General features: G+C 44.9%; 4 protein-coding genes across 8 annotated transcripts; 1 reads left to right on the top strand and 3 right to left on the bottom strand.

Moving 5' to 3' along the window:
• Nucleotides 1–1810: 1810 nt before the first annotated feature.
• Nucleotides 1811–51073, bottom strand: Abhd6 (abhydrolase domain containing 6, acylglycerol lipase). Of its 2 annotated transcripts, none has more exons than XM_021647329.2 (9): nt 50845–51073; nt 32578–32721; nt 20369–20525; nt 18863–18976; nt 17290–17422; nt 12760–12917; nt 8891–8945; nt 8606–8706; nt 1811–3143 (listed from the first exon to the last, which is right to left on the bottom strand). In XM_021647329.2, exons 2-9 carry the CDS (start codon nt 32694–32696, stop codon nt 2967–2969), a joined length of 1014 nt encoding a protein of 337 aa, XP_021503004.1. In that variant the 5' UTR covers nt 32697–32721; nt 50845–51073; the 3' UTR covers nt 1811–2966. The 2 variants fall into 2 exon arrangements, with proteins under 2 accessions (XP_021503004.1, XP_021503003.1); XM_021647328.2 differs by having other exon boundaries at nt 50836–51072.
• A 17349-nt stretch (nt 51074–68422) lies between these two features.
• Dnase1l3 (deoxyribonuclease 1 like 3) lies at nt 68423–87644 on the top strand. The gene is made up of 8 exons (XM_021647341.2): nt 68423–68791; nt 73580–73668; nt 76278–76367; nt 77115–77227; nt 80029–80141; nt 83751–83908; nt 87082–87178; nt 87439–87644. The coding sequence occupies exons 1-8, from the start codon at nt 68636–68638 to the stop codon at nt 87550–87552; spliced, it is 930 nt and encodes a 309-aa protein (XP_021503016.1). The 5' UTR covers nt 68423–68635; the 3' UTR covers nt 87553–87644.
• Nucleotides 87645–95839: 8195 nt separating this feature from the next.
• Nucleotides 95840–99098, bottom strand: LOC132656421 (protein SPMIP1). The gene is made up of 2 exons (XM_060390925.1): nt 98597–99098; nt 95840–95958 (listed from the first exon to the last, which is right to left on the bottom strand). The coding sequence occupies exons 1-2, from the start codon at nt 99096–99098 to the stop codon at nt 95840–95842; spliced, it is 621 nt and encodes a 206-aa protein (XP_060246908.1).
• Nucleotides 99099–105162: 6064 nt separating this feature from the next.
• Flnb (filamin B) lies at nt 105163–235927 on the bottom strand. 4 transcript variants are annotated; one of them, XM_021647301.2, is made up of 46 exons: nt 235476–235927; nt 189154–189402; nt 187242–187339; nt 185240–185387; nt 174172–174290; nt 173427–173504; nt 171766–171928; nt 170953–171150; nt 167386–167523; nt 165721–165847; nt 164459–164595; nt 162992–163185; nt 162258–162371; nt 161447–161590; nt 161081–161204; nt 160618–160778; nt 159412–159502; nt 159013–159182; nt 152984–153101; nt 149917–150179; nt 148514–149111; nt 147689–147862; nt 146805–146967; nt 145865–146025; nt 142333–142500; nt 140242–140365; nt 139662–139818; nt 138566–138755; nt 136631–136878; nt 134279–134350; nt 133495–133597; nt 132732–132872; nt 130320–130448; nt 129358–129531; nt 127071–127229; nt 126133–126336; nt 125154–125306; nt 124925–125047; nt 121695–121961; nt 120983–121120; nt 119798–119913; nt 117148–117280; nt 113826–114002; nt 109772–109990; nt 108082–108285; nt 105163–106442 (listed from the first exon to the last, which is right to left on the bottom strand). In XM_021647301.2, the coding sequence occupies exons 1-46, from the start codon at nt 235765–235767 to the stop codon at nt 106255–106257; spliced, it is 7809 nt and encodes a 2602-aa protein (XP_021502976.1). In that variant the 5' UTR covers nt 235768–235927; the 3' UTR covers nt 105163–106254. The 4 variants fall into 4 exon arrangements, with proteins under 4 accessions (XP_021502976.1, XP_021502977.1, XP_021502980.1 ...); XM_021647302.2 differs by having other exon boundaries at nt 134312–134350; XM_021647305.2 differs by lacking the exon at nt 120983–121120.
• Nucleotides 235928–278776: the final 42849 nt, after the last annotated feature.

Here is a 278776-nt window from a genome sequence, read left to right as displayed (position 1 = left end):
GCCTCATGATCTTGCCTTCTCCTCCCAGGTTCTAGTTATGAATATAAACCATTACATCTGCCTCACAGAGGCTTCTAATCCTTGCCAGGAGGAAAATCTGTGTCGAGGCAGCTGTTCTGAAACTGGTCTCCAGGCCCATGGCCCCTTTAGTGATTCATAGGAACCCATTCTCACCACCCAGACGCAGACTCACCCTCCTCTCAAGAGGCTCAGATTAAGATAAGTAACGTCTACTATCTATCTTTGAGAAATAGTCTGTTGATTTTATTTTTAGTTAAATTACTCCCTTGTTTCACTGTTTGATTTCCTATTTTTTTTTTCTAGCTCCTGGAGGTAGAAGCTTAATTTTACTGATTTCCACACTTTCTTTTCTAATGTATGAATTTTCACATGTATGTTTTCCTGATCACTGCATTGGCTGCATCTCACATGCCTGATGCCATTTTTATATATTTTCTAAGAACTATACTCCATGCTTCTCTGATCAATTACAATATTCAAACCACCCATGGATTTCCATTTAAACTATAAACAACAGAAAGAAATGGAAAGGAACAAATTGGTGATTTCTGCTCTTGAGACATAATTTCAATTACTTTAAGAAACACACTGGGGAGTTCAATCAGGATGTAAAGTGAATAAACAAATAAATGAAGAAAAATAAAATACTGCAGCACACACATCCATTTATAGAAGCCCATAAAGTTTTCCAATGTGTAAAAACTGCCTAGTGACAATATCCCCTAGTGACATCTTGTGTGTCTTTCAAACTGCTAGTCGCAGAAAGTAATTGCTCAGTACATTTTTTTATTTTATACATTCAAAAAACAAGACACACACACACTCAGGAGGCTGGAGAGATGGCTCCACAGTTAGGAGCACTGGCTGCTCTTCCAAAGGACCTGGGTTCAATTTCTGGCATCCACATGACAGGTCACGGCCATTTGTAACTCCAGTTCTAAGGGATCTGACACCTTCACACAGACACACATGCCAGCAAAACACCAATGCGTGTGAAATAAATAAGTTAAAGAAACACACAGGAGGATGGAGTATGTAACAGCTCAGTAGTTACCAGCATATAGCACTCTTGCAGAATAGCGAAGTTCAGATCCCAGTACCCATGGTCAGGTCCCTGGGCACAATCTCCTGTAACTGCAGCTTCAGGGGACTGAAGCTACTGGCCTCCACAAGCACCTGCACTCAGGCATCGACCCCCCGTAGACACAAACACATGACTACAGTAAATATAAAATGGTAAAAATACATTTTAAGACCCAGGTAAATGGCTATCAGCAAAGGGCTGGCTGTGTAAGTATGAGAACAAAAGACCCCAGCAATCTTGTAAAAAACAAAACAAAAAAAATTGGACACATCAACAGGTGCCTGCAACCCCAGTGCTGGGTAGGTGGTGAGAGAAGGATTCTCAGGGCTGTGCTAGATCCATGTTCACTGAGAGATCCTTTTTTTTTTTAAAGACTTATTTATTTATTATGTATACAGTGTTCTGTCGGCAGTATGCCTGCAGGACACCAGATCTCATTACAGATGGCTGTGAGCCAGCATGTGGTTGCTGGGAATTGAACTCAGAACCTCTGGAAGAGCAGCCAGTGCTGTTAACCACTGAGCCATTTCTCTAGCCCGAGATCCTATCTTTTAAAAAAAAGTGGGAAGTGACTGAGAAAGACACGAATGTCAACTGTCAACCTCCGGCCTCCTCACATGTCCCCACTGATAAACACATTTTTAAGGGAACAGAAAATCTACCAATATTGCTCCCCATTAGGAACTCAGAAATGGAAAGCACCTGTGTGTTGCCAGCCTAGACTTAGTAAATTTATTTCACATTATTGTGTTCACTTTTACAGCTGTTTGGATTTAGTTTTTTTGATCACATTATTGTTCACAGAATTCACAGAATTCATTAACAAGCGAGTATTTTACATCCAAGGGTTTTCAGTAGAATAGCAGACTAGAAAAGATGCCCATGAGCTAGCTGCTTGGTGTGGAACTCCACTCTGATTAGATAGAAGTCTGGAACATTATTGCTTTATTAGTCCTATTTTTAAAAATTATAAATTTTTTTTTTTCCTAGGAAACACACCCTGTCAGGTGTTCTTTGTTCTGGTCACTCATGGCATATCTGATTTGTAGGTACCCAAACCCACCAGTCTGCGAGTTCTGAGGCAGAAAAATGGCCCCTAGTGTATGTTTCTACATGGAAAACAAAACAAAACAAAACAAAACAAAACAAAAAAAAAAAAACAGGTAGAAACATTTCTCTCTTTTCTATTTTTGGAAATTGTCTCAGTCAGTAGCTCAGGCTGGCCTTGAACTTACTCTGTACCCCAGGCAGGCCTTGAACTTGGTGCCTCAAGCCTCCCAAGTGGCTGAGATTCCAGGTCTGTGCATCAGGCCTAGGGCAGAAACCTCTTCCTCAGCTTGCTGTCTCTTCTCTTGTCTTATGGCCAATGGGCTACACTCACACATGGGCCTTTATGCAAAACTTGAATTAGATCTAAACAAGAGAGTTCACTAAATGACTAAGGCTCCTGTAGAAGAAGCCACTGACCATGCAGAGGGTACATCTGAAGCAACAAAAAACAGCTCAGGTTTAATGTGTGTGGAATGTCTTAAAGAAAATGTCCTTGATGAGCATGATCCAAGGTAGCTGCTTAGCACTGGCTTCTCAGTGACATGAACTTGAAGACATCTAGTAGGCTTTGTGGGTGGGTATATTTTTATTTTGTTCCATTTAGGTTTCTATTCTGAAAAAAGATGTTGGAGGTTTCCTTGTAGCCCCTGATGCTCTGTGGAACCAAGAATACTGGGATAGGAGACTGACTTCCTCAGGGACATTGATGCTCCATTGGCATTTGGGGCAGGATCCCTGAGAGAGGCGACTGTGTCAGGTTTTGGGGATGGGAGCAGATGCTGTGTGCACAATGCAGGCTGTGGCAGCGGCCTCAGTTCAGCTTCTTGTGGTTGTCTGTGTTATGCACAGAAGCTAAAAAGTCAACAATGAGCTTGGCTGTTTTCCTGGGTCTTTCCATCACCACTGAATGGCCACAATTTTCCAGAAGCTCTACCTGGCAGTTAGTGATTGACTTGGCTAATATGTCTGCCCCAGACACATCAAGCACCTGCAGAGGAAGAGAAGGGAAGAAATGGTACACAAAGATTTAGATGCTCTACTGCATTGCTGTGGACAGTTTCTACCACTAAGGCCTAGAAGGGTTCAGGGAGATGGGGTAAACGGAAGCGACCAGAACGCCTTTTGTTTGACTCTGAAACGAGGTACTAGAAGTACAACGCTGCCAATGATAATGAGGGGAAAGACAGTTCTTGTCTCCAAGGAGGTTAAGCTAGAGGGGGAGTCAGATGCATCAAGAGATGAAGGTAACATGATGGGAACGGGCTGAGGTAAATAGGAACAGAGAAGGGGAAGGCATCACTCCTGAGTCTTTTGACAGCTGAGGGAACACAGGAAACTTTACAGGAAGGAGGAGAGCATGAGGGTTAAGGGCTCATAGCAAGTTCAGGGGTCAGGCAGAGCATGCTAGAGTAGAAGAAAGGCCTTTCCTCTGGCCTCACCACCACATCCAGTTTTATACCACTGTCTCAGGGATTGAATCTAGGGCCTTGTGCATGCTAGGCAGCACATACCACCAATTGCACTATATCCTGAGTCCTACTCCAACCTTGGGACAGTGGGAGGTCCTTAGATTTGTTTAGGGGCATGCAGCCTTTAATCCCAGCACTTGGGAAGCAGAGGCAGATGGATCTGTGAGTTCAAGGCCAGCCTGGTCTACAAAGTGAGTGTAGGACAACCAGAGCTTGTTACACAGAGAAACCCTGTGTTGAAAGACCAAGAAACAAAAACAAAACAAAACAAAACCAAAAAGAAGAAAATAAAATAAAATTCAAGAGGTGAAGGTTATAGGGGGGGTTCCAAGAACTCTGGGGACCCGAGACTAATACTTTTTTAAACAACTCATTTTCACCTCGGTTATCCTGTTAGCATGCCTAGTGGGTACCTTTCCCTCCACATTCTCCTTTGGAGTTAGGTTTGTAGTCACATCCCTAGTGTTAATCAAAGTCACCAGCAAGTCTTCCTCGCCACAGCCTTCTCTGTCCTTAAAGGCAAAAGCAAAGACCTCAAGTACATACTGAAGCTCTTTATGAGCTTTAGTCTCATCAACCTGAGGTTTTCAGCACCCTGAAGTGGGGCAGGCAGAAGAGACTGTGGTGGAGTACCCTAGATCCCCAACTATGGGTAGAAACCTCTGCTGAGGCCACTGTCTTAAGAGGAATGAAGCCCACATACTAGGAAGAAAAGTGCTCAGAGAGGGTGCAGGTTAAGTCAAAATGACAGGGAGATGAGAAAAAGAAGAAATTCCCAAATAAGGATCCATCCTGAAGGGAGATCAGAAGCCACAACTCACAGGCAAAATAGCCCTGAGGTCTTAGTTTCATGCTGGTCAGCTCTGCAGATCTAGCATTCCTTGTGGTCACCCATGTGAGCCTGACATATGGTCCCTCGTGAGATACACATGCCAGTGGGAACCATAGCAGTTATTTTATTAGACAGATTATTTTTATAAATAGTCTAAAAAATTCTCCATTACATTTGAGACCAAGGCCAGGTGAGTATGAGGCAAGCCAGTGCCTCACCTAGCATATGAAAGTTAAACGGTTGCTCAGCATTGGAAATGAAAAATTTCTGAATGCAGTGTTTTGAAACATAAACATTAATCCAAAGGGGATGGAATCCCAAGTTCTTGTATGCCATGCCCTGTGCACATAGAGACAAAAGGCCAAAAACAGAAGCAAAATTATTTAACAGCCAGACAATAGCCATTTGGAACCAGAAGCCTCATCTCTCTCCCTTTGTTTTTCAAGACAAGGTTTTGTTGTGTAGTCCTGACTGTTCTGGAACTAGTTCTGCAGACCAAGCTGGCCTTGAACTCACAGAGATCCACCTGTCTCTGCCTCCCAAGTACTGTGATTAAAAGCATGCACCACTGTCCGGCACATAAACGTTCTTAACCTATTGGTGCCCTAGAGACATGGCCAGTTTCATGAAAAACAATTTGTCCTGTAGAATCGATTACTTAACAGGATAGTAACATGCCCACCTATCTGCCTTATACATGTGGCCCATGAGATAAACTCAAGTAGCTTCCCTTCAACTGCCATAAGGCTTTCATTTTTCATTCCCTTTCAACCGCACAGTTGCCTCTGTGGGACTCACTTGCAACTCTTGGAGCGCATCTTAATAAATTCTCTGTCTACTCGTGTTCTAGTAAGTTCTTTCCCCACGGCCTATGTACACTGTCCTTCCGTATACAGTGCTGGCAAGAAGAGATACGAAGAATGCTATCGGCAGGCTTTCTCTTGAAGGCCTTTCTATTCTGCTGGACTGAAAACTGAAGAGATGCTCTTGACCTGACTGATGTACAGGAGCCCGCTCAGGAAGGGCTTCCAGGTTCAGCCATGCAAGTTTTACTGCTTAAATCCAGGAACATCATCCATACAACTGACAATCCATACAAATCCCTGTATCTGAGCATAGCAGCTGCTGGCCTGCTGAGGTTCAAAGAAGAGGAAGGCTGAATTCAGCCCGACAGGTACAGGTGCTGTGACACCAAATGCTGATGGCAGGGCAGGCAAAGAGCCAAGAAATAAAGGCCCCCCTGGAAGCTTCTGTTATTTGGCCTCTGTTGTCAGGATGTGACTTTGTCATATCTGTAGCACCCTTCAAGATGTTAGGCTCTGCCCTTCCATGTAGCAAAATGGTCTTCAGAATCTGGGAAGAAATTATTGTTTTTCTTTTTTGTCCTGGTGTTTTTGAGACAGGGTTTCTCTGTATAGAGTTGGCTCTCCTAGACTCACTTTGTAGACCAGGTAGCCTCAAACTCATAGCAGTCCAACTGCCTCTGCCTCCCTGAGTGCTGGGAGCAAAGGTGTTCACCATGCCCAGGCCAGAAATTTGTGACCATAGGCTGAGGCCAGCAGTCAGAAGTGAAGGACACACAGGATAAATCACTTGTTTTTTGATAACTGGAAAAAAATATCATTTTCATGCAAGCTGCTGCACTTTAATTAATGTCATAGTCACCCAACAGCAGCAGAAAAGACATCCTGACTTGGAAAGGCTGGGGTACCTGCTTGGGGTCACAGGCTGAGGAAGGGCAAAGGTGGAGCTAGAGCATACTTCAGAGGCCTGCATAGAGAAACCCTGTCTCAAAAAAACAATAACAACAATAACAACAACAAAACATACCCCAAACTAGGTGTATGTAACAATGTGGATGACTCTTAGAAACATGCTGTAATAAAAGAAGGCAAGTGCAAAGCCAAGTACATTATATGACACCATTTATATGGAATTTCTACAAAATCAAAGATTGCGTGGAAGTACATGGGAGTAGAGACGAGCTGTAGAGGGGCGGGGGAGTATCCTATTGTGCCATTTTACTCTGCAACTAGGCTGTGGGACGGTGTGCCCAGGTGAGCTCCATCATATACAAGCTAAACAACAATAGGGCAGGCATGGTAGCTTAGTAAGTACAGGAGCTGGCCACTCATACCCACCCACACCTACACTCTACCCTCCCACACATACACAAATACAATGCAATTACATCTTTTCAACCAATTAAGCAGCTAAAAGCTGATAAATTATGGCAAAGGTGTGTAAGAGCATTCTGTACTCTTTTCTTTTTGCTCTTGTCTGTTTATTTGTAAAATTTCAACTGTATAGGTGTTTTGCCTGCATATATGTCTGTGCACCACACACATGCCTAATACCTGAGGAGGCTAGAAGAGGGTTTCACTGGAACTGAATTTTCAGATGGTTTGTGAGCAGCCATGTGGATGCTAGGATTTGAACCTGGGTCCTCTGGAAGAGCAGTCAGTGGTAACTGTTGAGCCATCTCTCCAGACCCTTACTCCTTTAATAGTTTTTAAAATTAGACTAACTAACATTTGTGTGTGTGTGCACGCACTTATAGACTTCCATGCATGCACACATGTGCATGTACACATATACATGTATGGAGGGCAGGGGACAACTTTCAAGACCTGGTTCTCTTTTTATACCATAAGAGTTCTTATAATTAAACTCAAATTGCCAGGCTTAGCAGCAAGTGCCTTTGCCTGCTGAGCCATCTCACCAGCCCTTTCTGGTGTTGAACTCACACTCATCCTGCCTCAAGTCATCCACATGTAAATCTTTCTAATAGTTTGAAATTATTTTGACATAAAACTTTTTTTTATCGAGACAGGGTTTCTCTGTGTAGCCTTGGCTGCCCTGGATTCTTGTAGACAAGGCTAGATTCACAGGGATCAGCCTGCCTCTGACTCCCTGAATGCTGGGATTAAAGGTGTGTGCCAACATGCCTGGCTTGAAATAAAACTATTTTTAAAAGAGTGCATAGATCTATATAAGCAGATATAAAATGATTACAAGATATCTATCTATCTATCTATCTATCTATATATATATCTTTACATATATAAGGCATAGATCTTGGAGCAAAACACTAATACACACACACACACATACCAATCCTAGCCCTCTGGAGGTAGAGGAAGAATTCCAAGACCATCTTTGGCTACATAGTGAGTTAAAGGCTGGGCCAGCCTGGGCTACATAAGAGCCTGTCTCAAAGCAAAACAAACTCCACAAACTTATCTATCTGTACTGTACATACGTATACTTGTGAGCTGAGTAAGGGCAGATAAACAGTAGCTGCTTTTGCTTTGTTTTATAGTGCTAAGAATTGAACCCATAGCCTCCTCACATGATACTGAAGTGATCTGCCATTGAGGGATGGTCCCTGCTGTTGCTCTTTTTATAAACAACAGTTCCTGTGACACAGCCATGTCATATCTTTGTATATCATCTATGATATCTTGACACACAGAGAAGAACTGAGTGAATGTAACAGAGACTATGGAGAGCAAAGCTACAAGTGTTTACTATTTGGCTCTTTTCAGGCAGTTTGCCAATTTCTAGCTCAAGAAAATTCAAGAAATCTTACGAAGCAGTAAAGGAAAAAGGAACTAGGATTTGGATGCAAAGGGCACAAAATTTACATGATTAATTTTTCTTTTGGTATTTTTTTATACCATACGTCAAAATGGCTTTGGTAATTTGGATTTAAATAGGGTCTGTATTGCTAAGCTAGCTGCCATTTCCTGGACACAAGATACACCCTGCTTCCCTTTCTCATATAACAGAATATAGGTTCTACACCTAAGATGTAAATTAGGACTGGCAGTATGGCTTAGAGGGAGAGTGATGTATGTGTGAGGCCCCGTACTCCCCACTGGTAGCCTGTAATTCTAGGACTTGGGATGTGAAGCCAGGAAAATCTCATGTAGAAGCCAGCTTGGACTACTTGGACTACATGGCAAAAGAAAGCCTATCTCAATAAACAGACAGACATAAGTTCCCTTTCATGTTAAAAATCAAACATTACTGCTCCCAGCTCACAGAACTGTGGCAGACATTGGCACCCGACACAAGAAACCCACCAAGGGGTGCTCACTTTAAAGATTACCACTTGCTTTTCTTCTACAGGTCCCTGTGACATACCTGGTCTTGTTTTCCCCAAATGATCTGAGTTGGGACCTTGATCTTGTCCATGTTCTGATGCAAAGAGTATCTGGATTTCTCACTGACGATTTCCAAAAACACTTGTCAGAGAAGAAAATGACAGTAAGTGTATGCAGGTTCTACACATAGACAGTAGTCAGGGCTTTGTCAAGTCCAGGCTACTACTTCCTCTACTGAGGGGCCCAGAAAACATTCTGAGTACAGAGGTTTACAAATTACAAGGCAGCTAGCCACTAAGCTGCAAGCTGGAGCAGTGCTACTTACGTTTCCGGTAGAAGCTGTTATGAGGGATGCGAACATCAACAAGACCCTGAAGGATCTGAGGATGAATAATCCAGAGTTAGAAAAGGAGTGAAATCTCACTTCCTCTAACCAGTTAGAGCTCTGGGGCAGCACAAGGGAGAAAGCTCAGGATGCTCCTGCACCGCCCAGGGCTGGGCTTTGAATGCCCAGAATGTAGACTATAATTGGGAGGCTTTACAAAAGCAAACTAGGGGCCCCCGGGAGATAGCTCAGTAGTTAACAGCACTTGCTGCTCTTGCAGAGGACCATTTCCCAGAACTACAAGAATGCTTACAGCCATCTGGAACTCCAATTCCAAGGGCTCTGCTGCCCTCTTCTAACCTGTGTAGGTACTTCATGCATGTGGTACACAGTTATACAGGCAAAACACCTTTCACATTAAAATGTAATAATTAAAAAAAATTTAGGGAGGAACTTGGGAAGTGCTGCAAAGCCAAAGGTCTGCAGATTATGTTAAAGACACCTGCAATAATAGCATGGCATCTTGAGAAATTCTTGGTTTAGTTCAAGACAGAAATCTCAATAAATAAAATATCAGGTCATTATTCAATTATATCCAAATGCAGAACAAGATTGAACCATGAGGACTGATGATCTTATAAACAATGAAGTCGTTGGAAACATAGCTCAGTTGGCAGAATGCTGTCCTAGCAGGCATCAGGCCTTGGTCATCTCTAACACTACATAAACTTGATGCGGTACAGCATGCCTGTAATCCTAACACTCTGGAGGTAGAGGCAGAAGGGCTAGGGGCTTAAATTCAACTTCAGCTAAACAGTGAGTGCCAGGCTAGCCTGTGAGACATGAGAAGACCCTCTTTTTCTTTCTTCCCTTTTTTTTCCTTCTAATTTATTTTTATTTATACAGTATTCTGCCTGTATGTATTCCATACCAGAAGCGGGCACCAGAACTCATAGATGGTTTTGAGCCCCTATGTGGTTGCTAGGAATTGGACACAGAACATTTCAGAGAACAGCCAGTGCTCTTAACCTCTGAGCCATCTCTCCCACCCAAGAAGACCTTGAAAGAGGAAGAGGAGAAGAAAGAAATAAACTATTAAGAAAACTCTGGAGAGCCTACCATTGTGCTGTGGAGCATAGATTATTCTTTGACATTGCCTTTGCTTTCCTTGCTGAGGGCTGTTGCAAATATATGACAGCCAAGATCTCCAAGCCCTGAGCTACTAACCCAAACAGGTGGCTGTGGCTATTTGTAAAGCAGTCCCTTCCTTGCTTCAGGATTCTAAGGCAGAGCACAGGGTTCACAAAGGTTGCTGACACTTATCTCATCCACCAGGGACCAGGGCTAGACCCCTTCAGCACACTTTCTCAGAAGTCCTATGCAGACCAAAGTTGGGAAGACTAGTGTTGTGCTTCTCAAAAGACCATGTACTAAATGCTATGGTAGCACGGGAAGGTGAACTTTACAGGGTGGGGCCTCCTAAGAGGAAGCAGGTCACTGCTGATACATTTGTGAGCTATGATATATTGGGACCCTGGCTCTGTCCCTGTCTGCTTTCTGTTCTCCATGAGATAAGCAGCTCTGACCTATCACATGCTTCCTGTCAGGATGTTCTGAATCACTCTAGACTTGAAGTGAAGGGGCCAAGAAACAATGGCCTGAAGCCTCTTCCCATGATGATCTTGGGTATTTTCCCACAGTGGTAGAAAGCTCACTAGTATATGGAACCATGGATGTTTTGGACTAAATCAGCTGACGAGAATCCGAGATGTTCTGAAAGGGGAAGCACAGAGGTAAGGGGTTGTTTATTTACCAAAACTGTGCTCCCTGACAGATGTATCCTTGTATCCACCAGTATCTATGCATCCACACATCTGTCTCCAACTTTGCTTAATTGATTGATCAATTCCTTTATTCATCTTCTTTCCCTGAATCATACGTTTACTTATTTACTTTTGCTAATCCACCTACTCTCCATCCCTGTATAATCCAGCCTTCATGCCACCCACCTCCCACCCACCCACTGTGCCACCTTAAATCATATAAGCATACATATGGCATTAGTTCATATGCATCTATCCTGTACTTACCCACCCACCCACTCTATGATTCTGACACTACGGCATCCTATAATATCCACCATTCATCCAATCTGTGCAAGTAGGACCTTTGTGAAAGTGTACTGCTGAAGGCTGGAGACAGGCCCCGATCTTACAGAGCACAGAGCAAAAGACACATGTGAACAAACACAACCACAAGATGGCCTAATGGGCTCAGCAGTACATCATCCTGACCTCCTGGGAAAGAAAGGATTCTGAAGCCAACATGTATTTGCTCTCAGTGTTTTCTTATCCCCAGCAACCAAAAGCATGGAGTCTCCTTTGGTCACAATATTATAAAGATATCATAAGTGAAAGAGGGCAGTGTCACTTTATGACTAAAACGGTAGAGGACAGAGTACACCACAGGAACAGATTTAGATGCTTCCCCAGAAATATGCTGAACTTACAGAGTCATGGTCACAAAGTCTAAATAGCATCCATTCTCACAACCTAGGAGGACACCACCCCACCCTGAGTCAGGGTTCACTGCCTACAACACAGGAGATAATCTGGGTTCATAAGTCCTCAGCTGTGAACTTTCCTCTCCACATCTTGTGCTCAAATGATCTCATTCAGACCCATGACTTCCCTATGTATCACTTAAATGTCCAACTGACAACTTGACACATTCCTTGAAGGCCTCAAATGCAATCTGAACTTAATATATCCAAAATGGAACTCTCAGTACAAGTTTCAAACCTGAAGGTCCTCCTCTCTTTTCTTTACTCAGAAAATGCTACTTTTACCCACAGAGTCTCAAGAAATGGAAGTCACCTATGACCCCTCACTTTTCCTGATCTCTACTTTCACCCTGCCAATGAGTCTTGTCCATTCTTCCTTACAACTCATATCAGCTCTCAGCTCTAGTGCTCCTACCCAAGTCTGTATGCATCACCTCTAAGCTAACTCTGTTTCTATTTGTGTTCCCCTACAGTTTTCCAGTGGCTCACCCACTATGCTTAAGAAAAACAGACTCATTCCCATAACCTACATGGGCCTACAAGATCTTCTGAGAGCAGGTCTTAGGAGACCATGAGGTCATATTGTGTTCTTACTCAGTGACACCCACTGTCATTGCCCTTCACCCACATTCTCTTAAGCATACTGTCATTTGGTACCTATATAACATAAGATAATATCATCTCTGATGCCAAATGTACATGTTTGTGTTTTAAAATTTTCTGAGTTTCAATATCAACAAATATAACTCTCATAGATGGAAAGCCTTTTCAGTTCATCCAAAACAATTTTTTAATGTACAAGTCTACAAGTGTTGTAATTTTTTTTAAGCTGAAAATGTGATTTAGCCCCTGCCTGCCTTTCCAACTCCTTTCTCCTTCACCCTCTAGGCTCCAGTCACTTTTTCTTTCCTTCCTTCCTTCCTTCCTTCCTTCCTTCCTTCCTTCCTTCCTTCCTTCCTTCCTTCCTTCCTTCCTCCTATTTATTGCCACAAATCTATGTACCTTTATTCCCACTCTACACATGATCCTTCAAAGTACCTTAAATATCTACACCCTCTTCATTTTACCTCTAAAACTCATTTCAATGTGTAAATTTTTGTCGACTAGTTGTCCACCTCCTGCACTGTCTTGTATGTGCCCAGGGAAGTTCCCTGTATTATGTATTTACCACAGTGTGCAGCACAGTGTCTGACATATTACCGTTAAGCTACATGTTGAATAAATGGAGCAGACAGAAAGGAGTCAGAGAGCAGATCCAACTGGATCTGCAGGGGGAGGGCAAGGGCACAGCACTGAAACACAGCACCTGCTGGGGCACCTTGAAGCGGACATAAGAGCAGAGCTGCAGCATCTCACTCATCTCTTCCGGGGTGGATGGGATCAAGGGAATTTTCTGAACAGCAGCTGTTTCCTGCAGCTCTTTGAGCCGTTGTACAAACTGATTGTCAGTTGAATACTGCAGGCCTGGGATGAAAAACAGAAGAGCCTGGTGATACACACCCAACTTCTTACCATGCCCGAGAAAACGTCCAATGACAAACCTGCATTAACATGCTGAGCTTCATTCATTAGGAGATCCCTTTTAAACTGGTACTAGCACCCTTGCTCAAAGTAAAAATCGAATTTTGAAAAGTACAGAAAAAATATATTATCCAAGATATTTTAGGGTTGATTTAAGCATGATGGTAATACATGCCTCAAGAGGTGGAGACAGGAGAACCACAAATTCCAGGCCAACCTGGGCTACATAATAAATTCTAAGCTAGTCCAGATTAAATCAATATTATGTTTTAGATCTGATTGTACATCCCATGGCCACAGACCAGGATGAAATGCAGAAACTCGGGCTGTCCCTTAGCCTCTTGAATCAGAATCTGTATTTCAACAAGCTGCAAGGGGATGAGCACGGTGGAGTGTGGGAAGCACTGCGAGTCTCCATGCCTGCGTTATTCTAAGGAGACTGGAGGAAGCATATGATGATGCTCAGGGCTGACCTTCTGCCAGGAAAGTGAATAACCTTCCCTGGGTGGCTGCTCCTTCAGTCCCCAAACTTTATTATTAAGAGACCAATAGATTTCAGAGACAGTTCTGAGAAAAGGGGAAGAAAAAATCCACAGAAAGCTTGTCTTTGAGCTCAGTATCCTTAAGGCCTGGAAATGATCAACTTTCATGGTTGCTGAATGGTTGGGTTTTGTTGGTGCACACACATACATATATATTATATATAAATTTTGTTTTTAGTTTTATTTTTATTTCATGTGTAGTCACATATTCATACCTGTGCACATACATGTATGCCTGTGTGAGGGTGTTGGATCCACTGGAATTAGAATTAAGAGACAGCTGTGAGCTGCCATGTGGGTACTGGGAATTGAACCTGGGTCCTCTTGACAAGCAGCCAGTGCTCTTGACCTCAGAGCCATCTCTTCAGCCTCTAGCTAAAGGGTTTTAAAGGTCAATGTGGGTCACAACTTTTTTTTGGGGGGGTCACATGATCCTTTCACAGGGGTAGCATAGCAGATATTTTGCATATCAGATATTTGCACTGCAATTCATAACAGCAGGAAAATTACAGTTATGAAGTAGCAATGAAAATTTTATGTCTGGGGGTTGGCACAGCATGAGGAACTGTATTAAAGGGTTGCAGCATCAGGAAGGCTAAGAACCACTGCAAAGAAGCTGTACTGTAAAAGGGCTATCTGGTCTGGATTCAGAGAGTCTGGGATCTGCTTCTATCCTGGCTCAGGCACTAAGGATATTTCTTTGTGCCTTAATGTTCTCATCTAGAAAATGGGAAAATACTTTTGATTCTATAATTATCACATATGTAAAAGGTCACTGAGTTATACATCTAAATGTGAGTATTAGAGGCTGGAGAGATGACTCGGGGGGTAAAAACACCCATTGCTTTTGTAGAAGACACCAGTTTGGTTTCTAGGATACACATGTAACTCAAAAACTTCTGATAACTCCAGTTCCAGAAGGATCCCATGCCCTCTTCAGACCAACAAGGGAACCAGTCACGCACATGGCACATAAAATACATGCAAGTAAAACATGCATAATTAAAGAAAAATCAGTATAATTTGAGCACTTCAGTCAAGTGTGATGGCTTCTGTCTACAATCCTAGTACTCAGGAAGCTGAGGCAGGAGCATTACAAGTTCAAGGTTAATTAGGACTAAAGAGATATACTCTCATAAAAATAGATCCATACTTATCACCCTGCACAAAACTGAAGTCCAAGTGGATCAAAGACCTCAACATAAAACCAGACACATTAAATCGGCTAGAAAAAAAAGTGGGGAATACCCTAGAACTCATTGGTACAGGAGAAAACTTCCTGAATAGAACACCAACAGTATAGGCTCTAAGAGCAACAATCAATAAATGGGACCTCATGAAACTGAAAAGCTTCTGCAAAGCAAAGGACGCCGTCATCAAAACAAAGTGACTGCCTACAGATTGGTAAAGAATCTTCACCAATCCTTTATCTGACAGAGGACTAATATCCAGTATATATAAAGAACTAAAGAAGCTGAAAAGCAGCAAACCAAGTAATCCACTTAAAAAATGGGGAACAGAGCTAAACAGAGAATTCTCGACAGAGGAATATCTAATGGCAGAGAAGCACTTAAAGAAATGCTCAACCTCATTAGCCATTAGGGAATGCAAATCAAAACAACCCTGAGATTTCACCTTACACCCATCAGAATGGCCAAGATCAAAAACTCAAGGGACAACACATGCTGGAGAGGTTGTGGAGAAAGGGAACCCTCCTCCACTGCTTGTACAACTCTGGTTGTACAAGTTTACATTCCCACCAGAAAGTTGGCGCTTTCTCAGACAACTAGGAATAGCGCTTCCCCAAGATCCAGCCATACCACTCCTGGGCATATATCCAAAAGAGGCTCATGTACACAAAAAGGACATTAGCTCAACCATGTTTGTAGCAGCTTTATTTGTAATAGCCAGAAGCTGGAAACAACCCAGATGCCCCTCAACTGAAGAATGGATGCAGAAACTGTGGTACATCTATACAATGGAGTATTACTCAGCAATGAAAAATAAGGAAATCATGAAATTTGCAGGTAAATGGTGGGACCTGGAAAGGATCATCCTGAGTGAGTTGTCCCAAAAGCAAAAAGACACACACGGTATATACTCACTCATATAGACATACAACATAGGACAAACCCACTAAAATCTGTGCATCTAAAGAAACTAAGCAAGAGAGAGGACCCTAACTAAAACGGTCAATCCCCATCCTGAAAGGCAAAGAGGATGGACATCAGAAGAAGAAGAAAACAGGAAACAACCTAGGAACCTTCTACAGAGGGCTTCTGAAAGCCAGAAGAAGAAAACAGGAAACAAACTAGGAACCTACCACAGAGGGCCTCTGAAAGCCTCTGCCCTACAGACTATCAAAGCAGATGCTGAGCCTGATGGGCAACTGTTGGGCAGAGTGAATAGAATTTTATGTAAGAAGTGGGAAACAGTAAGAGCTGGAAAGGACAGGGTCTCCACAAGGAGAGCAACAGAACAAGGAAATTTGAACACAGGGAACTTCCCAGAGACTCATACTCCAACCAAGGACTATTCATGGAGATAACCTAGAACCCCTGCACAGATGTAGCCCATGGCAGTTCAGTGTCCAAGTGGGTTACATAGTAATGTGAAGAGGGACTGCCTCTGACATAATCTGATTGGCCTGCTCTTTGATCACCTCCCCCTGTGGGGGAAGCAGCCTTACCAGGCCACAGTAGAGGACAGTGCAGCCACTTTTGATGTGAACTGATAGACTAAGATCAGAAAGGAGAGGAGAACCTCCCCTATCAATGGACTTGGGGAGTGGCATGCATGCAGAAAGAGGAGGGAGGGTGGGATCGGGAGGGGAGGAGGGAGGGGCCTATGGGGGGATACAAAATGAATAAAGTGTAATTAATAAAAAATTAAAAAAAAGAGATAGACTCTGTCAAAACAAACAAACAAAATCCACTTTACAATATGTAAATAATGCCCTAATATCAAAGACAGAAGAGGACAGGAATCAAGTTGGAGAAAGAGAGAAATTACTATTTTATCTACCGTGTCCTATCAATCTAAACTTAAAGACTGATGGGAGAAAAATAAATTTAAAACTTCAACTTGAGATAGTAACTTCTGGAGTTATAGCTCAAATTATTCTAAGATGTATGTGTGTGTGTATGTGAATATGTACAAAATACATATACAAATATGAGAGGAGAAATTTAAAAACACTAACTTTTTAAAAAGTTCTCGTCATGTGACTACTTGGAAGAAGGGGGACTAGTGAGCGGTGTGACATAGCGAATGAGGATGACTATGGTCACAGCACACGATACCTTAGAGGAAAATAGTTCTATTAAATCACTGCTTTGTACAGTAAACACATAATGATAAAAATTATTTAAAAAAAAATCTTTTCGAAAATTTTTGGCAAAAGAACATAGTAGTACCTGCATTTCACAAGGTTAGGTGAGTACTCAGTCTATAAAAGGTATTAGCTCTTGGGGATCAATAAATGTTGGAAGCTAACATAAGCATCACAGTCAAGAATCAGGTGCCACTTGGCACTGTGTGCACAGCCACTGCCTACCTCCAGTTTTCTGCAACAGGGTTGGCTCCACAGCTCAAGTCAGTCTGGCTATGGGTCTCATCGTACAACTTACCTGGTCAGAGATACCAGGAAACATTGCCTGTCTTTGCAGTCTGTACCAGAAAGATGACTTTTTAAAGTAGCCAGAAAAGAAACTATGCAAATGTTTCTTTAAATCCAAGACACTTGTAAGGTTGTTCTTGGCTATGTAACTCACCAGCAGGGCACACAAGACACAGGCTGCAGACATCAGATGGGTAGTAAGCGGCATAGACTCCAGCCACGTGGCCACCCATGGAGGTGCCTATAAGGTGAAAGGGCTTTTTGTTCAGCTTAAGACATTCTACAAACTAGGAAGAAAAATAAAGAGGAGACATGATTACAGCTGAGATGTCAGCAATGAACTCCCATCCCCCCAATACGACTTAATACTTTTCTGGGTCTGACGCTATTTGACCCATTATCTAGGTGAGTCCTATGAAGTATACATACTTTGCTTTATATGGCACATGTGACTGTAGGGTCATTTATAAATATAAACCAAATACCGAGAGTTCCCATAACAAGTCATAAACTGTTCTATAAAGAACCAAGCCATCAATTTTTTTTTTTTTCTCTGTGGGTCAGCTGGTCCCTGTGTCATTCTTTGGCTCGGCTACTGTGTTGCAAAAGCTGCCAGAGGCAATACCTAAGTAAGCAAGCGTGGCTGTGCTCTGGTAAAATTTAGTTTACACAAGTAGATGACAGCCTGGGGCCAGTCTGAGGACTCCTGCTTCATTTGAAGCACTATCTGGGTAGTCATTTGTCCAATCAGTCATTTATGCATATATCTCTCATTGGAAAAACATCTGTTGGATATTTTTTACATATAAGTAATAATGTTTAGCTGCTAAGGATACAACAAAGAGCCAGACAATAAGGCCTCATTAAAATATATAGTTTAACAGCAGAGGCAGAAATTACCAAGTAAATATTCTAACTTGGAAAAAAACACCAGTGTGAACCTGAAACGTAGAAACTATTCTGTGAAGAAAGGGATCATTCGAGTGGTGGTGTTGAACACCTTTAATCCAGCACTTGGGAGGTAGAGGCAGACAGATCTCTCTGAGTTCAAGGGCAGCCTGCTCTACAGAGCAAGTTTCAGGACAGCCAAGGCTACACAGAGAAACTCCGTCTCAAAAAATGAATAAATAAATAAATGAAGGAAGGAAGAAAAGAAGAAAGGAAGGATGGAAAGAAGAAAGGGCTAATGAGTGACTTTAGTAGAGAGCCAGAGATGGATTCTAAAACACAGCAGTATGTAAAGTCTCCCATCCCTAACCACACAGAGCAGAAAAATAGACCTCTACAAAGGGCACAGTTCTGTAGAATTCTAAACGCCTTTTTCAGAGGGCTAAGATTATACTTCTCCATGTACAAATGGGCAGGGGATATAACTCAGTTGTAGAGTGCTTCCATAGCATGTACAAACTCCTAGGCTTGATTCCCAGGCACCACACAAAACATGTAGTATCACAGTCCTGTAATTGTTGCACTTGAGAGGTAGAGGCAGGAAAATCAGAAGTTCAAGGTAGTCTTCTGGCTACATGACACCCTATTTCAAAATATAAAACAAAAAGTTTATAGGCTTAAAGGAAAATGGCCAAAGATAACCCTAAGCTGCCATTTTGTTTGCAATCACTTGGAGATTGAATATACTAGGGACTGGCCATGAGCCAGTGTGCAACTCTTGCCTGCTGTCCATGTGTTAGGAAACCATCTGGGCACTTCGGGTAGAGCCTCCCGCTTACCTGGTGTATCCTTTTAACTTGCCCATCTATGGACAGATCATCCAGGGAAGAGCGGGTGGTGCCTTCATGTCCAGGCATGTCCACACAGACCAAGTGCAGGTTCTTTGGAAGGAACTGAAAACCCAGATGGTCAGTATGTGATCCACAAAAAAAAATATCTTCCCATTTCTCTGGAGAAATAGCCTCACCTATCCAGTGACCTCAACAGCCACTAAGATTGTTTCTGAACCTCCATGTGTCTTACATGATAAATGTGAGTAAGTATCGACAGAACACTCATAGAAATGAGAGGGTCCCCAGACTGGTGCACAGATGAAAAGAGGCTCAGTGGGTGACTGGAGAAGGGATGCAAAACACTGGCTAGCAGGTTTATACCTTAGGCTTATTATTATTTTTTTTTAAATTTTACCATTATGTTTTAGGTGTTGGTCCTCTCCTTCCACTTTCTGTGGGCTCCAGGGACCAAACTCAGCTTATCAGGCTTACATGGTGCCTTTCCCTATGAGCCATTTTGATGGCTCCAACATCTTAAGACTTCTAAACAACTCTGTTTGCTCAGTACAACTTCCTTTGCTTCCCATGCCATACTTCCTCCCACCACATGGCTGTTGCTTTGGAACTTGAAGAGATGGTTCCCAGAGCCCTAGCCAACTCCAGAGCCAAAAGGAGCAGTGCCTTTACCCAAAGCCATGAGGCTGGTTTCAACTTCCTTTTTTTTTCTTCATCAGGGTCTAAATCTTGAGACAATTATTCTCCAAAATCATCTTTCCTCTCTGCCTAAAAGATACACCAACTTTAGCCAGGAGTCTAAGAAACATCAGTTATCAAAGATGTTTACTAAAGAGGGGACAAAAAAGATTCATCAAGGCTTGAAGATAGCTGTCCTCTAGGTGGCATTAGGAAAGAAAGAACACAAGCACCTCAACGGTATGTGCGCTTTTCCTCCTGGAGACATTTATGATCCCTCAGATACTGTCCCACTTGAAGGAGGAACATGGAATGCTGTGTCTCAAACAGGTGCCAGCCTCAGCCTCCCACCAGCTGGCTGTTCTCACAAGGCATGGTGAGAGGCCACCCAAGTCAACAGCATGAAAAGCAACTTCGAAAAGCGTTCTAAAACCCTGCCAGATCCAGACCATTTCTATAAATGATTAAGGAAAAGAAAAAAAAGAGCAGAAAGAAGAGTTTGGGGGTAAACAAGGAAAGGAAAGGAAAGAGGAAATGTGGAATGTAAGAGAACTAATACTTTTGGGAAAAGCCCAGCCTCAAACATCATGGCAGTTCTAAGATAAAGCTATGTTAGATCACCCCACCCTGACCCCTGCCTACAATATCCCCAAGGTGAGAAGATTCCAGAAACATATGTTTTTAAAATACCGCTCACCTCAGTCAATTCTGAACCCCCCCCAAAAGAGTTTGAATAATATAGTTCATTAATTTTAAGACTGAACTTGAGCTGCATTCCCATCCCTCTCCTCTTTGAGGCAGAAGAGTCTGGACGTATACCTTGACCACGCTGAGCCACATATCCTTGTGTGCAGAGAATCCATGGAGCATCAGGATGGATGGCTTGTGTCCTGGCCTGCCCCGGAAGGAGTAACAGAACTGATAGTCCTCATGGTGTACATAGCGGACTTGCATACCCAGTGTCCTCCGCCAGTACCTAGGGTCAAGAAAGGCAAGACACAAGTGGCATGGTTAGGGTACATGGCTTCAGGAGGGACACAGGTCCTCTCCAGAGATGCTACTTAGTGGTGAAACAGATGCTTCTGCCAGCTCCTATCCTTACTGGCATCTCAAGGAGCACTAGGAAGAGAAGTATGTCACACATGCATTTGGAAAGTGAGAGGGGACTACAGGGTGTGTGTGTGTGTGTGTGTGTGTGTGTGTGTGGGTGACGATGTCCTAGACAGCAGAGTAACAGGATCAATATACATTACATACATGCATCGAAATGTCATCATGAGACTCATTATGCCGTACAATTAATATACGGTAATAAAAGAAAGAATAGTGAAAAAAAAAAAACCCTAGCACCTGAATGAAAAACAAAAACAACAACAACAAAAACAGTACACTGCACACAACAACTGTTTGTTAGACAGGTCTCAAGGCTCAAGAACTAACTCCCTACTCAAGACCTATATACACTGACTAGCTTGTCCTCTGGCTTTGTTCCACAAACAGCAGCAGTTGAAGGCTCAGCTTCTGTTGGTTACGTAAGCCTTGGCAAGGCTGTGATTTGGCCTCAAGTCCATTTCAATATGAAATTACCATTGAAACAAATTGAACTCTCAGCATGAAAAATCTCTTCAGAGATGAAAGATAATTAAATCATCCAGATATTTTCTCTGTAATAGACTTCACACTACAGAGGCAGCCAAGTCTTGCAAGAGCAAGTAATCGAAATGTATTACTACCTTGTATGGCATAAGGGGGAAGAGAAGTGACCACATATTCATGAAAAATCTGGCCATATATTCATGTTTACATGTATCTACAGAAAAAGCATGGGTGTGTACACAAGGCACTGTCAAATCCCTGGATTGCAAATATGGAATGAAGTGAGAGGTAGGAAAGGGAACAGAGTTGGCAGGGAGAGTTAAAACTGCATTTCTTTTGATCCTTTTGCAATTACTGCATTGCCTACTCAAAACACTAAAAATAATAAAATTGGCTAGCCTAAGGCTTTTCATAGGAAGAAGCAGGCATATTTCAGTACTCTAAGTACTGGCTCCTTACTATATGAGTTTATATGTTCAGTCACAGCCTAGCTATTGACTATGTGACCTTAAATGTATATTTCTTCATTGACAGTAAGAGGAAAACATTGCATTCCTTCAAGGTTAAATATGATAATAAACACGAAAAGGTTTTTAAAAATTATTGTGTGTGTGCATGCATTCATGTCTGAATATGTGTATGTGCATGTGTGTAGTACTTTCAAAACCAGAAGAGGGTACTGGATTCCTTGGAGCTGCAGTAACAGGCCTCTGTGAACTGTCTGAGATGGCTGCTGGGAACTCAGCTCCAGTCTTCTGGGAGAACAGGAAGCAGTCTTAACCACTGAGAAATCTCTCCAGCCCCAATCTACACAAAAATTACCACAAAACATGGTAATATTCAATAAATAATGGTTAGCATTATATTTTAAAAAATTATCTCTTTCCAAGTGTCATCTTCTAGGATTAAAGGAAAAATTAGAGGCAATATTTGTAACAAATATGATAACCACAGATTGTTATCAACCTCACCTCTCAAGGGACAAACCCAGAGCCCAACACATGCTAAGTCAGCACTCTATAGCTGAGCTATACCCTCAGCCAGGACTGACATCCTTAATATACAAAAAGCATACAAACTAATATAAACCATGCTAAAAATGTAATTCAGTTACTAGGCAAAATAAATGAAAGGATAACTCAGGACAGAAGAGATATTAATGTTAAATGCACACAGGAAACATGGTAAAGTTCACTAATAATTAAACATATAAACAAGCAATAAAATACATTCTTTTATACCACAGGACTCTTAGGTCCCTTGCTAGCCTTTCTAAAACAAAAACAAACAAAAATCTCAGGAAGCAGGAACCAGTGAGAGAGAGAGAGAGAGAAAGGAAAGGAAAGGAAAGGAAAGGAAAGGAAGGAAGGAAGGAAGGAAGGAAGGAAGGAAGGAAGGAGGGAAAGAAAGAAAGAAAGAAAGAAAGAAAGAAAGAGAGAGAGAAAGAAAGAAAGAAGAAGGAAATTGATTCATTTAGTTTTGGCCAGAACAGGGAAGAGAAAAATTCCCAGCCTCTCTCTACCTGGCCATATGCAATTTATAGAAATGATGAAACAAAAGCCAGGAATAATGCATGCATACATTTAGCTATGATTTAAGCTATCCAAGCTATGAGATAAGTCTTTCCTAGGAGTACTTTGGTACTGGTCTACCCTCACTGTCAGCACAGAAGAAATTCTGTTATTTAAAATTTTATATTTACTTATTTATTTACAGATAGGGTCTATGTAGCGCTGGCTGTCCTAGAACTCACTATATAGACCAGGCTGGTCTTGAATTCACAGAGTTGTTTCTGCCTCTGCCTCCCAAGTGCTGGGATTAAAGGTGTAAGCCACAACACAGAAAAAATTCTAATTTTTTAAAAAAGAATTTCTGTGTATGAGTGTTTTGCCTGTGTATATGTATGTCTGGTACCCACTTAGGCTAGCAGAGGGCACTGAAGCCCTTGAGAACTGGAGTTACATATAGTTATGAGCATCCATGTAGGTGCTAGAAATCAAATTTAGGTCCTCTGGAAGAGAAGCCAGTGCTCTTTACTGCTGAGCCATTGCTCCAGCCCTGACAGTCTGGTTCTCTTACAGCTTCTGTATATGTAGACTTTCAAACTGAAAAATAGGATTTTTCCTTTTTTTTTTTTTCTTCTTTTAGACCAGTTCTAATGTCCTACCTTTCTAGGGAGCAATCTGGCATTAGCTATCAGGAGTTTTAAAATTGGCCTATTAATTATACTTCCAAGAATATTGCCCCAGTGAGATAAGAAATCTCAAGAAAAAAGAAAGTCTTGAAAAATAAAATAGGTCACAGAAACACAAACAGAAGGGCTGGAGATGCAACTCGGTGGTAAGGTATTTCCTCCCACGTGCATGGCCCCGGGTTCCTTCCCCAGCACTGGAAAACACGTAGAGAAGAATGTGAGAACACAGGGGTTGGGACCAGCATACCAGTTATACCCTAAGGAATGGCAGCATTCACCAGAAACTCAGAAGAGGCGAGAAGTGATTCTCCCTCAGCCATAAAGAGAACTAACCCTGCAAACACCCCAGTCCCACGTTTTTAACCTCCAGAACCATGAGACAGTGTAAGTAAAGTTCTGTTGTTTTAGACACCCAGTTCATAATCATTAATTGGGGATAGCTCTACTGTTTTTGCCAACACTTAGAATTGCTAGTCATGTTGGGGTTTTGGTTGGGTTTTTATTATTATTATTATTATTTGTTTTGTTTTGTTTTTGTTTGTTTGGTTTTTGAGATAGGGTTTCTCTGCATAGCCCTGGCTGTCCTGGAACACACTCTGTGACCATGCTGTTCTCGAACTCAGAGATCTGCCTGCCTCTGCCTCCTAATTAAAGGATTAAAGGCATGTGTCAGCACTACCAAGCAATTGGGTTGGTTTTGTTTTTGAGGTATATTTATTTTTTGTATATATGGATGTTTTCTGTGCATCTGTGTGTACCACAAGCATGCTCAGTGCTCTTAGTGGCCAGAAAATGGAATCAGATTCTCTGGAACTGGAGTTGCAGATGGTGTAAGCCACCATGTGGGTGCTAGAAATTGAACCTTAGTTCTCTGGAAGAGCAGCAAGTGCTCCTAACTGCTGTGCCACCTCTCCTGCCCCAGCTTTTTTTTTTTTTTTTTTTTTTTTTGCTTGTTTGTTTTTAACGTTAGCCTTTCTGATAGGTAGGTGATAGTATCTCATTGTGTTTGTTTTCAGTTCAGATTTGAATACTTGACCTTAAGTGCCCCTTGCTTAGCCTCCCAAGTGCAAGATTCATTGTGGTTTTAAGTGTCCCTATGACCAGTGAACTAGAATATGGTTGCATTTTATTCTAATGGGTCATTTGATACTGTCTTTGTAAAGTATCTGAGTTGTCTGTCTGTTTTTTTTTTTTTTTTTTTTTTTGGTTATATGCTCTTTCTTTAGACTTGCTGGAGGAATTCCTTATATATGCTAGCTGCAAGGTCTTTATGAACTGCAAATCCACACTGCCACCGCTTGGTTTTCATTTTTACTGCCGAAATAGTCTTCTTTTGGGAGAAAATACACTTAAGAATTGAACCCAGTGTCCAGTGCATGCTGGGCACACTCAGGTTGAGCTACATGCCAGTCTGGTCTTTATGGTTAACAATACTTCTTCATTGAAGAACAATCTATATAGCTAAAAGTTTTAATACCATGTTTCTGCCTACCTCAATGTCAAGAAAACACATTTCCATGTTTTTTAAAGAAAGATTTGTTGAACACTTACATAAACCTACAATCTGCCAGGCTTTGATTTTGAGGCAGAGCATGAACTTGCAAAAGGGTTGTGCTTATTTTTCTATTGCTATGAAACAATATGCAAACGCAGAGGAGTTTAAAAGCCCCCTTCATTAGATCCCCTGTGCTGGCGAAAAGTAAGCTCGGCTAAGCATGTCACACGGTGTTGACATCAATGCCTCGGGCAGGTGGCCTCCATTCAGCTTGTTGGCAGAACTCAGTTCCTTGGGGGTGCAGGACTGAAGTCCTTGTGTCCTTGCTGGCTGTCAGCTGAGAACTCTCTGCCTCCTCCAGCCTACCTCTCTGCTCCTTCCTGGAAGGCCCCTCTGATTCAAATAAAGCACCGAGTCATGCTGAAGATCTGCATCCCTCTGCTTTTAAGGGCTGAGGTCATTTAGATCAACCCCTGTGGATGGTGTTCCTGCCTTAAAATCAGCTGCATACAACATACACCAAGACTGTAACTTAGCATGACCATGAGATGAATACTCTGTCATGGTCACAGGTCTCTCAGAAAGGGGAGGGCATCTTTGAGGAGCAGAACTTATAATAATTCTACCAAAAAAGCCAAAAAAAATTACACTTTTCCCCAATCTGGATCTCTTGTTAACACAGTGAATTTTCCATATAGTTGTAAATCTACTTTTGGATACTTCTGGTCCACTGGTTTTTGTTTTGTTTTGTTTTTGTTTTGTTTTTGTCCTCTGTTACAGTCTTACACTAACTTGACTTTTGTAACTTCATAATTAGTCTTGAAAGCTTGAAATATAAATCATCTAGATTCATTCTCCAAGACTGCCTTGCTTAGTTGGCCCTTTTCTTTATTAAGAATTTGCTCAGATGGACTGGAGAGAAGGATCAGCTAAAAGGACTGCTCTTGCAAAGGATGCAGGTTCGATTTCCAGCACCCACATGGCAACTCATAACTCCAGTTCCAGGGTATCTGACTCCCTCTTCTGTCCTTCATGGGCATCATGCAGACATGTGATAATATACATGCATGCAGATAAATACTCAGACATGTAAAATAAAAACAAGTATGTTTTTCTACAAAAAGGCCTCACTTATTATATGAAAGTATAACAGGGACTACCTTGGAAAGTGGAGGGATTAGCAGGAATGGGAGAGGGTAAGAGAGGGTAACAAGGGGTGAAGACAAAATACATTACAGGCATGTATGAAAATGTTAAAATAGAACTCACCCTAACTATTCTAGCTGATACATGCTAATAAAAACTTCTAAAGAAATTAAAATTCTAGATAAAATGCCTTTATTTCAGCTCACTCTGCCCCTCATGAAAGAGGTCAGTTCTAATCTAGAGCTTCATTAGTCTTATCTGTAAAATGAGGCTGATATTATTTCCATCCAACATGAAGGATCACATAAAAATTAAACATCTCTAAATTAATGAAAGTTTCTTACTTGCTCAAATTCGATTTCTATTATTGTGGTAGAGACCCACGACCAAAAGCAACGTGGGGAGGAATGGGTTTATTTGGCTTACATAGCCTAGGTCACAGTCCACCACGGGAAGCCAAGACAGGAACTCAAGGCAGGAAGTAAAGCAGCAGCCATGGAGGACTGCTGCTTACTGGCTTGCTCAGTGTGCTTTTCATACAACCCAGGATCACCTGCCCAGGGCAGGGGGTGGGGGAACCACACACAGTGGGATGAACCTTCCCACATCATTCATTAATCAAGACAATGCCAATTAAATGGAGACATTTTCTCAATTGAAGTTTCCTCTTCACAGATGACCCTTCAAGTTGACCAAAAACTAAGCAACACACTGCTTATCAAATACCAACAAAAAACCTATTCGGATTTAAGATGGTTAGCCACTTAATTTAGGGGATACTGTACAAAAATATAACAGCTCTGCAAGAAAAAAAAATATTTCAACCTACAAATACAGTATATCCTTCCTTTAATTTAGATATCATCAACTATCTCTCATGGATACCGTTTAGTTTTCTATTGTAGAGCCCTTTTGTGTTCTTTTTAAAAAGGGAGTATTACCTTTAATATTTAAACTTTTAGGGCTGGAGATAGGGCTCATATGTTAAGAGGACCGGTTGCTCTTCTAAAGGTCCTGAGGTCAATTCCCAGCAACCACATGGTGGCTCACAACCATTTATAATGAGATCTGGTGCCTTCTTCTGGTGTGCAGGTATACATGCAGGCAACACTGTATACATAATAAGTAAATCTTTAAAAGTATTTAAAATTTTAATTTATTATTGTTATTTGGGTATGCACATGCTATAAAGAGAATAAGAAGGTCACTGAATAACTTTTGGGAGTGAGTTCTCTTCTTCCATCCTGGTTTCCAGCAACCCAACTCAGTTCGTCAGGCTTGTGTAGAAGCATTTTTACCCACTGAGCTATCTCCTTAGTTCCATGCTATACTTTAGATTTATTATTAGGTATTTAAGAGTTATTGACACTAGAGTAAGTAGTAACAGTTAACTTTTTTCATTTTCATTTGATTATTTCATTTGATTATGGGAATGCTATTAGATTTTTGGTTATTGTTTTTTTTTTTTAAGATTCACTTATTTACTTGTGTATATGAATATTTTGTTTGCATGCATGTGTACCATGTATTCGTCTGTTAGATCAACTGGAACTGGGCCTAAGGATGGTTGTGAGCCATTATGTGGGTGCTGGGAACTGAACCCAGGTCTTTTGCAACAAGTTTCATAACTGCCGAGCCATCTCTCTAGCCCCAGTTATTGATCTTGTATTCAGCAACTTATCTAAATTCATATCTGGTGTCTGTGTATACGTGTACATGTATGTAGGTGCATACACATATGTGTATGTGCTTGAGAAGATCTGAGGTTGACACCAGGTGTCTTTCTCAATTGTTTTTCCCCTTTAATTTTCAAGAGTCAGGGTCTCTTTCATTGAATTTGACTCTCACAGATTTTGCTAGAATAGTGGCCAACAACCCTAGGGATCCTCCCATCTCTGCTTCCCCGACACTGGGCTTACCGACTCCAGGGTGCTGGAGATCTGAACTCAGATCCTTATTCTTATCTGGCAAGCACTATACCACCGAACCATCTTCCCACCTAGACCTATTAATTCCAATCATCTATAGATTCTTCCAGACTTCCTATGTACACAGTCCTGTCATTGGCAAACAGAATTTATATCTTTTTCTTTTTTTTTTTTTGGTTTTTCAAGACAGGGTTTTTCTGTGTAGCCTTGACTGTCCTGGAACTCACTCTGTAGACCGGGTTGGCCTCAAACTTAGAAAGATCCACCTGCCTCTGTCTCCCAAGTGCTGGGATTAAAGGTGTGTACCACCACCAGCTTACATCTTTATTTTTAATTCTTATTCTTTTTTATATTTATATAACCAAATGATTTGCTATGGTTGCTTTCCATAATTTTATAAGCAAGTTTCTTTAGAAAACTTAGACAATCTCAGTCTTTTCCATGGTGAGACCAGTCTTGTTATTTCCACTCTGAAGTGAAAACCAGAAACACACCAATGACAAGGCCCATCACACAGCATGGCCATAGCATGCATTCTGATGATTCCTGAGGAAATATTTGGCACTTCTGTAGGAGCCACAGTGGACCACAACATTGTCAAGGTGGGCTGGCGAAGCTCCAGGATCACTTAGAAGAAGCTGCTGAGAAGACTAGCTATGGCTTACAGGGGACACCAGTCTCTGGTCCTTGGGGAGCTGAGCAGATCCTAGAGGGAGTCAGGATGTCCAGTGACTTCAAGCCCTTCTGCCCAGACAGCAGGGCAATAGGGATTGATGTGCTGCAGGGCTACTGCTAGCACCTGTTGTTTCTGTTTGTGTGACAATATTGAAGAGTCACCTGAGTCCTCAGCCGGGTTTGCAAGTCTACTGGTAATCACAGCAGGCAGGTAAGAAGGGGCTTTAGAGTAGTGTGTTGAGGGATGTAAGTGACACGTGGGAAAGCCTGTGAGAGCACTGTGTAAATGCACTTGCAGTGAGAAGATTAGGAGGAAACAGGCTGTGCTTTTCAGTGCAGCAGAGGAAGCCGGTAGCAGGGCTTCTGACAGCTCTGGGACAGAATCTCGGGTGCTGTTACTAAAATCTCAATCCCTCATGTCACCATGCCATCTGGCATGATCTGAAAAGTACTCCAGAATTTTCATCCTCTTCGACTAGCTCAGTCTTCTTTTTGGCCTGTGAATGTGAGTTCACACAATGAGGCACAGTATGTCTGTTGCTGGAAACCCCTCAGAGCTGGGTGACTGGCAGAGTCAGGCTTTAAGATATCATTCAATCATACTGACCACCAACAGAGGACTAAATGCTCTGCTCAGTGGGGTCACTGGCTGCTGGTGGTATCACTTGTTCATTAAAATAAACTGTTTGCTCTGCAGCATTATTATGAAAGAAGAGGCAAACATGGAAACAGCCCAAGTGTTCATCAGCAGTTGAATGGATGTCCAATATGTATGATTATACTAGCCTTGTTTTTTGTTTCTATCACAAAAAACAAAACAGCAGCAACAACAACAACAAACCTGAAGACTGGGTCATTTATAAAGGAAAGAAGTTTGTTCAGGTAATGGTTCTAGAGCAGTGGTTTGCTACCTATGGGTCACAACCCTTCAAAGGGGTCACATATCAGATAGCCTGCATATCAAGTTACAAGTTACAAGTCGGAATGGTAGCAAAAGTACAGTTATGAAGTAACAATGAAAATAATGTTATGGTTGGGGTCACCACAACATGAGGACCTGTATTAAAGGGCTGCAGCATTAGGAAGTTCAGAACCACTGCTCTAGATGCTGGGAAATCTGAGCCATGTGTGACTTGTGCTTGGCTTTTGGTCACGGTTTCCTGCTACTTCAACTTGTGAGAAAAAGCCAAAAGGACAAGTGGTCACACACTGATAAAACAAAATATGAGGTTCTGTCTTGACTTACAGCAACCAACTCCCATGTAGTAATGTGTCCAATCTCACCAATATAGCATTAATCTCTCTAAATGACCTAGTGCCCTCTTTCAGGTCCTTTTTAACACTGTTCCATTGGGATTGAATCTTCATCAGGGGTTTGAGAGATGCAAACCCTATTAAAACCTAGCAAGAACAACGAAATATCATTCTTCCATAACAGAACAAGTACTAACACCTAAGACAGTGTACATGAAACTTGGTGTAATGGTGAGACAAGACGTCTGATTTGTCAGTGCAGAGGTGGGTCCTGAGTGACCCTCTGGAGGTGTGACAGCCCCCTCCACAAAGAAAAGGCAGTGAGAATGAAAGATCATAAACCATTTTATTCTATTCGCTGCTTTCCAAGGCTTGGAGCCTGAGCAGCCAGTGGAAAATTCCGCGAGCCAGTGAAACAAAAGGAGCCAGAAAGGAGGGCAGATAGAGGGCATCAGCCTCCTGGCACTCGTCTCCATGTGCAAAGGTTCCTTCTAACTGCCCAAGGCTCAGATGAATCTCCCGAGGCTTATGTACAGTATGGAGAGGAACCTGGTCTATTTCAGTAATCATTTCATCCTGAAGCAAAAGAGGTCAACTTTATTTCATAAATGGACAGTGGTATGGAAAAAGATCAACGAAGCACAGCACTTTCCTTTCAAATGCCAACCTTTTAAGATCGAGGAATAGAGGTCAGTGCTAGAGGCCCTGCTGTATGCACAGGCCTTGTGTTCAATCCTCTGCTAGGCAACAATAGCTAGGCTAGAATTTAGTAAGTGTTTACCTCTACTTTCATTCTTTTACATTAGTTACCTTTTAGGGCAAGCTTTCCATGTTACAGTAGAGATACTCATAAAGCTTTTTATTTTTGGTTGTGAGTCTTGCCTTTAACGGCTGAGCCATTTCTCCAGCCCTGTATCACTTTGTAAACAAATGGGTTTAAAATCCAGGCATGGTGGCTCATCCCTATATCCCCAGCACTTGAGCAGAAGAATCAGGAAGATCCTGAGTTCTGTCTGACTTGTATAGCAACCACCTCCCATGTAGTAATGTGTCCAATCTCAACAGTACAGCATTAATCTCTCTAAATGACCTAGTGCCCTCTTTCAGGTCCTTTTAACACTGTTCCATCGGGATTGAATCTTCAACAGGGGTTTGAGAAATGCAAACCCTATGAAAACCTAGCAGGAACAATGAAATATCATTCTTCCATAAATAACAGAACAAGTACTGACACTCAAGACAGTGCACACAAAACTTGGTGCAATAGTGGGACAAGCCTGTAATCCCAGAACTGGGAAGGCTAAGGCAGGAGGATCACTTATTTACTTGGTGTGAATTTTGGAGTTCAAAATCAGGCTTGGCCATGCCAGGAGTTCTAGACCAGCTGAGTCTACAATGAGACACCATCTCAAAACAATAATGGTAGAACACACAATTCCACAAACTGTCCTCTGACTTCCACACATGAGCTGTGGCATGCAAGCCTCCAATAATAATAAATAAATAATTTAAAACAGCCAAAACATAGATTTAAAGACTTAATGCTAAAGAAAATACAGAAGAAAAGGACGAAAAGGGCAGAAGTAAAGATGGTAAGAATGGTAGATAATTGGAAATTTTATTTGTCTCTCACCTCATTCTAGAGTGGGATGGAGAAATGGCTCAGTGGTTAAGAGTACTGTCTGCTCTTCCAGAGGTCCTGAGTTAAATTTCATGCAACTACATGGTGGCTCACAACTATTTATAATGTGACCTGATACTCTGATGTGAATGCAGGTGTACATGAACATAGAGCACTCATATACATAAAATAAATAAATCTTGGAAAAAAAAACAATTCTAGAGCAAGTCTGGATGTGCTGGGACATCCCTGTAATCCCAGGATCTAGGAGGTGAAAGATCAGGAGTCATCTTCATAGTACATTTGAGGAAAGCCTGGGCTACACAAGATCTCATCTCAAAACACCAAAATCAAATGACGGTAGTAGGGCCTGGCTTCAATCCCAGCTCTTCCAAAGCAGAGGCAGGCAGATCTCTGTGAGTTTGAGCCCAGCCTGTTCTAAGTACAGCCTGTTCTAAGTAGAACTCTGAGCTTGCCACCACTACTTCCTAAAAGCCCATCTCAAAAGTCAGACAAAACACTAAAACCTCAAACAGTTCTAGAGTAAATTAAAAAAAAAAATCTGTGCCATATGCACACTTGCCACTGAGTGTTCCCATGCTTCTGATTCATGTCTCAGTGACATCACTGTACTGGTGGCTAGGAGAGCAGAGCCTTGTGTGGAGCCTTGGGAGTCTGAGTGGCCCTGAGGGCCAACATGGTGTCAGAAATTTGAAACAGTCTACCTCCTTTGAAGCAGGTGCCAGTTCACATTCCAAATTCAAAAGAGGGACTGGAGAGATGGATCACTGGCTAAAAGCATTCACTGCTGATTCGGAGGATTATGAACATGGCAGCTTACAACTGTCCATAACTCTAATCTGAGGGTGCCTGACACGATTTTCTGGCCTCTGAGGGTACTAGGCATGCACATGGTGCATGGGCATGCACACAGGCAAAACACCCATAAACATAAAAATAACTGCTTTAAAAAACTTAAAAGATTTCAAAAGATGTATGTCTTTTCTTTGTTTAAAATATTTCACGACAAGATGATAAGCAACAAAGGTCTTCCCCAGAACAAAGTGGGGAAGACAATATTGCGATACGTTAAAAACCTCAATTATACAGCTGACTTACCAGTAATAGATTCTTATCAGCGCTGAAGGCCACAGGAGAAAAGAAGCGACGAATGCCAGGATTGGAATGGCCAGTGTCCCACCCGCAATCACAAACATGTTAACCACATCAAGATCCATCCTGTTCCTTGAGGTTTGCTGACACCTGTAGAGACGGAAGAGAGGGCAGCAGTATTGAAACCATCCCAGGGGAAAAAAGAATCAGAAAGGGAAAGCGTCCTGAAGGAGGGGTCAGGAGACAGGTACCTGAAAATAAGACAGGCTGGCAGCTAGATGTGACCTAGCAAGCAGCAGAAGACACTGAGTTTCAAGAAGTGAAAATCAAAACTACAGAGTATGCTGCCAGGATGACTGGAGAAATCTGAGTAGCCCTGGGTATCAGACAGAAGTAGTATGCACAGTGCTTCTATATGACAAAACTATAGCTGTGGACAATGCAGGCTATCATGCCTAGGAGAAGCCTGCTCAAGCTTGGGGGCGGGGAGGGGGAGGTTTACAGACTGGTATCCACTACTCACTTTTAAAAGTTCAGGAGAGAAAAAGTAAGATATGTAAAATGTTAATTATAATGTATCATTCCTTCAAGTTTTCTATAGATTTGCAATATTCTATTTCCACTGATTGATTGATTGATTGAGACAGGTCTCATTATGTACCCCAGGTTGGCTTAGAGGAATTGGAGAGATGGCTCAGTGCTTAGGAGCACTTGCTGCTCTTGAGGAGGACCTGGGTGGAGCTCTCACTACCCACAGTGTGGCTCACAACCATCTGTAACTCCAGTTCCAGAAGATCTGGTGCCCTCTTCTACCTTCCTCAGGCATCAGGACTTTCACACATACATACATGCAGGCAAAACACCCATTTACATAAAATTAATACTAAATCAAAATATATATATATATAACCAAATGAAAGAGGAGTTACAGATTTTACAGATGAGTGTAGTGAGGTAGTGAGGGCAGAAGGCTAGCCTGCTTGTGCAACTGTCCTCCCGGCCGCTTAGTCACTGGAAGCAGTTTTCCCAGCATGCCCCAATCACTGGCCTGCTTCTCTTCTAGAAGTACACTTCCTTCAGAGCAAGAATAAACATGTATGTTCTGGAATAGCACAAGGCACACACAAAGTACAAGCAGACTAAAGAAAAGCAAAGTTACAAGGCGGGATTAGTACTGTGTAACATGTTTCAGGGAAGGAGAAATCATTCCCTACAATGCTACAAGACATTGAAAGTTTTCCCTTGAAAATTAAGTAATTACAACGCTCCCTGGAGGGGTTCCCTATTAGATTCAAGATACAAGGGCTGGGGAAAGGTGTGTAGCCCAGAGATAGAACCCTAGCACACATAGGGCCCTGGGTTCCAGTCCAACACTGCAGGGGCTGGGGGACATGGCTGGCAGAATTCACACCACCCAAAAAATAGATGTGTATAAATCTGCAGGCTGGCTTTTAATCCCAGCACTTGGGAGGCAGAGGCAGGTAGATCTCTGTGAGTTTGAGGCCAGACTGGTCTATAAAGCAAGTCCAGGACAGCTAGGGCTACACAGAGAAAACCCTGTCTCGAAAAAAAAAAAAAAAATCTGCAGGCTGTGGGCTGTACATCTCATGTGAGCTGATGTATACAAGATGGTTCTTTCATATCACAGGGCATCCTTACAAAGTGCCACAAGCCACTGTTATTCAGACTCCAGAGCTGGAAAGTTAGTAACTCGGCATCCTATCACTCTAGGACTTAGAACATTTTATGCCCGAGGTCATGTACATCACTGAGACTGGAGATGGTAGGCAAATATAAAGAGAAAAAAACTTTCTCTTCCTGTGTCTGCTGTGGATATCACATTTTCAAGGGAAGTTCTACCAGGGTCCATCTTTGGAGCAGAAGGAACCCTTGTGTAGTAGGATCAATTTATCAAGGTTTGGGCTTCCCCAGAGAACCCACACACTCTCCCTGACAAGGTCAAAGCCAGGCTCTAACTGAGAAAGCTATGCTTTCTGACTGCCACAGCAGTGGTTCTAGACCTGTGGATTGCGACCCCTTTTACAGGGGTCATATATCACATAGCCTGAATATCAGTTAATTTATATTATGATCCATAACAATAGCAAAATTAAGTTATGACGTAGCAACGAATATAATTTTATGGTTGGAGGTCACCACAATATGAGGAACTGTATTAAAGAGTCACAGCATTAGGAAAGTTAAGAACCAGTGATTTAGACAAAGAGCAGACACTTGTTCCCTTCTCTGCAATATCCTTCACCTACAGAGGTCTCCTAGCTTCTTCTGGGAGGTGGCTCCCTACCCTGCTGGAGGTAATTAACAGATGTTCCTGGGGCGTGGGGGACAGAAAAACCAAAACCTTGAGAACAAGGAACTACCAATTACCAACAATCAGAAAACCACATAAAGGTATTGCCTGGAACTTCCCAGACTATGTCTCCATATAAAGGATAGTGCCCAGTGGATTAGGAGAAGGAGAACATTAAATCAGGCTTTAGGAGCACACAGCTTTGGAGGACACCAGTATTCCCTAAGAAACTTATCTCTGCCAATTAAGTCCTGTCAAGACCAGAGAGCAGATCTGAGGATGGCAAGTTAAATGTATCTCTGCTCCTGGGAACTCCTGCAAGTTTAGCTAGTCAGTTCCCATTATTTATTTTGTGAGGGTGTGTATGTGTCTGTGTGCACAGGGGCATGCTACAACACACACATGGAAAACAACTTGCAAAAGTCAGCTCTCTCCTTCTCCTGTGTGTGGTCAGGGGCTCAAGTTCAGGTAATCAGGTGTGGCAGTAACTACCTTTACCCACCGAACCATTCACTGGCTCTTAAGATACTTTTAAATTATTCTAGGGACATATCTTAATTTTAAAAATAAATTTAAGTAAAAAGATACTAATTTAAGGAAAAAACGGTAGAGCCAGGGATGAAGCTTGGCGGCAGTATGTTTGTCTACTATGCATTAAGTCCCGGGGTTTGATCCCCGATGTTGCAAGTAAACAGGAAAATGGTAAGTGGGTGGTGTGTGGCTCTGGGGATGTGCATGTGAGTTGCTGCTTGGAAGGGCACAATCATGGGATGAAGGGGCACTAGACTTAAGGGTATTCCAGCCACTGGCTGTTCTGTAGTCTGCTCTGAGACCCTAATGTCCTCAGCTCTTCTGCCCTTCCCCAATCTGGTGACTTAAAATTTCTAAAATTGGCTAGGTGGTGGTGGCGCACATCTTTAATCCCAGCACTTGGGAGGCAGAGGCAAGTGGATCTCTGAGTTCGAGGCCAGCCTTGTCTACAAAGCAAGTTCCAGGATAGGCAAGGCTACAAAGAGAAACCCTGACTTGAAAAAAAAAATTCTAAAATTATGTCAGGCAATCAAAGAACAGGATCTAGCTAGCACTCCCCTAAATCTTATGTCCTATTACAACTCCCCGGAAGCACTTAAATGGCACTTGACACACTCTTGTTATCTCATGTTTGTTACTCTTTTCACTAATCTATGGTATTAAAGTAGGGACCCCAGGAGCCCTGTAACACAGGGAGAAGGGAGGTAACATCAGGACAGGAGTTGGTTATATATATATCTGCTTCGATATATGCCTTTGTTTTTGTTTGACTTTCAATGTAATCAATTCATTAGGAATTTATTGTCTAAACAAACAAAAACCAACAAAATGGAGGAAGAAGAAGAGTTGGTCACTTTGTCAGCAGAGAAGAGTCTCACCGTGTCACACCCAAGAACAGAGCCCATTACTCAGCCTCTACTGTCACACCTTAACACCCAAGCCATGTTCAGGGTCTTTATTATCATAAAGAAGAATGGAGAGGAACTGGATGGACAGGTCAGTAGATCCAGGCAGACCCTGAATGAGGAAAATCAAGTGTAGTCTGGGATTGGAAATCAGGCAAGACATTTCAGAACTCTGTAATGTCCCTGGTTTTGAATGCTAAGGATCTTGAGTAATGATGCATTACTCCTCAGGGTACAGAGCAAAATATAGGAGTAAGCAGAACATAGAAACACTTGCACTCACTCCTGCCTTCTAGGTGCAGCCAGCCTGCCCCAGAGTCCTAGGATATTTATAGCCACAGCCCACACATTTGCAGTAACACTGTCATCACAGTGCCAAAAGGTGGGACACCCTGACATCCACCTGTAGTCCATCAAAGCTGACAAACTAAAACCTCGGTCTGTCCGAAACAATGTCTTTTGCACCAATACAATAACTGGCCACTACCAGCACAGCCAAAGATCTAAGAACAGTGTTCATGTACCGAAAACTCCCCTGTGCCAGCCCCGAGTAGTGACTAACAAGCATCTTCCCACGTCCTCTTTCATAACATAATGAGATGGGAAACAGCCTCCCAATGAAAACTAAGTCAACAATCATCTCCCACGTCATCTGGTTGGTAAGCAGCATGACCCGAACCCTAACAGGGCCCTGTAGGTCTCCCTACTTCTCGTCTCTGCCTCTCCCACACAATGCTCTAGAGCATGCATGCACAGGGCATCGGTTTGCATGAAACTCCCGTTCAGTGACTTCCTAGATACCCACTACACTTCTGTAGAACTGCTTCAACACATGCTAACACACTAACAGTCTTTACACGTTACCAACCCTGCTCATTCCTTTATTTTTTTTAAGTTTTGTTTTTTTTTGAGACAGGGTTTCTCTGCCTAGCCTTTGCTGTCCTGGACTCCCTTTGTAGACCAGGCTGGCCTCGAACTCACATTGATCCCCCTCTGACTGCCCTGACTGCCTGTGTGCTGGGATTAAAGGTGTGCGCTACCACATTCAGCTCATTCCTTATTTCTGCTGGTTGTTTTTGAAACTATTCAGGGCTGCTAAATTTCTTTAGTTTTGCAACATAATTCTCCCCATAAAACTTACCACTAGAAAAATACTGTTATTGTTATGCTGAGTAGTGGTGCACACCTTTAATGCCAGCACTAGGGAGGCAGAGGCAGGCAGATCTCTGTGAGGTCCAGGCCTGCCTAGTCTACAGAGCAAGTTCAAGGACAGTCAGGGCTACACAGAGAAATCCTGGCTCAAAAGATGAGAAAAAAGAAAATAGTTATTTTTATTTTGTGTTTACGGGTATTTTGCCTGCATGCATGCCAGTGTACCACATGGAAACAGTACTCACTGAGGCCAGAAGAGGGGGCAGATCCCCTGGAACTGGAGCTGTAGATGTTTGTGAGCCACCCGGTGGGTACTGGGAACTAAACCCTCTTCTGCAAGAGCAATAAGTGGTCTTATGTACTGAGTCATTTCCCTAGCCCTAAAAAATACTGATATTAGCTAGACCTTATGTGCTGAGTCATTTCCCTAGCCCTAAAAAATACTGATATTAGCTAGACCTCATGGCATAGGTCTATAATCGCAGTTCCTTGAGACAAGGCCAGGGATCATTAGTTGAAGGCCTTCCTAGCCTAAGTAGCAAGTTCCAGGCCAGCCGGGGTAATTTAGCAAGATCTTCTCTCAAAATAAATTCAGTGGTTTATTTTGTTGGGCAGGAGGACTTGCTCAGTGGTAGAATAGGTTCAGTTCCCACTGTGGGGTGAGTGTTATAGTTAAAATACTATAAAGAAATGTTGGAAAAGAAAAACGTGTGTTCTTGAAATCTGAGTGCAGTGTCCCCACTGGTCAATAGTGTTGTATGTCCACAGACTTCTGAACCAGTTCCTGGAAAGCAAAACTGATTCTTCAAAACTATCCCTGAAGAGTAACCCCTAAAATAACCCTGTGTAGCTCTCCTCTACCTTCTCTGGAGCCATCTTGTCTCCTCCTTGACTCTGGTTGAGTTCAATCCTATGTTGTAATTTGTGGTTACCATAGTTCTGCTATTGAAAGAAGCTATGGCTGAGCATTCCTGGCTGGAACACCTCAATGCTCTCCCCATTTTCTCCCTGATCATTCCAGAGGCTTTCTACTCTCCCCTGGTTATTCCCATGATGCTTTCCTGACTCTTCCCTCACATCTATTCTCCACCACTCTCTCCTACAGGAAGTTATAAATATCAATATACTTGACAGGCTTTCCTTCTAGATTTTTCTAATGCCTGCTTGACCACCCCACGGTCATGCCTCAGATAAAGCACTTCCTGTTTCTCCTGACTCACCAGTTTCTGCTGACAGTTCCCCTATCTACTTAGCCTCCTCAATGCCAATGTACCTTCTTCTCACTTGTTGAACACACCAGGTACATACTGGTGAAAAGATACTATCACTCAGGTTAGCTTGTCTGAGTCTATAGAGAACTGCATCTAAGTTTTAATAACTTCTGGGGCTTCTGGGGATACCATTCCGTGACAGAGTTCTTGCCTAGCATGTACAAATTCCTAGGTTCAGTGTTCAGTTCCATAAATTTAAATAATTTACTAATTTGGTAAAATCTAAAGTTCACTTCTCAATTACAATACCTGCCTTCCAAGCACTTAATATCCATGTGTAGGTAGGAGCGAACATACAAGACCAGAGCATTGGGAATCACCCATACAGGGACACACAGCCTTAGGAGTCACACCCATACAGGGACACACAGCCTTAGGAGTCACACCCATACAGGGACACACAGCCTTAGGAGTCACACCCATACAGGGACACACAGCCTTAGGAGTCACACCCATACAGGGACACACAGCCTTAGGAGTCACACTCTTATAAGAAACAGCATCAGGAGTTACATTGGGAAGGTCCCTGGCAAGCAGTTGATTAGACCAGCTTGGTTCAGTATTTAGTGGGGATACTAAGTGGGAAAAACAAGCCACGTCAGATATAGAGCTGTCCATCACTCAGACTTGCTCCTTTGACTGTCCACTGGAATCTGGCTCTTGTTTCTCCTGGCTCCCTTTCTATAAATGTCATTCTGGCACAGCAAGTGCATTCCAACAACAGCCCCTGGAGGACTCAACTCATCTCGGTCATGGCAAGGATTAAGCTTTGCTGGTCTAACTTCCACACAGATAAAATGAGCTACTCCATATGGTCGAAACTCAGCTTTCTAAAGCTGACTCACCCCATGCCCACTTGCATCCCAACAAACCAGCTTCCAGCCCCAAGCCTGCCCACACTGCCTCCTGCTCTGTTCCTTTCCGCTCCTGCTCTCCTAGCGAAGTGATAAATTCCTCCCTATTTCCAGGGCTGGTTCCAGTGACACATTCCCCAGTAGAACACTGTCATTCCCCTGTGGCCTTGCCTTCTGGACACCCTTTATATTAGAGCCCTTCTCCTGAAAAGTCTTTGGAAACTGTAGGTGCTTTTGGGCTGTATACTAGAAATCATAATAACAAATAATAATAATAAATCATAAATAAATATTATAATAATAATAAATGTATACTAGAGTTCTGAAGACACTCCCCACAAATACTTAGTCCCTTTCCATCACACATACTAACCTAAAGACTCACTTGTGGCACAGGTGGCCTGCACAGGTTGGACAGGAACTCAGAGTGCCTCAGCCTCAGGAATGCTGTTCCTGTTTTAGATAATCTAATCCATTAAAACCTCACACTTAATCTTCAAGGAGCAGACTCTTTCCCAACATTATTGGCTTTGGAGGGAGCTGAAAAGAAGATTCTGTGATCACAAGAAGTAAAATGACAAAGCATTAGACCATGCAAGGAATGAGGAGTCCGGACATTTTGGCAGCCAGCCAGCTCTGCCTGAGGAGGATGGGAGGGCTTTCTCAGCCCATGGGTAATACGCATATCCTGCAGCTTTATGGTCCACCTCTAGCTCAGGCAACTCCCCAAGTAGGCAAAAGGGCACAGTGGGCAGGGCATCTAGATAACAAAGTCAGGCACTGGGAGTATCTAAGTATCTAAGTATCTTAGGTGAAAGTATCTAGGGTGAAAGTGGGTGATAGGGCAAGCATGGAAAGTCACCACGAGCAAGAAAAGTCAAACAGAAGGAAACAAGCATGCACAGGGCACAAAGCTCAACAAAGAGCTCCAAATAGAAACCTCGAACTCTTCTTCCTCATCTAGACCAGGGCTTACTTAAATGCTACCTTCTAGAAAGAATGAAAAAGACTCATAACTAATGGGTAGTGAAGAGGGGCCTAAATGCTCAAAAACAGCATTTGAGCATTTAGAACAACAGATTGGGGCTGGCAAAGGCTCCACAGCAAAGTATGAGGCAATGGGAGGGAAAAGTTAGGCCCCAGGACCCAGATATGTTAGTATTAAACATGAAAAATGGAACCAGGAAAGTTCTAGAAGAAATCATAATAACACTAAAAATGTCTCACATGGGGAAGGCCATTTTAAGACACACAAGCCTCCAGAGGCCATAACAAAACAGTATGCTAAATTAATTTTATATCAATATTAGAAGAGTAGTGAGTTGAGTGCATAAAATTACTTTTAAAGTCCACTTGGTAAGAGGTCACATAAACACGATCAAACTTTGCCAACACATATCAGGCATTAGACAACTTCCTTAGAACATAAAAAGCCCCTGGACACTAAGGACAGGTGGAGAAATAAGTGACCCAGATAACAACTCCCCAGGAAGGACCTAGAAACAGCTCTAAAACCCATGAAAAGAGGCCAGTGTCATTAGAAGTAAGACCCAGGGAAACTAAGTCCTTGGGTTGAGGCTCTCACTCAGCAAGAACCCGTCGGAGACTATGAGGTGAGTCTTGTGTAGACACCGATGCTCTCACATCCTGTACCAGTTTTCACAACCACCAACAAACTCCATGGCACAGTACGTTGTCAAAACCTGTGGCAATGTAAAGTGTGCCTTCCCTTGACCTAACAACGTCTCTATCTTTTAGAATTCACCCTTATTTTCTATCAAAATATATTTTACAAAATCTCGATACAAGGTTATTTATATGCAAGACTGGAAACAACTCATATGCCCACCTAAATGGGATCTGGTAAACAAATGCTAGCATAGTTCATTTGGGGTTTTGGTTTTGTTTTGTTTTTTTGAGACAGGGTTTCTCTGTGTAGCCTTGGCTGTCCTGGACTGACTTTGTAGACCATGCTGGCCTCTAACTCATAGAGATCCGCCTACCTCTACCTCCCCAAGTGCTGGGATTACAGGAGTACACCACCATGCCTGGTCGCTGACATAGCTTTTAAAAAGATTACATAAAGCCATTAAATGCAAATTAAAATTATTGGACATTAAAATAATGGGGAATACAATCAGGTATAGTAGTTCACAACTTTAATCCCAGCGCTTAGGAGGCAGAGGTAGGTGGATCTCTGTAAATTAGAAGCCAGCCTAGTCTACACAGTGATTTCCAAGCCAGCAGTGGCACTTAGTGAGATCTTGTGTTTTTTTAAAAATTACATTTATTCAGGACGGGAGAGATGCTTGGTTCTTAACGGCACTGACTGCTTTGCAGAGAACCTGGGTTCAGTTCCCAGCACCAGCATGGGGCCTCAAACTGTCACTCAAGTGCCACTGGATCTCATACCCTCTGCTGTCCTTCACAGGCACCAGGTATACATGATTCACATACATGCATGCAAGCAAAACTCTCAGACACAGAAAAATAAGTACATTTTAAAATCATGAAGCAGTCCCATTTGCTCCAGTGAGTAATAAACAATAAAGTACATAGTTAAGTTAAAAGAGAGAGAAAGAGGACAGTAGAGCAGCCAGGCATAGTGATAGACATCTATAATTCCATTACTCAGAAAACTGAAGCAGTAGGATTGGGAGTGTAAGGCTAGCCTGAGCAAGACTCAGTCTAAAATAAATAAATAAATGAGCAAGCAAGCAAAACCAAAACAGACAGTAGGTAAAATAAGACTTCTGCATCGAAAAGAGAATGAGAGAGGAAATATACAGACATGCTTTGCATGTATATAAAATGGTTCTGGAATAACTGCTGGCTCTGGGAAAGGAAACCAGGATTGGGAGAAGTACAGAGTGAGCGCGAGATTTCTAATGGATACTTTCTGTGCCTTCTGAACTGCTATCATGCACCTGTATAAAATCTTTTCCCCCCATTTCATTAAAAATACCATATAAGCTCCTCAAATGCAGGGAGTTATCCTGCACTGTCTGCTTCAGTAAGTATAGTTATAGGTGGCTATTTAAATTTATGTTAATGAGAAAGAAATCCTTGTTCAAAAACCGTAAGAAAGTATAAAAAGACATAAAGAAAAAGGACACAAGATAAAACCACACTCAAAAATTCATAGTTGGTGGGTAGTACTGGAAAACAGTACATTAAGAACTAGGTTTACAGGCAGTGGTGGGGCACACTTTGAATTCCAGCCCTTGGGAGGCAGAGACGGGAGGTGCTCTCTGTAAGTTTGAGGCCAGTCTGATCCAGGACAGCCAAGGCTAAGCAGGGAAACCCTGTGTGTGTGTTGGGGGTGGGGGTGAGGACTGTTACTTTGTATGCAAATTAAAAAAAAAAAAAAGATGCAGTGAACAGGAGTTTGCCACTGGGAACCAGTACACTCTTTCATAGTAAACTTAGAAGTCTTGTATAAAGAAGCCAGAGAGGATGTCCCTCGGCATGCACATGCTCGGATGTCGCTTGGTTGGGCTGCATCTCCTATACTGTATGAAGGAGGCATAATGGCGGTCACCGTAATCACAGCCAGAAAGGTAGGAAGCACAAGGTCATCCTCAGGTACACAGTAAATTTGAGGCCAACCTGGGATACTTAAGACTGTCTCAAACAAACACAAATGGAGTAACAAACACTAAACTACTTTAATTACAACTCTGTGATAATCCCTAGAACAAAGACTAAAGCCCCTTAGCTGCTAATAGCATGAAGAATGTATCCAGTTAACATCTGGTTACCATAGTGACATCAGGGCCTTTTTTTTTTTTTTTTTTTTCAAAAAAAATCTTCTAGTTTTTGTTTCTCAAGGGCCCCTCAATCCTCTCATTTCCCTGTCTCTGTCCCCTGCAGAGGTGCTTATCCCTTCTCTTTAACTGTTGACACACATAAAAATATCAGATCTTACCTACTGCTTCAACACATCAGCCAGGAGGCCCTCAGACATCACTTGTTTTGAGCTCATGAACTCCTGCCTCTCTGTTAAAGTAGTGATTTTACAGCCCCCGATCTGTCCAACATTTACAGGCATCTATAGCCTGGAAGATATGACAAGCCACAGATGCTCCTGGAGCTCGCCCCCAGGCTGGAAAGCAGCAAGTGGAATGATAGAATGGAACCTAATATTGCATGTTCATGAATCTATTAATGAGGATTTTCTTGGTATGAGAACTTCTAGCTCCCATCTCCAAGCTGGACACTTTGGGGGACTGAGACATGCGACCAACTAAAGGTCTGAACCTCTGTGGACTCTGCGCTGGCTTTCTCTTATTCTCCACTAATCCCTCTCTCTACACCAGTTACAGCTCTTTCTAGTAAAACAAGGAAGATCCTCAGGTAGAGTTTCCTTGGCACCCCCAGTTTACCTCACCTCATTTCCCCTCCCCCAAAGCTTTTGAATGGGCCAGATCATACCTTCGACTTGTTCTAAGCACTTAAGACCCAATGTGCCTTGCCCCCTTTTGGGCACTTAGTAAATTTCAAATGGTGTGCTAGAAAGTCAAAATACAACCAACTCTCAGACTGAGAAGAAAGCCCACCACACAGTTTCTCATGGAGGAGTCAGGAGTCCACAGGGTTGCCTGGCCATTGTCCTCTCCGTTCCTATGGCTACCACCACAATGGACATTACTGTCAGAACAGTTGGCTAGAGGGTGCAGGTCAGTGGGGTCACAGGGTCACACTGCTTTCTTTTCCTCTGTTCCTTGGCTCACAAGGGCCTTCAGCACCAGGTGCAAGGCTATTAAGATGGTGGAGCCTGGTCATCTCTCAAGAGTCATTTTCACCTCACTCACCCAGCATGACTTTCCCAGACTAGTCTGCAAGTCTTAGATGCATCATTCCTTCCATGCCTCTAGGGCTTTGGCATACTTGGTCCTTCTTGCCTTGTAAGCTTCGGCTCATCCACAGGTCATGCCTGTAGGCACTGTTCTCCCTTTCTCCACATCCTCCCCAAGGGATCAGTTTTGCATTTCAGTAACCTGGGTTCAAATCTCTGCTCTGCCACTGATCAGCCACTGAACTTTGAACTTAACCTCTCAGAACTTTAGTGTGGGGATGACATGGTGCAAGGGAAGGTTCAAAGGAGTGACTGGCAGATACTGGGAGCTCCCTGTGCACAGCACAAAAGGTCAGCCTGCTGTCCCCGCAGTCAGGCAGCCCTGCCACTCACCACACCTTTACCTCTGCCCTGCCCTGTTCAAGGACTGTACAGCTGCTTAAGCTTTATGGAGAGGGTCTGAGCGGCTATCCCATATTTGGGTTAGCTTGCTGTCCAGTCCTTGTGTGTAGCCTCTGGACTCCTAGCCCAGGTACATGACAAGGCAAGCCTCCTAGGCCAATAGCCAAAGCTTCTGGAAACTTCTCAGACAATGGTTGCTGCTATTCTAGGTAATTACTTAATAAGAGGAAGATCCCAACCTACAGCAATTAGGGACCTCAGCTTAACCCTTCCAGCTCTGTCTGCTCCCCTGCGGTAGCCAACCCAGCCCATGAAGCCATAGAAGTGTCAACTACTTGACCAGCAGGGTTCCTGACAGCACCCTGCTCTTCTGTGACCAGACAACTACACCCAAGATCAAGAAGCATTTTCATGTCATGAAAAGCATGTCCATGTCAGGTTACTAAGTGACAATGAATGCCACGTGAGCGATGGTGGCTGTCCTGCCTTCAGCATCCCTGGCCTTCACTTGCTCGTGCCACTCACAAGCTATGACAAGCACAATGGTTTCAAAACAAAAGAAAATTTTTTCCTGGGGGGCGGGGGGAGTTATCCTGGCAAAGCCTTCTACCCCTGTCTCATCACCATGGGAATTCAGTGAAGAACTTGGAGTTATGCACTAAAGTTACCTAGAAGTAACGTCTTCCATTGTCAAGGGTTCTAAATTTGCAGTTTTCAGACTCATAAAGCCTGGCTCTGTATCAGCATCTCTCACCAATTCAGCTGGTTCAGGAGGGGAGCCTTGGCACAGTTGTTTTAAAAGCCTTGCTGGTTGGCTGGCTGGCTGTTTCATATAACTCAAGCTGGCCTCAGGCTTACTATATAAGGAAGAATGACCTTGAGCTGCACATCCTCCTGCCTTCACAGTGCTGGGATTACAGGCACCACCATGCTGCTTTATGTGGTAGTGGGAATGGAGAACAGAGCTTTATGCATGCTAAGCAAATGGTTGTCAACTGAACCCCATCTCCTGCCCAAACAGGATATCTGTGTCCCAGAGGGGCCCCGCCCAGGGTAGGTAGTCTAAGTTCTCTGGAACTTAAAAGCTAGGCAAGAACTTTACCACTGATCTACGGCGGAGCCCTTCCCAGCCGTGGCTCTAAGTGTACACAGAATGGAGCATACCATTTCTTATGGCAGTGGAAAAAGCCAGTGGAACAGCCAAAACCAGTGTAAAAAGATTCCTATGTTCCTTCCTCATGATGATACACCGGCTCTATGTGCACTCCTGTACACAACTGGCCTGTAGACAATTTAGCAGAAAGGGAACTTAATGTCACCAGCAGACAGCTTCCTTGAGGTCTCTCTGAGTTTTAGAGTTATCCCCGTTGGAACTTCCCAATGAAGGCTTGCCTCACTCAGTTGTTGGCCATATTGGAAACATGAAGAACTGAATTTTAAATTTAATCTCAAACAATTTTTAAAATAGAAGCATGTGGCTAGTTGTTACTATACTAGAAAACCCAGAAAGTGTTTTTGTCCCCACAAAAATAAAATTCTTCGTCCCCTTACATTGCCTAGAAGAGCAAAATTTACAAAGATTTATGTCTCAAAATATCTAAACTCAATATCTCTGTCAATTTTTATTCCAACTAAATGCAATTTTAGAGAAATTAAAAAGTAACACATTTTCCGCTGGCCTGGTGGTTCAAACCTGTAATCCTAGCAGCAAAAGAGACTAAGGTGGAGATTCGCCAAGGCCAAGCCTGCCAGCACAGGGAACACTCAAGGCTAGTCTCAGTCAGTCAGTGTCTCAAAAGGAAAAAATAAAAACTGATGGTGGTGGAGGAGGTAGAGGTGGAAGTGGTGGTGGTGTGTGTGTGAGGGAGAGAGAGGGAGAGGGAGAGGGAGAGCTGGAGATAATTCAGTAGGGAAGTGCCTGACACTGAACCTTGCCAGTCTGAGCTCAACCCAGGAACCTACAAGATGGAAGAAGGGAACCAACTCTTCCTGTGTGTCCTGGGGTGTGCATGTACAGATCTACACAGATAAACATGTAGTTAACTTTTAATTTAAAAAAAGGTGGACATGTAGCTCAGTGGGAGAGCACTTGCCTAACATGTGGGAAGCCCTAGGTTCAGCGCCCACACCCATACTCCTCCACCCTGCAAAAGCACAACCAAAAAACCAAAACAACTTGTAGAATTTGCCTCTCAGCATATTGCAAACAGTTTTAAAGGCCATGTCTCTGCCCTTCTTTCTGAAGTCCTAGCACAATGACTGATCTAGTCACCAAAACAACCAAGAACTGATAAAGAATATTCTCTCAGCTGCTCATCAGTCTCCTGAGACAAACCACTCACCCTTACTCTTTTCCCTCCCAAACCCAAAGATGATCATTGGCTCTAACATCTTCCCCCAAGACAAGCCTATATAGGCAACACATTCAGTGGCCCCAGGCCATCTCTGGAACAGGTTTTCCTCCTTGCATAGAGCTGTATAAACACTTCCAGCTGCACAATATGTGTGTCCACACTCACTCTCACTATGCAGGGCCCCCTGGAGCTCACAGGCCACCGATCTTAAAAGCTCAAGCAAGGGAAGGTGAACCTGCTGTCTTACTGCACATGTCTTAGAACTGACAAAACTTCAGACGCCCAAACTTTCAAATAGAGGATATGATTTATTTGTGATTAAATACTAAACATAGCTTCAAAGTAGTGGCAAACAATCACAGCTCTTCCTGACACTGGCGACACACACTGGTCTCGGTGTATTACTTTATCAAAGGGTCACTGCTCTCCTCTAATGTAGGAAAGGTTCCTAAAAGCAGAAGCTCAGAGGGTAGGTAACTTGCCCACAGCCACATAGCAAGCAGAGCGGAGATGTGGGCCCAAGCCTACCATCGTGGGGCAACCTTTTACAGGTGAACAAAAGCAAATACACCACCATATAGCATGAGTTTTTCTCCCTGTGATCTGGCTATGCTGCAGTGAGGAAATGTGGTGTTACAGGGTTCAAAAATCACAGACCTACTATTACTTTGGAAACCAGTCTACCTGTTGGCTTCCTGTTAGAGGTGTATGTGTGTGTGTGTGTCCATCCGTTCACCCCGAAGGGCACTAACAACTCCTTGATGATCAGAGAAATTTCACTGACTTCGTTAGCTAGGCCAAGGGTTAAACGCCGGGCCTATCACATCCCAGGCAAGCGCTCTCACAGTGTATCTCCCTCACTCCCAGCCCACAAAGGCTAATTTTAGAAAAATAAACTAGTACCAGGAACACAGGGGCCATATTTCTACTCCCTATATTATAAGAGTATTAAGATGTTAGTCGTGGATGTGGGACGTAGCTGGCTGTTCTTGAAGAGAACCCAGGCTCAATTCCCAGCACCCACATGATAGCTCACAAACATCTATAACTCCAGCCCCAGAGGGTCTTACACCCCCTTCTGACCTCCACAGGTATACATGCAGTCAAAACACCATACACATAAATAAAAGAATTTTTTTAAGTCATTAAAATTGGGTAAGAAGTCAATGGCTCAGAGACATTCTGAAGTTAAACTCAATGTGTCTGAAGAAGGGCCATTTCTGGAGTTTCACACCACTCCCCTAAGAACTGTGTCAACCAGACTCCCACACAGTGGTGCTATCGGGGAAGTAACATGGTAACATTCTTTAGCCTAGGACAGAGCCAGGCACTCAGTACTTACTTTCTTTATGCTAGCCATTACAATTGCATTCAGTATTTCACTACCAGCTGGGGGCAGCCAGCCATGAAGGATTTCTGAGCAGGGAGTGAAGCAAAGGTTGTCTTCAAGGTTCAGCTAGAGCAAGACTGTTTCCTTCTGTTAACCACCTAGCACATGGGACTTTAAAAAAAAAAAAAAAGGAGCCCTGGGGCCCCTTAAGAGAATGATACCCCAACTAAGGACAATGCATGGAAAGGACCTAAAACTCCAGCTCATATGTAGCCCATAGACTCAGTCTCCAAGTAGGGTCCCTAGTAAGGGAAGCAGGGGCTGTCTCTGACATGAAAGCAGTGGCAGGGCTCTCTGATCACCTCCCCCTGAGGGGTGCAGCCGTGCCAGGCCACAGAGGAAGACAATGCAATCAATCCTGATGAGACCTGATAGGCTAGGGTCAGAGGGAAGAGGAGGAGGACCTCCCCTATCAGTAGCATAGGGGGAGAAGAGGGAGGGAGGGTGGGATTGGGAGGAGATGAGGGAGAAGGCCACAGCCAGGATACAAAGTGAATAAACTGTAATAAATGATAATAAATTTTTTTTCATGGCTCAAAATACATGCTCCCTGCACACACAGCCACTAGATCCTTCCCCCATGTCCCATTAGGTGGATGGCTTGATCCTCCCTCCATGCCCCACTAGGTGGATGTGGCCTCCCCCACAGGTCTGTGGACTAGGGCGTAAATCATACATGTGCTTCATCTGGCAGCTAGCATTTCACAATCTGCATCTCTACAGGTGCCCAGAAAGCCCCAGACAGTGTAAGAAGGGATGATACAGCCTGTTCTGGCTGTCAGAGTGGTTAGACCTGCATCCAACTCCACCAAAGGGAAAGAGAGTTGGGACATGCTAAGGTACTAGCAGCTGAAAGGAGATGGTTTGATACTAGTGGAAGGAGAGAGATCTTAGGGAGAGTACAGAAGTCTGCTCATGGCAGGGGAGGTGACAGAGGACTAGGTCATTTGGGAGTGTTAGCTAGCCAAACAGGACTTGCCTCTCCCATCATGAGCTTTGGGCTCCACCTCTGGTCTCCCTGGCAGTGCATCCTTTTTCTTTCTTTCTTTCTTTCTTTCTTTCTTTCTTTCTTTCTTTCTTTCTTTCTTTCTTTCTTTCTTTCCTTCCTTCCTTCCTTCCTTCTTCTTTCCTTCCTTCCTTCTTTCTTTTTATTTTTTAAGAAGAGAAAAGCATCACAATTGTCCTTCTTTAAACATTTCAAGTGCAATATGCAAGAGAGGAAACTAGAGTCTGGTGGTCTTTGTTGAGGCCCAGAAAAAGAAAGCATTTCCTCCCGGTAAAGCATGATCTTTTAAGAGCTGATCCAACTGGGTCTGTCAGTCACCTAGTCAGGAGACATCTCTTAGCAAGGCTGATATGCCCGAAGACTGTTAAGGTAGGAATATTTATCACCTCAGTGCGATAAGTACACATAGACCCCAGTAGCCCTTCCCAGGAGGCAGCTACTTACGGATCTTCACTGCTAAACCTACCCACTTTTCTGAGCTCTCCTTCAAAAAGCGAATTTCCCCCCTTCCCCTTTCCACCTCTTCTTCGGATCCTAAGCATGCTTGCCCTAACATTCTGAACAGTGTCGCTCCCGGACTTTCGGAGCCCTTCCACACAGTTGCAGACTTTCCATTGCTAAGCCTGTTTTGACCCCACCTCAGAGGACACGAATTTCTTCCTCTCCATCCCCCTCCTTCCAGCAGCCATAGAGATTTACAGCTTGCCTGCCCAGTTTTCTCTCAAACTCCGAAAACAGGGTCCTAGAGCTTTAAAAAAAAAAAAAGTGTTTTGTTTTTGTTTTTTTTTAAATCTATGAGACTACGAATCCGCAAAAGGATGCTGAGATTCCCTGGTAACAGGAGAGCAAGCTGTAGCCCTGCTCCATCCAGGGCGGTGTGGGCAGCAGGGTTTGGGGGTGGAGATGGGGGTGGGGAACTAAATCCACCCTGGCACTAGGAGAAAGGGACCGCGGCTGGTGCAAACGCGGAGGATCCGGAGGAGGAAGAGAAATAGGATGCAGATCCCACTGGGTCTCACTCTATCCCTGGGCTTAAGGAAGCTGGCAGCCGGCCAGCCAGTGGGGAGACCCGGCCTGGGGACATCTCGGGCCTTTCCCCGCACCTTAAAAGAGAGCGGGAAAATGGAATAGGAAGGGAGGTTAGTATATCGGACTCATCTGCATTCACCCTTGCAATGCCGCGCGAAAGGGACTTTCCTCGTAAAGTGAGGACAATTGGTCAGTGCATGGAGGCTGCCTTCCCTCTCCTAAGAGCTTAGCCACCGTCCCCTTCCCGCCCACCTAGCTCACCTGATTCACCTGAGAGGCCGGGGTCCCGCAGCCGGATCACTGCCCTCCGGGCCCAGGTTCTCGCACCTGCGCGTTCTGCTCTCAGCGGTAGGCGTGGCTTGACTCCTTAAAGGCGCAACGCGTTCTCTCTGGTCCCCCCGACACAAAAACAGCCCAGCACGCCCCAGGCGTTGTGTCTCAGCAGCCGGGTTTTGTTTGGGGGACGCCGGACCGTTCCTCGGAGCTAATCAGCATCCCCAGCTCAAAACATTAAACCCGGAAGTACAGTCAGTATCCCTCCCCAGCAGTCCATTTCCAACAATTTAAGGCACGTGCGCCTATTGGACTCTCAGAAGCCTAACTGAGTCATCCCTCCCGCAAAAAGTGCTCAGGGGCAGGCATGAGGGAACAGGCATTGCCACTTTGCCAGGCGAAGCCACAGGTCATGGGGCACTGTTTCGTTTACTGAGCATCTACTGTGTGTCTGGAGCTACCGAGCCTTGCACCCACCACGATTCAAGCAGGATCTTGGCCCTGAGAGCTTAGGGGCACTTGGGAAATCCAAAGCAAGCTTCGGCTACTGAACTAAAGGGTGACGGTAGGTTGAGGGCTAGGGAAACTTTCTGAAAAGTATATCACCGTTTCTTCCTTTGTAGGACCAAGCGAAGGGCAGTGTGGCCTGGCTCCTTTTTCTGTTCCGCAGTCTCAGTTAAGATATTTCCAGAGGCCCTCCCTAAATCCGGTTAGGCTCTTACTGTGCGGCAAGCTTCTCCCCTCAAAACACCTAGTCATTCTTTTAACGAATATGTACTGCGCACCCACTGGCTGCACAGAGATGAGCAAAAAGAACCCGCCGCTATATTCACAATACAGGTCTCCCCACAACACTGAGTCCTAGCTCCTTTGCCTCCATCTCCAGACTCTGGTGGAGTCCCACAGGACTTTGGACCCCTTACATCCCCTGTAAGAGCAGCCACGCAGCGCGTCACACAAGTTCTCTGGAGCAAACAGATCTGGACTAAGCTGAGCGGGTCTTACCTTCTAAAAATGAACAAGAAGCCTCAGAGATTCCAGGCGGAGGTCTCTGAAGCCAACGGTGCACACTCCGGTCTGCAAAGTTCCTTTGAATCAGGCTTCTGGAATTTAGCCCAAAGTCTGGGACAAGATTTCGGGCTCAAGCCAGTTGTTGGCAGCCTTATCGCTCAGGCCCCAAGGGCTGCATCTGACTTAGTTTCCACAGCTTGTGTAGCAAATCATCCATCAAAAGCTGTGCGGCTTGGACAAATCTCTGTTGCCTCCTTTCTCTCGATGAGTCACATTTGTACCTTTCCAACCCACCTACTCACCAGTGGCCTCACAACAGGCCCAGAGAGGCAAGGAACCCAAATGTGCTACCCTGGCCGCTTACCACAGGCCCTACAACCTGCACTCAGGGAGCATTTACCAGATGCTGAGGGGATGACTTCAGGATTTAATTAATGAAGGAATGAGATCAATGAACAAACAACATCATAGAAGGCCCAGCCTGGAAACCATTTGTAACCTTTACTGTGTGTGTGTTTCAGAGCGGTTGTTTTTTAAATATGTTAAATTTCCCCCTTCAGTACTTGAAAAATGGGTTGGGACATCGAACAGTGGTAGGTGATTTTTTAAAACCAGGTCTGACAGGTTTGGATCTCAGCACTAGAGAGGCAGTGGCAGGCGGATCTCTGTGAGTTCCAGGCCAGCCAAGGGCTATATAGTGAATAGAAGCAAAACAAAAACAAACAGAAATGGGAGGCCTTGAGTTTGTCAAAAAAAATTAAAAAGAAAACAAAAACAAAACTAAACTAAACTAAAAAATGGGTAGCTAGTCCTCGTTTTTTGTTTGTTTGTTTGTTTTTCCTCCTTTAATCAATAGCCTATGGTCCCACACCTCCAAGATCCTGGAGTCTTTTCCCCTCTCATTTTTATTGTATAGACATACTTAATTGAACCTCAGAGCCAAGTCACATGATAGCTGACAAGAGAGAAGCCTGAAGTAGGCCTGAGTTTTACAGTGAAGCCAAGGAAGCAAGAAGAAATGAAGGAGCCCTCCAAACACCTTACCCCTCCCCCTGCCACCGGCGGAGTGGAGTCCTCACGCTTCTCAACACTACCATCCGGAGTCAGAGCTGCTGGGTAGGGAGCGGTCCTAGGAGCTTCCCTCTTTCCTGACTAAACAGAAACTCCTTATCAGCTGTCAGGTCTCGCCCCAGCATTACCAGAGAGTTTTGAAAGCTCTCCTCTGGCAGCAGCTCCGCAGAGCGCCTCAGGCTTGTTCCATCCCAAGTCTGTAGAGGTGTCTTAGCAGCATGTCAGTCAGCAATGAGTGGCATCCACAGTGGCTGCTGTTTCATGCTTGTTTGTTCTGCAGGCACTGGGCATCAACTCATGCAGTCCTCATGACCACTCGATGCACCATGTTGCAGAGAGATTACCCGATAGATTGCAGATTACTAATTACTACTTCATCAACGTTACTACGAATTTACCACTCTCTTAGTGATAAGTCACTCTGTTTTTTAAAAAATAACACTTATTGATTGAATGAGTGTATGTGTGTGCGTGTCTGTGTATACATCACCATAATATGTGTGTAGAAGTAAGAAGACAACTTGAGTCAATTCTTCCCTTCCAGCATATGAGCCCTGAGATTAGATCTCAGGTCATCAGGTGTGGCAGCAAGCACCATGACTGCTGAGCCATTTTGTGGGCCCAAGACTCACTAATTGCCTGTTGCACGATATTTGATCTCATTGTGAACCCCAAAATTGTAAACTGTAAACCCTGTTTCTGTTTCTTTGGTATGGTTGAGCCCTATCACACACCTTAAATCCAAGAACTTTCTGTTTATTATAAACCAGCGATTATGGTGTGGTTCATCTAGTTCTACCACACACCAGTAATCCAAGAGCTTTCTGTACACAGGATTTAATAACATTAACCTTAGATCAAGAGGCAGAGCTAGAAACCAGCTGACAGGGATTAAAGAGTAGGAGGGACTTTGAGTTGAGGGATATTTAAGACAGCATGGAGAAGAAAGCTTTTAGCTCAAGCTCTAGCTTTAGCTTAGGCTTCAACTCCTCAGTTCCCTGGGTTTTAGGGCTTTGAGCTAGCAAGCCCTTGGCCTTTTTTTTTTTTTTTTTTTTTTTTTTTTGCCTTTTGCTCCTGGGTTGTTAGCTGAGCTAATGAGCCTTTTGGGTTTTCTCGATCCAGACCTGAGCTGAGAAGAAGGAAGGTCAGCTGGGTGCTTTCTCTACCTCTCTGAGCTAGCAGGTTTTCACCCCAGCATCTGGCTCCTGAGTCTTTATTGGTAAAATAGAACGTTCAGGATTTTCATTTTTCAAAAACAACAGTTGCCCTCAAAGACTTAGAGTTTGTGAAGATTAATACTGTTCTCAATTTGACTGGATCTCTAATCACATGGGAAGCAAACCCCTGGACACTTTGAGGATGTCTTAGGAGGGCTGGTGAATATGGGTGGCACCATTCTAGGACCTGGGGATCCAGACTGAACATAAAGGACAATGTGAGCTGACACTCATCCCTCTGCGCTTCATGGCACAACTGCCAGGACCCCAGAGGCCTCACACCATGCTGCCCCCCTAATCGACTGTAACCCTCGAATTGTAAGCCCAAAGAAACCCTGCCTCCCTTCACTTGCTCCTAGTCATATTTTTGATCCGAACAACAAGAAAACTAACTAATACAGAGCCCATTTATATATAAGAAAATCACACAAAGGCCGTGTTCAGCGTGGAAGTGCTGCAAGAGAAAAATGAAACACAAAAGAGTCCATGTGTACCCAGATGCCTGCTCGATGAGTTTCTGATCTTATAAAGCATTTGCCTGGTCCAGCCCCTAGTATATCTGCATTGTACCTGTAAGCTGGCCACTCAGCCCTCTGCTCAGTCTACAGTTCAGAGGACACTGGCTTCCCTGTTTCTTCATTCTCATGTGCATACACACAGGGACCTCACTAGAATATGTATTTATTTAGGTGAGTCTCAGCTCTCCCAGGCTGTGGCTCCTTTTCTTTTCTTTTCCACTTCCATGTCTCCAGGGATGAGTAGCACAGGACAGGCAAATATTAATTAGCTTCTCCTGCACGCCTCATCTCATGCTCATGGCTTCATCATAGGTTCTCTCACAAATCTATTAGGTGGGTACTCTTCCTGGCCCCAGTTTACACGAGGACATTTTTGAGGCTTTGAGAGACTGAATAATGTACTAAAGTCACACGGATAGTCAGTAATAGTGTCATGATCTAAACTTGTAGATGTCTGAACACAAAATTTATGTTGAAGCCACTAAGCTACTGAAACAAGTAATAGAATTAAATATGAAGGATGTGGAATGTGGAAAATTCTAACCCTAAATATTCTAAAATCTATAACACACTAGCATATTTAAGCCAAAAAAATCTTCCCAAATGATTCAAAATATTGGTTATTCATATATTTGTAATATTTATTCCTGACCTTCCAATTCTGCAGAGAAGTCCGGGTATAAAAGATTCACTCTGATGCCTTCCTTTAAGAAGAATGTTCCTTTGAGTCTAAATTTCAGAGTTTGTGGTGTTAGATAGCAAGACTGTCTCAAACAGAAAGAAGAAACGAAAACAAAAACCCAAACCAGACAGGTCACTTGTGTCAGTCTGTAGCATATGATCACAGAAAGACTCTATCAAGAAGTCCTAAATGTGGCGTGTGTGTGTGTGTGTGTGTGTGTGTGATGTGAGCCAAGCCACCCATGTCGAGGCCGTAGGACAACCTCAACTGTTGGTTCCCCACTGTCCCACTGTTCACCTTGTTCTGACGAGCAGTCTCCCACTGCTCCCTGTGTGTAAACCAGGCTAGCTGCCTCATGAGCTTCTGAGCTTCCTGTCTCCAACTCCCATTTTGTCACAGGAGCAATGAGGTTATAGACACATGCTACTATGTCCCACTTTTTTGGTTGGTTTTTAGTGTGAGTTCTAGATATCCAGACTCAGGTCCTTACAGGTACAAGGCAAGTGCTTTATCCCCTGAGCCTCATTCTCAGCATCCCCTGTATTTATAATTTTTACTGTAGTGAGTTCACTTGTGGAAAATGCCAGTGGAGCCCAGCACTAAGTCAGGGAGAATTATGATTGAGATGGACAGGAGTTTGACTTTGAGAATCCACTGAGAGATCCTCTCCCAAGCTTAAATTCTCCAGATACCACAGCAAGAACTGGAAAATGATGGAAGTTTTCCACAACATTAACCTGGAACCTTAAGAAGAAGCAAACAAGACTAAACCCCCAAATTGCTGGGATTCCAATGATAACACCAAGAAAAGGTCAAGAAGAAGTGAGCTTGTGGGATGCAAGATGAAGAGGGAAGGCAAGAGGGCCAGTGTCCTAATTTACTTCTCTTCATCATGAGAGAGAGCTTCTGGTTAAAACAGCTCCCAGTGGGGAATTGTATGAAAGTATCTCTTATTCACCTGAAGTAATCATCTTCCAAGCTTACTGCCTCTTTCTGCTAACCTAGGCCTAGTCCTGGAAGCTTCTAGCCTCCATACAATCTTACCTAGGTCTAGAATTCACAGTAAGTCTCAGCTTCTGAGATGTACTGCTGAATAAGCTCACCCTTTCTAGTTCTTTCTGAACTCTGGTTGGCTGGTTCTACTCACCTATCTGCCGCAAACTCTTCTCTAAGCTGACTGATTCAATATGGCTTCTTTCAGCTTCTGACTGTGTTGCTCTGCCTGGCCTCACACTAACTCTAGCAATCTGTTCTAAACTTCTGGCTTCTTCTCATTCTCTGTCTCGTTCTGTCTTCACCTGTGTGTAGCTTGTTCTCTCCTCAACCTGTCTCTATAACACTCTCCCAGTAAAACTGCCTCCTCTTTTTCTTACTCTGTGCTGCTCTCTGACTTCACCTGCTTCCACTGACCTGCACTGAACTCACAAGGAACTACAACTGCAATGCTTCCTTCTTCCAACAAGCTTTACCTTCATTGTTTGGGATTAATGGTGTGTACTAAGGCTGTGTCTGTATTCCTGCCAGAGAGATTAAAGGTGTGTGCTAAAGATATGTCTGTATTCCCACCAGAGTAGCCATGTTGCTAGATTAAAACCCCTCTATAGAACTGAACTCACTATTGAATGAAATGTACCTAACAATGCAACATAGTTGAAATGATATGATCAAGAGAAATGACCACCCATGTACCAAACAGAAACATTTCTGTGGTCTTCAATAATATATGATAACAGCCTTTCATGATGGCAGGTCCCACAGAGAGAGAGAGAAGCCCTCAGGACTTGGAACAGAAGCACCATTGTTCACACAGTGTGGCACAGCACAAAAGTGGATTAAAAAAAGCCAGTGAGGGTGGTGTTGGTACATACTTTTAATCTTAGCACTCCATGACAGAGGCAGGTGGATCTCTGCCAGGTGGCCAGCCCGGTCTATAGAGTTTTAGGATATCCAAGGCTAAGCAGAAAAGCCCTGTCTGAAAAAAAACAAAAACAAAACAAAACAAAAACCTATGAAACATCACAGTTGTTACCGAGGCACACTCAGGAGCACAGGAAAATCTTCATCATAAAGAAACCATTTCTAAAGGAGGAACGATTCAGCAAAAATGTGCTGTGACAGCTAGCCCCCATGGCTCAGGCCAATTTAGGGTGTTCTCTTGAGTCTCTCTCCAGTTTAGTTTTGTTTTTGTTTTGTTTTTTGAGACAGATTCTCTGTGTAGCCTTGGCTGTCCTGGACTCGCTTTGTAGACCAGGGTGGCCTGGGACGCACATAAGAGCCGCCTGCCTCTGCCTCCCTGAGTGCTGGGATCACAGGCGTGCGCCACTGCGCCCGGCTTCTGCTTAGTTTTTGAGCCATGGTGGCTCACGGAACCTGGAGCTCATGGCTGTGCTGGAGTGGCCACACAACATGACCTCAAGCTCCTTTTGTGCTGGGCTAACAAGTGCGTGCTGCCATCCTGGGGACCCATGCCTCAAAGACTGAGGTCTCTGTGCTTCGCCCACTAAGCCATCCCCCACCTCCTTCTCCACGCTCCTAACGGTCCACAGTGATAGGTGCAGCAGATATCGCCTCCCATTTCTGGTTTGTCTTTTCTGGTTCTCTAGTGGATTTGGATAAACATCCACTTCAACGTGTCCAGTTAGTCTTATGCCTTACCTTTCACTGTTTGCATGTAATTTTCATACAAAATAGTCTTTACCATAATGCCTTTCAAGTCTGTATCATCATCTTTGATCATAATCTCCCCCTTCACCCTTCTTAACTTTACTCTCCTTCCCCACTCCTGTTGGAATTCCCTCCCACAAATAAACTGCCTTTTAACTTCACAATTAAAAAAAGATCTAGATTCTGCATATAGGAGAAAGCGTATAGTATTTGTCTTTCCGAGTCTGGTTCACTTTGTATGATAATCTTTAGTTTGGGCCATTTTCCTGCAAATGTTTTTCCCCCTATGGCTGAATAAAATGCCTCTGTGCACACATAGCAAAGTTTCTTTATGTACCCATCTGTTGGTTGTCATCTAGGCTGCTTTCATGACATGCTACAGTGAACCATGTGCTGCTTCTTATGTCTCATATAAAAAAATCCATGCCTACTTCACTCTTACATGGACTGAGATTAGAGGAGACATAAAAGCCAAGGAAATATCATGAGGTCAGGAACAATCAGCATGGGCTGGCTAAATAAATAGATAAATACTACCACAGCTGGCTACACAGGGAATGGAAACAGCTCCAATGTTTGAACCACTTGGTCCCATAGTGGCAGGAAACAGATTGAGGGGTGAGAATAGGGAAAGATGTTGAAACACAGCTGAGTGAGGTGTTGCAGCCCAAGCTAGAATGGAGCCACTTCAGAGAACAGAGTGATTTGGTTCCTTCTCTTTCACGGCCGGTTCTCAAGCAGATTGGTCTTATTAAAAGGCAGGTGAGCAGTTAGCCATTGGCAGTAGGGAACATTTCCTCCTTACCAACTCTGAGCCTAGCATTCTGGTTGATATGCATTAACCTATTTGCTTTCATCTTCAGCCTTAATTCTGCCATTTAACAATCAGGAAACCAAACCTCAGGGTTGGGTAATGAAGGGAGATGAGAGGCAGGGGGCAGGATTGTTTGCTGAATCTATGCTGTCAACCAGCCTGGCACTCCTGAGAATCTGCCAGGCTTTGTGTAACACATGGTGCAGGCTGCAATGAAGACTCCATTAAAATCACAAATGTTGGAGAAGCTGGGGGAACTGCTAGAAATGCACATTATTTTAGTGATGACGCCTCCTCACCATTGGGGCTACATCTGAACACAGCTTGGTTAGATGTGAGTGGGTCTCCATGGAAACAGCTTCCACTGACTTCTTTCAGAGGAGCTGGCTCTCAGTCTCGGGATTAATTCTAAATGCAGTTTCCGGACTTTATCTGTACCACATTAACACAGGAGCTGCTCACGGCAATGCAAAGCAACGGGGAGGGACACACCCTTGCTCTCTGGCATGTCTGTTCTGCCATTCACTCAAGGGACTCTCTAACAAGTTGTCTACCCTGTCTCCGTTCCAGTTTATACCCTATTAGTCAACAGAAACAGTACAGCACTTACTCCTTACTCCTTAGGTTTGTCCATGTGTTAATACATTCTTAGATAAAATAAAGGTTAATTATGTGTGTTCCTTCCCACTTACCCATTCTCAGCCTTCCATCCTGACCCTAATGCTAGACTGAGCAACTAATTCTTACTTGCTTGTGACACGTCTTGATTTAGTGTTGAAAACCTAGTACCTTAGAAACAACCCTACTTCAGGCTTGGGCAAACTGGGGTGGTAACCTGTTGTGGATATGAACATATTTTTGTTTTGGTCCCAGATGTGGGATGTGGGACTGATTCGGATGGTCCATAATAGAAAACGATTTGCCCATTTTGGCTCTAAGATGAACTCTGCCAGCTGCAGATAGTTTAAATCTGAGGACTCTGAAGAGAGAATAAATTCCAGAGCCCAGAGTGTGGAGCTCCAAGAAAGAACAAGGCTGCTCCTGCTTCCCCCTTGCTGCTCCCAGTTGCTGTTTTGAGACAAGAAGTTGGAGATCTCCTGAAACAAGGATTGGATTGGCTCCAAGGAACCCTACAACCCTGACCAGCAGGATGCAGCTAAGAGAACTGTGGCCCCCTCTTTCACTAACTCTTTCTTTCTCCTTCCTGGTGTTGGAGTATTGGAAGGGATTGGGGTGGAGTAGGGAGAAAAAGATAATAAATGTAAATAAAAGAGGTTTTTAAAAATAATCCTATAATAATCTTCCCAGAATTACAGTCAAAAATCATAATAGTTTAGATCAAAAAGTGGCCATCTGCTCAAAGTTATTTAAGCTTAAGACTTAGGGTGATAGTTCAAAATTGTGACTGTTTCATGGCCATTGGATATAGATATTTCAGAGACCTAGAAAACTCAGTGTCATGAAGATTATTAGTTCCAGTAACTACTTAATTTTGAGTCCTTCATGGCAGAAACTATCTTATTCATCCTTTTATGTTTCTCTTAGTCTGGGTTTTGATGGTATAACAGAATACTGGAGGTGGGGTCATTTATAAAGAAATAGTCAAGTGAGGTGACACACACCTTTATTCCCCAATCAACAGGCAGAAGCAGGTGGATCTCTGTTAGTTCAAGGCCTGCATAGTCTACAAATCTACAGAGTTAGTTGTAGGACAACCAGGGCTGTTACACAGAAAAAAACCTGTCTTGAAACAAACAAACAAGCCAAACAAACCAAAAAACCACCACCACCACCACCACCACCACCAAAGAGGTTCATCTTGTCTCCCTGCTCAGGAGAACAGAAAGTCCATGTGAACTCGCAGCAGCAGCTGGGTGCTTCATGTTGCTTCAGCACATGGTAGAAACACACAAGGAGGAAGCAGGATGAGAAGAAAACATCACAGTGGGGGAACCTGGTCTGTAACAGCCTGGAATTTTGAGAAAGGGTCTCACTGTGTACCTTAGGCTGGTCTCACAGTTGCAACTTTCTGCCTGCACCTTTTGAGTTCTGGGATCACAGGCATGTGCCGACACACCTGGCTTAATGTATCATTCTTGCCAGAACAAGTCCATTCCTGTAGAAAAGGAGTGTCCCCTCTTAGTAATCTATTCTTGTTTTAATGGTCCCAGAATTTCTACACATAGTTCTATCAAAGTGAGATTTTTGCAGAGCATGAAACAGATTTTGTCATGGCATCCTCCACCCTTATGAGGACAAATTGTTGAGTAAATCTCTGAAAACCCCACTGTGTAAAATGATTCCAAGTCCCAGGTCAAGAACTACTTGTTTCAAAGTCTTCACGGCTGATGTCTTAAAGAAGAATGCTATGACTGGCACTGGGCTGCATCTAAGTTTGCTCTGGGGACCACTTTTGAAGGCTCTTCTTTACAGGGGAATTTCCACGCTTGGAGTGTCACTTGTGAGTCACTGTTTAGTTGAGGTTGGACATCTGCTCAAACCTGTTCTCCTACCCTGCCGCTTACCCTAACATAAACCAGGAAGGATTCACAGCTCTGTCATTTAGTAGCAGTTTCCATAAAAGACTGCCAGAATCACTACCTTACACAAAGGTCATCACAATGACACACAGAAGTTCTAGGTGAGTACGGCGGCCACATCTGTAATCCCAACCAACGAAAATGGCAAGTTTGAAGCCAGCCTGGGCTACTTGAGACCCAGGGAGGGAGAGAGAGAGGAGCAAGAGGCATAAGCAGCAATCTCTGGAACCAATCAGGAAGAGTGCCAGTCACACTTAGAGAGCTTTAACTAAATAATTGGACTGTGCACTTCCAAAAGTTTAAGGTCATGGCTGAGGGGGCTCATGTAATGGTTCTGGCAAGGACAAAGCTATTCTAAGGGAGATCCTGTCAGACCAGCCTCAAGTCAGCCAGAGGGAAACTTGCCTCCCAGGAAGTGATTTCACGAAGTTCTGATGAAATATTGGACCACTGTTCAGGACAGCCAAGACTATGCTCGATCGGTATGGGCGGGGCCGCCCACCACCATCATGGCTTAGTTACACACACCTTTATCATACCTTCCAGGTGGTCACTGGCCTCTTTGTCCCTCCTCCCAGAGTGACCAACTGAAGAAACTGTCTTTCTCTGCTTCTTAAGTCCCATTGAGGACAGGTAGAAAGCCTGGCCTATCAGGAATGTCATGGCCCAGATTCTGACAGATTAAAGGGGACCTGAGACAAGACAGCATGATTTAGACAGGATCTAGGAAGGAAAAAAAAATAGTATGAAGGGAATTTCTGAAATGGCTGGCAAAACTGGATTAGGTAGCAATCCTGTACTGTTGTTAAACCTGGTTTTGGAAATACTGGTTGTCAAGAAAACCTACTTGTTGGGAAACACACTCTGATGGTGTTGGTTGGTTGGTTGGTTTTTCAAGATAGGGTTTCTCTATTTTAGCTCTGGCTGTCCAGGAACTCACTCTTCGGACCTGGCTGGCCTCGAACTCACATAGATCTGCCTGATCCTGCCTCCCACGTGATGGGATTAAAGGCATGCCCCACCACAGCCCGGACACACCCCAAGGTTTAAGGGTAAAGAGTTGCACTGTCAGGAGCCTCCCCCTGAATTGAAAAACTTGTATACATGGCAACTAGCGAAAAGGAAAAGTTTAGTAGAGTATATGATTTCTTTGCACTGTTTTTGAGGTTTGTATGTGCATCTGGGATTATTTTAAACTAAGAAGTTAATCGTAAGTAAATAAATTTAATCTAAGACCCTACAAAGCCCTAAAAACAAAGAGCTATATAGTTCAGAAGGCCTCTTCTTCTTCCTCTTGGTCCACTCCCTCATCGCGCCCTCTTGTGGTCAAGCTGGGAAGGTCAGCTTGATGCCATCAAACTGCTTTAGAATCGCCCTGCCGTGCGTGTTTGCACAGAAAGCAGTGAGGGAAGGCAATGGAAGGGACTGGGGAAGGGACTGCAATGGCATCGTTTGCACCGTTTTGTCCTATGATGTAAATCTGCGGGGCAGCATTCTGCAGACGCAAAACCGCGACCAGCTCACAAGCAGAGAAGCCATGCTCGCACCTGCCAGAAGAGGGCGCTGCTTCCTATGGTATCCACCCTGAAGGGGCACCACAGAGCCTTCACTCCTGAGATGCCAGAGGCAGGATTAAGGCAAAAAGAAAGTGCTGAAGTCATGCCAAACGCAAGATCCCATCTGTGTCCTTATTTAAGATACTGGTATTCTGCTCGCCATGCATTTTTGCATAAATTTTTATTTTTCAAAATAAAATTTTAAATTATTTTGTAAAATTATTACATAATTATTTTGTAAAATTGCCTTGATTTTTAAATTGCCTTCATTATCAATTTAGTTAAATTGCCTTTAAATAGTTAAATTGTCTTGATTATTAATTTATTTGGTTCTACCTTGAATTTTGTGCTCAAAGCCAGCATCTCATTGGACTCTCCCTAGCTCAGCCTGGCAGATCTAATAATGTATGCATTCCAACACCACCAGCTCAGAAGCAGTGATTGCTCAGGCAAGGTCTGAAGTTTTTTGGGCCTTTTGGTACCTGTAAATAAAGAATTAGACATGAGAATTCATTTTGAGACCAAATGAGTGCCTTTGATGTCACTTTGAGCAGTGGGGCCACACCAGTGGCTTAATGCCTTTGTCTCCGACTTTCTTCTCATCTGAAAAAATGAAGATAGCAGTGTTTTCTCTGTGTTAACAAAGCTGCTTCTCTAATTCTCTCTCTGTCTCTGTCCCTCTCTCTGTGCGTGTGTTGCATATGCGTGTGGCGTGTATGGCGTACGCTCATGCATGTGTGTGGGTGGAGAGGCCAAAGGAGAGGGTGTGCAGAGTCTTCCTCTACCACTCTTCACCTTATTCCCTCCCGTCAGGTTCTCTCCCTGACCCTGAAAAGCTCACGGTTTTTTACTAGATTGGCAGCCGACAAGTCCCTGTCTCCATCGCTCACAGCTGTGGGATGGTAGCTGAGCACTAGACCATGCCCAAGTTACTACGTGGGTGCTGGGATCCAAACTGAAGTTCATGGTCGCATAGCAAGTACTCTTAACCGCCTGGCCAGCTCTCCAGTTCAGAGATAGCAATGCTTTGCTTACACAGGCACAGGGCCAGGCACTGTGCTGAGTTGGCTCTCCAGATAAAAACTAAATTTTCACAGTTCTACTATGTGGGAACAATTATCTTCCGTTCAATTTTATTTATTTATTTATTTAGTTTTTCTAGACAGGGTTTTTCTGTGTAGACAGAGCTGACCTGAACTCCCTTTGTAGGCCAGGCTGGCCTTGAACTCACAGAGATCTGCCTGCCTCTGCCTCCCTGAGTCCTGGGATAACAGGCATGTGCCACCTGATTGTCACAGGATTTTAGGTGAAGCACAGAAGTTGGCAATGAGTGGCCTCTAAAGGGTGATAAAGATGGCTGCAAGATAATTTGACTCTCTGCAGTCACAGCAGTTCTATGAGTCAACCAGCTTTGTAGAGCCTATGATATGGGTGTGGCCTTATTTTCTGGGTGCTTCCATTGACACAGCACTCACAGATCCACCTGCTTTTGTCTCCCGGAGTCTGGGATTACGGGCGTACACCACTACGCCCAGCTACTTATCTTCCATTTTAAAAGTGAGGAGATGGGCACAGGGAGGTTTAGTCCTCTCTCTAAGATTGAGCAGCCAGTACCTGGAAGTTCGTATGCTCTAATATTGGTGTGGAGACACCGATGTTCTCAACTAGAGTGATTCCTCCGACTCCCACAGTTACTTTCAGCCTGGACTTGGCTTTAGGTGTTATAATGTAGAGGATATCAGCACCCAGCGGGAAGCAGCCAGGGGGCTGCTGGACACCCTGTAATGCCCTGGACAGACCCGCGACAAAGTTACCTGGCCCTGGGTTGATTAGCTCCTCGTCACCACAACAAACACCCGATATAGAGAAGCAGTGCCTTCTGGTTCAGCTTTGAGGTCAAGTTCATGATCTGTAGGCTGGGTTTATTAGTAGCCCGTGAAGGGCAAGTAGTTGATAGCAGGAGCATAGATTGGAGCAAGGGTGTTCTCTTCATGGTTGGGACATGAAAGAAAACCAAAAGGAGACAATGGAAATGATTGATGTTCCATAAGCCCCTTCAGGCCACACCTCTAATGACATAAACCTTCCACTAGGTGCCATCTTTTCAATTTTCCACCACTTAGCAGCCTATGCTGGGAACGAAGCCTCTAACACAAGAGTCTGGGGGTGGGGTGGGGATACTTGAAATGCAGACTTCAGCTAGACCCCAAAAGTCAGCCAGAGTTAGTCCCTCCTTCTCCGTGGAAGGTAACGTCATTCCAGTGGCCATTTCTATTGTTTGCTTTTGTGTGGCTAGGGGAGGGAGTCCCTGTGGTTGTCAGGGAAACTGAGTTCCCTGGCTCAGCATCCATAATGTCATGCAGAACCTGGGCTTTGGGGACTCAGCTGAGCACCACATTTACATTCAGCAGTGATTGGTTGAGTACCTGTTCCATTCCCATCCTTTCCTGGTCAGCACACACACACATACACACACACACACACACACATACACACACATACTCCATATCAAGGCATACAAAGAGCTGTTGGGAAGGCAGACATTAGATGAGGAAACACACTCACACTCAATAATTCATTGTGGGACCTGGAACAAAGCACAGGACCTGGACACCATGAAAGAGAAGAAGCAAACACGCATTGTGAGAGTGTGGAATTACAGCTGGGGCTGGAAGCAGGAAGAAGGTGGAACTCCAAGGGTGGAAGGGGTGGTGCAAAGGCTCAGGGTAAGAAGTGAAAACCAGACTGTGAACTGGACAGCGGGAGAGGAAGTGTGTGAGAGATAGAGGCTCCACCCAGGAATATGGTCTTTGTGTCAAACAAGAGCCTTTAAAGGGTTGGACAGGTCATTCTGTTGTAACCTGCGTAAATTCTATAGTCCCTCTCTTGAGACATATTTTTTTCGTTAGCATAACTATGGCTCCTCTGTTAACACCTGCTGTACCTTTAGCATATCAGAAGCCATTTTGCTTCAAAGTGTTCATTTTGATTATGCCTCTATGGTTTCATTTCTCAAACCTTTGTTACCTGGACACTGTAAATTCCCCCAACTGCTGAAACAATCAAATTAAAGGTCCATTAGAAAAGTTTTGTCTAGCTAACCAAAATGATGTACTGTTGCTTCCTACACCTGGATACCTGGTTGCATTTTTGTTACCTGCTTGTTACTTGGTTGCGGTTTGTTTCCTACACTTGGTTACAGTTTTGTTACCTAGTTGCTACCTGCTTATAGTTTTTTTTGTATTAAAAAAAACCTGTTTTAGGAACAAATAGACTCCTAGTCTGCCTGGATTCAGATTATGGCCCTGGTCAGTCAGTTCCTGTTTAGCACTCAATAAACATCTGTTGAGTTTGGTGTCTGAGTGGTCAGTGAGCAGCTATTCCTGAACCTGTAACAGTTCAGTTGGCTGGGTGCTTGCCTAGCACACATGAGGCCCTGGGTTGAACATCCTAAAGTTCCTAAGTGGGGAGTGGTGGCTCTTAGGAGGTGGAGGCAGGAGGATCAGAAGTTAAAGATTATTCTTGGCTACATAGGAAGTTTGATGTCAGTCTGGGCTAGAGATCCTATCCAAAGAAAAAAAAAAGAAAGAAAGTTCAAAGGATTCTGAAGGCATGATACTTGGGTTTTCCCTTCATATGGTGATTCTCTTCAAGTCTGAGCAAAGCCTGTGTAGAAGTTGTGTGGGGTGGAAACCAAGAGCCTGTTTCACCAGCTGGCATGAAGGTGTCTGCAAAAACACATTTCCCACCATAAGAGAATAAGGGAAGAAGAAAACCAAATATGGATGACCATGGCCTAGAAGTACAGATTTAGGCTTTCATAGACACCTTATTCCAATGGGAACAGCTTTAGGGGTTTGTTAATTTGTTTGTTTGTTTACCTGTTTAGGTGTTTTGTCTACATGGATATCTATGTGCTGTGTGCATGTCTGGTGACTGTGCAGGCCAGAATCTCTGGACATAGAAAGGGAAAGGCCGAATATCATGTCAGATTCCCTGAAACTGGTTTCCTCTGGAAGACCATTTAGTGCTTTCAACCTCTCAGCCACCTCTCTAGTCCCCAGTTTTAGGAAGTTTTTTTTTCCTTTCAAAATCAATGATACTTTAATAATGAAATGTCTAAATATTTTTTGTTTTTCTTGTATTATTATTATCATTTATCACAATTTATTCAATTTGTATCCTGGCTGTGGCCCCCTCCCTCATCTTCTCCCAATCCCAACCTCTCTCCCTCTTCTCCCCCTATGCCCCTCCCCTAGTCCACTGATAGGGGAGGTCTTCCTCCCCTTCTATTTGACCCTAGCCTATCAGGTCTCATCAGGACTGGCTGCACTGTCTTCCTCTGTGGCCTGGCAATGCCCCCACCCCCCACCAGGGGGAGGTGATTGGAGAGCCTGTTATTGAGTTTATGCCAGAGAAAGCCCCTGCTCCCCTTACTAGAGACCCAACTTGGAGACTGAGTCTATGGGGTACATCTGAGCCAGGGTTTTAGGTCCTCTCCATGCATGGTCTTTGGTTGGGTTAGCAGTGTCTGCAGGGCTCCCAGATGTTTTTATAGGAACAAAACAAAAGAAACATTTGGTGAGAATATTGACTAGGTGGTTTCAGCAAAGCAGAAAAATCCATGTTACTGGTCTCAGCTGCTGTCTGATGGCGTTCATAGACTTTGGGTTAGTGGAAGCTAGGATTCTACTCTGTATTCTAGCAGGGTTTTGCCTGATGGTCACATGGTGTTAGGTCAAGCACAGAACTTGGCTATGAATGGCCTTTAAAGGGTGCTAAAGATGGCTGCAAGATAATTTGACTCTCTGCAGTCACCGCAGTTCTATGAGTCAATAGCTTTGTACAATCTGTAACATGGGTGTGGATTCCACCCCCCACCCCCCGTGCTTCAGTCCACACAGGTGAGTGTTACTGGAGTTACACAATCTTAAATGGTGCTCCCTTCTCACCCCAAACCCAAAGCTGCTGGTGAAATGGGATGACAAACTAATGTATGCACATTACAGAGTCACTGCTTGGCTGCACACTCACTCCTGCACACGGCAGCGTCAGCCACTGGAAACACCTGTTTGGGTCACGAGACCCATCCCTGCCCATCATGGGGACTTTCCTGCGGGCTCTTTGTTTATCTCTCTGCCTCTGAGGGACTCAGCCTGTGACACCTTTGCTCCTGGGATCTCCTTCTTGCTTTCCTGAGATTTCTAGGTCTCTTCTACCTCATTGCATTCAAACTAACCCTGACCTAAACACCCGTGGAGATGGTTAAAGAGCCACTGCATAGATGTGTCCAGCAGCAGTTATTCACCAAATCTTTGTCCCCCAGCAGATGGCTCCACTGGCCCAGTGCCAGTGGACCCTGGGTGGACACTTCCAAGCTCATTAACTTTCAGCAACAGGCTGCCACAGGAAACATGTCAGAGATCATAATTGGCCCCACCCCACCTCTGCTCACTGAGATTAGGAGCGACCTTAAGGGGACTGGTGCCAAAATTAAGCATGCTGCTTTCCTTATAGGGCAATGAAAACAGAGGACTCTCAACAATCCAACCCACTGTCTTCATTTCCTTGGGGATAGAAACCCATGATAGTGAGTTCTTCAGAGAAGTGAAAGTGGCCTAGAGGGATCCAGTAATTCCTGTTAGCAACTGGCTTTATAAGTCAGTGAGCCCGGAGCCGTCTCATCATCCAGCCTGAAGTCCCAGGAGTGCAAAGATGTCCCAGCGCGCAGCTTCCTTGTACCTGGCCTCCCTGTTGCTCTTCTCCCTTGCCCTCCACAGTGCCCTGGCCCTGAAGCTCTGCTCCTTCAATGTGAGGTCCTTCGGGGAGAGCAAGAAGAGAAACCAAAATGCCATGGATGTCATTGTGAAGGTGAGTCATGTTTGTATCACACCTTCTTCCAGCTTCAGACTCAAGGGTCTTGAGGCTGACCTCAGGGTGAGGTAAGGGCAGCAGTGACCACCACCATGGTAACCACTCCAGCTCTGGGTGCTGTCTGTTCCATCTTCAGACTGGCTGGCTCTTCACCTCCCACAGGGGTGTCGCAAGGGTACCTGGGTAGGTAATCTTGATGCTCTTGCCGAAGCCTGGCTGGCAGTGAACCCAGATACAGGCTGCTGTGCTGGTGGTTTTAACTGAACATACCAAATATCAGTGTCAGACACTGTCATATGTGGTCTCACTTGTCAACCTCCCAAACAAGGACTATTGTTCTGCCTGTGAAGGGGATGAGTGTCATGAAACTCAAGCACCTGTAGATGTTGTGGTTTTGCCAGAGCAGCTGGCCAACCCTGTGGGAACCCTGAAGTCATGGCCTAATGGAGAAATCTGACATGCAGGGAACTATTTCCCAACTTCTTCATACGTGGCCCAGTGGAGCCTGGGGACCTAAATGCCTTTCTTATTTACTGACTTATTTACTCAATCCCGGAAATGTCACCACACTTTTGGCTGTGATTTTGTTCTTTAGTGATTCCACTCCTCCACAGTTTCTCCCCCACGCTTGAGTCCTATAAAGCCTTTCTCGAGACTTTGTCCCATCCTCATAAAGCCATTTCTTCCATCCTCATAAAGCCATCCTCAGGGCTGGGATTAAAAGCTTGTGCTATCACACCTAGTTTGTGAAGTGCTGTGAACTAAGCCTTTGTGCATGCAAGGCAAGAATTCTATCAACTGAGTCCTGTCCCCATCTGCTGGTGTGGCCCTCTTCAAAGCCCTCTAACTCTTGTATAGTTGGTTACTCCAAGATTCAGTAAGCATTATATATTTCTATACCCCCCTTCCTGGCCACTATGCTCAATAGCCAAGGAAATCAGCATACTAAAGGCCAAGGTCCCTCTCTTGTGTGACCCATTGGCATAGAGCAAGGGTAAGCCATGGGCTCAGATTCCCTCCCCTGAGAAAGCACAGCCAGATTTCCTGTTGACATCCCTGTTCCTCGCTTATCAAGCACTTCTGAGCCCTGCATCTCCGGCTGATACTCGCTTCTAGTTTCCTTGCTATCTCTGGGAAGTTTTCCTCAGATAAGAATCTGCAAGATCTGTTGTCCAAATTCTCAAAGGGGCAGAGCAGCAGGAAAAAAACATATTCCTTCTAGTTCCTACTCCTAGTTCTTACTCCTCAGGAAGAGACACCCAGGCCCTTTCAGAACCAAGCTCTGGACCCTTGAAGGTTTCGTCAGTGCCAAATTCCTGCCTTCACAGAAAGTTACTACAGTCTGGAGGGCAGTTATGCTAATCACTCTGCTGCCAAAGCCTGTGAGGGCGAGGTTTTGTGAAGGGCTGTGCACGGCTAGGATGAATGGCATCCAGATAAAGGGTGTCTCAGGTTCTCTGAGGGAGAGGGAAGGGATAGTCTAGAGAGGTTTGAGGTAGAGAGGAGCTTACAGATCTCTGCCTAATGTCTTTAGGGAACAGTGTAACATGACCGGGGAAAATCAGAGTTCAGCGTCCCTCCCTACCCCTTATCTGCTTCACCACACTCACACTGGATGGCCAACTCTCTGAGCTCCAGTTGTTTCATCTGTAGATGGGCATGACAGCAAGGATGATTGTGAGGTTGAACTTGGATTTCATCTGTTAAGAACAGAGCACACACTAGAAGCTTCCCCCCACCCAACCCCAGTGCCTTAGAGTGTCTGGCACAGGCTTTCCCTTCAGTGATGGATACAAAAACTGTTCAGAAGGATACAAACTGAAGAACACAGGAGGCTCAGCCAGGTTGGCTTAGTGTCTAGATAAACACACATCGTTGGAAGAGGCAAACACAAGACAGAGAAGACCACTTCCTCCATGCTAAGGAAGAGCAGAGTGATGACAAAATATTGGTAACTCTGTCTCTGATCTGGTCAGTCTTGGGTAGAAGGGTGGAAAAGACATCCCAGTTTATGTAGTCAGGACTGACCCTGCTCTGCTCAACTAGCCATGAAAACCTGTGAAGTTACTTCACCTCTGGAAACATTGTTTTTTCTCAGTGATAAAAAAATAAAAATGAAAATAAAGGACAAGGCTGGAGAGATGCTTAGTTGGTGAGATGTTTGCTGACTAACCATAAGGAGCTGACTTGGATCTACCAGAATCCACGTGAAAAGGCAAGGTGTGATGGTGCATGCTTGTAATCCCAGTATGGAGGAGGCAGAGCCCGGGGGATTGCTGGGGCTGGCGTATTCAGTCTAACCTAATCCCAATGAGAGACCTTGTCTCAAGAAACAAGATGGAAGGCTCCTGAGATTGACCTCGGCTCTCCATATGTCCTCAAACCCATAAGTATATCCATACCCAGAAACACAGGTGCTCACCCCCTACACACACACACACACACACACACACACACACACACTCACATGCACGAGAAATGCTGCCTATGTGGTAATATTAAGTAAGAATGATGTAAAAGTGCTGGCCTGCAGAAGGTACTCATCCACTGGGCCTTAGTCATAATAATTTACTACTGGCCACCTGCATAGCTGGCACTGCTCCAAGCTATCACTCCATCTTACTACCATTGTGAGGAATCAAAATGGGAACATCTGTCCTTGTGTTTTGAGACAGAGTCTTACTATGTAGCCCAGGCTAGCCTCATACTCACACAGCTCTTCCTGCCTTTGCCTCTCCGTGCTGGGTTTAAAGGTATGTGCCATTACACCCACGGAGTATGCACATTTTACAGTCACTTCTAGAAATTCTGATAGTTTCCAGTGACTAACCAGCAGGTTGGCTTGAATCATAGCACAAGGCTGCTGGTGAATCCTGGGTGGCCAATGCTTTGGCTTTAACCTGGAATCTAGGCTTCCTGGTCAGTCGGTGCTCAGTCCTCAGCTCCCTGAAGGCTGCATTCCTGGTCCCTGGGAACCTGGTCTCCGCCCTGCTGCAGATAAAGGCCCAGTGGCACTTTCGTGACTTTGAGGCTGTGTTCGAGAACAAGACTACCCTCGGGGATGTTCATCCTTGATGGACACATCCTGTGGTACTGAATCACCAGCATCCCATTACTCAAGGGGTGTGGGCTCACGTGCACCCTGATCATAGCTGTGGCTCACGCTGAGAAAACCTCTGTTGTATTTTTTCTCCCACTGAATTACTTCAAACCTTTTCAGGGACCACAGCCTGTCAAGCCTTCCCTGATCTTCCGACAGAAGCAATTAATCATTCCCCAACATGTCCGTGGCCTGTGACTTTCATTTAGTGCTAATTCCCTTCCATTGCACCTAGTTGCTTCCGGTAGACTCTGAGTCTCTGAGTGAATGCATTTTAACATCTAAGCCTAACGAAACCTACAGAACTGAGTTGGAATTCTCCTCTCCTGCTGTGTGAATTAGGATAGTTGCTAAACCACTCAGAGTTTAGTTACCATCCATATTTAAATGGCTAACCCTCTCTTAGAGTTGTTGTGAAGTAGGCTCACAATAAATGTTAGCTCTTTAGTTGTTGTCACTGTGATTATGCCTCCTGGAAGCTGCAATACCCAGCCTAGAACCTTTCTTTACTCGTGAAGACTTAGCAGGTACTTATCGCTATCCCCACCGCTATAGTCACACAGGCAGGCCTAAGCTGTAGATGTGTGGGAGAGCCATGGTCGGGGCTCTGGGCTCAGCTGCTCAGATCCATGTGCCACTGCGGCTATTTCCCAGCGTTTTTGTCTGGGCAACTTAACCTTGTCTGATCTTCAGTCTCCTTGTCTTTAAGATGGACAAGGCAGCCAGAGGTGGTGGTGCACATCTTTAATCCCAGCACTCTGGAGGCAGTGTTCCAGGCCATCCTGGGCTATATAGTGAGACTCTGCCTCAAATAAAGAAATTAATTTAAAAAAAAAATTAAAATGAACAGAAAATAAATGAAAAAAGTGCAACAACCAAACCACGAGGCACACAATGCACCTCTGTCGTCCTGGCTACGTAAGACTGAGGCAGGAGGATCCTTTCAACCCTAGAGTTTGGGACCAGACTAAGCAATGAGACTGTTGGGGTCCAAGAACACTGGAGAAAGACCCCAGACTCAAGTAGTATGCAAAAGCAAGGAGCGCTGACTCTGCAGAAATCTTCCAGCGTGCTGGGGCCACCATTCCATAGAATGGGACCACCAAGTAAGCATGCAGGCTCAGTTAAAGGCAGTTAGGGGTATTGTCAGAAGAAGGGAGGTAATCTTTCATATGATTGGTTACTAGTTACTCAGAGTTCGAGGGCATTTAGGATCGGCTAAACATTTAGGAACTTTTCAGAGTTGCTAAGGACCTTTCCTAGGGTTTGCTGCAACATTATATTCAGTTCAAGCCCATGTATTAACCTTTAAGCTAACTGGCTGCCTGTAAGTTGTGATTTTTCCAGAAACTGTTTTTCAATGTTCCGTAAAACAGAAACTTAGGCCTACTTATGCAAATTTGAAAATGAAGCCTGTCATGGAGTCAGATTACCAAACAGATTGGGGCCTTTTGGGGGTCTTGGGAGTTATTAGACTTCTTAAGACACCATCTCAAAACAATGGCAAACGTCAACACAACTGGAAGGGTCCCAACAAAGGCAATGTTGTCAGAAGCCTTTCTTCTGGGGTATTAAGGTATGTTAGCAAGCACCTGGCTGTGGTGCTCGGAGCCCAGCAAGTGCTGGAGAGGTTTGGTGATTTACAGCAAACAGCCTCAAAGTCTGGAAATTCTCTCTCTCTGCAGATCATCAAACGCTGTGACCTCATACTCCTGATGGAAATCAAGGACAGCCGCAACAACATCTGTCCCATGCTGATGGAGAAGCTGAACGGGTAAAGGGAGAGAGGGACAGGCCTGCAGAGAGCTTAAAGTCAAGTGCAGGGGCACCTGACAAATGGCAAGGAAGTAGAAACTGGTGTGACAGATGGCTGGCATTTATGCTAACCACGAGGCCACATGGCCAGGGCTGAGTCACTGCCTTAGCTATAGTCTGTGGACTTTCACCTGGCTGGTTTCAATATGACAGAGTAAAAACAGGAGAGAAAAGGTGAAGAACTGGGACAGAAAGGGGAAAGGAGTAGGTGAGGAGCTAAGTGAGGAAGTCCTGCTTGGAGGTAGGAGGCAGAGGACAGAAGATGCCCTCAGCAAGGGAAAATGAGTACAAGGTATCAGGAGCAGCGAGTTCAGGTCACTGTGTTCCTTTTCACATGAACGCTGGCAGGGGTGGGGTGTGGGTGATCGCAGACTAGGGAGAATGAGAGAACAGCTGTTAATAGTTACTTCTGAGAGGTAAAGAAAGAGCCACTGTGAAGCTAGGTCAGCGAAAGAACGGGAGACCTTTTCCATTTCGATACTTTTGTATGATTTGAGTGTTTGACCAGCAGTACACGTTGATTTTATAGTTTAAAAATCAATGGAGCTGGTTGTGGTAGAGTTACACCAGTAGGATTTGCTGAAGGAGGCAGAGGCAGGAGGATCACAAATTTGAGGCCAGCCTAGGCTACAGATTAAAAAAAAAAGCCCGGTGGTGGCACATAACTTTAATCCCAGCACTTGGGAGGCAGAGACTGGGGAATCTCTAAGTCTGAAGGCCAGCCTGGTATACACAGTGGGTTCCAGGCCAGCCAGGGCTACACAGAGAAACCCTGCTTTGGAGGTGGGGGTGGGGCACAATGGAAACAAAAAGTAGTATCTTCCGATAGTTTTTTAATTAAATTTTTATTTTTTTATATCAATTACAGTTTATTTGATGATTTATATTCCTTCCAATCGATCAGCAAGCCACGATGTTCACTAGCTATCACCACTGTGGTAAAATACCCAAGAAAAACATCTTGCAAGGAGGAAAGGTTGCTTTTGCTCACTGTTTGAAGGTTTCAGGTCATGGTCAGTGGGTCTGTTGCTTTGGGGTCTGTGCTGAGGCAGCACACCATGGGGCGAGGCCTGCCTGTCACACCTACCGGGGTTCTGTCTTAGCCCCTTCAGTTTTCAAGGAAGCTTTCAGGAGTGCCAGGAGCCAAGGGGAGAAGTCACTCCACACTTCTCCCCACAGTCAGCTGGAGCCAGTCTGGAGGTGAGGGGTCTCAACACCCTCATCCCCAACCTGCCTAGTCTAGGCTGAAGGCTCCAAGCAAAAATGACCCTTCCCGCTGTGCTACTGAACCAACCTAGCATGCACATGCTGAGACCAGCTGCAAGCACATCTCTTTGTCCCCTGTAAAGCAGGAAAGGGTCTGAGGCACGGTGGAGTTCAAAGCAAGAGCCGGCAGGCCGGAGTTAGCAGAGGGCCAGGCTTCCAAACTGAATGCTATTGAGGTCTGTCATCCTCACTCATGGGCTCCCATGGTTGGGGCTGGTTGAGAGCCCACATTTGAAACCTCAGAAATGTCTATAGAATTTAAATTGGTCCCTACATCAGTCCCTCTGTCTTTGCCAACTGACCACAAGACGGCCAAACATTAATCAGGCCCCAGCTCCTTTTGTGGGCCAATGGAAGGAAGCATTGTAGGGCTGCCTGGAATAGGTTACCAGCAGGTTTGACGCATTCGCAGCGAGGGTCAGGTTTCCCTGTGGAGGCCAGGCATCCTCTGCTGCCCCCCCTCCCCCGGTGAAGCTCCAGACCCTAAGAATAAATAGTTGATTGTTTGAAATGAGTACCAGAACTCTTGGGCAGGTCCCTGGTGGCTTCAGAGGAGGGGGTCTTAAGGATCTGGTGGACCTCAGAAGTGCCACATAGACAGGGGATGTGAGAAACTTGATTCCAACCAGGAAGCAGGAATTATGGCAACAGCCCAGGGCCAAAGAGGGATTTCTTTCTTGTTTTTTATTATGTTGTGTGTATGAGTACAGGCGTGTGTGTGTGTGTGTGTGTGTGTGTATGCAGGAATCCAGTCTCCCCTTCCACCTTTTGGATGTTGGAGACTAAACTCAAACTGTTAGGCTTGGTGGCAGGCACCTTTACCTGCTGAGGCATCTTCAAGACTCCAAAGCAGGAACTTGCCCTGATTCTGCCTGGAGCATCTCTGGCCTCTATGATTCCCACAGAAGTGGGTCAAGACTTGTGGGGTTTGAAATGAAGAGGTCTGGCTTCCAATGCTAGTGTTGTTTTATTAAATCATGCAGTGGGGGCCCGGCAGTGGTGGCTGCACACACCTTTAATCCCAGCACTCAGGAGGCAGAGGCAGGTGGATCTCTAAGATTAAGGTCTGTGTAGTGAGTTCCAGGACAGCTGGGGCTACAGAGAAATCCTGTCTTGAAAAAAAACTAAAAACAAACAAACAAAAAATCATGTAGTGGGTGGTAAAAATAGTAGCCATCTTTTTAGGACAAGAAATAAGAGTGGGTGTGAGCACTGGGGTGTGCAGGCAGGGGTGAGGGTGGGGAAGATGCAGTAGAGATATGTTTATTCTGTACAACACACTGAAATGTTTACGTTTTCTAGAAATTCACGGAGAAGCACCACATACAACTACGTGATTAGTTCTCGACTGGGAAGAAACACATACAAAGAACAGTACGCCTTCTTCTACAAGTGAGTGTATTCTGTCCCCTTGATCTGGTGGGACTGAACCCAAATATATGGATTGTATTTTTCTTTAAAAATAGATTCTGAGCCAGGCATTTTAGCATACACGTTGTATTCCAGTGCTTGGGAGACAGAGATGGGTAGATTTCTATGGGTTCCAGGCCAGCCTCATCTACCTGGTCCCAGGCTAGTGAGAGTTGTCTCAAATAAAACAAAGACAGTGGTTCTGGTCTCTAAGATGTTATCATTATCAGTCAGAATCAGACTGCTGCACGGAGGCTGTAGCTCAGTCAGTGGAGCGCTTGCCTGGCATAGGCAAAGCCTGGTTCAGTTCCCAGCACTGTGGTGGCACGGGCCTTTAATCCCACAACTTCGACGGTGGTGATAGGAGGACCTGAACTTCAAGCTCCACAGCAGGTTCAAGGCCAGCCTGCGCTATAGGAGGTGAGACCCTGTCTCAAACTAAATCACCTAAAAACCTGCACAAGGAAATTATTCAGTCATTGACTAGAAAACACAGCAGTTTGGTGAGAACTAAGGACTGGCCGGGGCAGGAGTTCTTTGTCCTTGGTGGGAAAGTTCATCTGAGCGTAGCACAGAGGACTCTCACGGGCCTCCTGCTGCCAGTGAGCTGACTGTGCCTGTTCTGAGGGAGAAGAGCCTCTCACTGGAGCCAGCCCTAGAAGCCCTGTAGTCAAAGGAAACGATGTTTGCAACCAAAGGACTCGGAAGGAATTCTTTTTTCTCTTTTAGGGAGAAGCTGGTGTCTGTGAAGATGAAGTACCTCTACAATGACTATCAGGATGGAGACAAAGACGTGTTTTCCAGGGAGCCATTTGTGGTTTGGTTCCAGTCGCCCTTCACTGGTGAGGCCATGACCCTGTGTCAGTTACTCTTGAGGCTGCAATGACCAAACACCTGACACAAACAACTTAGAGGACAGAAGGTTTATTTTTATGTTCAGGGAGTTCAGGAAATGACCTGGGCTTCGTGGTTCTGGGGCCGTGGTGAGGCAGAACACTGTGACAGTGAGAACGTATGTTACGGAGCTTCTTCACCTCATGGTGAACAGGTGTGAGAAAGGCACCAGGGCCCAGGGCTGATCTCCAAAGTCACTCCCCAGTGCTCCACTTCCTCCAGGAAGGCCCATGTCTTAAAGCTTTTACAACCTCCCAAAGTGCTGCTGCCTGCTGGGGACCAGGCATTCAGCACATGAACCTATGGGGAACATTTTATATTTAAACCATAACAGTCTTCCTCGTGACCTCTCTGGCAGCCCACGAAGGGACACAGCCCTGAGCATGTGTGAGCCAAGCTCTCAGAGTCACACACTATCTCATGGGATGCCTGAAGTGAGAGTTAGTACTTGACAAGAGACTGGTCTGATGATACCAGCTATGTTTTTTTCAGAATGCCAAGATGCAAGGCCTCCCAGTCTGGATACCACTCTCCAGTGTCATTGCTTGCTCCACTCTCTGGAGTAATTAGGGTCATAGAAATGGTTCATCATAGTCCTTGATCTCTGTCAAGTACAACTATTCCTTCATTTTCAAAAGACCCAACTGACGGTCACCACAAGAAAAAGCTCAGTCACTTTCCTTATAGCCAAGTCACTCCATAATGAAGCAGCTTTCTCCACAGATTGTAGGATGGAAGAGAGCTGTATCAGGTGTACTTTGACCCCCAACAACACTGCTGTTGGTCCATGAGTAATGGCCAGTTTCTTTCATGCACTGCAGTGTAGGGACTAGGACTGTCCCCTATTCAGATTTGAGGAAACTCAGGTTTTAAAGGCATTATCACTTCCCCAAGTCCAGCTATTAAGCAGACAAGCCAGCGTTACAAATCTAGCTGCCAGCTCACACACCCATGTTTCCAGTCACTATTGTAATCAATACAATGTCAAGAATTCCCTAGATACAATGGCACAGGCCTGTAACTTCAGCACTCAGGAGGCAGAGGGAGAAGAATCAGCCAGTTTGAGGCCAGCCTAAGCTATATTGTGAGACTGTCCCAAAATACCAAGGGCGGAAAGTAGAATTCAGTGAAAGGGCACATACCTAGCATGCACAGGGTCCTGGATCCAGTCTTCTGCACTGAAAGAAAAGACAGAGAAAGAATCAAGAATAGAAATTGTTTTTAAGTTGCAGCGTGTAGAGTCTAGTGCTGTTCAGCCTGCACTCTGTGCCCCGCTGAAGGCCTAAAACTAACAAAGTGCCTCATGACATCAGATTGCAGCAGGTGCCGGGGTCTGAACAAACAGACACATGCAGAATTAAAGATGCATACACCTATGTCCATCCCATACTGTTTTAACTATTTCCACCCAGGGTTCATTAACTTAGAGGCGGGGCACTTTGGTAAAACAGCTCTGAAAAAGACATGTAGGAATCCTCAGTTGAAAAGGAGGAAGGGCTGTGGAGGGCAGTGAGGGCAGTAATCCTTTCAGTAATTTTCCAGTTCCCTGTGGCTGAGCAGAGAGAGCCTCCACCTATAAGCACTGTTTCTTCTCAAGGGGAGGCAAGGCTCTGTGCATTGCTAAGCAAACCTGCTCTTCCTGAGACTCCACCTGCCAGCCTTTCCACCTTCGGTCTCTCTCCTGGGGCAAACAAGATAGCAATCTCATTCACTTATCTAAGCATTCATTTATGCACTCAATCAAGAAATAGTTTTGGACACCTCCAGTGCGCCAGGTGCTGTGCTAGGTGGTACAGCCCAGGAGAGTTGAAAATAGAAGCCTGGCATTGTGGAGGGGGCAGAGAATGATTCCAGAGGAGGAAGAAAGTAATGAACAGGACACATCAAATAGTCAGAGGGAGCACTTAGAGGGGTGACCAGTCATGGCCATGAGAGACAGATGCAGATGGCTAGAGAAAGGGAGGCACCCAGAGCACAAAATCTCAGAGGTGGGCAAGTGGTGAAGTGTGTAAAAGGGATCAGAGAGGCAGAGACAAGAGAACTGGAGATAAGGAGGTGTAATTCCTAAGGAGTAATTCCCTGGGTTTTAGGGTCATCCTTCTAGTCTGAGTCTAGGCCAAGCTCCATGCTAGAAAACAATATCCTCAGTGTTGCTTAAGCTGGGCAGTGGTGGTGTGCTCCTTTAATCCCAGTACTCAGGAGGCAGAGGCAGGAAGATCTCTGTATTCAAGGCCAGCCTGGTCTACAAAGTGAGTACAGGACAGCCAGGGCTACATAGGGAAACCCTGTCTCAAAAAGACAGACAGACAGACAGAAGTAACAGGTGAGATTCCTAGAACCCAAATAGCAGGAGTGAACCAACTTTGTAAGGCTCTCTCTGTCTCTCTGTCTCTCTGTCTCTCTGTCTCTCTCTCTCTCTCTCTCTCTCTCTCTCACACACACACACACACACACACACACAAATGATGAAAAGAAAGGGAAGGAGAGAGAGGAAGAAAGAGAAAGAACCCTCAATGCCAACAAGGACCATGCCCAGCAGCTTTCTTTTAGCTGGAGAGAACACAGGTAGGAGGGAAGAGTCTTTCATGTCCTGAACGGAAACACATATCCTGGTGGAATCTAAGGCACTGAGCCTCAGCCTGGCGGCACCCTCTGTCTCCACCATGGCCACGTGCAGCAGTGCCTTCCTCAGGCACTGTTAGTGGGTTCTTCGTAGAAACTGTGCCACCTCCTATTTGCTATTCCTCAGCTGTCAAGGACTTCGTGATTGTGCCCTTGCATACGACTCCTGAGGACTCCGTTAAAGAGATAGATGAGCTGGTTGATGTCTACGAGGATGTGAGACGTCGATGGAAGGTGGAGGTGAGGACCTCTGTGATTGTCCCATTCCCATCAAGCAGCACCAGTCATTTGAGTAGGAGGTTGAGGGACAGAGAACATGCAAGCCACTACTGACTCAGCCTCATTTTAGGCTTTTTCTTAGTCCTAAACATCCTTCTTGCTAAAGTTCCTGGGCCTGTTCCAGTGCATCTTGGGAATTCATGTGCCACTGTATTTAGAATGGATGCCAGTGTTGTTAACTGTTTGGAACTGAGGCCTAGGGGCTGTTCAGGACTGTGCAGAACAAGTGAGTTTAATCCTCTCAATAATGCAACAAGGAGCTAGGTGCAGTTTGTCACAGGTCTGTAATCCTGTAATCACAGGCCTGCACTAGGGGAGGCAGAGGCAGGAGGAACTCTTTGAGGCCAGCCTGGTCTACAAAGTGAGTCCAGGACAGCCAAGGATACCCAGAAAAACCCTGTCTTGAAAAAAAAAAAGCAACAAGTTGCTGGGGAGATGGTTCAGTTGATAAAGTGCTTGCCCTTCAAGCATTAGGACCTGAGTTCAATCCTCAGAAACCATGAGCCAAAAAACAAAATAGAAACACACACACACACACACACACACACACACACACACACACAACAGAGTATGTGTGTTGGGTATGCTGGTGCAAATTTATAATCCCAGTGCTAAGGATGTTGAGGCAGGCAGGCAGATCTCTGGAACTCAATGGCCAGCTGGTCTTGCCTACTTGGCAAGTTCTAAGCTAGAGCCCAACCATGAAAGAAGGAGAGAGAGAGGAAGGAAGGAAGGAAGGAAGGAAGGAAGGAAGGAAGGAAGGAAAGAAAGAAAGAAAGAAAGAAAGAAAGAAAGAAAGAAAGAAAGAAAGAAAGAAAGAGAAAGACAAAAAGGAAGGAAAGCAGCAGTGCCTAAAGAACACCCACGCTGTACTCTGGCCTCCACAAGCACGCACACACTTGCACACACTCGCACACACGCTCACCTGCACATGCACCTGCACATGTGCTCACCCCAACACACACATTGAGCAGTCCCACAAGGTCACTTTAATCAGTCCCAGTTTACAACTGAGAACAGTGAGGCCTGGGAGGTTGGGAGTCAAAGGCAAGTCATGAAAAGGAGAAGTGATGATGGTGGCCACTCCTCAAGACAGCCCTTACCTCTCCATCTGGAAGACAAGGACACTGTCATCTGTGGCCCTGGGGGTCTGAGGAAGCACCTGGTAAATGTGGAAGTACTAGGGGTGCTCTACCACCAAATTCCTCTTTTTTCCTTTCGGAATGTGATGCTGAAAGTTCCTCTTCCTCCTCAAGATGCAAAATGAGTCAAGTGCAGACACACTGATGGTCAAAACTGGCCATCAAGAAGGCCAGGGGTGCATGTTATTACTTATAAGTTTCAAGACAAATGATGAAACCTGCACATTCAGCAAGAATATATTGAGCATAGATCAAGCAATAGGCCCTGAGGAAGAAACATTGGATAAGGGACCTTCAGAAGGGGAGATGGAAGTTTGACGCTGGGCTATACTGCTTAAAGCTGCCGGTCATGTGGCCTAGAGCAGCCTGCTGGGTCCCTCTAAGGGTTAGTCTAACCTGCTCCTGGCTAACGGCACTTTGTGAATTGAAGTTGGTAAATCACTTCATGCTGGCTTGGGCTCACAGGTCAGGGATAACATTCTGTCCTTAACTGTGCATCTTAATCTCGAGGAGAACCCTAACTGCAGATATCAAAATGAAATGTTCTTAAGGACAGCTGTCAACAATCATCCCAAACAATAGCACAAACAAGGAAATAAGGCACTTCCTCTGAATTGTGGAATGTTAAAATTTTCTTCCTGTGGTCCTTGGGGTGGGGTGGGGCACTTCCAACCCCTGGTGGCATAGGATGGAGAAAGGCAGTTCACTCTAAGGCCTGCCTCCCTTAGGAATCTCCCTCTCTACGGATTGAGTTTTGATAGGAATTAGTACATACATAGGACACAGAGAGGCAGTAGCATCTCACTACGAAAGTGCATTTTGCCTCTTGGAACTGAGGTGTTTATTCATTCACATTTGCTGCAGTGTTTATGGGAGGGGATATTTTAGCTGGATTTCAGTGTTCTTGCCTTACCTGTGCATGGCAGATGACGGGTGTGTGTGTGTGTGTGTGTGTGTGTGTGTGTGTGTGTGTGACTAAGAACAGGCTGGCATGGTGGCACGAACATTCTCTCTCCCACTCCCTGTTCTCACTGCCAGATCCTTGTCAAAACTGACTCACTTGGAAACTGTTTTCTCTTCTCTTAAAAAGGAAACAAAGATGGGGGTAGGAGCTGGAGAGATGACTCAGAAGTTAAGAGCATGGCTGCTTTTATTGAGGACCTGAGTTCAAATCCCAGTACCCCTGCAGGGCAGTTTACAACTGTAACTCCAATTCCAGAGAATCTGACACCCTCACACAGGCCTGATGTAGGCAAAACACCAATATAAATAAGTTTTTTAAAAAGGGAAACAAAGATGGACTTTCTGTGCCTTTGTTAGTGACATAACAGGGCACCGGAAACAGGTGCATGAAACAATACTGGGCCGATTCTCCTTTCTCTGATGGCTGCAAAGTCAGGGCCAGTGCGTGAGAGCAGGGTTGTTCCTTCTGGTGTTTCTGTCCTTGGCCTGTAGATGCTCAACTGCTTCTGCTCATCTCTTCCCGGTGTCTTTTCTCTGTGTCTTTCTGTGCTGTAACCCCTCTTAAATTTTACTTATTTAAATTCATTTATTTATTATTGTCATGTGGGGGATGAAAGCCAGGACCTTCTACTTGCCTGAACTCTACCATTGAGCAAGTCCTTAGCCCTGCTCCTGTGTAAGGGGTCACCCACCTGCCTCATTTTTACATTAATTACATTTTCAAAGTCCCATTCTTCAGCTGGGTGTGGTAGTGAATACAGATCAAGAGGTGGATGCAGGAAAATTGGGCGTTCAAGGCCATCCTGGGCTATATAGCTAATTTGAGGCCAGCCTAGTTTACATGAGACTTTGTCTCAAAACAACAACAACAGAAAACAACAACAAAATATCCAATTTCCAAATGTAGTCATATTCGAGTATTTTGGAGCTGGGAGTTAAAAATAGGATGAGGTGGGGGTCAGTGAGATGGTTTAGTGAGTAAAAGAATTTGCTGTGCAAACCTGATGGTCCAAGTTCCATCATTGAAATCTACAGTAGAAGGACAGAAGGGAACACACACACACACACACACTCATGGCATGCACATACACAGCACACACTATACATAAATTTAAAAGAAAAATATATTGGAAGGAATCTAACCTGTATAATGAAAAACTTCTTTATATTCTTTGTAGCTGGGCAGTAGTGGCACATACCTTCAATCCTAGCACCTGGGAGGCAGAGACAGGCAGATCTCTGATTTAGAGGCCAGCCTGGTCTACAGAATGAGTTCCAGGACAGCCAGAACTATACAGAACTACGCTGTCTCAAAAAGCCAGCCAACTAACCAACCAACCAAAAAAGCACACAAAAAGACCTCTTTGTTCACTGGGCGTGGAAGGTGGCTTCCTTGCTGATGGTTGAGAATGAAGGCATGTGTCCCAGTGCTGACCAAGTGACGGTTCTAAATCATGCCTTTCAGAATTTTGTCTTCATGGGTGATTTCAACGCTGGCTGCAGCTATGTTCCCAAGAAGGCATGGCAGAACATTCGTTTGAGGACAGACAGCCGCTATGTTTGGCTGATTGGTGACCAAGAGGACACCACGGTCAAACAGAGCACCAACTGTGCCTATGACAGGTAAGAGTCCCATCTATATCAGGGCAGCTCGGCCCCTGCAGGCAGAGAAGGAATGAGTTCCGTTTCACAGCTGTTAACCAGAACTTCTTCCCTTCGGAGATGTAAGTAGCGCCCCACCTGAAGTCCAGCTACAAACCAAGGAAGTGAACTTCTACTAAAGTTCACTCCAGGGGGCTCATGAGTTTGTTAGGCTTCTTACAGATCATAGGTGTGTGTGTGTGTGTGGGGGTATTTACTGGAGTGTGGGTGTTCCCCTACCAAAAGGCCACACCAGGAAGTCTTTATCCAGCAGAGATGACTCCCCGAGTCTTCTCAGACTTATAAGCTATATCCCTTCCGGAGCCCATGGGCAGCTGGGGATGAGTTGCACACAGCAGATGGTAGGGAGGGGCTGGATACTCAGGAAATACTCTTGTGACCCTCCCGTCTTTCTCTGTGGAGATGTAAACAGCCAGAAAGCACAGCTGGGATGATCACATGGGCACAGCTGACTGTCCAAGGTGGTAAATGTTTGGCTTGGAAGAAAGCCCCGTACAAGGACCCTCTGGTTCTGTATGCAGTGTATGGAACTCATGACCTTATATGGTTCTACAAGAACTTAACAGTGACCAGCACTACTCTCAGATGGGCCTGAATTCAAGTTCCAACTCTACCACTTCATGTATTGTGATCAAGAGACCACACTCTTGTCACTTTTCTCACTTGTAAACTGCAGATTGTGATATTAGAAGTGCCTCAGTTGTGAAGATACAACGGAGACTAAATGAAACAATACATATAAAACTTTTTGACAGACAGGTGGTGGTGGCGGCGGCGGGGAGGGGGGCGCACGCCTTTAATCCCAGCATTTGGGAGGCAGAAGCAGGAGGCTCTCTGAGTTTGAGGTCAGCCTGGTCTACAGAATGAGTTCCAGAACAACCAAGGCCACACAGAGAGACCCTGCCTCAAAAAAACAGAAAACATAAATTTTTTAACACAGTGCCTGACACATGACAAGTGCTAAATACATGTTTATGTTCTTAGCTGAGACCTGGAACATTCAGGAAGGTAAGGCTACAGACAGTTCCTGTGCTATCGTCAATTTTATCCCAAACACATGCCACAGTTGATCATTCCACTGCCATCACTGGTGTTGTCACCAAGGCTTTGCTGTTATAAACACTGCTGTAATGAACAGCCTACTTGTATATCTTGAGCAAATGTTTATGAGCCTCAGGTACTCCTTGAAAAATCAAAGTGAGGGGCAGTGAGGCGGCTCAGCACTTGTCACACAAGCATGGTGAACTGAGTTTGATCCCCAGAACCCAAATAGAGGAGGAGGAGAGACCCAGCTCCACAGAATTGTTCTCTGACCTCATATGCTTGTAGCAGCATGCTCCCCACTAAATAAATAACTTTAAATTTTTAAAGGAGAGTATTTACTGTGACAATATTTATACTTTGTTTAAACAGGGTCTTGTTTAAAGCAGCCCAGGGTTGCTTCAGACTATTTGGCCCAGGATGACCTTGAACTCTTGATCTTCCTTCTTTAGCCTCATGAGTGCTGGGATTACAGATGTGTGCTACCATGCCTGACTTGAACACTCATTTTTTAAACTATTGCTACACATAAATGCAGATGCGTGTGTTTAAATAATGTACATTTAATTGTACATTTAAAATTTCCCTGGGATTTTTCAAGCACTGTCAGCTTTGTTCTCTTAGTCAGGAGGGAAGTGGGGAAGGGTGTGAATGCCAGTGACCATCAAAACAGAAACCATAGACACAAGTGGAGAAACCCCAGTTCCGAGGTGCCTGCTGGGGAGGGAGCATGGAAAGGCCATCTTTGTGGTGTGCTTACTTCTTAGGTCTTGAGGTCTGGACTTTACACCTTTGTTCTTCCTTTTTAAGGCTTTTAAGGCTGCGATTTCCTCTCTGGCTGCAGTTTTTCCAGACCTCAAAAATGGAAGCCCAGGGTGAGAGGTTACAGTCTCCCAAGCACGCAGGCCTCCCTTCCCACTCTCAGTGTCTTCAGCCAAGCTGGGGACATGGCACCAGCTTCCTCAGCCATGCCAGCTATAGGACCTCCAGCAGCTCAAACCCAGAATCCAAGCTGCCACTCAGAACTGGGAAAGCTCAGGGCACAACCATGGAAGGGTGGTTTGTCTCACTTTCTACAAATCAGGCAGGGCACTGAGACTACCTAGATCTACCTGCTTCACCTCCCTTGGCAGATGCTAGAGTCCACGCCTTTGTCTTGTGTTTCAAATGTTACCTCTCTTTCTGTGTGTGTGTGTGTGTGTGTGTGTGTGTTGGTGAATGCAAATGAGTATGCACCTGGAGGTCAGAGATATATGTCTGCCTTGAGATAGGGTTTCTTCCTGAAGTTTGTTTTGTTTAGTTTATCAAGGGAAACCAAAGTAGGAACTTGAAGCGGAAAAAGAGGCAGAGACTGTGAAGGAATACTGCTGACTGGCCTGATCCCTCCAGCTTGCTCAGCTACTTTTCTTTCCTTTTCTATTTGTTTATTTTCTTTTATTGAAAATTGAGTTTTTTTCATACAGTATATTCAGATGATGGTTTCCCCTCCCAGATCCTCCCGACCTCCGTTTCCGTCCAGATTTACACCCTTTCTGACTCCTGTTAGAAGACAAACAGGCTTATAAGGCATAGCTCTGTAAAACAATTTGATGCCACACATGGTGATATCTTTGGCAGTTCTTTTATCATTCATGAGTGTTTTATAAATTACTTTGGGTAAACAAAACCAAACCCCTGAACTACTATATTCTCAGGCCCTCCTGCCTAGGGATGGCACTACCCAAAGTGGGCTAGATCTTCTTTTTTTTGAGTATTAGGGTGTCATTTATTTCAAAGCCAAGAAGGCCGAAGGGCTAGATCTTCTTACATCAATAGACACACCCATACACCTATACATCCATACACCAGTCTGATGGAGGAAATTCCTCAAACTGAGGTCCTTTCTTCCCAAGTATTTCTAGGTTTGTGACAAGTTTACAAAAACTAACCAGTACAGGTAGCAAGGCAAACTCAGTTGTAGACATAGAACACTCATTACACAAAAGGGCCAGACTGCTCAGTCAATGCCGGAGTCAGACCCAGACCTCCATTTTATCTCAAGAGTCCACAGCTTGAACTAATTAATGCATCTATCTTCCTTGTCCTCATTCCAGGATTGTGCTTCGAGGACAAGAGATAGTCAGCTCTGTGGTTCCCCGTTCAAATGTCGTCTTTGACTTTCAGAAAGCTTATCGGTTGTCTGAAAAGGAGGTAATATCACCTACCACCTTGTTTTCTGATCCACTACCCTGGAAATGTGGGAGGGCTGCTCTTGTGTCTTAAGATCTACAGTTCTATGATTTGAAGACCTGCCAAAATTTCCCAGGAGCAGGACCAAGCACTCATCAGTTCCACCGGGTGACCTCAGACATTCCTCTTCCTGTTTTATGCTTGAATTTGGTCATTGTTAAAACTCTGGCATGTCCCAGACCTCCCTTAACTCCAAGTCTACTTCCATTTTCTCTTTATAGGCCCTGAATGTCAGTGACCACTTTCCAGTTGAGTTTAAGCTACAGTCTTCACAGGCCTCCACCAACAACAGAAGATCTGTTTCCATAAAGAAGAAAAAAGGCAATCTCTCTTAGGTACCGTGGTGCCATTTTTTTTTTAAGCCACTACTTGTTTCCAAATAAAATGGCTCTCATAGTTCTAAACTATGTGCACGCTCAGGAATTAAGACTGGCCAAGCTGCTTTCACTGTCTGCTTGAGTTAATTCTGCCTAGAGCCAAATTGGGAGGACAGTCTTTTTGTTATGCCTCTTTGACCCCACACCACCACTAGTATGCTGTGAAACACTGCAGGAGGACATATGTCAGCTGTCAGTCTAAGCTGCCAAGCTCACGAGGAATTCCTGTTTCCCAGAAATGAGCATAAATGTCAAGACTCCAATGATACCTTATAATATAAGCAATAAGACTTGGCTTCCATTTGCCTGGGGTCAGACCACTGTAATGAAGGACACTCCTATTGTGCTGTCCTGCCTCTATTGTCCTGTCTAACTAACTCAGTTAGCCTCGTAACCACCAGTGGTACCCTTTCATTTTCCATAAAGGCCACAGCCCCCCCCAGCCCACCCCTACACACTCCTACCCACAGCCTACCTCTAGCCACAGCCCACCCCTACCCACAACTTAACCCTACCCCTACCCACAGCACTGCCTATAAGCCATCACCATGTCCTGAGTTCAGTCTTCAGACGTCACGAAGGTTTCCATTATCTGACAGCCAGTCTCCATTTGCACTATATGCTCCAACAGGGTCTTTCCTTCCTACCCATTTCTCCCTTTCTTCTTCCTCCTGGGCCCCCTCTTTGAAAGGGCTCTACTTTGCATGCCCTGTCCTGTTACAATTGCCCCCAGTTCCATATGCCATGTCTCCCTAGCAATATTTACCACACAGTATTTGTCACCAGGGCCAGCATTGGAACTCACTGTAAATCCAGGGATGGCAAAAGCCCCATTGGCTCCCTCGGACTTGAGGCTTTGTTCTCTCCCTGCCACTCCTGGAATTTAGTAATGTGGTGCCATTTTGCTTGTATGCAGGGTATCCATTTTTGTGCATTTTGTTTTGTTTTTCTGGCTATTCTTTCTTTACTCTCCTACATGAACACATGTACTCAGGAACAGTGAAAAAGAAATGACACATCGGGTCCTACTCCAAGTTTCTTAATTCAGAAGCAGCCCCTCCAAACAGCTTCTGTGGTCTTCCTGAAGGTGTCTGTGTAAAGTACCATGTGTAACCCGAAGAAATGCAAAGCTTATCACATGTAAATTCGGGTCTCTGAGTTGCTTTTTTCTGTCAATATACTGAGGACAGTGTGACCTTGATGTGAGACTAAAAAGGACATGAGTCTTTGTGTTAGTCAGCTCCATCATTCTGACAGATGTCCAAGATCACCTTAAAAGGAGGGACTGTATTTTAACTTGTGCTTTCAGGAATTGCAGTCTATGGGCCTTGGCTATGTTGTTTCTGGGTCTGTGAAAAAGAACCTGTGGTGGAACAACACACACACACACACACACACACACACACACACACTCACACACACACACCACATGCATGTGAAGTGGGCTCTTCTGGCCTCCACATGCAAAGAAAGCACTCATACACATTAAGTAAAGCTAGACAAAGGGTGAGGGTGGGGCATAATCTCAGTTTTCCTTCCAGGGCATGCTTGCTCTGTGACCCCCAACCAAGCTCCACCCCTTACAGGTGTCCCATCTCCCAATAGCATCATGAGCTGGGGACCTTTAGGAGTCATTCCAGTTCTAAGCGGTGACAGTCTAATAGCTAAGATTAGAGACCTTTTTGCCAAGGGAATAAAATCAAAAGGGCCCTGGTTAAGTTGGGGAAGACATTTTCCCAAAAGCCTGACTCACCTCTGAGATTTCGTTGAGATTTCTATTGTCTAATTTATTGCCGAGACTTTAGGGAGAGATGGTAAGGTTGATGAACCACTAGCAGAGGTCGCCAGTTCCCAAATGGTAAAGTAAGCTATTTACATATGAGTCTGTTCTGGGGAGACAGGAATGTTCATTTTTCCCAGTCACCAAAATTCCCCTCGCTGGTGTGGCTAGAGCAAGAACTCCAGGCAGCTGGGTGAGGTAGTGACCACCTTTAATCCCAGCACTCAGGGAGGCAGAAGCAGGTGGATCGTTGTGAATTCAAAGCCAGTCTGCTCTACAAATCAGTCCAGGACAACCAACGCTACACAGAGAAAACCATGACTCAAGAAACCAAAACCAACCAACCAAAAAAGAATCCCTGAGCAATGGGCTTGGGACTCAAGACACAAAGGGAGGAGGTGGACTGGACACCAAAAAGGCCTTTTCCACACCTCTGTCGAGGGGCCAATGAGCCTGGGCACCCTGAAGCTTTCTCCCAGACTGCATGCTCTTCTGTCTCTGCCCACTGGCACCTTAGAGTCACAAACAGGTATCTGCAAGCTGTCACTCAGCCAGGCCAGAGGTAGCAGGCTGGAATTACCTTGCCATAAACTTCCTGTACATCCCAGTCCCCAGGCCTGGCTGGAGAGGAAATCTAGTGCCTGTCACATAGTCACCCCTCTGCGTGGCTTCTGGCTGAGTGCTATGAGCCTGTGCCCCTAGCCGTTTACTGTGTGTGGGAGACGATGCAAAGGTTAACTCAGGCTTCATACAAAATGTAAAGAAGATGCTTGACACAAACTCACATTTCTCCAGGGTCAACTCTTCTTGACATCAAAATGTGAGTTCAAGGCTATCCTTGCTGCTCAAAATTGCATTCTGCTAGCAACATTAAATCAGCCAATCATAAAAGTTTGTGAGGCCAAGCTCTGCCCACCAAGAGTGAGGCACAGGACCCCTTTTCACTAGGACAAAAATTCCAGGTTGTGCTTGCCTACTTGGCTTGACTGGTTAGGCACCCTTCTGCAGAAAAATCTTTTTGCCTTGCCAAAATACTTTGGATTGTGTGGTCATTTACTTGACACAGCAGACCTGTTTTCTTTTTACCAGTGGAAAGTCGACTTCTGGACAAAGACAATAAGCGTCTTTTGTAGAGCTTGCTGTTCCCTCCCTTCTTCCTTCCTTCCCTCCCTCTCTCTCTCCCAACCTGCCTCTGTCCCTCCCTTTCTTTCTTCCTTTTCAAGGAAGAAAGATGCCATGTATCTCAAACTTGGTTGGTCTCAAACTCAGCTATACAGCCGAGGATGGTCTTGAACTTCTGATCTGCCTGCTTCCACCTTCCCACCTTCTGAGTGCTGGCATTCTAGATGCCACCCACCATGCAGGGTTTCCTGCCGTGCTAAAGATGAAACCTAGTGCTCAATGTACACTAGACAAAAACCCTACTTGCTGAGCAACACCCCCAGCCCCTAGGCTTGTGCCCTAAAAAACTGTTGCCTGTGTAAGCAGGGTGGCTCAGAGGGTTTGCTGCCAAACCTGACACTTGAATTTGGTCTCCAGAACAGACACAGTGGAAGGAAAGAGTCCCTCAAGTTGTCCTCTGACGCCTGCCCCCACGTGTGAACACGCCCCCCAATAAAGAAATGTAACAAAGATTAGAATATCAGTGTAAAAAGCTGTGGCCTTAACTATCTCCCAGGATTCCAATCGCAAGTGAAGCCTTATGCTCTCCACATTCTACAGCTGAGAAGTCAAACGATTTCCCCAAGGTCACACAGCTAGAGATTAGAGAGCCCAGGGTTGACTCATTAAGCATGGGTAGGCACAGTTTCTGAGGGTCACATAAATGATAAATTTTTAGATGAAGAAAATTTAATATGTAACGTTAATTTGTTTTTCTTTGTAACCAACATTGATACAAAATACTTTTCTTTTTTTGATAGAGGAATTGAGCTAGGAATGGGAAAACAGCTAGGTCCCAGGAGAGTCTTAACAGGACACTTGGTTGCCTTGCTAGCAGATCCAAAATCAAATCTGGGTCTGTGTGCCTCCAAGGCCATGTTCTCCTGAGTGTCCTGTAACGCTGGTGAGGAAACCCCAGTTCAGGTCTAATAGGGAATGGCTGGGCCAAGACCAGCATGCATTGTCTTGTAGTGCCACCTCGTGGCCTTTCTGGGAACTTCGCCATAGGGTTCAATTTCCCCCACCCATATAGCAGCTGACAACTGACACCCTCACACAGACGTACACGCAAGCAAAACAATGCACACACACACACACACACACACACACACACACACACACACACAATAATAAAGAAATTAAAAACAAGAGAATTTAGGATGATGACCGAGGAAGCAGCCCTTAGCATCGGGACTCCATGCTAGAATGGGGTTCAGGGAACCTTCTCTAGGCTGTCATCGAAATTCACACGTGACCACATGCACTCTTCATCATTGACAACCCTAACTTCTATCAGTATTGTTCAGATTAGGCATGTCTAATACAAACATACTGTGAGCCGATATACAACTTGAAATTGTCTAGCAGTGATATTTTTTAAAGTAAAAGTAAACAAAGAAAATAACGTATTTTATAAATTTAAAGCTGAGGGTCCGTGTGTGGGTGTCAAAGCGAGCCCATCTGCCTTTGGTTTTGGTCTCTGCTCTTTCATGGGAACAGGCCATGGCAAGTGTTTTCCGATGCCTCGCAGAGCGCAGTCGAACATCTCTGTGGGTGGGACCAGATGGCTCACAAGGCTGGAAACTTTCGCTCTTGAGGCCTTCACAGGGAAACGGACTTAAACAATCTATCATTTCAGTCTTAGAATTACTGATGGGTTCACATTTTCTACCATCGTAAATCTTCAAACAAACAGAAACCCAGGTGCCTTTTACACTCAGAGAGCGTCTCAGTGTGCAAGAGGCATTTAAGTGCTCAGTGACGAGTGTGGCTCATGAACACAACCTGGAAATGCAGGCTTAGGAAATGCTTACAAATCCCACATAGGTGTTTATGCCATACGTCATAGTGTATCTGCCTGCCTTTTTTCCCTTTCTTTCTTTTTTCCCTCCCTTCCTTCCTTTCCTTCCTTCCTTCCTTTCCTTCCTTTCTTCTCTTCCTTCCTTCCTTCCTTCCTTCCTTCCTTCCTTCCTTCCTTCCTTCCTTCCTTCCTTCCTTCCTTCTTTCCTCCCTCCCTTCCTCCCTCCCTCCCTCCCTCCCTTCCTTTCTTCTTCCTCTACCCCTTCCTTTGTTTCTAGGAGAAGGTGCAGGTGCATGTGTGAGTGGGGCTGCACACCTACGGAAAGACGTCATCAAGTGTCATCCTCTGTCCCTTTACACCTAGTTCTTTGAGGCAGGCTCTGTCTGAACTTAACCCCAGTTATCCAATGGGATTACAGGTATGTGCAGGATGTCTGGCTGGTTTTGGAAATGCAGGGATCTAAACTCTAGTCCACATAAATTGCACATCAAAGCATTCTTAACCGCTGAGGCTTTTTTTCCCCAGTCCTCCTTCCCCGCCTTCCTTTTTCCATTTGGATTCAGAGTTTCTTGTAGCCCAGGCTCGGCTTGAATTGGCTATGTAAACAAGGATAACTTTGGACTTCTGACTCTTCTGTTTCTAGTGGGATTATAGACATGAGTCACCAACCCTCCTCTCTGAGGTGCTGGGGATCTGGGGGTTGAACCCAGGCCTTTGTGCATGCCAGGCAATCACTTAACTATCTGAGTTATGTGTCTATCCCCCAGTCCTTGGCTGGCTTCCCACAGAGAATTAGGGCATAAACATTTGGGACATCAATGGTCAAGGTGACACATGCCTGTAATCCCAGCTCTCGGGGAGGCAGAGGCAGGTGGATCTCTGTGAGTTTGAGGCCAGTCTGGTCTACAAAGCTAGTCCAGGACAGGGCTACACAGAGAAACTCTGTTTTGTAAAACAAACAAACAAACAAACAAACAAACAAACATTGGGACCTCTGCTGTTAATAATGAGTCTACTCAACCCACACCTTCAGAATGGTGCTAGCTATATAGCAGGGTCCCTGGGAGAACTGAGGAAACAGCCCTTCAGATGGTCATTTAGTAGGGCCCGTCCTCTTCTGAGCAACTTGTCTTTGCTGCTGCTAGAGACCATCACAGTTCACCCCACACATGGATAGAGCCAGGCACTGTGCCAGAGGTTTGCCAAGCCAGACTCTAATGACAGCCTTCCCGTGGCCTGCCTCAGGGAGCTTTCTCTGTGCTCTAAGGCTCTCCAGCACAGCCCTTCCCACTCCATCTGTGAGTTTCAAGACATGCCCTCTTTGTCCCAGGAGCCCAGCAGAGGCCTTGTCAGTCCAGTCACCCCAGCAAACCCAATGGGTTATTGGTGTTTGAGGACATTCAGCGGGTGTTTTTCCAGCAACTCTCAGGCTGCTGTGTGAGTTCCCCAGCAGTCCTCGGTCATCCTGTCTTTTACTGTCTCACTCAGGGTCATTGTCAAGGTTGGTTAGGGAAAACTAGGTATGTTAGTTGTTGTATTCAATATTTTAAGCGGTCTGTTCATCTGTGAGATTTCAGGATAATGGGAAAACCAGTAAAGGCCTGGAGAATTCCTCTAGAGGTGGCCCCTGTCCAGTTCATCCTATGTTCAGCCTTTTCTTTTTTTTTTTTAGTAGGATGGAGAGTACCACAATGCCCTGGGCAAATGAAGCAGACCTGTGAATGTTTTGGTTTTGCAAAGCGCTATGTGAAGGTTTGGGCTCCCTACATATGGGTGTCTCTTAAGCAATGAGGTACCAATGCCTGGACACCAATGCCTGCTGGGACTCCACGGACCACTATTTTCATGTCTGGGATTGTTTGGGGGATTGCTTTCGAGCAAAAAAAGGAAGACCCATCGAGATGACCCCATAATAGACCCAGTAGGGAGCGGTGATCAGAAGGCAGATGTGGTGGTCTGAATTATGGGTGTGTGGAAATCCTTACTGACAGTGTCTTGCAGTATTACCTGATTTGGAAAGAGATCATTGCAGATTTTGATTAGTAAATAAGGTCATCTAGACTGACATGGGCCCTAATCTGACATGCCTGATATCCTTATATGACAGTGGTTTTGTGAAGACAGCCCAGGCTGACCTGTGTGACACTGTTTAGAGTTTGGAGCAGAGCTGTCACAAGCCAAAGAGTACAAGCCTGCCCTCAAGCCATGAGAAGCATGAAGGAGGCAAGAAGGGCCTCCACTGCCAGATCCAAGGGAGCATGGCTCTGTGGATCTCTTGTTTCCTGGTCTCCAGCCTCTAGATTTCTGTTGTTTGAAGTCTCCCAGATTTTCGTAGCGTATGAAAACTAATACAGGAGGGCATGAGGAGTTTTAGATGGTGGCTGCGGCTCCAGGACAGCCCGAGAACATGCATCAGTTGTGGCAGAGATGGATTAGATATGTGGAGGTCTTTTCTCTTTATTCCTGCTGGGGGCTCATGGTTATACAGACCAGCCGTGACCCACCTAGAAGCCATATGACTTGTTCTCACTAATAGAATATGAGCGGTCAACATCAGGCCAAGGCCAAGGTGCGCAAGAGTGCTGTCAGGCTTGGTGATCCTGGGAGTCATGGAAATTTTAGGCAAGAGTCCCAGGTCAACCTGAGCTTTTTCTTGGAAAAAAACTTTTTTCTTGGAAAAATCAGGTGAACAAAAATCCTACATGGTTCCAGAGTCTCTACACTCCCTACGTTTCTCCCTTCCCCCTGGACACAGAGGACTCTAAAAGGGATTCTGAGGGATTCTGAGGTCTGAGTCATTGACAGAGCCACCAGATGAGGACAGCGTCTCCCGGATGAGGACTAGGAAGTGGCCAGTCAGCATCAGACCCGACTCTACCAGGACAAATACATCTTCAATGAGTTGGGGGGAAAGAAGCAAAAAAAAAAAAAAAGAGAAATGTATCTTTATTTGTTTATTGTTTAAACAGGTGGGCCTTAGGGACTGCTTGTTGCAACGCAAGAAAGCAGGGCATCTTTGACTGATGCAGGCTCTCAGGGGCAGGGGAAGCAGCCAGAGGAGCACCGGCAAGCTCGTCCCCGAACTGTAGGATACACTGGGACACAGCAACTCTGCTACAGACCCATCAGTCACATGTAGAGAAATAAACAATAGGAGATCATTCTCCTTAGCACCTTGCAGGCTCAGCGAACTCCCCATCCTGTTCAGGATGCAGCATGGGCTCTCATTGTCTTCCCCAGGAAAAGAGGCAGCATTGCTAGTGATGGCAGCGTGGGGGTGACTTTGCAAGAAACGGAGTTCTCTGTGTGTAGACAGGAGCTCCAACCTAGGACAACACCCCAGAGGTGTATGCCCCAGTCACTTCCTCATGTCACTCTCAGCCAAACAGGCAGGGCTCAGCAGAACACTGAGTGAGGTAGGGCTGGCCTGCAGCATCTCCCACCTTTCTGGTCCAGGCGGATCATAGGGAAAAGGAGCCCCAGAGGCCTTTTCCAAGCCAAGTTCACATGATGTTGTCTGATCGCCGTGGAATATGGAAAATGCCATTTTTGTTGTAAAATGACTTTGTGATGGGATAAGTTCTGGCAAAAGCTGGATTCTTGTAGTTCTCCATGACATCCCCTAGAACACAGCAGAGGCCTGGATGAACAGGGGTTGTCACCACTATCCTCCCGCTAGTACCTTCCCAGCTAAAAGGTTCGGGGTCAGCAGGCAGGCGCTGCTCAATGGGGTAAGTCTTCTGTCACTCAGGAACAACCACTGCCCCTCAGTGTCTCTGACCCCTCTCAGGATGCTCAGAATTCCTTATAGTTCAACAGCTAAAGCCTAGTGCAATGGACACTTAAGACCTTGCACTGGCCTCCCGGCCAAGGTCTGTTTTGGCTGGCACTCAAGTCATTAGCCGCTTGGGCCCCTCACTCAGCTCCAAGCTCACTTACTGTGCTTCATATTCCTGCCGTTATCAGGACTGTCCCACTGTCCCACTGGACAGTAATATCCCCCAGGGGCTGCCTGAGGCCAAACTAGCCTCCCAGATGCCCAACACTGCAAATCCTGCCTGTTGAGCCAGTAATAGCAATCATAATTTAATGATGATAACACTAATCAATGTGCTTGCCAGCGCTGTATTGAGTCCACACTGTCTGAGGCTCTAGGCTGCCGCTTTAGACATGCATAAGGGAATTTTCCAGTGACGCAGCTGGGACCCAGATAATGTCCCCTACTCTCTTCCCCGTGCTTTCTCTGCACCCTCTGGGATGAAGTGCCTCTCTCTGTTTTTTTATAAACAGGGTAGGGGACCGTATCAGTCAGCAGAATGTTTGTCATCTGTCCACCAGGTGACACCTGAACGGGGTTGGAATTCAGGGTGTGAGGCCAGAGGCTTATGAAGTTGTTCTAGAGATTCTGAGAGTGACTGTGGGTTTCTGCAGTCTGCTTTCTGGTTATAAGCCAACATACCCAGCAACCGGGGACCACTCAGAATCAGTCAAACAGTGTGGCTGGATAGAGCACAGGCTGCCCAGTCATATTTGTATTGCAGATACTCACAGATAATCTCTAGAGTGTGTTCTGCACCATTTTTACTGTACACGCAAGCAACAAGTTAGTTACCTTCGCATCTTGTGTGTGTGTTAGTGAAACCTACCAACACGGTGCCTGGGGGGCCTGTGAGGCAGCGTAGGGGAGGAAGATGCTGGGCCCTTAAACTGAGGTGCTCTCTGTGAATACAAGAAGTCGGTCCTTTCTGGAAGAGTAGCGTGAGAACTTGTCACCCAGGACAGGACTTGCAGTGGGCCTTCCTGTCTGCCAGAATAGCCTCCCATCGCGAGTTAGCCCTCACAGCTTTGACGGTCAGTGTGGCTCACAGACCAGCAGCAGCAGTGGAATCCGGAAGCTTGGCCAGGGTTCAGTGTGGAACATCTGCCTCATACGTGTGCGGTGACCTGGATCCCACCCCCACTGGTAACAACTGACTCCTATGCCCAGGAAGGATTAAAAGACACCTCACACCGCCTGCTGCCACTCCATGTATCTATTTCTTGTGTGTCTTCTGTGTGGGCAGGGACCTTGCCAAAGTTCCTGGCATACATCAGCTGCTCCATAATAGCTGTCAAGTGAAAAAAGAAAATGGGACGTCCAGCTCAGGCTGAGTTTGCCATGTGAGCCTGATTGCTCCCAAGATCCTTTAAGGGGAGAGCTGCTCTCCAGGCTGTCCTGAGGGAAGGATTTTACAGGACTTACATTTCACAGGACTTGTGAGCAGAATTCCTGTCTTAGGTGCTTTCTAACACGGCTTCCCCAGAATGTTGATACAAAGGGGGAGCAGGTACTAGCTTATTCCTGTTTCTTTTGTATTGTTTTGAGACAGGGTTTCCCTGTTCACCCTTAGTTGTCCTGGATTCACTTTGTATTCCAGGCTGGCCTCCAGCTCACAGAGATCTGCCTGCCTCTGTCTCCATGCTGGGATTATAGGCATGTGCCACCATGCCCGCTTGCTTACTCCCATTTCTTAGACATAGAAACCAAGGCCCTGAGAAGTGAATGTTTTCGTGAGATCATGTCATCCAGGAGCAGTAGAATCAGGATGTGAGATCCCCCCATACTCATTGCAAATAAAGGCCTTTCTTTCTTGTTCATATTTGGTTTGGGTTTTGAGTGTTTTTGAGACAGGTCACATGTAACTCTAGCTCACGTCAGTCTCTTCACGTAGCTGAGGTTGGCTTTGAACCCCTGATCTTCCTGCCTCTGCATCTTGAGTGCTTGGGTTACAAGTGTGCACCACCATGTTTGGCGTGTCCACAGTCACTCAGTGTCAGTTCCAAGCAGGCAGCTGAGAGGCTATGAAAAACATTAATCAGGAAATCCTGGAACCCCAAAGGCCCTCCAGGCCAAATAGACAAGGCAGACTGCTGACTTGGTGATTCTAGTGTGGCTCTGTAGACCCAGCAAGCTACAGAGGTACCAAATGAGCTCAGTGGCTCTACCTGGAGGGCTCTGGGAATGTTCCCTAGGGAGGGTAGTATGTAATCCAGCCTGGTAAAGGAAGGGGAAGGTGTGTGTGTGTGTGTGTGTGTGTGTGTGTGTGTGTGTGTGTCCGTCCTAGCGACTGGGCCTAATCTGCAGGTTTGTTCTTTGTTTGCAGTGTATTGAGCTAGTTTGGTTCTTTGCATCAGGAGGGAGGTAGCGAAGAGTGAGGCTGGGGAGGAAGGTCAATCCTGCCTGCCAAAAGCAGGAAAGGGCAAGAGTGTATTGGTCTTACCTACATGCCAGCCGTACTCCCAGGAAGACACCATCGGGTACTTGTACTTCTCCTCTGGTTTCAGTCGATTCCGCTCCTTGAGGTACATGGTCCGGCCCTGGCCATCATGGGAGGTACCCTGGAAGAGCAGCTTCAGGGTGGCTGGGGTAGGGTGCTTCATCTTTAAGTCCTCCGGCCTGCCTTGGGGTGCTCTGTGCTGAGGAGCAATTCTGACCTGCTGCACTCTGTTTCCCTGGACACCCGCAGCCCTGAACAGCTGGTCCCGGACCCCCCTGGCCTCCGACCATCCCTCCTTTTTTCTGACCGGGGGGCCAGTGGAAGGCGCTGGGCATGCTTTCGAGACTGACCCAAAGGGGGCTTGCTGGGGCTGCTTCCTGGCCCCAGACGCCTCTCTCAGGTACTTGTGTCCATAGCGGATAGTCCAGGCGGTTCGCGCAGCCACCTCCTTCCTTATTATATTCCCAAAGTAGGCATGGTTCTGAGGGTTGAACACGTCCCTCATGCTAGGGAACCCAGGTGAGGGTAGGGAGATTCTTCTTCCTGAAGCTCAGCAGTCTGTTTGGATGGCTGGTGTCGTCTCCAAGGAAACACGTAGCCAATGAGAGCCAAGTGGCCAGGGCTACTGGAGAGGAGGGGGTGGGATGGTGAGAGGACTAGGGTCATCTATTGGCAGGCCAATCCATATCAAGTTGGAAAAGGAAGCAGAATCATGTGCCCAGTAAGATGGGTCCACTGGTAAGGGTTCTGCCATCCAAGCCCAATGGCCTGAGTTCCAGGATGGAACTCAGGGTAGAAGGAGAGTACCCCTCCCAAAACTGTCCTCTGACCTCTGTGGTGAAAGTCTCTGGTCATGTTATGTTAGCAGGTTCTTGTTTTAATGTCAAGTGTAGGATGTGGGACTGCCTTAGTTTGTCCACAGCTAAAAATTGCTTCCTGCAGCTCAGAGAGGGGTGTGATCTTTGCCAGCTGGAGTTAGTGGAATTCTGAGGACTCTGGGAGAGTATAAATATGAGAGCCCAGAGACAGAGAGAGAAAGACCTCCATGGGTGTATCTGCACTCACACAAGCATCACTACACACACACACACACACACACACACACATTTAAAAGAGAGCAGAGTCTGGCCATGACCCTCCCAGGGTGACAAGTGTGTGTGTGTGTCCCACTCTTTTCCAGGGGGTCATATGCTGAATATTCCCAAGGCGACACACAGGGGCCACTGCCTCGCTTCCACACATGGGATCCTGAAGTAACCTGCTGTATACCAGGCACCCAGATGGACCCACAGAAGGTCCAGGGTCCACCCTCAGGAAGCGTGGGCACGTGGCTAAGGGGCTTGTCATGACAGTTCCATGGCCTCACTCCTCAGAGCCTCAGTCCTGCCCCTGTTAGCTGGAAATCCGTCTGGACACAGGACAGTGGTGGGAATGTGTCAGCTGGAATTTAACACGTACCTGCCAAGAACTAGGTACTCTGCTGTGCTCTGAGGCCCGAAGCCTTGTCCTTGTTCTGCCTCCTTTCCGGGTGCAGAAATGAAGGTATAAAGAAGAGATGCTCTTATCAGACTACTTCTGTTATTTGGAGGTTCACACAGGCCCCACCCTGGGCCCTTCACTGCTTTAGCACACTCCTTGCAGGTGTTCTGACCAGAACCTTTTTCAGATGTGTGAAAAATGGGGGGCCCAGTGACATTAAATGTTTGTCCTGGGATAGGAGCCTGTAATCAGTCAGACTTTTGGTGCTGTGACCAAAATACGTAAGAAAAAAAAAGTTTAAAGGCAAAAAACAATTTGTTGTGGCTCAGTTTGGTCTGGTCCATGGTCACTTGGCCTCATGTGCTTGGGCACAAAGAACAGTGTGGTAGCCAAACTAAATCGATGAGGACTCATCATCACCTCATGTGGCCAGTAAGAGGAGAAAGGGGGACAACAGGAAGGGCCAAGGTAAGATCCATCTGACAGCACAACACACAGACTTCTTCCAGCCAGGCTGCACCTCCTACCTCTCTCCAGCACTCAGTAACACCACCATATGAACCCATGAAGGGTTTATCCATTCCCTAGGTCAGAGCCCTCATCTACCACCCCATAAAAGCCTTTTGCGTAGGCAACCTAATCCCTAGCACATGAGTCTGTGGTGGGGCAGCTCAGATTCTAACTCTAACAGCTTCAAAACCTCTGCCCAAGTTACAGGCACAAAACTCTCCCGGTGAATATGCAAGCAGAGTGGCCAAAGGCAGGTAGGGGAAAGGCTCAGCCCTACTACAGGTCAGCTTAGGGGACTCTCACAGCCTCTGCCTCTTTCCTAGAGAGAGCCTGTGAGGAGAGGGCTACCCACAATGCTCCAGTGCCTTGTCTTTCTATCCTTTGCTGTATGTGCACTCATTTATTTAACCAACAAACACTCATTTGCTGTAGAGCCCATGTCAGGAGATGACGAAGATACAAAACGTAGGTAGATGAGGAGGGACAGCTTTTTCGCTCCCAGCCTGTAAGGTTTCAGTGCAGGAGGTAGTTAGAGCAACATATCAGGGTGATAGGGAGACAGAGGAGGCTTCCTAGCTGGGGGTGCTCTTGGATTCAGATCATAACTAGAGACATGTGCCAGCCAGGGAGAATTAGGGACCCTCATCTGAAAGGTGAGCAGGTTCAAAGCTGTAAAACATCCCTAAGCTGTTCCTGGGGGGACAACGAAGGCTAGAGGGAGTTTGGAGACTTAAAGAGATTAGATGCAAACCAAGCATGAAAGCCTGGGCTTACTGAACCTCCTTTTGAGTGTTCACAGTAGTCATCAAGTAACCTCTTGGCTCTTGGGTCAGGCTGCAAACCCTGTTTGTCCTACTATGTGCCTGGAGTTGCACTGGAACAGAAGTCCCATGCTGAGTAAGAGCTTCCTGGCTCTGCCTGGAAGAGCACTGACCTGCATGTCTGGGATATTTTCCTGTTTCACAGAAGTGGGCACTGAAGTCCAGAGGCCAGTCCCTGAGGTGTTGGTTGGTAAGCTGCAGAGCTGGGATTGTTAAACTTGAACCTATTGCATCCTAATTACTGCTAGCTCAGTGCTTCACAAGTTTCCACTCATGATGCCCAAATCCAGCCCCCAGCAGGCTCTGGCCCCCTAGTCCCACAGCCTCCCCTAAGTCCTACCTTGTTGGAAGAACTGAGGCATGTGTTCTGCAAGGGTGAGTGACTTCCCCCATTGGCAGAAGTCAGGGCATTGTAGGACATGAGCCTCCTGGCCGCTGTGCTTAGAACCATCACATTAGCTTCTCCAGCAGACCAGCTTTTACCCCAATGGGACACACCTTCCCCTCCACTTTGGGGAGGCAATTCATGCCAACATCCAGGCATCCTGGAAGCTCTGGTTTACTCAGGTCTTTGGGGGGGATAAATGGGCTGAATGGAAAGGGGTTTGTCTTACTTAGAATGTACTATCTTAGAATGTCCCCACTATCTCCCTATTTTACAGATGAGAACACAGAGGCCATCACCTGAGCTTGATTACCTCAGCTGGCAAGCTTTAGGGCTGGAGCTGAAATCTAGACTGGAAATTGTTGCATCTGACATGCTGCTTGCTGAATTCTTACACAACTGGGTGTTTCTGCTTGCTGTTCAATTAGTAGGACCCTGAGACCCAAGTCTCTGTCAAACCTCCCTCCCTGACAACACCCTTCCCAGATTTGGCTGGACCCAAAGAATGTGTGTTGACTGGGCGAGGCAAGGCAAGGCATCCTGGTTCTGTGAAAGGGCAGGCAGTCAGAGGGGAAACATGGGCAATAAAGGGCCAGCAGATTCTTTGTCCTGGGGAGATAAACAAGTCCAAAGCTCAAAGCACCCTGGGATACGTGCCACAAGCCAGGCTTGTAAATTCCAGGCTCCTGCCTGCCTTTGAAAATACTGAGGAAGAGAAAAGGGGTGTGAGTACATGAGTTGGCCCCCACAGGTTTGGGGGCTCAGACAAAACAGACAGATCTTTTGTTCACAAGGACCCTGTCCACCGTGCATTTGGCCAAATCTTTAGGGAAAGGTCAAAGGGAAAAACTGAAACCAGCTTACTTAGAGTCTCCACCTTTGGCATTCCTAAGGAAAAAAAATATTAAATTTTATTAGGTGATGTCCACCTTGTTTTCTGAGCTAGGTCTCTCATGTGGTTGGGAACTTGCTCATTGGGCTGGCTGGCCAGGGAGCCTGGGGACCCAGCTGTGGCACCTTCTCAGTGCCAGGACTCCCGGCCATGTCACGCCTGGCCTTTTCATATGGGTGCTGGAGATAAAATTCCGGCGTCCGACCACTGAGCTGTACTATATTCCCAACTCTTATTTCCCCACTTAAATGCTTCAGGGGATGAGCTGGGGGCATGGCTCAGTGGTAGAGCGCTTGTATTAGATCTTCTTACCAACTGAACAAACAAACAAAAACTCAAACCACCGCAATCTGCTACCCCAACGTCAGCTTTGCAAGCTGTAAGAAACAAACTAGGGCACAAGACTAGAACACCCATTTTTCCACTTTATCCTTTTGATGTTTTTGATTCTGTTGCCTTTAAAATTTTTTTTTTTTTGTTTTATTTGCTTTGGCTGTCCCAGAACTAGCCTCTGTAGACCAGGCTGGCCTCAAACTCACAGAGATCCGAATGCTTCTGCTGCCTGAGTGCTGGAATTAAAAGCATGAGCCACCAGCACACTACACACTGACTTGTATAACAAATGCATCAAAATGTGACTTTCAGTGGGTTTCCACTCCCATAGGCCCTGGTCCTAGAACATGTGGCCAATGGCTAGTGTTTATATGCACTGGTTAATGAGTATTCGCTCCTTGCAGTCTCTTGGTAAGTGCTTCTCTGGGCTGCAGAGGACAGTTTGGGAGGCAGAATGGGCACTGAAGATGGGCAGTGCAGGGAGGACACTGGCTGCAATTTCTACTGGCCACCTAAGAGTGGCATCCTGGACTCACACCAGCTTCAGCCAGGGCACAGGAAAAGTCAGACAGCAAAAGTCAGGAAGGACCTGGCACCAGGCCCACAAGTTTCAAAGTTTTCTGAGTATTGACACAAACAATAGCCTGTTTCCATGGTAGCCAAGCCCAGGTGCAGATAAGGGCTGCTTTCTGGTTCTGGGCACTGAGAGCAATAGGTTTTCCAACCCCATAGGCCCTGGTGTCACAGGCAGCAATAGTGGGGCTGCACCCCAAAGGTAAAACTATCATCACCCATTGGGTGCCAATCACCAGCCAGCTCACACATCCTGTTGTGTGAGGCACATCACTGCCAGAGAGCTTTCACAGATGCCAGAGGGAATTCATGGGAGCCTCACTCCCCCCAGCCAAGCTGGCACATGCTCAGATGGCCAGTTAAGAGCCAGCGTTTGGACACGGGGACGCTTTACACCAAAGTAAATGCTGTTGGTGTACAAATGCTGTCTCCCCTAGGAAACCTAGTCAGGTTCAAGGGGAACTGATGAACGGTGGCATCTCCGAGCTTCTCTGGCAAAGCCAGCATCACACTAGACAGTGTCTGCACGGACTCTTCATGGCCCACAGCCCTACAGAGCCTAGGAGTTTAGGACAGGCACAGGCTTTTAGAAGGATGGGTGCATCTGCCTTAACCTCTAAGCTCAGAGGGAAACAAATTATTGTTAATAAAGAGCCAGGTACAGAAGTCAAAAAACAAAACCAAAATGCATAGAGAATGCAGAATAGGGAATGTAGCTCAGGTGGAGTGCTCGCCTAGAATGTACAAAGTTCAGGGCTTGTTCGTGACCTGGCATACATCTAAAAAAAAGTTCAAGGTCCTTGTTGGCTACATAGGGAGTTACCGGCTAGCCTGGGATACAAGATATCCTGTCACATACACATACCATCACTAAATGATCCAGATTCCATGCCTGGACCTCTAATCCTCTCATGAATGGAGGCTTCAGGGCCTTCCCATCTCCACGGATACAGCCAGGGGCCTTTGTAGGGCTTCTGTAACCCTTGCCCTTTGCACTGCTTGCCTGTACTGTGACTTGTGAGCACTGTCACATATGACCCCATTCTGAGGTCAAAAGGTATAGGCCCAAATCTGTCCCCATTTTAGATGTAGGTCTCTAAGTGTGGGGTGTAAACTGTACCCATGCTAGTTTTGTTACGTGAAAAATGTCGCGTGAGCAGTGTGGATGGAAGGTTAAACACGTCCTGCATCATCAGCAATCATTTTCCTCGTCAAGGACAGAGGGAGGGGCAGATGGGAGTACCAACCCCGTCTAAGGCAGAGTGGACGTGTGACAGATCCTATTTGGGAACAATCCTGAGAATGCAATATTCCTGATATTAGGTAAAAGCCAGTTTCTACTTGGGTTCCATATTTGGGACTCCAAAGAAGTCATGTTGGGATCATGGCCAACATGCCCTCTTGAGTCCCCTTGCCTCTGAGACTGGCCCTGCCTTCTCAGGAAAAGACAGTCCTTTGCTTGTAAGAAAAGGTCAGGCCCATTGTCAAATAGCATTGCCTGCACTTACAAGAGATGGGAGGGGCTGATCAGAGGCCCAACCCTCGTTTTGATGACTCCAAGAATGAGAGGGAGCTGTTTATGGAGCAAACATTTTATTTAATAAGTTATAAGACACACCTTCCACTCGGCACTTGATTCCAGTTTGGTTTCCGTGTCTGTTATGCATGTAGTCCTTTCACACCTGGGTTCAGCTGCTCCAGTTCCTAACAGGTGGCTCTGACCACCTAACACCTCTCCAGCTGCTGTGCCCTGGTGCAGGATACCCACTTCACCCCTGCCGCATCCATGACAATAGTCCCAACACCCCATTTCTTTTTGTTGTTGTTAATATTCGCTCCAGTCATGTGACAGACTGGCGATGCTAACACCAAAGCTTTTAAGGAGACCTCGGGAGGGTCCATGTGTTAGTGTCTTGGTCATTAAAACCTCTTCTGGGTCATAAGAGTGGTGCCTGCCCCTTCCATCTTTTGCAGAAAGGGGTCTTGCAGTAGTTTATATCAGTGGTCTCTGCCATTCAGCAGAAGCAATAGACTCTGGGGGCAGTTGGTAGTGGACCTGCATCTGGCCATGACCACATGTCTTCAAGGTTGTTTATAAAGCAGCAGGCAGGTGCAGAATTCCAAAAATGGGGTATAAGGTGTTCTAAAGCCTCCTGCCCCTGAGCTGCCTTTGGGATGAAGTCAAAGTGACCACGGCCCAGGACAGAGCCAAGACACGGAGTGTGATCTGGGTCAGACTTTCTTATTTGTCTAGTCTTGAGAGAAGTGGGTTGCAAGGGTCTTTTGGCAAGTGGGGTGCAGGACCCCCTTCTGCAAGGACATTCTTGTTTGATAAATGCTTGAGCAGACTAGGAGCTTAGGAGAGCCAGTCTGTCTCGCTCAGGATCACGGTCTGTCTGCAGTGACCTCTGAACATGAGAGTCTTGATTTGGGCAGAGTACTCTGCATATTTGTGGCCCCAGCTTGCTTTCGTACGATGCCTCACATGCCCTCAAGAGTCAAGTCTAGAGCACTAAGGGCACATGGAATGAGTGGTGAGGTTTTGGGATGGGGTTCTGGGCCCACCAGCAGGCTGAGGACATTGTGGAAAAAAAAAAAAAAAAAAGAATTACAAATTAGCAACAAAAAGCAACTGAAAGGACTTCTCCAGGATTGGATGCAAACTATTTTAAGGCACAGTGACATGAAATGGGCTTCCAGGGATGTGTTCTTCCCCCCACTTCACAGCCAGAACGTAATCTCCCCTCTCCTTGACCACATATGTGACACTGTATTGTTGGTTTCCCACATGCTTCATGGAGACCTCTTCACAGGGGGTGGTGGGCCCATGGACTCCGATCAACAGCATGTTGGACCCTGGGGAGAAGAAGGTTGTTACTGATCAGATGAGTTGGCTAAGCAGAGAGAGAAGGAAGGGGATGTGAGTGACAAAGGTAGAGAGGCAAGGGGTTACTGGCTGAGCTGGGATAAAACCATAGTCTGTTGACAGGCAGCAAAGCATGGGCATTACCAGTAGAGACAGCCTGACTGGGGTTCCAGTGCCAGCTCTGATACCCACTGCTTTGGTGACCTCAGACATGAAACACCTCTTCTCTTTACCTAAACCAGGAAGGCCACTCGCAGTCTCTCTTTTTGTTGTTGTTTTGTTTTTTTAAATCAGGGTTTCTCTGTGTAGTCCTGGCTGGCCTCGAACTCAGAGACCCACCTATGTGCACCACCACGCCCAGCTTCACTAGTCTCCCTTTAAAGCTTCTGCATGCCACAGAGTCAAACCCTTAGCGCACAGTGCTACAGAACTGCTGGCTGTTAGGATCTTCTTTTAAAGAGAACCTTAGGGAAAGTACGACGATTCCCATTTGGTAGAAGAAACTGACTTCTAGGTGATCTGGTCAACCTGCCCAAGGTAACTGCTACAAAGCTGTGTTAGGTGATGAAGCCAAGCAACTGACCACCAAAACCTAAGGAAGATTTACTTATTTCTTTTACGTGCCTCAGTGTTTTGCCTGCTTGTGTGTCTGTGTGAGGGTGTGAGAAGCCCTGGAAATGCAGTTACAGATAGGTGTGAACATGCGTCCTGAAAGCAAAGTATTGGTTCAGGACCCCCAAGCCCAAGTTCTTGGCAGAAAGGAGATGTATTTGCCCAGAGAGACAGAAGGCAGAGAATGAGAGACAAAGATGGGAAATAGAGGAAGAGGGAGAAGGGAAAGGGAACAAAGGAGAGCTAGAGGGCTACGAGGCATTTGTCCCAGAGAGACAAAGGACTGCCTCTGGGAGGGGAGAGAGACATGGCCCATGGGCAAATGGAGGTTTATAAGGTAAAATGGGAAACCCCATGTTAGGATGAGGGATTTAAGTTTAACTGGGCATGTTAACTAGATAAGCTAAGGGGTCTTTTGATTGCTGGACTTCAATACCTTAAAGCTGGACCCTGTGCTTGCTTTAGGGGCACACCCACTAAAAACTGGAATGATAGCTGGGCCTTGGTAGTGAGGAAGTAGTCAAACAAAGGGATAGACCTTGGGGGCTAGCTTTAGGAATATAATCATATTTTTTTGTTTTTTTGTTTTTTTTTTTTTTTTTTTATTTTAAGCAAGGCCTGCCAGAGCCATACTCGCCATGCTGGAGCTGGCCAGTCTCTTCAGGACTTCTGGAAGAGTAGCCAGTGCTCTTGACCTCAGAGCCATCTCTCCAGTCCCAATCAATTTTAAGCTATGGTTAAAGCACCTGGTGTCAGAGAAGGGGGTTAGGCAATCAGTTCAGTTTGCTCATCTGAAGTGGGGACACAACCATCTTTCCATTTGTCTTGGTGAAAGAATCAAAAGGCAAAAGAAAGGAAAATCATCTAAGAATATGAAGAACAGAAAGGCAGAAAAAGAAAACATGGTTTCTAGTTGGGCAGGGGAAGTAGTGGACATTACAGGAGAGATCCTAGGGACACTGAAATATTCTATACCACCCTCATGCCAACCCGTCCCAGCGGACCCATGTTGCCTACCAGCTTTGCTGCAGTCCACCAGGAAAGAACTCTTCTGACCCACAAAGGCCTTCGAGAGCCCTGCCCCCTTGGAGGTCACCTTGCTGGCATCTGAGGACGACTTGGGGATGGCACTGTAGCACGTTTCTGTTGAAGACCTGGTTACTGACTCCACCAAGATGGATGATGTCTCGTTGGCTGAGCCTGGGCTGACAAGACGTTGGCCTAGAACATGGGAAGGAGGGGGTCGTGAACGGCCAGGCCAATTGGTGTTGTGTTGAGTGTGGCCCTACCAGCCAGGAGACAAGTGTACCCTTTACAAAAGATCTAGAAAGGCTCTACTACCTGGATACAAAAGCCACTTCCACAGCACTTCACAACTGCGCATACGCTTGTGGTAGAAGGGTTCAAAATCCAGATCATTGGACATGCCAGGTAAGCAAACTGCTGTCATCCATATACCCCATTCTTTTGGGGGTGACTTTTTTTTTGACAGGGTATCATTTAGTCAAGTCTGGTCTTGAATGCCTGATCTTCTAATGGGCTGGGATTCCAGGAGTATTATACTAGGCCCGGCTCCTAGCCCTCGTATCATTACTTTTAAAAAGACAGGGTCTGCCTGCCTCAGCTTTCGACGGTGGGCCACAGGTATACGCCACCAAGCCATGTCTTCTAAATCCCTGGGACCTCACTTGGACAGCTAGAATCTGGTTTTCTGGGCAAACAGACCAGGTTAAACCATGGCTAACAAGGCCTAGTAATCCCTCCACACGGTAAAGGCTGAGTAGAAGCCACATCTTGTTGTTGTACTTATGGAATATTTTATATAATGTGATGTAAAGGAAATGATGGGACAAACAGAAGTTGACTCTAAGCATGAGAGCGGATGAGTTCCTATCTGAGTTTTACACTTTTTCTATAGCGAGCCCACTGCACTTATTCAACAGAGAATCACGTGGCTCTGAAGACTCTTAGCACTCAGTGACTCTCAGCACAGTATGTATTTCCTTCAGTGTTTTGAAGAAGGTAGGCTTTATAGGCCTTGTAGGGATTTTTTTTAAATTTTATTTTTCTTTATTAATTACACTTTACTCACTTTGTATCCCCCCGTGTTTCCATCCCTCCTCCCGTCCCAATCCCTCCCTTCCTCCACCCTCTGCCTGCATGCCCCTCCCCAAGTCCACTGATAGGGGAGGACTTCTCCTTCCTTCTGATCCTAGTCAATTAGGTCTCATCAGGAGGGGCTGCCCTGTCTTCTTCTGTGGCCTGGTAATGCTGCTTCCCCCTCTGTATGTCCTTAGAGAGCCCTTGAAACTAATTGTTTGTGATCCTCTGAGACAATGACGAATTTATAGCTCTATTAAACTGAAGTAGAACTTGAGGGGCAGGGTCTGCTGAGACTCTGTGAGTACATCACAGCTCTCGTGAAGACAGCTCCCCAAAGTCCTATTTCTCTATACCTTAATATGTCATAGCTTAAAAGGAAGCAATTGCTTTTTCTTCAAGGTTAGGATTAATGTCCGGAGGGGAGAGCTCCTGCCCCAGTGCTCACATAGCTGGGCAGCGTATTTGCTGCCCATGGACCATTTCTTTACATTTGAGATTAGTTGTGGACCCAACATATCTAAGGATCACCTGCCATTGCTACTATGGGTAATTTCACAAGACCTGATCTACAGGGCCGTAGAGTAAAACCAGAGTCGCTCATTACCTGTCACCTTGGCCTTGAATGGACTGCGGACGATGTGGTTGGGCCCACCATATTTGACACTAATCAGGTAATTTCCAGGGGCCATGGGAGTGTACATGACTTTGTACCCTTCTGGGGTCTCCTGGCAATCCATTTTGACCTTGGATGGTCCTTCAATGGTGACAGATAATGTCCCTGGGCCTGCCTGAGTGGTGTTGATGAAGAATTCTGACTGGATACCTGGGAAAGAGGAAACGTGATATTTATGAGTGGTTTGGAGGGGTAAGGGTGATAAACTTGTCCACATTAAGTTCTTGCTGTGGTAGCATGGGAACCAGCTGGCTCTAGAGCTCAGCATTCCCGGCACACATAAACACAGGCTCTGTGTGTGTGTTTGGGGGGGGTGGGGCAGCTCCCTTGCCCAGGCTGGGTCATAAGTGGGGCTGACATTTCGCCCACTTACACCGACTGCCTGGACCACACTATTGTCTCTGGGAATGTGGCTGAGGGCAAGGAAGTTGTCACTGTAAGTCTGAAGTGCTGCCTCAGGCAACAGAGCCCAGTTCTCCTTCCAGGGGAGAGCAGAGGTGTGGGCCTCACTGACCTCTCCCTTCTCCTCTGGGTGGACCAGGTGGAGGGAGCCCAGTCCTTCTTCCCTTTCTCTTCACCCTAGACACTGCTGAATCCTAGGGCTGGTGCTGCAAACAGTCAGTCCGTTCACTGTGCCATGAATGCCAGCAACAAGAGAAGGAACTAAAATAAGCATCAACTCTGCCAACTGAGCACCACACCAGACCCTAGGCCACATTCCACTCTGCAAGCCCAATACTCTGCCAGTGTTTCCTATTCTGTGTGATGTTCAAGCTATGTGTAACTCAAGGTGCGACACCAGAACGTGGTGTGCTGCAGACAAGCTACCCGTGCCTGACTGTCTAGGCCTAAGAAGCCACTGTTTGGTGGTGGGGCGAGGCAGATGGGAGGGTGGATAGGAAGACGGACACACACATAGGACAGCTGCTACATCCACCCTACTTGACAGCCTTGAGACACACCTGACCTCTCATTCTGCCCGGTGACAAAAGGGAAAGCAAAGAGAAACATCAACAAATGACCCAGCTCCCCCATCTCCTGTGCTAGCCTCCTTTCAGTCCAGAAGGGCACGAGGCGGGCAGCTGGAGCTGCTGGGGGTGTCACCAGAAGCCCTCTAGGGGGCAGCCTAGTGCAACATCCTCTAGCAGCACTGTACCTCTGCCAGCGCCTCAGATGCTAAACCAGCTGGAAAATATTTTGGTTTAACTACAGTTTCTGGGCCAGAGAAAGAATTATTGTCCTGGTTATCAGTAAGACAAAGAAGCTGTTATGGTGTGACCCCCTAAACACGAGCCAGCTGTTCCTGGAAGCTCCTGAGGCTGCTGCCCCAAAGTTTCCCTACTATCCCACCTTGACTCTGCCTTGAAGTCAATCAATCAGTGCATCTGAGAAGCCCCTCCCGGAACCTCCAGCAGCTGGTGTGGAGGCTGGAGGCTGTGTGGGGGAGAGCAGGCCATGAGCCACTAAGGGGCGGTGTGTCCAGGAAGTGGTTGCAAGGTGGTGAGAACAAGCTGGAAAGACCTGGCTGTCCTGGACAGAAGCAGCCCCACCCTGCCCCCTATAAGCCCAGAGCCGGAAAAGGCAGTGATGATGCGGACAAGGGGAAACTGGGAATTAAAAGAACTCCATGTGTTCATTTCCTCTCACACTTGGGACAGGCCTATGAGGTGGGCCTGTGCCCTATCCCCCATCACTTTGTCCGCCCACAGCTGGGGCTCAGCACAAGTGCAGCTTAGACGTGTTAACTGTCCATCTCATTGCTGAGGGACTCGCCCAGAAGAAACGCACATGCAGACATTTATCACCATCATGTGATGCACACAGTGGTGGTCCTCCCATACCCCAGGCTGACTGACCCTCCCAGCTACTCCAAAGACTCCCAAACTCTGCACTCTAACTCCAGGACTCTGTTTAGCACTCCTGCCCTGAATTCTTGGTATTTCCTACTGTGAGACCTGCACAGAAGAGCCCATGTTAAGGAGGCTTGAGCTCTGAAATACAGGGTGGCTACAAACACAGGGAGATTTGCTTCCCTCCGCTCTGGATATGGGGCCCTTTGGTGGCCATGCAGATCCTTTTTTGAAAGTACTCTTCATGTTGCAACTGTGTCATCTCTGGATGGATATTTGGGGAAAGCCTGGGGGCAGGCAGGCTAGGAAAACAAGATGCCCTCTCTGTGAACAGAGCAATATTTACAAAGGGTGGAAATGGGTGAGTCCCGGGCCTTCTCTGTAAGAGCAGCTCCTTAGCAGCAACACTGCCAGAGCACAGCCTGACATCTGAGCTCCAGAAGGGGGGCAAATACCAAGAGGAAGTAGAGGGAGGTGTGGCAGCAGCAGCCAGCAGAGGATCGGATGGCTCCTGGCTTGAGCTCCGCTGAGGCTGCTGTGTGGCCAGGCCAAGGCCTGCTTGTCTGCCTTATTGCCAGGAGGGCCCCATGCCCGTATGGCTGCCTGGAAACCATTCTGGAGGGTAGGGGTCCTGGTTTACACTCCACAAGACTGGCTAGGGTACAGCATGTGCTTTTAGGGTCAGGAGCTAAGGGTTCAGGCTTCACGGTCATAGACCTGGGGCTGACCCCCAGGTCCTATGAACTTCCAGCTGAATGGGTGCAAAGGGTGCTAGACCAATAGACCATATTGTCTAGTTCTCCCAATCTGCAAAGTAGATCTCATCCAAGGGCAAGGTACTGGCTCAGAGTGAGGTAGGAAGTCAGGCTGGGTGTGCCAAGGGCATCTGGCAGGACTGACGCCACTGAGGGGGTGGTTTTATGGAGTACACTGCTTTGGCCAGACTTCTTGGCAGCATGCCAGTCTACTGGCCACTCCTGACTTGGGCAGGGCTCCTCTACCACTTAGGAGGCTCTCACTCCAGGACTCGGTTTGCTGCAACTATAGCAAACCATCCCCTGGTGCATGGGGAAGGCAGTCTGTTCTGCACGAATCACAGCATGGCAGGAAGATCAAGGGGGAATTCAGGGCAGGAGTGCTAAACAGAGACCTGGAGTTAGAGCACAGAGTTTGGGACTCTTCGGAGTAGCTGGAAGGGTCAGTCAGCCGAGGGCTGGGGGAGGACCACGACCATGCACATCATATCTTCCCAAGAAGCTCCAAGTAACAGCAACTAGAAGTGGTATTCCACTGAGCTCACACTATGGACTTTCTTGGCAGATGCTTACAAGGACAGACTCCCTATTATCCCTATCGCTGATTGACGGACAGAGTCAAGCCTATCTCAAGCAGACCACATAAGTGGCCTTCGGTTCAAGTTATGAAAGCCAACCAGTATGAAAAAAAAAAAAAAAAGAGCATAGATGCCCAGTGAAAAGGTGAGTTGTCCTTTCAGTCAGGTGACTTCCACAGAATTAAAATTGAACTGGGAATCTGTCTATCAAGAATCAACCATCTGGTTGACTTGGCCACTAAGCACCACGCCAGCCCAAAGACAGGCAGCAAGTGGGAAAGCCTCCATGATGGGTGACTGGCTCGCAGTGCTCACATTTACCGGAGGCAGAACAGGTCCACGGAGGGGCTGCCACAGGTTCATAAAGTTTGAGGACTACTGCACCCTTCCACCCCAGCTCCTGGAGCAGAGAACACAAGGAAACAGGCTGTGAGCGAGCTTAAGCTGATCAGTGTATTCCTGGGAGGCTGGGAGCAGGTTGTATTTAGGCCCAGGAGCTGCACCACAAACTCTGTGTAAAGAAAACTCTCCAGATTAATGACACTGAGCTGTCAACCATCCTGCCCTTAGGGCTGAAGAACTTGTTGAAGGAGGACATCTGGGCTACGACAGTAATGAGGTGTGACAAAACAGGCTTCACTCTAAATTTCTCCGGATTCAAACAGTGGTTTCCAAAGTCCACCAGAGCGCACATGCCTGCATTTTCCCAAGGAGAGAGCACAGAAGGCCTGCTGGGGCTGAGGCTGTCTCCTTCAGCTTTGCTCTAGAACTGCTTGGGTAATGAGGCAAGCCTGTTTCTTACCTGTGGTTCCCCCCTCGAGCCCAGCACCATAGGCTGACACCAGAGCAGGATTCCCTGCTTGGCCAGGCTCTCCAACTCGCACTTTGAAAGGGCTCCCAACCACGTGGCTCCCATTGAACTTGACATCGATTGTGTGGATGCCATTCTCATGGGGGATGAAACGAACGGCGTACTTATCTAGAAGGAGAAGAGTCATAAGGTAAGTGTGGGTGGTAAGCAGCCCAGAGTTAAGTGGGGACACAGCATTGCGTGCAACCTGAGCTGGCCAGCGTTGAATCATTTAAAGACACCATTCAGCTGGGAACCGGGCAGCTAACACACAGATTTCAAGGCCAGCTAGACTTGTGTCTCCCTAATCAGCCCTTTGGGAAATGCTCTGACTCTCCAGTTCTGTTATATGCTCAGGCTCCTGCCTCACAATCCATCCTTTATGAAAAAGTCTACTTCTCACCATGTTTCCCCATTTGACCACTTGAAGGGAAAAATACAGTTCCAGCTGGCATTGAGGCTCTGTAATTAAGCCCAAGGCAAGCAACTGTCAGCAACTGAAACAGCCAGGCTTTTCTGTTTTGGGTCATAACATGTGTCAAGGTCATCCTAGACTGCCCTTAGATGGTATATATACCAGGAGGCCTCTGTATCAGTCTCTGGCTCCTTTAGAACCAGAGTCCTAAAGGCGGTGTCCACCAAAGCTCCACCCAAACCTTCTTTTGTTTCTCTGCTACTCTCCACAAAGGAATGTTCTAGACACAGCTACCTATCCATATCTTTTGGCACTGAACTTCCTCCAGCATTTCCCAGCTGACCGCCCAGCCCCTGCCTTAAAGCCAAAATGTTGCAGGGGAAGTGATCCCCACCCCAAGGCCCAGATTCAGTCTGTCACAGGATGGGGAAAAAATTCTTTCCCCAAGGTAAATCAATTCATTTCTTTAGCCACAGGAAGTGACTCAGGAATGGGCATGTGTCCCAGTTCACTGAGATGGGAGGAGGCTTGCTACAGACTTATAGATTTCTTGCCTCTCAGGACTTCTGAAAATGAAATAGCAGGTGCTACTGTAGCCATCTTGTCACCAAGAAGGCAATGAAGAAAAGTTTTAAGGCCGTACTCAGCCCGATGTCACATGGTAGGACACACCTGGGAGTCTGAGGCAGGGAGATCTTGAGTAGGAAGTTACCTGGGATATATGAATTCCAGGCCAGCCTGGGTTACATAGAGGAACTTATGTCTCAAAGAATCAAATCAAATCAAAGAAAAACAACAAAAAAATCTTTGGGGCCTTAGTGAACACCACCAGTGACTGAATCAAACTGTTGTTGAACTCTACTGCAGACCCCAAACTTGGCAGTTATATGAATTACCAGGCCTCGTTATTACACGTGTCCTCTTGAGTTGGGTGTTCTAGGACTACAGCCAATGACACCCCAACTGTAACATGCCAGCAATGACGTTAGATACCACTGGGGCTTCAGAAGCTGCCGGACCAAGGATGTACTTCACTTGCTGCTGAGCTCAATGCCATGGACATCTAATAAACTCCACTACCTGGCTATCTGTGAAACAGTCCAAGTAAGAAAGATACCCTAACCAACCCTTGTGCACTCGTTAGTCAGATATCCTCAGTTCTGCTAACTCTATGGGCACTTCCTTATCCATTCACCCAGATACATGGTGTGTGTGTGTGTGTGTGTGTGTGTGTGTGTGTGTGTGTGCGCGCGCACATGCATGCGTGAATGTAGTCTGGAGGCCAGAGGCTGACACTGGGTGTCTTCTTCAATGACTCTCCATCTCATTTTTTTGAGACAGGCTCTCTCACTGAACTTGGAGCTCACTAATGCGGACTGGCTGGCTAGGAAGCCCCCTGTCTCCCCGACCCCTTCTCTGCTAGGAACATAGTTGGGTGCCTGGATAGACAAAACTCAGGTCCTTATGGTTGTACTTAACTGACTGAACCATCTTTCTATTCCTTGCAGGTTGCCTTTCAGAATTCAGTCTGAAATCCTAGGGCCAAGTGGTCACAGAGTGCTAAGGACCTGCACTTTGGGGCTGCTGTTTCATTCTGCTTTCTCCATGGCAGCCATCAGCTTACCACTTTGCTGGTCAGATGTTCTAACACATTCTGTAGGATGTGGCCTAACGTTAGCCAAGACACGGTCAAGGCATCACTCTTCCATTTGTTTCTTCTAAGTTCCTCTCTTTTCTGTCCAATGAGAGGAACACACAGAGCTCTTCACTCATGCTCTAGACCAGAGATTCTCAACCTTACTAATACTGTGACCATGTCACATAGGTCCTTGTGCTATGGCGAAAAAATAAAATTATTTTTGTTGCTACTTCACAACTGTAATTGTTACTGTTATGAATCGTCATATAAATAGCTGTGTTTTCCCATAGTCTTAGGCAATGCCTGTGAAAGGGTCATTTGAACCTCAAAGGGGTTGTGACCCACAGGCTGAGAACTTCTCTGCCCTGTATTTCCATTCTCACTGAATGCAGGTGAGCAAACAGCAAATTCCCAAACAGCAATAGCTGTCAAAGACCACATGGAATGAAGCCTTCCTGACCTTGCCAAGGCAAAAATATATCTCTCTTACACTCACATCCCTATCACCTGTGTCTTAGTTTTCCTATGGCTGTCTCTCTAATCTGCAGGTTATAGTCTTGTTCTAGCCGGTTGCTTTGTATGTGTGTGTATGTGTGTGTGTGTGTGTGTGTGTGTCTGTGTGTCTGTGTGTGTGTCTGTGTGTGGCCCATGGTGGCCTTGAACTTGAAATTCTCCTACTTCAGTTTCTGAAATGCTAAGATTATAGGTATGGACCAGCACAAGTAGTGTTTTGAAGGTACAATTGTATATTCACTAGCTTTACCTTTCTGCCAAATCTCTAACATATAATAAAAGTTCATTGACAAAATGGCCCCTTTAAAATTGACATCAGAGTCCCATAACTCTGAGGTATTAAGCCCCAGAATCCTAGATTCTCTTGGAATACAGAAAGACCAAAAAAATCCTTTCTCATGTCATAAAGTCAAAAATATAATAAAACTGTAAGATTTTATTAAAATATGATTGAAAATTGTGATTAATGTCATGTAAAAGGAATCTGATAAAAGTAATAGAAAATAAAGCAGACCTTGTTTAAAGAGAGGAGAGGGGTATCGATGTCACAAAGAGTCTCCGTGTTCCTGGCAAACGCGTCTACCCTGATTTATAATGATGTCTGTGGCAGTACGGTGGGGTGAAGAGTCCTGCCTCAGCAGGCATGGCTGTAGGAAGTTCTGCCAGGAACACTGGTGTTGAGACCTGGTGGCAGCTTTGCTGCTTACCTGGCTCCAGTTCAGACACGTGGCACTCCTCCACTGCTCCTGAGGGGCTATGCACCTTGGCATCAATCTTTCCTTTTGCACCATTCAACCTTATAGCAAAGGATGCTGGCTGGTTAACCTTTAATCCTGATTCCTGAGAATTCAATAAATTAGACAGGTTATGGCACCTTGTGTTCCTGCTCATCAGAATACACTGACCCAAGGTAGGCTCCAGGTGGGAGATCTCATGCAAGAGGCTCAGGATATTCATTCTCCTGTAATACTGACAACACAGCTGGGCAGCTTACTTACGGCACCACATTTCTACCAGTGAACAGAAATACACTGTACTTAATAAAACTAAGTTGTTAAATCTGAGTCTCCATGTCCTTGTTTGTAAAATGGACATACTAACCGGCCCTCTCCGGTTATAAAGAACACATGAAATGATGCTAACAACTCAGCCCAGGACCCGGCCCAAACACGAGAAAGATCCATAAATGTCAGCACATTGGTAAGTATTAATATGTATGTAGAGTTGCCTCTGCTCCACACACACACAAAAAGCAATTCCAGTAAGTGTGGCCTTTGTTTTTTCCTGGGTCAGCTTCACTCCCATCCTGATTTAGAAAGTTCTCATTCATGGAGGAGGAGCTTAGGTACTAGGTACTTGGAACAAAGCAACACTTCTGATTATGACTGGCCCATGCTGTCCAGGACCATGAGGTTTTACAGGACCGAGTTTTGGCTCAAACGTGCTTGGACAGCCATTCCTCAGATGTAGCAGGGCTCTCTCGTAGTATGCAAAGGAGCTATCCAGGAATGTAGTTAAAGTGCAGATTCTGATGATATTTCTAGAAAGGCCTAGGGGAGGCTCAGCACTACATCAGGCTCTAACAACACTGTGCTACCTGGGCTCGTCCCCAGCCAACTTCAAAGCACTTCAAATTGCACAACAAAAATTCAGTTTTTCTAGCAGCATCTTAATTGGGCAGCCACATGTAGCTAGTGACTGCTAAGCTACACTGTGACAATCAGGAGCATGCAGAATGTTGTATGAACTCTGCCACCTGGAGGTACAGCCTGGGGAGGGCTTGCACAATATAAATTTAGGGATTCTTTAATTTCCAGATCTCCCCCATTTCTCCCCTCCCCCACAAAGTGCCAGCCAACTCCACTTTTCTACAAAGGCTCAAAGGCCAGATAAAACAAAACACACTTCTCACATTTAACCAGCACCAGATGTCATTCAGGGCTCCAGGGCTGCAGCTCTGATAAATAATTTACATATCCCTCAGCGTGGAGTGAGTACATACTTACAGAAATACTTATGAGCAAATTGTGACAGGAGGACTCAGCGGAAGTGCTGGAGGGGGCCTGCTTAGACCAGCTTTTGGGAACAACCATCTCTGTTACCTGAGTGCCGCCACTAAATCCTCAAGAAGGAGATAAATGCCTCTGAAGATCTGAAAAGAAATCTTCGAGATGCAGGAAGGCAGTTCTCTGCCCTCAACAAATGCTGTGTTTATCTCCTTCTATAGGTTTTAGCTAAGGCGGCCACAAAAGAAACTCCTGTTAAGAAGCCTTTAAATGAAACACAAGAAAAACATCTACACCACAGGCGACCAGTTAGGACCTCTGGGGCTCTCTGACTGAGACCGCATCAATCAGTCGTGGGCTGGGACTCTGGTGTGGCTACTGCCTGGGATTCTGACTAGCAGCACTCCGTTTTCTCAGCATAAGATGGAATCTCAGATGTAAATCAAAAATGTGCCGCTAGCTGCTCTATCACTCACTCCAAATGCCAGATTGGATTCCAACCCAAGTCCTTTTAAGAACTAGAAAAGCCACAGGCTATTTAAACACTGAAAACTGTGTTTGGGTAATCTGGTGTTTTTCTACAACCTATTTGCTTCTAATTCAATCAAGCTCAGTGCCCCGAGCTGATGCAGAGGCAGCACCAGTGGCTCTTAATTTGGTTCTGGCACTAATGTAACCTTGTGTGTGTGTGTGTGTGTGTGTGTCCTAGCATGTGCACCTGTGGTGAGACTGATTGCAAGAACAAGCACAATCATAATCACAGGGCAACAGGTTTTTGGGGGCAGAACTCCAACTCTGCCACCTCAGGAACCTAAGAGTTCCTGGCTAGAATCACTCTGTACCATCTTTAAAATTAGGCCAAGAGAAGCTGCCCATTAGGGTGTTGAAAGAAACACTGATAAAGTTCTCAGCATGGTTCCTTATCATAAACAAATAACCCTAATTAAAAAAAATGCAGTTAGCTTTAGGGAAAGGAAGCCAACAATCACAGCTACAAACCATGAGACTGTCAGCATTGTCTGTCTGGTTCTGAAAGTTCTACTGCTCCTTTGACCAATGATTAACAGGCTTCCTTTGTTTCTCTTGAATAAATATTTAAAGGCAAACTTGTCCCTGAGTGGTAAGGTGTATTGTTTACCAAGTGTATTTGTGCTTGCTCAAATTGTCTTTTGCCCTTGGGGCATAAGGAGGTGGCCCTGACACAGGACTGCTACCCCATGGCTGGCAACATCTGGATGCCAACTCTCAACAAGGGCTTGGTACCCAGAAGACGATTAAAGTGGCCTCAGGAGTCCAGGAGTCTCACTGGTCAGCCTCTGGGCAAAGAGGCGGATGCTTCCTTGTGTCTCACCTGAAGGCTCATAACAGTGAGGCAGCGAGCGTCGTCTGAGGGCGCGATGACGGGCACCAGGTAAGGGCTGTCGGGGATGTGCTCATCGTTGAACTTGATAGACACCTCGTAGTTACCTGTTGGGATAGGAAAGCCCCACCTATTAGAGACTTTAGAAAGGTATTTCCACAGTGGCCACTGGGCTAGCTGGGCTCAAATGTCTTCAGAGACTAGCTACCTAAGGCGACAGTTGATTGGCTGAAAGAGTCATAAGATATTAGTGGGAAAATGATCAGAGATTCTTGACCTGGGTCTCCTGGATTCTATACACAGATGACCCTGGGTCCACAGATCCAGGGGCTTGTTTCACTAATCTCTACCTGAGACGATTCTTCATTGGAAATGTCAATCACAGTACATGAGAAGCACCAGTGCCTTGTATCACCAGTATCACACACTCTCTATGAAAGTATCCTAACTGCATTTTGAGCATTATGACTATCTTGACATTATCACTTGCACTCATCACTACATCAAAAGTAAGATCATCAATGTACCTTCATCAAGTATATCATAATTTAGTATAAAAGTCACATATACTTTATGCCTGTGTATCGATAACTATACTTTAATATAGTTTTATTTATTTGAGACGAGGTCCACTCCTGTAGCTGAGGTCAGCCTGGAGTTCTCTATGTAAAATTCTGGCTGGCTTTACAGGCCATGGCAATCGTTTTGCTTCAGCCTCCCTTGTGGCACGGGCCACCACACCTGTCTTTCACAACTGTATTTGAACAGAATTGATTTCTTTTAGGATTAGATGTACTTGCTGTTGTGTATCCAGAAAACTATCCTGAGGACTGACATATTGTATCAGAAGGCCAGGCACACAAAGGGCAGCACGTCCCTGCTCTACATTCTCAGATGTTAAGGCCATTCTCCTAGAGTGGCTAAACCAGCTACAGGTCATGGCCAGGCAGTGTCTGGCTGGTTGGTGGACACAATGTAGCACTTGAAAGAAAGCAAGCGTGAAAGACAAGAGATGATGAGACCAAGGACCCTCATCTCTTGGATGCCTAAGGCTCTCCCATGTGTCCCACCATGCAAATACCTGTTTACCTGACCTAACCTGGGGAGTTTCTGATCCTGGCAACTAAACCATCTTCAAACAAGGAAAACATCCTTTGTCAACCCTTGAGTACATACCAGGCTCTTGGGCAATATAAGACACACCACATGACCCATTTTTATGGTCATCGAATGTAATCTCGGCCTTACTAGGGCCCTCAACAGCAATGGAGAGGCCTCCAGCACCTGCTTCCCGGGTCCAGATGCTGAACTCGGCTGAGACAAAGAAACACCTGGTTAGTGAGAGAACCTCAGAGCCTGAGAGCCCCTGTCCCACTTCTAGCTCCAGGCAGCAGTAGGTCCAGCCCCTTGCTAGCACTTTCCTTTTGTCCTAGTCCCAAGCAGGCACCCAAGCACAGCCAATGATCATGAAGTTCATGTGGAATTGAGCACCAGGGAACACACCAAACCAAATCAAACCAAACCAAACCAGAGAAGGATGAGAAGGCTCAGAGTGCCCGGCACCTCTTCCCATAGCAGCCAGCACAGAAGGACCCCTCAAATCAGCCCTGAGGAATTCTAGTGTGTTGCACAGGACACCAGTTCTTAAGAACGCACTGGAAACAGTCCTCCCCTTAAGAGACTTAATGCGCACTAAGGTTAGACTCAGCAAAGCAGCCTGTCTCAGCCTGTTTGGCTTTGTGTAGGTGAGCGACTCCTAATCTTACTTAGCTTTAAAGGATTTGAATAAGGTATGTCCCTTATAGCCACCCACTGGAAGTTGTCTTTTTTAGAGAGGGGGGCACAGTCGCTTACTTGTCTCCAGTTAAAACCTGTCCCAAATTCTTACCTGGGATGCCTGCTTCTGCCCTCTCCAGGCCGGGGCCTCCTGCCCGGACCTTGTGGGCACCCCCTTCGCCAAGGGGTCCCACAGTGAACTGGAAGGGGCTTCCTGTTACATGCTGTCCTCGGTACTTTACACTGACTGTGTGAACACCCATCTCCTGAGGCACGAATCGGACGCAGTGAGAGTTCTTTCCCACAGGCACAATCTCTGCCTCGGTGACCTGGCCAGAGGGGCTGGTGACATGGGCAGACATGTCACTGCTGTTGATCTCTGTGAGTGAAAGGTTGGGAGAAGGGAGTTAGGGCAAAGACCTAGGGCCAGGCAGGGCACACAGGGCAAGCAGAGAAAGGTGAGGCAGGTACAGCCCAGGCTGTGTGGTGCTTGGACCCCCTTGGGACTAGAGACCTACCCTTCTGAGGCCAGTGTGAAGGGGGCAAGGCTGACATTTTCTGTCCCCTTGAGGTATGTCAACAGCTTTCTTGGCTAGTTAATGCTACATGGCAGTATGACCTATCCTGGCAGCTACAGCATGTAATAAAAGCCACATGTTTCTATGAAAAAAAGGATGTGCCTACCTGTCAATATAGGTAAGTTCTTTTCTATAGAGAAAGTAGAAAACACAATAGCCTTCCTTTATCTCTCCCTGACATTTTAATTAACATTTTAATAATTTTATTATGTGTATATCTATCTATCTACCTATCTAAGCATTTATGTTATAGGATTTGCATGTGGTGGTCAGAGAACAACTTTCAGAAGTTGTTCCTCTCCTGCCAATATATGGACCTTGGGACTCGAACTTAGGTCATCAAGCTTAGCAGCAGACACCACTGGCCACTCACTGAGCCATCTCACTGGCCCCAACAGCCTTCATCTCTTATTGTCTTATTGTTTTGGTGCTTCTTTCAGGCAACAAGGTGAAAGGCATTCAGAGACAAAAGTGAACACATGCCAGTTTCAATGGCAAAGGAGGAACCATGCGTGAGCAAAGCTTTCAGCAGAGGTCAAGAGGCCACACTCTCAGAAAAGCAATGCCTTGGGTTGCAAGCACCAGGAAACAAATCGCATCTGTGCAACAAGCTGCTCACTTCACACAGACAACTGTGCCTGTGGTGGCATGGAGGAAACAAGCAGGTGGCACTGGAGGTGGCCATCACCTAGAGCCCCAATAAAACTGCACCGGGCAGCAGCTCATGATTCTGTACCCTATGGGCAGAGAAAGGAAGAGAGAGAGGGGTTGAGCAGCAGTCATGCCAGGATATGGACCCAATGTCTGTAGCTCTGCCAAATTCCTCCAGCAAACTCTATCCCATAGAATAATGGTTCCAGAGAGGTACAGGGGAGGCAACTCAGAATCAACAAGGTAAGTGGAGACCTCGTGATGATTTAGTACCCTTTTCTGACCTCTGACTATATAAGCATACAAGCTGGCCATCTGCAACCCGAAGGTCATCTTTACTCGGATCTACTCATGTTAATCCAGTATGACTCAGAGCCTCTAGAGCTGGGAGAAGTGAATGTCTGTTAGTTGTCACACTAGGATACTTTGTGACTAAGATAACCCACAAGGCCCTGGTCCCCAGGGGCTGGTAAGTTCTCCCCACTCTAACAGATGGGAGGGAAATGGGTGAATAATGAAGAAGAGTATCTCCTGCAGATTCCTCCGCTATCAAGTAACTGGAAAAAAAAAATGACCAAGAGCTAGCAGAGGCTAAGACAGAGGACAGATGCCCATACTGCACCAGATCCTCATGTTCCTCAAGTGAGTCGGCAAAGAGAACAGGTAAACTGCAAAACGAAAAGTGGAAAGCAAAGCAAAGTCCATGTCAAAAGTAGTCCTAGAAATAAGATCAAAACAAAGATTCCACATTTGCCCAGGAGAATGAAGGACAGACTGCCTCCTGCTGGTAGGTGATGGGGAGAAACAGGATCCAATACCTCTCTGGAAGACAGTTTACCAGAGCACCATATCCAAATTCACTGTCCTGGCCACCCATCTTCCTCCACCTTGAAGCACATGAACCTTGTGCCATCACACTCAATCAACAGTTTTTAAAGAGTGATCTTGACTGTGGTCATGAGATGTCAACTACATTCACACTTGACAACAATGTTGGTGCATGTGCACAGAACCCACCAACTACAGCTGAGGAGGGAGGGTAAAGGGGATGCGCACGGTTGGGTAAAAGCCCCCTTCCTCTTATGAGCAGATGTGCATGTATATATGTTTTCATGTGCATGTGAGGGGGTGCATGTGTACCTGTGTGTGTATGTTCGTGTGTGTAGGCAAGAGACAGCCTCAGGTCTTGATCCTTAGGAATCATCATCTTGTGTTTTGAGACGGTGTCTCTCAGTGGCCTGAGGATCATCAGTTTGGACAGTGACCTAGGACCTCTTGTCTAGGCTGGACAGTGACCTAGGACCCCTTGTCTCTGCCTCTTCAGTGCTGGGATTTTACAGGCAGGCATCATCACACCCGACTTTTCTCTTTTTCAAATGTGAGAAGAAGATGGAAGACAAGTCCTCATACTTGCGTGGCAAACACTTGACTAACTCAGCCATCGCCCTTACATCCCTTCTCCGTAGAGTCTGTGTAATATCCACAGGCCTTGCCAGTTTGTGGGCAGAGGAGTCTTGAGGCTTTCACGAACACAGCGATTCTCTGTGCATAAAAAAACCCCGCCCACACTTCAGACAGGCTGCTGGCCTGCCTACAGCACGTGTAGCCCCTGTGAAAAAACAATTTATCCTGAAGTGGCTCAATGGGGCCCACCCAGTTTTGCAAAAAGCTCTAGTTCTCACGTTAAGGATAAAAAAGATGAGCCAAAAGGCTGCTTCGAGGTCTCACCTGCTAAATACTTTTAGATATTGGCATCAGCAGGTCACGGTTCCCACTGACATTATTTTCACTGGCAAAGAGTAAATCTAAAAGCGGAGCTATGCTTCCCCTAGGCAATGCAACAAAACCACTTTCATTTGGAAGAAAAAGGTAAGAGAAAAGCAAAAAGCCCACTGTGGTGTCCTTAGCCTGTAGTCATAACACTTGGAGGCTGAGGCAAGAGAGTCACAGGTTTGAGGCCACTCTGTGCTACATATGAAGAGCCTGTTTTTTGTTTTGTTGTTGTTGTTTTAAAGTAATTTAGGAAAATCGTGAAATGAAAATGTTCTCAATGCCAAGGTGGATAGTGTGCTTTGGGTATTGCCTGGAGGTCCCACTAGTTCCCCACACTCACCGGGGATCTTTAGGTTCAGGTCACAGATACTGCCAACTGTGGCCACAGATGGAGCCCTGCTGGTCCGGGTGATGCTCTCTTTCACTCTCCCCTCACCACTGATCTTCACAGTGAATGGGCTTCCTGAAAGATCAAGAGAAACCCATGTGAGCAGCCTTGACACTGAGGCACGGATGGCTTTTACTGAAAAACCCAAGCATCACAGAGGGAGGGCAGAGGGGTCCCATACCAGGTACATGCTCATCAGCAAATTTGGTGGAGACGATATAGACCCCAGGCACAGTGGGGAAGTAGGACACCTTGCAGGTACCGTCCTCCAGGTCCTCTGTTTGGATGTCCACCTTGCTGGGTCCTTCTACCGCCAAGGATATGCCACCATAACCTGCAACACAGCAGCCTGTCAGAAGGGATACTTGACCCTTGATATTGGAATAATTTCCACAGAGCAAAAAGAAAGTAGTAGGTTGGGGAGCCTGTGGCAAAGGAGCACGCTAAAGGCTCTGAGAAGCTCTATAGCAGGATAATGACTGACCGGCCCTTTGACCAGACAACTCCTTCCTTGAAGGCATCTACCAATGTCCCATTCAAACATGTGTCCTGTGCAACTATATGCCACTTAAGAAATTCCTGTACTGTCTCAAGGGTTATCTGAAGTTTTAAATAGCAAACAGCTACGTTGACCATGTCAGGAGACCCTAAACTTCAATAGCATGAAATCTCAACAGTGAGCATTGAGTCAGGCAGAATATCTTCCAGTCTCTGTCCTGAGATTATAACTTTGTCTAAAGTTCACCAATGTGGCTGCCACTGCCACTCAAGAAGACAGAAGATGGAGGCACTGGGATGTGGTTTGGCTTGAGAGAGCCCGGTCTAATTCAAAGCATCTCAAAGACGCATGTGGGGCATGGTCTGTCTTATATCTGCTCAATTAACCCAACATGCTCTGCTGCAGAGGAGTCCAGGAGACCATAGGGGCTGAGAACAATGATGTCAATACACATAAAAGAACAGGGGTCTGTGAGATCTTATGGATCTGGGTTTGGAACTCAGAAACAGATGGGGTTATTTATAATCCCCATGTGCCTCAGGAAGAAGCAAGCACTCACATCTGAGGCTGAAAGGTGCTTAGAGATAAAAGCATTGACAATATGAGAAGATGAACAGTTGCCACAAGCTCTGGGCATTTACCATGGAGCCACCCCACCGACCTGCATCTCTTGTGTCGACGATGAAGTCAGACATCTCAAAAGTCCGACCTTCTGACAGGCCTCGGCCATAGACTTTGGCACGTCGAGCATCGCCAATTTCTGACTGGACCACCATAATGGATACAGGGCTGTTGGCCACGTGGTTGCCATTCTTCTTGATGCTGACTAGATGTTCACCCACCTCTCGGGGGATAAAGGAAATGCCTGGACCAGAACACAGGTAGAGGAGGTTTATTAAGTGGAAGTGGGGAAAGAAGAAGAAGAAGATGCTGGGGAAGGAGAATGGTTGTGATAGTTAGAAAATGTGTTCATGGAGAAAGACCCTATGAATGTCTGTGAGGGCATCTCTAGATTAGGGTAACCAAAATGGGAAGAGCCAACCTCAATGTTGGGCTCATACCATGGACTGTATAATGATGAAGTCAAGCTGAGCACAAGCACCCATCTTGTCCTGCTCTCCATCACATGATGGACTGTATCACTGAACAGTAAGTCACAATCAGCCTCTCCCTTCCTAAGCTGCTTTTGTCTGGTGTTTTGTCACAGTAGTGAGAAAAATAATGATTATGATGGCATGGCATATTCTCAAACTTGGAAATATCACTCCCTTATTCGTTTTTTTTTTTTAAAGATTTATTTGCTTATTATGTATACAATGTTTTGCCTTCAGGCCAGAAGAGGACACCAGATCTCATTATAGATGGTCATGAGACACCAAGCGGTTGCTGGGAATTGAACTCAGGACCTCTGGAAGAGCAGACAGTACTCTTAATCTATAAGCCATCTCTCCAGCCCACTCTGTTATTTGTAACAACCCTGGACATGGATGTTGACACAGATGCTGACGCAGGGTTACTGTAGCATTCTGCAACCTACTCATTTCCTAAGGACTCTCTGCAGGCCCCTCTTGCCCTCTGTGCGGGCAGCACAAAGCTCACCGATGTGGTTGTTGGGCAGCCTCTTTAGCAGACAGGGCTCATCATGTCCAGATGGGGCCTTGATACTGGCCGTCAGTGTGCTGAGGTCAGTCTCACTGATGTCCAGAAGGAAGTCGGCAGCTGAGCCCAGTTTCACTTGGGAGCAGCGTCTGCTATCATCTGAGAAAAAGCCAACACAGCTCCTATCACATGTGCTAGCTGAGCTCCCGCTATCCAGAATGCACAGTCTACACAGCTCTCAGAGATTCGAGTGGCCAAGACTCTATCACCCACTGCTGTGTGATAATCACGAACCTCTGACAATGAGTAAATAATGACCATCTTGGGAGGATGATGGATGGCTATGACTGGTTCAGAGGAAGACAAGAAGCCAAAGGGAACCTGAGCAGCAAATCCTCATAATCTGACTTTTAAAGGAACCTCTGACACATACTGACACTAAATACCCACCTCTCACTCTGCACAAAACTCAACTCAAAAGGGGTCGAAGACCTCAATATGAGATCAGAAATTTAGAAAATGCAGGAGGAAATAGAAAAAAAATTTTTAAGCAAGGACTCCAATTACACAGGAAATAACACCCAAATTGACAAATGGGATTATATGAAATTAAACAGTGCTTGCACAGCAAACAAAACACCAGAGTAAATAAAAAGACAGTCTATAGAATTAGGGAGGGGGGACCATTGCCTAACTACACATTAGGTAGGTTAGTATGCATAATATATAAAGAACTGCAAGAAATTAAACAGTAAAAATCAAATAATCCAAATAATATATAGGTTAATAAAAGTTCTCAAAAGAAATACAAATGACTAGTAAATATTTTAAAAATGTGCTCAACATTCTTAGCCAGCAGGAAAATCCAAATTAAACTTTTTTTTTTTTTTTTTGAGACAAGGCTTCTCTATGTAGCTCTGGCTGTCCTTGAACTTGTTCTATAGACCAGGCTGGCCTTGGACTGAGAGTTCCATTTGCCTCCTGAATGTTGAGCATGTGACACCATTGCCTGACCCCTCTTGGTTTTTTTTGAGACAAGGTTTCTCTGTGTGGCTCTGGCTATCCTGGCACTCGCTTTGTAGAGACCCGGCTGTCCTCAAGCTCAGAGATCTACCTGTCTCTGCCTCCTGAGTGCTGGGATTAAGGTTGTGTACCACTACTGCCTGGTCTATTTTGAGATTCCATCTCATTTCAGCCTCTGGAAAGACTATTACCAATAAGTCAAAGGACAACTAATGCTGGTAAGAGGAACCCTTATTCACTGGTGGTGGGAATATAAATAATGCTGCCCAATGTGAAAATCACTGTGCAAGGTTCTCAAAAAAGCTAAAAGAAAATTTACCAAGTGACCAGTTTACACCATTCCTGAGAGACTCAAAGGATGAAGAAAATATGCTTCATATACAGAATAAAATAACATTTAAAAACCAAGGAAAATGGATGAATGGAAGTCATCATATTAAATGAAGTGAGGCTGATTCAGAAAGACCAACTCCACATGCTTTTCCATCACATTCTAAGTGTGGGGAGTAAGGAGGTGGGGATTGGGGGGAGGGGCAGGGAGGGGAGAAACTAGAATAGGGACCATGAGAAGGAAGGAAGCTATCTTAAGGGAGGAATAAAGTATAATGACTAGGTATAATGACATACGTATGATGCAAAGTATAATGACTTAGGTATGAAAATTCTATCATAAACGCCATTATCTTTGTATTGTGAACTATAATACAATAATAAAAGAGTCTTTGGCAATGGAAGGCAGTGCCCACCTGCTGCCACCTCCTTGGGCATTTCCCAGAGAAGCATGGATCCCACTCCCCACTGTGTTGCCGCTTGCTTCAGACAGGTCTAAGTACCTTGGAGGCAAGAACCTTGACTTTTGCATCTTTTTGAGAACCTACTGTATGTTCTCAACCTAGCAGGCAGAACTGAGGCTACGAGTGTAAGCTATGTAATAGGGTAACTTGCCTCTGAGCACTGGTGAACTTGACTCTGACCAGTAAAAAGGAGTGGATATCGCAAGTAGTTCGATGCTGGCCCCTTTAGTTCTTGAATTTAGCTGCAAGTATTACCTTGATATGCCTGCATCCGAGGGCTTGCTCTCTGCATGGTAACTCTTGTTTTGTTTTGAGGAAAGGAGGATTTAGGAAGCCTGAACAGACTCAGCTTTCACAAGCTTGAGAGAAACCAAGTGTCCAGAATGCCACCCCAGGATGAAAAGGAGAGGGGTGGGACAGACGCAGCTCAACCTTCCCAGGAGAAGTTCCCGGCAGCTGCACAGCCTTACCTGTGATCTTGGCAGTGAAGGGGCTGCCAGGGATGTGCTTGTCATTGTACTTCACCAGAATGCTGTAGTCGCCTGGCAAGGTAGGCAGGTAGGTTACGGTACATGTCCCGTCTTTGTTGTCAATGCAGCTGATCTCTGCTTTTGAGGGTCCCTCAATAGCCAAGTCTAGACCACCTAAGCGAGGACACATGGAGGGAGGGCAGTTAGTTTCCACAGGGACATCATCCAGGGGAACTCTGACACCAGAGACAGCAGACTGACACAGTTCATGTGAGTATCAAAGTGACCTACAGGGGAGAGCCTGTTTGAAAAACACACCACTGTAAGCTGCACCTGCACACCCTGCTCAAATAACTCCAGCTCTCCGGGATCTGAGTGATAAGGATGAGAGAGAGCACTACACCTCAAACATACGGGTGGGCTAGCACAGACTATCATGGTGGGTCAGGGTGGATGTCACCATCACAATGACAGGCTGAAGACTCTGTGAATACTGTGGTTGGCAGAGCACTCCAGCTAGAATGTACAGCTAAATAACTCGTGGGAGGTCCCAAGAACCAGTGAGCAAGATGAACAAAAATAAAACCATTTTCAACTACGAGCCCACTTGAATTCTCAGTGAGTCACACAAAACAGTTCATAATTCAAATCTGATTTCACTCAGATCTTAAGAATTTTGATTTTGAGTAGGAGATGGATTTTTATATCAGAGAAAATGAGACAAATACTACCAGATAAGAGTAATTTTCTTTCTTTTGAGACGAGATCTCACTAAATGGCTCAGGCTGGTTTTATACTCCGAGGCTCCCATGTGGGACCCCTGAGTATCTGGGACTACGTGTGTGTGTGTGTGTGTGTGTGTGTGTGTGTGTGTGTCACGATGCTCCGCATATTTCAGTGATGTTCCTTTACCTCTTCAAATAAAAGGCTACAAGTGCATAGGCATAGAAACCATGTCGTACCTTCTCCTGCGTCCTCCGTGACGATGGTGAAGGTGGCAGTTTTGTTGGCTACTCCATACACAAGGCCTGGTCCATATGCAGAAACACTCCCACTGTTGGGGTAGTTCACGTAGAACTGGAGCGGGCTCTCTGCATTTGCCAGGGACAAAAATAAAATTGGGACTCATTAAATGGTAAATGGATAACCTCAGATGACAGGCGATACCTTGATATCCTACCACAGGGCTGTCGCCCTCTGAAGCTATTCCAGACCAGAGCAGGTCGGGGAGCTGATGCGGGAAATCTCCTCCCAGTTTAGCAAATGAGAAAGAGGCATCCGTATCATGGAGGTAGGAGTTGCTTACTAGAGCAAAGACAATTTGTCAGTGCCATTTATAGTGTAAGGCCCGATCTAGGAAGCTCATCTCAAGGAATAGACCCCACAGTGGCCCTCCCTGCTCACCGCAACTCTCATCCCCATTAAAAAGCTCTTTAGTTCCCAGGATTCACATGCAAACTGGGAAATCATCTAACAACAGGGGGTTGATCTACCTATAGAACATTGTTAGCCACAGTGTGTCACATTAAGTAGAGACAAAACAAACTGTCTTTACATATAATACTTTACATATAATACATATGATATCCTTCCAGAGGGGCTGGTCTACATAGGGATCTGCCTATAAAACATTAAAGATCCATGCACACTAAAGAGGTTAACCATAGTGTGTCACATTAAATAGATTATATATAACATGGACGCCATTCCAGAGTGTGGTGGCTCGGTGGGTAAAGAAACTTATGCAAACCTAGTGACCTATGTGTGATCCCTAGAACTCACTTAAAGATATGAAGAGAGAACTAACTCTACATAAAGTTTTCTTCTGACCTCCATATGCTTGTGACCCTACATATATATATATATATAAACCATGCACACACAGAGTAACAGAAAAGAACCATTATGCCATTCTTTTACAGAATACATCTAAGTACGCTAGTAACTACTCAGGAAGCATCTGAAAAGGCAGCCACATACCAGCAATAATGGAAGGGTGAGGGCCAAGAGAGGTTAGTTGCTGTTTTTGATAGCCTTAATATACAGCCCAGGCTGGCCTCTGCCTCCTGAGTGAGTTTACAGACAATGAATGCCTGCCTGAAGCTCGAGAAATGACTGTTCTGTAAATTCTGTGTCTACATCCTTAGAATACTTTAACAGAAAAACATTCTTGCTTTAACCAAGTGCTACATATGAGCATATATACATATGAACATAAATCAAAGGGACAAACTCAGAGAGGTATTTTAAATGCCCACTCAAAAGCATAATTTCTCCAATAATAAAGCAGAGAAAGAATACGAAGATTGAGTCCACAGAGAACTAGAAAGACACAGAATATGGAAAGTCCTCTCATTGCATTTGCGGGTAAAAAAACCACCAGGTGCCATGCCCATTTCAACCACCACCCGACAAAGAAACCATAGCAGTATAGACTCCACTGGGCAAGACCGTGGTGCAGCAGGTGCTTTCCTGTGTTCACTGCTGGGATCCAAATGTAAGGGCCCAGGGAAGGGAAACACGGGATAATCTATCCAAATTACAAAGGCCTATGTCTCGCCCCACAGCGCTGCTGCCCAGGGGACAAAATCCCACAGGTGCACCAGGAGTGTCAACAAGAGTGTGACAGCAATGGTGAGAAGAGGTGAAGTGCTCTCCGGTGGGAGCCTGGAGGCACACAGAACGGCTCGTCCAGATGAGGGAAAGCCACAATGTGTGTAGACCTGGGCAGCTTTCCTGGACATGCTGTCAGAGGGGGCAGGCAAGGACAGCTGATGTGTAGACACCCCCATTTTGGTAAAAGGAGACTGGATTTCATAGTTTGTACTTTTACTTGTATGGAGACTTAAGATTTTTCTAAAATTAAACATAAAATTTACCGGCAATCAATCGTAAGGAGAAGGCGGGTAGAGCTTATAGGCATGGTCATGTTGCTTACTCAAAATATTAAATTAGAAGATATTTCAGCGATTACAAAGCACAAAATGAAGATGACTAACACCGCTGGATGATGGCCAGGAAACAAAAGTTAGCTCTCCTTACCGGAGGCCATCTGCCTTCTAACCTGTGTCTTAGGATGTGACCCTGTCCTAAGCTCCACATCCCACAGCGTTTTGCAGCCCGGAAAGTGTCCCTTCCTGTGGCTGCCTTATATTTGATCCTCTGCCACTCTTGACACAGTTACGAAGACAAACAAGCGCAGCCACACAGCCCTGCACTAAGGCCCAGGATGCTGAGGTGCAGTCTCTCATCAGGAAGCGGGCGCTCAGGCTGTTTCCATACGGAAGCCAACACGGCATTCCTGGGCCTGCCACGTAGAGCTCCACAGTCTCCCAAATGTCTGAGAGGCTGGAGAGCGACTGCACCCCACTTACCAGGGATGTGGCTGCCCATGTATTTGATGTGCATTTCGTGCAGGCCGACTTCAGTGGGGGCGTATCTGACAGTGACTGTGCCATCCTTGTTGTCCACGATCTCAGGTGTGGCTTTCTTCCCAGAAGGCATGCGCACCTCTCCTGGAGAGCACAGGGGACACAGGGCTGTGGTTCGAAGCAGACGCAACACACAGACATCTTCACCAGAAAGGTTTTCTCAGACCCCAGAACACTCATGTGGCTTGAAACATAGAAGTCCCACAGTGGGAAAACTGAGACTGGCTTGCTTTCTATGGCTTCCCCTTGGTTTCCACAGAATGTTGTAGGCGACTAACTCATAAATAAATACATGGTGTCTCCAACAGGCAAATTAGAAGTGCAAAGAGGATCTGAGAAAAACCACAAACCAATAAGAGAAGCAGGAAAAGAGAGGCTGGGCTTCTGGAAAGGGACCTGTACAACAGACTCCAGTCTGCATTTGGGAAAGTGAGTGGATGGAGAGAGCAGAGGGGAAAAGGCGAACAGAAACCTGGCAGTGAAGTGCTATCTAAACAAAGAAGTTCCTAGCCTGAGGAGAAACATAAGCTTCCTCAAGAATGTATTGCAAGCTGTGAACAAAGCTCCTCTTCAGAGAAACACATTCCATATGTGAGGGAGCACAGGGGAAGGAGCCAGGTGTGAGGTATGGCAGTCACCTCCTCAGCACCGCTCTGGGCTGCAGGGACAATGGACAAAGAATAAGGCGACTCTCACAAGGGTTTACCTGTGATCTCTCCTTTCCTGACAGCAAACGGAATCACCAGGTCAAAGGGCTTGAAGCCTAGGCCATTCATATCACTCACTGGGACATAGGCCTCCTCGGTCACCTAAAAACAGGAGAGAATGTTCACCTTGTAAAATGGACAGCGGTGTGGATTGGTGGAGCTACACAGCGCAGAACCAGTGGGAATTCTACAAGACAGCAAGCTCTAAATTTGGGGGTGTGGTCACCAGTGTATTTATGGGCTTTTTTATGACTGGGCCTGAGCCCAGGCCGAGTTGGAGGGATTGGGGAAGTTCCACTGATCATCTTCTAGAAACTACTTGCTCAACAGCTTGCCTGTAGAATTCCCAGTATTGCCCATAGGAAAATGGAAAAGGGAGAGAGCAATGTTTGAGTCCCAAGAGGCTCCACCTGGAAAGGTTTAGTTGCTTGTGGCCTGGAAAAGACTGTGTGTTTTAAGTGGCACAGAGTGATAGCGGGTGACTTTGCCCCTAGACAGAAACCAGATGCATAAGTGGAGTCAGTAGGAGGCCCACCAACAGCCGTTCATCTTGCTCTTTAAACATGGGGAAAACTGCACCGAGCGTGATCACAGACACGATGGCCGGCGATTCGTGGGGAGCAGAAAGTGGGATTGTGATGGTGGAATGATCAGTGGGGCACACACCAACGGCCAGGACACCAGAGAACTTAAGCAATTCCCACAAGCAGGCAGCAGCTTTTCTAAAATGAAGGCTGGGAAAACCCAGAAATGGAAAAAGGAAAAACGAAAACCAAAGTGTACCCAGGGCCTGAATCCAGGGGGACATGCATTTACCGGCGCCTCCTCCATGGCTGTGACTTCTCCATCGGTGGCCTAGTCAGTGGCAAATGGAGGTTTAATTGGGAATCACACCATACGGATATGTTACCCAAGATCCCACAGCTTGAGCACTATCCAACTTTCCCGACCCCCACTTTCCTATCATGTGTTTGCTTGTTATTATGAAATGATAGTTCTTTTTTTTTTAAATAGGGTCTCATGTAGCCCAGGCTGTCCTCAAACTCTTCATGTACCCAAGGATGGCCTTGACCTGTTTATTCTCCTGCCTCCACTTCCCAAGTGCTATGGTTATAGGCATACCCAGTATAAACCGTAAGTTCTTACTACCCTTTGAGGGAAAGCTGTCCTCTCTGCAAGTGTCACAAGCACTTGTCCTCTGAACCCACAATTTATGAGTAAGTGATGTGTACAGGAGTTTGATGGGAGCCACACATTGTCACTGAAGTAAGCTTTGTAGCTATTGGTCACGGGGAATGGTGAGTGATGCCTGACAGCCCCAACCATTAGTGTTTTAGTTTCAGCATATTCATTTTTAAGATGGTCAGCTTCATGCCCCTGATCCAACTGACCCAACAGGAAGGGTCCTTCATCGCCATCCTTAGCCATACCATGGAACAAAGAAGCCGTGTACTGTGCCATCTGCAGAAAAAGCTTTACCGACACCGGCTTTGCCTCTAGGGCCAGTTCTGAGGGAGGCCAACTCAAAAGCACGTCACCAACAGGAAAGACTTTCAAGGTTGTATATACAGTCTTGCAACTAGAACTTCTTAGAGCTGACAAACAATGAAGCTGCTCATCTATAAGCTTGTATGTCCTATCTGTGTGACATACGTAACTGGCCAATCCTGTGGCTCCCTAAATCAATATGGTGTCAGGTGTCCATGTTCTTTCAGCCTTGGATCTAGAAAGGGAGGAAGAAAATCTACCCAGTGAACGGGGTGCGGTGAGTAAGAGCTAGGCACCCTCAAGGTGTGAGGGCTTAGGGCTTAAGGGATGCTCATTTCTAATGAGTTTAGAAGCCTCTACTTCAGGCCTCTGGTCCTCTGCTAATGTGGTCTCTAAATTTTTACCTTGATTTTTTCACCCAGACCCCACCATCCAGGCTTTATTGTATCCCCAGTCCATTGGAGCAGCACCATGACCTCTGCCCAGGGGTTGCTGCTCTTTCATCCTATTCAAGCTTACTAACAAGAGCATACCTTACTATGGGATAAACACATGTCTTACAACTACAAACTAGAAAACTTTCCTAAATAAGATCATACCTACTATGGGAGAAACAAAATGTATTACCAAAAAATCCACTAAAAACACCAACATTCTCATTGCAATGTTTTCTCCCGAGAGAAGAAAAACACTCCTAAATGGACAGTGTCCAAAGTTGACAAGTGTTTACATATTTTAGATATGAAAGAGCTTCCAGACCTCTGGCAGGATGTTTATGGCTAAACACACATGGAGGGAAAAGAGAAAAGCTACAACAGATTATAGATGGGGACAGAGTCCCTGGGCTTCTGTTTGGAACGGACTCTCTGTGCCCTTCTCCACTGCAACATCAAGTAATGGGAAAGCACTTCACAGGCAGCGGGTGTAGCCGGGGCACCAGCAACCTCGGCCTGCAGCTGGGTGGCTGTTCTTCTGCATCAAAGGACACAATGAGGGAGCCCATATGGCACCTGGTATCTGTCTAGACTGGGCACTCCTCATTCTAACAGGGCAAACAGGGCTGGCTTCTGAGGTTTATGTGGTAATTCTGCTGTAGTTCTACCATGCTCCCTGTGGAAGAACCTTAATAATTACAGAAGATCTAAAAGGCACCCAGGACTGAAAATTAAAGGCTCCGGTTATTTGTTAGCCAGGATGTTCACACAATGATTCCCTTCTATTCCAAATCTTTCTGGCTTTAAAAGACAAGAAAGACACACTGCCACTTCTGAATCTCACCCAAACACAACTGGAGGTACTGTGCCCCCTGAGATATTAGAGTCAGCATTAGGTATTAGTGTGTAGATAAGAAAGCATGAGGACCCCTATCCTCCAATGGTGGAGATAGGGAAAGAGGCACATAGATTTTTCTTACTGTTTCCCATTTTTTTGATAAAAATGCCTCCCTCTGAGCTAGCTTAGGTGAGGATATTGCCTAACTCCCTTGGTATGGCAGATGCCTGCATGATTTCCCCCAAATTTGCTGTTTTTAGAGATTATACCTGGGGCCAGGCTGTGAGGAAAGATGCTCACTAAGGGTTCAACACCTGACAGCTGTGACTCTATCTATCTGCCCGTAACAGCGGGCTCCGAAGGGCTCCTGCTTACCATGACGGTGAAGGGGCTATTGGGAATATCGACACCACCGAAGCGCACATAGATCACATAGGTGCCTGGCTTGGCAGCAGTGTAGAAAATGTCGTAGGTGCCATCTTCATTTTCGATGACATCCGCCTCAGCCTCAGTGCCGTCTGGCGTCAGAATCACACAGGTCACTTTCCCCTTTCCTGCAGTCTTGGCATCCACTACAAAGCCCACTTCTTCTCCGGTTTTTACAGTGGAGGCGATTCCAGGACCTGTTAAAAAGGTCGGAAGGAAATCAAAGTACTGGCTGTGGGTGCTTGCCTCAGAACAGGTCATATGACCTCAGAATAGGTCATTCTACGTTGTGCTGTCATGTCTGTGAAGGTCAGATCTTTACTGTTGCCAGAGGGCATCCCAAAGATCATTGGCTTTGCAACCCTGCCCCGACGCTAGTCAGCCTGTCTTTCTGTCTCTGATTTGCAAAGTGTGAAGGGAAAATACACTGGTCAAAATGTGCAAAGCACAGAGGGGCCGTGGGGAGTGCTAAGAGAGCTCTTCCCAGTGGGAAGTGAAGAGCAGTGCAGCTGGTGGTGGTGGGGGAGATGGCCCCAAATGACAGAACAAGAGGTGAGACCAATAGGTACCACCAGCCCAGGAAAGACATTGCTGCCTGAGCTAGGGGAGGAAACAGGTCTGAACAGCAAGAAGGCAGTTCCCAGCTCTCAGGAACATGCCGTGAACCAGTTGCTAAGGACTGATGCACAGACTAGAAGTGGTGGTTTGGGTGGAGTTTTTTCAGCTTTTCCCTTGGGTTAGACAAAAAATGGCCAAGGTGAGCAATTCACAGTCTTGAGCAGGATCAGATCAGAGAACAGACCATATCCAGGGAAGACCTACATTCAGTTTCCTTTTATTTTTAAGAGCAGTAAAATGACTTAATTTTGAGTCGGTGATTCGTGTATTTTTGTTTTTTTTCTCCATTGATAAACTGATATTGCATGTGTGTGTGTGTTTGCACGTACGAGCACTTGGGCAGGTGTGTCTGTGTGTGGGCAGTTCTCTCCTTTCAAAGTGTGGGTTCTGGGAACTGAACTTAGGTTGTCAGGTTTATCAGCAAGAACCCTTACCCACCACGCCACCTCGCCACCTCGCCAGCCCAGATGTCTCAGAATGTGCTAAAGCAGCAACAAGGAGCTGCACTCGTTGCTTGCAGAAACAGGAAGGCACAACACCAGGTGTGCTGAGGTGTGCATACAATCCCAGATCTTGGGAGGCAAGGCGGGAGGGTTGGCATTTGGCAGCCTCCTCAGCTACATGGCAAGTCTGAGGCCAGCCAGGATGCCTGTGTCTTTTTTTTTTTTTTTTTCCTTTAAATAGAGAATAACATATTGGATTGGTAAAATGGGTCAGCAGGTCAAAGTACCTAGAATCCATTGATGAAAGCCTGGCCACCTGAGTTCAGTGATTAGAATGCCCTCCTTTTGTCAAAGAAGCTGAAGCAAGCGTGAGGGTAAAAGATTCATCAAATCCGGAAAATCCCAAATCCTTTCACGTGTTTCTTCTCCACTGCTTTCTAAGTAGGACACTCTCAAATGAATCCTGAGCAGATGAGCCCACCATGTGCAGAGGTAGAAATACGATGCTTCTCATAGCTGTCTGTGTCAGACCTCAACTGGTGTCCCATCTTACAAGTAGGAGGTCCCCTACGCCAGCATCACACTTAACATCTTTCCCAACTGACTTTACCTCATCCTTGTAATAGTAACAACCTGGTAATGCCACCTCTAACACCTGGAAATGCTTCTGGATTCTAAAATCTAAACCTCCAAAGATTTTCATTCTGTGTATGTATGACTAGCGCTCAGACAGCCCACACAACTTTCCCTGATCACATAGCTATTAAGCCACACAGAGAAGGCCAGAACACACACTCCTAACCCTCTGCTCCCCTGCACTCACCTGTGGCCAGGCACTTGCTGGCATCGCCTGTCTGTGTGGCCCGGACACGGTAAGGAGAAAGTGGAATGTTGTCCCCACCATAGGTGACCCCAATCATATAGCGTCCAGTCTTGTCAGGGATATAGGTAACAGCATATGTGCCATCTTTATTATCATGGACGGTGGCTCTTTGAGGCTTTCCCTCTTGGTCCTGTGAATCACAGAGCAATGCTATTTGGGATGCCACTATCGACATGTGAAAACCAATCATAGCAAACCATGGTCTTTGATTAGTAGCTCTACCGGTGGGAGCAGATGGAAGTGATGACTTAATGTGATCTTGTTCTGTTGTATGTATGTAGGCAACAAAGAGGGTCACGTCTGTCAAATAGATCTGAGCATCACATATTCTGAACTATAGAGACACTGTGGCAAAGGCTCATACTCTGCCTTTCCCTTTTCTTTCTTTCCTGTTACCACAGGGCATTCCTCCTTAGCTAGACACACCACTGAATACAAAGCTCCTTCTCATGCTAGCAGCCTTGCCACTATGTACAACCATGTGACTATGAGGAGGTCTTCTCATAAGATGGCTTGAGGCAGATCATCTATCTATGAGAGCCATTTTCCTTCCTCTGTCTTCTTTTTTCTGGTTCAGCTTCTAAACCTAATGACCAGAGCACTGGTAGGCTCATGATCCATGAGGAGACATTAAGGACAGAGCCGCACACTAGGTCAGAGATTCTGAGTTCCTGGGTGAGCCATAGAGCACTAGATGGCTTACCTCTCTGTCCTTTCCCAAGAAAGGACAATCCCATGTTGGAGGTTCTGTGGTATGTAAAATCTGAGCCCTTATCGATCCAATAGGCAAATTAAGACATTTATAATGAGTGTAAAAAGTATACAGAAGAACTGGTGCCACATCCACCATCAGAAGCTCAGACGAGCACCTTGCACTGCAGCAGAGATGCTTACTGTAAGAATTCCGAAAACATGTACTCTGGGGCAGAAATTAGTCAGTAAACTCTTGCTTTTACCACTTTCCAGAATATTAAGTCTTACTACTAATAAGGTTTGGCTCCACCCTCCATATACAACAAAACAAGTACACAGTTACCGTGATCTGGACAGCAAGCAGGCCTTCACCAGCATCTCTGGCATCGATTGCAAACTCCACGGGCAGGCTGGCAGGTACCCCATAGGAACTGAGGCCAGGCCCAGAGGCAGTCACTTTGCTGGCATCATATGTGGGAAGGACCTTGACCTTAAAAGGACTTGATAAACACATAAGCCCTGGTCAGTAAGGATACAGGTCACCTCTGCTCTTTCTGATCTCTCTTATACAAAGAACTGGGCCTAAAAGGAGGGTTTCTACAAGAGATAATAAGTTTATTCAAAGGACCAGAAGTCCATTGGAAATACAAAGTCATGAGGGACAAGCCATATAAAACAGACCAGACTAGCTTTCCTTTGAACTGAAGTCAGAAGACTGGGTAGACCCCAGAGCAAGGTCACAGTACTGGATGTTATCACACTGTATGCAATATAGAGGTTCTATAACATTTGCTAAATGGGAGGTGGGTGAATGCCAGGGGGGTGGGGTAGGGGGGGAGGGCACTGGAGCAGTGGTTACCAGTTCTGTGAGCAGACGGGCCTGAGGCTGAACTGTACCCATGCCTGAAGGCTGAGACACTCACCTTCGAGGGATCTCTTCATCAGCATATTTGACAGAAACAATGTAGGGTCCCTCCTGAGATGGGGTGTAGGTCACTGTATGCGTGCCATCCCCGTTATCCACCACATTCACAGGCTCCACTAGGCCTAAGAACACAAATGAGAGGTCTAACTGACAACCTGGCTTTCCCTTCACTGTACCCTAGCTATGTTTAAAACAGGATCACTTCCATCCCCAGGAAGTGTTGGTTTCTACTGAAGAGTAACATAAACAGGACATAATCATAGGATCTATAGATCACAGTAGCAGATCTGACCCAAAGAGATACCTATAGCTTTTTGTGGGCTAGCATACACTCAGCCTGCCATACTGCCTTAGGATATAATTAAGGAGAATGCACATGCTTGTTGATGGAGGTCTTTGTAGACATGCTACATATCCTTTCAAGCTGGTTAGGCACACTTGGGTGTGACAATTTTATTCTAGAGCTAAGAAAGTGCCAAAGTGTCCAGAAACCTCAACAGCAAAAAGTAACCAATGGGCTGTCCAGTCAAGACCTGTCCCCACCTTTCAGCAAAGAACACAATGGTGTCAAACTCAAGGAACAAGAGGCCCATCCATGGGATGGTACAGGTGATGGCTAGAGAGTATGTTAAAGCTTAATTAGGCATGCACTAGACTGACAGATTCTAGACCCTATCCCTGAACATGAGGTCAAGGAGGAGTCAGTGGCAGAGAGGCCAAGCAGAGCAGTGCATGCTCATTAAGCAGAGCAGGTGAAGTAAGGACAAGTCCACTGTAGAGGTGGGGACAGCCTAGAGGCATTCATTCAAGTTACATAATTGAAAGCAGTTGCCAATGGGAAAACACAGACCTCAAACCTGTCTCTATAAAGGCAACAAAGGGTCAGCTTTAAAGAACTCTGAAATGGCTTTCCAGGGACTGAGTTATGAGTAGGAGTCTAGCACATAAGCTAAAATTACAAGGCTGTTTACTTGAGACCGCCATACTAGAGGCTCCTATGTAAGTAAAGCTTTTTCCTCTCTTCTCTCCCCTCTGTCTCTACACACACACACACACACATACACACATACTCTGAAACTTCACTAAAGGTGAGTTTGCCCCATGACCTCATTCTCTCAGACCACTTCTGCCCCGAGCTTCAAAGGCAGAACCTCCTGATGAACTGCACTAAGGAGAAGGCCTCCCATCAAAGGAGAAAACCTCAGCTCACTACTTCTGGAAACCACAAACACATCAAGGGCAAGTCGGGGGCAGGGAGAGAGAAGCCCAGATTACATAAGAAATCAGGCACACTATTTTATATGGAGAGAAAGGCACATGTTAACTCCTGGAAGAAATATGGCAGCAGGTTTCAGTAGTTCAGGGTTGTCCCCAAATGGCCTGCTAGTCACCTGAAACCTTAATTTCAGGTTGTCAGCAGTATGGGGCCAACGGCCAACAAAAGCCATGACCCAAGAGACCCTCTCTCAAGGGAGTTGAGGCAAAGCTATATCCCTGACCAAAATTCTAGTATGTTCTGGAGCAACACTGAGCATCTCAGAGGGACCACCTTCAAAACCCACCTCCTGCTCACATCTAGACCAAGGCACCTCAGACATGCCAAGCAGGTCGCGGTGCAGCCAGATAGACAGTGCATGTTAAAGCGAATACAGCCCTCCCGTCAACAAGCTACGTGGGAAGTGAAGGCACCATGCACATGCCTAAGTTCCAGTACTCAGGCGGCAGAGGTAAGGGGATCGCCACATTCAAAGCCAGTCTGGTTTACTCAGGCCACAGCTGGGAAAAGCAAAGCCTGGCATATAAGCTTCCTCCTAGGACACTTGTCTGCTATGGGTTACGACCCAGGGTTTGGTCTTCAGACCAGGAAAGAAATAAATGAAATTATAAAAAGACATTTAGGACTATGTTATTAACAGGAAAAATGGACTCAAGGAAAGATAACACACTGAACTTTTTGAGCAGGCTAGCTAGCATACAGAACAGTAAATTAACTGAGAAGTTAATTAACTTAACTATAAGTTCAATCTCATAAGAATCTGCTCTGGGTCATGGTGGATGAGTATGAGTGGCAGGCAGGATGTAGACTCACCTCTTGGGCCCAGGACCCTCACTTCCAGTGGAGCTAGGCCAGCCTTGCTGCTGTCTACTGTGAAGGATTGCAGGATGCGGGCTCGGACACCAGAGCCCAGACCTGGGCCAGCAATTTTCACCTTGCTGGGATCCACAACATCTTTCACAGGAACTCTGAAGGGGCTGCCTGAAAGAGTCACAGGATTGTGAGCATGAAGCAATCACCAGAGCTCCCTGCTGAGACCTGGCACCACAGTGCTATTCTATCTGGACACTGACTGACGGTATACGCCTCAGTCAGTGCAGCCTGCCTCTCTGCTATTCATCCACTGATATTCCCACGTCTGACACAGCACTAACCACATGTAGACATAGGACCTGGGACCTCAGGAAGCCAAAGTAGAGCAACGAGAGCACATTCTTCTATCATTCTATGTGGCATTCATTGGAAGGTATACAAGGCAGAACGTGTAGAAGACAATGAATTTGGTCTGTAGGAGACCAAATTATTTCCATTAAGACATGAAAAATAAGCCGGGTACGGTGGCACCTGCCTTTAATCCCTGCACTCAGAGAGGCAGAGGTAGGTAGATTTCTGTGAGTTCAAGAACAGCCTGGTCTACAGAGTGAGTCCAGGACAGCTAAGGATACACAAAGAAACCTCATCTTGAAAACAAACAAACAAACAAACAAACAAACATCTGAGAAACGATGTAAAGAGGAAGCAGCTACCACTCAGCTACATGAACAAATTCCGATAAAAGCAAACAAGGTGCTAGCAGGTCACTGGATGTCTCAGCTTTCTGGAGTTATTTCGATTAAACAGCATGACATTAAGACAAGTGGAGCCTCTAGCTTGGGGGAGTTCTGGAGCACAGGGGAAACTGGTATTCAACTCTGGGAGGGGAGGAACAAGAAAGGTTCTTGGAAGAATGGAAGTGAGCAGCATGGTGGTGGGAACACACACAGAAGAGCAGAAAAGAGCGGGTAGGCCTTACAACCCGCTTCTAAACTCGCTCCATCCCACACAAGCCACTAACTGCTGAGCACGCGTGCTCACTTGGTTCCATACTCCTCTGTTAAAGCCTTTGTTTGTCTAAGGATAAGCTGTGGTAAGCTGCATGAATGACTTCTGGGGAAACCCAAGGGTCTCTCGATCTTCAAGATGTCAGTTAGAAAGACTGGTAAAATCCAGGGAAATCAAGACTTGTTACAGCAAGGGCAGAACCTAGGCTTGCCAACGGTACTCACACAGCAAGAGTGCTAGTGTCCCCATCCTTAGTATGCCAGGTCCATTGCCAAAGAGCTCTGAGTACCACTTGTCGTATGCAGGACACATGTCCTGCATGTTTTACAAGGTATGGCAATGGCCAGATACCTGCCATGGAAATAGATATCTCTGCCGTGAGTCTCAGAAAGCTTCTGTTTTACAGAATCAGGGGCTACACATACACTTACACAAAGAACTGAGACCCTGGCAAAGACAAGCACCATCTTCCATGCTGGCGTTTAGGGAAACAAAAGAACGATTTATTTGGGAGTCAAGAGCCCCAATGCTAACAGGTGACAAGAGTTTGACTCTGCAGCTAGTCGGTAAGTCTGAACCTCTGCTGGTAAGTGAATTCAGCCTGAGAGCAGCCTTGAAGCAGTAAGCAATGGTCTAACAAGTTCAGACACCATTATCTGCCAATATCCTGTCCCCTGTTTAGGTAAACATCACCAACCAACCACACCCTTCGTGAACCCCAGTTAATCAGGTGGTCTACCACCAAGTCTGCAGCTGCGTCAGCACAGGATACCAGTGAGCTATTATATGGCAGGTGGGTATTTAAAGCAATACCACCACCTAGCGTGGAGGAGGCTGAGGCAGGAAGATTTCAAGTCTGAGGTTCTGACTCAAAACAAAGCAACAACAAAAAACCCACCAGAGGTTTGTGTCAGGCCAGAAAAAACCTGAACTCATGTTTAATCATCCAAATCCCCAGGAAAGCAAACAAGATGCCGGCAGGTCACTGGAAGTTTCAGAGCTCAGGGGTCATCTTGGCTGGGTGGCCTGACACTCACAGGAACAGCATCGCACACTAAGTGTTGCGGCCTCGGGTCCTTTTGGAGTTCACGGGAGACTGATAAGAGCCTGGAGCTTAAAAGCTACCATCTTCCCTGATGGGAAAGGCCCAGATGCATTCTTTTTTGTTATGATCATCTGCTTAGTGCTCACTGAGGCGTCCAAACTCTTACTCCCCTTGCAGGGGAATTCCAAAACTCATGCCATCCAGCACTTTCTGAAGAGCGGGGGACAGCACTACTGTGCCACAGCAGCAGCACACGGAAGCCAGCAGAACCACCTGCCTGGCGGATGAACAGTCATCTCCCCCGGAGGACACCATCTACTCATTCTCAAGGCTTAACTCTGTCACTAGCACTGCCCTGTGCAAGGTACCAAAGGAGACCTTATAACCACATCCTGTCCCTTCCTTTTCTCCACTCCCCTACTTCCTATCAGCATGCACAACATGTAGCTGCATCAATGCTACACAGGAGCTGCCCCAAGAGTGGGAGCCTTGTTTGTCTTTTTCTAGCTGATATTCTTTAGATTAAGGACTAAAATCAAACCAAACCAAACCAAGAAAACCTATAGTGATAGGGCAGGCAAGCACAGGTTTGAGGAGAAACTAGTTATTTTTAACTACTAAAACTTATATAGACAGACCAGCACTGTTAAGAGAGAGACTAGAAACCTTGTGTAACAGTAAAGGTACAGAACATCATTAAAAAGAGAACAAATTAATAAATAAGAATTTGTATTAGGGGCTGGAGAGATGGCTCAAAGGGTAAGAGCACTGGCTGCAATTCCCAAGGTCCTGAGTTCAATTCCCAGCAACCACATGGCTACTCATACAACCATCTATAAAGAGATCTGGTGCCCTTTTCTGGTATGTAGGCACACATGCAGACAGAACACTGTATACATAATAAATCAATCTTAACAAAAATTTTGTATTAGGATGTCTTTGTCAGCTGCTAATGCAAAGAGAAAGCAATGAGCAAGAGCCAAGCTCCACAGCTTTTGGGGCTGAAGGAAGGCCTCAGTGGTTAAGAGAATTCATTGCTCTTTCAGAGAACCTAGGTTCAATTCTTGGCACCCATACTGGGTGGCAGCCTCTTGTAACGCCAGTTCCAGGGGATCCAAAATCCTCTGGCTTCTATGGGCAATTGCATTCACATGCCATAGCTAAGCTCCTGCAATCACATATACACACAACAACAACAACTACAATCTTTTAAAAATAAGGATTCCCAGTTTTGTAAAGAATGGGCTTTTCCTTCAGTCAGAAACTGAGCCACTCAAACCAAGTCACATGAGCCATTATTTCCAATGGAAGGTCCAGAGCCAATGCTTCCTGCTTTGTCATTGGGTTCTACTGGGAGTTATAGTGTTCTTGGTGCTGTCGTCCGTGTTTAAGGTTTCTCCAAAATCCAATTGTTCTTTTTACTAAAGAGAGATGGGAAAACCCAGTCTGTGACAACACGTATTCTTTGGGATAGCTTACCAGGGATGTGGACACCTCCATATGTGATATTAACGTCGTAATCCCCTGGAGCGAAAGGAATGTACTCAGCGCTGCAGCTGCCATCTTTGTTGTCTATGCAGTTTATCTTCGATTCCGAAGGCCCCTCCACAGTTATGCCTAGCCCACCAATTCCTGCACCTCTGGAGACAATGGGGGAGGGGGAAGTGAAATGTGAACAGCCCCTGCTGGACTGCTTACTGTCAGAATCCACTTAAAAACACTTTATCAACCACTCTCTTTAGTTAACTTGATTCCACCAACGTAGCGATACCTCTCAGGACATTTCTCAGAAGTTCTGACTACAACAGTGGTTCTCAGCCTTCCTAATGCTGCGACCTTTAATACAGTTCCGTGTGTCGTGGAACTGTATTGCTGCTACTTCATACTGCCACTTCATAACTGTAATTTTGCTACCACTACGAATCTTGACAAATACAAGGCAGGTATGTGCCCTTAGGGTACTGAGCCTGTGCCCTGCCACTGATCTCCTAGCTCATCCCTTTGGAGTTAATTATGATAGGAACTTCTGAGGATTCCTTTTACGTACAGAGTTAGCTCTACACTTCTGCATCAGGAAGTTAAGGAACTCTATCCAGTCCTAGTGTGCTCAGCACCTTAATGACTATTATCATTTCTGGTGTAATTTTAGATACACTTGCTCATTCTCTATAACATAAATCTTGACAGAAGAAAATGTTTAATGTATCTTTCAAAATGCATCTTAACAGAAGTCGAAAGACAAATAAGAAGGGCTACAATGTTTTTCCCCCCTATGGGGGGACAGGGTCTCGTTCTGTACCTTAGATTGTCTTCAAAGTTAGAGTAATCCTTGTACCTCAGATTTACAAATGTTTTTTTGTTTGTTTAATCAGTTAAAACCACATAGGGATCAATACCCTGAACCCAGGGCCCTGCCTACCTGGTTACCACCGTGAAGACATTAGATTTGTCGGTAAAGGCCTCTATCAGTCCAGGACCTTGGGCGTGGACCCGGGATGGCTGGCAGCCTTCAGTCACAGCCACTTTGAAGGGGCTCTTTGGGATGGGCACATCATCGTATGTCACCTCCACTACATGGAAGCCTGTCCACAAACAGACAACAAGAACGGGTATTTGTACACCCTGCCACTGCTCCAGACTCTTTTCTGATTCTTGTGGACAGAACACGAGCTGCTCCTTGAAAAGAATCGATTAAGACGATAGTAACACAGTGCTGGACACAGGCGCTCAGTGGGTAAGAGCATGTATTGCTCCCACAGAGGGCCCGAGGGAAGTCCCCGGCTCATATATCACAACCAGCTGTAGCTCCAGCTCCAGGGGATCTAATGCCCTCTTCTGCCCTCTGTGGGTACTTTTGCATGTGCGTGGGACGCGCGCGCATGCGCGCACCTGGCCCCAAGCAGATAAGCACTGACTTTGTATTTAAGGTAGTCACTCTAGGCAGACTATCCTGATTTGGTAAACCACTAACCGGGCATTAAAAGACTAAAGGGAACTCAGGAAAAAGAAAAGCCAGTGACCTATAAATACCTGAAGATATCTGTATAGAATCTTTAGAGGATCATGGGTATCACTCCATAACCTGCCCAGGCAAAGCTGCGACTTAGCAACATATATCACAAGGCCAGTGAAGCAGGCACTGGTGGCTGCTGGGGAAGGGGCCTGCTATATCCGAGTAGTGTGCACTGTTCTCTGCTGAGGCAGGCTGAGTACAGGGTTAAGAGGTCAGCGCCCGTCACTGGAAACAAATGCCCAAACACAGCTCTGAACTTAGGAGTCAAGGGCCCAGGGGGGATGACGCACCTTTCTCAAACGGCGTGTATTCCACCTGGTAGGTCCCATCGGCATTGTCCTTGATGAAGCACTCAGTGGAGGCCCCTGAGGGGTTGGCAATGTGAGCCTTGATGTGGTCACCTCCAACCTGGGTGAGGGACCTCGAGTCGACGGTGAAGTCCGTGGTGGCCTCCCGAAACACATCTGTTGAACAAGCACAAAGATAAGAATGTCACCTTGGGTCCGAGCAAACCCCAGAATGAAGACTCGTCACATTTTGGAATACACTAAGAATAATGTTGCTGCCCTAAGGATAGCTTTGCAGATCGTAAAAGTCACGGTAGACTTGGCCAAGTGACAACAAAACTGCTCACACAAAGATGGGGGTTCAGGCCAAGTGTAGTGGTGCATAGCTGGAATTTTAGCCACTCCAGAGAGGGAAGCAAGAGGGTCGTGAGTTCAAGACCAGTGTAGGCTACATAGTGAGACCCTGTCTCAAAACAAACAACCAAGGTAGAGATCCAGGACAAGGGCAAAGACAAACTAGTTCTGCCTCTGTGTATTACTAGATACACATTTTACACCATTTCATTCCAACTAAGTCCCAGTGACATTAAAAAAAATATAATAATAACAAAAGATTTCTGGCTTTGCCACAAATACAAGAAAATCAGCTGAGAATGCTGGGCTCATTCACCAGGGAGAAACAAAAAAATGGAGGCTGAGTGGAGGGTAACCTCTGGAAACCATGTGACTGGCCCCCCTCTCCCACCAGTCAACCACACCAGGCAGAAGCTATAGGTGAGCAAGTCTGACCCCTGGCAGGCAGCTGAGTTTGTTAAATTAGAGACTCACCTTTCCCTTCTATTCCTGGCCCAAAGACTTTGATCCCACTAGTGTCTATGGTGGGCTCCACCTTGACCCAGGCGGGGAAGTGTGGTACAAGCTCACCACCATACTTCATGGTCAGTGTGTACATGCCAGCTGTCAGAGGCACATAGGTCACGGCATAGGTACCATCTTTGTTGTTCTGTATGGAAACTTCAGCTTTCACCCCCGAGTCTGAGACAGCTTCAAGGCCCAGAGTCCCGGGCCCTGCTTCTGAGCAATCTACGCTAAGGAGTCCAGCTTCACCGGCTTTTCCATGTTCAAGTCCCGGTCCAGACACCACAACCTTCGAGGGGTCAAATGGCATTTCAATGTCAGCTTTGAAGGGAGACCCAGGAATGTGGACTTCTTCAAAGAGAATGTTGACAAAGTATTCTCCAGGTTTTGTGGGAAGGTATGAGACAGAGCAAGTCCCATCACCGTTGTCAGAGCATTCAATTTTGGCCTCGCATGGACCTTCCACAGTTAGGCCCAAGCCTCCAGTTCCAGCTCCTTTGGTGTCAATGGTAAACTCGGCAGGCTTGCCTACAAGCCCTCCTTCAAGGCCAGGACCGTGGGCCTTCACCTATTTGAACAAAGAATAAAAGTTAAATTTGATCTGCACCTGCTACTGCTACCCAGTCAGCTCTGCTCTTAACCCCACTCATGACCACAATCACACAAAAGCACGTCAGTTAAGTATCCCAAATCCTTCAGGCTGCTTTGTCATGCACGCACACATGTACATGATCCAGACTGTATCTGAGAACACAGTCCAACTGCTCAAAAGAACAGATGGGAGAGGAATAGCCCTTAGCACAGGAGCAGGAGGGGAGGAGGCAGGCCTGCTTTGATGGTCCATTCTTTGTCTTCCCTCTTCTAAAACATGGGGCTGGATGTGAGACCCAACAGCCAGACACACACACACACACACAGACGAGTTTTCTTGGCTGGGGCTTGAAGCAGGTAACTTAGAGCAGCTTTGACTGTTACATATCCAATTAATAAAACTTTTTATTTTTTTAGAAGAGATGATTTTATAGAATTCATGCCACTCAGACTGCTGAAAATATCCCCAAATCATTTCATCGAGAAGACTAAGAATAAGGCTGAGACCGCCATGCTCTTGTCCATCCCTGTGGGTTGACTAGTATATTACTATGGAAAGCAATAAAAGAAAGGACTCCCTCACCAAAGTTTTGTGAGTAGAGAGCAAACAAGAGCAGGAGGTGGCTCTACCCTTGAGGAACCCCAGCACACTGAATTGCAAAACCTTTGTCAGCCACTGAGAACTCACACTCCCCCCAGACAGACTTTCCACCTATGTTTCCCAGGTAGGGCCAGAGGACTCTGAATCATACTTGGCAGCAGCAGGAAAATCCCACACTGACCTTGGTGGGATCTGGTGGCAGCGAGGCCTCCACAGTATAGGGACTGCCAGGCACTGGGTGTCCATCGTAGGTCACGTCTACAGCAAACAGCCCCTCCTCTCGAGGGATGAACTTGGCAGTGCTGCTCTCCCTGCCGGCCACTGGTGCTACGAGGCATGGCACGACCTTCCGAGAAGGGCTCAGGATCGTCACATCCAGCTTTCCCTGGCCTCCTGCCCCCTTGGTGTTAATGGCAAATTCCTGGTCCTTCCCGACCTCGACCCCTGTGGAAAAGGAAACAAGCTAAAGTGATGAGCTGACCCCTGTCAGCAGCAAGAAAAACAGAGCAAGGGAAGACGGCCCACTGGACATGGGGTTTTTACCTCGGTTGCTACAATAAGCAATACTTGACTCAGAGGACAAGAAGCGAGACTAATACAATGGCATTTAAGCCTCAACAACTGGCATAAACACAATGGCAACGAGTCATTAACAACTGACAATAACAGCGATTGTTTACTAAGTAATTTCTGTGCCAGTCACAAATACTGTACATTGTCTCCTTCAATTTACATAATAACTCTAGGGGCTGTTTATTAACAACAGTGGCCTTTATAGATGGGGAAACTGAGGCCCTGAGAGGTTAAGTAACTTGTCCAGGGCAACATATCTAGCAGATCACAAAGCTAGCATTCAAACATAAATTTTCTAACCCCATGAAAGAATTATGATTACAGTAAAATCAAACTTTGAAAAGATTATGATTACAGTACACTCCAACACTGTCTGCTTTGTCACTTCTCTGTGGTGATAATCTTACACAGAAGCACACCCTTAAAAAGTCAATGTTGTATTTACTAACTCCAGGTAGAAAAATCAATCTTGTTGCTCAACACCCCCCCCCAAAAAAAAAGAAGGCTGAAGTCACAGAGCTGGCAAATTCTGAGAACTAACTTTCATGTCTTTTAAAAACAGCCTTTGGGTCACACAGCGAGATCCTGCATATCTGAAAGGGTAGGGGTAGAAATGTGACTCAGTGGTTAAGAGCATACTGATCTCGTAGAAACCATGGAGTTTAGTGCCCAGCACCCGTGGGAGGCAGTCCACAGCTGCCTGTAACTACAGCCCATGAGATGCACAACTTCTTCCAGATTCCACAGGCACCTGCACTCATGTGCTTAACCCTCTCCTCCCATATACACACATAACTAAATTTAAAAATAATAAAAATAAATCTTAAAACAATCTTTTCAAGGCAAGGCAGCAGGAAAACCAAGTGTTATTTTGACAGAAACAGGGAAAGGGTTTCAGCCAAAACAAAAGCACTGGGAATATAGGAGAACCTAGGCAAATCTCGACTCTGGGGACATCAAGGAGCCTGCAGGGGCTGGCACAGATGCCCACATGATCTATGTCCCAACAGGACAGAGGTTTTCCCTAATGGGCAGCATGCTATTCCTGCTTTGGAGTCGAAACTCAATGTCTCGGGGATAGAAGCAACAAGAGCACTCATGAAGTGTCTGGGCAGTGGCTGCTGTCACAGGCTCACAGCCAGTTGTCCCCTAATGAGCTCTCCCTTAGCATCTCCCAGAATGTGAGACAGCCTTGGACACAGCACATGCAGGGCACAGCCAATGACGGCCAGCTGAGACCCTAGGGAACTCTCAGAAGAGGATAACCTGGGCACTCCAGGTATGCAGACTTATTCTGCTGACTCAGTAGCCCTGAAACCAGACGAGTGTACACTATCAAGGGATATCCAGTTTGGCACTCTCCAAGCAGTTAATATTAATGAAGACTGAACTGGGTTATGATTTCCAAAATGTATCACTGGTCTCAAAGGGCAGCACAGGCCAAGGGCTACAAACAGGGCAGGACAACTTTTGTGCTAAATAAATACTACCAAGTGTTTTCTTTGGACACATATACATGTGTAGATGCAAAAGGAGGGTGTAGGAGTAATATGCAAGACCTTACTTAAAATCCAAAGATGTTTTAAAATGAAGCAGTCAGTTCTCAGAACTTTGGTTAACCAAAGCAAGATGGATCAGGCATATCCAACCTGCAACTCACAGGTCACATGCAGCCACATTCTGCTTAGAATAGCCACCAACGCAGCCCAAGAGAAAAATCATGAACTTACTCAAAACATTAAGAGATTAAAAATAACAACATCAGAACCCCTTCAACTATCTGGCTCCTGATGGTGAACTTTGTAGATGATAACATCATTCTGCAATGTCAAAAGGTTGTACATGTATATATGTAAGACCTTCCTAGTGGGGAAAAAAATGGGTTTATGTATTACTTGAATTAAAATTATTTAAGAGCATGTGTGGAAGCTAAGTGAGCATAAGTAAGCATGCGGTACTCATACTGTACTATCCTCTTTATGGCTGAAGTTTTCCATAATAATAAAAAATGTTACAAGGTTGGGAATACAGCTTGATGTAGAGTGCTTGCCTAGCACAAACAAAGCACTGGGGCTCTAGTCTCAGAAGCACAAAAACAAACAAAAAAGCAACCTTTAAATTTTAACATAAACAAAATGACGCTATAATGTACTTACAGCAATAAAATGAGCTAAGATATATATCAAGCTAAAGGGCAAGGACAGAAAGGGAAGGCTAGGGCTACTAAGTGCCAAGGAGCCGATTTCTATGCACGAACATTGACCTTAATGTGATACAGATGCCGAAGATGGTTGGCACAGTGTGACTCTCATCCCAAACCAACATTCTCTAGCTTCTCTCTTAATGAAAACTTCCTGCGGTAACATCAGCAGTCACACAGAGCTGACTACGTGCCAGTTTCTGCGCTATTATCTCATCTAACTTTCACAATACTTTCAGGAGTCTGTGTCCCCAAACACCCCATTCCTGCTACGCAAATGAGAAAGCTTGGTGAGCATCAGTGGCAGAAACATCACAGAATTGGTTCAAAGCACAGCTCTCATTCAGACCAAGTCTGTCCACTGCAACATCTCTTTACGACAGAATTAGTTTCTCTGAAAATTCCATCTTGTGAAGGAAATCTAAGAATAGCAGTCACAGTTGTTGGTTGTCAGTGACCTCATTAAGACACTTACTGTTTTCTAGTCCGTTGATTTTTATCTTGCTCAGATCCAGCGGAGCAGCAACACCCACGGTGAAAGGACTCTTAGGAATGGGATCGCCACCATAAGTCACTAGAACCTGCATGTTGCCCTGGAATGACAGACAAAAAAGGGGGTACTCTTCTGGGTGGAAATGCACTGAGCTTGCTCCCAGAACCGTCATTTGTGCCAGGGACATAGTAAGCTTGAATTCATTAACCAAGTCTAATTTTCTTGGGTCTCATATATTCCAGGCTGGCTTTGACCTTGCTATGAGACAGAGGATGACCTCTTAACTTTCAGTCCTCCAGTCTCCCAGGATTATAGGTGTGTACTATGTCACCTCATTAATGCAATGCTGGGGATCAAACCCATGGCTTCATGTATGCCAGGCAAGCATTCTACACTGAGCTATACCCATAGTTTGACTCAGAGTGGCTTCAGAAAGCATCCTAAACACACTCTTTAAGCTTTTGAAACATATGACAAGAAAAATAGGAAAACACAGTACAGTGACAATTTGCAAGGCTAACAGGCTTGTGCTATGAACTTTTATGTATTTCCTCAGTTTAAAATCCCAAAATGGGCTGTAGAGATGGCTCAGAGGTTAAAAGCACTGCCGGTCCTTCCAAAGGTCCTGAGTTCAATTCCCAGCAAGCACATGGTGGCTCATCTATAATGAGATCTGGTGCCTTCTTCTGGCATGGAGGCACACATGCAGACAGAACACTCATATACATAATATACATGACACTAATATACATAATACATAAATCTTAAAAAACCCAAAACAACTAAAAAAATGGTAAGAATGGAGATGGGGTCTAGGGAGAAGGTTCAGTGGCTAGAGCCACAATAGCATGAGGACTTGAGTTTGAATCCCTAGGTTACATGTAAGACCAGATGCATAAAAATAGATTAAAAAAATTCACTGGATGGGGATGGAGAGATGGCTTGGTGGTAGGAGCACACCCACATGGCAGCCCACAACCATCTGTAACTCCTGTCCCAGAGGATTTGACCACCTTACACATACAGGCAAAACACGAATGTACAGAAAATAAAAATAAAGTAAAAAATAGTTTTTTAAAAAATTCACTGGAAAAAAAAAGAACAGATGCACTAGCTTATTGTGATCCTACGTTGAGATGGGAAACAGAGTCAGGAGAACCCCCCCCCCCACACACACACAAAGGGCTGGGGTATGCAAACAAGGTGGAAAATGGGGACCAACACTTGAACCTGTCCTCTGAAGTCCACACAAAATCCCAAAACTGATCTCAGGAGTAGTTCTCACCACCATAGCCCACTTTTCAAGAAGAATCTCCTTGGTTCAAAGAGGCACGGCACATGCCCTCATCACGCACACTTAGTAAGTGTATGCTGGATTCACACCCATGGCACCCAAACCTTTATCTTCTTTCCTCTGCCACAGCACCCTGATACATGATACAAGCCAACCCCAGCCGGGGGTACAGCCACTGGGCCTGGAGCCTCCAAATCTACACATCCAGTTCTTTAATGCTTGGGCATTTAGTTTCGGGACAATGGGCCACGCAGGGAGGTGTTCACAGGAGCATTCTTAGAGCATTCTTAGGAGCTAACTCCTAATTCCAGCGAAGGAAAGGAAAGCTGTGGGTGTGAAGGCACACCATGCTGGAAGATTGGCAGGTGCCCTTCCTGGGAGCCCTGGTCGCTGCAGAGGCACACACAACACAGCCATGCAACTGCTGTTCTTTGTCTACAGGTCCCGAGCAGCTTGCTGCTGACTTCCTCTCTCCACGCTTAGCTGCTTCCTCCCCCTCTAAGACAAAGCTCCATGAAAGCCCAATGCTATCTCAGCAGATCCATGCTGTCCTTGCCTCTATGTCCAGGAATAACAAAGTGTGTGGGAGAGTAAGAGCAGTCTCTGGACAGTCCAGCAGGCTCTCTGGCACATGGGCCCCGCTGAAAGCTGTCACCGATCAAGTGTTAAAAGGGTGTAGCTTTTGGCTTGATGTATATTTTCTCACATTCCTTCTGTAAATAAAGCAGGGAAAGAGAGCCAAGGGGAGGAAGGATGGCTGCATCAATGAAGGGGGAAGAACTGATTTTCGAGGAGTTTTAGTATAGTGCACAGAATCAAATGGCCTACCTTAAGGGTCTAACATTTTATACCAAAATGTGCACAGCTCAAAATCTACAGAGTTAGGGGCCAGCCAAGGGACAAGAAAGGTCTCCTCTAATGTTTAAGGAAACACTGTGTTGTTATTGCAGCCACTGCAATATTCCCAAAAATATCCCCTGAGCCCCCATTTCCCCACTACCCTCTAACTCCTTGGGTGCTAGGCTAACCTCAAGGTCAACCTCAAGGCTAACCAGGCATCTTGGTAAGAGCCCTCCCCTATTTCTGCCCACTTCCCTGAAGTGTTGGAGAAAAAAAAAAGTCTCTTTCCAGTTAAGCCTGCCCAGCACATAAAAGTATGCTTCATTTCCACTCACAGAAGCAACACGAAACGCAGATAGGAAATAAACTCTGCCTTAAACAACCAGAAGGAGTGGGAGTGGGTATGGGTAGCCTTGGAGACTCACACTTCTGACCCTAAGCATCTTTGTTTCCTTCTGAGGCCAACCTATGAACAAACTCAGCTTTTCTCCCACAGGGCTGTCTAAGGCAGTGACCACCTGTGTGCTCTACTAAGATGAAGCTGCCTGCCAAACAGCTTTCTGTTTCTCCCTACATGCTTTTGAGAGCTAACCTTTATTCTGAAAAACAAACTACACCCCCCATCCCCACCCCCGGCAATAAGACAGTAACATGACAGCAGTAAAGATGGAACAAGAAAAAAAAAAAAAAGAAAAAAAAAAGAAAAAAAAAAGATGGAACAAGAGAGCCTTCTACAGACCACTTCAGTCTGAGCCTCCTGAGAGACACCACCACTTTGTTGAGAACATGTCAACACAGGGACTGCTATCCTGTGAGGCTTCTGAGCTCCAGGGTTTCATGAGGGCATCGGTAGTGCATATGGCTGCTTATACCTGTTGGCTCGTGACGCACCATAGCAGTTGCTTTGGGCTGAGAAGCCTAAGCCACTCGAGGCTATGAGACTGAAGACAAGCAATGTCTTTGAGCAAAAACCTGGGCTCTCTGTGAAATACAGCCTTTTTGGAACCTCTGAGAGAATCCTGAAGCCCTACTTACCATGCCTAGTCTTTGAAGGCAAAACAGCACTGACTACTGTATCATTACAGACATATCCAACCTTTCACCTCATTTGTCCACTGCAGGCGAGTACCTGCAAATTGTCGTTCAGAGACTAGCAAGGAACAGAAGCCAGCAGCCAAAGTCTGGGTTCCTCAGGCACACAGGGCTTTAGCACTTCAGAAACACTGTCTACATTCTGAGAGGAAACACAAAAATCTAGGCCTGGATGAACCTATGTCTCTCCACACACACCAAACAGCTGCCTTTGTGGGAAATTCTGGTCTTGTAGTCCTCAAAAATCATCTTAAGGAGGCATGCTCCCTTCTCCACCCAGGGGACAGCTGTCTGGTGGGCTCAGAACTCTGAAACACACTCCACAGCATGGCTGACAGAGACACTTTCCAACACCCAATCTGGGGCTTTGGGCTTCCTCTGTGAATGAGACACAGGCTGTGCACCCCAGGTTTTCTGCCAGATAATAATGTTCCTAGGCCAAATGAGTTTGTGAATAGAGGCATCCTGTCACTTCGTCCCTCAATCAGCTGCTTACAGCACCAGGGCTGGTGCAGGGCACACTCCCCTACCTTGGCGTGGTGGTTTGAATGAGAATGGCCTTCAGAGGTTCACGAATTTGAATGGCTGGTTTGTAGTTATGCACTGCTTAGGGAGGACAAGGAGGTGTGGCCTTGCTGGAGGAGGTGTGTCACTGTGTGCAGGATTGAAGGTTTCAAATGTTCATGCCAGGCTAGTCTCACCTGCTGCCTAGAGATCACGATGTAAGTTCTTAGCTTCCATTCCAGTGCCAGGCCTGCCTGCCATGCCTACCTGAGCCATGTTCTGAACCATGATGATAACCCTCTGAAACTGTAAGCAAGGCCCCAATTAAATGCTTCATCTATAAGTTGCCTTGGTGATGGTATCTCTTCACAGCAACGAGACAGTAACTAGGACACTTGGGTAGCTCACGGTTCTGGAGGGGACATGTCACCTGTTTTCTTTGCCACAGGGAAATAGACAGAATGATGAAACTACGAGACTTGCTATAACAGAAGGCCTCCACAGGATGTCTACAGTAGGCAACATTAACAACAACACGACACCAGGCTCCTTTGACATATCATAGTTCCAAGAGGCTTCTTTGTATCCTGCCAACAGCCCTCAAAGCTGCAGCTGCTATAGAGCCAGATGAACTTGACCTTAGGGTCATTCTGAATAAAGTCCTTCCTACTCTAGCATCACTTCAAATGCAACAAAGCTGGACTTGGGCTCTTGACATGCATCCTGATTGGCGGCTTACTACACCTCATCCAAAAGGTAAGAAAATATGGTATATGGATAGAAGAAGCAGCTAAGCCACAAGTTTTTATCAAAGCACTCCCGGCTTAGTGATCCTGATGATGGCTTTCTGGTACTTTCTCCCAAGGAATGCAGAGAACTTGCAGCTCCCAGCCTACGGTCCCACCAGTCCTCAGAACCAGCAGTGAGAAAGAACTGCCTGCTAATCACTGAGTGTTCAGACAAGAGAACGGGACAAGCTACCTACAATTGTGAATAAGGGACCACTGGGGATTCAGCTCAGTGGTAGCATTCTGACCTAGCACCAACAGGGTCCTGGGTTCAACCCCAGTGCTGCAAGTGAATAAATAAAACGATTAAAAAAAAAAAAAAAGAACATTTCAGGGGACTTCTTGAAGGTACAGAAAGAAGAAAGTCTAGAGGTAAGAGGCCACATTTGTATAATTATCCCAGAGCATACCTCCCACTGTTGGAGAAGTGCCATAGAAATGATACCAAGTCCAAGGATGAGTAAGCCCTAAGGCAAGAAGGCTAGGCATATACACCCTGTGCACCCCATTCTTACTGTATCCCCTCTCTTTCCCACTTGACTCTTGCTGGCCCCAGACTCTCTCAAAATTGTGCTGTGTGTCTGAAGATAGCATAGTCCTTGTCCTAGAAACAGCCTATTCACAAAGGAGACTCCCTCCCTCACAGAATGAAAGAACCTCAGCTTAAAATGACTGTATATAACACACAGCTTTACTGCCAGGATATCTGCCATCCAGACTCTGGAGGTGAGACCACGAAGCGAACACAATTTTAAGTAATTGCAATGGGTTCAGAATTCCAGTTTTGCAAGATAAGGAACACAGCGAAGATGAATGGAGGTGATACCGCCATTGCACCATGAATGCAAGGCGTGCTTCTGCTTCTCAAGCGTACACTTTGGCATGGTAGCAGGCAATTTTGCTATGAGAAGGATGAATTTAAAAATTAGGCAAATAGACAGAAGCTTGTATGAAAGAGTGGTTTTTAGACCCTTACTGCATAAAATAACAAATAAATCTGCCCAGGCAGCAAGATTCCTCAGCATTCCTGAATTTTGTAAAAGGGAGCAATTTGCTGCTCGGGCTTTGGGCCTTGGGGATTAAAAGCTGAATGGGCTCTTTGAGGAAAAAAAAAAAATCCCACTAAAACACCTCGTAAAAAGGGTAAACTATGTGAAACAGCCTATAAGAGAAACTGCAGGTGAGGGTTTTTTTTTTTTTTTTTCTATAATTAATAAAAGATTGAGAGTCAGAGGGATTGGGGGGTGTAAGAAGGCAGATCTGGTAGGTTCTACATATAAGAACTCAGGACTTCTCTGATAAAATTCTACATTGAGGTTGGGATGTGGCGCTGCCTTCCTACTCCTCTGGGAATCCCATAGCACGCACAAGCTTTCTTTTCTTTCTTTTTTTTTTTTCCCCTCCCTCCAGGGCTCCCAGAGAGGGTGAGAGCACACTGTGAGTCTGAGGGGGAAGTGCCGGAGCAGAAAAGCCAGGGACAGGAAGTACCCTACCTGCTGGGTTGGGGTGTATTTAACAGTATGAGAATAGTCATAATTATCGATGATATCCAAGTCCTTCACCGCGTCACCAGGAAGAGGGCTGCTGAACTGCACGTTGAGCGGTGCTTTTCCGGCCCCCTTGGTGTAAACAGTGAAGTGGGTTGGCTTCCCATTTTCCACACCTGAAAGGACACATGAAACAGGGAGGCAGGGTTGGCTGGAAGAAGTTTCACTTTTACAACCAGCCTGACAGGTTCAACAGCACTGCACCAGAGCAGCAGCCAGCTGCTACACTGTGCCTGCCCCATCAGAGCCTCCCGCTGGAGATAAGCCCCTCTAGGTCTAGACAGAACGCAGCCAGTGCTACCGGCTGCAGAGAGAGCTACGCAGCCTTACCCAATACAGTCTTACCTGCTTTACTCAACCCCGGGCCTTCTGCCTTTACTTTGCTGGCATCATGAGAAGGGTCAACTTTGACTCTGAAAGGGCTGGCAGGGATTTCCTAAAGCAAAGACACATCTCAGAAGGAAGGCCCCAAGAGCACTGTGGGAGCTTAACCTTCTGCCCAAACACAAAGGACAGAGTTTGCCCTAAATCCCACTTTAGCAGGTGCTAAGAAGCCTCCATTGCTTAGGTGAAACCTGGACACACAGGTGCACATCTGAAACCCCGACAGCACAGGCACGCTTGTGTTTCTGACACCAGATGTTTGAAGACAAATAATTAAAAACAAAACCACAAAACAAAACAAAAAAACCAAAACTACTGTTGCTGGAGAGATGGCTTAGCATTTACAAGCACTGTCTGCTACAATTCCCAGCAAGTACACAGTGGTTCACAACCATCTATACCCACTACTGCCCTCTGCTGGCAGCAGGCGCACATGCAGATAGAGCACACACACACACACACACACACACATACACTAAATAAACAAATAAAATTTTTAAAAAATAGTGCTACTTGGGATAAAGTAAAAAACAACAATGTATAGGGCCAGGAGGCAGAAAATGTCCCTCAGGGATGGTGATGGGCTCATGTGTGAGGGCTTCCAGGAAGGAATCAGAAACTGAGTGACTACAATTCTTCAAAAAGAATTTACAGGCGGTCAGAATAAAAGTAGAATAGATTAATTAGATATGTCAGCTTGAGATCGTTAACTCAGGGCACAGACTGTTCTCCTGAGCTTCCTAATCTTTACATAGTTAATGTTGATGATTAGCATTTCAAAATGTCAGGCTGGTTTCACAGCGCTCCTGACAGGACTACCCATTACCACCCGCCTCATGCTTCAAAAAGCTTTTGCTATAAAAATTTAAGGGCAGAGACCAGAGTTATTACCGAAGAGAGGTCAGAGTGAAGTGCGTTTAGAAGTTGCCTAACTTTTCAATCAAAAGCTTAGTGAATGCTTTAGCAAGTCAGTTTCTGCCTGGAGTCCTGCTCTGAGCCTCACCTCTGACAGAGAAATTGGTTTTAAGGAGATAAGGGAAACCGAACATAGTTCTTAAGACACTTTTCTCAGATGTGAAACAAACAAAACAATAACAGCCCAAAAAGATGTGCACACGGCGGCCTGAAAGAACGAGGCTCACTCCTTCCTCCAGCCCCAACACGTACCTGAGATGCAAAGAGAACCTTGATAGTATATCTTCCAGCAGCAGGAGGCACGTATTTGACCGTAAATGTATCATTGGCATTGTGAATAATGTCAAAATCCACATCCTCCTCCTCATCACTTAACACTCGGGCATCACACTTAATGCCAACACTGACATCACCTGGAACAGAGTAGCTCGTTAGTACCAGCTACAAGCAGCAGCACGTCTCATACAATCACTTCCAGCTTGGGCTGACACCCTAAAGGAGCAACCCAAACAGGGAAGGTGGTAAATCATGGTTTTGGAAAAGGACACGCAAAGGATTAATTAGCTAAGACATTAGCGAGGAACAACATAACTCATTAGGTAAACAATCACCTACTAAAATGAGCAACTTTCTAGTTGTGAGTTCACTGCCCTCCAAATGTTCTGAGACTGTTTTTTCTGAAGGAGAAACTGGGGTGGATGAAGCCTGATCTCACCTTCCCCGGCCTCTGTGCAATCCACTGTGAAATGAGTAGGCTCATTTGCTTTCAGACCACTTCTCTCCACACCTGGGCCAAACACTTTGACCTTTTGGGGATGGCTACCTTGCCCGATGTTGACCTAGAAAGACATGAACCCAGATAATCCACCTGTATCAAAATATTCCCTCTTGGGTCAAGCATAAGAGTAGGAATGGTGCTTTTGTCAGTCTAGAGTATTTTGCCCTTAGGGCCAAGTCTCTTTTCAAGGCCTATCCAGAATGGGTTCTTTCCATAGACCAGCCTCGGCCATCTGTATTCAATGTCAAGTCTCAGTATAGAGCCAGGGATTTTCCTACAGTCAGGACCAGCCTCAAAACTTACCCTGTAGGGGCTGCATGGAATGTTCACACCTCCCCAGACCACAGCTATGGTGTGCTTGATAGCTTTCACTGGGGTATATGAACAGGCATACGTGCCATCCATCCGACTCTTCATCTGGATGTCAATGGGCTGGCCTTCCCCATCCTGAAAAAAAGCCAGAGCTTGAATGACAGTGTTCCCAGAATGTTTCTACCAAAAGGGGGCCACTGTGGCTCCTAGGGACAGCCAAAATTTACCACTTTAGGAAATCAAACAGTAACTACAATATGCTATGCACTATAGGTACCAACAAACAAAACCAAACATCCCCAAATGAGATAGGCCTCACTAGCTTACTCAGGACGATGTCCTACTTTGGGCTTCCTAATTACTAGAAATCGTGTACATGTTGCTGAGCCCAATTCCACTTATTCACTTGTAATTACTAAGAGTAAATGCTATCATCTACACCTAAAGCCATTGCTACTTAGAACTTAATTTCAATTCCTAAGCTGAAGTCCTTTGGATAACTGTAATTAAGTCAGATAAGCAGGAATCTGAATTTTGTTCACAAACCTATTAGGAATTAAGTAGATTCAGTCAAACTGAAAGACATTACAGAGAAATCTGAAACAAAAAAGCCACCACATGAACCACAAATATCATTTAAAATGTGGTGCTTTATGTCAGTCCTGTGTAGTCCTCTCATCACACCGTGAGATACTATTATTACTCCCAGAGTTCCGATGAGAAAGCTGAGGACCGGATGAGCATCTGGACTTTACACCTCACACCTGAAAAATGCAAGCAGCCCCAGACTGCAGACACTCACCTGAGCCATTATCCTTAAGGGAGCTTTCCCAGCATCCTTAGGGTCCACAATGAACTCAGCTGGGTTGTTGACAGTGCAACCAGATTTCTCCAAACCCGGCCCATATGCTTGGACCTGAGACAAAAGAAAACCCAAATAATGATTTTTTTTTTCCTGTGTCAAAGAATGGAATGGAGCAGTGGATACACAAAACACCCGGGGCTTGGTTAAGGATGGCGATAGGAAGTAAAACTGCAAAGTAGGCTGAAACTTAAAAATAAATACCACTAGTAGCTGTTCACAAAGGAGAAAACACTCCGAAATGAAACCCAGCTCCCTTCCTTACTTTGAGGTTATAGAGTGAACTTCTAGTTTCTGAGGCACACCTTTAGTTGTGCCTGGCTTCAAGGTCCTCACTTTGTGGGAGCACTGAAGGCTGAAGCCACCACAGACAAAGAACTAACTGTGGGACAAGGAATGCCACAAGTTAGCTCACTGATGGCTGTCTAGATAGCTGGGAAACAGCTCTAAGAGGCAAGAGGCACTTCCATAGCACAGGCATGTCCTTTAACCATGCCAGAAGCTCTGGGAGCAGACATTCTCATTCCTAGTTTATAGAGGAAAATGCCTACCATCAGAGGTACCTCACCTTCCCAACATCACCAAAGTTCTAAGAGCCCACTTCTGTCCTAAGACTTAAACTGTTCCTGTCTGCCATAGGGGAGAGAGGTCAAAAGAAGGGTGAGGGTATTTACTAGATCTGGGTTGTAGTCTCCGGAAGCAGGGTGAATGAAAGCCATGTATGGGCTGTCCTTGATGTCTTCATCATCACACATGATGTGAACAGCATATTCTCCAGGCTCCTTGGGCCAATATTTGACATCACACGATCCATCATTCTGATCATCGTACTCTATCTTTGCTTGGGAAGGGCCTTCAATGGCGAACCCTTGGGGATGGAACAGAAGGGCCTTCCTGGTTACACATGGTGAGAATTATCTGTTCTATGCTACTAGCATCTCCTTTTCTCTGCCTCCTGGAAAGCAAGCAAGTAGTGAGCAGAAAACTGAAATCAAGCATGTCCCTTTTTTCATAAAACCAAGGCCACCGAATCTTGACTAGAGGTGAAGACTTAACCTGGATAGTTCTGGTTTACAGATGACATGAGGAAACGTGGGAAGGAGGTGCATGGGGGGAAGAGGTACACATAACACAAGGCCCAGAAAAACACTTCTATTGCATATACAGAGACATATGACAAAAGTCTGAAAACAATACTCATTTGTCTAAACCCATTTCTGAGTTTTTATCTGAATGAATTAATGGAGGTTATATGCTCAGTATTGTTCATATAACAAGATCTCAGATGTAACTGGAGAGCCCAAGAAAAGACTGAAACACAACAAAATCCCATAGAAGACATGGAAAATGTAGGCATTACATCCACTCATCTGGGGCACAAAGATATAAAGATAAACGTGTATGTTCATGATAAAAGTATAACAGACTAAAAAGGTTCTAATTAATAAGACTAGAAGTAAGTACCAAAATGATTACTATTTCTACTGGTGGAAATTAAATATAATTTCTAATCTTCCCCTTTTGCTTATTGCTATACCTAAAAAAAGGCCAGTAAAATATAGCTCACTGGCTAAACCCAGCTCACTCTCTATTTCTTTAGAGAGAGTTTTACCAGAATGTAGGCATACCCACTCATTTATGTAGTTCTTAATCACGACTTTAAAGCCACAATGGCAGAGTCACGTAATTGTGACAGAGATCATGTCACACACAAGGTAAAAATACTGGGCATGTGGCCCTTTCTAGAAAAACTTTGTCTTCTAATCTGTAACAATCACATTTTATCAGACATCACTTAAAATATATTCAGTTATGCTCCAAATCATATCTTTACCTTTTCAAACTTCAGCAAAATGTACCGAGTCATTTATTTAAGGGTCAGTCACCAGTATTTGTTTTTACAACGCTGTATGCACTGTTTAGCATACCCCCTTCCACCCTTCCAGGGAACTGGTGAGTAAGTAAACAAAGTCACAGGCATTGAACAACTGAAAGCAAGAAGGAAATAAGATCTAGAGTTCTACAGCATCCAGAGGCGGCTTTGGGTAGCCAGGAGGCCAGAGGGCCACATGAAGCTCCAACACCCGGCACCTTGTTATTCTCAGCCTTACAGAAATGGCTGGGCAGTTGCCTCCACTTACCCAGAGTCCCAACCTCAGAACCAATGGACTCCACCACAAAGTCTGCTGACCGACCAACAATGCCCCCATGGAGACCAGGGCCCCAAGCACGGACTTTCTGCATGCCTGCTTCTGGGCCAACTTGAACTTCAAAGGGGCTAGAAGGAAGGAAACAGAAGAAGCATTGAAGAAGAGCATAGAAGGAGACTACTATAGCCACAAACTCTTAACATAATTCTTTCCACTTGCCTGATCTCTTGCACGGAAGCTGAGACTCTACGCCAGCTCCTTCCTCCACACTGGTCGCCCCCACAGCCATTGTTATGTCAACAATACAATGTAATATGGTTGCTTTGGGAGCTGGGGGCCAAGGGGCTGTCACTCAAGCAACACACTTGCTCTAGTTTGCTCATTAGTAAGTGGCCTTTGGTATGCAGGTTTCAAATGAGGTCTACAATAGGTACACCACCTTGAGGTTAATAGTGGCCCAGTGCTTTGCCATGACGCCTATATTATTCTTTTCACTCATCATGTATATTTTCATTAAGACCACATTCATGTAACTTTCATTTTGCTGCTTCATTGCTATTGTTATCAGTTTCTTACTGTGTCTGTTTTATAAACTAAATTTTTTCATGGGTGTGCATAACACTGTCTGGGGTTGGTTTCAGGCATATATTTAGGGTTTTAGAATAACTTCTGTGGACAAGGGAGGGCTACTATAATGCTCTATTATTTCTCAAGACAAACAAAATGTATTCAAAGTTTAAATTGCCCTCCGGAGAGCGGCAAAGCACAGGGTTACAAAAAGGAAACTGCAATAGCCCCAGGCAAAACTGTGGCCAGGGTTCCCTTGTCCCTGATGGCATTCACGTAGACGGTTTTAATGTAAACCATAGCAGACTCTGCCCCTGTGGCATTCATGAACAGAGGCATTCATTGAAAAGGAGAGCCTGGGCTTATATAAGTCTGTATAGACGCACAGTCCATTTGCTCTCTATTACAGCTCTTTCTGGTTTCCCTGCCTCCCACCAGGCACAAACCACCAGCATTTGATTTAAAGTAGGGCAGCTGAAACCACAGTGACTTTCTGCTGCTTTTGAGAATAAGCCAAGTGTCTGTGCTGCTCGAAAAAGGGTGGGGTGGGGTGGGGTGGGGTGGGGGGAGCTTTTAACAAAACAGATCTCTCTTCCCTCTAGCAGCCTAGAAAGCAGCAGGATCCTGTGAGCCTGTCATAGGCCGAACATATATCTAAACGAGGCCTATCTCCAACCCAAACTCACCTCTTTGGAATGTGGTGTCCCCCCCAAGTAACTGCAATGTTGTATTTCCCCGGTGTGCTGGGGTAGTACTCAAATGAATAGATCCCATCCAGAAAGCCCTTCTGCTTTACCAGCTCCTCCAGGCCTTCTGTGGAAAGAAAGAAAACACACAGCCTTTACAGTATAATCCTAGGCTTACAAGGAGACTATCCACAAAACACAGGCAACGTACAAAAATTAAACTCAGAATGTGAGATTTTTTTACCCCCAAACCTGGGAGAGGTTCCCAAAACTAAGAGTGGAGCCATCTTAGCTTCCAAGAGCGAGAAATGGAAGACTTCCCAGCTAACTCACTTCAAAAGCTCCAGGTTGGCAGAGGCTGAGGTCCTAGACCAGATGGCTTGTTTGCTGTGTCTCAGCATTTCCCAACAGTCCTAGCTGCCTTCCAGCGTCCCCCCTCCCCCGCTGTCCCGCAAACACTGGAAAGGGGGTGATCTTTATGATTACTTGTCTTGGACTAAGCACCTATATGTCTTTTCCGCTAAAGCGGGACAACAAAGGAAGAAAGTTCTTATTGGTTATCTATGAGAAGATGGGTTTTAGGTTCTATATGCAATTTCAGATACAGCCATCAGGCAGAAAGTTGTTTTATGTTGAGGTTTGGCCAGAAAAGCCACTGAGTCAAGAAAAGTCTCCAAGGTCACAAAAGAACACTTCTTTGGCTCCTGTTGCAACAAGCTGGGCAGGGGTAGGGGGCTGAGGGTGGTTGGATGGACAGCCCCAAAGCTATTTGTGCTTGGCTCTAGATCTGAGCAGTCTAGAAGCTTGGCTGACCTTGGGGCATATCCTTTCCTAAAGCTCTGAGCTCACATACGAAATTCCTAGACTCAGGACTGATTCGGATAGAGAGGACAAGAGAGAAGCTCAGGACTCTACGAGCCTTAGAACCAAAACAATCAAGTGCTGCAGCGAGGCCTTCAAAGCTGCCTCTCTGTCCTAGGGAAGATGTGAGACAGCAAAGAAACTGACCCCATTGCTGTTGTCTCCATCCCAAAGGAGGAAGTAGGAACAGGGTACTGGGGAAACATGTCCTCTGCCTATGGCTATTACCCACAAAGAAACCCATCCTAGGGCATCTTATTCTCCTATAAGCACTGATCACACTGAAGTAGTAACTAACATAATTTCACAGTCTATAAACTGTAACCTGTACTGGAGAAATCATTGGCTTTGAATACTGTGCTTACATTCCAGATCAGAACACCACAAGCCATGTGACTCTGCAAGAACCTTCTGCTTTACAACCAGGTCTCTTCAATTAAGAAAGAGGAAGAGAGAGGGAGAAGGAGTGAGGGAGAAGTGGGAGAGAGAGGAGAAAAGGAGACAGAGAGCTGTTGTCCCCAAAGCATTATTTCTCCCTTTCCCTTACAGCATTGTTTTTATCCTAGAGGTCTTTTCCTATGTAAGGCTGTCAAACCACCCACTGGTCTCACTTACCTATATCCAGGGCAGATGGCAATAATCAATCACTGTTTCCTTCTCCAAAGATTACAAATAAGATTCAAATCTTTGTCAAGGCTCTTTGGGAGATATCAATCAGGACTGGCCGTGGGATGTAACCAACACATCATGGCTGAAAAATTAGCTAAGATTTCATTTGAGATGAGGAAAGAAAAGAGGACTTACTCGGGCCCTTCACAGTTACGGCAAGCTCCCCACTTCCAGCAGCCTTAGTGTCCACCTTAAAGTCTGCAGTCTCCCGGATCCGGATACCCTTGGGCTGCAGGCCTCTGCCACTGGCCCGGCAGGCATTTGGGTTGCAGGCTGCAAGCAGAGTTTTGACATCAGATCAACCACGTAACATTTTGTAAAAGGCAAGAAAGTTAACGTAACTTGGGGCACCCCCTCCCAAGAAAATGTGTGCTTTGCATAAGGAGCACCAGGCAATTGCCTAAGACCAGGGGTCCCACTCAGAAAGCACGGCAGCTAACAAAGAACAACAGCATGACTTATCCAGCTTTACCACACCAGTGCTGGGCAAGAGTTATTTTGGCAACATCAACAGGAGAGCAGAGTAAATCCACACTGTTCTCCTGGTACTGCCTTTTGGCCTTCTATGATCAGGGAGGCACTAAGACCGAATGCTGAACATTATCCAAACCTCACTGCCACATTCCAGGGTCCAGTAACTGGGGAGACTATACTTTTTCCAAGTCTACTTAAAAATTGCCACACTTGAAACATCTGTCTGGGTTCCAAAGCATGGGTCAGCCATTTCTGAAGATCTGGACATGGCTGTTGTCTTGCACGTGGACAGACAGGCAGAATAACAAAAAGCTGAAAGAAACTGTGCTTTCAGCCAAAGGCAGCTGTGACAAAGCTCTGGGCATCGACAAAAGCAAGCCTCAGCAGAAAATGCCATCCCAGACCTTCTGGTCTCTTTTAGAAACCTCAAGTTTTAGGACTATTAAATCAAGCACTGAGTGATGCCTAACATCCTTCACTTGACATAGCTGTGAAACTACCCTCCCATATGGGGCCAGGGTGATACTTAGAAAGACATATACATCTCCTAGTAATGCTTTGCTCAGCACGGGCAACTTCCTCCTTAAGTGGAAATGGGAAATTGATGGGCACAATGTCCTCTTGTCTATGAGGTGGCTTTTCCTCTCCAAACCTTACATTGCACATCTGACAGCCCTTTAAACACAGGCTCTGGGAGTGGAGGAGAGGTAGTTGCTCATTACATACAACCTCTCTGTTGGTTATTCAGCAAATCATTGATCTTTAGAGGACACCCAGAGATCCCTGCAGTTAGAGATCATGTTAGATTGTTCAGGGAAGAACAGATGTTATGTTGGCACTTAATGGTCAGTAACACTGGTTTTCCATTGTTAAAGATACCTAAATATGTATGTGTGTGTGCGTGTGTGTGTGTGTGTGTAATGAAAGTCTAAGGATCGAAGCCAGGGCCTGGGCATCCTGGGTGAGAGCCCTACCATTGAGTCCTCTTTAATTTTTGAGACAGGATCTCGCTAAGTTGTCTTCATGAGGCCCAGATGGGCTTTGAGCTTATGATTCTCCCATCACAGCCTTCCAAGTAGCTGAGATTAGAGGCCTGTAATACAGGCCCTGGCTAAAGCTTCTTTTAATAGCAAATCATTATAGTGGAGAGCAGCAAATTAAAATAAAAATAGGACTGTGCCAGAAATGAATAAGGCAGTTCAGGAAACACCAGAATGAGGAAAACTGTCTCAAACTATCTCTTTCCTGTGTCAAAGGGATTTTGATTATGAATATCGAGGGGAGGATTGCTTTTTCTTTGTCAAAGGGAGAACAGTTGATCACAACAAGATGACAGGAATTCCCTGGGGGTGGGGTGGGGTGTAAATGTGTCTTAAAACACATACACACATCCATGAAAATACTGTGTACAACAGGGTCAACATTAAAATCAGTAACTGCTCAGTTCCTACACTCGGCCAGCTCCGCTGAAGAGTTTGAGGGACATACCACAGCCATTACCCACCCCTCAGTACCTTGTTCCGGGTGGCATCTGGCTGTAATCACTACCACCTATGCAGGAATTTCCTAAAGTCAAACACAGCACAGGCTCCACTGATGTGTGCAAGCAGCACAACGAACCGGTAAAGATGCCCACCCAACCAGCCCTTACCAAAACAAGAGCCTCTGGCCCAGAGCTTGCAATTAGGAAGCCAGCAGCTTCAGGGTCCAGGCTGGCCCAGAGGCAGGATTCGGAAGAGGAAGCCAGGTCTGCAGGTGCAGAGGTGGAGGACAGAACAGGGAGAGGCAAGTACTGGTTAGAGAAGGCAGCACAGTTGGAAAACAACAGTAACAACAAAACAGAAGAACAAAGTCGGAGAGAGAGACAGAGAGACTCTAATATTAGAGGGAAACATATGCTCCGGGTTGCAGAGGAATTTGGCTGGGGTTACAGGCATGTCAATGGATACTATGGTTCTACTAATGCTTTACATTACTAAGACCCACACTGCCAAAGCCTCAGAGGCTCCACCTGCAAACTGGGGGTGGTAATCACACCTGAAAGGCACAGACTTGTGTGGGTTAATGCAGTTGGGCTGAGTGCCCGGCAGCTAGTAAAGTGCCTGGATTAAGGGGACCTGCTGCTGCCAAGCTTGGTACTAGATACTAAATCTTGCACATTTAGGTCTCTGCACACAGATTTGATATCCCTTATCCAAAGAGCTTCAACAAAATGACTTTGCTATAAAAAGATTTTAAGATGGTGTGTGTGTGTGTGCATGTGTTTTAATGTGTGTGGTCTGTGTGTCTGCTACATGGGTATGGGTACCCATAAAGGCCAGAAGAGGGTTATCAGAACCCTGGAGCTGGAGTTATAGGTGGTGAAGAGTCAATGGTATGGGTGCTGAGAATCCAATGCAGATGCTCTGGAAGCTTAGGGGGAGATTTTCACTGTTGAGCCAGATCTCCAGGCCCGGTTTCAGAGACACTGTGTTTTTCTTTTTCAAGACAGGGTTTCTCTGTGTATCCTTGGCTGTCCTGGACTTCCTTTGTATACCAGGTTGGCCTTGAACTCACAAAGACCATCTTGCCTCTGCCTCCCTGAGTGCTGGGATTACAGACATGCGCCACTGGGCCCGGCTCAGATATACTTAAAAAAAAAAAAAAAAGATTTGCACAGACTTTATTGATTGAGTTTCCTTAATCTGAAAAATTTTAAATGTTCTAATTAAAACCTAAAACTATTTGGGAATCATCTAAGAGTACTATATACATACATACATATGTATATATATAGTTTTATTTTATTTTTTAAAGCAATCCAGTTTTCAGATCAGGGACACTCAATTTTAACATTCTCCCTAAAGGCTAAAGTGTGGAAATGGAGGATCTACTGGAAGTAAGTCAAGTCACTGGAAGCTTGCCCTGTTAAGGACTGGTGAGATCCTACCCCCTTTCAACTCTTCTCAACTCCTGAGCTTCCATGCGGTGAGCAGCTCCTTTGCCACAAGTGCTACAGCACCACCATAGGATCAAGAGAAACCGGGCCAATGATCATGGCCATGAGCCAGATAATGTCATCATCTATTGACACAGGAAGGGAAGCTGAGCAACACAACTTGTGTTAGCATTCCTATCCCGAAAATATTGCACCACTTCCTGTTGAAGAGGTCTTGGCAGGAGGAGGAGGAGGGAGGGAGGCCAGGTTTATCAGTGTCCATGCCAGGCATAGTTAGCCAGCACACTTACCTTCCCCAACCTGCACAGCAAAGGGACTCTTGGGAATGGCATCTCCAGCAAAGGAGACTTTGACCACATGGGGGCCAGGCTGCACTGGCTTGTATACGCATCTATACACCTGGTTTCCTTTGTCTTCCACCAGCAGCTCCACACTGTTCTTGCCCTGAGGATCCTCCACCTCAACGCCAATGTCACCCACACCAGCTCCTGTGGAAAGAATGGCCATTCCATGAGGACCTCTTACTGTTTCGAAAGCTTACTGCCAACCAGTGCAAAGTGCAAACAGAAGGGGTCGCTCAGGCAAGGCTGTACCAATAGTCACCTTTTTCACAGTTATTTCCTTAAAAACAAAACAAAACAACAACAACAAAACTGCCAGGTGGCAGTGTACACTTTTAATTCCAGCACTCAGAAGGCAGAGGCAGTAGATCTCTGTGAGCTGAAGGCCAGCCTGGTCTACAGAGTGCGTTCTAGGACAGCCAGGGCTACAAAGAGAAACCCTATCTTGAAAACCAAAAGAAAAGAAAGCTAAGAAATCAATAACCCATCTTACACATTTGTGCTACTCACTACGCCCAGTCTTTCATAAAACTTGGTCTAGCGTATGATTGTTAAAATTTCACACAGACTGAAATCTGTAGAGAAACTGATTACTTCTCAATCAGGAACAAGAGTGGAGATATGTAAAGTATAACTAATCTTGAGAAAAAGTTGTTTGGTCAATTTAAAAGACAAAAGTTTGGATGCCCAAGCCCCAAACTTTTGGATTTTGTTTTAGATCCTGCAAGAAGATTCAAAAAATCAATCTATTGAACATATTACCAGCTGTGTAGATGTCAAAATAGGTGGGCTTATTGGCAATGTTTCCTGTAACTTCCAACCCTGGGCCTTTTGCAGTGACTTTGCTGGCATCTCCTTGTGCTTTGTCAACGTTCACTTCAAATGGGCTCTTGGAAATATGCTGTCCGGCGAAGAGGACTATGACCTACAAGTAACAAGAGAGATATAACAGCTTCTTCCTGGCTAGCAAGTGCACTATCCAGTCTCATGCACAAACTTCTTTCACCTTTCTCAGGACTGTACACCCAACGGTGGCTGAAAGCAAGAGCCCTAAAATCAGGGAAAGTGGCCAGAACTACATCTACACTTAGACCCATCAGGCATATGGCTATGCCCATGATATCCTGTCTTAAACTACTGAAAGTACTTATATCAGATGCCCTTTATCCCCCATCCTACCCTCCACCTCGTACTTGTGTTTGGTTCTATTTCAGGTCTCTCAGCTGTCTAGCCTCCGGTTCTAGGCCATCCAGGCAGTGTCAGACATGGGCTCCCTCTCATGGCATGGGCTCAAGTTAGACCAGTCATGAGGCAGCCACTCCCACAAGTTCTGCGCCACCTTTACCCTAGGATATCTTGAAGGGCACTTGGACTCTCTAACAGGAAATGGAACAATCACTTATACTTAGATCTCTAGGCATGGGGTTCCTTTAGAAGGGCAGATAGGGTCACTGCACTGTCAGAATACAAACCGCATCATCCCAGAACATCAAAAATAGAGTAAGATTTTTCACACACCAAGGTCATTCTGAGATAAATGTGTTTGAGACAAACTATAATGACTTGTGTCTAAAACTTTAGCAAAAATTTCTCATCCTGGGATATTTCAAGATAACTGGACTGGGCTTCCTATGAATCCATACTTGGCTGGGACGAATTAATTAGATCATAAATGTTCCCTTTGAAGATTTCATTTTCCTAGACTCATGGCATTCTGGAGTGAGAAGAATCCTGGTGAACTCACAAAAGCTCAAGGCAGAAAGTAGAACTGTCTTAAAGTCTGGGCATGATATAGGATGACTGGCTTTTGTGTGCTGAAGGCTTTCTTCCAGTGGAAGACACATTCCTAGTTATTCACTTGTTATAGCTCTGGCTCTCTTAGCTTTTGCCCTATGGAACTATCTTGGAAATAGTCTCAAACAGAGCTTGATATGATGCTGAGGTGAAGGAAGGGCCTGGGAATTGGATCCCTGGCATTCCTCAAATGCTTAGTGTATTCTTTGTGGCTGTTAGTGAGCTGAACTTGGGTGTCCTCAGGGCTCAAAACCAGGACACGCTTTAGCCCATCTCAAAGGAGAATGAGGAAGGAAGCATTTGGAGTTCAGACACTACAGTATCTATACTCCAGATAGACAGCTCAATCTTTAGGTACCCATATGAAATGAAAACAATGGAGATGTGCTAGCTAATGCCAACTCTGATTCATAGAGGTTCTACCTTTTTCCCTAAATGAACATGAATATGCTAATTAAGTTAACGTATATCACTCACAGCTTTTGCCTAGCTTGTGAGAGAACCTGCATTCCACATCCAGGACTATACAAACACTGCCACCAAGACATCCCTCTACTTAAGATCTCTTTCTTTTACATATATAACAAGTCCAAGGGCCAGACCTCGCCACGGCCATTTGCTCATCTTACTTTGTGCAGCCCGGTGACCTTGGGCAGATACTCCACAGAGTAAGTCTTATTCTTGTCACTGTCAGGCGTCACGTGTGCCTAGAGGGGAAGACAATTATCAATGAGAGAAGGTGAGAGGTCTACGTTATGAGTTGTCAGCTTGCTGCATGACTCTGCAGCAAAGAGGCAGCATCAATAGGTGTGAGAGTGGGAGAAAACTACCCAGCACAAAGCTAGGGCTCTCCAGGGGCTGGTGATCAAGGGCAGAGAAAATATGAAGCAGATTCACTTGATCGCCTAGTGGTCTGGTGATTATTACAGGCTTAGGAGATGCCAGACCCAGTCTTGGGAACCAGAAATAAAACAGTAAGTTGGACAGAGACCCTGCCCAGAGGGGAAGCTAGACAGTATTCAGAAGTTCAGATCATATTGTGATAGGAGTAAGATCTGGACCTAGGAAAATAATAACATGCTTGGTCCCTGGTCAAAGACCCAAAGATGATCAGTAAAGAAAAATCAGGACACCTCAATTAACAAGTTCTCTGTCTCATCCAAAGTATCATTTAATTTATTAAATACTGTATTCTTGTGAATCAATGTGCATTGCACTCAAGGCTCAGCTCTTGGGCAAGTTACTTTAGCCACGGCAAGCCTCAGGATCCTTTTGGTAACATTTTGGTTGAGCGCTATGAGGGCCTGAAGACTCAGTCTTACTCTCGTGATAAGGTCCAATAACTCCAGAGGGAGGTAGCAACCCCCAACATACCTCTTCTTTGTTTCCTTCTGGGTCTTCAACAAACACCATCACATCTCCTTGCCCAGCGCTGATGGTATCTACAGTGAATTTGGCTGGCTGCTTCACCATGTTTCCAGTGGGTTCAATTCCTGTCAGGAGTTTTTACATAGTAAATGTTGAGTTAGCCAATGCCCTCACACAAACTGTCACCCACTATGTCTCCCCCCCCTCAGTGAACTGGGAGATGAGACCCAACCCTATAGATCCTATGTGGGAGATGGGGACAGACTGCCATGACAGGAATAATCAGAAAGGTTCAAACTCTTAATTTTCTTCATTATCTAACTAATACCCAATTCTAAAATATTTAGGAATTTTAGATAGTGGTCCATGTGATAGTGAAAATATATATAGGTGTAGCTAGCAGCCTTTGAGAGGCCATACAGGAGAAGGAAGTTGCAATATTGCATATACTTTTAAAAAAACTGTATTCAGCTATTATTTGCAATCAGACTTTTTAGATTTAAGATAGCTACGAAATAGTAACTAAACTCAAAGACAAACATCCCATATTTTCTTTCATATGTGAAATCCAGACATATATGGATGATATAGACGTAGAAATGTGAGCTTGTGGGGAAAGGAGTCTTCAGAAGGGAACAAAATGTTAACAGGGGTAAAGATATTGTGTGTTTTTTCTAAGATGCAGGATCTAGGTACTAAAAAGTTATATGAGGGGCTGGAGAGAGGGCTCAGCTGTTAAGAGTACTTGCTACTGCTGCAAAGGACCTGGGCTCCATTCCTAGCACCCACATGGTGGTTAACAACCATTTAACTCCAGTTCCAAGGGATCTGAAGACCTTTTCTGCCTTCCTCAGGCATCAGGCTTTGGGGGAAAACCAGCGGGGAAAGGGGAGAAAGGGAATGGCAATGGAGGGAATAATATTTACCTGAGACCCGATAGGAAAGGAAAGAAAGAAAGGGCGAAAGAAAGAGAAAGAAGAGAGAAAGAAAGAGAAAGAAGAGAGAAAGAAAAAGAGAAAGAAAGAGAAAAAAGAAAGGAAAGAAGGAAGGGAGGGAGGAAGGAGAGAGGGAAGGACAAACCTACTATTCTGTATACTTGTTGAAGAAATTAATTTAAAACAAAAAGATTATTGAAAGGGCCAGTCCTGCTGATGCAAAGCTGCAGGATCTCCATGACAAAGGGCAACAATAGAATAACCAGGAGTCCTAATGAGGGTCCAATATTGATGGTGTCACAGAAGCCAGAGATCTCTAACCAGACCAATGATTCATTGCAAGGAACATTTGGAAGTGAAGATGTGTGGACAGAGGGATACTCTGTGGGACACTACACTGTGACCTACTACAGCTTCCATGATGAGATGTTTTCTATGCTTTGGTTTTTGTCGTTGTTGCTTGTTTGCTTGTGTTGTATTTTGTGGACTTGTAAGGGCAAAGGGCAAATATGAGAAGATAGGGAGATGAGTGGAACTGTGATGTAAAACTCACAAAGAATCAACACACACACACACACAAATAATTGAACAAATTAGAGGCAGACTCCCATATAGATGGGTGTAAGAAATGACACTCTTTCACCAGCATACCTTAGAGACAACTGCTTTCCCCTGATAATTCTGGCACTACTCACAATAGCTAAGATAAGGATTCCACCTAGGTGCCCACCAATAGACAGAAACATAAAATGTGATATTTGACACAACAGAGCAAATATTCAATTACAAAGAAAAACCAAACCCTACCACTTACAGTAAGAAAGAACAGACATGTAGGACATTATGTAAAGCCAAATAAGTCGGATGCAGAAAGGCAAGTACTGTGTGCTCTTTCTCAAATATAGAACCTAGAAAGTCAGCCTGAATGTAAAAAGTACTTACTTAGGACTGGGAAGGAGGTGTTGGCTGGATAGAAAGAGCTGGGTTGGGTTTGCTCAATGCACAACTCATACACACATGTAACAGTACCCTGAATCTATGAATACACACAATCATTGTTAATAAATGTGCAACAATGGTCTGGAGAGATGGCTCCATGGTTAAGAGCACTTCCTGATCTTCTAGAGGACCTGATTTCAGCTTCCCCAGCACCCACATCAGATGGTTCAGAACCATCTACGGCCCCAGCTCCTGGGGATCCAATGTCCTCGTCTGGCCTCTGCAGGCACTTGTACTTACGTGCACATAGATAAAGTGATGATAGATATCACAACCAGAATACTAAAAATGATACGGTCAAGATTCTAACCACAAGGATCCCTCATGTTGCCTCACAGGATCCCACCCACTTCCCTTCACTCCACCCTCTTCTTATCCCTGACAACCACTAATCTGCTCTCCACCTCTGTAATTTTGCCATTTCAAAAATGTTACAGAAATGGAATCGTGCATTATGCAACGTTACGGCATTGGTCCTTCTCACTGAGAATCCTGTTGATTCTCTGGCTGCTGCTGCCTTTTCACCGATGAGTAATGTCCTGTGCTATGCAACTGCTTATTCATTCTCTACGGAGGGGTATCTGGGTTATCTCTGGCTGACTGTCATTTTCAGAGCTGCTATAAACATTCAGATATGGGTTTTGTGGGAATGTAAGAGTATATCTATATCAAGTATAATGTTCTGTATCTATATCTGTATCTTCTTCCAAACCTGGTTCCTCACACCGAGTCCCCCAAAATCCCCTGTAAAGTCCAACTGTCCAGGTGTGGGAATGATCAGGTCCTGACACAGGGCTCCCAACCTTCCCGGAACTTCCTGGGTTGATAAGTTTTTGGTGGGACTCTCAGTTAGGATGAGTCACCAACAGAAAGGCAGGCTTGAGAATCCAGAAGTGTCTCTGTCCTTGCCAGGGGTCTGGTCCATCCCAAGTCTCAGGTGCTCTCGAACCTCATGATAGAGACCTCTTTTCATTCTAGAATATTCTCTGGACACATGGGTATCCCCTGAGCTCTGTGACTGGTTAGCCTAAGCAGGGCACAAGAACCTCTGATCTGGAGCCAAGTAACACAGAGAGTGTAAATAACTCCAGGACCCACTACTTGTAAGCAGCGTCTAAGGCTGATTAGAGTCTGGGCTTCAACCTGCAGCTCCTGTGCCAACGCCAGGCAGACAGCTCTGAGATGAACTGCCTGTGAGCCGTTCAGCTGCCATGCAGGGAACTGGAAGAGAAGTCAATGGGAAAACCCACGCAGTTGGGCGGGCAGAAACCAACACAGGGAGAAGTAGAGGAGGCTCTCAGCTATGGCTGAGACAGATGTACCAAAGAGGGCAGCTAGTGGCTTGCACAGGATTTGCACTTTTAGTGGTAGGTTTTGTTGTTGTTTTAAACTGAGGGCACAGGCTTCTTGCTTACTATGTAGTGCATATATTAAAATTAGAACGACACAGAATATCTGTGTCACTTTACATTCACGCCAGCATGCGGGGGTCCAGACAAGCTTTCTCTGTATTCTTGCCAGGCTGAAGAATTACCAGTTTTTACTTTGGCCACTCTGACAGTTAATCTCCTATACCATGCACAGACTTTGGGACATAGAATTTCTAAAATATTTATTTATTTCTTTACTTAATGTGTATGAGTGCTCTGTATGTACACCTGCATGCCAGAAGAGGGCATCAGATCCCAGTATAGATGGTTGTGAGCCACCATGTGGTTGCTGGGAGTTGAACTCAGGACCTCTGGAAGAGCAGACAATGCTTTTAACCATTGAGCCATCTCTCCAGACTTAGATTTTTTTTTTTTTAAGACTTGAAAGTTTATTTTATTTTATTTTGATGAAGTAAACATTGTCATTTTTTCTTTTGCGCTTTTGTTTCAAATGTAAGAATTCTTTCTTTACCTATCCCTAGGTCTCAAATTCTTTTCTGTTTCTTTCCCCATCAAGTGTTTTAGTTGCATGTTGTACATTTAAGTGATTCAGTTTGAGCTAATTTTTGTGTTAGGTATGACTGTACTTTTAAAAATTATTTATTTTCTGTGTACGGGTGTTTGTCTGTATTTCCGTGTGCTACATGCATGTCCAGCACGCTTGGAGACATTAGGTGTGACTGGATCACCTGGGACACTCCAAATAGTGTTAGCCACCAAGTGGGCACTGGGAATCAAACCCTGATCCTCTGCAAGAACAACCAATGTTCTTAACCACTGAGCCATCTCCAGCCCCTTAGGTGTGATTTTTGTCTGTCTGTCTGTTTGTTTTTTGAGATAGGGTTCCACTGTGCAGCCCTGGCTGTCCTGGAATTCACTGTGTAGACCAGGCTGTGTTTGAAGTCAAGGATCCTCCTGCCTCTTGTGCTAGAATCTTCCACCAACATCAGTACAGATCTGAAGCTACAAATACAGCAGATTGACTCCTCTGTTACACTTCTTTAAAAACTCTTCTAATTAATACAGTTCCTTGGCTTTTCTTCTTTTGATACATACTTGTCAACACCTACGAAACATTTTTGTTTTGTTTTGTGGTGCTAGGAATTGACTTCACATGTGCTAGGCAAGTCTGTCTTGCTGAGTTCATCGCCAAAATTTCATTAGCAATCTTGTCAATTTAGGAAGAACCAATGTCTTTGTTTCAGTCTCTCCACTTATTCAGGTCTTCTTTATAGTTTTTAGGTTATAAATCCTAGGTTGTTTTAGTACACTCATGGCTATTTTCTTTTCTTTCTATATGACCGTAAACGGCGTGCCATTTAAAATTCCAGGGTCTGTATATTGTGTATTCTACTATGTAAAACTATAATGGATTCTGTCACTTTTGTGCCTTGTCACTCACTGAACTTTATTTAAGAAAAACTTTATTTTGCTTTGGGGACTCTTCCCTTTTTTGTTCTTTCCTCCTCTTCCTTCTTTTTTGAGAGAGGGTCTCACCATATAGCCTGGCTGGCCTTGAAATCACAGAAGCCTGCCTGCCTTTGCCTGGGATTAAAGGTGCATTTCACCACACACGGCTTTTCTCATTTTTAGCTATTTGAGATGGTCAGTACACACCAGCAACACATCATCTGCAACTGGACAGTTTTGTTTCTGCCTTTGCTGCTGACCTCAACTTCGCGCCTAACATTACCTTCAGAGCCCCCTTATTGTGTTGCAAAGAAATGGCAAAGAGAGCTGCCATCCTGTGTTCCAGATCTTAGAACACACCCACCTTTTCACTGCTAAGATGTCAGCCAGAGCTCCTGTGGCAGCCACTCTCCATTAGCTTGAGGAAGTTTGTCCTTCCCCTTTTCCGAGTCTTATCATGGATGACTGTTGAATTTTGCCAGTTCTTTTTTTTTTTTTTCCATCGGTATGACCATGATTTTTTTTTTTTTTAATTCACTAACCTGTTATCTGGTTGATTACTGTTATCTGGTTGATTGCACTGACAAGTTTTCTAATAGTGGACCAGCCTTATATTGCTAAAAGAAGCCCCACTTCGTCACAATGTGTGATTCGTTTTATATTATTGCCCAAATGCGTATAATATTCGGTGATGGGTTTTAATATCTATATTCTATTGATCTCTGGTTTTGTTTGTTTGTTTTGGTATCAGCTTTGGTTTTATTATTAGTTTCATAAAGTGGGTTGCTAATCCTACTGGCTACTTTTTTGACACAAGCTACAGTCACCCGGGAAGAGGGACCTCAAATGAGGAATTGCCTCCTTCGGACTGGCCTCTGGGCTTGACAGTGGGATATGTTGATTAGTGACTGATGTGGGAGGACCCAGCCCACTGTGGGTGCTGGCACCCTGGGGCTACTATAAAGCAGGCTGAGGAAGCCATGGAGTGCAAGCCAGGAAGCAGCACTCCTCCATGGCCCCTGCTGGAGCCTCCAGGTTCTCGCTTGAGCTCCTACACAGGCAGGCTTCCCTCCAATGGGACTGTGAAGTGTAAGCTGAAATAAGCCCTCCCTCCTTCCCTTCCCGAAAGTTGCTTCTGGGTCAGAACTTCATCACGGCAGCAGGAAGCAAAACAGAACAGTGAGTGCTCTCATCCCTTACTTATTTTCAAGACCGTAAAATCGGTTTTCATTCTTCTCAAGTGTTTGGTAGAATTCTCTCATGGAGTCATCTGCATCTGGGGGTTACAGGAGCAGTACAGTTTTACAGCTTCAGTTCCCTGAACATTTACAACCTCATCTCGGTTGTCTGGCTGAACTGTGGTGGTAGTCCCTGTAGTTAAGATGTAATGTTGTTCCTGTTATTTCAAGATCTCTTCTTTTGTATGTTTCCTTTAAAAGGCCATCCTTTCGGGATAGACTTCTGGTGACAAATTCTTTTGCTTTTCCTTTGTCTGAAAGTATAGGAATTCCCCTCGGATAAAAAGGATTCTAGTTGACAACTTTAAAACAAAACAAAACAAAAACAAAAAAACACTTGCAAACTGCAGTGCCATTTCCTTGTGACCTCCACGGTTTTGATGAGAAACCTGACATTCTGGTATTTCCTTTGGGCAGGCTTTCAGCTTTCTCACACCATGCCTAAACTTCTATGGTCTTAGTCAGGTGTAGTGGCAGATGCGTGTGATCCCGCAAGTTGGGGGTGATAGCAAAGGGATCCAGGCAACCCTGGATTTACAGAAGTCCCCGGCACAAAATGAAACACCGTTCTTTGTCTTTAGTGTTCTGAAGGGTATCCAGACATGCCTTTTCCCTCACGACTGCTATTATGTATCCTCTTTCCGTTTGGCTGTTTTTACCCTATTCATTTATAGGCTTTATAGCCAAATATTTCTTTGAGGATTTTTTTAGTCCTGCCTTCTTTTCATACCCTCTCATTGTCTCTTCTAATGTAATCATTAGCAATCTTGTTTTAGTTCCCACAGGTTCCCAGGGGCTCTGTTCATTTCTTTTTCTTTTCCTGTCTTTCATATAGACTACTGGGTCAGTTCTCTGGTTCCATGAACAGTTAACTAATTCTTCCGTCTTTCCACTCTGTTACTGAATTATATCCAACAACTCATTTCAGTTATTATTATTATTATTATTATTATTATCATCATCAGTTCTAAGGTCTTCAAATGGCTCTACATCTTCTAGACATCTTAACTTCTGTCTGGGAATTCCATTTCTCTGCAGAAAAATTCCTTTTTTCCCATTTATTTCAATAGTATTCAAAACTGTTGTTGAAGCCTTTTTTTTAAGTTTTCTTTTTTTGAGAATTATTACTATTATTATTATTATTATTATTGTTATTATGTACACACTGTTCTGCCTGCATGCCAGAAGAGGGCACCAGATCTCATTATAGGTGGTTATGAGCTACCATGTAGTTGCTGGGAATTGAACTGAGGACCTTTGGAAGAGCAACTGGTCCTCTTAACCGTCTGAGCGATCTCTCCAGCCCTTATTGAAGCCTTTAAAAAAATATACACCGTATTTTTTTTTTTCTCATCACTGTGATCAAATACCTGATAACAAGAAAGCATTAACAGGCTTAGAGTTCACGAGTCCACAGTTGCCGGCAGAAGCTGGAGCTGGCTGGTCCGTGAGTCACATTATAGCCACAGTTAGGAAGCAGAGCAGACACTGGTACTCAGCTCACTTTCTTTTTATTCAGTCCATCAGGATCCCAGGCCATGGGATAGTCTGGGATAGTATTCATACATTAATTAACCCAACTTAGAAGATCCTACACAGACTTGCTCAAAAGCTGGTCAGCTAGGTGATTCCAGATCGGTCAAGCTGAAAATATTAGCTATCATGGACACTTTAAAATGGTTAGCAGGTAATTCTTATATCTCAGTCAACACACTATTGGCATCAACTACCATTTTCATTTGATTTGAAATCTTGGTTCATTGGTGTGACAATGACTTTTAAAGTTGAAACCTGAACAACTTGGGTTTTATGTTATGGGACTCTGGACTTTAGGTGAACTTTCTGACAGCTCACTTTTTAGCATACCACTCCAGCAGGGGAGGAAGTCCAGGATCTCCATTCCACTTCCACTGGTCCTTGAGATTTGAGAGGGGCTCCCCATTTCTAACGGGTTAGGGTGGGAATTTTACTTCTACCTCTAGCAGCCAGAAAGGAAGCACCTCATTACCGTGTCTTGCCTAGCCTCTACTGACATCATTACTACCTTAAAAATAGACTATAGTCAAAGTCTTGGCTCCACATTTCCTTTTGCTGATACATGAGGAGGGCATGGTTTTTTCCCTTTGGTGTTTGGCTAAACACAGAGCACATACTGTCTCGAAGACTGTTCTGCCTTGTGGCGGCAGGCATTTAGCTCAATGATAGAACATTTGTCTTAGCTTTCATAAGGATATCCCAGTACGACTTCCTACCCCCATGCCTCATTTGAAATAAATTCCTCAGACTTGGTAGGAAAAAAAAGGGACTAGCAATTGGAAAATGGACTTCCAGATTTTATTTTCTGTTTTTCTTTTGCTTATACAATGATCAGGTCACTAACAGCAAGAATTAAATGCATACGTACAATATTGATAGGCACCTACTCCATCTGACTCTAGCAGTTTGAGAAACAACTTATTCTGCATCTGGTCAATGACTCAGTTAAGTTAGTTTAACCTGGCTAACCAGGGTTGCTTAGGAAGCTGAGCCACAGCCACACTCCAGAAAACTCCTGCAGAGTCATGCTCACCACGTGAAACCAGTCCCTCTAATTACTCAGACTGAGTTATTATAACACAGGCTCTGTTGTTAGCATGTCATACAGAACATGGTTCAGAGGACAGTTCTGCTCAGCTAGTGGACAGATGTGTTCAATGACGCTAACTCTGCGAGGGAGCCTCACACAAAGACCTCAAGCCCTCTCACTCCACTCACACCAGACAACTCAACTCAACAAATACCTCTGCAAGTGCTAACTGGTCTCAACAGGAATCTACTCAACACCCACAGGATAAAACAAACCTCTGAACCCTTTTAGAAACTAAACTACATGGAGTATTCTCTATTTCTAGTCTGAGTAGCAGAAACATAGTAAGTAATGCAGCAAAACTGTCCCGACTTTCATTTTATAGCCCCACATACGTGGCTTCGTGTTGTGGCCCTATCCCCAAAGTGACTGTGTTGCCTCCCTATTTCAAAAGGAGAAAAGTTAAGCATAGAATCACAATACGGCCCATCAATTTCATGTCTAGGTATATGCCCAAAAGATTCCAGTTCTCAGCAGCATTGTTCATCATAGCTGAAAGGGAGAACACAACCCATATGCCTGTAAGTAAATGAACGAATAAGCCAAATACAGTACACACAATAGAATATCATTCACCCATAAAAAAAGAAAGAGCCAGTTGAAGGCAAAGACAGATGAATCTCTGCGAGTCTGAGGCCAGTTGGTCTACAAAGTGAGTTCCAGGACAGTCAGGGCTACACAGAGGAAGAGGAGAAGGAAGAGGAGGAAGAGAGAAGGAAGAAGAAAAAGGAGATGATGGTAGTGATATATGTTATAATTAAAAAAAAAATCCTGAGAACATAGGCTAAATGAGGTAATCTGGACACAAAAGTCACCATCATTTTATTTCTGTTGAGATAACCACACAAATACATAAAGTAGAATAGAGCGTGCCAGGAGAAGGCGAAGGAAGAGAAGGGAGAGCTTGTTTAATAAGCATGGCATTTTACTGTGGAAAGCTGAAGATGCTCTGAAGATGAACAGTGATGCTGATAGTCCTATGACTTGTGGGTGTGCTTAACGCCCCTGGACATTATTGTACATTCATCATGATGAAAAGAAAATGAAAGAACAAGCCTACACACAAACAAACATGAGATGAAAATGGCTTGTTTTTCCCAGCATTCATAACGCTTACAAAGAAGGAAACGGCCACATTCCTGAACTATAGTGAGCAGTCATTTTACAGGAGACAGCACCACGGAAGGAAACCATCTCACATTAAAATGAGGAAACCAGGCAGCCAGTGATAAGGTTACTACAAACAAGCATTTTATGCCTTGGTCAAAGTCAACCCCCTGACATGAGAGTCACATAGGTATCTGTAGCTTTTTCTTTTTCTTTCTTTTTGCATTAAAATAACATTATCTTTAATCTTTAAGATTCCTTATTACACTGATTACCTTGGGGTAGGGTTCAGGGAAAGCAAATTTGAGATGCCAATAAACAATGGGAAGAGGGTCTCCAAACTTGTCCAGTGCTTATTAACCGACAAGTGGGTGTGTACCAAAATGTGCATATTAGGTGTGACCCCAATTTTAGTTACAAAATTAAGAAATATAATGCACTCGTCTACTTTTTAAGAAAGGGAGATTGCTGTTCTAATCTTACCAGAAATCAAACCCACAGCCATGTAGTTGTTGTTTAATTTTCTGTTTGTTCACTGTTGTTCTGGTCAGGCTTAAACGCTAGATTCTCTAGCGTCTGCCTCCCAGAGCACTGACATTTGCAAGGGAACACAAACTACCACATCCCACTGTTAACTACCATCCTTAAAAAACCGATGCTTCAAATCAGTTGCTGAGCACAGCTGATCAAACACCTGAAGTGGCTCTGACCAGCCGCGAGGTGCTGAGCATCTTACAGTGCAAGTCATAAACAGGATGTCTCAGCAAGGAAGCTTCCGTCAGGAAAACAATAGCCCCCACCACATCTGGAAACCTGAAGCAGATTCTGCTTGACAGCAGAATGAGTCAGCAGCCAGAAGGCAGGGGCTCCTGCCCCACCCCCACCCCCACCCCGTGACCTGGGGCAAGACCCATCCCAGCCACGGAGGAGCAGGCTGCAGTTCTTAAGTGAAAGCATCAGCTTTCTCAGGGCTACAAGCAGCAACTTCAGAAAAATGTACTACTGGAAAGCCTCAGATTCTCAAGACAGAATGAGGTGGTCACCAATAAACAGAACTTTAGGTTTAAAGCACAAATGCACGCTCAACAAAGGAGACCTGGGCTATCTTTACAGAGTAAATCTTAATTCATTGTGTCTTGAGACAATACTGGAAGTGTGCTGCTACACCTGGCTTTTAGGTGAGTGCTGGGAATCCAAACTCAGGTCCTCACACTTGCACAAAAAGCCCTTACTGACCACACCATCTCCTCAGCCTCGTGATCTGGAGAACATTCATCCTGGAGCTGATGCCAGAGAACACACCTCATATCCAACAAGAACAGCACTCACCTCTGCCGTAGGCCCTGGCTTTCTTTGGGTTGAGTTTGGGCTTAAGAGGAGCGCCTGGCTTGAGCTTGGCTTTGGGGAATTGAGATAGGTAGGTCATCACTGAGTGCTCGTCTACGTCCGGGTGAATAATCTCCTCAGGAGTGATGACCTGGAATGACAACATGGTGGCTTTAAAGAAATGTCTCTAAAGCATATAAACAGGCCTCTTCTTTTGCTCATCTATTGTATACACATTTCTGTAGTAATAAGAATCAAAAAAGAAAATCAGCGAGAAAGGCAGTACACACTGAGAGCTCCAGCTTTGGGGAGGCTCAGCAGGAAGACAGCAAGTGTGGGGGGGCTAGCCTGAGATTCGTCATGAGGTCCTGGCTTAAAAGCCAAGCAGGACAATTGGGAACAACATACTAGGCATGCAGTCTTCATATATTAGGAACCTTTAAAACTGAGAAAGATGGCTCAGTTTGAAGAAAGGATACCACACTCTTGTAGAGGATCTGATTTCAGTTCCCGGCACCTCACAACAGCCTGTAACTCCACTCTAGGAATCCGTGCCTTTGGCCTCTGAAAGCCCTCACACACACACACACACACACACACACACACACACACACACAATAAAAAATAAAAATAAAATAATAAGTGTGTGTTGGGGGATTTTCCTGACACTCAGCTTAGGAGCAACATTAGATCCAGGCTGGGTAGGGAACCGTCCTGAAGTTATCAGCATCCTTCATTCCCTACCTGACCTATCCCTAACAGACAAGGTCCTCTCTGTCTTCAGTGAGGATGCACAGTGGCTAGCCACACCTCAGAGCAGCAGAAGGCTCTATTTCATGAGCCATATCAACCAAACGCAATGAAGAGATGAGAAAACTCACCAGAAATACTGTGGTGATAGTGGCTATGAACAAAATAGCTACTGAGGTTTTGAATAGTTATCTACAAAATAGCCTATTAAAAGCAAAATATGCATCCATTTGCTATCTCTCTCCAGAAACCACTATAATAATTTTAGAGTAGCCAACATCACAGAATATCCAAAAGAGGTGGGATCAGGTTGAAAGGGGGATAAGAAATGTAATACAGCACTTCTAAGGGTGATAGATATGAGAATGGTCGTGTAACAGAGACATGATCCAAAACTGAACCAAAGAAAACAGGCCAGCTTTCCTACTTCCCAAGTAATCCTATTATGGAATATACTGATCTCAACTCTGAACACCAACTCAGACTTCAGCATGGTGTACGACAAGGGATCCTCTGTCCCACGAGATTGGTTTTCTATAACTTCTCTTTGACTATGGCTTTGATCCTGGGAGCCATGGTAATTTCAGGGGGATTTTTACAAGGAAGACAATGGCTTAAATAGACATATAGCTATTTTGATGCTATCTCTGACATCAAAAGTTCAAACCCACTGTGTTCACTGTGATAGACTATGGGAAATACAAACTATGCTGCAATTTCCACTAATGGGATTATCTTGACTTACTACCGGACTGAAATTACTTTTCTTTATATAGGTTTAAAAACAGTCAAATACTGGGAGTCCTTCTGACTCCTCCTTAGTTAAGGACCATGCTTGCTTACTGGGGTTTAAAGAAAACCTTCAAAGTCTCTGGAACCAAAAGAATAGAAAATATGCAGCGACACATACGCCTAAAATCCCAGCATTCTGGAGGCTGAGACGGGAGATCAGGAGTTCAATCCAGCCTGGACTCTATAGTGAGACAGACGTAGGAGGTGAGAAGAAGAGATGACAAAAGTAGTAAGGAGGAAAGTTTATAGTGTGAAGATTTCTGAACGACCTACAAGCTGCTAAATTCACAAGAACCTATCATTATGAATTAACTGAGATGTGAGATGAGGATGGGAGAGTGCCAGAGGCAAGGCTCTTTAAAGGCTGAATGCCAAGGTCAGACTTGGTCTGACCCAGAAAAGTATCCAGACACAAGTCAGTGGGTGGGAGTTGTCTCCTGGGACATGCCATGCATGTACATACCTGTGGGACGCCTAGCCAGTCATCCGCCTGCTGCATGGCTTCTCGGGCATTATCCACTGGCTTTCGTGGGTCCCAGGATTCCCAGTCTGGGCACAGACCTGTGGACAACACAAGAAGGGTGCTTTCAGCCTTAGTTGACGAAGAGATTAAGAGAAGCCAAGTGCTGATAACCAAACCATTTAGGCTTTTAACTCAGCAATTTCCGACAACAGCTTAACTAATTGTACACCTGAGGGGCAAAAAGCATGACAGCTAAAGAGTATGGCTGCATGGACACTATTCTACACTGGCAAAGACTTACGCTTTAGTACACTATGTTCTGGCATTAAGACAGAGGTTAGCCACTCCTTCAAGATCTACTAAAACTGATTGGGCTTGGTGTCTTTCGGTTTTGTTGTTTGTTTTGGTTTTTGAGAGTGGATTTCTCCGTGTAGTGCTGGCTGTCCTGGAACTCAACTCTCTAGACCAGGCTGGCCTTGAACTCAGAGCTGCCTCTGCCCCCAAAGGCCTAACAAAGATTAAGCATCCTACAAGTGACTCAAAACTCCACTTGTTCAAAGCCACAATCCTAGAATCACTTAAAAGGCCCTAATAAGTATAAGAAGAGTAGAACAGAAGTAAAACTCTGACTTTAAACTCAAAAGAGTAGCATAAATTGTATCTTTATGTAGAAGTAAGAAAGAGGGCACTAGGAAATGAGATAATACTAGAGGTATTTAAAAGTTACATTTAGCTGGGTGGTGGCTGCACAAGCCTGTAATCACAGCACTCAGGAAGCAAGGGCAGGCAGATTTCTTGAGTTTGAGGCCAGCCTGGTCTACAAGCCAGGGCTACACAGAGAAACCATGTCTTGAAACAACAGTGGTGGGAGAGAAGAGGTACATTTATTTATTTGTATGTATGTGTCAGTGCATGAACACATGCACATATCATAGTGTACAGGAGTCAGTTTTCTCCTTCTACCATGTGGGTACCAGGGATTGACCTCAGGTCATCGGAACTTGATGACAAGGGCCTTTACCCCTTTAGCCAGCTGGACAGCCTATTTGCTATACTTTGAGTTATTTCTGAAATATTCAGGTTTTATAGGCTTTCAAGGAGAAATGAGGCTTTGCCAACGCTTTTTTCTATTTGACATTAGTGAATTCTGCTTTGAGCATGCTGAGATACAGCGCCTTACTCGGCATTAGTGCGCCCAGCTCGGGTAGAACACTCAGTAAATGGAAAATATAATTATTAAAGTAAGGGTTCTTCTTATAAAAAAATAATTTGGGGGGTGGCATATAAACACTGGTTCTAGTTTTTCTAACTGAGTGTGGGCCAGCAAACTCTACCCATCCATCTAAACCCTCTAGTAAGGATAATTACATCTTGGTGTCCACTCAACCACTTAGAAAAGGGCCCATCCAGGGTAGAAAGGCTCTAACTGGATCCACAGCAAGTGCTATTCCACAGCAATACAGAGAGAAAGGGGCAGAGAAAGCCATATATAGTCAAGTTAGTAGTTAATAAAAAAATGGTCACTTTCCATTCAGCAGAAGGCTTTGGATTCCCATGCCAAGCCACTGAAGAGAGCCACATGTTTTCTTGAAGCCAACAGGAAACAAGGCACCAATGTGGGAAGACACAGGCCTGGAGTCTGGTGGACTATAACCCCAAAGCCCGCTCCAAGTTCAGGCACTGAAGCTTTTCTGGTGATCTGATTATGTGACTGAATTCAGTGACAAATGTGTATGGCTAGACCTAGAACATCTGCCTTTGGAAGGACACACAGAATTATTTGTGGCTCATCCTCTGCCTTACAATGGACTAAAACCAGGAGACCATACCACAAACAGCCTTTCTCACATAAATCCAGGTTTGGGCCTTACACACCCCCACTCTGGGTGGTTTGGGCATTATAGGCGCTTACCTGGAGCACAGCTGTCTACCAGGGCTCCAAGGGCTTTGCCGTCTTGCCAGTTCTGGTTAAAGTTGGTGATGGGCAAGTATGGGATCTTGTTCTGAATCCATCCTAGCAGCCTCTGCTTTGGTGTCTGCTTCTTGGCATCATCATCCCCTTCATCTTCCCAGACGGGCATAGAGATGGAGTAGTGAAGGATCAAAGTCCATACCAGGCCCAAGATGAGCTTCAGGTTCCCGTCCACAATGGCTTTACTGTCTGGGAAGACAAAACATCAGCTTGGTCATTCTTCTGAGGACACAAGCACGGTTCAAACTCTTTGTAAAAAATAAATGAAACCCTTATCCATAGGGAACTGTACTGAGACACTTCAATGTTAAAGGATGCAACGCTGGGATTCACTTCAGAACATCTGGAAACGGAATCACTGCAACAACAGTCCAAGGTGTTAACTATTGCCCTGGATCATTGGGATGCAGTAGATTATTGTCTCTGCATTTCTGCATGCTTAAAACCTTTCATACAAACAAAAAGGTTTTTAAATTTTAAAGGAGCCAGTGTTTGAAACATGGTGGATGACATGCATCAGCAACAAACTACCAATGGCCTAAATGAGTCCCTGACTCAAATGACCAAAAGCTTTGATTATATGCTTAGAATGGACACTTAAATATGATGGGAAATGGAGAAGAAACCTGGACTACTAGAGAAATTGATGAAGACAAATAACAAAATGGAATGCCCGAATGCTCTCTATCTATTACACGCACACGTAAGCATGTGACCTGCTGAAAGCTGGCTGAAACAAAAAATTGGTCCTGTGCAGGGAATTCAATTCCCTCTTCAAATATAGATGACATTCAAAGAGAAAGCTGCACACATTTTGACACTAAGAAATGACCTGAAGGACTATCGAGATGGCTTAATGGATAAACGCTTGCTGCCAAGCTGAGAGCTCAATTCCTAGAACCCACACAATGGAGGGAGGTTGTCCTTTGTTCTCTGTGAATACACACACACACACACACAGTCACACAGTCACACTCACAAGTAAGTAAGTAAGTAAGTAAATAAATAAATAAATGTAATAATATAAAAGAAGAAATGACCTGAGGACTTTTCCACCTTGAAATGAGTTAATTCACAAGTAATTTACAGCTTCTCCACGCCTCCAGTAAATGTAATCACCACAATGCTGTTTCTGATAAGTTTCTGATGGTTCTATCATTTAAAGTTGAAATTTTAGTGGCTGGAGAAATGGCTCTGCAGTTAGGAGCACATACTGCTTTTTAAGGACCTACTTGGGTTCCTAGCACTGACCTGTGCTCACAACCTGTAACTCCAGCCTCAGGGAAAGCGAGTGCCTTAGCCACAAGGGTACCTGCACTCACATGCATACACACAGATACATAATTTTAAAACAATAAAATAAACGTTAAATTGATGCTTCCTTTATTGTTTAAAAATCTTTAAAAAAATCATTTCAGAAATACAGACAATAAAAGGTATGTGTCCCAGAAACAACAACAGTACAGTCCGTACTACTGTCTCTTGTTTGCTGTCCTGGTTTTAGATTTTTCTGCACAAGCTGTTAAATGTCTCTTTTCAGTAGTAATTATGTCCTAGTCATCTTTTCCCTATAAAAACTTGTTTCTGTTTACATTCCTATCTTAAGATTTAAGAGGCCAGCTTCTCCTTTAATCTTACCAGTGTTGAGCTATCAATCACGTTCATCCCTGCTGCTCAGGAGTCACTCATCCAGAAGATAGTTAAGCTAGTGCAATCAGGCAGTCTCTGTTGACAAGCCTAAGTAGGAACTCCTTTCTCATCCTGCCCCTGACTCAGAGAGCTAATACCCTGGCCAGCTCTATCCACATTTTAAATTTTTTTTTTTTTTTGAGACTCCTGTACTGTAGTGTAAGCTGGCCTCCAATTTGTGGTCCTCCTGCCTCTGCTTCCCAGGTGCTGAATTATGGGCATGTCCTTCCACCTCTCCCCTGCACTCATTAAAATTTAATCACTGTCTTTAGGATTGCTCTTCAGCTCTCCTTTACCCCTTTTCTACTGGGGTCCTGCGCTGAAAACATCTTGAGATCCCCCTCAAGCCTCTGGCACAGTTTTTACACATCTCTTAACACATCTTTGCACCTTCCTATAGATGCACAGCTTCTCCTTCTCCTGGTATCTCTGAGAGCCATGAAGGTGACCTGCTATTTCCACAGCCTCAACATCAAATTTCTAGCTGAGTACTTCCTATTCTTTCAAACTAACTGATGGTACCTTCGGTCCATAGGCACATAGAACCAGGTGGCCCAATCTTTGTCTCATTCACCCAACCACACCCTTCAAAGTTGCCTGTTCCAAGATGACAGCTTGCTTGCGTTACAGGCCTGCTTCATGTTCTGAATTTCCTCACCTGTGAGGCCCTTCACCCTATTCCTGTGGAATATACTCTGGCACACCCCAAAGCTGGTGGTACTACAAGCACAACTGCCTGTGTGCTAGGATCCTTTCCTTCAACAGCAGGACCAATCTACCTGACCTTCTGCCTTCCACTCCCACAGCCGGACCGTGGAAGGAAACAGCCTTCCTCACCTTGCAGTTGTCTCACCAACCACAAGGTACCTGAACATTAAACACAGACCAAACTGGACATAATGTGCGTGTTTAGTAAGGCACTGATAGCAGCCCAATGCACGGCATTGTGGGGGCTAAGAAGCCTCATTCCACCACAGGCATAAGTCTGAAAAACTCAAAGTCCCCATAGCTATGTGTAAAACAAATGCTTTTCAAAAGCAGGTTTGCATGGCTGACTAGCACATGAAAGGTCCTCCTGACTTCAAGCTCTAGCGCTACAAGAAAAATGACAAATTTGAGCTGGGTACAGGAGCACTCACTTGTAATCTCAGCACTAGGGAAGCCAAGGCAGGAGGAGCCTCAGGAGTTCAAAGTCAGTTGGGTTCACATCTAGCCTGAGCTACATAGCAAGATATTGTCTCAAAACATACATGTATAAGTGTGTGGGTGCACTTACCTCATAACCTGAAGTCTATTTTTATCTGAGTTACTTATATTACTCTAAAGGAGAAATCAAGGCCCTTTTGGGTAAGCATGACCCAGTCAAAGTCTGAGCAAAACTTATGAAATATACAATGCCCCAGACTTCTGTTTCCAATGAGTTCAAGGTGGGTGTCCTAATAGGAAAGGCCCCTTTATGGCCTTCCTGGGATACATGATACCTTCATCCTACTAGTCGAAGAAGCTGGAAGGAAAACAGGCTTCATTCCAAAAGTAATTTTTTTACAGGTAAAGGTTCAAATGTTTAGCCCAGTTCTTTGAACAATAAAAAGATGGAGATTTGCCCAAAAGACCTCCCCAGTTCCCATCCACAGGAAACAGGAGACTCCCTAGGCCTTGAGAAGGAAATGCTATAAGGGAATCCCAGTGTGCGCATCTGGCCATTGCTGCAGATCTGCTGTGCTGGGTAGCACTCATTCTGACTCACAGAGGAGGAAGAGACTAGAGCAGATAGAAGCATCCCCACAGTAAGAGGCTGGAGGGCCTCTTGCTTTTAGGAACCAAACAAGCCAACGCCCAGCAAGCCTGCCCAACCTCCCAGACTCTGCCTGGATTTCCACAAACTGGAACCTGGCCATGGGCTTCTCCTCCCTAAATCCGACCAATCACAATTCCCACATAACTATCCTGGCTATTGACAACACAAGCCCTCAAGCCACACACACTTTCTCAAACTACCTACAATTATCCAGTTACTTTAAAATAACAGCACTGCTTTTTTTTTTTTTTTTTTTTAATAGCTAGAAAGTCAATTTGAATGTCTATAAATTCTACAACGGAACGTATTCATATCACTTCTGTATCAGTCCTCTGGTCTTTTTTAAGGAGCATCTATGTGTGGCGTGGGGCCAATTATGAGGTGAATACTAGATGTCTTTCTTTCAGCATTCTGCAGAAGTTTGAAATGCTTCCTTGAGGGGCCAGTTCTCCAAAGCATACGGTGGTCTTCTGCCTCTCTCAACTCTCATCAACCAGGGTCAGACCCACACACTATGTCTCCGACATCTAGTGCAACATCAGCACAGCACTGGAGTTCCTGAGGCACCTTCCTACTTGGCTGCCAATGATTAACCAAGGTAGCAGGGGTAGTTACCAAGCCTCGAGGACAGCTGTGGGCGGAGAACATTCCACACTTTTAGTCTTCTGAATAAGAACAATAGATCATCCTTTGGCCACAAGACAGTTGGCTATAGGGCCACAAACAAACAGCAAATGACTCAAGAGGGCCACAGAAACAAAATTCCATATTCTGTGCTCTCTGCACAACCGGCAACTGTCACCTGCTAGGAGGTAGTGGGCTCAGAGCCTAAAGTGCAGATGGCTAACACACGGAAGTATACTCCACATGCTTAGCCATTAGGAAAATGTGAATCAAAAGTGCACCGAGATTCTGTCGCTCCGTCAGTCAGAATGAAAACAAGGGTCTGAGAGGTGGCTCAGTGGTTAAGGCATTGCTGCTCTTGTGGAGGACAGGGGTTTGGGTGTGAGCACCCACGTGGCTGCCTCCAATCCCAGTTACTGGAATCTGATGCCCTCTTCTCATCTCCAAGGGCACTGCATGCACATGGCATACTTGCAAACAAACACAGAAAAACAACACATGCTGGCGAGGTGGAAGAGGGAGAAAAGTACCTTACAAAAGGTCAGTGGGGATGTAAACTCCAGCAGCCACTATGGAAGCAGTACAGAGCTTCCTAAAAAAGCTAAAAGCTGGCTTACCACGATTAAGCTGTACCACCCATTCTTGGATACACAGCCAAAGAAACTGTGTCAGCATACCACAGAGATACCTGTTCATCCATGTTCGCTGCTGTATGACTCGACTCAGAATAACTGAGGCAAGGTCCCCACCAGTGGAAAAAGAAAATGGTGTGTGTGGGGGTGTGCATGTAGAATATATACACGGTTATAAAGAACAAATTGTTCCATTTGTAGGAAAACAGATAAAGCTGGACATCATCAGATTAAGGAAAAAGAAAGATACAACATTTTCTTTCCTATATGGAAACTAGGGAGTATGGACACACACACACACACACACACACACACACACACACACGCTCACCCGCCAAATGAGATAAAGAGAACTAGTAGAGAGGAGGGTAAGAGGGAGTGAATATGGTCAGAGTACCTGATATATGTGAACAAAAAGCCAAAATCCTTTGCTCAGTACAACAAATATATATGGGCTAAGAAATGAAAAACAAAAATAATCAGCTGTGGAACCAGCAGCTCAACTATTTCTCTTTGGAAAACACAGTGGTTCTCTGAGCTTTATTTTCCTCATCTGACAAATAGGCCCCATCATGTTCAACAACTCGATAGGGTGGTATGAGGGGTAAGGCCAGAGAGTGGCAAGAGTTGAGTGTGACGGCTGGCACACAGCAGGCACTTAGTAAGGCTACCTCTTTCTCCTCCTGCATTCATTCACCTACTCTTCTTTCCCCTCCTGCATTCATTCACCTACTATCCTTCTACTGTGTCAAATATTCTTCCTCAGAGCCACAGACACACTTCAAGTGTGATTTCTAAACAGAGACAAAAAGAAGTGCTTGGTGGATTTAAATGCAGCTGAAACATCCAGCTTGCTACTTCTCTGAGCTGAGACATTCATTACAAGGGCCACAGCTCTCTCAGGAGGGTCAGCCTTTCCTCCTGACCACCATACTGTGAACCTGGGACATGCAAAGTTGAGGTCTCCATTAAGCAGGACACCTGCAGGCGAAGCAGTAAGACCCACCCAGCCTGAGAACCCTCTCTCCCACAACCCCACCCAGAGACTAGGCAGGAGCTGAACCTTCCAGAAGGAACATGGCACTTGGGCCAGACTTTCTGAGCCAGCTCTATTTTAATGTCTTGATTTTATGGTGCCTTGCCTGTGGTCCCCAACATTCCTGGCCTGGGACTCCCTTCTCATCTCCTCTTCTAGGCCTAGAAGGGGGACCAGGGAGAGCCCAGAAAGGACAGGTTCTGGGAGTATTCTCTGTTCCACCATCTCTTCTCAATACACTCCAGTCCCCTCGCCTGGAAACTGATGCTGACATTTGAGCACAGCCTGCGGAGTGGGCACCCACTGCTGCTTCTCTGCAGCCTCTCAGCATCCCCACAGCCAGTGTTCACTAAATGCTGTCCTGCTGTCCTTGTCACTGATGATTTCCACACGCTCTTCTCAACACTGGGACCCCCGGGACAAAGCTCAGAAGCTCAGAGCAGAGGGAGCCCTGAAGCCTCACACTGGGGCTTCCTGTCGGCCTTAGCTGCATAGTGAGCTTGCAGCTGCTTGTACAGTGCTGCTTCCAAAGAACCTCAGACTGCAGAGCCCTCCTGGGTTGACTTGTTTTGAGGCCCCACAAACCATGCCCGTAGTTGTCAGGTGTTCAGACAACAGGTCACCTGGAGTTGAAGGAAGTACCTTAGTGGAAGGACCAAGCCTACCTACACTGAGACTGGGTTAAAGAAGCTCCATCTTGGCCAGCTGCCAAGATCAGGGTCATAGTTCTGGTATACTACGCATGGCCCTTCCATTCACACTGCAGATGGACTGTATGTGTGTGTGTGGGGGGGGGGGGGCGGCGGTGTGGATTCCTGAGAAGAATTAAGAGGTCCTGGGCAGCTTCGCTCCTCTCTGTACTCTGGGATCTTTCCAGGGCCTCAAATCAACAAAGCACTACACAAGGCAGACAGAGCCAGGTGACTCATGGCCCTGATGACTGGAGAGTATTGGTGGCAAAGGACATTAAAATCTTCCTTCCCCTTTTCATCCTAGGCATGTGGTTTCCAGAAAGATGGTTTCACCCAGCCTCTCAAGACTTCATTGGCCTACCTGTTGCCAATGGACGGTGGGCAAAAGTCAAGTATGCCATCACTCTAGCCCTGGGCAATGGGTGCCAGCCATAGCATTGTACTTACCTCAGTTGTGAGGTGACTGGGGAGGACTGGGAGGGAAAAAAAGGGGGGGCTCCCAGAATCAGATGCCCTGCCCACCTAAAGATATAAAACAACAATCACATTTTCATTTTTTTCCAATGGTGCTCCTGATACTGTTGTCCATCTGTCCAGCAGTTCAACCCTTCAACCCCACCACCACTCACCTAAGCCTCATTTTTAACAGTAACATGACCTGGCGTCACGTGGGTCTTTTTGAATATACACCACAATAGAACAAAGTGAGGCCAGGAAACTGGGGTTAGCTGAATTTCCAATCCTCTTTCCTGCTCACAAACTGCTCTGAGGCTGCTAGGGACCTCTGAGTTGACTTGTATACACCCACTGCGTTTTGGTTATTCAAGAGTGTATGCAGAAGGAAAAAAAGAAGTATTCAGAAGGTCTTCTGTTAGTTAAGCTTTCAAAGATGATTTCATTCATTACTTTTCTCGTTGCTTTTACAGAATACCTGACAAAAGCAATTTAAGTAAGGACGGGTCTATTCCGGCTCGCAGTTTGAGGGTACAGCCCATTATGGCAATAGCATCGGAAGGCAGTCAGTCAGATTACATCTGCAGTCAGGAAACAGGGCGAGATGGAGGCTGATGCTCAGCTCCCCTTTTCATTCCTTCCAGGACCCCAGCCCATGGAATGCTGCCATCCACATTTAAGGTGGGTCTACCAATCTCAACCATCCCAATTTATATAGGAGCCTCGCCCCCGTGGGAATTCTTAGTCTCCTCAACTTGGTAATCAAGACCAACCATCACGACGACACAACAAACCATGATATCGGTACAATAATGTATGTCTCTTTGCCGAGGAGAACTCTGAGACCACTTCTGGGCTAAATATACAGGATTCCAACGTGGGTTATACCAAGGCTTGCCATGATCAAGAGAGGCCTGGGCACGGAAAGTGGTGACCTGCACCTGTCTGCAGGCAGAGAGGGACGGACTTCACTGGAACAGAATCTAGCAAACATTTCAAATGTTCAAGATTTCTACTACAAACTTGGTGTAGTGACACATGCATTTAATCCAAGCCCTTGGGAGGCAGAGGCAGGTGGCTCTCCATAGTTCAATGCCAGCCTGGACTACACGGTGAGTTCCAGCTGACAAAGGCGGCATAGTGACACCTGGTCTCAAAACAACAACAATAACAACAATAACGTGTGTGTGCGCGCGCACACACACACACACGCATAGAGAGAAGAGATTTCTACTCAAAGCCATGACACATTCCTCACACTTTCCTACTTAGCAAACTATTATTTCTGTCCCTCACCTACTCGCTGAACTTTTGCCTCAAACAGAAACACCTGGAGCAAATGATTATAGAAATACCTGGTTTTTATTTTGGTACTGGTTGTAAATTACATTTTCAATACTTGGTAGCTTTTTCTTCCTAACAAAACTTTAGAAAAAATTTTTAAAAATTCACTTTCGTTTATATCCAACAATAAAGCTGACATTAGACTAACTGATTAAATATTAAGCAGCATAGAGGAGGGTGTAAGTTGTCAGGTCCAAAAGAGACTATGGACAAATAGCTGACCCTGGTTCAGATTAGCATGCCAAAGTACACGCTGGCCTCCAGGCTCACTCAGTACCTGTGGCTCTTCTCAGCTCTTTCACCCCCACACCTCACTGCTCCAACTCATGGGCATCTCATTTGTAATGTAACCTGGACATTTTAGCCATGTGACCTTCTGGTCCCCCTCTTTTGCCCCACTCTCTTTGCTCTCTCCTTTATCTTACCCTCCTTTCTTTCTTTCTTTCTTTCTTTCTCTTCCCACATCTCTCTGGGACACACCCACTCTGTGGCCTATGGCTGTACTTGTACCTCCAATAAAAACCTCCCTTTCAATCATACCTTGGAGTGGTCATGTCCTCACTTTATTCATAAGTAACATTTCATTCTCTATTACTGTGATCTCAAATTCCAGGCCAGCCTGGGATACACACTGAGTTGCAGACTAGGGAGCTATATAGTAAAATCATGTTTCAAAAACAAATAAACCCACAAAGTATCAAATAGTAGGACGATGATTATACCCTTGTTAGAAATAATAAAGAAAAAAGGGGCAAAGAAAGGCCACTCCAAAATGATCTGAATTACACTTTTTATCTCAACTCAAAGCTATCAGTCCCCTGCATAAGGCCGCTCTGTTGATAACATACAGTTTGGGGTTGACTAACAGGGCAAAGCCCCCAAGGACTCCCTTGAACATGCTCATGAGTCACAGTGCGAAATACAGCCACTGGAAACTCAGGGTTAAACCTCAGCGTGAACACATGAGGCCTCACCACAGCATGGCAGCCACCAGTCCCAGGCTCACCGCCTCCAGCTACCACCACTCTGAGAAGGCATCCAGCTGAAATAACAAACGCTGCCTGTGAATGGAGATCCCCCGCCGACTCAGGCCACCTCCCCCGAAACGCGCTCACTGACTAGGAGCTAGGCCCAATGTGAGGTTGCCTGAATGTGCAGCACACAAAAGAAAAGGAGGGCGTGAGAAACCCTAAGGCCTGAGAAGACCCCTAAGCACCCCTTCTGTGGTCGACAACATGACAGCAGGTTAGTTGTTTTCTGTTCTGTTTTGCTTTGTTTTGTCTTCTGTCCATAATCTTCCCAGAGTCAAGCCCTGTGCACCTTGAAGCCCTCCCTTGTAACAAAGACCCTATGAGGGTGGCTTTGATGGTTAAGCCCCATTTTACAGATGAGACAGTAGAGAAAAAGCCATTACTCTATCACTCTGAATCTGTTTATCACAACAGGCAGATAAATTACTGTTCTCATCCTCCAGGTGAGGAGACTCAGGGTCCTATGGCTGGCAAGTCCCTGGGCTTAGAATGTGAACCAGGCTGCTGAGCCACAGGCAGAGCAGAGACCTCAACTCGTTCATTTTCACTGCGCAGACCTTCGAGGCTCTAGGAGAAAACACAGTGGGCAGACTGCATGTAGAGTAGCAGCTGAAGGCACAGGAGGTGCAAATAATGAGTCAGTGCTGTTTGTCTGTCCCCCTTTTGTCTGCCAAGACCTTCTGGGGAATCTGGGATTCCACTAACCAGGGGCCTGTCTCTCTCTACAGGAAGTCCCTGCATATCGTTTCTTTGCTCGACAGAGAAACCATCTACAGCCAACTCCTTGGAAGATATGGTTGTGCCCAAGGCAATCCAAACCTGTTACCCTGCCTTTTTCTCCGGAAAATACAAATTAGGCTTACTCATATTCTTGAAAGCCCTGTCTGTTCTTTCTCTTTTTCTGTTCTCACGTCCAACAAAAATTTCCTAAGTGCCTTCTAAGCAGCAGGGCTTGTGCTGGATACAAATTAAATTTTAAACAAGGAAGATTAAACTTGCTCTGAAATAGTCTAGGAAGAGAACAGAGCATACTGGATAATCCAGTGAAGAACAAGTCAAGGGGAAAAATATGATCACTTTTGCCTTTTTATTCCCCATAGCACACTATGGTTCTTGATATACATGTGCACATATATCATATGCATACATATGTGCACATAAATCAGAGAGGTTAGAAATAATAATGTTGAACAGGATGGGATGGGTATTCGCTCAATTACAAACTTGTAAACACTGAACCTGGTTACAGAATCAGATAAAGGTGGCTTTCTTGGTTTGCATTTCCCTCAAAAAACCCAGCTCATGTTACAAGTCATACAAGCTATTAGGGAGATGGCAGGCCGCCCAAAGAATGTGAAGCAATAAAAGGAACCAAACTTCCAGTTTAAAGTGGTGAGTAGGAATAAAGCTGAGAGAAATTCAAAATGATTTAGATCAGCTAGCTCCCAACATCACCAACAGGAAGAAGATGAAGTCGGAGGAAAGAAATTTGCAGAGAGATGACAGCATGCTTTTCCTGCTTCCCAACATGGACATATCTGGGATGGCACCGGATCCCACACACGATTTAGCTTAAGGGAGAGTTAAAACTGTACTCCCAACTTAAGGCCTGTTGACCCCTGAACACATATTTCACCCAGAGACTGGCTGCCTCATCACAGGTGATGTGCCCTGAGTCCAGTATCTCTGGGTAAAAACCACGGTGGAGGGGTGCACAGGGCTACTCGGAGAAAAAAAAAAGAGTGATTCATTTAGTGAACTAACTGGTGGCCAAATAAAGTGGGATGAAAGAGATTGGCAGTTAGTGACAGGATAGCTAGAAGTTCACATGCCCTGCCCTGGGGTCAGGAAAGCCCAAATCATTCCCAAAGTCACTGCAGTGACTAGCTGATGAGTATGGGGCTCAGAGTGGGTCACTTCCACTTAGACTCATCATATCAATCCAGTGTGACACCATGCAGTAAGGCAGGTAGTAAACTACCCAGCGTTTCATTGCATCAACAGGGCTACAGTGAATATTATTATTACTACTGTAAAAATGTCAACATTCACAAGTATGCGAACTGATGAGAAAGGTTTAGTAGTAGCCTATTCTGGTTTAAAGACTGCTCATCACTGATTGCTTCAGAACTTGGCCTTCCACACAGAAGAACATTCCATCTGCTAACAACTACAAGAGTGGGACCCATCAGGGACTCTGGATTAAGGCTGATGGAATCAAGATGTTCTTTGCTTCATGAGCTGCTGAATGAACTGCTAGTTTGCTAAATTCTGCAGGCCACCCCGACCCTACCAGCAGATTCCAGAGTGGTCCCATGGCAGACAGAAAATTAAATTCAGGTTCCCTAAATTCAATTTGAAGCACAAAATATTCAAGAAAGTTCCTGAATGAGATTTTTTTTTTTTAATTTGAGATGGTCAAGGAAGTAGTATTAAAAAGATCATTAATCAGCCTAATACATAAATATGACTTCAATGCCCACATTCAACAAGCAGTTAAAAAAAAAAACTGTACAAACAGGAATAGCAGGCTGCTGTAGAAAGAATGAGGAACATTTGTTTGTTCCTCCTACAATGGTAAGCTTTGGCGTACTATGGAAACACTGTAGCAAAGGACGGTCTTCTCTGACTCTAGCAAGAGGAGGCGGCAAAGAAGGGCTTTTAGGTGCTGTTGCTCATATGTTTCTTGCATATTTTCATTTTCATTCTTTCATTTATCCATTCATTTATTTTTTGGGGTTTTGGTTTTTTCAAGACAAGGCTTCGCTGTGTAGCCCTGACTGTCCTGGAACTCAAGAGCCTACTTCTGCCTCCTGAGTGCTGGGATCAAAGGGGTATGCCACCATCACCTGAATTTTTTTTTTCCTTTTTAAATTATTACTTATTCCTTTTAGTTAGCCCAGCCACCAGCTGCTGCTGGACTTTTTCCTTTTAGAATTTTACACATACAACTCAAAAGGTGTAAGTTCAATCATGCACATATGAAAAAATAAAATTGATGGCAGGGTTCTGTAGGATTTCAGGAATATGGGGAAATCAAGAGGCTTTATCCTGTGATAAAAGCAATGGGTTTGGTAGGTTTGTGTGTGAGTGAAAGGAGTTGGTGGGTGTGCACAACTGAGGTCATAAAGGCACAGGCTCAGTCTTGAAGAGGCGGGAACTGCCTACCAACTGAGCAGTCTGGGTGGAGGAGCAGGGAGGGAAGAGGCAGGGGTGGAGGCGTGGCCTTCTTAGGGGCTCCTCCAATGACTTTCACTATTGGAGTGCTGTTCCACACAGAAGATCAAAAAGAAAACCTTGCAGGTCTGCCTAATTGTTTTTCTGAGAGGTTCCCTCACTCACCTTTCTCACAGTGAAAATGCAAATGCCTCATCATTACTCACCAGACACATACATCCTCCAAGACACCTGAAGGTCCCAAGCCTCTGAGATGGCCTCTGACCTTTCCCAACAGCTTTGACGAGTAAGGGGGTGATGATAACTTATATTACAAACAAGGCAGTCACCTGGCTGCCTTTAAGCTCCAGACAACAGCAACAAAAATTACCTTCTCCAACCCTTTTCCTGAGACCCTGGCACTCTTGAAACACTCAGAAGCCAACCTGACCTGGTGCAATCACCTTCTTGAATTCTCACAACTGCTGTGAGATACCATTGTCAGTCCTATTTTCCAGATTAGAAAAAAAAATTAATAAGGAGTAAATTAAATCCGAAGTCACACAGCTCCAGAGGTAAAACAGGGATTTGAGCTTAGGTCTGTGAATCCACAGCCTACAGTTGGCCATCCATCCCCAGAGAACCAAACAGGCACACAAAGGACATGACCAATATATGGACAGAGTTGTCACAAACGCTTCAAAAACTGAAAAGGATGAAAAAGAAAAAAATTAAAAAAAAGAAAAATGTTGAGGGTTACATCACCCTCGTAAAAGAGATTTATCATCACACCCTTGAATTCCGTCCCATGACAAATGGTCTTGGCAGCAAGATAAACAGACCAAATACAGCAGCAGGTCAGACTCACTGCTAAGTGGGGAAACTCCATCTAACATTCCTGAGGCACACTGTCCAAAGCGACAAGCGAGTGACACACGATTAATCTCCACAGTTAGCCCAGCCACCAGCTGCTGCTGGACTGGAGGGAAAGCCAGCCTGCGCCAGCTCTTCATCTACCCCTAGCCCGGTAAGGAAAGGACACCAGCTCTGGCAGCTAACGCTGGAAACTGTCCTGCCTCCACGGCACTCCAGGAGCAATGCCCAGTGCCCCCAGACCATTTAAACCTGGTCCCCACCCTTCCACCACCTGAACCATTGACCAGCATTTTCCTTAATTCAACTGCCTCAAATGCTTTAAGTGATAACACCCATGAAATTACAGGTATAAGACACCAGTTACATTTTACGCACGAAAATAGTTACATTGGTTAAAAAGTTAGTTGTTGTGTAATTGTATAATCTTGAGTGACATGTGCCTTAGGAGACCAAATCAGATCTCTATCAGTTTCTCCAGATGAAAAAAAAGGTGAGGTGGAGAGATTATTTTTGAGGTAACACATTAAACAATTTTCTTTCCTTTCCTTTTTTTTTTTTTTTAAACAGAGTCCCCCTGTATCAATCTTCCTAATGCTGTGACCCTTTAATACAGTTCCTCATGTTTTGGTAACCTTACCATAAAATTATTTTCATTGCTACTCCTTGAGCGTCACTTGCTGCTGCTATGCATTGTAACTTGAATATTTGAAATGCAGCCGCTGAGGGGTTGCGGGGTTGAGAAGCATTGCCCTATGTAGCCGAGCTAGTCTTAAACTGACAGCTCTGCTGCCTCAGCTTCCCCAGAGCTAGAATTAAAGGCATGCTTAACCATATTTGGTTAGTCTTTTTTTTTTTTTTTTTAAGTCTTGCTACATTACAGCTCAAACGAACCCTGAGGTGGGTGTTCTATACCTAGCTCTAAACAATCAAGCTGCTATAGGGCTCATCAGAACCTTCAACATACAAACTTATCCTGACTGAATGAAAGGACGGAATGCGCTAATGGCAAGACAAAGTTACATTATATAAAATTGCAAGTTTATTGGAACCAGCTTTTGGCTGCCATGAGGGAGAGAGAAAGAAGAAGAAGAAAAAGAGGAAGAGAGATACAAGAAGAGAGGAGGAGGGGGGAGCAAACTTTCTGCATTATATAATGAAGGGCCTCTGGGAGAGCAGAAGCCCCTCCCCTCCCCTGACTAGGGAATTCAGGGTAGAGGGCAGGGTATGCTAGCCACACCCTGCAGCAGGTAGGGACCTAGGGGGACCTAGGGATGTCTAAAACCAAACACTGACATTTTCTAAGAGATGGCTAGGATGTCATTCAATTTCCAGATGTTACTGAACTAGGGAGTGTGTGTTTGTATTAGGTCCCAACCCAAAAGACAGCACATCTTGACAATGTCTCAAGATGATGGTCTGGCTCAGCTTTGAAGCCAATGGGGCACTTAAGTGTGTGTGTGTGTGTGTGTGTGTGTGTGTGTGTGTGTACGCTGCACGTACATATGGAGGGCACAAGACGTTGGGTGTGTCTCTCTCACACTTGCTCCATTTTATAATTTTATTTTTTGAGACAGTCTACCACGGATCCTGGCCGTTACTGATTTAACTAAATAAGCTTTCTCACCTGCCTCTGCCCACCCCATTTTGGAATTACAGATACATTTAGATTTTTAAGTGTGGGTGATGGAGTTTGGGATTGGATCTTCACTTTATGAACTGAGCTACCACTAGACTAGAGAATTTTATAAAAATTCTGCCTCAAAAAAGACTAGTACTTTACATTTTGGGGAATTCTACTTTTAGCTGCTCTTAAGGTCCAGCAAACATGGTCAGAATCTGGGAAGTGGACATTTTATAAACGGTTAAGCATGAGCTAAGAGATAGGAAATAAACACTATCGGGGAGAGCCCAGGTAACAAAGAACTGCAGCTTTCTCTAATCTGTGAGGGTTCTGTAGCAGGGATTAAGAAATTACAATTGAGGGGCATAGGAGGGGATAAGGGAGGAAGGGTGAGATTGGGAGGAGAGAGGGGACTACAGCTGGGATCCAAACTGAATAAACTGTAAATTAATATAAAAAATTTAATTAAAAAAAAAGAAATTACAACCCTGCCACTTGGAACCTAGAAGTTTTACTGGAAAACACACCCTTTGCACACCCCTCAACCAGGGTTTATAGGTTCTGGTGATAACCAACTGCTGAAGCAACTGTTGTCATTTCTTTCTTCTTCTGAGACAGGGTCGCACTTCGTCACTCAGGCTGGTCTGGACACTATGCCTCTGCCTCCCAGGAGCTGTGAGTAAAGGTGTGTACCACAAAGCTGAGTTGCAAACTGTCATTCATTCTTAAGCAAAAAGCAATGATTGGAATTCAGGCCCCAAACAGCCTCCTCCTTCCTGGATTCGCTTTGGAACTTCTGACGTCAAAACCAGCAGATTGCGTATTGCCAAGAAGAAGGAAGCAGGAGGGTCCTGGTGGATCCAGATCACTGCTGAAGTCAGTACAAAGAATCCCTCAGATGGGGACTGGGTTATCAAATCATGGGAAAGGGGAAGAATTCAAAACCTCTACCTGTAACTGTCCAGGCAAGAACGAAGGCATTCTACATCGGTTATTTGTGCTCCTTCCTTTGGCCATCAGTCTTCTGAAACAAAGGTCCTTAAGGAATTGGAATTTCCCCAGGAATCTCATGCTGGGAAAAGGAAGAGGCTAAAGCCTGGTGTCAGCCAGAAGAGGAACTTGTCTGACGACCTGGGAGCAGATCCTGGAGCTGAGACAAAGCCAGGCCAGAGTGGGGGTTGGGGAAAGAGAACACCACACCCTGACCAGGCCTGCTTGCCTCTTGACCTCTATTTAAGTGTTACTCTGCCAGAACCCCTAAGATGAGGTGTGGGTAGAGGACCACTGAACTGGTTTTTGTTCCTCTTCCCAGTGTGACCCCACTAACTCACTCTCCTAAGGCTCAGATACTTGAACACTTGGTCCCCCAGTGCCAGGGCGGGTGGTGGCGGGGAAGGCTTATAGAACATTTGGGAGGTGACGTCTTACTAGAGGGAAATGCCAAGGCAGGCTCTGAGTTGTGAACAAGTTGTGAATAAAAAATATGGAAAAAGGCTGCTTGAATGATCAAACTGCAATGGCGAGAGGTTGGTGTGCTGCAGGTTCAGAGGCTAATTACCTTATCTTGGGCTAGCCTTAGCTCCCCCTATATAGCCATTTCCCTGCCCACCTCTGTGTCTAACGATTCGTCACCTGTATGAAAGATAGATAAAACCTTTAAACTCTTATTACGTTAGCTCCACAACTCAAAAGTAAACAATGTCTCCCAAGAGCAGCTGAGGCCTCTCAAGAGGATCCCCCCATCTTGCTGTGGTCAACCCTTTGATGTTTTCACAAATGTATTTTAAAACCACCTAGATTTATGGCTTTCTTTGTTGTTTAACTATGAAACTATGAAGGAAGTGCTTCCATGTGGGAAATTGTTGGGTTTCAGACCAAGGACAAGCAGCTGAGGTGCCTATTTAACATATCAAAGTGCACCTGGCCTCCAGGTTCTCCCAGCATCCCTTAGTCCCTACCTGTTACAGGGTAGGCTGGCATACCCCACCTTCTATGGCTCTTCCCTATATCATCCAGACATTTTTATAAGATGGTGCTCTCTCTCTCATTTTCTCCTTCCCCCCATCCTCTTCCTCTTCCTCCCTTTTCTCTCCCAGTAGGCACAAGCTCTTTCACAAGGAAACAGAATGTGCACTCCAAATGTAATCATGAGTGGAGGGGCCTATTAGATAGAGCCTAGCATATGCAAGAACTTCAGAAACAGGACACACACACACAGCTCACTGGAAAGTGTGCTCACATCAACTGTGTGGAAATGCCTACAATTCCTTAAGCAAAGCCTTCCAAAAAACCCCAGAGATTCTTGAGCTAACACAAGAGAGCATGGTGCGAATTCCCTCTCTCAACTCATGACGATTAACTTTAATTGCCAAGCAACATCCCACAGACTAAGGTCCTGGGCTGGAGAGAGAGATGAGCATGAGCACTCAGTGCTCTGGATTGCTTGGTGTGCCCTCTGTGTTCCTGCCACCATTCCTTCCTCGCTATGAGGAACTGTATTCCTGAAGCTGTAAGCTAGAATAAACCCTTTCTTCCCTTAGGTTGCTGTCTTAGTTAGGGTTACCGATGCTGTGATGAAACACCAAGACCAAAGCAAGCTGGGGAGGAAAGGGTTTATAAAGATTACACTTCCACATCACAGTTCATCATCAAAGGCAGGCAGGACAGGAACGGAAGCAGGGCTGGAACCCGAAGCCAGGACCTGATGCAGAGGCCACGGAGGGGGTGCTGCTTACTGGCTTTCTCCGTCCATACGCCTGAATGTCTCAGCCTGTTTTCTGTTAATGCTGGAATCCTGAAGAAGCAGGCTCAAATGCCACTTAAGGAACAGACTTGCTAGCAAGAGAGAGTAAGCAGGCAAAGAACAAAAGCTTCCTTCTTCCATGTCCTCATGTAGGCTTCCAGCAGAAGGCATGATCCAGATTAAATGTGTGTCTTCTCACTCAAGACCTGGATTAAAGTTGTGTGTCTTCCTACCTCAAAATCCAAATTAGAAGTGGATCTTCCTACTTCAAATTAAGCAACAATTCTCTCACTGGTATGCTCTCCACTTCTGAATTTTAGTTAATTAATTCCAGGTGTAGTTAAGTTGACAACCAACAATAGTCATCATATTTTGTAATATTTTGTGAGACATTTCATATAAAATTAATTGGCCGTGGTTATCACACTTAGCATTTAATTTCCATCAGGTTCCTTTTCTTGACAGTACACTCTGGCATTGCAAATTTCCCTTTGAAAAGCAGTGAAGGAGGCCAATGACGGCTCAGTAGATAAAGGTGCTTGCTGCACAAGCCTGGTGATATGAGTTCAATCCCTGGGATCCACATAAAGGCAGAGGGAGAAATGACTCCACAAATCATCCTCTGGCCTGTGGCTGTGACATATATGTCCACAAATATGTGAATGTATGTTTGAGTGCATGCATGCATGCATACATACAGACACATACACGCCCACAAAATCAAACCTGTAAGATGGGGGTTTATCTTTACCTGCCATCCCAGCAGTCTGTAGGAACACTGCAAGGGGAAGACTAACCTGGTATATACAGAGAGGGTTACAGCCAGGGTTACAGAGCACACACCTTTGCTCCTAGCTTTTGGGAGGCAGAGGCAGTTGTGCCTCTGAGTTTGAGGCGAGCCTAGTCTACATAGCAAGTTCCAAGACAGCCAGTGCTACACAGAGACAAAAGAAGGGAAGGGGTGTGATTTCCCACACAGCTTGTTTTCCAAAGTTCTGAGACCAAAACTCTAAGCCTCTCCAGCTCAGCAGGGCTTATGAATGGAAATGAAGTGGCCAGTCACATTCGGCTTTAAAAGATAAATACAGATGAGTTAGAAGGGAAAAGATGGGCTGCGGTGAGGGACTTGAAGCTTGTTCTACCTTATCTACCTCCCGAGGTAAAGCGGGCACTGTATGTTTCTAAATCCAGAGGCCTCGCCCCTGCCCCACACAAGGAGCCCTCCCACAGAAAAAGGCTGGATGAAATGGCAAGGACCGGGAATTCTTTACATCCACCTTCAAGCAGCCTCTCTATTTAAAGGCCCCACTCAGAGCCGCAAAAACAGTCGTGACACTCTCTTCGCAGCTCCTGGAGTGTTCACAGAATGAGCCAAGGTTTCCAGGGCCTCAGGCCAACGGTGTAATCACCCCGTTAGAAGCTTCTGGTTGCTCATCAGAACCTAGAGACTTGGTCGGGACTGCACGCATGCAGAGGCTCTGTCAGGCTTCATATCCTAATAAATTCCTCCACACCCCACCTGTGAAACCCCATTCTCATTTATTACCAAAACTCGAGTCTTAGCTTCAGGGCTTCTCCTGAGGCCCGAAAGCTGGCTGCTCTACCTGATGACATCACTGGCAAACTGACAATGGCTCCCTAGAGCTTAAACCTTTGCTAATACCTAGCAAGAGCACATTCCTCCAGAGTGAGGTCATGCTTAGCTAATTGCTAATCTGGCCCTTGCCCCAGAGCCCAAAGCCACTGTTAGGAGAGGCCTGTATAGTCAGCCCCTGCCCCAGGACCTTCTGAAGCTGCAAATACCAACCCCTGCGCAGACAAAGCAGGCAGCCTGCAACAGGACTCAGAGCTGCTGGAGTTTGAAAAGCCAGCAACACACAGAGCCGGTAGAGTTAAATATGAATTTAAGAAAAGAACAAGTCTTTCTTTAGTATGAATGCCCTACACAACAGTTTCTAACAGGCAAGAACTGCCTGCCACACGTGGGCATACTTCCATTAGAAAGATCAGCACCGTTTCTCTGAAATGCAAATATAACTTTTCTCTGGTGGCATATGAATTTTTATCGCTTTGTTTGGCTTAGGTGACTTCCTAAACTGCCAGTTACACGCTGCGACAAATGGTCCAGAGGTAGGGGGAAGAGCGGGCGCCAGAGGGCTGGGCCTGTACTTTGTTAGTAGTATACTTGTTTAGCATGGGAGCAGCCTCGAGATGGACCGGCACTGTGTAATCAGGGAAAAGCTCAGACCTGTAATCCTTGCATTTGGGATGTGCAGGCAGCAACCACAAAACTAAAGGAAGGAGGAAGAACAAGGAAGGGGGAGGAGCCGAAGGAGGGCAGAAGCTGGATAAGTGGAGTACCTGTTTAGTGTGGTTTTGAGTCTGATTTTCAGGACACTGAAAAGAAGTCAACACTCTCCTTATCTCTCTATCTTTCAGAAAACATACACATGCACACACACTATATTAGAAAGCAAATTAGGGGCCAAGCATGGTGGCTCAACACATATAATTTCATTACTTGAGAGGCAGAGGAATGAATGGGGCCTCATAGAGAGACCTTGTTTAAAAGCTGTTGGGGGGAGGGGAGGAGTCGGCACAAAATTCCAGGACTCGACACTCCCCCCCACTCTTCCACAAGCGTTCTTACTCCATTCTGACTTGTAAATGAAAAGTTACGATGTTGCCAAGAAATGATTTTACAAAGAAAACCCACAACCTCCAGCCAATGCACGGATGGTCAGAGAAAACATCTTGGCCTTACACAGAACCCCCTCCCTCCCTGGAGTAATCCTGTACAGTAAGGAAGCCCAGGTGGCCTGGACTAGTTGGGGCACAGAATAAAAGCTGAGATAACATTAGGAATGAATCTTGACAAGTTTATTTACAGAATATTACTGTTCCTAAAAGGGGCCTAATGTTGTTATTATTTTTTAATTCATCTCCCTTAACTAAAGAATATCAAGGACATGATTATTGCATACAATGGATCTGAAATTGAATTCTTAATTTAGCTCAATAAGCCAAAGCTTAATTAACATGAAAATACAGGCAAGAATTTATTTGGTGAATAAATGTGATAAATTAAATCAGGAGCTGAGGAAAACTGGCAAATGATAAACATGTAGTTATAGGTTTTAGGCCTGAAAGGGTTAAGAGCCATCTAAATCCTACAAATGGAGTTGAGAATGCTGGGCACACCTGAAATCAAGCCCCTGAAGCAAAACAGGAGGGTCAGGATTTCAATGCCAGATGAGGCTAAACAGGGAGGTCCAGGCCAGCCTGGGCTACATTGAGACCTGGTCTCTGGAAAAGGTACAAGAACCAGGCTTGAGGAACAGCTTGGTGGATAAAGGCTTGCTACCAAGCCTGACAAACTGAGTTGGATCTCTGGAACTCATTTGGTAAAAGGAGAAAAGTTGTCTTTTGACCTTCTGAGATTCCTACACGACCAATAAATAATTGCAAAACATTCAATAGTTTTTTAAAAATTAAATACAAACAAGACTAGAAATGGGAGCTTGGAGCATGGGTCAGTGGTACAGTGGTACTTAGCCTGCTGGAAACCTGGGTTTAAATCCCAGCATGGTGGGGTGCGGGGGAGACTTAGATACTAATTCAATCAACAAGTCTTGTGTACTCACCATTAACCAGGCTTTGTGTTAAGCCTGGAAGGCCAAAACCGACTATGACCCTTCTTTACAGAGGAAACTCAAAACCTTGCTGAAATCCACATTTCAGGGGAGAGGTCAGGTTGGGATTAAAATTTAGGAGGCCAAAGAGTTTTTACACATTCTGTCAAACTCCCCAACCCTACAGTTAAAGAGCACCCCCTAACATACACACACACACACACACACACACACACACACACACACACACACACACACACGGAAAGTCTTCTACAGCGTCCAGGAAGGCAGCAGGTTCCCAGGAGCACTTTCTAAGGCATCTTTCTTTTGAAGTTAATGTATACTTAAAATACTCTGTTCTCGGCCATGCAACTCTATTTCAAACAGGAAAAACAGACAGACAAAAACTATTAAGGAGAATCACCTGCACCCTTTAAAAGGTGATTTAGAAGAGTTTTCCTGTAGAGAATTTTAAATCTCCATTATATACACAGACATTTAACTCTTTTTTATCTATTAGCATCAAGTAGATGTGTGTGTGTCGTGTGCCATTGGAGAGATCAGAGGGCAGCCGTGTGGAGCTGAATTTCTCTTTCCACCCTTATACGGGTTCTAGAGACCAAACTCAAGTCTTTTGCAGCAAGAAGCAAGCACACTTACCCACCTCGCTATCCCCCAAACCGGTATCTGTTTTTGGAAACACACCATTGCTGGGCACCCTCCTGGGGCAATCCTACAAAATTAGGTTGTAACATAGTCAAAATGAAATGGGAGTCAGTCATCCACAACTTGCATTTAAAAACCCGAACCCAAACCCAAAAACAAAACAACAACCAAACAACAACCAGGGACATTTCTCAGTACATGAAGGCACTGCAAGCCTGACACTGAGCTCCATGTTTGGAGCTCACATTAAATGCCCGACATGGATGCAATGGTGAACACTGCTCCTATGGTGACATGGGGGTGGAGAAAAGAGCGCTGGCAGAGAGTCTGAGAGCCTCCAGTTTGGAATATACTGCAGTAGGAACAAGAGAAGCCCTGCTTCAAACAAGGTGTCCTCAGCCTCTTCATGTGTGGTGTGGGGCAAACACACAAGCACAAAAGCACCCACTTCAGGCACTTCACAACTTCCTGTAACTCGAGCTCCAGGGAACTGGACGCTGTCTTCCGGTCTTCATGAGCATTGCGTTCAAATGCACAAGCCTACATACATCACACCCACCCCAGACACAACAAAGAACAACAGAGAAAGACCTCTGGTCTCCTTATGCGTGTGTACACACCTATCCATGCACAGACAAACACAAGACAAAAAGGCACTTTGAAGCATTTAGGGAAACCTTTATAAAATGCTTTTACTGGGCCGTTAAGATGGTTCAGTGGGTAAAGACACTTGCTGAACTCACATCCTGAGTTCAGTCCTGGGACCCACATGGTAGTGGAGAGAGAGAAAAGAGTCCCAAAGTTGCCTTCTGGAACACACACACAGAGTAAATAATAATAATAATAATAATAATACCATTACTGTGTTACCAAAAACCTCCCATGTATGCAAGGACATTGTGACTATGACAATCTTCTTGAATGCCAGGTGGGTGCTTGGTGCTTTCAAGTAGCTCAAAGAAATGAGTACATAGGAGTGATGGGAATGTAGCATATGCCAGGCTCTGGGTGTGATTCCTTGTGACCAAGCAAATAAGGCGGTACATTAATGACTGAGGATCACAGTTTTTAATACGCTTAGAATTCTTCACTCCACCCCCTGGTGGGGGGGGGGTTGGCTTTCAAAACAAGTCAAGCATGTGGAAAATAAATACAAGGAAAAACTTATCACAACTGACTGCTGGGCATCTGCGCTAATTAACATGCATCAATTTTCTTGGGAGGAAGGTGAAGAACCGACTTTTCCCCAGGTGTCAGCACTTAAGGAAAGTGATAGGCAAGCGATCCTGTTTCTTCTCCACATAAAGCCACTTGGCACTGAGGAAAAACAAATACAAAATCTTTATAGACTTTTTTTTTTCAGTGCCAACATGTAAAACCAGGGTTCCTGCATGTTAGGTAAACATGCTGTTTATGCCAGGGATGAATGATATCCCTGTGCTCCAGCTTCATTTTAAATTTAAATCCTATGCATCCCGTCTCTCAGTCACCAAAACCAGCATAAAATACAGATATATTTAAAGGTCTATGGTATATGAATTGGATCTCAATAAAGCAGGTTGTTTGAAAAACCCATGTATTCCTCTGCCTTATTCTTCCTCGAAGGAGGTCTTACTATATTTACAGGTAGGACTAAGGTAAAAGCTGAATTCTGGCGACTGCGAGTAAGTGGATTCTAGATCCTCATCACACAAAGCCGGGCTGTTCCCTAAGAAGATCTGTGAAGGTGGAGCAGCATCGGAGAGCACCTCAAGGTTCTCAAAGACATTCCATTGAAACCGAGACTAATTCTTTTACTTCTATTGTTTCAGCAGCTCACTTTCCAAACTTCTGTGGAAGTGAAGGAATAATAAACCTTCCTTAGGTTTACTGAAGGTCATGCTTCCAGCCCACAGCACGGAGTTGTTACACTTTGGTCTTAGGACTCCCCCTCCGCCTCCGCTCAGTCATTTAGCTCAGTTCAAAAAATGCCAAAGAAAGGTCACTTTCCGTACCAACCGTGGTGGTAATTTTTATGGACATTTTCCATAACACTGACGCTCTGACGACTCCACCCCCAAGGGTGAATACGGAAAGTGGAAGGCAGGCCAGCCACTGACCTATGAATGCGTTAATCAGAGGCTCTCAGGGCCAGCAGAGGTCAGCATGATTGAAGGACATCTCCCTTCTCCCGGGCTCATCCAAACAAACTTGTTCCTATCTTTTGCAGCAGTTGAGGTCAGACACTGGAGCCACATCGGACAAAACCTGCTGCAAAGCCAAAGGCAACACACTGTAAGTAATCAGCGCTGATTAGCGTTTGGGGAGATCCTTGGCCTTGAGCGCATGCGCTGATTCAGTTTTTCCAGGAGAAGCCATCCAGCCTCTCAGACCGTGCTGCAGACTGTGCAGGAAGGAAGAGCCCCCACGCTGGAGCAGAGGCCAACTCCAAGAGTTCCCAAGGTGCTGATCTGGGCATTGCTTTGAGGCAGGAAGGAGCCAGCCACGTAAGCCAGTTGGAACTTCGAGTGACATGTTCCTAGCTTGGAAACGGGCCCTGGACAAGGCTTATTTTTAACATCTTGGACTGAAGAAGTGCTTAATGCCCTCAACCAGACTAAAAGAAGCATCTATCTGTCCCTCTGGGGCCATTTAACTCTATCACAAATTCTTTAAGATTAGACTCCAGCATCCCGAATTTGCTTAATGGTGGTGCCAGTCTCTCTCTGCCTGCAGCTGACTGAAGTGGATTCCCTACCATTGGCTTTTGACTTTGGGTTCCAATGCCTCAGAACAGGTTTGTGTATCCATGTTCCTTGTAGGAAACTACTAATGCCCAGTACAGAGGGGGGTACCTGTGATGGAACTCACACATCATGACTGACGTGTACCTCAGGGGTCTGCAAGGCAAATCTTATGTGTCCCCTGTTAGGGTTGGGGGTGTTTTGGATTTGAGAGGACTAAGTCCAAGAGATATCAAGAGTATTAATTTCAAAACTTTTTTTTCATTTAAGCTAGTTTTTCTCAATTGTGTCCAAAAATTGACACAACGATGAGTAATAAATTTCCGATTTTATTATGTATTTATTAGTTTAAGGTTTGGCTTTCTTTTTATTGTTGTTTTAGAAATAGGGTCTCACTGTGTAGCCCATGCTGGCCTTCAACTCATAGAGATCCCTCCCAAATGCTGAGTTAAAGGTAGGCACCACCACATTCAGCAAGGGTTTTTCTTAAAATTATCCAACAATGCATTAAAAAGTCCATGGGCCAGGCACTGGTGTCACAAGCCTTTAATCCCAACATTCAGGAGGCAGAGGCAGTCTGCTCTCAGAATTCGAGGCCACCCTTGGACAGCCAAGGCTACACAGAGAAACTCTTGTCTGGAAAAGAAAAACACAAAAACAAAACAAAAGGTCCATGAAATTTTCCAACTGCTTCCCAGAAGAACTGAAATCTAGAAAGGAGAATGACTGTCAACCCAGTCTTTGGCCTCCATGATTTATCCCCTCCCTGTTCACTGGCATAAATGTTTCCCAGAATAAAAATCATTAACAGGGCAGGGAGAGGCCTGTTAGTGCAGGCCTGAAATCCCAGTGATTTGGGAGGCTGAGGCAAAAGGGTTATACTCAAGGCTTGCCTAAGCTACAGAGTAACAAATTAGTTCAAGGTCAGTCTGGACAACGTTTGAGACCTTATCTCAAAAAACAAAAACAAAAATAAAACCATGATGAAGCTGGGCATGGTGGCACATGCCCAGCCCTTGGGAGGCAGAGGCAGGTGGATCACTGAGTTTAAAGTAAGCCTGGTCTACAGAGTGAGTTCCAGGATAGTCAGGATGATATACATCCTGCCTCAAAAGATGGGAGGGGGGTGTAAAGTGAGAATTGGAGATAGTTCAGTGGGTACAGTGCTTGCATAGCATGCAAAGCCCAAGGTTCAGTCCTCAGTGTCACTCACACACACGCACGCACGCACATGCATACTCACTCAACAACAGGGTAACAACCTACAGACTCTAAGGACCCTAATAGCAAATAAGTAACAATATTCACTAATAAGCACCTATAATCAAACAGAATGCCAAATCCCATCAAGTGTTTCTAGGGCAGTTTGGGAAAGCAGGCTGAGAGGCAGCAGGTGTGTTCAGGCTTCTAGAATGCTTTTTCATCCCTGAGTACAGGAAAGCCACATACACCTAGGAGAGACAGCTTAATGTCTGAGTGAAACAGCAAAGTGACAGTCATCTAAGGCATTCAGTCCTATGAGAAGCAAGGGGCAGAGCAGGGTCATGTGGGAAACTGAAGAAATGAAGTGGTTTACCAAACCATCCAAAGAAAGAATCTCAAGAATGCTAGAATCTCTCTAACCCAGAACTCTAAAGAAGACAAAGATGGACACATTCAGGTTAAGTCAGCTGGCCAGGCACCTTTCTGAGGCTACTGTATGTAGTGTGGCTTGGAACACCCAGCTGGCCACAGTAAAGACAGGATGGATGCCTCCTGGGGGACGTCCACAAAGAAAGCCAAGGATCACGGGGAAGACATGTGAGGTAGGTCCCGGTGACTTGAGAAGTATAGCCCGGATGACCCTGAGCAATCTGTTTAAACAGGCTCTCACCTGTTTACCACCGAGCACAAGGCTGCACTCAAGACTATGGCTCAAGGCAACAATGTGAACTGCCCCTACCTGATAAATGCCTTGAGGTATCAATGTGACAGACATAGATATGTTACCTATTATTTGGAAACTAAGTTTGGAATGAAAAACAGGGTTTAGAACTGAGAAGTCACATCTTCCAGGAAAATCAAGTCCTTCAAGAGAGCAAGGAGCCATCTGGGTCCAGCTACAACCCCAGGACCTGCGGGTATCAGACAGCCTCAGGTCTTGCTTAATAATAACCTTTGCAGTCACACTCATCTGGTACATACACCTGGTGACTGACAGATGCAATCCCAGCTCATATGTCTCCATGAGACATGTTCTCTTACTCATGAGAACGTGGAGTGGACTGACTATAATCACGTAAAATGTCACCAAAGCAGAAAGAATTGAAGTCCATCAAGTCACTGAGAGTCCGGACAGATGGCTCAGTGGTTAAGAGCACTGGTTGCTCTTCCAGAGGATCTGAGTTCAAGTCCCAGCACCCACAAGGAAGCTTACAATTGTCTGTTACTTCAGTCCCTTATGAAACACATTAAAGCACATTAAAACAAACAAACAAACACACACTGAAGTTCTGGGTCAGGAACTCTGATATCTACCCACCTCTGCTGCCCAGCCAAGGCTCAGACACATGGTTACCAGCCATGTAAACTGAGGAACCTCGATTTCCTCATTTGTTTAGGCTAACCTCATTCCACGGATTGACTCTGCACTCACAATCCTCCTGCCTCAGCCTCCTAAGCGGTGGGATTACAGGCATGCCTCATACAATGGCAGTGTTTTGTAAACAACTCATCTAGGTACCAGTCAGATCCTGGCTCCTTTCAGGATTTACAGGCATAGTCTAGAGGGTCCAGAAGGCCCAAGAGGAAAATGTAGACAACGACTTCTTGCCAGGCAGAGACGGGCTCCATGAGAGTGAAAGATAACTATTCACGCGCACAACACCTACAGTACCAGTTTCTGCTAGTTTGCTTTTGCTCCTTGAACCAGTGTACACCAAAGTTTCAAAAAATGCTAACCTTACAAAAGAGCCTAAGAGCATGTTTTTTTTGGGAGTGTGGGGAGGGGGAGACAGGGCACGACTGCCACTGCAGTACCACAAGGATCTGCGCCATCACATGACTCCCCGTGCAAGTCACGAAAGCACTCTAAGTTGGTATGACAGTACCACGCTGTTAGCCGTTTACAAAGACCTCTCTGTTACAGGTGCCGAGTCCTACTGTGAGTCACCATGACCTTTCCAAACAGGCCAGAGCAGACGAAGCAGGTAACTATAGGCAAAAAAAGACAGAACTTAAAAACCCATCCATTCATGAAGGCTGCACATATAGGCAAGTGGTAAAGAGCTTTCCCCAAGTACATGAGGCCCTAGATTCAATCCCTAGCACTAGACGAGGGAAAAAAAAATCATCTTCTGCTGAGAAAGTCATACTTAATTTGGTGCTAAAAAGGCTAGCGGCAGACCAGTAGGATAGCTCAGTAGTTAGAGGTACTTGGCACCAAGCCTGGTGACGTGTTTCACCCCTTGGATCCACATAGTAGGAACAAAGGACTGACTCCCCCAAGTTGTCCACTGGGCCCCACTGTCCTGCACCTGCTCCCACTTGCCCCACCCACAGTAAAATGTATTAAAGATAAAAACTAAAATATTAGTGGCTCCTGTGCTCATTGTTCTTTGTAACAGTAAAAAAAGTAAATCTGTCTGCTAATTAAGAAGCTTACATGCATGGTCCAAAACAATTGGGCTTTGTGGATACCAGCCCTGGTGAGCTCACTGGTGAGATAGATTGCATGTGACACTACCTCTCTGCAGAAACTTGGTCCTAAGAAGAATCATGCCCACATTGCCACATCAGCTGAGTACACAGCCATGTCTCCTGTCTAATCAACAAGGGGCATCCTTTAGCGTGTGCGTGCGTGTGCGTGTGCATGTGTGTGTGTGTGGTGTCATGAAGAGCTTCCAATGGTTCAAAGCTCCCACCTTCATCCTAACACTCTTCTAATCTGGAACCACATACAAAAGATAGGCTGCTGGTTTGTGCTTTTTTTTTTTTTTTAACCTCCATTAACAAATTCTGGACCCCAACTCAATTCCCCTATTCCGCACACGTTCATTTGGTCTTTGAACTCCTTCTCAAGGAAGTGGTGGTAGGGTGCCTGATGCTTTTCACCAACCCCAAATTTATTCCACCCTCTTGGGATACAATAAAATTCTGTATGTTTGCATGTCTGTGAAGTTACTTGGTAATTCTAGAAGGTGTGGACATTATGCTACTTCGAGTTACACTGGATTTTATTTCCTATACACATCCACGTAACATCTTGTAAATTGAGATCTGGAGCGATGGCTCAGCATTTAAGAGCACTGGCTGCTCTTACAGAGGACCTGGGTTCAACTTCCAGCATGCACATGGCAGCTAACAACCATCTGTAACCCTGTTTCTGGAAGATCTAACACCCTCTTCTGGCCTCCTTGGCACTAGGAGCACACACGGTACACAGCCATAGATGTAGGCAAACAAAGATGCTCATACACATGAAATTAAAAAAAAAATTCTATTAAAGAAAAAAGAAATGTAAATTATGCATCTGTGTGTCCCCTGCTCATGTCTGTGACCAGGTAAGCTCTTCACATAGCTGTGGAAGAGATGCTTTCCCTAAGTCATCAGGTAAGAAACACAAACACATAGTCATACCACATTTTCATAAAATAAAGTGTTCTAGTTTCTAATTGGGAAATACAACACATGACCTAAACTCAATCAACAATTATATGGTCAGTGAGCACAATGAGCACTGGAGGAGAGGGCAGGGAACACAGTACTGGATAAATCACACTGAATACTGAGACTTTCCCCAGACGACTGGGACCAGGGGCCAGCCTTCTTCCTCACTGAGGTATGAGGTATGGCAGTAGTGCCTAAAACAGTTACAGCAACCCAACCATGAAAGGACCATAGAGAAATGGGCCAGGACACTCTGGTGGCCAGCAATCCTCCAGTTCAAGCTGCCTGCCATACTTCTAATGTTTCAGGTACTACAGCCAATGAGCTCCCTTTTTGGATGAACCAGGATTCTTTGAGTTTCTTATAGCTTGGACCATATGCATCCGACCACATTACATCCAAAGTCTGCCTCTATTGCTTCTTATCTGTGTGGCAAGCCATTGAAGCAGACATTTGGTGTCTTAGTTCCCCTACCTGTAAAATGGAGATGAGTAAGTGGGAGATGTATTTGCTACCAACCTGGGTAGGTATTGCTTACTGGCTAGTCCTTGAGTGATGGCTGGAAAGGTTGTATTCTGTTTTTACAGTAAGTATCCACCATGCCACCAGTTAACCCATGTGGCAGACCATGGGGACTCTGGCCTATAATTTGTTCCAAGAACTCTTTGCAGTGAAAACTTAAAAGGTTTGTTGTGATAGAAAACAGATTAAAGTCACTAACGTGACAGCTACTTTCACCAACAATCTTTAAAAAATACTATCATCATAAAAACCAAACATAAACCAAATTGGGTGTGATGGCAGACATCCGTAATCCCAGAGGGGGAGATGTCAAGTTCGAAGCCAAAGTTCAAAGAAATTTTGTAGGTTATTGCATAGGTACATAGGTATGCTGTCTTCATACAGCTAACGGTACCCTTCTATGTGAAGGATGTGTATCTGAAGGTGGAAGTGTATATGCTTCTAAGTACGCTTTATTATATCTGAATCACACATTGTTTGTTTTTTAATTTTTAAATTTTGGGACCAGAACACAGTCTGCTGGCTGGGGACTAAAACCATGAGTTTGGCCAGTGCAAAGGTGACCTTAGAGTGCCACTCTCCCTAACATTCATTCCCTCCTCTGTACTTCTACCTACTTTTGCAGACAGTACAAATGTTTCAGCAGTCCCTTGGAATACTTTGAGAACCATCTCTCAGACAAAAGGCTATTGACTGGAAGTCCTGGAGGCACCTTCTGGGGCTCTGGGTCTTTGGGAACCCCAAGCTTATCATACTCACAAGCAACAGGAAGGCCTTATGCGCTAATGCAATTAGCTCAGGTCTTTCAACACATCTGCGGGGAGGAATCCTACTCAGCACGAATGTCTTTGTCTTACTATCTATCTAAACATCTTGAGGATGATCTATTTTCTTTATTATAAGCTGGGCTCAAACCTGTATGCAAGACAACCAAACATAACAATAAACACAAGGCATTTTTCTCCTTTCCATGGTCAAATAGCGAAATGTATTGTACCAATTCATTTTAGAAAGAAAAGAAAGAAAAAAATAAATAAATAAATAAAGAAAGAAAGAAAGAAAGAAAGAAAGAAAGAAAGAAAGTCTTGCTAGGGTGCTTAGGGAGGATCAAATTCCTGGGGTCTCCAGTGATCCCCCTAACCTCAGCCTCCTGATGAGCTATTGCTTTCTCAGCCAGTATGCTTTTATTTTCCCAGGACTTCATATATGCTAGGTTGCTACTCTACTACTGAGCTACATTCCCAGCATTTTAATAAGGGAACTAGCCAGAGAAACACACAGAACAGGGGAGGAATAGCACAACAGTTGCCATTAAATTGTAGAATTAAATAGAGGAATTAAATAGAAGAATCAAAAGCCTCTGTTTACCTCTTCCTCCTTCTGTTTGTTTTTGAGACAGGATCTCACTGTGTAGCCCTGGCTGGCGTAGAACTAGCTATGTAGACCAGGTTGCCCTCAAACTCTCAGAGATCCTCTCCCTAGTGCTGAGATTTAACACATGTACTGACACATCCAGCTGCATATCCCTAGACTGTTCGCCCCAGTTATGGCACACATATAACCCTGACATCCACAAGTTTTGGTGGTGGTCATTCCCATGAACAAATATACATACATACATACATACACATATTATTACACATGTAAGCAAACCTTAACATAAACAGTATCCCAGCAAATTGTCTCTCAGTTTGCTTTCTTGGATCCTCATCATGTTTTGTAAAACTGACTTAGGGTAAAGACATGCGTGGTTGACCCTCTGGACAATTGAATGGGTTTGCCCAGGGAGGATAAAGTGGGATGGTGTGAGTGCACTCAGAACAGAGTACAGTTTCAGACTTGCTCATTGTTTCTGTGGGTCACAAGCCAGAGAAGACCAAACCATGGGTAAGAGGGAAACCACTGTATAGTACTAATGAGAGCTGGGTGATGACCAGCCACTGTGCGTCACAGAGCTGTGGGTCTCTCTCTCTCTCCAGTTCCAGCCCTCCAGCAGGTCTCAGCAGGTCAGGAGAAGGGTGGTGCAGGTTACTCTGCACACTGCCCTTATCCCGCTCATCTCCCCTTTTACTACCAGCAGAGAGGCCTGGAGCTGAGCACAGGCAAGCTGCTGGCTGGGACTCTGTAACACTGTTTTGGGTTTATTTATGGTTACCTTCCATTTACTTAGTGATGTTGCTTTTCCATTATGATAGTGACACAGAGTCTCCTTTTCAATTACATCTGTTGTAAAAGTGAGTCAGCTGCAGGGGGAAATAAAATTAAGTGCGAATGAGATGGAGCCAGCCATAGGATGTAAAACTAGGAGAGGTGGTTAGCTCCTTTACCAACTGCTGAATTGAAGTTCAGGTGAGGCAGGCCTCATTTGGTTCAGAGAAGGAGGTCCTAATGACCATAGAGATAGACCTGGAAATAAGGAAGAGCTAGCCTGGCGCCCTGGGCTGAACACCTGTTGATATTATCAATAACACTGAACCGCTGGAACTGGAGAGACAGAAACAAAAGCCATTGTGCCCCATCGTCATGGGGAAAAAGCACCTTTGACTGACTGACTCTTTCCTGTGGTTAAACAGGAGTTCTGCCTTCCTCACTCAAGGACCGTCAGCAACTCTTCCTTTGGGAAAGGGGCTGGATGCTCCCTGGCCATGGGAAAGAAAATGGCTGTCCAATCAGACAGAGTATACTGTAACCGCCGTATCAGCAGGCAAAAGGAGAAAGCAGATAGGTAGACTATGCAAGACCCACACATTTCCCTTCAGGCTGGTGGGGGAGGCTGGGGCAGCTGCCGAGAACTGAGGACTCGGCTATCACTTCCCAGATCCACTCTTGTATTAGACGCCATAGAATGCACTACTGGCAACCTCCTACATCCATCCTGGCCCAGCGTTCTGGATGTTCAGGGTAGTTCCCAAACATTACTGTAAAAAACTGTTCTAAGCCTCCTAACACAAGGTTAGATCATGCAGGGTTTAAGTCTATACTTAGGGCAGTGAAAGTGTTGGCAGGTGATGCAGGCAGCCCTACAATGTCCCAGATGTCAAGGGCCTGGATTAGAGGGAGGCAAAGTGATACCCAGGGCCAAGTTGGGGACAGCGAGTCTCTGGGGCTGGATGGAAACAGTTGGCTGGTTTTGCTACTCTGCTCCAGATGAAAGCATGCATGTAAGGCAGTCAGTATAACCTCGTCAGCATGCATTAGTACTGGAAATACCTTCATGCCTTTTCAGTTTCCTGCTCGTCAGTATTTTCATGAAATCCTGAGAAGATAAGCACCTGTGACATTAGCGTAAAGACTCATTTTTCCAGGGTGAAGTGGGGCCAGTGCTGAGGACCTGACAGCGTCAGCTGTCATTTCCTGAGTACTTGCTAGGAGCCAGACACACCAAAAAGAGCTTTCATACCCCAAAACCGTGAGGGAGAAAATGTGGGGGGTTTTGTTGCCCCTCACTCCCTTTGTAGGCTGGCTGTGAATTCATCTGCCTCAGCTTCTCAAGCTCTAGGAACCCTCCCAACCCCCACCTTTTTGGGTGGTCTCTCTATGTCGTCCAGGCTGGTTTCAAACCCCTGTGTTCAAACGATCCTCCAAGCCTCAGAAGCATCTGGCATTACAAACCACTGCAGGGCAGAAACAGCTTCCTGTGGTCAGTCAGAGCAAACAAAAAGGTGGTCAGCACATTACAGTTCTTTTACAGGGCATTTCTTATACAGACAAGGCAAAACCAAACGTCAAAAAAATGAGCTAGGAGATGGCTCAGTCAGTGAAGTGCTTGCCACTGAAGTATGAAGGTCAGAGTTCAATTCCCGGCATCAGTGTAAAAACCTGCCCTACCCACCGCCACACACATACATGAGCACACATACACAGGATAAAGGTAAAGAAAGCCCTTAAAAGAAGAAGGCTGTGTGAGATGGCTTAGCATGTAAAGGTGCTTGCCTATGCAAACCTGGCAACCCAAAGTCAATCCCTAGGATCAAACTGTAGGTGAGAAGAAGAAAACAGAACAAAAACAGAACAATTTTCACAAGTGGTGCTCTGATGAATCTACACATATGATGTGACCATGAATGCCTGTCCTTGTCCCCCAATCATGTTTGCATGCACACACACACACAAGTAACAAAAAATACATCTTTTTTAACAAATCAAAAGGTGCTGGCAAGATGCCTCAGCAACTAAAAATGCTTATTGCCAAGTCTGATGATAACTCAAGTTTCATCTCTGAAACCCACATGGTGGAAAGAACAAACCCACTCTCCAGACTTATCCTCTGACCTCCACCCAATAGGTATCACTCACTCACACACACACACACACACACACACACACAAATATGCTTAAAAGTTTTAAAAAATGGGAGGGGAAAACATTGAAAGAGACAAAAATGAAAGAAAGGGAGAAGGGCAAAGAAGCCAATAGGGGATTAAAAATAAAGAAAATAATTGGCCAAACTGTGGGTTTGAATGAGAATGGACCCCGTAAGTTCATATATTTGAATGCTTGGTCCCCAGTGAGTGGAACTGTTTGGGAAGGGCTAGGAGGTGTGGCCTGAGGGTGGGCTTTTTAAAAGCTGTACCATTCTCAGCTCTTTCTACCGCCTACTTACCTATAAGATATAAACTTACATCTACTGCTCCAGCACCAAGCTCCTCACCATCATGATCACAGACTCTAAACTGTCTATAAATTTCCTTGGTCCTGGTGTCTTATCAACAGATAATTAACTAAAATACAAAATGGCAAGAAAAGTAGAAGAAGCCATCCTAGGAGTGGTAGCTCCTGCCACCAAGGAATGGTGGCTATCCCATCCCTTGGGAGCTTGTCCCAAGTTTGGGGCCTGCCTAGCTACAGCGTGAGAGTCTGTCTTTAAAAAGAAAAGTAGTGCATGCCTTTAACAGGCAGAGGCAGGCGGATCTCTGAGTTAGAGATCAGCCTGGTCTAATGTTGAGTTTAAGACAGCGAGAAATACACTGTGAGCCCCTGTTTTGAAAGCACAAACAAAAATAAGACAACAACAAAAAAAAAAAAAAAAAAAAAGGAAAAGAAAAAGTGTTATCATGCTTTCTATCCTTAAAATCAGGTTTTCCAAAGTCCAGAAAATGTTACTAACCTAAATGGTACCTCCTCAACAGCTGATTAAAAACTCAGGTGACCTCTTCTCTTGATAACAGTTCCAGTCGTTTCGATCTGGCCATGGTTCTAAGCACCTCTACCCTTCATTGATAATGAGATCACTTCTTCCTCTAGCCTAAGCTGACTCTCTGCAGTGGGGGAGGGAGGGGTGCAAGAGGATAGGGGCACTACATGTGTGATTTACATGACATTTATGGACCTCCAGGACTAGAATGCTATTTGAAAGTACTGTGAGAGGTCAAAGTACTTCCTATCAGAACACTCCAGAAAGCCTGCCCCACAGGAAATGGAAATGGGATATTCTGTGGGTCTGGTGTCCTTGAGAGCATTGGGAAAACAGTTCCTCCATAAGAGCATGAAGCCTTCAGGACGGTATGGGATAGTCTCTACAAGTCGGAAGGAAGGCAAGGGGAACCAGGCTGTCCAATTCCATCCTGCCAGGAGACTTCTGAAACATTTTAAACTGTGAATGTAGCTGAGCAACTAAAAACTTAACTGAGTTTCTCTACTGGGCAGCGAAACATGAGACAAAAATCGCAACAGTTACCAAACATAATAACTGTTATTAACAGACCCTGGCAGTTCCAATAAAAGTTGCTCCTAAAAGCTTTTAAGACACAGGAAGTAGCTGGAACACCCCTGCTCCATGGTTGACCAAAACATACTCCTGAACCAAGGGAGACTTCCAAACCATAATGAGTGGCAAGTAAGACTTCCAATGTTAATGCTGGTACAAGCACAGTTAAAGCTCAAAGGTGAATCTTGTTACAAACACGGGTGTGAGCAAGAAAGCTCCAGTCCACAGTCTCTTTCCTAAGGAAAAGCACCTCTCTTTCTCCATTTCAACCAAAAGGAGTTGTAAGCCAAATTCACTAAAAGGAAACAAAAACCTCATCAAAGTTTTCTTTATGGGTGAGATCCATGCTTTTCTATGTTCTTGATTTTTTTTTGTAAAAATAAGTAATTACAAATGTAAATTTAAAATTACATTTATTTATGTAACTGTGTGTGTGTTTGCATGTGTGTGTGTGTGTGTGTGTGTGTGTGTGTGCGCGCGCCTGCATGTCAGATATGTAGAAGAAGTCAGGGGGAAATTTGCAGGAGTTCTCTCTCCTTGCAACATCTGTGCCCCAGAAATTGCATTCAGGTCTTCAGGCTTAATGACAAGCATTTTAACTCCCTAAGCCACCTCACCAGCCTTCAAATATGACTTCTTAAATTTTAATAGAAAACAATGTACCAGAAGTAGGTTTCAAACACATGCTGAGGGGATATAGCTTTACAAGACTGAAATCTTGAGATGGCTCAGTGCTTAAGGCGCAGGTTTATCCCCAGCACCCACATAGCTGCTCACAACTATCTGTGACTCCAGTTCCAGGGGATCTGACACCCTCACACAGACATACGTGCAGGCAGAACACCAACACACATAAAATTAAAAAATAAATTATTTTTTAAAGTGATTAAAATATTAACAATAACAGCCAGCCACACCCTCACTAGCTAGCTGGGTGTGCCTCAGTTTCCTTTAACTGTATAAGGACATTAGAACAATAACTGTCTCTCAAAGATGCAAACAGGTTTCCTTCAGCTATTGCCGACAGGCCTTTCTAATGCAGCCTGGTACTCAACAGACACTCAGTATACGCTCTGTGCTTCTCATGGCTTACCTATGATTACTGGGAAATGAGCCTCAGTGGCTTGCTATTTATTAAGTTGTCTGAGCGTCACATGGCAACCTGGGAAACCTTGCTTTCAAACAGATGATGTCAACTGTCAGTGGTCAGAGGGCTTACGTAGGTTCAGTATCACAGATCCAAAAATGGAGTGTTTTGCTGGGACACCCACAGGTCACTAGACATTGTTCCCACTTTAACAACAAGACGCAAAATAAAATAAAATTGAAAGCCACGAAAAACCAGACATACTGCAAACAAATCAATGCGTTGGGCTTTTTGTTCAATCCACTGTACTAGAGACTGTTTATCTATTCAGTGAGTAATTTCTTAAATTCCTATTGAATGCCAAGCTCAGGGGTAAGCAAGACACAGCCCCTGCTTTTGGAACAATTATGATGCACAGCAGAGGAGACAAGTCAGATATTAAGAAAGGGATGTCAGTCCTAAGGACCAGGCAATGGCCCTCAGCTGTTAAAGTGACTGCCCTCCCTTTGGATAGCAAAGAAAACACAAAAAAGGGACACCGAGGACTGTGAAAGAGAGGTACCTGCAGGAAGTGGACTGCTGACCCCTAGCTCCTTCCAGTAGCAGTCCCTCTGTCCCTGAGGCATCCCATCCCAAGGTGCAGACTAGCCTCCTTCAGCTGCTATGAGGAACATGACAAGCCACTTACAGGCGCTTAGCCCGCTCCACCTAGCTGCTCCGTTCAGGGCACTTCCGGCTTCTGCCTCCAGATGACCTGAAGTATTCCTGTCCGCCAGAACCCAGAGCTCTGCTCAGTTAAGGGAACTGCCAAGTCACAAAGACACGCAAAGCTTGGGAATACAGCTCAGTTGGCAGAGTGCTTGCCCAGCAAGCAAGAAGCCTTGGGTTTGAGCCCTAGCACTGCATAGACAAGGTGCGGCAGCACATCAGGAGTTCAAGGTCATCCTTTTTACATGTAACCAAAGCCAGCCTGGGATACATGTAACCCTGTCTAAAAAAAAAAAAAAAAAAGTCTTTAGAGTTTTGGTCCCTAAGGTCCCTGAGGAGCAATGTCCCATTTCTGGCTACCATATAACCAATGACTCTGTCACTTATGCTCAGACTTAAGGGAGTGCTTGACAGACTGTGGAATGCTGAATCATTCTTGTTTCCTTGGAATGTGTTAAGTCCCTCCAGGAACATGGGAGGAAGTGAGAATGATTCACACAAGAACTGTGTTACCAACATGATAAAAACCAAGCTGTTTCCTTGAGCGATGGCTTGTAGAGGGCAGAGAGGAACCTGATTTTAGCCACTGGAAACCTTTCCTACCCTGGCCTACCAGGGAGGCCGACAGTCCCTCGGTCACACTCAGCATGAGGTGGGAACAGACACCATTTCTTCTTGTGGAAGAAAAGCCAACTGCTTGTCCCCCTTTTTATCTCCCATCTTAAAATTTCAATTTATATGTCACAGCAAATTTACATAATCTCTGCCACAAATCCCCACCCGTTTCCCTATATAGTGAGGGTGCCAACATTCCAAGCTAAGATCCAAATAATTCCAACTTCTTTGGTTGCCTTTCTATCAGAGAGGAAATTCCAGAAAAGTTGTCTGGCATAGCGAAATCCTTATGAAAATACTCAGTAAGGTGACCAGCCCATTTAGTCAAAAGAGCTTCAAATCTCCATGAGAAAAGGAATTCATGCCAGCATAAAGGGCCTTCAGAGACAGAGAACAGGAGTGCTGTGTAAACACCCAGACCTTTCAATCAGCCAGCCCTGAATTGCTCAGGAGGCTGAGCCCTGAATGGGCCTTCAGACCAGCTTCCCTGGGAGGGGAGAAGGCCAGGGGCAGCACAAGCTCAGCTTCAAGCACACAGCTTCCTTCCTGCTGGTGACCAGCCTGAGCCCAGCTGAAAAATGAACAGAAAGCCACTTGGTGGAACTGCAGGCAAGATATGCCAGAGCCAGCAAACAAATAAAAGACCACTGCAGGCCCAGGCAGAAAGGAACCCTGCACTCCCCTGGAAACAGCTTCCCTGGTGGTTAATGTTTAAAGGTGGGAGAAGGAAGGGATAAAGGTGAGGTCATTTCTGACAGAGAACAGCTGGGCCAATATGCACTGTCACCAATGCTCTTCCGACGAGGCCAGCCAGCTCTTGTCACATTCCCCCCACCCCAGGTCACACTAGCTTTGTGGCAGGCACTGTGAGTTCTCCAGATTGACAGAAGTGGCAAGGAATGAAGGTTGCCTCCCTCCTCACCTCCAGTTTCCAGGCCTCATGACATAAGGCCCAACCAGCACTTCAAAGCAAACAAACAAGCTCTTGCTATTGCCCACTGGGACCCAAAGGCCAATGAATCACAGAAATATCTAAAGAAACTGCAGAAAGCACCCTCCATACACAATGCTCCCTGATGCTGGAACAGGTAAGCCAAACGGGCCCAAGAGTTTTGTGGTATGTTGGGAAATTTCTTTCTCCCTCCCTCCAATTCTAGGGATTGAACCCAGGGCCTCACACATTCTAAGCATTCTATCACCGAACTATATCCTCATCGACAGCCCCCCACTAAGTTGCACAAGCTGGCCTGGAATTTGTGCTCTCTTAACTCAGCCTCCTGAGCAGCTGAAGCTTATGTCATCAAGCCCAGATAGTGGCAGAAAACCTTATTGTTGCATTAATCAAGCACAAATGAGTAAAGCCTGAAGCAAAACAAAACAAGAAATAAACCAAACACCACCAACACCCAATCACCAAGTCCCTCCCACAACCCCTTTCTACAATGGACCTATTTTACTTGACAGAGTACAGCCTGGCTGACAGGAAAATACTGCTCTCTCACAGGTCAGGTCAGTCCAACTTTTTGACACTGTAACAGGACGCAGTCATCCACAAAGTTCACACTCCAGAATAACAGAACTGAATTACAAAAGAAAAAGAATTTGCACATAATGTTTTAAGTAATTTTACAGTTTTGCATTGGGCCACACTCAGAGCTATGTTAGGGAACAAGTGGCCCACTGACTTCCAGTCAGACATAAACACGCAGGCACAGCATGTGCCAGGCCTGACTTATCAATGGAGGTGGATTTCAGCCCTAGTTTTTCTCACTTATAAAATGCAGGAGGATCACAAGTTTGAGAACAGTCTACACTAGAAAGTAAGACCCTATCTCAAAGACAGAATGAAGCATTACTGGGTTTGCAATGAGGGTTAGGGGCAGTAAGAATTGCATAGACCAATGTTCAGAAGACAGAAGGCATGGAAACACTTGCTGTTACATAGAGGCTGAGTGGACACACCTCAACACTGAGCACGCAGACAGCAACATCAGGAGGCAGAGCTGGTGCCAAGAATAGACAAGTAAACAGAACAATGCTGCTGTCTCTGCCAAGCTTTCTGCCTGAACTACTAAGAAAAATCAGGTTCTGATGGGGGAGGAGAAGCAGTCAGCCACCGTGAGTACGGTGCAGCTTCATCACCAGGACCGACTAGGTCAAGGGCCAAGCTATGTTTTTCCCTGCAGTACAAAAGAATCTGGCCAAGGACATTCTGGAGTATGGGGATTGGCTGAAAGAGGATGAATGACAGCAATGGCTCTGTGGTAAACTTTGCCACTAGACAATAGGCAAAGTAAAAATTTTATCCAATTACTTTATATATAACAACTATCATTTATCCAAGAAATACACTGAAAGAAAATGCCAGAAGGTTCTTAAGCCTGTCTACAATATCAGCACCTTGAAGACTGAGGCCATACTGAGCCATCTGTCTCAAAAACAAACAAAACATATTTATTTTATCTTTATCTCCAACAAAGCTATCCTCACTTACCATTTTGGCACCATAGCCTACAGAGAACAACCTGGTTTTCTAATCTTTTTTCCCAAGAAATGCTCTCCCTAGGACATGGATTAGTTTCCCATGAAAAGCAAGACAGTCACCTAAAGCTTTCACCTCAAAGCTTCTGAAGAAATGCTATATTCCTCATCATGCCTACTCCGTGGTCACTGGCACATTCACTAAGTACCTAGTTACAGCAACAATGTAAAAGCTGATTTCTAGTAGAATGCCATGCAGGACAACTGTAATTATTATTAAAGTGGGAATGGCACCCATTTAGGTTGAAACGGCTCATTCCATCAGGCTTAATAGGTTACATTTGTGGTAGGCGGGGTTATAACACAGATCCAGCCCCCCATAAAATAGGAACTGGGGTAGATGAAGAAAGATAATAAACTTGGTGGTAGGGCAAAAGGCCCTCCACAGATTCCAAATGGGGAAGAAGAGGCAAGAACACCTGGAATTCCAAGGCCAGCCTAGGCTACAGCAGACTCTGCTTTAAACAAACCAACAAGCCATTAATGTGAACAGCGATCATATCAATGTCATTTGGCTATAATACTGTGGGTATGGCAGGGCCTCAGAGGCCCAGAGCAAGCTGAAGATGACCTTAAATTTCCGATCCACTTGCCTCTACTTCCCAAGTGCTGGAATCACAGGTGTGTGCCACCATGACAGGTCCATTCAGTTCTGGAGTACAAACTCCTGGCTCTGCACATCCTAGGCAAGAATTCTACCAGCTGAGCTACAGTCCAGCCTAATCAAGCATATTGCCCTCTGCCACCACACCACAGGAACTACTGTTCCACTTCATTCTGCAGATGGAGAAGCCAAGGCTTAGAAAAATTAAAGCAACACACTGCTGTTATGGGGCAGTGAGCTTCATGTACCTTTGAGTCCATGCCTGGATGGCCAGGCCTCAGACATGCTGATCCCACGTATACAGAAAGGAAGATGCCTAGAAGCTCTGACCATGGCCTAGAAGCTTGGGGTCAGAACATCGACGACCCCAAAGTGCAAGGCAGCCACACTAAACCAAATTAGCACACCACTTGGTGATGCCTGCTCATGGGGGCAGAACCTTGACATGTGGGTGGAGGGAGCACCTAAAGACACACTTGGCTCCGAATAAAAGCCCTTCTTCCCACAGACCCTCCAAGAATGAAGGCAGCCACTGGCTGGCATGCCAGCTCCACCATTGCTAGAGCTCAGCAGAGCCCCAGCCACCATCTGGAAGTGATTTGGCCCAGAGATTCCTGAACAGGGTGGGAGGTTGGAATGACAGGCGCCTGGAGCTCCTGTCCAGCTCAGAAACAAAGCTGCTGTGAATGGGCCCTGGGGGCAGCCAGAACATACCAGGGTCATCCCCTTCCAAGGAGCAGACACCCTCTAGGCAGCTCCTCTACTTCAGCAAGCAGGATGAACACTAGCCAGCTGAGCTGGCCTCCCAGAGTGGTACTGACTCTGAACTTCATTTCAGTGTGCAAACCCTTCCAGCCCAACTTGAGATTATCTGACAGCATCTTGGTCAGTTAACAAGCACTCACAGAGCACTTACTATGTCCCCTGAACTGTTCCAGCCACTTAAATACTTTTTACTGTATGAGTGCTTTGCCTGCATACGTGTGTAGGCACCGAGCGTGTGTGCCTGGTGCCTATGTAGTTCAGAAGAGGGCAGAATATTCCCTGGATTCACAGATGATTATGAGCTACCATGTGGGCGATGGGAATTGAACTCAGATCTTCTGCAAGAGCAATAAGTGCTCCTAACTACTGAGCCAGCTCTCCAGCCACTTTAAAAATTATTAACTTGTTTTATTACAAGTTACGTAAAAGATACGTAAAATTATCTTTGTTAACAACCTTTTAAGGTGGGTGGTACTTATTATTTCTGTTTCAGCAATTACACGACAGAGGCATAGAAAACTTTAAGATACTTGTGGCAAGTGAGAATTGAACCAGGACACCGTACCCTTAACTCTGTATCTCACAATATTGGGCTGCTGTCTTGTTGCAAATTGCCCTGAATTTGTCAATTCTAACAAAGCATACACTTTAACTACATACATGTTCTTTGGGGGTCTTAAACTACATGGTCCAAAAGGACGCACTCATTTTTGCTAGCTAGTTCAGAAAGAACCACAAATGGGAACTATCTGCAGTACATTACTTTACTGATGATGGGATCAAAGAGCTGATGAGATCAAAGATGGGTGGCTTGGTGACCCACCCAGGGCTTCAAAGTCTTGGAAACTCATGCCAACAGTGCCGGGACTGCCCTTGTACAGGTAAATTAAATAAGCATGAGGGTCAGCTGCATCTTGTAAAAAAGGGGAAAAATTCTCTTCTAAAGGACCAAACCACAATATATTACCCAAATTTCTAGCAGCCTCAATTGTCATTCTTGGGCTTGGAGACCTCTTTTCTTTCCAAAGTGAACTGGGCTGCTCAAAATTCAGGAAGATTTGTGGAGAACACAAGTAAATAAAACTGCCAACTCCTGACCAAAAAAAAAACCAAACTATAACTAAGCATGATGAGCCTCACTGGTGAACTGCTCAGACATATTCTTGTGAAACTAAACAAAACTTTCAATTTTGGGATAGAGCCTAGGGCGGGACCAACTTCTGATGAACCACAAATGTGAGTAAGCAAATAACCAGGGTTGTCTTTCAGAAGTTGTTGGCAGGTATGCCTCTGTCCTCTGGCAGCTGCTGACCATCTCATGGCTCACAGCTGGGCTAACCAACATGATTCTAAAGGTTCCCACAATGTAAACTGTTGGGAGTTAGCCAAGGCCTATGATGATGCCCTAAATTCATCTAATAATCTACCCTGGTTATGGACTAAAACATGAGCCCCTGGGGAACAGGAAAACTCAATAAAATGCCGCCAATAGAGACAGCAGCTATTCCTCAACAGAGTTAACCATAGATAGAACACAAACCGACTCCACTTACCTCCTGACAGTTACACCATTTAACTCCCCGGAGCCCTTATCACAGCCCAGAGGATTAATCCCATCACTCATCAAAGACCCCATGATCCCTATTGCATCTGGGGCTAAGGTTCAAACTGGGGGTATCCAGCAGCCACTTCAACACCCTGGAACTTAAAAGTGTAGGCTACATCAGCCCTTTTATACAGAGAGGGCGAAAGAACAGGGTATTTTTTTTTTTCATCTCTGACACTAGAAGGAAATTTACTTGAAGTTCAAAATCAACAGCTTGGCAAACCTGCATTCTGGGCCCAGTGTACTTTCTGGCCGTGTCACCTCCAGAAATTGGTTCATTTCTGTTTCCTGTCTTGTACCAAGTAGGGACTAATACCAACAATGTGGACAGTAACAACAGCAACTGCTTTCTAAGTACTGTGTGGCCGCCTGGGACAGAACCCAGCCTCTGACCCTCTGGGGGATTGCTACAGAAGATCATTATCAGAAGGACATTAATTGCTATCAATTGATTATGCTGGAGAGTCAAAGGGAATAGTCAACAGAATATAACACACACTGGGTGGCCATATAAAAATTGCCATATTAAAAAATGGTGAGCACAAGACAACATAGAATGAACCATGAATAAGCAAACTGAAGGCCAAGCTAGAAGACATTTTTTTGGACGGGCTATTACCTACAACATCCCTAGGAGTAGAAGGATGCCTTTGGCTCCTTCAGCAGTCTGGGCCCCTGGCAAGACGGACAGGTCTCCAGAGGCTGGGAAACCTGTTTGCTAAGAGATCTTTCTGGAAAGCAACTAGGGAGGAGTTGTATGTAGCCACACCCTCTAACCTAGGAATACCACTTTGGGGAATATGATCCAAGAACTATTTCAAAGGGACAAATCAAACAGTACAACTTGTGATGGTCTACCGAAACAAGCTGGCTGTGGGTGAGAGACCCATATATGATAAATGGAGGATAATACGCCTCAGCAGGTTCACAACTGGAAATGAGGACTGGTTAGAAAACTGTGAGACCACCAGACAAAGCCAGAGTGAGATCCTCAAGCTTGGAGCATGGCGGCGAAGCCACGATGGAAGCAGCGGCCTGGGGGTAAACAGCTGGTAAATTAGGCAGTCCTTCATGTTCTGGTGTTACGTTTTGTTTTGTTTTGTTTTTCTTTTCTTTTCAAGTGATCCTATGACATGTGTAACTCCTAATTTAATTTAAATTTCTTTTTCGAGTCAATGAAATAAATACACAACTTAAAACAAAGAGTGGATGCAAGCTGAGCTCGGCCAAGCAGGCCTTGAGAATCATTCTTCATAGGAGAATTCCCTGTAGAATTGAGTCCCCCTTCCTCAATACAAGAGATGGGCCCCCCTACCCAACACACCGCTCCCCAGGCAGCTTCCTCCACTGAGAAGCCACACCTGGGAGGGAGAGCCTGCTGAGGGATGAGGCTACCAGTTGTAGCTGCCTGGACTCAGAAACTAGCAAGCTCAACTACCTGGCAGCACAGGTGTGGGGAAAGTCCAGGGTGAGGCTGGGAGGAGATTCAGTCTGCAGGGAACCCCTTTCCACTGGAGAAAGTCCCAGAAGCCACACCCACCTTCCTTTCTTCCTGGCACCGGGGTCACTATAATGGCCTCATTTCCTCAGGAAGAAACCCCAGCCCTAAGTAACACCCTCCATGAAGTGCGCGCATCCTCTGCACACACACTGTGTACACCAAAATCTCTGCATAAATACATGCTATATGTGCAGACACGGAAGCCTAAGGGGCAAACGAGAGAGTCCGGGCTCGGAGAGAGGGCCCAGGCAAGCGCACACTTCAACCCCGTCCCTACCGTCCAAACCACATCAAGAACCCTGTTCCCTCGTTAGAAGTCTGAACTACTCCAGACCTTAATTCTCTCACCCAAGACTGTAGGAAAGAAGCCAGACTCAAATTCCCTCTCTCGGGAAGACCAGGGAAAGGGGTGGAGCACTGCTTTAGTTCTTAGCTGGGCCATACTAGTGGTGACCTTGAGCAAACCAATTAGCCCTCTAAAAGTCCCCTCTTCTGTAAAATGGGCCTAAGGACACCTCAGCTCACGGGACGTTAAGTATTTGAGGTAACTTAGAAGGCTGTGGCCACGCAGCCAGCGCTAGATTATGTCCTCTTCTACAGACATTAATTATTATCGCCACGAAATTATCTCAACTTCAGGGAACCCGCCAGCGATGAGCCAGAGCTGAGACATGAGGGCATTCCCTGTGACTCCCCTTTCCAACCTCAGGGCCCACACCCATTCCGGTGTTGGAAGGGGAGGGGAGGGTCCCAGGTCCTCGTTTCACCTAGGTGAAGAGATCTCAAGCCAGAGAACGACAGCTTCCCGGGTCTCCACACCCAGACTCCGAGCCAACGCCCTTAACAGCCCGGGCGGATCGCTCAGGTGTGGGCGCACCTGGCGAGCGTGAAGTAGGAATTTAGTATTTGAGTCCAGAGCTTAGCCATCAGGGTCATCAGACGATTTTCCCAGCAATCCCCCGGGGTCCCGTAATCAAATCTCCAGCTGTGAATGGAGGTTCTTGCTGCTTGACCCTCCCTCAACACTGCAGCGGCACCGCCAGGCGCACCGTGGCGAGCAATCACGGCAGGTCCCAGCCCACAGATGGCACCGCAGAAAGGGCCTAGGTTCCTAGGTCCTCATCCCAGGGCCACCTCCCCTTCATTTAGGCGCCCACCCCCACCCCCAGGAAGCAATGCGCGGTGGGGCGCACTGCCGGACCCCCTGATTTCTGCAAAAGTAGGGCTCGGCCACAACACTCACCAATGGACACGAGCTTGATGCTTTCGTGGTCCAGGAACTCCAGCGCCACCGACACATTCTCCAGCTTCATCTGTCGGAAGGTGGGCCGCTGGTGGTACTTGTGGTGCATGCGCTTCTGGCTGAGCACCTCGAGCAGCGCTATGAGCCGGAGCCCGTCGCTCAGGTCGGTCTGCAGGTTACCGATGCGTTTGTTCACGCATTTGAGGTGCTCATTGCACCAGCGAGTGAACGTGTTCTGCTGAATCTTCTTCCACGGCGCGTCCTCCGCCAGGTCTTTCTCGGTCACCGGCATCCTGGAGGTGGAGAGTGCAGGCAAGGAGCACAAGGGACTGAGAATAAAAAGCCCCAAGGGCCGGGAGATAGGGAAACGAGGCAAGTGGGAAGGGGGCTCGAACTCCTTGTTACCGTAGCTGCAACAGGAGTTGGTCTGCTCTCATCCACCCCGAGCGCGCAAGTAGAGCCTGGCCTGGCGCCTGCGCGCTACGCCGCACCGCCCCCGAGGCTCCGCCCCATGCCGACCTTATAGAAGTGAATTCCTAAGCTACGCTCGCCCTCTACCGGGCGAGCCTGCACTACGCCGGAGTTGCCTCCTAAGTCTCACCAACCTGATGTGCTGGCCAGCAAGAAGAAAGTAACCCGGGAAAAGTCCAGAATAAGGGCACATAAGGAAGTGGAGGACTAGACAGGGCGACCACGTGGAGAGGGAATATGCCACATATATGGAGGCTCAGTGAGAGGCAGGTGCTCTTCCCAGAGTTTGCAAGGCAACTGTAAGTTGGAGACATTGATTTCCTTATGTCAAGGAACTCGGTGTTGAAGTCCAGTGCCACATACATCTGAGTAGCAGTAGTGAAAATGACCTGCATTAGTTATCTTTTGCTGGTGTAACAAATTACTAAGACTTAGTGTCCAGAATACCACAAATTTCTTATCTTGCATCTCAGTAAGTTAGTTAGATGTATTGTCTGAGCGTCCATGAGCCAAAACTGAGGTCACTGGCCAAATGTGTTTCTTGCTGAAACTTCTGGGAAATAATCTCTTCCTTTGCCTTTCCAGGTACTAGAAGCTGTGTGTGTGCTTTGGCTTATGATGCCTCCTTATCTTCAAAGCCTGTACATTGGGGCACAAAACCTTTCTCACCCTGTCCTCTCCTTAGTTCTCCATAGCATATCTTCCTAGAACTTGCTTGATGACCCTGTTGACTGTATTGGGTGAGTTGATTAGTCCAGAATGACCTTGCTATAATTTATTTGGTAACTATGATGGTCAAGAGGCTCCAAGAAGGCACAGCCCAGGGAAAGGTCTTGATAAACGGGCGCTGGAACCTACTGACCTGTGTCCCTTTTCTCTTCTCTTTGCTTGAGAGGTCAGTTCCTTTCTCTCCACATCCTAGGCCTGGAAACACTCAGTTCTGCTTGGTTATCTCTTTCCCGAAGCCACCCTGTTCCCCACTGTGGGGGAGTGTATGGAGATCTGAGGCCTTGAAGAAATTAAAGATACATTTTTCACAGTGGATCAGTTCCACACTGGGTTGCACACCCCAGTGACAGAGCCAAGTCCATCTCAGCCACGGCTGTATCTGTGTACCTAGCATAAAGCTGCCACATGAGAAATGTAGGAAACAAAAGAGCGGGAGGGTAGATGGCTGGCTGGGTGGATGAATGAGCCATTGCAGGTTGAGAGGAGGTGTCTTCATCCTGCAGGCTATTATCACTGGGGGGTTGGGCACCCACAGTGTGTGACCTAGAGCCTGACATTTCAGGTCTGAAGAATCTACATCCTGTCCCTGCCCTGGGTGGGGTGTTTGATCTACTCATTTCCACAAAGCAATTAACTGCAAACATGTCAAGCCAAGGAGATTGATACTAGAAGGCTAAATAGTCCTTCCCTGCCTTACAAGGAAAAGGTATCAAACCCTCGCTATTCCCTTGTGCTAGCTTCAGGATCCCGGCTCCTAGTGTATGCCCACAGTTCCAGCTTTTTACTTTCATTTGCCATCTTACTGTTCCAAAACACCAGGTCTAGTTATCTGTCAGTATTGAACTCCTGATGGTGAATGTGGCTGGGCCTTTGCCATACAGAATTTAATTCACTTACCCATTCCTCATGGAGGGAAAATTCAGTTGTCACCACGGAGGTGTCACCAGAGCAAGCAACCATACCACTGAGTGCAGAGTAATATGACAAGGCTGCTGCTCCTCTATAAAGAAAGACTGTATATGTGTCTATAATTACCTGTCAGCACATAAAATACCTCTACGATGATTCACAAGCAAACAATAATGTTGAGACAGTGTGGGAGAGGCATTTTCCTTTTTGCATTTTAAACCATAGTACACTCACTCATGTGTGTCCAGTCCAACAGGGTCTCATGTAGCCAAAGATGGCCTTGAACCCTTGATCCTCCTGCCTCTACTTCCTAAGTGCTGAGATTACAAGCACAGACTATCACACTGGCCTTAAGATTTTTAAAAGACAATTACATTAATATTTGTAAAGTTTGGATTTCAGGTTGGAGGTTGAATTCGGTGCTAGAACACCTTTGTAGCAAGCACAACATTGCTTGTGAGTATAAGAAGCTGGTGAGCACCCCTCACTCTGTGGTTAGAGCAGCCTGTGACTAGGGAACAGGAGAGACACCACATACCTCCCCCCCACACACACAGGGTATGCTAACAGGGGAACTTCATCTCTGGTTGATCTTTGAAAACACATAGCCCTTACTAGAGGCCTCTGTTACCTTTAACTCAAAGGAGGCAGAGGCAAGGGATTAAGAGTTTGAGATTAGCCTCAGCCACATAGTGAATCCCAGGCTAGCCTTAGCTACACTGCAAGACTCTGTCTTAAGAACAATAACCCCCCCCCGCGCCCCATACATACACACTCACTTACACCTGGGGGCTAGGCAGATAGCTAAGTTGGTAAAGTACTTGCTGTGTAAGCATGAGGATTGCTAGAGTCATGAAAAAAGCCAGGTATGGTAACTCGAAGGTGGGAAGTAGAGACAGGAGGTTCCTTGAGGCTTGCCAACTAGCCAGCCTAACTTATTTGGCAATATTAGGTGAGTTATAGCCAGTGAGAGACTCTATTAAAAAATGAAACACAAACAAAACAAAACAAAAAATGGTGGATGGCTGCTTATGAACAATATCCAAAGTTGATTTCTTGCACCTTATATACATGCAAGCTTGTGCACATGCCCCTACATGAGAAGAACACACACACACACACACACACACACATTTAAGTGAGGAGTAAATCAAAGAAACAGCTTGTAATGATTTGGGCGAAGGGTTATATGTTTTAAGTTAGTTTGTGTACATGTATGCCTCTGAGTGTGCTTGTATATGTGTGTGTTCATGAAGGTGCCACAGTGCGTGTGTAGACATTAGAGGACATCTTGTGGGAGTCTTTTTTTTTTTTTTTCCTGCCATGTGAGTTCTTGGGCTCAAACTCAGATTGTCAGGCTTTGTGGCAAGTGCCTTAGACTGCTAAGCCACTGTAGGCTCTGTTTTTGTTTTTACTTTGAGGTCAGGCTGGCCCTGAACTAGCTATGTAGCTGAAGATGAACTTCTGATCTTCCTGTTCCTACCTACCAAGTGCTGGGTTACAGTCATATACCATTGTGCACCAGGTTGTACTGGGTTAAACCCAGGCCTTCGTGTAGCCTACATCTCTAGCTTTCTTTCAGTGTTTTGAAGCAGGGTATTATCTTAAACTGCTTGTTCTCCTGCCCCTGCCTCTCAAGTGCTGGGATTATAGGCATGTGCCACCAGGCCACACACAGCTGGAGCCTTCTTCAATAGAAGCTTTGGCTCCCTTCTCTCTACTGGTCCTTGTTTGTGATGGCAGTGGATGTCACTTGCAAAGGGACCCACCCCTCTTGGCCTCTGCCTCCTTTGTGTTGTCATATATCTGGTACACATGGACTAATCAATTACTACCTTGACACTATTAACATCCCAGTTACTAAGGTATAGGCTTAATTTGTGGATGCGTATTTTCATAACAATGTGACGTCATTCAAGGAAACCAAGAAATTAGAGTTAAGCAGACTCCTTTCTATAGTCCCTTGATAAGCCTGTAAGCTGTCCACACGTCCCTCATACAGTGTTACCAACACATCTGGCCAGCAGCAAAGCCTTGTCCTTCCTGGTTTCCTGTAGCCCCAGAGTAATTCCTTCTGGGCTGAGGTCTGTTTGGGTTCACTACAGAGTTCTTTCCTCTTTCTAACCTTCTCTCCAATATTGTTTTCTTTCTCTACTTATCTCCTGTTAAACTGGCAAGGCCAACTCATATTTTATTTCTCGTATTGAAACAACCCCACCCAAGCCCAGATGAAGGCTGGGCCAATATCAGACTTGTTCCAGCAGAATTGCTGTTGAAATGTCCCTTTACTGCTCAGAGTCCCCTCACTGCAGATGCCTGCAAACTGGTTTCTTCAAGATGGGAGAATGGCTATATGGTTATTAGGTCTGGACTAGACCTTGGGAGCTGCATCTCCTTCTGGTCAGCAAGCTGCCAGTTGTGGGGCAGAGTTTCTGAATCTCACTCAGTTTTCCCACCTGTAAAATAGGATAAGGTTTCCTTCATAAAGAACATTCAAAAGCAAGGGCTGGGGATTAGGCCAGTTGATAGAGTGCTTGCTTAGCATGTATGAAGCCTGAGTTCAATCCCCCAGGAAGACCTTGAATTTTGTTATCACACCATCCTGGTTTAGGAGGTTATAAGGAGCTCAATACAGGTCTTTTAATATGCTAGCCTGGCACTCTGACTACAGAGCTGCATCCCCAACATGACCTTGAACTTCTGATCCCCTGTCTCTATCCTCTGAGGGCAGAGATTACAAACGTGCAGTTTAAACAATACCAGATATGGAGCCCATGGCTTCATGTCTGTAGACAAACACTCTACAAAATAAGCCATAGTGCCTCATATGTTATTTTATTTATTTATTTATTTGATAGGTTTCTCTGTGTAGCCCTGGCTGCTGTGGACCGCCCTCTCTACATCAGGCTGGCCTCAACCTCAGAGATCCGCCTGCCTCTGTCTCCCAAGTGCTGGGATCAAACGTGTGTGCCCCCACTGCCAGGTTTTGCTCTTTTAAATCTTAAGGAAAGGCATTTGTTATACAAGGTTCAAAGTTGACATGAAGGACAGGAGTCCATGTTTAGCAACCGCACCCCCAGCCTGCTAATGTCTGACTATCTATGTCACAACACTGGCTGCCTCACCTTTCTCCTCCACCACTCCTGCCTTCTGCAACCTTCACCTCAAAATCTGTTTCTGGGACAGCGTGAACTACACCAAACAGGGGTAACATTGTCCCCAGAAACATTATCACCATGGAAGAGATAAGATGTTCCTTCCTATTAATGGATGCTGTCAAACATAGAATGCATGAAACAGTTCCCTCATGACAACAGCTATCTGGAATGTCCCAGCCAAGCCTGGAAAAGCAGTATGGACACAGAGTAGGTGTGGAGAGAGCAGGGTTTCTTCTCCCCTTTCCTCTTCCACCTTCAGCCTGGGGCAAGGAGTTTAGCTCTGTCTCACAATGAGATCCAGTATAAGGACTGGCACGAAGACTGGCTTGGCCAATTAGAAAACCCCTTCTAAAAGCAGTCATGAATTTGAGGAGTGGAATTTGAGAGGAGGAATTGGAGGGAGGAGAGTAGCAGGGCAGTGATGTAACACAATACTCACGTATGAAATTCTAAATACCAAGAAGAAAAAACCCAGATGTGATAGTTAGTTTTATGTTAAGTTGACACAAGCTAGAGTCACCTGAAAGGAGGGAACCTCGGTTGAGAAAATACTTTCATAAGATCCCAAGGCTGTAGAGCTTCTTAATTAGTGGTTGAGGGGGAGGGTCCAGGCCATTGTGGGTGGTACCAAGCCTGGGCAGCTGGTCCTGGGTTTTTGTTTTGTTTTGTTTGAAATAGGGTCTCTTTACATAGCTCTGACTGTGCTAGAACTCACCAAGTAAACCAGACAGGTCTTGAACTCAGACATCCACCTGCCTCTGCCCCCTGAGTGCTAGGATACAAGATGTGTGCCACAACACCTTGCTAAGTCCTGGGTTATATAAGAAAGCAGGCTGAGCTAGCCATGAGGAGGAAGCCGTGAGCAGCCTCTCTATTTGTTCTTGCCTTCAGCTTCCCACCCTGTTTTGAGTTCCTGCCCTGAAGTGTTATGGGCAATTAATGACTCTTGAGACAGAGAGAAAATTAGTCTTCCCCAGAGAGAGGACCTTACCTGGCTATTCAATAGCAAGTCATCACCTCTCAAAACATATCCATACAAGCAACACTAAAGGAGTTCAGCAAGTTGTAGTCATATATTTGCTCATATGTATACATGTATATATATATTTACATACACAAACATTCACATATATGTAACAATGATAACCGGAAAGAGTAGGAATTTGAGGGGAGGGCAACATGGGGGTTTGTAGGGAGGAGCAAGAGGGCATGATGTAAATACAGTTACACATATGAGAAATTAAAATTTTATTTAATTTTCTTTAAAAGGTGAAAAAAAAAAAACTTCTTCTGCAAACCATGATGGTTGGGGATTGGAATGTGATTTAAGCCAACCGTATTTTTGTGTCTGTTTTTTTTTTTCTTCAGGGAATTCTCAGCCAGAGTCCCTTTACACTAGGGCCTGGGGCATGCGACGGACAGCTTGGCGGCCATATAGGGAACAGGCAGAGCCCTGGTGACAAAACTCAATGGGATGAGTCAGAACCTTCCCTTTTTTGGACTTGTTTCTCAATCTTGACTAATAGGGCCTGGTCTCTCCCACAGGACTAGGAATTTCCTGGTCTTTTATCTCATATTTAAGTACCACACCCTCTTCCCCTTCCAGATCCTGGGTGAGAGCTGACAGACGGTAACTGCCCAGCTATGCTCATGTTACTTGAGGATACCTGGCTGGCAGAGAACACCTAGTCTTGTCTCCTCACTCACCACTCAAGTCAAAAGCTGCCGCTGGGAGAGAGCCATCGCCATCCTTGAGGAATGTTTGGGATGGGACAGTAGTTTTTCTCTGGGAGGCTCCAGACACTTTACAGAATTCCAGACCACCCTGTTCTCGGTCTGGTTTGGCTATTCAAGGGAGCCGCCTATAAATTTTAATTTGGGCTTGAAGTCCTGACTCTACTGGGTAAATCTGAACCATTTCCCTTCTTCTAAGCCTCAGCTTCCTCCTGAGCTATCTCTAGACAAGGGTGACACCAGAACCCCAATGGAGGTTGTCACTGAGGCCATTAAAAGAAACAGCAAGGGTGAAGAACATGGCAAGCAGCCAGCATTTAGGAAATAACACTGTTCTGAAAATATTTCCTTTTAAAGTTTCTCTCTCTCTCTCTCTCTCTCTCTCTCTCTCTCTCTCTCTCTCTCTCTCTCTCTCTCTGTGTGTGTGTGTGTGTGTGTGGAGACAGAGAGCGAGAGAGAGGAAACTCTGGAGCCAGTTCTCTCCTTCCACCATGTGTGTCCCCCAGGGTCTAACTTAGGTCATTAGTCTTGGCAGCAAGCGCTTCTATCCACTGAGCCATCTTGCAGGCCCCTAAAAATATTTTCTGTTCAGAATGCCTACCCTCCCATCTAAAGTAAAAGGCCCACAGTCAGGCCGCGGGTGTGGAGTCTGGACACACTCCCAGGGGCCTATTGGTGCTGGATGATTACAACCACCCCAACCCCCACGTGCCCCAGTCCCTCATCCCTGTGAGTCAGCTCCACATTTCTCTTCCTGGCAGCTTCAAAGAAAGGCGTAGAATCTCCGGATCAGAACCGGCTCCCTTGCCACTGCCCAGGCCTGATAAGAGCAGTAGGGTCTTAGTCAGCCGGGAGTAGCTGCGTTAGGATTCTCCCCTGCTCAGAGCCTGCTCCCAGCACATGCTGGCGCCCAGGCCTTACCCGTCTGCCGCTGTTCTGGGGTCAAGAACCCTGATTTTTTTTTTTTTTTTTTTTTACCACTCAGCCCTTCAGTGCCACCTAATGAAAAAATCAGCCCAAACTCCTTGAAAGTTGCAGCGGGCCACTGTTAGGTCTCAAATCCCAGACAAATGGCTAAGGTGTTCATTAACATGTCAAAGCGGACCTGGCCACCAGATTCTCCCAGAGTTCTTCAGACCCTTCCTCTTATAGGGTGTGACTGGCATACCGCCCTCTTCCCTAAACTTCTCCAGCCCAGGGACTGGGCTGCCCTTCCCCCGGCTGCCTTTCTGTATATAATCCAAATGTTTAGGTTACCTGTCCCTTCTCCGTCTATTGTTTTCTCTCTTGACCAGTCTTCTTGGTCTGGCTCTCCCTTCTCATCATATAGCCCTGCTCAGGGTCAATGCTCTCCCTTTTATCTACAATAAACTTTACCTTCCATCATACCTTTCCTCTTTCTTTCTTTCTTTCTTTCTTTCTTTCTTTCTTTCTTTCTTTCTTTCTTTCTCTTTCTTTCTTCTTTCTTTCTTTCTTTCTTTCTTTCTTTCTTTCTCTCTCTCCTCTCTCTCTCTCTCTCTCTCTCTCTCTCTCTCTCTCTCTCTCTTTCTTTCTTTTTTTCATTCAGCCAGGAAGTGAAGTGGCCTCTCCCTGGACTTTATCAGCCAAGCTGGCCTAGGGAGTGGAGCATGGGTGAGTACTGTGAGGAAACCGGTGGAGAAAAGGTGAAAGGTGGTTGGTGTCCCGCCTCCTGCTGGAGCGCAGCCCTGGAGAAGCTCGCCCTGCACCCTCCTCATGCTGCACCAGCCTCCCAACATGGCTTTAACCTGAACCAACTCTCCTGTCTGCACTCTACCTAGCAACTGGAGCCATCCTCTCTCCTCCCCCTCTTCTCTCTTTTTTCAGGCGCCATCTTACTATGGAGACCAGGCTGGCTTCAAGCTCAGATATCTTTGAGCCCCTGCTTCTTGAGTGCTAGGATTAAAGGCAGGTCCTGGGGATTGAAAGATAAAGAGTCTTCTTGGTGGATACTGTTACCCACCGAACCATCTTGCTACTCTCTTATTATCCTTTATCTTCCTTCCTTCCTTCCTTCCTTCCTTCCTTCCTTCCTTCCTTCCTTCTTTCCTTCCTTCCTTCCTCTCTCTTTCTTTTCTTTTTCTCTTTTCTTTCTCTCTCTTTTTCTTTCTCTCTTGCTTTTCTTTCTCTATTTTTCTTTCTCTCTTTTCTTTCTCTTTCTTTTTTCTTTCTTTCTCGCTCTCTTTCTGTTTTTCTTTCTCTTTTTTTCACTACAATGTCTCCTGTAGCCTAAACTGCCTTGAACTCTGTTATAGATGAAGATGATTTTGAACTCCTGATCCTCCTGCCTTTACTTCCCATGTGCTAGGATTACAGGCATGAGCTGCCATAACTAGTGTTTTGAGTACTGGAAATTGAATCCAGATTCCCATGCATGGCAGGCAAGACTACCAACTGAGCTACATGCCCAGCCCCATATGCTTATACAAAAGACATCTTCTCACCCCTTCCCTGTTCAGATTCTCTCTCTCTTTGTGTGTGTATGTTGAGGGGGTTGTCTTAGCCAGTTCAGGCTGCTGCATCAAAAGCTGTTGTTCACAAAAAGTAACATTTTGTTTCTCATAATTTTGGAGACTGGAGAAAGTCCAGATGAAGGCACAGGCAGACTCTGAGTGTTGTGTTCTTAAAGACTGTGAGCTCCTCTTCCTCTTTCTGTGCCAACATAGAAAGGGTAACCGGTCTTTGGGGTCCAGTGTGATAATACACACCTGTAATCTCAGCACTTAGGAGGCTGAGGCAGGAGGATGGAAAGTTCTAGCTACCCTGGGGTATGTAGGGAGACCCTGTCACAAACAGACAGAAATCCCACTCACAAGAGCTCTATTATTATGGCTTAATTACCTCCAGAGCACCTTCCCTCTTGTCACCTTGGGCGTTAGGATTTCCACTCATAAATCTGATGGGGATAAGATAATTCAGACTAGTAGGAAGAGTGCTTCTTCTGATTCCCAAGGCCCCAGTCCTTTCTCCAGAGCTCCAGGTGTGGCTGCTCATAGCACCTAGGGCAGCCTCTTAGTTCACCACTTCCCTGGTGTGGGTTAAAGCACCAGCCCAGATTTTTCAGATTATCTGGGCTGTATAGGGTCCTTTGGCAGGAGGGTGAAAATTCCTTCATTAAACTGAAAAGGACATCCTAAGGCCTCTGGAGGAATATACAGAAACTACAGCTATCCTTCAGGCACAGACAGAATGAGGATGTCACAGGTGGAATAAAAGAGGCCCAGAAAGGTCATGAATCTTCTGTGAGTCTCAGGAAGGCCATGGTGGCTTTCGATTTAGCTCCTTCTTCCTTATTTTGTTTGTTTGAGTTTTATTTACTTTAGGTTTTTGTTTGCTTATTTGTTTTTAGACAGGGTCTTATTAGGCAGCCCTGGCTAACCTCGAACTTGCAGAGATCTGCCTGTCTCTGCCTCTGGAGTGGCTAGATTAAAGCCAGGAACCAACATGTTCGGTGCCTGTTTGTTTGTTTTTAAATATTTATTTTCAGGCCTCAATCAGTGCTTAAGAGTCCTTACTGCAGCTGGGCATGGTAGTGCATGCCTGTAATTCTAGCACTTGTTGAGGCAGGTGAGTTCGAGGCAAGTTTACTACTCTTGCAGAGGACACAGGTTCAGTTCTTAGCATCTGCAGGACAGGTCCTACCCAGTTCCTGGGGATTCTATGTCCTCTCTGGCCTCTGAATGTGGTGTACAAATATATATTCAACAAAATACCAAACACATAAATTAATTTTCAAAGATTTATTTTTACTTATATGTATGCAAGTGCCAGGAGAGATAGTGGGAGTCCCTGGAGTTAGTATTATTGGTGGTTGTGGGTAATATGACGTGGGTGCTAGGAACATAACTTGGATCCTCTGCAAGAGCAGAAAGTACTTTAAATCACTGAGCATCTCTCCACCCCTGTTAAAGTTATCTATCTATCTATCATCATATATATATATGTATGTATATATAGCTTTTTTTTTTTTTTTCTAAGACAGGGTTTCTCTGTGAAACTTAATCTGTAGACCAGGCTGGCCTGGGACTCACAGAGATCTGCTTGACCCTGGCTTCTGAGTACTGGATTAAAGGTATGTACCACCAATGCCTGGCTTATTTTTTGAGATAGGGTCTCACTGTGTAATGCTGGGTGGTCAGGAACTTACAATGTAGACCAGGCTAACCTCGAATTTACAGAGATCCACCTGTGTCTCCATATCCAGCCCTGTTTTTTTTTTTTTTTTTTTTGTTCTGTTTTGTTTTAAGACAAAGTCTTATACCATATTTAGGATGGCCTGAAACTTACTGGGTAGCCCAGGCAAGACTTGAACTCATTTTAATTCCCCTGCATGGCCTCCAGAGTGCTGGAGTTATAAGTTTGAGCAACCATACCGTTTCTCTTACCCTGTTTTTGTACAAGTACAGAATCACTGAAGAGCTCCTAGGAAGCCCCTGGAGGATGACAATTCCTCAGCAATTGTGGTTCTAAGAGGATTGGAGCCAGACCGCCAGGTGCAGTCTCCTACTCCAGAGGATGACATGGGAAATTAAAAGCTCAAGGCCTGCCTGGACTATACAGTGAGTCAAGGCCAACCTTGGCCTTACTGAGACAAGTTCCTATGAGGTGAATGTGACTCCCAGCACAAACGCATCCTGTTTCCAAGCACACAACTTGAACACCTTCTCTTTTATGCATTCTTTAGTGTTTGCATACAGTGTGTTCAGCGTGTGAAAAGAAGTGTGGTAGGGTCTTTGAAAAGACAAGGTGTTGAGAAGCCTGAACAGGGTTCTGGCTTGTATTCTCTGAGAGAACTGAGGTTGTGACAAACCTTACCCCTAACCTGAACAGCTTCTCCTAGCACGTTTCCTCAGAGCTCAATATTCCTTATGTGAAAGCATAGAAAGTTAGACTTTGAAAAAGTATTCTGAAGGTTGGGAAGGTGTTTTCTCCTTGAATTCCTTGAGAGAACTTAGTTTGTGATGAATCTTGCATCTATCTTCAACTCTTTCTGGTGTGTGTGTGTGTTTGTGTGTGTTTGTATGTGTGTATACACACAGCCGCATGCACACACCTGTACAGGTAGATATGTGTGCTCCTTCTGTTTCCAAAGTCTACATGTCTACATGTATTTATTCACTATGTGAGAAGATGCCTGTTTTAGGCCTTAACAAATGACACATTCTCTTCCTTACTTTTCTGTCCTTACTACTTTTAATAATCATTATGGGATCATTATGGGTTTGCCTAAGGAAGAGCTCAGAAGCCTAAGCTCATGGCTTATTCTGTAGCTCAATGAATAAAATAAGCACATATTCATTAGTGTCTTTGGCTCAGTCTTCACTATGTGAAAAGAAGTTTGCTTCAGGCTTTGACCAAGGAAGAGTGCCAGGAGCCAATGCTTGTATATTCTTCCTGCATTCAATGAGAGAAACTGTTGTATGATGGATTTTTCTTTCAAGATTAATTCATTTTATTTTATAAGCCCACATTTTCTAGTGCTTACAAGTGTTCTGTTCATTAAGTCAGAAAAGCCTTTGTAACAGCACAGTGTTCAGAAGCTTGAGTGTATTTTCTTCTTGCCCTCTTTTGGAGACTTTGTGATGAGTCTTGCGTCTGGTATGAACATTTCTAATTTAGTAGGTATAGACACCTTAGTGTTTCTTTTATTTAAAAATTAAATATTGTTTTTTATTGTGTGCATTCATTACACACAGTATTGTGCCTCATGAGGAGACGTTCATATGGGTATATATTATATGTCAAGCCCTTCCTTACCACTTTACCCTCCCCTTTCTCAATCTCCTCTTCTCCTATTAGTTCCCATCATTCCCCTAGACACTTTCTTTTCTGCTTTCATGCCACATAGACAAATATGATTTTGTGTGTCTTACATAATCCAAAACCATGGGCTAGAGAGATGGCTCAGAAGTTAAGAGCATTGATTGCTCTACCAGAGGACACGGTTTAATTCCAAGTATCTACAGGTTCAATTACCAGCACCCACATTGTGGCTCCCAACTATCTGTAACTCTTGGTTCAGGGAACCCAACGCCCTCTTTTGGCCTCTGCAGGCATTACATGCACAAGGTGCACACATACACAACAGCAAAACATGCCTTCAAATACAATTTTAAAAGACTAAAAAAAAAAAAACAACAACAAACAAACTATAAATTAAAAAAAACAGAAGCATTTTTTTTTCCTGAAAATAGCTTACTGTGATTATATGTAATAATATCAATTTTCTTGAAATAAGAGCAGTGTTCTTAGCCAGACGTGGTAGCCCACGGCATTAATCTCAGCACTCAGGGAGGCAGAGGCAGGCAGATCACTGTGAGTTCGAGGCCAGCCTTGTCTACAAATTGAGTCCAGGACAGCCCAGACTATACAGAGAAACCCTGTCCTGAAAAACCCAAACAAACAAGCCAACAAAACAAATAAACAACAAAATATTGCTCTTTATGGTTGAAAAAATACCACTTGTATCTGTCATATTTTCTTTTCTTTTCTTTCTGTGTTTAGTTTTAGAAGTTCCAGACGACATGCATCTTAATGAAAAGAAACAGAGACATCCGAGATGGCAGCACCTCTACAGTGCTGAGCAGCAACTCAACAGTGAGAGCAGAGCAGCAGCCATATTGTGAGCCCCCAAACCCCGACGACATCTGTGTATTCTCAGGTGAGAGGAGAGCCCCTGGGAAATGTGAGGGTCCAATTTCAGGTCACCTGCCTAATCCTAGGAAAAGCTCCCCAGCTCCTGCCGAGCACAGCTGCAGTCCTGGTCACTGTCCCCTACAGCCCTGGTCACCATCCCCATCCCCCATCCCCATCCCAGGAGCATGGCTCCAAACTCTGCTGCCCACTCTCACTGTCCAGGGCACATGGCTCCAACCTAGGGGCTCCTGATGCTCAGGACCCACCGAAGCAACCCAAGACGCTGCTCCAAGACTCAAACTATCTCCCCAAGGAGACCAGCAAGACCTCTGAGCTCACAGGTGCTCTAAAAAGGCTACTTCCAGCAAACATAGTGTCTGAGCACAGTGCCTGGGCTCACTAACTGTGGAGCAAGAAAGCCAGTGGCAGGGCAGCTGACTCCAGGATTTTCCTTGGTGAAAGGAGGATCCCCGAGCTCCCGAGGAAGTCATATGGTCTTCAGGATCATACATCTGAGGAGACCCACTGGCAATTCCCTGAGAACCACCCGCTAGTCCAAGATCATTCCCACCAATCTGAGAAGGGCTTTTGCAGAAACATCTAGCTTCCTGCCCAGGGCTCTTTTCACATCCTAAGAACTCCAGTAGGCAACAGGATCTAACATCCAACACCAGAGACAACCAGATGGCTAAAGGTAAGCATAAAAACACAATCAACAAAAGCCAGAACAATATGGCATCCCCAGAACTCAGTTATCTCAAGGCAAGCAGCCCTGGATACCTTAACACAACTGAAATGCAAGAAAATGACCTTAAATATATGCTTATGAAGATGATAATGCAGGAAACAAATAAAATCCATAAAGAAATACAGGAAGACACAGTCAGATTGAGGACTTTAGAGAGGAAATAATTAAATCACTGAAAGAAATACAGGAAAGTTCAAACAAACAGGTGAAGGAAACAAACAAACCATTTAATGGAAGGCAGGAAAATATAAACAAGCAAGTGAAGGAAATCAACAAAAAGGTTCAAGATCTGAAGTTAGAAATGGAAATACTAAAGAAAACACAAACTGAAGAAATCCTGGAGAGGGAGAACTTAGGGAAGAAAACAAGAACTACAGAGGTAAGCATCACCGACAGAATACAAGAGACAGAGGAAAGAATCTCAGGTATAGAGGACACAATGCAAGAAATTAGTGCATCTGTCAAAGAAAATGTTAATTCTAAAAAATTCCTGACATAAAACATCCAAGAAATCAAGGACACCATGAATAGACAAACCTAAGAATAATTAAGGATAGAAGAAAGAGAAGATTCCTGGCTTCAAGGACCATAAAATATTTTCTACAAAATCATAAAAGAAAACTTCCCCACTCTTAAGAAAGAGATGCCTATAAGCAAAAGAAAATTTCCCCACTCTTAAGAAAGAGATGCCTATAAGCATACAAGAGGCCTACAGAACAACTAAGAGATTAGACCAGAAAAAAAAAATCCTCTTGCCACATGAAAATCAAAACACTAAATGTCCAGAACAACAACAACAAAATTAAAAGCTACAAGGTAAAAAAGCTAACTAACATATAATGGCAAACCTATCAGAATCACACCTGACTTCTCAGCAGAGACCATAAAAGCCAGAAAGGCCTGGGCAGACATCTTGCAAACCCTAAGAGACCACAAATGCCAGTCTAGACTATATACCCAGCAAAACTGTCAATCATCATAGTGTTATGGGTTCAGCATTAGCTGCACATTGGCCACTCAGACACCAGACTCAGAGTGATGGAAGTTTATTGAATGCTGAACAAAAACTGACCAGTCAGGGCCAAAATCTGGACTCAGGAGCCAAACTATGATGGCCAGTCTATTTCTAAGACAGGTTTTTTTTTTTCTTTTTTAGGGGAAAAACTATAACCAGGTAGCAAATAGGTAACTAGGTATAGGAAGCGAGGATGGGAGTTGGGTAGCCACTACATCATTTTGACTAGTTAAACACAAATGATTTTGTTTCAAGTAATATTGTGTTGTATCTAGGTAGCTAGACAAAATATTTTAAGCTGATTGGCTGGGATTTAGGGTAGGAGAGCTCTTGGGGGCTTTCCAGCTTTCTGGGAGTAAGGAACACAGCAGGATGTTATGATCTTTAGCTCTAGCAAAACATGCATTTATCATTTTTTTTTAAAGATTTTTTTTTTTATTTATTATGTATACAATGTTCTTTGGCATGTACACTTGCACACCAGAAGAGGGCACCAGATCTTATTATGGCTGCTTATGAGATACCATGTGGTTGCTGAGAATTAAACTCAGGACCAGTCAGGAAGAGCAGCCAGTGCTCTTAATCTCTGAGGCATCTCTCCAGTCCTTATCTGTTGTTTTATTCTAAGTATCAAGTATTGAACTATTGAATTGTATCATGGTCTCAGGCATGTAGGCCTGAAAACTTGAACTGAATTTCACCAAATGGAGACTTGGAGGCAAAATGACTTCTGATATGCTAAAGGCACATCAGGCAGGTGTTAACAGAGGAGCCATAGTTATGCTAAGAACTAAAGTAGGTCTCAACAAAGGGGCCATAGAGTTTAAGTTAGTTACAACAATAAATGGAGAAAACAAAGTTCCACAACAGAACCTAATTTAAACAATACCTATGCACAAACCCAGCCCTATAGAAGATATAGAAGGAAAACTCCCACTTGAGAAAGTTAAGTACGCCCTAAAAAACACAGGATATAAATAACTTTACTACAGCAAAACCAAAAGTAGACAAGCACACAAACACACTACTGCAACCAACATCAAAATAATATCTTAATATTACATCAATGTACTCAACTCTCCAATAAAAAGATACAGACTAACAGAATGGATGTGTAAACAGGACCCATCATTTTGCTGCATATAAGAGACACACTTTAGTGAAAAAGATAGACATTACCTGAGAGTAAAGATCTAGAAAAAAGATCTCCAAGCAACAGACCCAAGAAGCAAGCTAGAGTAGCCATTCTAATATCTAATAAATTAGACTTTCAATCAAAATTAATCAAAAGAGATGAGGATGGACACTTCATACTCAAAGAAAAATTCCACCAAGATGATGTCTCAGTTATGAGCATCTATGCCTCAAATACAAGGGTACCACATTAATAAAACTTAAACCACACATTGACCCCCACACATTAATAGTGGGAGGTGTCAACACCCCACTCTCACCAAAGGACAGGCGAATGAAAAAGAAACTAAACAGAGAAATAATGACACTAACGATGTCATGAATCAAATGGACCTAATAGACATCTACAAAACTTTTCACCCAAACACAAACAAATATACACCTCACGAAATCTTCTCCAAAATAAATGATATGGTCAGTCACAAATCGAGCCTCAACAGATACAAAAATATTGAAATAATCCCTTGAATTCTATCAGACCACCATGGACTAAAGCTGAAGCTCAACTGCAACAGAAATAGCAAAAAGCCATCACACACATGGAAACAGAACAACTCTTGACTCAATGACAACTGAGTCAAGGACGAAATAAAGAAAGAAATTATGAATTTCTATTACTCAATGCAAATGAAGGCATAGCAGACCCAAACTTATGGGATACAATGAAAGCAGTGCTAAGATGAAAGTGCATAGCACTAAGCACCTTCATAAAGAATTGGAGATATCTCTTACAAGCAACTTAATGGCATACCTGAAAGCCCTAGAAATAAAAGAAGCAAACACACCCAAGAGGAATAGATGGCTGGAAATAATCAAACTCAGGGCTGATATAAATACATTAGAAACAAAGAGAACAATTCAAAGAATCAGTGAAACCAAGAGCTGGTTCTTTGAGAAAATCAACAAGATAGACAAACCCTTAGCCAAACTAACTAAAAGGCAGAGGGACACTGTCCAAATCAACAAGATCAGAAATGAAAAGGGGGACATAACTACACAGTAAACCCTGAGGAATTTCAAAGAATCATTAGGTCTTACTTCAAAAGCCTATATGCAACAAAATTTGAAGATGTAAATGAAACAGACAATTTTCTTGATAGACTCCACTTATCAAAGTTGAATCAAGATCAGGTAAACAAATTAAATAGTCCTATATCCCCCAAGGAAATAAAATCAGCCATCAAAAGTCTCCCTTCCAAAAAAAAAAAAAAAAGCCCAGGGCCAGATGGTTTCAGCTCAGAATTCTACTCTACCAGACCTTCAAAGAAGATCTAATGCCAATACTTTTCAAACTATTCCGCAAAGCAGAAATGGAAGGAACATTACCAAAGTCATTCTATGAGGCCACAATCACCTTGATACATAAACCACACAAAGACCCAACAAAGAAAGAGAATTTCAGACCAATTTCCCTTATGAACGTTGCCATAAAAATGCTCAATAAAATACTCACAAACTGAATCCAAGAATACATCAAAGATATCATCCACCTTGACTAAGTAAGTTCATCCTAGGCATGCAGGGGTGGTTCAATATACAGAAATCCATCAATTTAATCTATCATATAAAGAAACTGAAGGAGAAAAACCACATGATCATCTCCTTAGATGCCAAAAAAGCATTTGACAAAATCCAACACCCATTCGTGTTTAAAGTCTTGGAGAGATCAGGGATACAAGGCACATACTTAAACATAGTAAAGGCAATATACAGCGAGCTTAAGCCAACCTAAACAGAGAGAAACTTAAATCAATCCCACTGAATCGGGGATAAGGCAAGGCTTATGGCTTCACTCTGTATCTCTTCAACATAGTACTTGAAATCCTAGTTAGAGCAATAAGACAACTAAAGGAGATCAAGGGGATACAAATCGGAAAGGAAGCAGTCAAAGTATCTCTCTTCACAGATGATATGGTAGTATATGTAAGTGATTCCAAAAAATGCTACCAAGGAACCCCTACAGGTGATAAATGCCTTCAGCAAAGTGGCTGAATACAAAATTAACTAAAAAAATAATCAGCAGTCCTCCTGTATGTAAAAGACAAACGGTCTGAGAAAGAAATTAGGGAAACAACACCCTTCAAAATAGCCACAAAAAGTAAAGTATCTTGGTGTAACTCTAACCAAGCAAGTGAAAAACTTGTATGAAAAAAAAAAAAAAACCAACTTCAAGTCTCTGAAGAAACAAACTCAAGAAGGTACCAGAAGATGGAAAGATCTCTCATGCTCATGGATTGGTAGGATTTACAGAGTGAAAATGGCCATCCTACCAAAACCAATCTACAGATTCAATACAATTCCCATCAAAATGCCAACAAAATTCTTTACAGACAGACCTTGAAAGAACAATTCTCAAATTCATATGAAAAAATTAAAAATCCCAGAATTGCTAAAACAATCCTGTACAATAAGAGATCCTCTGGAGGTATCTCCATCCCTGATTTCAAGCTGGACTATATAGCAACAGTAATAAAAACTGCATGATATTGACATACAAACAGATTGGTGGATCAATGGAATTGAATTGAAGACCCAGAAATAAATCCACACACCTATGGATACTTGATTTTTAACAAAGAAGCCAAAACCCTACAATGGAAAAAATAAAATCAGTGTCTTCAACAAATGGTGCTGGCCTAACTAGATATCTACATGTAGAAAAATGAAAATAGATCCATACTTATCACCCTGCACAAAACTAAAGTCCAAGTGGATCAAAGACATCAATATAAAACCAGACACACTAAATCTGTTAGAAGAAGAAGTGGGTAAGAGCCTTGAACTCATTGGCACAGGAGACAACTTCCTGAACAGAACACTAACAGCACAGGCTCTAAGATCAACAATTAATAAATAGGACCTTATAAAACTGAAAATCTTCTGTAAATCAAAGGATGCTACCCTTTCCCCTGACGGGGGAGCAGCCTTACCAGCCCACAAAGGAAGACAATGCAGCCAATCCTGATGAGAACTGATAGGCTAGGGTCAGAGGGAAGGGGAGGAGGACCTCACCTATCAGTGGACTTGGGGAGGGACATGGAAGGAGATGAGGGAGGAAGGGTGAGATTGGGAGGGGGCGAGGGAGGGAGCTACAGCTGGGATACAAAGTGAATAATCTGTAATTAATAAAAAAAGGATGCTTCCAATAGAACAAAATGACAGTCTACAGATTAGGAAAAGATCTTCACCAACCCTACATCTGACAGAGGGCTAATATCCAAAATATATAAAGACCTCATGAAATTAAACACCAAAAACCCAATAAACCAAATTAAAAAATGGGGTACTGAGCTAAACAGAGAATTCTCAACAGAGAAATATCAAGTGGTGGAGAAATATTTAAAGAAATGCTCAACACCCTTAGTCATCAGGGAAATGCAATCAAAATGACTCTGAGATTCCATTTTACACCCCTCAGAATGGTTGAGATAAAAAACTCAAGTGACAGCACATGCTGGTGAGGATGTGAAGAAAGGGGAACACTCCTCCATTGCTGATGGGAGTGCAAACTTGTATAACCACTTTGGAAATTAATCTGGCATTTTCTCAGGAAATTGGAATAGTGATACTTAGACTCACAGCCAAACCTTGGGCAAAGAGCAGGGAATTTTATGAAAGAGCGGAAGGAATAGAAGGACCCAGAGGGGACAGGAGCTCCACAAGGAGACCAACAAAGTCAACAAATTGGGCCCAGGGCGCCCTGCAGAGACTGGTGCACCAACCAAGGACCGTGCAAAGAGAAGACCCCCTGCTCAGATGTAGCAGATAGGCAGATCAGTCTCCATGTGGGTTTCCAAGTAAGAGGAGCAGGTGTTGTCTCTGACATGGACTTGTTGCCTGCTCCTTGCCAGGCCACAAAGGAAGAGGATGCAGGCAGTCCTAATGAAACCTCATAGGCTGGGGTCAGATGGTAGGGAAAAAGGGCTCCTCTTTTCTGAGGACTAGGGGAGGGGGAAAGGGGGGAAAGAAGGAGGAAGGATGTGACCAGAAGGGTGCTACCATCTAGATATAAAGCGAATACATTAAAAAAATAAAATAAATTACAAAAAGAAAAGAAACAGAAGAAGTAGTACATTAATTAATCCTTCAATCCATTTTTTTTTTACAAGGCCTTAAAATTTCATGAACTGAAGAAAAGTAACAGAGTGGATTTTGATCAGAATACGAAGCTGGTGAAGAGAAGAAATAACAAAAATGAAGTGTGTAAACTCACACAGTCACATCTTTAATACACTAGTGTACTAATGACTTTATTCTATTTTATTGTACTTTAAAAAAATAATCCACAGAAGCGTATATATTCTAGTCTGCTGAGAGCATACCCCCACGGCCCCAGCCCCCCACCCTACCTCTCCCTGTTAGAGTTCAGAGGCTTTCGGAAGTGTTTTCTCTGTATTCTCCTCGAATGAACTTAATCAACATTTTCTGTTTCATGAGCAAACATTCTTGTTGGTGCCTCGTTGTGCATAGCGTGGACAGTGGCTTCAGCCTTGCAACAAGGAACACTCACAGAAGCTCAGGACTTTGCTTTCTTCTTGCACTTAATGACAATTGTTCACCTGTAATGGATCTCACTCTCAGTAGCAACAACTGTTCTAACAGCATGTATTCCTAGTGGTTATGAACACATATTCACACCTAATGAATTATGTAAGAAACATGCATAGAGTTTTAAAAAGCAAGGAGTTTGGGAGCCTGTAACTTCTTTTTTTAAATTTGAATACATTTGAAAGAATTTAATTTTGGTGAATATTAAAAGTAGAATGAATATTTTTTGCCATTCATTCATTCATTCATTCATTCAGGGGCTCATAGTGCAGCCCTGGTTGTCTTAGAACTCTCTATGTAGACCAGGTTGGCCTTGAACTAATGGAGATCTTTCTGCCTTTGCCTCTTTGGAGTGCTGGGATTGAAGTCACGTGCTACCATGGCTGATTCAATTTCTGTTTCATACACACTTTGTTTGGTACATCTCCAGTATTCTCTTTGACAGTTTCATGCAATGACCTCACAGGGACTCCCTTTGCCACATACTACCTGGCCTCAGCAGCACTCTATAACTTTGGAGGAAGAATCCATGGCTCTTGCGTTTTTCGTGCCTATAAAGCCAGTCCCATGTGGATGACACTTCCAGCCTGAGGTGGACCCTAGCTACTTGAATCACATCCGCAGTAAGCTTCTATTTAATCACATTCTAGGAGCAGAACATTCCCTCGTTTCTTTTTTCCAAGTTGGAAGCTTAGCCGGCTGGGGGTGTGTCCCAGTGCAGTGCTCTCCTCAATGGCACTACTCTTGCAATCACAGCGTCTCTTCCATAAAGTGCACTGGCTGTGTTAAGCTCCCAGGTACCCTTTGTTTCTTCTCAACACGGTACCTTTTGTACTTCTTTCTGTCTCACTTGCTCTTTGTCACTGGAGACCTGCATAAGCATTATCAATTACCACCACTCCAAAGATTCAATGTTATGCTGCCATGACATTTTTTCTGCCAAAAAAGTTAGTTCATTATTTTCAAATTGTCAAGTTCTTTGCCAAATTATCAGGGAAATTGCATCTAGCCTAATTGTTAATATTATTTCTCTTTGAAGCCTCTTTAGCTGTGTTTCTGCCTTCTGCATGGGTCTCAGCACCACTGTCTTCCCAGCCCTTTAAGATCTGCTTACAGCATTCAACTGCTTCTCTAGTCCAAAGTGCTAGTCTTCCATGTGTGTGCAGTACCTACAGACGTCAGAAGACGGCATTGTGTCCTCTAGAACTGAATTACAGATGATTGCAAGGCACTTTGTGGGTGTTAGGAATGGAATCCAGGTCCTCTGAAGAATGCCAAGCGCTCTGAGCCATTGACCCACCTCTCCAGCCTCCCTCTCCTCTTTCTTAGATATTACCTCACTGAGTAGCCCTGGCTGGTGTGGCACTGCTTTAGAATAGGCTTCCCTCAAATGCTGAGATCCATGTGCTTCTGCCTCTTCCTTCTGTGGACATTAAAAGTTTGTGTCACCATATCCAGCCCTTAATGCTTCTTAACTCAGTGTGCTCTATGAGAAAAGAGGCCTGATTTGGGCTTTACATAGACAAGACTTTCGGATTCTGAGGCTGTGTGCACTTGTACTCAGTGAAAGGACGTAGTGCGTGATCACCTTACTTTTAACATCGTATTGTTTTATAAGCACACATTCTTTAGTGCCTGTAAACTACTCATGCTTTATTCACTATCTGAAAAGGAGACTTTCAAAGTACAAGGTATCTCTCTCTCTCTCTCTCTCTTTTTTTTCTTTAATTTTTTGACAGGGTTGCTCTGTGTAGCCTTGGCTGTCTTTTTTTTTTTTTTTTGCCTTAGCTGTCTTGAACTTGCTTTTTAGACTAGGCTGGCCTTGAACTCACAGAGATCTGCCTGCCTCTGGCTCCCCAAGTGGTGGGATAACAGGCATGAACTCCTGTGCTGGCATACAAGATATTCTAAAGAGCTGCAGATGCATTTTTTTTTTTTTTTGTTTTTGCATTCCTTGAGAGAATTCAGTTTTAGATGAATCTTACCTCTAGGGAGAATACTTTTCAGTTTTGTTTAGAATTCCTTAGTGCTCCTAGCTTGATAGTCACTGTGGGGAAAGAGACCTGTTTTGTGTAAGGAAGACTTACAGCATCAACACGTTGTCTTTGTCTTTTCTTCTTTTCGGGGACTCTGTGTAGCCCTGGCTGTCCTTGAACCAACTATGTAGGTCAGGCTGGCCTCAAGCTCATAGAGATCCACCTACCTCTGCCTCCCAAGTGCTAGCATAAAAGGTGTGCACCCCCACCCCTGACAACATGTTGTATTTTATAGGTACATACTCTTTAAGATGTATCAACACTATGTTCACTTTGTGACAAACAGCTTTTTAGAGTCTTTGAAAAGCAAGGTGTCAAGACACTTTTGAATGTGTTTTATTCTTTTTAAAATAAATTATTTATTATTTTCACGTGTATGGGTGTTTTGTATGCATATATGTCTGAACACCACAAGCATGTAGTGTTTATGAAACTCATGGGCACTGAGCTGTAAGTTGTGAGCCGAAATGTGGGTGCTGCAAATTGAAACAGTGTCCTTTCGAACAGCTGCCAGTACTCTCAACTGCCTGAACATCTCTCCAGCCCATGTGTTTTGTTCTTGAACTACTTAAATGAAATTTGTGATATATCTTTCATCAAGCATTAACATGACTTACTTGTAAGAATGCACATCTCAATGATAATTGACACTTCATTAGGTGACAAGAACCTTCAATAAACTCTTGGATAAAGGACAATGTCAGAGCCTGTTAATTCTAGTATCTAGCACTAGCACTCCATTTCACCAGTACATATAACTTTGCTTATAAATACTATATTTATAACATGAGAAGAGATTAATAACTAAATGGTGTACCCGAAGGCCTTAGAAAACAAAGAATTAAAAAAAAGGTAGGAATTGATAATTAAGCTTAGGGATAAAATTAGTGAAATAGACATGAAAAAAGAAAAAAAAAGGGGGAGGTGGAGAGATGGCTCAGCAGTTAAGAGCATTGGACCTGTGTTCAGTTCCCAACACCCATATGGCAGCTCAAAATTGTCAGTAACTCCAGTTCTAGGGGATCCAATACCCTCACAGAGACATACATGCAGGCAAAACTCTCATGTACATAAAGTAAAAAGAAATACATTTTAAAAAATTAAAAAAGAAAAATACAATCAATGAAACAAAGAGTTCTTTGAAAAGATGAACAATATTTACAAATCTTCATCTAAATTAACCAAAATAAAGAGAGATGATCTAAATTAATAAAATTAGAATTGATAGGGAAGACATTACAACAGTCACTGAGTATTAGGATAAAGCAGCTTAAAGGTACCTTTGAAAAGTCCAGGGTCAGTGTGTGCTGCTAAGAGATCACACCACCCAACAGATCTAATGCCAACAACTAACTGAGAGAGAAATGAGACAAATAAGAAAACAATACCATTCAAAATAGCCTCAAAAATAGACTATTTTGGAATAATCTAAGGAAGTGAAAGACTTGTATAATAAAAATGTTAAGACATCCAAAGAAAGAAACTAACAAGACATCAGAAGATAGAAATATTTCCCATGCTCATTGATTGGTAGAATTAACATCATCCTTCTGAAAGTAATCTACAGATTCAATCCAATCCCTATCAAAATTCTTCTCAGAAACACGAAAGTCTTTTTTAAAGAAAGTTTTAAAAAATTTATTTATTTTATGTGTATGAGTGTTTGCTTACATGTATGTATGTACATCACATTTGTGCCTGGTGCCTGCAGAAGTCAGAAGAAGTCATCAAATCCCTGGGAAGTGAAGTTAGTAGTTGCGAACCACCATGTAGGTGCTGGGAACTGAACTTGGGTCCTCTGAAAGAGCAGCCAGTGCTCTTAGCCGCTGCACCATCTCTCCAGCCCCACAGACAGCATCTTCTATAAACGCCGCTGGTCCAATTGTGTACCTGCATGTGGAAGAGTGAAACTAGACTCATACCTCTCACCTTCCACCCACAAAATTCAATTCCGAATGCATCCAAGGGCTTCCACATAAGAACTCATGATCTGCTCCAAGACCATGAGTGTGGCAGAGCTGTGATCTATGTTAGAGGGGTTGTAAGAGCCAGAGGTGGTATGTGACTTCAAAAAAAATAATGTTAATGTTTTCTAGACACAACAGGGCAGATGCACATATGAACTCATAGAGATTATGACAGCACGTACAAGACTTGAGTGTTGTGGTAAATAAATGGTATTGGGCTAATAATGTTTATTAGCCCTATAATTATTATGGCAGTATTATTTAACCAGCTTTCATAATCAATAAGACACAGACACCTGTTAGATTTTATAATTGCCTTATTTCACCTTGGGCTGGGCAGATAATTCCATCTATGCTATCTCCCATCTTCCAGCTGCATCCCATTCTATCTGCTTTAATCATTCCTAATTAGGCTGCCTCCCATCCACAATTCTATAAACACTTGCTTATCCTTTATCTGGATTGCTCCTTTTCACACCATTCTCAGAGTCCTTCCTCCTGGCCCATGTGGTTCTTTTTCCAGGCTAACCCATTGAGAATTTCTCTTTCGCTTTTTTCCTGTCTCTCCTACCCTAATATCCACCCTGTCTCCCAAAAGCCTTTGAACATTGGTCACACCTCCCCATTCTCCTTGCTCAAGCTGTGGGCATTTTTATTGGTTAAAGAGAGAGGTAAAGTTTACAACATGTGAGTGTCTGCTTGTAGCAAGCAGGCCTCAGAGGGAAACAGTGATTAAAATAGGATACCACCAGGCCAACCTCCAACATTCAAACTAGACATAAATCCCAAAATAGAGAATGAAAGTTCTACCCCTAGCTGAAGAGCTCTTGGTATTTAGTTGCTTAGGGGATATTGAATGTATACCAGGGACCTACACCCAGGAGTACTTGGCCAACACAAACTGGACTTGATGGAGAGAGAGAAAGAGGCAGAGACAGAGACATAGAGAGACAGAGACAGACACACACACACAGAGACAAAGAGATGGAGAGACAGAGGCAGACACAGAGAGCCAGAGACACAGAGAGAGACAGACAAAGAGAAAAATATGAAGTTGGGTGTGGAAGTGGTAGAGTATCTGGGAAGTGTTGGGAAAGGGAGATAGACATGATCAATATATATTGTATTAAAATTTCAAAGAATAAATAAAACATTAAAGCTAACATGAGCCTTGCAGCCTGAGGAGCTACCTTCTCTGTAGAATGTTCTTCAGGGGCATCAGGGCATCAGCATCTCTGTGACTCACAGGGCTCACCTTTGATCTTGTCCTTCCCTTGCCTCTTAACCAATAGCCTGGAAGTACCTTCAAGCTGGGCAAATGCACTGTGTTTATTCCTGTGTACAGTCACACGTAAGGGACACTTGTTGGAATGCCATCTCCCCCTTCTATATGACATCTGCCTGTCTTAGTGAGTTCTAGTGACACTCCAGCAAGATCCCCCAAGTCCTCTGAAGAGTCTCCATTTACACAGTTTTATCACTATGACCATGAGTAATAGCATGGAACTTTTTCATTGTGTACTTGTGCTCTGAACTCTGCATATCTCAATGTGCCTTAAGTACATAATACTGATAACCTGTTGTAGGTGGCAGATATAGTATTTGCTGTGTAAGTACTGTTGTGATGTGCATAGTTACAGTATGAAAAGTGTCAGAGATGTCAAGTAACTGCTGTAGATTACACAGTTACAGGATTCTATGATATTTTCCCATTGCTCTACCAGCCCTATAATCTAGTATTACATTTCCTCCTGGTTTCTGTACCTAGCCACTGTGGCTTCCATGCCCCATCCTAAGAAGCAAACCAAGTCAAGTTTGTAGGGGCAGGGGAATTAGGAGCTCAAGGCCACCATCGACTACAAGAGTCACTGCCTCAGAAAAATAACAACAGCAACAAAATTAAAACAGAATAACCAGCTTCTGGCTATTACAAATAAAGCTGCTACAAACATGGTTGAGCTAATGTCCTTTTTGTGTACTTGAGCCTCTTTTGTATATATACCTAGGAGTGGTATGGCTGGATCTTGAGGAAGCACTATTCCTAGTTGTCTGAGAAAGTGCCAGATTGATTTCCAGAGTGGTTGTACAAGTTTACATTCCCACCAGCAGTGGAGGAGGGTTCCCCTTTCTCCACAACCTCTCCAGCATGTGTTGTCACTTGAGTTTTTGATCTTGGCCATTCTGATGGGTGTAAGGTGAAATCTCAGGGTTGTTTTGATTTGCATTTCCCTAATGGCTAATGAGGTTGAGCATTTCTTTAAGTGCTTCTCTGCCATTCAATATTCCTCTACAGAGAATTCTCTGTTTAGCTCTGTTCCTCATTTTTAAGTGGATTACCTGGTTTGCTGCTTTTCAGCTTCTTTAGTTCTTTATATATACTGGATATGAGTCCTCGGTCAGATAAAGGGTTGGTGATGATTCTTTCCCAATCTGTAGGCAGTTGCTTTGTTTTGATGATGGTGTCCTTTGATTTACAGAAGCTTTTCAGTTTCATGAAGTCCCATTTATTGATTGTTGCTCTTAGAGCCTATGCAGCTGGAAACAGCCCAGATGCCCCTCAACTGAAGAATGGATGCAGAAACTGTGGCACATCTATACAATGGAGTATTACTCAGCAATGAAAAATAAGGAAATCATGGAATTTGCAGGACATGGAATGGATCATCCTGAGTGAGTTGTCCCAGAAGCAAAAAGACACACACGGTATATACTCGCTCATATAAACATACAACATAGAATAAACCCACTAAAATCTGTACATTAAAAAAACTAAGCAAAAGAGAGGACCCTAACTAAAATGTTCAATCCCCATCCTGAAAGGCAAAGAGGATGGACATCAGAAGAAAAAGAAAACAGGAAACAACCTCGGAACCTGCCACAGAGGGCCTCTGAAAGCCTCTGCCGTGCAGACTGTCAAAGCAGATGCTGAGCCTGATGGCTAACTGTCGGGCAGAGTGAATGGAATTTTATGTAAGAAGTGGGAAATAATAAGAGCTGGAGAGGACAGGAACTCCACAAGGAGAGCAACAGAACAAGAAAATTTGAACACAGGGAACTTCCCAGAGACTCATACTCCAACCAAGGACTATTCATGGAGATAACCTAGAACCCTGACAATGCAGTCACTTCTGATGAGAACTGATAGACTAAGATCAGAAAGGAGAGGAGGACCTCCCCTATCAGTGGACTTGGGGAGGGGCATACATGCAGAAAGGGGGGGAGGTTAGGACCGGGAGGGGAGGAGGGAGGGGCTTATGGGGGGATAGAAAATGAATAAAGTGTAATTAATAAAATTTAAATAAAAAAATAAAAAAACAGAATAACCATAAAAGTAATCAAAACAAATCACAAGCAGCAAATTCATCTTTCACCAGGACATTTGCACTGGGTTCTTTTGGAATGCCTTTCCTTGCTTGTAGAGCTGTTTCTTGCTTTTCAATGTTTGGCACTTCCCAGAAGTCATTCTGGACCACTCTGTCTAAAACTGTCCCTACTAGCTTGTGTGCTATGAGTGCTCATGTTTGCTGTTCATTGTGCTCACATTTCCTGATATTTTTATCACCCCCTTGTGTGCTTGTTAAGCAAAATCATCTCACCACAATAGAGCCTTCCTGTATGCAGTGACTTGTCTGTTTCTCTCAGCTAAGTTTCAAGACCTATAAAAACCATCTGACAGATAGTGGGAACTGAGGAGAACCTGAATGAGTGAATTACTTGAACATTTAAACTTCTAGCATCCATTTTGTGTAACCTCTTACAGTGCTTAGTAATTATAGTTTATACTATATCCATTACTGTTATATATTTATGGTATTAGGTCTTTTTTTTTGTTTTGTTTTTTGAGACAGGGTTTCTCTGTGTGGCTGTGGCTGTCCTGGAAGTCTTTCTGTAGAGCAGGCTGGCCTTGAACTCACAGAAATCCGCCTACCTCTGCCTCCCTGAGTGCTGGAATTAAAGACATGTGCCAACATGCCCAGAATGATCTTGTGATTTATACTGTTTGTTTAATCACTGATTCATATGAAGTAGTGTTATGCCAAGTTCACAGGACCCTCATAGACCACTAGGAGACAACTCGATGCAATTGCAAGAGAGCTTTATTATAAGAGCGATTGAACTTGGGACCCAAGTCTCACTGATGCAGCAGTAGAGAAGTGGGACTACGAGTTCTGAGTGAGCAGGAGTTTTAAAGGGAAAGTCTGTGAGCAGGGGGTTTCCATGGCAGCAAGTGGGGGGCGGGGCACAAACCTTGGCGTTACAGAATTGGGTGAAGTTTAGCAGGGCGGGGTGACCTTTTCTGAGGCACACAATCACAATGGCTAAAGCATATAATCACAATGGCTATTTTTCTAAACCATATCTGAAACATTGGGGAGAATTTTCCCACCCGATTCTCAACTGATTCCCATTGATTATTGCCAGGGAATTTGTCTCTATTTCCTATGAAGCATTAATTCTGTTTTATTTCCTGGAGCTGTTGCTAGGAGAGTTAACTTTGTTTTCTGCCAGGTGTACATTCTGTGATATTTCCTGGTACCTGAATTCAGTTCCCAGTCAAGATCTTTATTTCAAAATGGAGTTATATTCAGGCTATCTTAAGCTCTTCAGTAGTGGCTGTAGCTTTCTGGCTAGAACTTGTGGGCAATGGATGTTTATATTTCCTATTTTTATCCTGCAGAGGCCAGATCCTAGAAAGCCTCTCACCTAATTCAGAGAAAGAAAGTGGGTGCTCAGTGCACCTTTTCTCTGTTTTTTTGGGTCTTACTCTTCCTGAGTCTAGAATAAGTTTTGAGTCATGTCTTAACAGGTGCTTGAGCAGTTTAGTCTTGAGGGCTTTGTTCAGATTACCTGGGGCTTCTAGGTCCATTATCTACCTGGACTAGATATCACTAGAAGCCACAAGGCATTGAAAAGAAATTGACTCCTTCTTGAGATTATTTTTTACCTGGTTGCACTGAATAACCATTTGGTGGAGAGAGTTCTGGAAAGAATGTTGGATGGTTGACCACACATTTTGTGTGTTTGTTTAAATATTTTAATATACAAGGACTTATTCAGAAATTGTGTCCAGAAAAGAGAAGAATTACTCTGGTAATGTATCAGACCATAGATAATGTAGAGAAATTAAGATGACATAAAAAGACAGACATATTGGCTGACACAAAAAGAAACACACAAGAGCTGGTGATTCTAAACACAGACACTTATATTACAGAAGAGGATTTACATTGTTGAAGAATACACAGTGTCAACATCCTTAATCCCCCCCCCCACACAATAGAAGTAGTCCTGAAGGGGTGGCTCAGTCACTGCTTTGCAAGCAGGGGCTTGACATCCCTCTAAAATACAGATGTGGTGATGTGCTTTTATAGTCCCAGCACTGTAAGAGGAAACCAGAGGATCCCTGAAGCTCACTGGCTGCCACTCTAGCCTAATTGTTGAGCTTTAGGTCAGTCAAAGGAGGTGACATTCCTGAGGATGACATGTAAATCTGTCCTCTGGCCTCCATATGTATATACACCCATAACACCATCAGGCACACACACTTACATCAAAAGGATGGAAGTAGAAAATGAAGAAAATAAAAATTTAAAAACAACATAAAATGAATTTTGATCATAGTCAAAAAGTTCATTTCATATCAGACTATATATATATATATATATATATATATATATATACATATATATATGTATATATATTTAGGTGGGCTAGAAATTTGCCTTTCTAGCTGGGTGTGGTGGCACACACTTGTGTGTAACTCCAGCACTCTAGGAGGCATAGGCAGGTGGATCACTATGAGTTCGAAGCCAGCCTGGTCTACAAAGCGACAGCCCAGGACAGCCCAGGTTACACAGAGAAACCCTGTCTGGAAAAACCAAAACCAAACAAAACAAAACAGAGAGAGATAGAGAGAGAGATAGAGAGAGAGAGAGAAGAAATTGGCTTTTCTGGCCATCAACCTCAATACATTTATTGAGATTTGAGATGATAATAAATAGACACTAAGTGTTTCTGAAAGGGACACATTCAACAACAGGTAAAGAGAGGCTATAGCTAGGAGCAGCTGGCTCATTAATACAAATTCCTACTTGGGATGCAGAAGCAGGTGGATCTTTGAGCTCGAGGCCACCCTGGTCTACAGAGAAACTCAGCTCAAAACCAAACCAACTCAACCAACCAACCAACCAACCAACCAAACAAACAAACAAACAAAAACCAAAAACACATTCCTAAGCACAGTCATATTTTGAATTATTTTTCTGTTTTCACTTTCATGAGACACTGATATAGAGACCAGACTGGCTTAAAACTTGCATTGGTCTTGTGCTTGTGTCTGCCTCTTCATAGCAATTATTACAGATTTTAGCATAATTTACTCAAAGTTATCTGAGAAAGAAAAGATCTTCATTTTTTTTTCTTTCGTTCTTTTTTTCGAGACAGGGTTTGCCTTTGTCCTGGAACAAGCTGATACTCCAGACAGTCAATATTTCCTTATTTCCTTTCCCAATATAATTTTGTTCTAGTGTTTGTTTCTGTTTTATGTGTGCGTGTCAAGATATGTATCCAGGGTGACCCCGAACTCCTATGTAGAGAAGGGCAAGCTTGAACCCCTGATTTTCCCATTTCCATCTCCCAAGAGTTGGTTTATTCTGGAACAGTAAATAACAAATGTCATTTTGAACTGCCAGTCTGCACTGGGAACTTGGAATCACTTGGCTTTTGGAGCAGGAGAGTGAACTGCAGTGTGGCAAAGGACCTGAATCATCACCCAGCATGCTTGGGTGTTTTGTTCTGCAGGTCTGCTGGGGGAGGTGCGATTGACAGGGCTTTTCATGAGCAGAGGTTGTAGGATTGGCTAGGGTCCTGTCACTGGAGTCTGTGTGCCCAAACTTGTGGTGAGCGAGGCGATGAAGAAAGGAGGTAGGCAGCAGCCAATCCCTTCCTTCTTTGCTGGGAGAATCCTTGAGGTGTGCACGCGTTCACTTAACAGAGAGCACTGGAGTTCAGTGGCTAGGCAACAGAATCCGTAATTGGCAGGTGGAGAACTGGGAACCTTCCGGGTTGGAAAGCTTGAGACATGCACCCGCTCACCTGACTTAACCGCTTTGCCAGGCGACAGAGGGGGCGGTTGGCTGCACACTGAACCACGGACTCCATGGATGCTCCTGTGGTGGGGTGGAGAGACTTGGCTGGCTTTTTTTCATAGTTTTCCTGGGAGGAGGTGGGGACGGCGGGGGAGGTGGGCAGGACAGGCTGGCCACTTGGCCCGAGTATGAGGAGGATCTTTTGGTCCAGGAGAAGGGGCCTGGCGCCTGACAGCTCCTCCACCGCCCGGTGGATCGCCTGCCTGGGCTGTGGGTGTGTTAGTGGTGATAGCCCCGAAGTGCCCAGATACCTCACAGGATACTGCGCGGTGGGACAGATCCACCGGGCTGCGAGTGTAGGCGCTGTAACTACAGTGGAGAGTTTTCTCACGTTCCGGGTAAATGGTGTGAATGACACAGACAAGAGGAACAGGTAATAGAACCTGGGAGTGGGTAGGAGCAAGGGTGAAGGGGCTGTGGGCGGCAGGCTGGGCCGATAGGGGGAGTAGTTGAGTCAACTGAGTCAGATGTGATTATGATGAGGGAGAGTTTCTCTGCGCAATGGAGGGGTTAGCTGTAAGTCATCAACTCCCAATGTTTTGTTGTGAGAGGGCAGCAGGACATAGTAGGTTATGTAGATACACTGCCCAATGTGGTCACCAAGGAAAGGATAGTGAGGCTCTACTTTTTCACATTAACTGCTAGAGGACTGGTCACATCTAGGCCTGAATGTGAGTTTCTCCTTATCCTGAACAGTGGGCTAGCTCAGATAGCATTCACTAGTCCCAGAAGAAGAATTTTGGGGAAAACGTGAGAATTTGGAGACTCCTTAAGGTTGTCTTGTGTATTAAGTGTAGCTTTAAAGTTGAGACACCTGAATTGAGGTGGGAATGTGCATGACATAAAGAATAGCCCAGGTTACCTCTTTTCTCTACCATTCATACATGAATTTATACATGAGTAGAACTGGGGGAAGACTTGAAAATTTTTATTCTCCTTTGTGTCATGTTACGATCCATGGTACTTTACACTAATGAATAAGGGAGGATGTGTTAAATTATTTTTTTTTTTTGTGTGTTGAGAAACATTGAAAAAGCTGCTGATTCTAGTTATAAAATATCGCAAATTGTAAGTGGAATTCTGATGTCATATATACTAAAAATGTGAAATAAAGAGCACTTTAGGAAGACACAATGATCATTGGTATGCAATGCTAGCTAGTTGAAGGCAGGGATACAATTTCAAGATCAATCCCATTTGAACATGTACCTGACCCTTCTGCAGTTAAAACTACAGTTATCTAGATCTGTAATTCTCGAGTAGGAGAGACTGGCTCAGCAGCTACAGGTGCTTGCTGCCAACCTCGACACCTTGACTTCCATTCCTGGGACCCACATGGTGGATGAGGACTGACCTCCTCAAGTTACCCTCCGACTTTCATACAATCAGTAGCATGAGTGAGCATGCATGCACACATGTGAATACACATGCATTCTATGCTATTCTTTCACTTCATTGAAATGTTGTATTTGTTAGCAGTAGGAAGACTAATCATCACTCTATCACCAACATTAAGCTGTCAGGTGCTAGCAACATTTGTACACACTTTGTACAGATTTAAGGTGAAGCATTGCAGGAGCACCATGTAAGATAGCTACTGTTTAATGCCCATCATGTGGATGAGGAAATTGAGTTATGGAGCACATGGCAGTAGCTAGAAGGTAACAGATCCAATTAGGATTCAAATCCAAGCCGAGACAAACCTACTGGGACTTCTCCTTTTACTCAGCAGGCCACTCCAAGCATGGAGGTAATCATGATTGAGCACTTGCCCTGAATGGGGCAGGCCTTGTCTTATGACTCCAGAATTGTAAGGAATGAGAGAAAGAAATGATCTTCCTTCAGAAGAAAATTAATTATACAATATCTAATTTTTAAAATTATGTGCATACATGTGCTTCAGCATAGGTCTCCATTACCTCCTAAAAAGTCCTCTTATTTTCACAGAACTGCATTGCATTATGCTTGTGCACATGGCCATCTGGGAGTGGTAACTCTTCTAATAGAGAGGAACTGTGACATTAATGCCTGTGATGACGACAGCTGCACACCTCTAATTAAGGTAGATAGACAATGGCTAACAATTTCAGTATGAGATGAATGAGACGTGAATGCTTGGACTTGGTGCAGTGGAAAACGCCTAACACAGGAAGTCATAACTGGTCAAAATATAGAGAATAAGTAAGTGTCTGTGGAGCGTTTAGCCCCAAATGGGACCTCTGTATCACACTCCTTCCTGGAAGGCTCAGGGAACATCTCAAGACAGAAGGCTGAAATGACCCAAACCTATAGAAATAAGGGTCTCAAATGGAGGAGCAGGAATGAGAAATAAAGGAGACAAAAAGCAAAGCTGGGACCAGTAGATCTTGCTGATGACTCATCCCAAGATGGTTTCCTAAGAAGTACACACACACACACACACACACACACACACACACCATTTTCAAGGGTGAAAAGAGCCAAGTCAATATTGGCAATGAGAACATGGATACCTCAGACACAGCTGCCAAAGGACTGATTACCACAGTCCAGGAGGAAGAGTTGGGTTCCCAGAAGCTTCAACTTCGACTCTTTTGAGGCACTGCTCCATCCCTAGACTGTCTTGCAAAGTCCACTCCTGGACAAGGATACAGAACAAAAGTTCCCTTTGTCTTTTCATCAGGATCTCTGAGGAAGTCTTGGGTAGGTCTACACTTAGAGATTGTGAGAGACAGAGGTCAGGGAGGACCAGAGTGAAACAGTGTCTTGTGGGCATGACAGGACTGAGGTATTCATGAACTCACAGCAGCCAGGATTCCCTGCCCAAGACCTGAACAAGATCAAGCATTCTAGCATGGAGTGGGAAATTGGTTCATGAGCCCCATCTTTTTTTTTTTTTTTTTTAAATTATTTATTATGTATAGTGTTCTGCCTGCATGTACACCTGCACACCAGAGGAGGGCACCAGATCTCATTGTAGATGGTTGGGAGCCAGCACATGGTTGCTGGCGATTGAACTCAGGATCTTTCGAAGGGCAGCCAGTGCTCTTAACCTCTGAGCCGTCTCTCCAGCCCCATGAGCCCCATCTTTAACTTAGGAGCCAAGGGCATTTGGTGGCTTCTGGGGAAGGAGAGTCAACTTTTTTTTTCTTTTTATTATTATTATTATTTCAGTTTTTCAAGACAGGATTTCTCTGTGTAGCCTTGGCTGTCCTGGACTCAGTTTGTAGTCCAGGCTGGCCTCAAATCACAGAGTTCCACCTGCCTCTGCCTCTCCTAATACTGGGAATACAGACATGAACCACCTCGGAGCCTGAGAGAGTCAGCTTTCTAATGGTATGGCTACTAGTAAATCGACCACATGCCAGTAGATGACCACACTCCAGGAGTATATGGACAGCTCAGATAGGAATCATGGGATATTTAAATAGTAAATAACTAAAAAGACATGAAGTTGGAGAGTGTGGAGAGGTGGGAATGGATCTGGGAGAAGTTAGACGGGTGGGTTAGGGGTGAATATGATTAACACACATTGTATGAAAATTTCCAAGAATTAATAAATATTGTAAAAGTGCTTAGACTATCTGGGTGTGTTTACACACACCTGTATTCAATCTTACCACTTGGGAGGCTCAGGTAGGAAGATGTGAACTCAGGCAAGGCAGAGCTACATAGATGACCATGTCTCAAAAAGCAAGGAATATTTCTTAGAATAACAACAATGACTGTATCTCATTTAATGACCAGTAATTGATGAAGTGTGGAATGCTTATTTTTTAGTTGAGCCGATGATGTATTTATGTAACACTCATAGGCCTCACAGCGCCAGCATGAGGAATGCGTGGCTCTCCTGCTGCAGCATGGTGCTGACCCAAACGCTATGGATGCTCTTGGCAACACCGCCCTCCACTATGCTGTGCGCAATGAAAACACCTTCATAGCTTCCCAGCTCCTTGAGCATAGTGCAAACATTGAAGCTAAAACAAAGGTAAAAAAGCATTGGCTTTTATTTCCAATTCACCTCTAATATATTGCTTATAAAATATTGATACACACAGCTCCATTTTCCAGCACAGAGGCTCAGGCATTCACCAAGTAAAAGTGCTCTAAAGGGGTTAATATCAAAGGTATCAAAACTATAGACACTTCCAAAGGTTTTTTTTTTAGAGGCTACAGATTTCTTCTATGAATGCATAGAAAATACTTTCAGGAACACTGAATTTGTTAAAAGGTACAAGTATTTTGCATATCTTTTTTTTTTTTTAATCAAAGCCTCTCTTTTTTTTTTTGGAATTAGTATAAAACCACGGAAGCAAACAACAAGTTTCTTAAAGTTGGGTTTTATGACTAAAAAGAAGCTTTTATAATAAATAGAGATTGTGTTGCTGTCAACAAATTCCACCAACATGGTTTATCTCTCAGGGGTGAGGCTGAAATAGGGAGAATGAGAATGGAGTAGTAATTAGAAGGCATATTTGGAAATCTGATATGGAAGGGAAATACAAAAAAGACATTGTTTAATTTTCCCAAGTTTATATGAGCAGATAAAAATGCTCTTTAGTTGGGGAGACAGAATTCTTAGTTTGATTAAAAAAATTGAGTTACAAACTAGTCTAGAGATGACTTTGCTCACTAATCAAAACAGATGACCACTCTTATAGCCCTTTAGTGACCCCCATAAAAGAAAACCCCAAAGGTTAACTGGGGATCCTACTATCTTCTTATGTGCCCTGTTGCTCTTTTGCAGCTAACCTGACCACTCAGAGGTCAGAGGTCAGTATTAGAGTTTTTATTAATTAACTGTTATATATTTATTGCTGGCTTATATTTTGTTTAGAATAAAAAAAGAAAATTAGTTACTAAAATGTAGTCTTTCATGTTGTTATTGGATCATTACTATACATAAGAATAAAGTTTGGGGGCTGGGGAGATGGCTCAGATATTAAACACCCTGACTGCTCTTCCAGAGGTCCTGAGTTCAATCCCCAGCAACTACGTAGTGGCTCATAACCACCTATAGCAGGATCTGGTACCCTCTTCTCTCCTGCAGGCAAACCACTGTATACATAATAAACAAACAAATCTTTAAAAAAAAAGAATAAAATTCTCTACTGAGGATTTAACTGCAAAGATACAGATCTTGCCTCTTACAGCAATAAGCAATGACAATTAAACTTTAATTCAGAGCAATTTCCTGAGGGGCCCATTTGGAGCAGGAGTACCTGACAATGGTATCTTGTTCCTGCCACCCTAAAGAGGATGACCTTCACCCCAGCCTGGTGCGAACATACTGGAAAACTGTGAGCACCACATCTCTGAAGCCCATCCTCAAATGTGAATGTTCCCCACAAAAGTGCTGTCAAGTATGGGTGTAAGTCAAGGGGTCTTTTTCATACTGGACCTGTAATCATAGTTCTGTAATAATGGGATGTTTCAGTCTCTGTGGCGCTTCTAGAAAAATAAACATTCTGTGAAATACAGATTGAGTGACTTTGTTCTGGAGAGGACTGTTTAGCTCCTTTACCCAACAAACGTAAAACCTTTGCTATTGCTATCATGTCCTAGGGGTGGGGCAATGGAAGAGAAAGATGGCATTGGTGTCCTCAAGAAGCTCTTGGTTTTATTTATTTATTTTGTATTTTTATAATTTAATTTATTTATAAAACACACACTACATCCTGATTGCTGTTTCCTTCCCCTCTCCTCTCCCCAGTCTCCCTACACCATGTCCCCTTCCCCCCTTGTCTGTTCCTATCTCTCCCCCTAGAAAAAAGCAGGTTTTCTGGGGACATCAACATAACAAGCTACAATAAGACCAGTCATGTAGTCTAACATCAAGGCTGGATGAGGCAACCTAGTGGGAGGTGAAGGGTCCCAAAAGCAGGCAAAAGAGTCAGAGACAGCCCTGTCCCCACTTTTAGGAGTCCCACAAGAACACCGAGCTACACAGCCATAACATGTATGCAGAGGACCCAGGTCAGACCCACACAGGCCCCCTAATCTCTGGGAGGCCACAGTCAGCCAGGTGATTCTGTGGGGCATGTTCTTGTCGTGTCCCTGATCCCTCTGGATCCTCCAATCCTTCCTAGTCCTCCTAGGACTCCCTGAGTTCCACCTTATATTCTGCTGTGTGATTCTGTATCTACTTTTATCAATTGCTGGATGATGTCTCTCTGATGATGGTTATGCTAAGTTCCAGTCACAGCACATTCTGGTTTTCAGGTCTGGCTTCCAATAGGTTAGATGCAAGATGCTCTTGTTTTAGTTGAGAAAAACCACATAGCCATATTGAAGTGAAGACTTTTTTTGTTGTTTAAATTGAAGTTCATCATATATGTATAATTTTATTTATTTAATCACTTTGCAGCCCAGTCCCAGCCCCTGCCTCTTCTCCCCACCTGTCCCACCCTCATGTGAAGTGAAGATTATTGGCACCAGTGACTGGAGGAGTTTTGGAGAGAACTGGAGTTTCAAAGGGGTGGAGCAGCCTCTGGGGAAGAGCAGCTGGGAGCCAAGGGGGAGGAACCTGTTCATCTCTCTGTGAAATTTATGTTCATAACATTCAAAAGATTTTTTTCATTCAGTTGAGAGATACCTCGTTTCATGTTTTGTTAATTGTGTTTGCTTCTCAGGATGGTTTCACACCACTTTCACTTGCTCTTCAGCAAAACAGAGACCTGATTGCAGAACTTTTGATAGAGAAGGGTGCAAATATACACACAGTGTTTCCCCGGGGCAGGTATGGTTCATTCTTTATTAACAATCACTTAAGGCCTGACCTGGCCAAGCAGATAGCTGCTGTGAACAAAAGTGTGGTGGCTTCCGAGAGTGCTGGCACAGGGATGCTTAGAAGCAGGTATTGAGTTCATGATCTGTGGACCCATCCTCTTTATAGATAGCATCACACTCAATAAAATGCCTCCAAAGTGTCATGACAGAGATAGGGTTGTACTATGTACCCTAGTGACACCAGCTGATGAATCAGACAGGAATAACTTCATGAGCACACAAATACAAAAGCCACAGTTACTGCAGCCATCCATAAAAACATTTGCAAGAACAAACTTTTCCATCCAGATGCCCATCAACAGAGGAATGGATACAGAAATTGTGGTACTTTTACACAATGGAATACTACTCAGCAATTAAAAACAAGGAAATCATGAATTTTGCAGGCAAATGGTGGGATCTAGAAAAAATGGGGATACCTGAGTGAGGTATCCCCAAAGCAGAAAGACACACATGGTATATCCTCACTTATATAGACCTATAAGATACGATAAAGATACTAAAATATGTGCACCTAAAGAAGATAAACAAGAAAGAGGTCCAGGGGTAAGATGATCAATCCTCATCCAGAAAGACAAAGGGGATGGACATTGGAAATAGGAGAAAACAAGTAATAGGACAGTAGCCTACCACAGAAGGCACCTGAAAGACCCTACCTAGCAGTGTATCAAAGCAGATGCTGAGACCCATAACCAAGCCTTCGGCAGAGTGTAGGGAATCATATGAAGCAAGGAGGAATTATTACATCCTAGAGGGGACAGGAAGCCCCACAAGGTCCAAATATATCTGAGCACAGGGGTCTTCTATGAGACTGTTTATCCAATCAAGAACCATGCATGGATATAACCTACAACCCCTGTTCAGACTTAGCCCGTGGTAGCTCAGTATCCAAGTGGGTTCCTTAGTAAGGGGGACAGGAATTGTTTCTGACATGAACTCACGAGCTTCCCCTTCCCCCTGAGGGAGGAGTAGCCTTGCCAGGCCACAGATATGGACATTGCAACCATCCTGAAGATACCTCATAAGCTAGTGCCAGACAGAAGGAGAGGAGGACACCCCCTCTCAGTGGACTCGGAAGGGGCCAGAGAGGAGATGAAGGAGGGAGGGGAGGGTTGGGAGGGAAAGAGGGAGTGGGCTACAGCTGGGATACAAGTGAATGTATAAAATATTTAAAAATAAAAAAATATTAATATAAAAAACGAAAAAATAAGAAAATACCCCCCCCAAAAAGAACAAACTTCTCCTTCCATGCTCATATGTGTGTGTGTGTGTTCCTGTACACCTGTGTATGTCTAGTTTTGTTATTTCAATCAAGAGTTAAATTCTTACTATTTCTTCTACATGAGAAAAAGTAAGAACAACAGTTAACTGTTGAGGAACAAATTAAAAGTTATTCCTACATTTCTTTTTTTTTATGCTGTGGCTTTACACTTTTTATTTTTTTTACTATTAATTACACTTTATTCATTTTGTATTCCCCCATAAGCCCTTCCCTCCTCCCCTCCCAATCCCACCCTTCCTCCCCCTTCCTCATGCATGCCCCTCCCCAAGTCCATTGATAGGGGAGGTCCTCTTTTCCTTCCTTCTGATCTTAGTCTATCAGATCACCTCAGGAATGGCTGCATTGTCATCTTCTGTGGCCTGGTAAGGCTGCTCCCCTCTCAGGGGGAGGTGATCAAAGAGCAGGCCAATTAGATTATGTCAGAGGCAGTCCCTCTTCCCTTTACTATGTAACCCACTTGGACACTGAACTATCATGTGCTACATCTGTGCAGGGGTTCTAGGTTATCTCCATGAAGAGTCCTTGGTTGGAGCATGAGTCTCTGGGAAGTTCCCTGTGTTCAAGTTTTCTGGTTTTGTTGCTCTCCTTGTGTGGTTCCCGTCCTCTCCAGCTCTTATTATTTCCCACTTCTTACATAAGATTCCATGCACTCTGCCCAAGAGTTGGCCATAAGTCTCAGCCTCTGCTTTGATTGTCTGCAGGGCAGAGGCTTTCAGAGGCCCTCTGTGGCAGGTTCCTAAGTTGTTTCCTGTTTTCTTCATCTTCTGATGTCCATCCTCTTTGCCTTTCAGGATGGGGATTGAGCATTTTAGTCAGGGTCCTCTCTCTTGCTTAGTTTCTTTAGATGTACAGTTTTAGTAGGTATATACTATGTTATGTCTATATAAGTGAGTATATACCGTGTGTCTTTCTGCTTCTGGGACAGCTCACTCAGGATGATCCTTTCTAGGTCCCACCACTTACCTACATATTTCATAATTTCCTTATTTTTCATTGCTGAGTAATACTCCATTGTGTAGATGTACCACAGTTTCTGCATCCATTCTTCAGTTGAGGGGCATCTGGGCTGTTTCTAGCTTCTGGCTATTACAAACATGGTTGAGCAAATGGCCTTATTGTGTAATTAAGCCTCTTTTGGATATATGCCTAGGAGTGGTATGGCTGGGTCTTGAGGAAGCACTATTCCTAGTTGTCTGAGAAAGCGTCAGATTGCTTTTCAGAATGGTTGTACAAGTTTACATTCCCACCAGCAGTGGAGGAGGGTTCCCCTTTCTCCACAACCTCTCCAGCATGTGTTGTCACCTGAGTTTTTCATCTTGGCCATTCTGATGGGTGTAAGGTGAAATCTCAGGGTCGTTTTGATTTGCATTTCCCTAATGGCTAATGACATTGAGCATTTCTTTAAGTGTTTCTCTGCCATTGGATATTCCTCTACAGAGAATTCTCTGTTTAGCTCTGTTCCCCATTTTTTAATTGGATTACCTGGTTTGCTGCTTTTCAGCTTCTTTAGTTCTTTATATATACTGGATATTAGTCCTTTATCAGATAGAGGGTTGGTGAAGATTCTTTCCCAATCTATAGGCAGTCATTTTGTTTTGATGACGGTATCCTTTGATTTACAGAAGCTTTTCAGCTTCATGAAGTCCCATTTATTGATTGTTGCTCTTAGAGCCTGTGCTGTTGGTATTCTGTTCAGGAAGTTGTCTCCTGTGCCAATGAGTTCAAGGGTATTCCCCACTTTTTTTTTTTCTAACCAATTTAATGTGTCTGGTTTTATGTTGAGGTCTTTGATCCACTTGGACTTTAGTTTTGTGCAGGGTGATAAGTATGGATCTATTTTCATTTTTCTACATGTAGACATCCAGTTGGACCAGCACCATTTGTTGAAGATGCTGTCTTTTCTCCATTGTATGGTTTTGGCATCTTTGTCAAAGATCAGGTGTCCATAAGTGTGTGGGTTTATCTCTGGGTCCTCTGTTCGGTTCCATTGATCCACCATCATGTTTCTATGCCAATAACATGCAGTTTTTATTACTGTTGCTCTATAGTATAGCTTAAGATCAGGGATGAAGATACCTCCAGAAGATCTTTTATTGTAGAGGATTGTTTTAACAATTCTGGGTTTCTTGTTATTCTATATAAAGTTGAGAATTTTTTCTTTCTAGGTCTGTAAAGAATTGTGTTGGTAATTTGATGGGAATTGCATTAAATCTGTAGATTGCTTTTGGTACGATGGCCATTTTTACTATGTTAATCCTGCCAAGCCATGAGCATGGGAGAGCTTTTCCTCTTCTGATATCTTCTTCTAATTCTTTCTTCAGAGACTTGAACTTTTTTCATACAAGTCTTTGATTTGCTTGGTTAGGGTTACTCCAAGGTACTTCATGTCATTTGTGGCTATTGTGAAGGGTGTTGTTTCCCTAATTTTTCTCTCAACCCTTTTGTCTTTTGTATATAGGAGAGTTACTGATTTTTTTGAATTAATTTTGTATCTGGCCACATTGCTGAAGGTGTTTATCAGCTGTAGGAGTTCCCTGGTAGAGTTTTTGAGATCACTCACATACATTATCATATCATCTGCAAATAGTGATAATTTGACTTCTTCTTTTCCAATTTGTATCTCCTTGATCTCCTTCAATCGTCTCATTGCTCTAGAACTTCCAGAACTATGTTGAAGAGATATGGAGAGAGTGGACAGCCTTGTCTTGTCCCTGATTTCTGTGGGATTGCTTTAAGTTTCTCTCTGTTCAGTTTGATGTTGGCTATAGGCTTGTTGTATATCGCCTTTACTATGTTTTGATATGTGCCTTGTATCCCTGATCTCTCCAATACTTTAAACATGAATAGATGTTGGATTTTGTCAAATGCTTTTTCAGCATCTAGGGATATTATCATGTGGGTTTTTTTTTCTTTCAGTTTGTTAATATGGTGGATTACATT

This window comes from Meriones unguiculatus, chromosome 9, assembly GCF_030254825.1.
Source record: "Meriones unguiculatus strain TT.TT164.6M chromosome 9, Bangor_MerUng_6.1, whole genome shotgun sequence".
Taxonomy (NCBI): Eukaryota; Metazoa; Chordata; class Mammalia; order Rodentia; family Muridae; genus Meriones; species Meriones unguiculatus.
The sequence above is the reverse complement of the archived record's forward strand: the minus strand, read 5'-3'. Positions and strand labels throughout refer to the sequence as shown.

Bases quoted from the DNA above. Each gene is read 5' to 3' on its own strand.
- Abhd6 (XM_021647329.2), bottom strand. From the start codon at position 32,696: ATGGATCTTGATGTGGTTAACATGTTTGTGATTGCGGGTGGGACACTG. The intron at 18,977-20,368 runs GTATACGTCCAG...CTGGGTTTTCAG, and splicing joins TGTGGCTCAGCGTGGTCAAG to TTCCTTCCAAAGAACCTGCA. The intron at 8,946-12,759 runs GTGCTGTGTTTC...ATTCATCCTCAG, and splicing joins GCTTCAAGGTGCCCCAGCAG to ATCCTTCAGGGTCTTGTTGA.
- Dnase1l3 (XM_021647341.2), top strand. From the start codon at position 68,636: ATGTCCCAGCGCGCAGCTTCCTTGTACCTGGCCTCCCTGTTGCTCTTC. The intron at 76,368-77,114 runs GTGAGTGTATTC...TTTCTCTTTTAG, and splicing joins CAGTACGCCTTCTTCTACAA to GGAGAAGCTGGTGTCTGTGA. The intron at 80,142-83,750 runs GTGAGGACCTCT...CATGCCTTTCAG, and splicing joins GACGTCGATGGAAGGTGGAG to AATTTTGTCTTCATGGGTGA.
- Flnb (XM_021647301.2), bottom strand. From the start codon at position 235,767: ATGCCGGTGACCGAGAAAGACCTGGCGGAGGACGCGCCGTGGAAGAAG. The intron at 174,291-185,239 runs GTGAGTGCTGTT...AACTCCTGACAG, and splicing joins AGCCAGGGCCTACGGCAGAG to GAATTGAACCCACTGGAAAC. The intron at 119,914-120,982 runs GTATGTACTCAA...CTATCCCAACAG, and splicing joins TTATATTGCCCAAGAGCCTG to GTAACTACGAGGTGTCTATC.
- LOC132656421 (XM_060390925.1), bottom strand. From the start codon at position 99,098: ATGAGGGACGTGTTCAACCCTCAGAACCATGCCTACTTTGGGAATATA. The intron at 95,959-98,596 runs GTAAGACCAATA...GCTGTGTTCTAG, and splicing joins GGAGTACGGCTGGCATGTAG to GGGATGTCATGGAGAACTAC.